Raw genomic sequence first — 265963 nt, 5'->3', positions numbered from 1 at the left:
TACATGGATAAGTTTTCCAACCAATTTTTTTTTGGGGGGGGGTGGGTAATGCCTCTCACCCACAACATGGTCTGAGTAGCAAAAGGTGGGATTTGGCAAAAACTATACCTACTGTTCTTTACCAATAAAGTGCTATTCTGCTAGTGTGTTATTAGAGCAATAGGATGGCACCTTTGGATCTCAGTCAGTTTTCTCATATAATTTCTTTAATATCCAGAAGAACAGGAAAGAACATTTCATGTATAGGCAATAGCCATCTAGTTATCTGTAATTATGCAACATAGTAAATGAGAAAAACAGGCCTTTAGTTAGGCTTCCTTCAAGACTGATGCCTTAGAATCATTTTGCATGTTTCATTTATAAATATGTTGTGCTTACTGGACTTAGTAAAGCTTTTGATACGTTCCCCATGATGTTCTGATGGATAAATTGAAGGACTGCAATCTGGATTTTCAGATAGTTAGGTGGATAGGGAATTGGTTAGAGAACCGCACTCAAAGAGTTGTTGTCAATGGTATTTCATCAGACTGGAGGGAGGTGAGTAGAGGGGTACCTCAGGGCTCGGGGCTCGGTCCAGTACTTTTTAACATATTTATTAATGATCTAGATGAGGGGGTGGAGGGACTACTCATCAAGTTTGCAGATGACACCAAAGTGGGAGGACTGGCAAATACTACAGAAGATAAGATCTGAACACAATGGGAAAATGAGAACAAGATGCAATTTATTAAAGATAAGTGTAAAGTTCTGCATCTGGGTCATAAAAATGAAAAGCATGCCTACTGAATGGGGGATACGCTTCTAGGTAACACTGTGTGTAAATGAGACCTTGGGGTACTTATGGATTGTAAACTAAACATGAGCAGGCAGTGTGATGCAGCGGTAAAAAAGGCAAATGCCATTTTGGGCTGTATCAGCAGGGACATCACATCAAAATCACAAGATGCCATAGTCCCATTGTATACGGCACTGGTCAGACCACACCTGGAATACTGTGTACAGTTCTGGAGGCCTCACTTCAAGAAGGACGTAGATAAAATTGAAAGGGTACAGAGGAGAGCAACGGGGATGATCTGGGGCCAAGGGACCAAGCCCTATGAAGATAGGTTGAGGGACTTGGGAATGTTCAGCCTGGAGAAGAGGTTGAGAGGGGATATGATAGCCCTCTTTTAAGTATTTGAAAGGTTGTCATTTGGAGGAGGGCAGGATGCTGTTTCCGTTGGCTGCAGAGGAAAGGACACGCAGTAATGGGTTTAAACTACAACGATATAGGCTAGATATCAGGACAAAAAATTTCAGTCAGAGTAGTTCAGCAGTGGAATAGGCTGCCTAAGGAGGTGGTGAGCTCCCCCTCACTGGCAGTCTTCAAGAAAAGGTTGGATACACACTTTTCTTGGATGCTTTAGGATGCTTTGGGCTGATCCTGCGTTGAGCAGAGGGTTGGACTAGATGGCCTGTATGGCTCCTTCCAACTCTATGATTCTATGACTTCAGTTTTTATTAAGGCTGCATCAGATTCTGCCAGGAAGCAGCAGGCATTATACATCCGTTCTGTGCTGTAAGTACAAATACTTCTAAATAGTTTTTGCACAATTCTTTGTCAGCTGCTTGGCCACTACTATGCTGGGGTCTGAAGATAAGGGAAACTGGGAGAAACTGAAAATGCCTAAGGTAGGCTATACAAAAACACATTAGTTGTATGCTTGCCATTATTAACGCTCTGTAACTGAAGGGTGAGTCTCTCACATTCCTAGTAGCAGTAGCAGTAGCAGAGAGATGAGTCCAGTAACCATAGTATATTCCATATGGGGGACTGGAACTCTTTTCCTCCGAAGGAAGATTATGCTCTTGACTCCAATATTACCTTTGCTTTCTGGAACCCACCTAGCTAATCAGAATGTGGCATTTGTGTTTTAAACTGTATAAGCATTGTGAAGTAGAAGGTATTCTACCGGTGACAAATTCATGTCTCCTTGTACACAGTCTTTGCCAGGCTATGGAGTAGGAAATTGCTGGTCAAAGCTGATAATTTGCTGAGCATCTTTATTGTGACAGCTGCTTCAACACTCAGTATTCAGAGGAAATCCAGTTCCAAAATAGGTGGATAATTAAAATATGCTTCACAAGGGTACGTTAAGAACGTTGCTACTATTTTAGAAGCTGTTGGGGATGAAGTAACACCCACTTCTAAAGCTTGAGAAAATACCATTTGGGTCTGTCCAAGAATGGCTTGTCTCATTCATTTCCCAAAGCAAGGATTTCCAACCATGTATCGAACTCTGGGGTCCACAAGACTTCCAGAGGCAGTCTATGGCTATAATAGACTTGGCCACAAGCTAAGGAACTGGCTGCTTCCATTGCTTCCCCTCCAAGCATGAGTGAGTTCTCTTGTGGTTTCTAACCCTGGGATGGGACAGAGTCTGCACACCTACTCCCTCCCCCACTTAAACTGCCTGCTGTCTCTCTCCCCACCCCAGTCCTTTTCAAGCCTGCCTTTTAATGTGGGCGGTGATGTCATTTCTGGAGGGGGGGAAGGGAGGCAGACAGGCAGGTGAGGGCAGCTGTGCATCTGGCCATGTGACCGTAATGATAAGTTTTGAATAAGCCAAATATTTGAATCCATTCCAGAAAGGTAGTCTGCAATGCCATGAACTGACCCCAGTATAAAAATCTTGATCTATTTAGTGTAGAATGGGTGTACTTGAAGTAAACACTTTGATATGAAGGACAATTATCTGGTCATGCTTAATCTCCCTGGCTGTTAGCAAAAGTCATAACAAAAAGATTACTACCTTCTTAGCACTGATTCACATATGTCTGATATACAAAATGAGATGTTTTCCATTGTTTTTATTAACGGAGTTTGATCCCAGCACTGTATAGAACTCACCAATGTATAGTCAATACAGAATAGCACACAAAAGACTCAACACGGCAACTCTCACTATAGTTACTAGAAAGTCCCACTAATCTTAGTGACACTGACTTCCAGTAACTGTCCATAAGATAACAGCCTCAGTTCATTTTTTCTGGTTCACAGTTTGAGGAAAAGCCACAATGGCCCTATTTTCTGATTCATTTTTTACTGTCCATTCAGTCCTAGGAGATGGGTGAAACTACTTATTTGAACATATATGGTGGTATCTGCAATAAGCCAAAGTTCTTCCCCCAAGAGAATAAATTACTGAATCAACCAGAGCAGAATCTTAGGTTACTATCTGGTGAGGAACAGTTGCATCCATCCCAAAGTCAATAGAGGCTGGAAAGGTATCTAAGCTTTGAAAGATAAGCTCTACATATTTAACTATCATGGAAAAGAGCAGAATTAGACTTGGGAATGTTGTGGCTGGATGAAAGACTATTCATTAATTTCTTCTTCTTCATCTTCAAATGTTTCTTCCCCGTCATTTGCTGTAGCTTCTTGGTACTGCTGGTATTCTGACACCAGGTCATTCATGTTGCTTTCTGCTTCTGTAAATTCCATCTCATCCATTCCTTCTCCTGTAAACCAGTGAAGAAACGCTTTTCTCCGGAACATGGCAGAGAATTGCTCAGAGATTCTTTTGAAGAGCTCTTGAATAGCTGTGCTGTTACCAATAAAGGTGGAGGCCATCTTGAGGCCACGGGGTGCTATATCACAAACTGCCACTTTTACGTTATTTGGGATCCATTCCACAAAGTAGCTGCTGTTCTTGTTCTGTATGGCTAACATCTGCTCGTCAACCTCTTTCATGGACATCGGGCCTCGGAAGACGGTAGCAACTGTCAGATAACGTCCATGCCTCGGATCGCAAGCGGCCATCATGTTTTTGGCATCAAACATCTGTTGTGTGAGCTCTGGGACAGTGAGGGCTCGGTACTGCTGGCTCCCTCGAGCTGTCAAAGGGGCAAATCCTGGCATAAAAAAATGTAAACGTGGGAAAGGAACCATATTTACTGCCAGCTTACGAAGATCTGCATTTAGCTGGCCTGGAAAGCGTAGCGATGTAGTTACCCCGCTCATGGTGGCTGACACCAAGTGGTTCAGATCTCCGTATGTTGGGGTTGTGAGCTTCAAGGTACGGAAGCAAATATCATACAGTGCCTCATTATCAATGCAGTAAGTTTCATCTGTATTTTCAACTAGTTGATGGACTGAAAGGGTGGCATTATATGGTTCCACCACAGTGTCAGAGACTTTGGGAGAAGGCATGACGCTGAAGGTATTCATTATCCTATCTGGATATTCCTCTCGGATTTTGCTGATCAGCAGAGTCCCCATCCCAGAACCTGTTCCTCCTCCAAGAGAATGAGTGAGCTGAAATCCTTGCAAGCAATCGCAGTGTTCACATTCTTTCCTTACTATATCGAGAACCGAATCTACTAGCTCTGCTCCTTCTGTATAGTGTCCTTTGGCCCAGTTATTTCCAGCACCAGTTTGTCCTAAGATAACAAAGGGGAGACGCGTTAATAGATTTACTGGATCACAAATACTAACAGCCTTCAAATATTAGAAGCTTAGGTCACTTTTAAATTGCTAACATTTTGGCACTGGATGTGTGCCAAGTACTGTATGTGTGCAAACTGCAATTCTGTCTAAACGCTCCTAAACACAGCCATATTTAATTGTATGTTGTTCTTTGGGACACTACAGAACTATTGAAGAGTGGCAGTCTGAATCCACCAGTGTCTTGTATGTGTGGAAGGATTTACACCTGTGGAGTGCGATATTCTTATCTCCCCTCTCATGCTGTAGCCCAAAATGCTCCCCCGAATGATCTTTTTGGGGGTCCCTCACTCAATGATAGTGAGAAAGTCATACTCCACAGGCAAAAGTTCTTCTACTCATGGCAAAGCTCTGGTGGATCCAAACCAATGTTTCTTTCCCCCACCACAGCACTCCTTTATTTTTGGCTCAGTATACTAACAAACAACAGAACTTAGTTCCCTTTTTAAATGCAGAGGCTGGCTTTACTGCTAATGACAAACTGCATTCCAGAAGCACCATCACTTCGCTAGTTATTTACATAAGCCCTTTAAAGCTAGTTTGGGATAAAATATTTTAATGCATTTTTTTGTAGAGATGGTTTAGACTAATTTTGATATCTGCGTATTTTAAAACATCTGCTCATTAAATAAAGGCTATCCCTTCACCTGAAGAAGAACCTAAATTTTTATTTCCTTCAATTTACAAGACAAATCTAGAATTAAGCCAAAGCCCAGCTAAAATTACCTCATTGCTATGTTATGCATTTACAGAGACTTTAATTTTTGCCAGGTCCCCCTCAGCCACCAGCAGGGAAGGAGGGGTAAGGTTGCCAAATTCAAGTTGCAAAACTCCTGGAGATTTGGGGCTGGAGTCAGAGGAGGTCATGGACCTCAGTGGGGTACGAAGCCAAAGAGTCTACCCTCCAGAGTATCCATTGGGAAATGCTGTAATTCTTGTCTCCGCTTATGAAATCCACTGTTATTGTTGTTTCTGATGTTATGAATTGCACTGTATTACCCCTATGTTTTGAGCCCAGGGCTGTCTCCTAACACCAGACTACCGCCTTCTGGAAGCAGAAGCAAGGACACTGACAGTATTGAAGAAGAAGAAGAAGAAGGAGAAGGAGAAGAAGAAGAAGAAGAAGAAGAAGGAGAAGAAGAAGAGGAAGAAGAAGAAGAGTTGGTTCTTATATGCCACTTTTCCCTACCCGAAGGAAGCTCAAAGCGGCTTACAGTCGCCTTCCCATTCCTCTCCCCACAACAGACACCCTGTGGGGTGCGTGAGGCTGAGGGAGCCCTGATATCACTGCTTGAGAGCAAGCATACAGCTTGCTTGACTTTATTATGAGGATAACAAAACGGCATGGGTTTATTATCTTAGTTCCAAGAACACAAATTAAAATTTTGATTCCATACAGCACCACTCCTTGATGACATAGCATACTCTTGAGCCATAAACATATACTGTATTTACTCAAATACAAGACTAGGCTTTCCCTGAGGAATACTACTGAAAACTGAGGGGGCTCTTTTACATTAATGTTACAGTTGTGCTTAGTAATTATTTTGTCTTTGTGTGTATATATATGTTTGTTTTATCTTTCTGGGTTGCCTTCATTTTGTGTATATATGGTATATCTCATGTTAACCAAAGCCTTGCCAATTTTAGAAAAAAAGGTATGCTTTTCATCATTATCTACTTTGAAAGCTCAGCCATCGTAATGGAAAGTTATTAACATACCAAAGATGAAATTGTCAGGTCTAAAGAGTTGTCCAAAAGGACCCGATCGTACACTATCCATGGTTCCTGGTTCCAAATCCACCAAGACTGCTCTGGGCACATATTTTTGAGCTAGAAGAAAAATCAAATGCACCTTTACTGGGATTCTGTCAATAAAGATGGATTGCTACAGTTCTATCTCATGCAACTCTGTTAATAATGTCTATCAATTTCAGGTATCTTAATATATGTATACATTAGCTCATTCCTAGATGCCACTGGTAAAGAGCAACTAATCCACCCACCATTCATTTAGACAAGTAAGTGCGCCACTGGCCTGCCCTTTCTCCTTTTTATCTAAGACTTAATGAAAACTATACTTTATATTCACCATTTCATCATAGACCCTTTGCTAAATTACTATAGTAAAAGACTCAAGACACCTTTATTGGCATAACCTATAGTAAAAGAGTTATTTCCAACAGATATAAGCCCACCCATGTCACAATACTATTATATTTCTTAAAACTCCTTCCTTGTGTACTTGTGCAGTTAGGTATATGTATTAAAACCGTTCATATTACGTGTTTTAAAAACAAAAAATCCTAGACTCACAATCAAGAAGAAGAACCATACATGCACAGGAAATGAAATGTGCTGAAAACACAGGGGGGGTGGTAAGAGATCAATGTGATGAAGGACACTGACAAACAAGGTTACAAGTTTCTACATAAACTTGCTCTATCCATCAGCCAGGATAAAAAATGCTTTTATACTAAGAATAAAATGGGATTTCCCTCTCAGCAGGTCTCAGGATAGCTCCTGTAGTCTATCAATCAACTCAAAACCTTGCAATAGGTATCCACACTTCCTAGTTCAAATAAAATGTATTTGCTTGTTCATAAAAGTGATTCATATTTGCCTGTACTAGCTGGAGTTCATATGACATACAAATTGTAGAATAATGTTGTTTTCTCTCCCAACACTACTCGGCACTCTTCCCCCATCTTTCTTTTCTCCCCAGCCTTTACCATCTTTGGAACACATTGTAACTTGATTTTTTTTTTTTGGGGGGGGGGGGAGAGTTCTTCATCATTCAGATGGGTGTGTAAGATAAAAATGAATGAATGAATGAATGAATGAATGAATGAATAGAATAGAATAGAATAGAATAGAATAGAATAGAATAGAATAGAATAGAATAGAATAGAATAGAATAGAATAGAATAGAATAGAATAGAAAGGAAACGAAATATCCAACAGGGGTTACCCGAAGGCTAGAGTCAAATCATTAAGTTGAATGGAGCATCCCCAAGAGACATCTTTCCTTTACCAATTAACTCCAGCCATTACTGGTGAACCGTAGAGAAGTACAGGTAAGGATCTTTAATTGACCACAGTACTATCCTTTCCTGCCACCTACAGCAGACCCCCAGAAAGGTAAGTACACAGAAGCAGCTGCAAGGGAAAGCAATACAGAGGGCACTGGTGAAAAGGTGGAAGCAAGAAAGCCCTCACAAAGATTCCTGGCCTTTGCAGCCTGCCCCCTCCAAATTACAGGCAATTACCAACAAGAAGAATCTACTGCCAGGAGTGACCTTCAGAGGAGGGGAAAGTCCCACTGTCATGTCCCTGCAATCTATGGGAAGACTCTTACTGCCTTCCTGGCTGCCTCAAGCTGCCACACGGATTATAGAACAAGGACCCTCCGATAGAGAGCACATTGGTGAGAGATGTCCTGACTAGGGAGGCAAGCCTTCATGTGAGGCTGAGGGATCCTCTGGGATTACAGCTCTTCTCCAAACTCCAGAGATGAGTTCCCCTGGAGAAAACAGCTGCTTTTGAGGGTGGACTCTTATGGCACTGTACCCCACTGAGGTCCCTGTCCTCCCCAGGCTCCATCCTCAAATCCCCAGGTATTCCTCAGCCTGGCTCTGGCAACCTTTCCCCACCATCCCCCACCAGTGACCAGGAGGGACCTGCTAACCCTAGTCCAAACCATACCATTCTTTTGGAACACACACCGCAGTGAACAACCAACTCACCCTGACCAAAAAGACTCTGATTCAAGCAAGCTATGAGAAGTCTGTCAGTTGTTTTGACTGCAAGAGATCCAACTGAGAACCAGGAACCGAAATAAAAGCCTCACCCACCAGCAAATGCTGGGAGCCTACAAGCCAGAAAGCATTAACTGCCTCATTTGGAATTCATTGAAGACAAAAGCTTGACACACTCTCAGATTTGTAAAGAATGGCAAGCTTTCAAGCTGATGAGCTGGAACAATGGATCACAGTATTTTGGGAACTGCTAAGAGTGAGTCATTGCTGGCCACTTCCAATAGAATTTAGAACTTCGTCCATACGATCTCCGGGACTCAAGAGGAAAAAACGGCCCAGTTAAAAGCTGGGCTGAGAAAGGTTCATTAGCTCACAAGGGCTTACCTCACTCCAGGCAGGAGTCAATTGAGGCCTGGGCTTAGAAATTGCTTTTCACTTCAGAAATTAAAGCCCCATTTATCATTAGATACAGAACACCTTGAAGTTATCATACTAATGACAACAACACTGATATTGAGATTTGTTTTGACTGCCATACCTCTGTAATTGAGGGGGCAGAGCTTCCAACTAAGGGGGCAGAATAGTTATAGTGAGGGCACAATATGCGCAAATCACTGCCACAAGATGTGGCCAAGGCCACCAAGGCTTTAAAAGGGAAGTGGACAGATTCATGGACTGGGATATCCATGGTCACTTCCAGTGATGGGCATCTACTCTGTGCAGTACGAGAGGTAGTTTGCCTCTTTAAGTCAATTGTTGGGGAGGGGGAGAGGCAGGATGCTGTTCTTGCAGTCTTCCAGGTCGTAGGCTTCCGAAAGGTAGCTGGTTGGCGACTGTGTGAACAGAATGCTGGACTTGATGAGCCTTCGGTCTTATGTACTTATTATTTCCTTTCAACCCCCCCCCGCCTCAGCTCTTCCGTTTTCAGAAGCTGAGCCATGGTTAGAGTGAAGAAGTGACACTGGACCAGATACACATTATTTTCCATGCAAAGTGATAGCAGCTAAATGCTTATGAAAAGAGGGGGCTGCAATTCCTATCCCAAGTATTACTGAAAGAAGAGTTGGTCCCCCCTCTCCCGCTTTCCACTACCTGAAGGAGTCCCAAAGTGTCTTACCAACACCTTTCCCTTCCTCTCCCCACAACAGAGATCCTGTGAAGTAGGTGGAATTTAGAAAGCTCAAGGAGAACTGCTCTGCAAGAACAGTTTCAGAAGAACTGTTGTATGTGGAGGAGTGGGGAGTCCAACCTGGTTCTTCAGATTAGAGGTCACCACTCTTCAGCACTACACCCCACTAGAAGAAATTATACTAACTGTCAAGCATAAGATCAGTCCTCCATCTCCTTAGCCAAACACACAGACAGTGAGTTTGGGAGGGTTAGAGACAAGAAGTTCATCTAGCAATTGTTTGCGCTTAGAGGGGCTTGCCACCTACTTTGATAATCAGACAAAACTGTTCTAACTGTATGTTCTGTAAAAAAAAGTACAAAAAGAAAAGCTTTTTATACAAAAAGAAAATATACAAGTATATTTTCACAAGTCTTGCATTTAATATTTTGCATATTGGTATATATTTTACCAATTCACAGCCTTAAGCAAAACAAAAGTGAGGCAAAAGACCAACAAAGTTTTATTCAAGGTGCGAGCTTTCGTGTGCATGCACACTTCCTCAGCCAAAAGTAAGGCTTTAAAGAGTCTGAATTAATTCCAGATAGTTGCTATAGTACAGCAGAATGAGCTTGTTCAGCTCTGCTATTAATTGGGGAGACCGCCTTAGGCAAACCTCTCTCTCAGCCTCATGGGCAATAAATAGGTGGACGATAATAAAATTTACCTACTTGACAGGATTGTTGGGAAGACTGGATATGCCTAAAGCACTGTACAGTGGCAAGAGTTATCATTAAACATCAGTTTCGATGCTCAGGATTGTGGAGTTGCAGAACACACACAGCTGTGCTCTAGAGTCACACAGTTCATTCTGAAGTTATTGCCAATTATTAACATTGCAGACAGACTGCCCAGGACTAACCAAGACTTGTGTGTGTGTGTGTGTGTACGCGTGCATGCATGATCTGCTAAAAGAGATCATTTGGGATAAATGTTCATATAGTTCACACCCTGCCCTCCTTTTTAAGGCACCTCCCTATTATTTCCCTGAAAGTTAACAAGCAGCATTCCACCAGTGAGACTGCACCAGTAGCAGCAACATCAAGCAGGAGTGCAGGGACACCGGAAAGAGTGAACATAACTCTGCAGCAGCTTCCCTGAATCAGAGCTCAGAGTTGGCAGTTTCCATATGCAAAGAGGGGCACAGAACCAGGCTGCTCAAAGGAATAAAACAGTTTCATTTCCAAGAGAAACAACTTTGCATAGGAAGGGGTGAGACAGTCCTAGTTGACTGTTTGAACTGTTATTCTGCCTGTTCTGGAGGCAAGCAGAGAGGAAGTGTGCCCAAAGGAGCAGGAAGTCTCCAACTGAGCCAATCAGGGCAGGGGATGAGAATATCCGGGGGGGGGGGGGGAAACAGGAGGTTCCTTAGCTAACTATGCTAAATACACATTCCCACCGATGCCCCCTGTAGGATGTTCCTCATACGCTTTTGAATCATGCATACTCTAGATCTCACCTACTCCAACAGTGGCAGCGAAGTCTGATTCCAGAAAGCTTGTGCTGAAAGAAAGTATGTTTCGCCTTTTAAGGGGGACTCCGGTTTTATGTAACTGTAAAACCCTGTCACTGCCGCGCCTGGCTGGCCCCTAAAGAAACCAGCGGACCCCCTTTATGGATGAGGCGGTGAGCGACCGCTTGGCTTCCCGCCCCCCCGGCCGGCCTGTCGCCACCACTTACAGGATGATTCATTGTAATAGACGTTGATCCTCTCCAGCTGCAGGGCCGAGTCCCCGACGTAGCCGCCCGAGGGGTCGATGCCGTGCTCGTCGCTGATCACTTCCCAGAACTTCGGAGGCGCGGAAGGGAAAGACAAAGCGAGAGACGCTCAGCCAGGTGATGCCGCCCCCCGGCCCCCCGGCCCACGGACAGACCCCCGCCCGAAGCCAGGCCTTCGAGGCATGCGTCCGAGCAGCAGCTGCCGGATTCCCGGCATACTTGGCCGCTGCGGCTCCTCTGCGCCCCTCCCCGGCCCCGGTTGGCACCGCGGGGAAGGCCGAGGGTGCGGCCGCTGGAAAAGAAGCCCCAAAAGCTAAGCCCAGCGGCCGAGGGAAGAGAAGGCGGCCGAGGGCCGCAGCCGCCGTTCTATTTTGGGTCCCGGTCCCCCCACTTGCTGCGCCTGGAGACCCCCACCCCACCCCACCCGCCGGCCGGTCCCCGGCCAGTTTTTCCCGCGCCTTTTATGGTCAACGTGACAGAGACGGGCCGTTTCGCTCCCTTTTGGTGCTTTCCTAGTTCCGGAGCGGAGGAACGCGCCAGCGGGGGCAGAATGAGGCTTTGGTCCCCCCCTGCCCCCCGCGCGCCCATCGTTGCGGGGCCTCTTTCTGGAAGGCTTCTGGGCCGACTGGGCTAAGCGGTCTGGTGGGTCGCCCTCTTGGTCTGAAGCAAGAGGACAAATGTTTTGAGTCCAGGGGCATTTTCCAGACCGACCAAGTTTAATGTTCCCGTGCCTTCTTCAGTTCGAGCTGCCTCTCTGAAGACATTGGGATTTGTCCATCTTTCTTTCAGACAAAATACCTGAGCAAGAGCTGGGTACCAGCTGAACATCAAAGGAATTTTAGTACACCTGTACTAAAATTTCAGGCTTTGCAACAGGAGCTACTAGAAGCACCTTAGGAGGTAATAATAATAATAATAGTGGGTAAAGAGTGTTTCTCCTTACCTTTGTTCCGATTTGGTTTCCACATTGACCAGCCTGGATATGAACTATTTCCCTCATGGTGCTACCGGTCCTTGCCCAAGCCTGCCTCTCTTCCTGCCTCTGTGTAGAGTTCGCCTGTGTGCAGCGCCTGTGCTTCAATGAACGTTTTATTGGCTCCTGAGCGCCTGTGATTCACCCTCCCCTGCTCACTCTGCAACTTCACAGAAGAATGACAAGAGCAAGGGTGGGAGGGGAGCGGCAACTGGCGCTGCCCAGCCCTCGTGGGGCCCGGCCGGCCTCTGGTGTGAATGGCATTCCAACTCATTGACTCAAAGCCCCTTTTAACATTTGGAGATCACGGATTTCTGTATGATTGGAGTTGCCGCATACAATCTCGTTTCTGAACAGCAGCAAGTGTTCGTTCCTGAACAGTAGCATTTTCCTAAATTAAATGTGTGCTAGGAGATTTATAAAGTGAAATTACCAACGTTAGGTACTTGGTATCATAGTACAATTCAGTGGTAAGCTTTGAAGATTTAGCAGAGGAGGAAGGGAGATAAAGGGCTGCAACAGGGTTCAATCCAGTCCCCTGCATGCTTACAAACCCACAGCAAAAAGCAAACCACCTCCATTAGGAATGCCAGTCTCCAGATGGGATCTGAGGAGCCCTCAGAATTACAGCTCATCTCCAGGCTACAGAGATTAGTTCCCCTGGAGAAAACGGATGCTTTGGAGCAGGGGTAGCCAAACTGCGGCCCTCCAGATGTCCATGAACTACAATCCCCATGAGCCCCTGCCAGCAAAAACTGGCAGGACCACAGGTTGACTACCCCTGCTTTGGAGCATAGACTTTATGGCACTGTACCCCACTGAGCTCCCTGTTCTCTCCAGACTTTCCCCACAAAATCTTTCAGTAGTTTCTCAATAGGAGCTGCCAAACCTGCCAACCCCACCCCCTGCCAGTGGCCAAGGGAGACCTGGCACCTTAACCTTCAGGAACATCTGAGATGACCTGCAGATCTGTGGCAGTGCAGCCATAGCCTTATGTTGCTGTGAGTGAGACAGTGATTTGTCAGAGGTGTAATAGTTCTGATGTAGGCATAAAGCTCTTCTGCTCATAAGAGATTTGTGTATATAGAAAGGGTGGAATCAAATCTGCAGTTCATCAAGGGGCTTTATACATCACATGACCAGTCTCGGCAAGAACAGAGACCAGTAATGATCTTTCTGTGCAGGCAGAATGAATACGAAATCAACACTAGATCTCTCACATAAGTTTTTTTTTTAATTCAATTAGTAAAATGTTAATAAAAAGCAATTTTTCTTTGAAAAGAGCTGTATATGAGCACATGAGGATAAACTGACCTGTCAATAAAGATGCATTTAGGCCATGTTGCTTCATTTTAAAATATTCAATAATTTTTCAAGAATGTTAGCTCTGTGGGTTCAGAGACCAGCAGGACACTGGCAGTTCATTTCAGCTCTTTGTGGTGACCCCAGCATGATGGTACAAAGGGGCAAAAACTGAGCCTAAGAAACCCACAACCAACCCGAACTTATATACAAAAGCTCACAAAAGATCTTCCTGCCAGTGTGTGCTATTGGTCAGTGTCACTTTAAACTGAATGGATCTGGTCGGTGGGATCTGGTCACACGTGGATCAGTTACAGTGCAGCTTTCCAGTCCTGCCTTGGACCTCAAGCTTGATCCTTGGTAGGACTACAGATGCAACGTAAATTATATGGAGTACTTGTTTTGCTTCAATGTGATCAGTCATATAAAAACAGTCAATAGTTGGAAGTTCTTTGAGATAAGATGCATTTTATGGTTTTACTAGCTTCAAAGCCCATTCCTAAGAACGGGCCTTGAAAGGGTCCCTTCCCCCTGGCCAGGCAGCATAAGGTGGCTTTGGGCCGCAGCTCACAGCCAGATCAAGTGGGGCGGGTGGGGGCTGGGCAGCCCGTTAGCAGGGCCGGGACAGAGCTCCTTAGCAGTCAGCTAGTCAGCTCCTTAGCAGTCCTTACAAGCAATCAGCAGGCCAGGAGGCCCTCGTGAGCAGTCCCAGCCTAGCAGGCCAAGAGGCCCTCATTGGCAAGCCCTCCATCACCACGACCCTTTGCCCAGGGCCCTCTCCTCTTACCTGCTGCTGGCTCCAGGCACTGAGGCATCTGAGAGCAAAAAGGCTAGAGTCCAGGGACAGATGGCGGGAGCTGCAGGGGCAGGACCAATCTGGGCAAACCTAGCAGCATCCTGATTGGCCCTATTCTAACTTGGACAGCCAGACACATCTCACCCCCTAGGCTGTTTCACAAATATATAGAAGAACAACAATGGATAAGGATTAGTTTTATATTCACCTTATTTATTTATAGGCTGCCTTTCTCATTGAGACTCAAAGCGGTTGACAGTGCAATCAATAGAATAATATTGCTGATAAAATAATAGGACTAGAATTACAGAAATCTGAAAATAAAGTGTAGGTATTCGGCATGATATGTCCACAAAGCAAAAGATGGCATTGCACAGGCAGATCATAATGTGGTGAGAACAAAATATGGCAAAAATGATATTGTATACTATACATCAATTGTAGCCCACAGTCCCATTCCCTTTATTAAATCACCTTCTTCCACCATGGCATCATCAAAGCCCTACTGCCTTTTTAAGCATGCCATCATGAACAATTCTGTTTTAGTCAGTTTGTGGAATGCCAGAAATGTTGGGTTGTTCTTGACTTTTTAAGGCAGGGTGTTCCACAAGGTGGTGGCAACAACAGAGAGCACACATGAATTAGTGGCTGTTGGTCTCACTTGTTTGCAGGGCAGTACCTCAGTCTAGGATTAATTTATGAGGGACATGAATGACGCATTAATTCCAACAGTTAGGAGAGACAAGTATCCAGAGCACAATATGGCCTTAACAGATATCAGGAGCATGTCAACATCCATTACGGCAACTGGGTCAAAATGGTCCATAATTGGGCCAAATGGTGGATTAGGCGTTGTCTAAAATAAATCCTTGGCCTGGGTCATGTTACAACAAGCATCCAAACCAGAACAATTTTCAGCTAAAAACCTTACAAAAGGATCACAGCTGATTTCCTGTTCCAGAGACAATAAAAACTCATAGGCAGGAAGCAGTAATACTGAATGGTACTGATTTTCATTCCACCTGTTAGGATCTTTTCCTGTTGAGATACCTTGGAACTAGCTGATGTAATGGTAGCAGAGAAGGAAGATTTATGCATTTGCTTAACACTCCACTGAAATCAATATGGCACTAGATTTGGCTGGAATGTGCCAAATTCAAAGAAGTATCATGTAACACAATAGTTTTGTTTGTCTGTTTGCAGTCTGAAAAAAGTCCACCCTCTGAATCAAAATAGTTGTCTACCTGTTATTTAATCTTGTGGTTCACTTCCATTCCACTTCCAAAAGAACAGTGCTTTGCAATAAGTCCTGTTGAAAGCAGACAGCCTTCAGGGCATCCAGTGTGGCTGGCTGAGGTTGTAATAGAAGTATATAAAACTGAGTTGAAGATGGTGTTCCCACTAGCAATAATTCTAATTCTCAACATGGTCCCATCTGTCACTTAAATCTGGAGACTGTGACTATGAACATACCAGACAGGTGTTTCTACAAACTTGAGAAAAGCCCTAGGATTGCAGAAAAATCTTGAAATCATTGAGATAATAAAATGCCACAAAAAATAGAAATAATTCCTGTATAACTCTTTTAAGTGTTCATTGTGGGGATTGCTAGACAACCACAACAGTTTTGTCAGCCTTCAGACCCTGGTATCTGTCAGTGAAAGGCAAGGGGAGGGGCAGGACCATTTTTCAGGGTTTTGAGGAAGGACTCTTCAGGACCACACCTGATGGCAACAACCATATGACTTGCTACCAGCCAACCTGCATGACTCACTCAGCAACCACCGCTGCTGTACCACAGAAGCTCACTTGGTGACCTTGGGCCAGTCAGCTTAAACTATATCACAGCACTCTTGGGAAAATTAGATGCCTCCTACAAGTCTGTTCAGGTCCACAGCTTGTAATAATAGAATTTTGTATATCAATTGTTGCTTCTTTATTCAATGAGTAATCAGAGAATGTAGAGATGGCTGCAAACATAGATAAAAGATTAGACATATTAATGGAAGACAGGTCCCTCAGTGGCTACAAGCCATTGTGACTAAAACAAATCTCCATATTCAGAGGCAGGGAACCTCTGAAGGCCAGTGTTAGGAACCTTTGTGCTCTGTTTGCTGGTCCTTAAGGGGCTGGACTAGACAGACCACAGGTTTTAAAACAAAACAGGACAACAAATTGTTCTGTGGTTTTACCTGCCTTAAATTATGTCACTCTTGTCACCATAACAAAGCTGTGTTCTCCATGTTCTCTTCATGGTAATTCCACAGTTGTTTAGGTCTGTAATTAATTGGGAGTGAATTGCTTGTTATTTTATTCTAGTGTACCAGTCCCCGGTACTGGTGTTTTAGTTTGTACAAGTCTTGAGTTAATTAGCATGCAAATGTCTTTTAAGTATCTCCAGATTGCTCCTTTTTGTACAGACAGTGTCATTTCATAAAATTGCCATGAGTCACATTGCTTTGCAAAGTGGTACTTCCTTGAGGCTTCAAAATGGCCAAAGCTGAGCGGACCTTCACGGGCAGCTGACTCCTCCAAGCAGTTGGAATCTGAGTCATGCCCACCTGCTAGGGTGGGGGATGGAACAGTTTTGTCTGGAAGAGGCCTGGGAGAAGAACTGAAAGCAACAGTTTGTACTGAGGTGACAGCAACTTTATTTATATTTAGATTAGAAGGAACAGATAGAACTCCCATTGCTTTGGGACTCGAACTGTGTGTGGTCCTAAAGTGTTCCAACCTGTATACATGTCTACAAAGAAATAATTTCAAAAACTCCAAGAATATAAATGTCAGTGCTTTAAGTGGGGGGAGGAGAGGTGGCATGGTAGAGTCTAGGGTTGTGTGCGGCAGCATCCGAATCGGCCATTCCAGGCTGTATCGGCCTGGAACGACCGATTCAGATGCTGTGTGCACAACCCTCTTCAGGTCTCAGGAGCTAAGCAGAGTCAGTACTTTGAAGTGAAATCACTGAAGAAGTCAATGGCAAACAACCTCTGCTTCTCACTTGCTTTGAAAGCCCCTTGCTGAGGTGGCCTTACGTTGGTTGTGAGTTTATGACAACTTAATAATGTGAATTATGGTAACAAAATTATACAGAGGAACTATACAAGAGCGAGCTTAACATCCCTGATAACTATGATAGGGTAGTTACTGACCTGGAGTCAGACATCCTGGAATGTGAAGTCAAATAGGCCTTAGGAAGTTTGAGCAACAATAAAGCTAGTGGTGGTGACAGCATTCCAGTTGAACTATTCAAAATCTTAAAAGATGATGCAGTAAAAGTGTTACACTCAATATGCCAGCAAATTTGGAAAACTCAACAATGGCCACAGGATTGGAAAAGGTCAGTTTATATACCAATCCAAAGAAGGGCAATTCCGAAGAATGTTCAAACTACCGCACCATTGCACTCATTTCTCATGCTAGCAAAGTTATGCTCAAAATCCTACAAGCTAGGCTGCAGCAATATGTGGACCGAGAACTTCCAGAAGTACAGGCAGGATTTCGAAGAGGCAGAGGAACTAGAGATCAAATTGCTAACGTACGCTGGATCATGGAGAAAGCTAGGGAGTTCCAGAAAAACATCTACTTCTGCTTCATTGACTATGCTAAAGCCTTTGATTGTGTGGAGCACATCAAATTATGGCAAGAGATGGGAATACCAGAGCATCTTAGTTGTATCTTGAGAAACCAATATGCAGGTCAAGAATCAACAGTGAGAACTGGTCATGGAATCACTGATTGGTTCAAAATTAAGAAAGGAGTTCGGCAAGGCTGTATACTGTCGCCATGCCTATTTAACTTGTATGCGGAGTACATCATGAGAAAGGCTGGGTTAGATGAGTCACAAATTGGGATCAAGATTGCAGTGAGAAATATCAACACCTCAGAAATGTAGATGATACCACTCTAATGGCAGAAAGTGAAGAGGAACTAAAGAGCCTGCTGATGCGGGTGAAGAAGAGTTGGCTTGAAACTCAACATCAAGAAAATGAAGATCATGGCATCTGGCCCTCTCAAATCCTGGCAAAACAGATGGGGAAGAAATGGAGATAGTGACAGATTTTATTTTCCTGGGCTCCAAGATCACTGCAGCTGGGGACTGCAGCAAAGAAATTAAAAGACGCTTGCTGCTGGGGAGGAAAGCTATGGCAAATCTAGACAGCATCCTAAAAAGCAGAGACATCACCCTGCCAACAAAAGTGAGTCTAGTCAAGGCTATGGTATTCCCAGTTGCAATGTATGGCTGTGAAAGTTGGACCATAAGGAAGGCCAAGCATCAAATAATTGAGGCTTTTGAACTCTGGTGCTGGAGAAGACTCTTGCGAGTCCCTTGGACTGCAAGGCGAACAAACTGGTCAGTCCTAGAGGAGATCAGCCCTGCCTGCTCCTTAGAAGGCCAGGTCCTGAAGATGAAACTCAAATACTTTGGCCACCTCATGAGAAGGAAGGACTCCCTGGAGAAGAGCCTAATGCTGGGAGCAATTGAGGGCAAAAGAAGAAGGGGACGACAGAGAATGAGGTGGCTGGATGGAGTCACTGAAGCAGTCGGTGCAAACTTAAATGGACTCCGGGGAATGGTAGAGGACAGGAAGGCCTGGAGGATCATTGTCAATGGGGTCGCGATGGGTCGGCCACAGCTTCACACCTAACAACAACAACAACAATAATGTGAATAGTTCCTCTTTGGAAATAAATTCAAAATAGTGACATTTAAAATGGCTTAACTTTGATCTTTCCAGATCTTGCAAGCTAAGCAGGTGAGTCCAGATTAGGAATTGGATGGGAGACCACCAGGGAATCCCACGGTTGCAGAGCCAGGCAATGTCAAACCACCTCTGTTATACTCTGTTTACTCCCCGGCTTTGGGATAAGATAGTTACCGGCAATTACCTTGTAAGAATGTTTCACACTGGTATGGGAACAGATAGGGCAAGCAACATATGGTGATGTGATAGCCTTTGATCACTTTCACAGACAGTTTTATTTCTCCCATGTTTGTGTGAATAACAACTGAATTATCATTGGCTGTATTTGGATGTGTGACACAGTTTACTAATGTAACAGAATTAATTTTTGCTATATATTCCCACGGCCATGTAAGGAGTTCTTAGTCTGAGGAAGAGTGCTTGCACTCGAAAGCTCACACCCTGAATAAATCTTTGTTGGTCTTAAAGGTGCCACTGGACTCTGATTCTATTGTGCTACTTCAGACCAACACGGCTACCCATTTGAATCTATCACCTCTGTTATAGTCTCTTGCCATGAAAATACTATGCGGTTGCCATATGTTGACTGCAACTTACCACTTCGGTTGGACTGAGTCAATAATATCTCAGGTGCTTTCATTTCCAAGGAATTGACCATGTGAAGGCTGTTCTGAACCTGCAGCATGAGAGTAGCAGGTTTAAATCCCTGGAGACATAAAGATCATTGGCTCTTCCTGGGACACTTACGGTTTCTCACCCTAACCTGGTGGTAATGGAAAGTGCCATCAAATTGTAACTGACCCTGCTTAGCATCTGAGATCTGATGAGATCAGGCGTGCCTGAACCAACCTAATCCACCTTGAAGGATTGTTCAAAGGATAAAATTAGGAAGTTCCATGTATTCTGTTGTTGTTGTTATGTGCGAAGTCGTGTCCGACCCATCGCAACCCCATGGACAATGATCCTCCAGGCCTTCCTGTCCTCTACCATTCCCCGGAGTCCATTTAAGTTTGCACCTACTGCTTCAGTAACTCCATCCATCCACCTCATTCTCTGTCGTCCCCTTCTTCTTTTGCCCTCGATCTCTCCCAGCATTAGGCTCTTCTCCAGGGAGTCCTTCCTTCTCATGAGGTGGCCAAAATATTTGAGTTTCATCTTCAGGATCTGGCCTTCTAAAGAGCAGTCAGGGCTGATCTCCTCTAGGACTGACTGGTTTGTTCGCCTTGCAGTCCAAGGGACTCGCAAGAGTCTTCTCCAGCACCAGAGTTCAAAAGCCTCAATTCTTTGACGCTCGGCCTTCCTTATGGTCCAACTTTCGCAGCCATACATTGCAACTGGGAAGACCATAGCCTTGACTAAACGCACTTTTGTTGGCAGGGTGATGTCTCTGCTTTTTAGGATGCTGTCTAGATTTGCCATAGCTTTCCTCCCCAGGAGCAAGCGTCTTTTAATTTCTTTGCTGCAGTCCCCATCTGCAGTGATCTTGGAGCCCAGGAAAATAAAATCTGTCACTATCTCCATTTCTTCCCCTTCTATTTGCCAGGAATTGAGAGGGCCGGATGCCATGATCTTTGTTTTCTTGATGTTGAGTTTCAAGCCAACTTTGGCACTCTCCTCCTTCACCCGCATCAACAGGCTCTTTAGTTCCTCTTCACTTTCTGCCATTAGAGTGGTATCATCTGCATATCTGAGGTTGTTGATATTTCTCCCTGCAATCTTGATCCCAATTTGTGACTCCTCTAATCCCGCATTTCTCATGATGTGCTCTGCATACAAGTTAAATAGGCAAGGCGACAGTATACAGCCTTGCCGAACTCCTTTCTCAATTTTGAACCAGTCAGTGATTCCATGCTCAGTTCTCACTGTTGCTTCTTGACCTGCATATAAATTTCTCAAGAGACAAATAAGATGCTCTGGTATTCCCATCTCTTTAAGAACTTGCCACAATTTGTTGTGCTCCACACAATCAAAGGCTTTAGCATAGTCAATGAAGCAGAAGTAGACGTTCTTCTGGTACTCCCTAGCTTTCTCCATGATCCAGCGTATGTTGGCAATTTGATCTCTAGTTCCTCTGCCTCTTCGAAATCCTGCCTGTACTTCTGGAAGTTCTCGGTCCACATATTGCTGGAGCCTAGCTTGTAGGATTTTGAGCATAACTTTGCTAGCATGAGAAATTAGTGCGATGGTGCGGTAGTTTGAACATTCTTTGGCATTGCCCTTCTTTGGGATTGGAATGTAAACTGACCTTTTCCAATCCTGTGGCCATTGTTGAGTTTTCCAAATTTGCTGGCATATTGAGTGTAGCACTTTTACTGCATCGTCCTATAAGATTTTGAATAGTTCAACTGGAATGCTGTCACTACCACTAGCTTTATTGTTGCTCAGACTTCCTAAGGCCCATTTGACTTCACATTCCAGGATGTCTGGCTCCAGGTCAGTAACTACCCCATTGTGGTCATCAGGGATGTTAAGCTCGCTCTTGTATAGTTCTTCTGTATAATTTTGCCACCTTTGTTTGATCTCTTCTGCTTCTGTGAGGTCCCTACCATTTTGGTCCCTTATCATACCCATCTTTGCATGAAACGTTCTCTTCATATCTCCAATTTTCTTGAAAAGATCTCTGGTCCTCCCCATTCTATTGTTTTCTTCTATTTGTTTGCACTGTTCATTTAAGAAGGCATTCTTATCTCTTCTAGCTTTTCTCTGGAATTCTGCATTCAATTGGGTGTATCTTTCTCTTTCTCCCTTGCCTTTCACTTCCCTTCTCTCCTTAGCTATTTGTAAAGCTTCCTCAGACAGCCATTTTGATTTCTTGCATTTCTTTTTCTTTGGGATGGTTTTAGTTGCTACCTCTTGTACAATGTTGCGAACCTCCGTCCATAGTTCTTCAGGCACTCTGTCTATCAGATCTAATTCCTTAAATCTATTTGTCACCTCTACTGTGTATTCGTCAGGGATATGATTTAGTTCATACCTGAGTGGCCTAGTGCTTTTCCCTACTTTCTTCAATTTAAGCCTAAATTTTGCAACAAGAAGCTCATGATCTGAACCACAATCAGCTCCTGGTCTTGTTTTTATTGACTGGATAGAACTTTTCCATCTTTGGCTGCAGAGCACATAGTCAATCTGATTTCTGTGTTGACCATCTGGTGATGTCCATGTGTAGAGTCGTCTCTTGGGTTGCTGGAAAAGAGTGTTTGCTATGACCATTGTATTCTCTTGACAAAATTCTACCAGCCTGTGCCCTGCTTCATTTTGTACTCCAAGGCCAAACTTGCCTGTTATCCCGGTTATCTTTTGGCTTCCTACTTTAGCATTCCAATCCCCCATGATGATAAGCACATCATTTTTGGGCGTTGCTTCTAGAAGGTGTTGTAGGGCTTCATAGAACTGATCAACTTCATCCTCTTCAGCAGCAGTGGTTGGGGCGTAGACCTGGATCACTGTGATGTTGAATGGTTTGCCTTGGATTCGAACTGAGATCATTCTGTCATTTTGGGGATTGTATCCCAAGACTGCTTTTCCTACTCTCTTATTGATTATGAATGCTACTCCATTTCTTCTGCGAGATTCTTGTCCACAGTAGTATACCTGATGGTCATCTGAATTAAATTCACCCATTCCTGTCCATTTTAGTTCACTGATTCCTAAAATGTCGATGTTCAGTCTTCTCATTTCTTGTTTAACCACGTCCAGCTTGCCTTGATTCATGGATCTGACGTTCCAGGTTCCTATGGAATAAAAATCTTTACAGAATCGGACTGTCTTTTCGCCACCAGTTACTTCCACAACTGAGCGTCCTTTCGGCTTTGGCCCAGCCGCTTCATTCATTCTGGCGCTACTCGTACTAGCCGTCTGCTCATCCCCAGTAGCATATTGGACACCTTCCGACCTGAGGGGCTCATCTTCCAGCGTCATATCGTTATACCTATTGGAACTGTCCATAGAGTTTTCATGGCAAAGATACTGGAGTGGTTTGCCATTGCCTTCTCCAGTGGATCACCTTTTGTCAGAGCTCTCAGCTATGACCTGTCCGTCTTGGGTGGCCCTGCACGGCATAGCTCATAGCTTCACTGAACTACGCAAGCCCCCTTGCCACAACAAGGCAGCGATCCTTGAAGGGGGGATTCTGACGTAAGATCAAATGTAATAAAATAAAATAGTCCTGAGGACCAAACATGAACATTCACAGGCCTGCCTCCAGGTCTGTGCAGAATTAATTAATATATTTATTTAGGGCACATGCCTACCCACCCTGTTCCCCAACACAGTAAGGGCCTAGGGCATGTGATAATCTATTTTAAAAACCTGCAAAGAAATGAATGAACATAAATTCAACAGTTAAAATGATATATTAAATCAATTAAAACACTCATTATAAGCAGTTGATTAAATATACAATTAGAACACTTAAGACAGAGCCTGTTAAAGCTGTCCCATAATCTCTTTTAAATAATTCTGTTTTACATCTTCCCCAGAAGGCCTTAGGGATCAGTGCCTGCCTCACTTCTTCTAGGGGGCTGTTCTGTAGTAGGGAGCCAACCAATGAGGGCTGCTAGAGTGTAGCAGTTAGAGTGTCATACAAGGACCTGGAACAACTGGGTTCAAATCTCTCCCTCAGCCATGGAAGCCCACTAGATGGCCTTGGGCCCAGCATAATCTCTCAGCCTAAGATACCATCATGAAGCTGTTGTGAAGATTTAGGTGGGAATGATGTGAAAAGCTGCTTTGAGTCCTCAATCAGGGCAAAAATGGGATAATAAGCAACAATAAGTACAAAGTCCAGGATATTTACGTTTATATCTTTGAGAATGAGGGGACTGCTACAAGACCTTATTCGAAGGAGGGCATTTGGTATACGGGTTCATATCAGACGACACAATCTTTCACATGTATAGTCTTAAAGCTCTGTAATATATATTTTATAACATAATTAGGCATTCAGAATCAGGACAAGGTGCTAAATCAGTGGTATACAGAAAGTTAAGGAGTATATTAGTATAGTACCAAAGAGATGGCCAACAATTTCAAGCAGTTTATGTATTGGGGGAGGGGCAATAATCCCATGGAAAACATTATTTAACATCCTGGCAAACAGCAGCTTTTCCAGATTTAATTGCTCACCATAACCGCTGTGTTAAGCCTTTTCCTGTGTTTCAGGAAACTGGTTTATTCTCATTGTGGTATCGCTCTGTAAAGCAATCAAGTTTCATGGTAGAATTTGTAAAGGCTGGTGAAGAAAAGTGTTCAACAGCACTTGCAAACCTGCTGGGAATCTCTCCATGCCAAAGGGTGGGGTGTGTGAACAGTTGCTGGGTCCATCGTGCCATGTCCTACTGCTCAAGATGCCAGCTACAGTTACTGGTGAAACATCAGGGACTAAAACAGCCAAACCTCAGCCCAGAAAACCCACAACAGCCAGCTGACTCTGGCCGTGAACAACATTCTCCCTTAACTTTTAAAGCAGCACTTGACATCCAGCACCTCACTTCCCCACTGTATCCTTTGCCAGTTCAAAAGAGATTATTGTGCTACCCTTTTTCTTTTCCTTTACCCTGTTGCTGAAAAAGGTCGGCTCTCTCTTTCAAGGTTCACAAGAGAAAGAATTTTCTCCACAAACCTCCACCTGTAGTAAGTACTATTGGATCATTATAGATACAGGTTCCAGAGCCTTGGGGAACTCCTGTGCTTTTAAAATTGCACAGAAGAATTTTGCCAGATGCAGTTCATCTTATCACAAAGCTATGGTAATTGCAGAACATCCCTAGTGCTGAAGGAAGCAGTGGGGTAGGCACCTAGCTACCCCCCACAAAGGCCAGAGTCATCTGCTTATTTGAAATAATGTTTTGTGATATTATCGAATTAAGCCAGTAATTACTGAGCAGTTCCTCAGGGCTCACTGAGGTGATGATCCAGAAGGCAGCTAATACTTGGAAATTGTCCTTCCGAGCTACGGAAAGTTCTTCCTTTAGCCTCTTTTTCTCCATCCTTGTGGAGAAGATCAGTGGCACTCCCATCCCATCAGATGCCTTTTCCTGCTCCCTTTTTTCTAAACCAGACAATTTAATTTTGAGTTATACATTTTGAAGAAATAGAAGAAGAGTTGGGTTTTACATCCTGCTTTTCATTATTTGAAGGAGTCTCAAAGAGGCTTACAATCGCCTTCCCTTCCTCTCCCCACAACAGACACCCTATACCATGGGTGGAGCTGAAGGAGCTCTGACAGAACAGCTCTTTGTGAGAACAGTTCTAAGAGAATGGTGACTAGCTCAAGGTCACCCAGCTGGTTGTATATGGAGGAGTGGGCTCACCAGATTAGAAGCTGCCGCAGTCTTGTATGATCAGATTGCCATTCTCATGCGCATGTTCACTTGTGAGACTAACAACACCATCCTAAACAGAGTTACAGCTTTTTTAGCCCATTTATTTCAGCTGGGGCAGCCAGCTCCCTTGTCACAGTGAAGGAGGGGTCCAACAGTGGAAGAAATTTAAGAAGTCTGACCTCCAAGGATTTGGTTGACAGTTCCTCCAAAGAACACTAGGGGTCATGACGCAAAGGCAGGAAATGGTAAACCACCTCCATTGTTCCTTGCCTGGCTGCCAGGCATCCCTCAGATCTCATGGCTACGCTACACACACTATGCAACAAATCACCAAGAATAAAAATAAAACCCCAAAAATCCAGAATGAGAATAGGAACAGATGGAATTGCAGAAAACATGCAGGTGTGTAATGATTGCACTGACAGAGTGATCTGTTCTTACAACTACCACAACACTGACAAAAATGCAGAAAACAGCTGTAAGTGGGTAGTACTTAATATGATCTAATAGATCCTAGAGTAGCGAACCCCAACCTGTGGGGTGCGGACCACATGTGGTCCGTCGACTAATTGGAGGTGGGCCGCGAAGGATGCCTTCTCCCCCCCCCGGCCCTTTACTTCATCAATGATCTGGCAGGCGCACATGTGCAGGTTCAGAGCTCCGCGCCTGCGCTCGCTGGCATGCCGACGGCTGTGTCTCCCTCCCCCGCCCCAGCCACCCCGCCTCCCTGAGCAGAAGCGCCGCCTCGGCTTCCCCGCCCCCCCGGAGTCCCAGCACTTAGGAGCGCTCACTTGATTGCCGACGGCAATCCCCCCCCCACCGGGCCTCAGTAAAATTGTCAAGCGTTGAGTGGTCCCTGGTGATAAGAAGGTTGGGGACCACTGTCCTAGAGGATCAGAGCAGATGAGCAGAGTCATGGCAGAAGCAACAAATCAGCTCTGCTTCTCCTAATTCTGAGTTATATAAACCGCTGATGAAGTTCCTCTTATGTTACACTTCATCCTGGATCCTGAAAATTATTCATAAAGAATAATATGAAAATTATTTTGACTATGTTTTAAGAAATCTCTATGAAGAAATAATTTTATTATAATACCTTTCTTCTAAGCAGAAGAAACAAAATAACTAGGAGAAATTATATCAGAGGTGGCTTCTGTGACACCCAAAAAAAAAGTATAAGGGCATGAAAGGGACAAGGTGTATTTTGAGACAAAGCGTTTGCCCCACTGTTTTCTCCTTCAGAAATCTGTTCATTCCCACTGACACTCCCATCCTAAACACAGTTTTGGAAAGGAGAGGAAACTGAGACAAAACACATGTGCAGATGAGTTCATTGATTGTTATGCAGGTCAGCAAAACAGTTTGCAAGTTTCCCTTTTGAATTTCAGAAAGTTCTGCACCTTCTGCACTATCCACTCAAGATTTCAAGAATGGCCCTTATTTTTATTTATTTTATTTATTTAGATTTCTATACCGCCCATTTTTTTGCAGCTCTGGGCGGTTTACATAGAACATTATAACTTACATGAAACATTATGCAGACTATAACATCAAAACAACTTTAAAAAACATCAAAAGATTACAAAACCACAATTATAATATAACAATTAACAGTAACTTTGGAAGAGTCATGGGCAGGCGTCTGTGAGGACCAATAGGTGTTCTGAGTCGGTCGGCCTCAAGCAAATGCCTGGTGGAAGAGCTCCCTCTTGCAGGCCCTGCGGAACTGTGGAAGTTCGGGCAGGGCTCTGATCTCCTCAGGGAGCTCGTTCCACCAGGTGGGGGCCAGGACTGAGAAGGCTCTGGCCCTTGTTGAGGTCCAACACGCTTCTCTGGGATCACGCCCAGGTTCCTGGCGGAGTGCGTAGGTGAGAGCTGCGCACCTTATTCTTGCAAGTGAAGTATGAATCAGTTACAGTATAATATCTACAGCTACTTTAACCATCTCTACCGTCATGTTATACCTGATGCTATTAAGAATTAAGAACATAAGAAGAGCCCTCCTATATCAGACGAGTGGTCCAGCCAGTCCAGCACCTTCCACAGGCCAGGTTCCAGTCTTTCATCTCACTGGTCATACTTTCTCCACATGAAGTGGCAAAATGAAAATGGGGGTTGGGAGAGAAATGTTCCTCCTTTTGCTACAATATACTTTGGCTCCCAGAGAGGAATTGTGATAAAACAAAGAAAAAGTATCAGTATGTGGCACAGCACACAAAACAGAAGAATGAAGGTCATGTTGGTAATACTTAGATTCCTGTGAGAAGGACTCCAGAAAGGAAATAGTTTATTTAAAAAAAATATATACTTGTAACTATTGACTTGACTTACTCTCAGTCAGCTGGACAGACATACAATGGCCATGCAATTGTTTACACTGGACTTATTGGGTATGGTTGTCAGTCTGTTTTCTGCATACAAACAAGTATGGAGGAAGGAATAGCTGGAAAAATTGAGAGTTGGATTATAACAGCCATTCAGTTCGCAAAGTAAAAGAAATAATGTGAGCTACTGACATTATGCCTCACCCTGAGGCAGAAGGTTCAATAACTGCTTTAAATTTTCCATAATGACGTTGCCTCAAGTGGGGCACATGTTAGTTTTAGGTTTCTCTTTATTCCTTTCTTCATCTACACTAGCAATCCACAACCTGTGGGCTGCGGACCACATGTGGTCCTTGGACTAATTGGAGGTGGGCCCCAAAGGACACCTACCCCCCCCGGCCCTTTACTTCATCCCCCCCAGAACTTTACAACACACTTCATTGTTGTGGCGTGTCTGTATCTTATTTTGAAGGGATGTTTAAACATTACTATAGCGATCAGAGAGCATTAGGGCAGTGGTTGTGAGTAGAGGAGTAAACTACCCCTCCCCCACCGGGCCTCAGTAAAAGGCGTTGAGTGGTCCCCAGTGTTGAGTGGTCCCCGGCATTGAGTGGTCCCCGGTGATAAAAAGGTTGAGGACCACTGATCTACGCAATCTAGTCAGGTCTTTGTCATTGGTGGCACCGGGCTTAGACAGCCCATCCCAGAATATTATTCTGAGGCCATTTAACTAATTATTCACTCAAATTACATTCATAGATGGAAGAAGTAATTGAATGATCTCCATTAGATTTAGGATAAAAATAGCAACCAATTCAGCAACCCCCACCTTAAGTTTAAAAGAACCTGCATGGTGCTAATTTCTTCACCGTAACCTCCTCTCCCTGCAGTCAATGCCAAACAGTGTGTTTCTGTATTGACCAGAGGAAAACCGACAATGAAAACCGTCTTTTCAGCAGAGCTCGGAAGGAATATGGTGAAAGTTCACATGCAGAGGAATTGTCACATACTTGCATGTCATTTATTTAGGAAGCTTTCTGCAGAGCTGAAACCAGTTGTTACATGCAGATGAAAACCTCAAGCAGTGTTACCATGCCACTGACTTAAAGGCATATAAATGCCAAGAATTTAAAGAGGACACTGTAGCCTCTGTTTATCTGAGCCCATTCCACAGCTTGCCTACACTGAAAGGTCTATTTGTTAAACAGTGTGCCCAGAATATGGGATTGACACTACACATCATTTGCTCAACAGAATGCATTGTATTGAGAAAGGAGGGCAAATGCACTGTTGCAAACGCTCTGCTTGCAAAATGTAACGAGATGTATCTTGCTTCACAAACCCCCCTGCTCATACCAGTTTTACCTGGATTCTAATGTTACAATATTCAATTATTTTGTCTTTTTGTCTCTTCCACAATTATTCAAAAATAGCAATTACTTATGTAACACTAATCTATGATATTATAAACAGAATAGTTTGGAAGGCCTGAAAACATTTGTGATGATAATAAATAGGCAATTACCCCAGAGTTTGCTTGCATTATAGCACACAACAGATATCACTTGGATTCCAGGACCATTTCTCTAATTTTTAGACAGCACTATAGAAAGCAAAATGTGGAATGGGCATGGATAAAAGGACATAACACAGGAAAATGATTTGCACTCTACGGCTTCCACCATAGAGCTTTTGCCCAAATACCAGCTCGTCCCATGTTGCTGGTGATGTGAAGATGTCACGTCCAGTGCATGCCAAAAGTGACATTGCTGCATCATCAACATCTTTCTTTGTGGCTGGCAATCAGAGCTCTGCCTCTCTGGCATTCATTTTCTGCTTGGCTTCACCTCCTGAGGCAGCCATTATGTGGTTTCACCTATCACCTTGTATCAGAATTCTAAAGGACCATACAGGCTCAAAAATGATGGGAACACAGTACGCAGCAATGGTGGAATGAATAATGTAGCTGAAAAACAGATTTGTTACAGAATTTGAAATGTAGAATGGCCTCTATCCATTATTTTTGACAATCCTTGGAGAACAGGTGAAATGCCAGAAGACTGGAGGCAGGCAAATGTTGTCCCCATCTTCATGAAGGGGGGAAAGGAGCATCTGGGTAACTACTGATCGATCAGCTTGACTTCTGTAACTTGCAAAATTGTAGAACAAATCATCAAACGGTGGGTCCTTGAGCAGCTAGAATGGCGAGTGCTCCCTGGCCGGAGGCCTGACGCAGCGAGAGGCGCAAAGCGCCTCCGACGCGTCAGACCGATTGCTGGCCTCTTAATTGCTTGCTCCCCTCTGAACGAGTCAGCCTTTGGAGAGGAGCCTGTGGCCCAGGGCTTGGCTGAGTGTCTGGCCTCTCCTGCCCAACACCACGACCATGGAAGGACAGCCTTTGCAACTGCAAAATATTCTCAGCTTTCTGCTCTTGGTAGCAGTGATAAATTCGGTGAGTGGGGGAGGGGGAGGGCTTGCTCTGTGTGTGCGGGGTGGTGGTGGTGGTATGTCTGGGTGGCACACGGCAGCCAGGTCAGGGGGGAAATGCTGTTGGTGCTTGGAGGGAGTGCTCATGTGCAAGTGGGGTCTGATTGCCTAAAGAGTTGCTATTGTGGCCTGGATGCCCCTGAACTCCCACTGACGTGTGCTCTGCTCTCCTATGTTACTCTTTATTCCAGTAAAGGAAAGTGAGGCTTTAGGGAATGCCTCCATGTCTCGCGTGCCGGCAGCCTGCCGACTCGCTGGCCGCGAGAACATTGTCTAGTGCCCGCTGTATTGTTAGTACAGCGGGCTTGATTACTAGTATTGATATATTTAATTATGACATGTAATATTTTTTTCTTGTCTGTATTTTCTTTATATTATCTCGTAGTTCTCCAAAATTATCTATATAATTCTTTAGTTCTATCCTAGGTGCCCCCAACATGACTGACAGGCAGACAGGTGATTGATAGAGAGATGATTTTTTGGCCAGAAGTGGGTTTACCCCAGGGCAACATCTGGCTATAGCTAACCTGTAATATACATCTATCAATGGTTAGATGTTTCACAAGGAAGGAAGAATGGCACTCTCATCCTAAAATATTAGTGAAGTTATAGTGATATGACGCCTTCCTTTTTATCCTCTGTAAAATGTTGTGTAATGTAATGCAAACATCAGAGACAATAAACACAGAAACACTAATTAACCATCAAGGGCAGTCTGTACAACCCATTCCTACATGTGCTGTATCTGGTCGGCATAACTATCTGTGAATGAGTCCTGTAATTAGTTTTGTGCCATGTTGAAAGGTGTAATTTTTCCTTGCAAACATCTTTAATAATGCACAGTAGAGAAGAAAAGGAAGTTATTTTGAAAACAACCCTGATAATGCACGAAGCAGCACATTTTTAATCGTATAAAGCTAAATGAATGCCTGTAAAGTAGAAGAGAAGCTCAAAGCATCTAAAGTGACTGGATCAAATTTGCTGGAGTCGGGATGTTTGTAAGCGTGCAGTTTCACAAAGCTTTTGTTATGGCAGAATGTAGAGAAGGATGACATAATTTGCAGTTTATAAAACCTGCCAAGGAAGCAGTTGTGAAAGTTTTCATAACAATTGTCATGTGCTTGACCCTCCTACAACTGTCACTTCCTATTATTTTAATAATTTTTGAACAAAGTTTGAGTCCAGTGGCACCTTTAAAACCTTGAATTAAATTTTGTTGGCCTTAGAGGCGCCACTGGACTCAAACTTTGATCCCTTGCTTCAGACCAACCCAGCTATCCACCAGGCTCTGTTGTGAAATTTACATGCAGCTATGTAAGCGACAGCTGAAGATATTGAATGGAGTCTTAAAAGTTACAAGTTTTCAACTGCATAGCTACAATTTAGAGGTATGGCCCAGGACTTGCCGACTTTGGCAACTTCCCACCAATCAGCTCTGTTCCTTGTTGCTGTTCCATAGGGCAGGAGAAGAAAAATTGGGGTGGGAGGGATGAAATGGTGTCAGTCGATGCCAGGATATCATTTCTGGTTGCATGGCCGGAAGTGATAACACTATGTCACAGGATACTTTAGGATTCACCCAAAGTTCTGTTATCCTTACCACAGAATGTTGAGTGTAATACATCCGTGTGACATTGTCATGTCATGTCCTATTATACAGCCAGAACTGGTATTGGGGTATTGACAGATGGCGTCTGGATAAGTCCTGCTTTCCCTAGCCTCCTGCTACTCAGGATCAAAAGGTTTCACAACATATTTCCAAATTATGTATTTTTTTCTAATTACATGGATTCAACACTGCAAGAATATTGCACTAAATATTTAAAGCAAATAGTTAAAGACAACATAATAAATCTGGTAGAAATACAGGAAGCAGGATGAGATGAACACAATTAAAGAATACCTTTTTAAAAATGTCTTATATTATTGACGAGATCTATTTGCAATCCCACACATGACAGATCTGAAAAACTAATTATTAAAAAATGCTTTGTACTTACACAACATCTTTCATTGAGTTTTCAAAATGAGCTTCACAAACATTTGCTAAACCTCACAATAAGCCCATGAGATGCAGTTATTCTTAAGTGAAATCTTAAGTTTTAGCTAGTGAGCCTAGTTCTTACTGAGCTGGCACATGTTTGTCTGGCTTGTACCTTCTTCTGTTGCAGGGTGCAGACCATGCAATTAAATGTTCTACCTCCCCCCCCACCACCACCACCACCTGAAGTGATTCCCATATAGAAAATGTAGCAGATTAGCTCCAGTACATCTAATTTTCTGTTTGAAAGAATCTTTTTTCCTGGGTGGAAAAACTTCTCACTCAGTCTGAAATGGGGTATAGATTGAGAATCAAACCAGATGAGTTTCTCATCAGGAGATGTGAACAAATATTTGGAGCATTTGTAAATAACTTGCAGTCACAGAGGCCTCAATTTGGATTGGAGCCATGATAGAGGGAGACAAGTTTAACTGTTCTTTGGCTGGTTTCAACAGTCTAAACTTCAGCATTATGAGTAGTTATTGTCCCTGAGAGAGGAACAAATACATACATTTTCTGCTTGCCTGTATTTTGTTTCCTTCTGGGGCCAATTACAAAGGGAATGGTTGGCTGGGAGGATGCTGGTTTTCATCAGTAAATCCTGACTAGACAGGGTTCAAAATTTATTGTAAGAAATCAACTGTACAGTTCCTAAGGAGAGGGTAGAGTTGAGGTTTAAAACTTTCCTTGGCTGCAGTCAAATACAAGACAAAAGTCTGCCAGCACTTCCTCCTCAGTTGCCCGAGAGGATTAAATAAGGTAGCAGACGATGGAGAAAGCAATGAGGCAGAGTATCTAGTGCAGGGGTAGTCAACCTGCGGTCCTCCAGATGTTCATGGACTACAGTTCCCATGAGCCCCCGCCAGCAAATGTTGGCAGGGGTTCATGGGAATTGTAGTCCACGAACATCTGGAGGACCACAGGCTGACTACCCCTGTGGGCAGATGTGGTTAGACATGTACCTGTAAGCTCCTGTTCCAGAAAAGCTAAGCTGTCTTGAAATATTCTTGGTGGTGGTAGGGGGATTGCTCACAGGACCTTGTGAAAGGGTGCAAAAATATGAGGAAAACTGAATTTAGAACAAGTTTCTGAACAAGTTGCTACACAGACCTTCAGATTTGAAAAATAATCCTGATCTGGTCTCATGATTTTATAGAGTTAGATTGTTACATTTGAAAGGTTACTACCTTCAGGTGCAGGACAGAAAAATGCTTCTTAGGCAACATTCAAAGGTCTAGATCTGTTGTGCACCCTTTCATTCTTTACGGGGGGGGGCGGCTAAAGGGAAAATTCAAAGAAAAAATCCAGATAGCAGGGTTACTTTGTCCACAGAACAGAAGCAGCGGTTGACTCAACTAGAATGAGGGCTTCAGTCAGAATTCCTTTTTTGGAAGGGAAACAGCAACACATTTTAAACTGTTTGATTGCCAGCTAGTAATGAGGCCAGACAAAAAGTGCCATGCAAGGAAACCACTGGCAATTTCTATATATTACCATTTAACCAACTCTTTTTCCACTAATGGATGAGAGTGAGCCAGAAAAGCCAGTCAGGATTTGGTATGTTGCTTCAGATTCTTCCCTGTTCAGGTAATCGTCTCCTGACTGCTCTCTTTTCTGTTCTTTTTTCTCTCAGCATGGGAGGTAAAGAGCCTGAAGCTAGTTTTATCTGTTCAATTACTAAGCAAAACCCAGTAGGACAAATGCCTTCCTCTCATACTCTCTCTGCTGAACTTCTCCAGGGAAGACTGAGCCCACAACATGCAACTGGGCCTCAGCCAAGAAATTTCCACAGCTCACTTATATGAATGAGTCATAATTTGATTAAGGGGTTGATCCACATGTTTTCCAACATGGGTATCATCTCAAAAAAGGAAAGAATATTCATTCAAAATACCACTAAATGTGCATTCAAACAGTATGTGTTCTGTTGCACTTGTTACCAAAATAAATAGCTAAAGAAAAAAAAAATCATATGGGAAGGAATGAGTATTTTTTAATTTTCAAGAAAAAGAAAGGGATTTTTTAAAAATCCCACAAGAAAAAATAAATATGTAAAGTGGGCCTAAATATTACAGTGGTGGCAGAGCTCCACATAACGTACACTGTTGCTTAACATACACTTTTTACTGCCTAAGTAAGTAGTAAACTGATCTTACATAAACATGATTGTGTGCTTACATTCCTTGTATATATGCATTCCTCAGCAGACAGGTCACTGACAAAGGTGATGAGGAAAGGTTTCCGTCTGCAGAAAAGACGGTATCCCACTCTGATTAAGTCTTCTCCATTGTGTTATGTAGGTTTAGGTTAGACTGACAGAGTGGCTGGGCCATGGCAGAAGGGCGATTTGGACCTCATTCTAGACCAGCACCTTGCCTGCTACACCAGGGGTAGTCAACCTGCGGTCCTCCAGATGTTCATGGACTACAATTCCCATGAGCCCCTGCCAGCAAATGCTGGCAGGGGCTCATGGGAATTGTAGTCCATGAACATCTGGAGGACCGCAGGCTGATTACCCCTGTGCTACACCACACTGGCTACACAGCTTACTTCTAGGTATGCAGCCAGGTTCATTGTTCCTCACCTTACACACCCACATGTATTCTGAACACAACTTCCAAGCAGGCAAAATGTGGGCAGCCTTTGCACCTTTCCTTAGTGTGCCTCCATTGGGATGAACTCCAATTTCATATCTCCCTAGAGTGCTGCTTCCTGCTGCTGCGTGCTAGGATACAGTAGGGGAAAGAAGAGGCTGTTTGTTGGCCAGTCTTTTACTTTCTTTGCCTCCTCTTTTCAGAGCCACCCTTTCTGATCAGCTTTGCCAATATGAGTAGATACACATATGCAACATCCTTATAGAATATTACCACTGCTAGACACACACCCGTGAAAGCCAGTTATCTTTTGAGTTTGACAATTTATAAGTGGTGTGTTTGATTTATGAAGACAAGGTTGAGCAGCATTAACCCACTACGTACAGGGTTGGTTCAGTGAGGCAGGGGTAGTCAACCTGTGGTCCTCCAGATGTCCATAGACATCTGTTTGCTGGCAGGGGCTCATAGAAACTGTAGTCCATGAACATATGGAGCAGTGGTCCCCAACCTTTTTATCACCGGGGACCGGTCAAGGCTTGAGAATTTTACTGAGGCCCGGGGGGGGGGTAGTCTTTTGCCGAGGGATGTCACTGCCACCTGAGCCAGTGCTCTGCTTGCTTTCCTGCCGGTGCCCCTGACGTCCCACCACCCACTGGGGGGCACTACCAGCAGCAGCTGCGCAGTGCCATGCTGAGGGGGAGCCCCAGCCATGGCGGCCGCTGGAGAGCACCAAAGGTGAGCTGGCGGCAGAGTGGCAGGGCAGCAGCCGGGGAGGGGGACGAGGAGGAGCCGCGGACCGGTACCGACTGATCCACGGACCGGTACCGGTCCCTGGACTGGAGGTTGGGGACCACTGATCTGGAAGACCATAGGTTGACTACCCCTGCAGTGAGGAATTCATGATTTTCTATTAAGTTAACACACTAGACATGAGTCAATATTGAAACTGATTTTTTTAATTCACAGTTTCGTGAAAGAGATAAACATTTAATAATGCTGAGTTTCCACACAAGCCTCAGAAAGCCCAGTCAGAACGCATGACATGGCTATCGAACAGAAATGCCGACATGGCAGTTAGTGGAGGCTTGTCACATGACAGGCATCAGTGAGTGTCTCCAGGCCACTACATTTGGAAGGCATGGCACAAAAGCACCTCTACTTTCACTGCATTAAAAAGACTCCGATCATATTTACCATTCTCACATCATTATCTTACAAATAAAAACGTAAAAGAGAGGAAGGCTGTTCAGTTACATTCTGATCAGTCAAGTGTGAACCTCAATTTTAGACAATTAAACCCAAGATAAATATTTTTTAAAATGTTCCAGGAAGAATGCTTGAAGTGAGTCAGCTGGAAAATTACTATTGAAGGCTCTGGTGCTCATTTTAGTGCTTTGTATTTTTAATCAGATCATCCTCACAGTCACCCATTAAATGTAGCACGTATGTTCCCGTACAAAGAAGAAGTTGTCCTGTTATTTGTGCAGTGTGAGACAAAAGCCGGAGTATCTTCCTAGAAAGAAAAATATACTAGCTTAGTTAGAAGTTAGATTTCAAATACCAGCCTTACTTGAATATATTAGAAAGGGGAAGTATTTCCTCTTGTGTGCATTTCTTCTGGCTACTATCATCAGATTTAATTCTGCCATGCCAAACAGAACATTGTGGTGATGTAGCAACATCTTCTTAGACCTGCTTCCTATGGATCACCATCTAGACTCCTCACCAATATCCTCAGGGGGAAAGAAGCCTAAAGTAGAATAACGTCACAAATTTCATCCTCATAGGTGAGAAGAACCCATTTCATCATATGCAGGGATCATGCAAGTACATACTTGTACTTCTGCTAGTTACTGTTTTAGGCTATTTCAGTGGACAGCAAAAGGCAACACACATTTCCCTGGAATTGGTAAAAAGCACTTCCAAGCACACCGAATAGGGCACTTTCAATGCATTTTAACAATTGTCTGCCAGTGGATCAAAACTGTTGTTTACTAATTAGGTTTTATTCGTGGCTTTGCAGGAAACCATGTATAGAGCAGGCACATAAAACTCCTGCCATCTCAAAAGTTGTAGAAGAAGTGGAAAACCACTGTGCTAACTCATAGATTACTGCTATACCTTTATATATGGTCGGTACCTGCCTTTCAGTTTGCTCCTGCTATTCAGTTCCAGGATAAATGGGGTGTTCGAGGTAAGAATGGAATTTCACCTATAGTTGTGACATTCTGCCTATACTTCAGATAGAAAGGACTGCAGTCTCGTGCTTCACCAGATCGGGTCTTATGAAAAAATTTGGGATTTTGATTTTGAAATAAAGTTACTTTGAAGTCCAGTAAGCTCATGTGTCCCTTTTCTGATCACTACTGTAAATTAGGGCAAGAATTATTAAATTAGGGCAGAATTATTAAAGCATTAGGGCAAGAATTATTAAAGAATTAAACAATAAAGGACATCCAGTCTAACTGAACATTCAGGAATTGGCCCTGTAACAAATTACATCACAGGTAATATGCATTGTCTTGCATACTGGGTTACGTACTGAATTTTACCCTGTTTCATTTCATGTCACTGGGATCCTGCTATTTTTGCCAGAAACTCAGTTTACAATACCTGCTTACTGAAGATCCACTACATGCATCTGATGGTGTAGGTTCTAGTCCACAAAATATTACCCCAGAATAAAATCTTGCCTTTCAGGGACAGGTATAACATAAGTCCTCAGAAGCTGGAAGCACTACCACCACCTAGTGTCTCCAGTTGGCCTCAGATGACACTACAGAGAAGCTTTGAGTCCTTTTTGGCCTATCTTATCAAATCCTTAATTTACCTCCCTTGCAACCTACATCAACAGATAATTAGAAATCGAATGTCAGTATCTTACAAGAAACACCTCATGGAAAAAAATGGAGCCTATATATCTTCGATGAAAGCTTGTTGCACAATTTCACCTTCTTGGATTTCTGGATAAGTAATGCAAGAGGTCTTTATCAATGCGTTTCACCACCATCTTATTTAACATGGAAGTTAAACAATTTTTGCTCCTAGAAGCATACACTTACCGCAGTATATTCTTTGCTCCCATGCATTTGATGTCATAGGACACAGAATAAATTTCGTAGAAGGTAGCTTTGATATTTAGACATCCAATGAAGTCCTTTGGATTTAGCTTGTACAAATCCAAGGTAATGTTTGCTACTCCCATTTTCTTGGGCTTCTGTATAGTTCTGATGTCACAATTCAGTCCCTAGATAGAACAAACAGGGCAAGATCTTGCATTTGTGTATGTCCCAGAGAATAACTTTAACTCAATAGCTCTAAACTGTGATGCATAAAGCTTCAATGATACACAAGATTATTTAAACAAGTAAGGTCTTAAGTCAGTTTATTATTTTTTTCCAATAAGACCACCCAAAACATGTTTTTTAATAAAGCACAGCAGAATCCTTGATGTTTACAGTAGCCTCCAATAACTGCTGAGGGCTATTTTCTGTGTTGTCCTTAGCTCCTCAGAACTGCAGGCAGCTTATTTCTTTTGTAATCACACTGAATTCCACACTCTAACTTGTAGTGATTACTGGTATCCAGTTTATAAACAGCACGAGGTTAAGGCATTCCATGTGCCTCTGTCTACTTTTGCTGATCCAGATGTAGATTCCTTCAGAATGTGTGATGATAACCAGTTCTTTAAGAAAAAGAAGATTTGGTTCTTATATGCCACTTTTCTCTACCTGAAAAAGGCTCAACGCGACTTACATTCACCTTCCCTTTCTCCACAACAGATAAATAGTGGCCTGCTGTTGCCTAGTATACAAACCTACTTCACGCATGTAGCACTATCAAGATGTGTAGTACAAGACGTGCAAAGTGGTTGATCAGGCAGACCTTCTAAGGCATGCCAGACTCTGCCAGACTCTGAATGCTCACCTGAGTCTCGTCAGCCACTCGTGCTCGTGGAGTCCCATTCCCCAGCACATGCTGGTTCAGTTCAGACCAGGACTATAAGCCTTCCTCTCCACCACTATCTTCACTTAAAACAGCCTGGAGGAATTGTCATCTCCTCCATGGGGAAAACTCAGCCTTGCAATTCACAGCTAAGGCAACAGCTTATTACGAAATTTAAAAGAGGCAAAGGTGTCTTTATTGCCATTTTCTCTGCCTTACTATGCAACTGGAGGTGTGCACCTGCCACCTAGTGCCTTTAGGACAGAAGACGACTCAAAGTACATCATTTACATACACGCTGCTTTGGGAGGGATTCTACCAAACAGTAGCATCTGCTTTTGTTGGACTCTACCAAAAGTGGGAAGCCAGCACACTACAGGTGTTAGTGTGTCAGACTAGATCTGAGAGACACAGATTCAAACTCCTTCCCAACCTGCCATCAAAGCTCACTCAGTTACTTTGGCCTAGTCACACTCAATCTAGCCTACCTTACTGGGTTGGTATGAGGATAAAATGTAGGAGGTGAGAACAATGTTTGTGGCTTTTTAAGAGAAAACAGGATATAAATATCTAAGCAAATCCTATCAGGCTAGACTTGCCACAGCACTGCCTGATGCAAAGGGGTACCAGCAGAAAAACTGGTCACTCCATAGGAGTTCAGAGAAGGAATCTGATGGCTCTGAGAAGTACAGAAAGCACCGGTGTAGATGCTCCTCTGAAGGGCCAAGCAATACTTGCTGCTCCCCAAGTAACTATGCTTCAGATCACTATCTCCTCTTGTGGTTAAGCTGGCCCTAGCAGTTGGAAATGGCAACATTTTGGCCTAATGCGGCATGTCTTAAGCTCAGTCGTCTCAAAAACATGCCAAACTAGTTCCTTCTTATAATATCCCACCTGAGCACAAGCAGCACTTACAGGGCTCCATTTCTGTCCTCTCTCCAGAAGCATGAAGTGTGTGTTATCTCCTAGAGACTGGAAAAAGTCCTCTGTATCCACCATGGTGCCATCCTCCTCCAAAACCAGTGTTATCAGTCCAGCAGTAATCATTAAGGCATCCAATGTCTAGAGAGAAGGCAGCAGAGTTACTTTTTGGAACTTTGTGAATCTACGTTTGATTCTCTCCTCTTTACCCTAAATAGAGTTCCCAGTTCAACACATATACAATTCAAGTTGTCTGCAAATGTCAGCCACCATCAACCAGACTGCTCTTGAACAGAGCAAATTAACCAAATCAAAGCTGTGTAAGCCACACTAATTTGTCAGGTTCCTCCAATCACATTTGATAAGACTACTCCTTTTACCACTGCCAAGCGAGCAGTCAATTAGTGATGTTGGGAAGAAGTCTAGATTATCTCACACATTCACCCCTGTATAAAGAGAGCTGCCCTTTAACCTGCAGCACTTCAATTGTAGAGCTCAGGTCATCCTCAAAGGCAGTGTTCCAACATTGATGCATGGGTGCAACTGATGCCAACCTAATCCAACCCCCTATCAACCCACTTAACAAGCTGGCTTAATCACAAAGCCAAGAACTAGCTTGTAGTTCTGCCTGCAGAGCATAAGAGGACTGAACATGGAACAGACCTTTACAGAACTAATGGTGGATCTTTACCATCCGGACCCTTGCTACAACATCAGGTTGCATACCTTGAATCCAACTAACACTAAAAATAGAGCTGGGATTTAGAGTCTGAACAAGGTTCTTTCTCCCCATTTGTGAGAATAAACTACAACAGAACAGTGCAAGACAGTTTACATACCCAATTATGTGGATTTAGGCAAGAAGCCTACCTTGCTAATAAGCTCCTGCAGACTGCTTGCAACAACTCCTCTGCGGCTGCTTCTGTTATGGTTACATACCCGGAAGGGCCGAGCTGCAGGTGGGAGGGCAGCAGATAGGGTCTGTCTTGTAACAGACCCTACAGATGATCCCACGGATACCAAAGACCTAGAACACAAACAGGATGTTTAGTTCAAAGGATCTATTGCAAGGTGATTGCCGAGGTGAGGGATAAGTTAAGACTGACCATATTCAGTACCCTATACAGTCATTTTCGAAAGGAGCAGCACAACGGTTTTCTTTGACATAAAGGAACCATAGCCCTTCTCTACTGTGTACAAACAACTAACTCTTAAAACAAGAAAAGCGTGGTATAGAGGTTAAGAGCAGCAGCTTCTAATCTGGTGAGCTGGGTTTGATTCCCTGCTCCTCCACATGCAACCAGCTAGGTGATCTTGGGGTCACCACAGCACTGATAAAGCTGTTCTGACCTCTCAGCCTCACCTACTTCACAGGGAGAAAAAAGGGAAGGTGACTGTAAGCCACTCTGAGATTCCTTCAGGTAGAAAAAAGCGGCATATAAAAACCATATTAAAACCATGGAAATGGTGTATTGATCCCATACTGGCCAAAGCAATCACTGAAATCTGAGGTCCAGCTGTTTTGATCCAATGTTTGTTACAACCAGTTGAGTCAAGAGGATTACTCTGTGCCAAAGTCCAACTTGTGTTTGAAAAAAAGAAAAGGCTTACCTGGAAGTGTCTGGTAGCCCTCAGCAGCCAAGTCAAGAGCTGTGAACTCTTAGTCAAATCCATTTCTAGCCCTTTTTGCAAAGTCAGTATTAGTATGTGTCGAGGGCTGACTGCAGTTGGAGGACAAGTGGCCTGACCAAAGGACGCACTTTTGCTAACAGAGCCATTGAAGTGTCACTGGACTTGACACACCCGAGTTCAAATCCTAATCCACTACGAAACTCATGGGATAACCCAAGGCCAGTCACAATCTCTTGGTCACCATACAGGCCATTGCAGAATTGTGAAACGAAACCCTTTTTGCCAGCTGTATTCCTCAGGAGGGCAGGATAAAAATGCAAACCGATAGAAGAAATACCTGTATATTATCCTCTGCATATTAGAGATGGGAGGGCCTAGGAAAAAACCCTGAATAACTCCTGAGGACTTTTTCAATTTTTCCTTTCAGAAAACCTGTTAACAAGAACCATAAACCTTCTATGGAGCATTTTTCTTCTTTGGAATGAAAGAAATGCTTTGAGATAAGGTTTCACTCACTTAACGTGTGTCCTATGGAAACGAAATCTAATGTGGTGGGTGGTATTGTATAATGTATTTGCATACTATAGAAATATATAGTGTTTTTTTCAGTAGGTGTTTCATGTTTAAGTGACTATTTGCTGCAATGTAAACAGTATGCTATTGTTCAGAGTTATAAAGTGTAACTTACTATCCAAATATGCTACAAGCCTTGTTGTGATTGTCTAATACTGGTTCTATTCCAAAGACACTTTTGCTACAAGATTGGTTATGAGCTTTATTATACCCAGTCAGGAAAAAGAGGTGCTGTTAGCACTGAGAACAGCAGACTATAGCTCCACTGTACCTGGTCAGCCTTGATGGTTCAAAATGAGGGCCTTTCATAAATATGGATTTTATATGTCAAGTTATAAATGTGTTACGTTAAATTAGTAAAGTATATGCATACTTCCTTGTCAGACATAAATCTTACTGCTTTAATATGTCAAATTATATATGTTATCTTAAAGCAGCAAGATTTATGTTTTACAAGTACTGCATATACTTTATGTTTCTCCCGAACGTTTGTTTTGCCCCAGGAGGGAAAGCCTGGCTGTGTCCCCCCCCCCCCTCCATGACTTCAAAATTCCCCAGGAGAGTCCTTTACTATGTATCATTTACTGTTTGCAGAAAATTCACCTTTGCTTTCCATGTTGTTGAACCTTACTATACCATGCCTGCTAATCAGTCAGACACCCCAAAAGTTTTAGCCTCTTAAGAATGCTCTCCAATCAATTGAGGCTTTGCTAAGAGCCATCTGTTATAAAAGCAAAAAACCTTATCAGATGCCTAAACTCAGCTTTCAAACTAAGCAAGATTTAATCTATCAGGTCTTAAATATATAATCAATCAGGTTTTAAAGTAAGTTGACAAGGACAAGGGGATGGTGGCTAGAACAGCGGCAGTCTCCTATTAGGAATGCCTGGGCAGATTGGGAGAAGGAAACTACCCTTGCAGGAAGGTGGCTAACTCAAGTTCTTCACTTGTAGCCCCCTAAGGAACTTAAAATTGTATTTCAGCCTTGAAGTTAGAACAGGAAGGGCCATCAGCATAGGGCGCGCACACACATTTACAACACCCCCCATCAATAGAAAGCGTGCCAACTCCTTACCTGACAAGCATTTTTTGTTAAATAAACTATAAGGCTTTCTAGCACCTGCCTAAGCTGCGCTATAAAGGTCTTCTTCAGATTCCCTTAGTTGTCCAGCTATCACTTTGACAGCCTATAGATATTTACAGCCCTTCCTTAACCTTCCTGTGAATGTCTATCCATGTGTGCTTTGTTAGGTGTTATGATGCAAGCTCGCAATAGAAGACTCCTGCATGAACCATGCTCTTCACTTAGAATTGTTACGCAATGCTTTATTGCAGTTAAAAACTGTCTATGAACTACACTTGCCCCAGACTTACTGAGCTTGTAGACAGACAGTGAAGCAATGCAACCGCTTAACTGTTGAGTTACTGTATTGTGGATAAGGAGCCTCCTTTATACTAGGCATCAGCTCCCTTCCAGCTGCTTTCAGCAGTCAGTCCAGTCCCTTCACAAGTTCCTGCTGGCATCAGTTCCACCAAGTTCAATGTAACCACGTCCCACATGTAGCCAGGGCTGCAGCAATCTTAAAAGAGCAGCTGTTTGCTAAAGTAAACCAGTCATGTGTATCTGAAATAGCCAAATACTTTGTGATTCTTCCCCCTGCAACTATAGTTGTTGAACTTTGTGGTAGAGACGTCAGCCAATTTAGAACAATAACAGACCAACTAAGGAACAAAGTGTTTCTATTAACCATGTGTTTTAAAGTTTGCAGACCTAATGTTTACATGCACTTCCGTTTGCACCAAACAGATATTAAGTACATGTTCACAACACAGGGTGTCGGTACTGTAGTTAGCCCTGGGACCAGTTCATTTAATGCAGTGGTTCTCAACCTTCTTAATGTCACGACCCTTTAATACAGTTCCTCATGTTGTGGTGACCCCCAACCATAAAATTATGCAAATGGTCTTTCACAGAAATACAACCAAAACTGACCAATAGTGTGAAGATCCATTGTTCATGATAGTATATAAATTGGTTTTTTTCTGTGGGCACTGCTGGAGTGGCCAGCGGCTGAGTGCGGGCGCCTTCAGGAGGAGCGGCAACAGTGGTGGCACCCTGCTCGCCTTGCCATGACCCTGGTGAAAGGGGTCCCAACCCCCAGGTTGAGAACCACTGATTTAATGTCTACTGATCATATTTATCTTCAGCAGAGCTCCATTACTTCACAGATTTAACACAAGCCTACTTTCGTAATACCCATTAGAGGTTTGGAGGATTAACTGGAGCAAGCGCTATCCTGTGGTGGAAAGCTAGACAGATGTCAACACCAGATTGGAAACCATATGGTCTTTCTTCACAACCTGTGACTGAGCAAGTCCTGGTCAGCATTCAGCACAGCCTATTCGAAGGATGAAAAGGCCTCACTGTTAAACATCTTGGCTTGGAAATAAGCCCTACTGAGCTCAAGGGGATTTTTGTAACCAACAGTAGAACTTTAGTCTAGTGGCATTTTGGCACACTAAGAACTTCAAGATGCCCAGTTTCTTACTGTGCCCTAATTATCAGCATAATGACTGCATTAAATATGCATAAGAGCTAGCAGCTCTTTTACACAGCTTTGTATTATGACTGACAAGGGATACAGCAGGACAGAAGTGTGACTTCAGAGAGTCACATGTGAAAGTGATTATATTAAAGCTCTTTACAACCAGTTTCAAAGCACTCCCACCACAGGAATAGTTTTTTAAAGAGTGCCATTCGGCAGCCCTGTTCTAAGTAAGGCATTGGCATGCAACAAATCCACATTTATGCAAGTAATGTCATACCAAGAAAAGAAGTGAATATTGAAGTAGGATGGGCTACTGCAAGCCCATCCTAGGATCACTAAATAAGTCTAGAAGACAGATGTTACCAAATAAATGTGTCCCTTTCCACATTCTTTAGGAGAGATGGCACCTACTGCTCCAGACATAGTACAGTTAGAGCTTGGGGTAGTATGCGCTCCTGTAGAAGCTGCACATTCACACTTTAGTCAATTGCTAATTTTAAAACAGAACACAAGCAAAAATAAATGCTACTTCAAGTTGCAAAGCAAAGAACGGCATTCACCTGTTTCCCTGTTTTGCTCTAATACTGGATAGGACTATGAAAAGCTTTGGAGAGTGAGTTTGTGCTTTTGTTATACTGAGATAGATCCTGATAAAAGGGGTTCCATGACAAATATTGATTGGGCTAAGTGCCATAATATTATCATGAACTGGTAGTAACAGGTCCCATAGTAGCAACCCCTGTCCTTATAGCAAGGGCTTACAACTTACAGCTCTAGGACAAAGTATGGCTCTTTAAAAAGAAAGTAAATTCTCTTAAATGGGATGTTTGAATAACCAAGCTGTGAAAGGAACAGCAGGCAATGATTTCTGTGGGACTAAGGGGCTCTTTACACAGGCACTAGAGAAATGGAATATGGCAGAGACGAACAGTTGCTAGTAAATCAAGCCTTATGCACATGTACTCGGAACATGTACTCAGATTTATGCATGTACTAGATTCAAAGCCGTTCATGAGAACGGGCTTTGAAAGCCCCCTCCCCCCAGCTGCCCCCAGCCGACACATAGAGGAGGCATTGCCTCCGGGTGCGGCATTTCTGGGGCTGGTGGGAAAGCCTGCTTCCCCCTCCTCCCCCCCCCCCCCGGCAGTGGTGTGGCCTTCCCTTCGGGCCTAGAAGCACACTTCTAGGCCTGAGGGGAAGGCCTCCTTCTTTACTCACAGTGTCCTGCCGCTTCCCCGTCACTTTCTGGCCTGTCCTGGTGAGGGCCTAGATTGTGCCCTCACCCAATTGGCTAGAACTGCTGTCTGTCCTGGTGAGGGCACCCTTCCTCATCACGGACAGGGCCCGCCCTCAGGGCCCTTACCGAATTATTTAATCCGTTCCGCTAGTAGTGGTTAAAGATATATAGTACCTTCAAGCGGGTCTTGTGTTGGTCTGAAGCATAATAAATTTTGAGTCCAGTAGGACCATTAAAACCAACAAAGTTCTATTCCAGGTATGAATTTTTGTATGCATGCACATTATATCTGAGGAAGTGTGTGTGCACATGAAAGCTCATACCTTGAATAAATTTTTGTTGGTTTTAAAAGTGCTACTGGATGCATAATTTGTTCATATGTACACAGCAGCCATTGTGGAAGCTGCCAGACTATTACAACAGTATTGTCAGCCTTCAAGCCTTGGTTTCTGTCACTAAGAGGTAACATCCTAAAGGGAAGACTCATTAAAGCTCTGCCCAGCAGCAGTCACCAGGCAACTTGTTACCATTCACTTTACACATTTCACCCAGGGGCTGCAACTGGATGCCACACTACTTGCCTAGGCCCAGCAGTAGTCTCCACACAACTTATACAAGATAAAAAGGCCCTGCAGTAACCATTACACATCTCACCTAAGTGCTATTGGATGACTTTTGCAACATGGTGAGAATTTTCCCAAGGAGAGGGAAAATGAAGAGCCTGTGTGGTGTAGTGATTGGGACTGGCCTTTCTTGACAGCCCTAGAAAGGTTTTCCAAATACAGTTAATTTGTTAAACATTTATCAGGTGATATGACCATATAAGAGCCTCTTGTGGCGCAGAGTGGTAAGGCAGCAGAAATGCTGTCTGAAGCTGTCTGCCCATGAGGCTGGGAGTTCAATCCTAGCAGCTGGCTCAAGGTTGACTCAGCCTTCCATCCTTATGAGGTTGGTAAAATGAGAACCCAGCTTGCTGGGGGGTAAACGGTAATGACTGGGGAAGGCACTGGCAAACCACCCCGTATTGAGTCTGCCAAGGAAACGCTAGAGGGCGTCACCCCAAGGGTCAGACATGACCCGGTGCTTGCACAGGGGATAAAGGTAAAGGTATCCTCTGTGCAAGCACTGGGTCATGTCTGACCCTTAGGGTGACACCATCCCAGCCTTTACCTTTATGATCATATATGGTCATGTTGACCTGCCCCCCCCCCCAATGGCCAATGATAGGCCTGAAGGGAGTGGGGAGGGAAGAAGCCCCAGGTGGACATGTACATAACTATGCTTCCCAACAATATTCTGCATGGTCACACCAATTTGGGGGTTCTCAAAGTTCAAAGAATGTTTCAAGGGTTCTTTATGGGAAAAAAGTTGCTGAATGACTCTCAGACTAATACATTTCACATGGTTGCCATGAGCATAAAATGGACAACGCAAGAATGATATAACCTGCTTGGAATTCCTATTGTGGAAAGAGGCAGCACATAAATTAAGTAAATAAGTAATCATTAAAGATAAAGACTTGGAGGCACATAAAAGAGAGGTTGCTTGATGAATGGGAAAGAGAGAACAAAAGGTGAGGAAAACGGGAGGCTGGCAGGAGAAGAAAAAGAGGACATAGTACAAAGAAAGGGATTCAGAGGAAAATGAAGTTACCTTCAACGCTTTGTGGGCTTCCTGATCACTTATTGAGCGCTCTCAGCTGAGTCACTTCTTAATTCAAAACTCGCAAAAGTTTTAGGGATGCAGAAAATGTCAGGACCGCTGATTAAGGTGCCACCAGCAGTATTAAGACACGCCGTCCATTCAGATAAATTGTGTTTCTTATACGGCCTCATTACGGATCTCTCGGCCAGACCCCTCAAGTGCCCGGCCGCGCGCAGGGGGTCGCTTCCCGCACCGCACCGCGGCAGAGAACCGCAGCCTAGCAGGGTAGCAACTGCCCAAGAGCTCCTGCCGGGCAAGAATGGGAAGGAGCAAGGAGGCCCCGCTCTTGCTCCTGACCCAAAGAGCGCTAGCACAGCCGCAGCAGAGGCCGTCGCCCGAGGCACGCTCCTTCCAGGGCCAGGCCGAGCCAAACGCGACGGGACTCGCCTCTCCCGCCGAAGCCTCACCTGAGCAGAGCCACGGCGCAGTCGCGGGCGCTCTCCACAGCCATCCTGCCGCTGCCGCTGCCGCTGCCCGCCGCCCGAGCAACAATCGCCCGAAGCTCCGGGCCGCGCCTACTTATGCGAGCGACCCAGCGCCCGCCCCTCCGAGGACTCAGGCGGCCGCGCGCGCGCAGGGGGTGGTGGAGTGCGGCTCTCTACCCGCGGGGTCCGCAGTAGGCTTCTAAGGCAAGGGTTGAGCCCGACCTCCGCGCGCCTGAGACGGGTGTGCTTTCTTGCCGGTCGGCGTTAATCATCGGTGACTGTTTTGTGGTTTGCGCGCGCGCACCTGGAAAGGCCGCTTGGAAACTATCAGATTTCATGAAGCCTAATCTTGAGTGTGACAAAGTCCGGGGTAGTTTAGCCTTAAATCAGTGGTCCTTTTTAAAGGACTTTCTTGGGTTTGCTAAAATAATGCTGCAAGTTGGTGCGCACCTCTGTCCGAAGCATGCTTCCTGAGAGATAAAGCTCGTTGAGTTCAGAGTGGTTTGTGAGCAAATACGTGAAGAATGCGTCTGTGACTAAAGAGTGCCTACGTGACTAAATATGTGCAGTTCCTTTGAGTTGCTCATAGAGGAGGGGCCCTGAAAACTGCGTCTGAAGTGTTTGGGTTTTCCCCTCCCCTCGTACAGCTGTTCTGCCTTTCACAACTCCACATGAGGGGCAGAGAGATTCAATGCATCGCCCAGATGGAATTAATTCATGATAAGCAGCTGTAAACTGAGGCAAGAACTCAGCCAGGAAAACACAGTAGCCCCACATCCCCAGTTGTATCGGATAGAGGAGGATGTGGTTCGTCTTCAGTGGAGGTTTAGACAGGGTAAAAGCAGGAATGGGCCAGAACATGCATTAAACAAGCAAGAGTACCCCAAAAGAAAGGAGAATGCATTACAGACACCCAAGGACAATATTTTCAAAATGAAAAAGTGAAGCTTCCATTATTAACCTTTTCCAGGCCAGAATGTCTCTGAAATGGGCATTAAATAATAGTACCTCAAAAAGCAGTGGGATGTACTGAAGGCATGCCAAAATATTTTGGAACTCCAAATGCAGAAATATTCTGCACATCAACCTGTTCAGGGCTTAAATTCCTCCAGAACAGGCTGGAATTAGCATTAAACAAACCATAGTGCCTTAAAATACAGAAATATTGTGTACAGATTAACCCTTTTCAGGTCAAAATGCCTCCAGAATGGAGGGAAGGGGAGAAAGTATTCCACCAGTGGCTGCATTCCAAAATGAACAGAAGTTTCCAGAGGGGTGCTCAGTAGTTGTTGCTCATGGCTTTAGAAGTGGACAGAACAGACAGAACTCTGGGCCAGCTAGAGGCTTCAAATTCACAGTGCCTCTCCCAGGATTGTGACGCTTCACAACACTTGCTGGGCACATAGGGGGGCATCCTGGAAAGAGGAACTGTAAGTAAGTGTATGCTATTTCCAATATATGCTAATCAAAGAAGTCTCCTTGATAACGTATGCTGTGCAGTCTCCTAATTAGTCTGGAGGAGTAAGTCCATCCTTTTTTAACAAGAGCTGACTACAAAAGCTTTAGCATGTCATGGGCAGACTTTTGTCGTAGTAAATCAGGGTATTCAGCTGTACTCACATATGAGATAATTGTAGAAGCTTTTGCATCTTTCCCTGCCCTGTTTTCATGTTCCTGCTTGAGCTCTTGCGAGGTGCTTGCAACTGGAGCTAAAGGAGGTTCTTCGCCCACAATCTTGATTAGTTTCTCTGCTCTCAACACCAGTTTCAGTCATCCAACCCAGTCTGAAAACCAGCATTTCTTTGCTGGTTTGCCAGATTGTTAATTCAGAACACTGAGAACTTCTAACCCTGACCTGGATATCCTAGGCTGGCATGATGAGTGCAGTGGGCAGCTGAGTGAGCTGAACATTCCCAACTCTCTTAGCCTTTCATCGGAGGGCTTGGTCCCCATAAGCCCTGGATCATCCTCATCACTCTGCTCTGCACCCTCAGTGTTGTCCACGTCTTTATTGAAATGAGGCCTCCAGAACTGCACATAGTACTCCAGGTGCAGTTTGATCAATGTGGTATACATAGGGACTATGACATCTTGCGACTTCAATGCAATGCCTCTGTTGATACTGCTAAAAACTGCATTCACTGTTTTTGCTGCCACATCGGTGTCTGCTCATCATTACCTTACTGTCCACAAACCCCCCTAGTATTGTTGACAAGAATTGGCAGGTGTGGGAGGGATTAAGCACCAGTCATCCCTCTGATCCTCTTTGCAAGTGTCCCTCTTGCTATTGTATCAGCAATCATGAGATTGGGACCACGTGTTTGCTAAGAGAATAACTAATTTTACCTTCATGCTACTTCTCCATTCTGTCTAAGGTGTAAAACAGCTCTCATTTATTAACCTACTAGTAAAAAAAGCCTATTGTATAAAGGATACAATGGGCGCTAGGAGGTGGGGGCCAGAGCGAGGGACGGAAGGCGACCTTAAAAAGGAGGCGGGCGGCGGCTCCTCAGTGGGTTGGGCTCCTCGGCGCGCTGGGCTGCGGCGGCTCGTCAGCGGCAGCTCCACGGTTCTTGAAAGCTGCTCGTCGTCGTGGCTCCTTCTCGGCGTGGCGTGGCGCTGGGAGGCGAGTTACTGCCGCGGCAGAGCGAGTCCTCAGCGTCGCAGCAAAGGTCCCTCCGCCAATCGCGGGGCGGGCACGGCTGTTCGCGGCGCCGCTTCCTCGAGTAATGGAGGCTCTTCCGGTGCCCCGAATCACGGCACTGGTGTCGATGGCGTTGGCGCTGTTTCCGGTGCAGGTCAGCTGGGTTGGTCAGCTGGGTTGTTTATTTCTGTGGCAGCGGCCTGACGCGGCGAGAGGCGTGAAGCGCCTCTCGCCGCGTCAGGCCGCCGGGCAGGGAACCCCCGGCAGCCGCGCTCCGTGCGACTGCCGGGGGTTCCCTCGGGTGATGGCCTGATGCGGCGAGAGGTGCTTCGCGCCTCTCGCCGCGTCAGGGCGGGAGCCACTGGCAGGGGCTTCCTTTATTTTATTTTATTTAATTTTTATTTTATTTCCTTTATTAACTGGAAGGGCCTTCCTTTATTTCTGTGGCAGCGGCCTGACGCGGCAAGAGGCGCTTTGCGCCTCTCGCTGCGTCAGGCCGCCAGGCAGGGCACCCCCGGCAGCCACGCTCCGCGCGACTGCCGGGGGTTCCCTCGGGCGACAGCCTGATGCGGCGGGAGCCACTGGCAGGGGCTTCCTTTATTTTATTTTATTTTATTTCCTTTGTTAACTGGCAGGGGCTTCCTTTATTTCTGTGGCAGCGGCCTGACGCGGCGAGAGGCGCTTCGCGCCTCTCGCTGCGTCAGGCCGCCGGGCAGGGAACCCCCGGCAGCCGCGCTCCGCACGACTGCTGGGGGTTCCCTCGGGCGTCAGGGCGGGAGCCACTGGCAGGGGCTTCCTTTATTTTATTTTTATTTTATTTCCTTTGTTAACTGGCAGGGGCTTCCTTTATTTCTGTGGCAGTGGCCTGACGCGGCGAGAGGCGCTTTGCGCCTCTCGCCGCGTCAGGCCAGGAGCAACTGGCAGGGGCTTCCTCAGGCGGCGGGCTGGCGCGGCGAGAGGCACTTCGCGCCTCTCGCCGCATCAGGCTGGGAGCAACTGTGAGCCGCGCTGCGCGTGGCTCGCAGTTGCTGGGAATCAGAGGGACCAATCGACAGGCGCTTTGCGCCTGCCGATTGGTCCCTCCGATTGTCTGTCATGAGGAAGGGTCCAATCCGGACCCTTCCTCATCCCGGACACATCCCGCCCCAGGAGGGCTTACTGCTTTATTTAGTCCGTGGCGCCCACGGCGCCACGGGCAGTGTACAGATACTAGCTCTCTCCAACTCAGTGTTCCAGTTCTATATTCCATTTTAGAAGAAGAGTTGGTTCTAATATGCCGCTTTTTTCTGCCCAAAGGTGTCTCAAAGTGTCTTACAATCCCCTTCCCTCTCCTCTCCCCACAACAGACACCCTGTGAGGTAGGTGAGGCTGAGAGAGCCCCAATATTACTGCTTGGTCAGAACAGCTTTTATCAGTGCTGTGGGGAGCCCAAGGTCACCCAGCTGGCTGCATGCGGGGGAGCGCGGAATTAAATCCAGTTTGCCAGATTATAAATCCACACTCCTAACCACTACACCAAGCTGGTAAATTCTCCTCCTAATAACTCTAGGACAGGATGGGTAGAAAGGATGATGATATCAAATTAGCAGACCTCTTAACTCTGCATTTACTGCCCAGTCTTCCTCTGAAGTCTGAGAGCCAGGGCAGGCACATTTGCCATGCTTACAACACACAGGCCACTAGAACCCCATGTTATTTGTAGAACTAATTTTCACCCAGACTTGACATTATTTCCACTGCTTGAATTTCTCCTATCAGCCCAGACACAAGAGTGGGTGGGTGGGGACCATCAGGAGATTTCCTAAAGCAGGCAAACTGTATGCTTAGTTTAATCAGCAACCAGATGGGAAATGCTAATATTTCAATTATTTTTAAACTGCCTTAAGACAAAGGGAAAGATGGGGTATACATACTTAAACTAAAATTAAAAAATCATTGGGAATCCCATTAAAGGTTGGAATCTGTTATATATAATAAATATATAAAAGAATTTGCAAACCAGTCATGAGAAGTGTTGCCATCTGACTTGACACTATTTAACTTTTCCTGTGATCCCCTTGACCAGTCCTTTTGAGAATGTTATGTGAAGGTGCAATAAGAATATCATCAGACCTGTTGTTCTAAGATACATGCAAATTACATAGTAACTTTGTGATTGCATTAGTTCAAACTGACACAGATTTATTTAGCAATAAGTCCAACTGCATTCAACAGAACATATTTCTAGGGAAATATGCATGGGACTACAGGTACAACTTTGTTAGTAGTTCTGCAAATAGAAAGGGTATGTTCTTGTATCTGACTTCACATGGGGTTTCTGGACATTTTGAAGCAAATCAAAACCCAGTTCAGAAAACATGAGTATTCCTTTTCTCTGACCAAATTCAAACTGCTCCTTCCTTTACCTACACACGATATTAAAGATATTCTGCTCCAAATGTGAAAGGTCATTGTCAGACGGGTAACTTCAGGTAATGCTAGAATTTTTCCACCCAAGCTATGGCTGGGCAGTTGGCAGGTTGGGCATCCAGACCTCTGCTATAGTGACAGCCTGGAGATCTCCCAGCACCAGGCTGCGGGTTCTTGTCGGGACTCGGGAGGGGGTGGGGAGTACCAGGACCAAATATGAAAAAAGAGGAACATTGCCACTTCCTTGGACTGTCTTCCTTCACTGAAATAGAAGTGACATTGCACTATTGTGGCAACACTCAAGGAATTTATCAAATCTCTATGGCTTTTATTAGAAAGGTTTTGGAATGTCCTAGTATGTCACTGTGATGCCATTTCCAGGTACTTCACTTGAAGCACCATAGTGGCATCATGTCAACTATGCCCTTCCCCCCCCCCCAAAGGTCCAGGGGGATGGATTGCCAGCAGACGGCAGGCAACTGTTTTTAAAGTGCTTAGGCCAGGAGTTAGGCTTACCAGCCTCAAGATGGGGCCAGAAGTTCTCTTGGAATTATGACTGATCTTCAAACAAAATAGATCAGCTCTAGAGAGTAAACTCTATAACTTAACATCTCTACAGTATTTTCTCCACTCTTAATTCTCCAGGCACTGAGCTCATAACTTCAGGAACTTCCCAAGATGTTGACCACCTTATCTACAGTATTCCTTCTTCGTAGGCTCCTTCCATTTGGACTCCAATTGACTCAGGATCAGTTCTTGCTCGCAAAGAGGTCCAACCTTCCAAATGAAACGTTGATATTTATAGTCAGAATGGTTCTCTATCTACCAAAGATTGTCAATATTTTCTGGAAACAGCTTTGAGGGCTTCAAGCTTTCTCAGCCGTGGAGGTTTAATTTGTTTTGTTCTGAAGAGGCCAAAGATTGAACTTTTCTTATACCAAAGACTTGGATGCCTGGGAACAGTTACTGACTAGGGCTTACTCTCCTTGTCAAAGCTGTTCTTGGCTTCATCATGCTTTTTCCCCTCCTTGCATCTTGATTGGTAGTCACCTTTTCCCTCTGACTTGCTGAGCTGATAGCTGAGTTTAAATTCCACCACTTCCTCACTTTGGAATTCTCCAAGCTTGCATCAGTTGGACATGCTTACAATCTATATGCACACACATTGGAGTAATCTGAAGAAAGAACCGAGGCAGTTAGCTGTAACTATGAAGCAGTACTTGGCCATTTGCATATCAGTGTCGGGATAAGTTTGGCCTCTAAGTAGACCAACTGTGAGAAGTTCCAAGTAAATTCTTAAAAGTTATGTGCCCCTACCCCTCACCAATGAAAATCCCCAGGTCATAAGCAGAAATCTTCTTCCAGGTACCTGGTCTTCTGAATTTTAACAGGTGGATATGGGCATGGGTGGGAAGTGTTTTTTTTAGTAGTGTCAAAGGGCCTAAAGAACACGAAATAATTGGGAAAAACAAAGGCAAGTGAAACAAACTATTGTAGAACAGGCTGGCTAGCAGTAGTACTTAGTGGCACTGGCTAGAATGGAATACAGGGTTATCCATGTGTAATCATTTTCCCCATTTTTTCTATAACATATTTTGCATAAATCAAGACCGAACAAAATGTTTAATAGAAATTGCATGAATAGACAACATACAAGCACTTTTGAGCAGAAAAAACTCCATCAGTCTACTTTCCTTACAGTGAACTAGTAGTAGTCACAGAGATTTGCCGAAGTTTAATGTATTGGAAGAACAGTTGTCTTAAATTCAACTTAAAATACTGAATTAAGTTGTGCCAATTCCTAACCAATATTATGTAAGAACATTATGCTGGTTCACAGTAAAACCTATGTAGACAGTCAAACATGATAGTTTTCACCTTTACTTTGAAATAAAGTACCAGCTAATTCAACTTTTATACTGTATTACACAAGCTTGTATAAAGGATAGCACAAGTTTACAATAATTTGACTGATCAGCATCTGATCAGGTAACACATTCAAATGCAAAATTGCCCTTACATTAAAAAAAAGAAGTTACTTGTTGTACCTATGTGGTTTTTGTTACTTAGCTTTATGAAGACATTGAAGATATTGTTGGACATACATGCAGACGAAATTTGGCTCTTGCCAAGTTGCCACATGCCCTTACAAAATATATGACAAATTCACAGGCCAACCAACCAAATGCTAACTGGACACTTGCCCTTTATGCCCCCCCATGGGACAGGCACCTTTAAAAGAAAACTTAAAGCAAATGCATTTGTTCAATTAAATGCACATTTGCCTTTCCTTGAATAAAATCAGTCTCAAAGTCTCAGTGTGCTGCATGCTAGCAATCATAGGCTGAATGGAAGACAGCGGAAGGATAATCTCACCTGCTCCCTGTAGCACACTAAAGTACATTGCTTTCAGTCTGCATGAGTTCCCTAACTATTGGCTTTTTTGAATGAATGAAGACAAAGGAGGCTGCCAGGGAAATTGCTTTTGCCTGACCTCCCTCAGAAGGCTGGTAGAAAATGCATATCCAAATAAAACTTGTGTGCATATCCACAGCTTAACCTTATATCTCCTTGTACACACCCTGTCACCCCCCCCCCCAGTGCTTCAAGGCTTTTTTTTTTCTTGTGAGGGAGCTCTTTACATGTGGAGGGAGTATCTGCATCAGCATAGCATATTTCCCCCCTTTTAAAAAAAGGACAAAAGCTCCTGCATTCAAAAGCTCTGGATTATGTTCAAAACAAGAGCCTCTTGTGGCGCAGAGTGGTAAGGCAGCTGCCTGAAAGCTTTGCCCATGAGGTTGGGAGTTCGATCCCAGCAGCCGGCTCAAGGTTGACTCAGCCTTCCATCCTTCCGAGGTCGGTAAAATGAGTACCCAGCTTGCTGCTGGGGGGTAAACGGTCATGACTGGGGAAGGCACTGGCAAACCACCCCGTATTGAGTCTGCCATGAAAACGCTAGAGGGCGTCACCCCAAGGGTCAGACATGACTCGGTGCTTGCACAGGGGATACCTTTACCTTTACCTTATGTTCAAAGCCTTCAATTTTATACAAACACAAATCAGATGGTCTGATTAGCAGCATGATTTAGACACAAGTGTTGTTCCACTGAAGCCCTTAGAATATTAGTAACCATATTGATGTTCAGGATTATACTGTAAGCCAGGGGTAGTCAAACTGCGGTCCTCCAGGTGTCCATGGACTACAATCCCCATGGGGCTCATGGGAATTGTAGTCCATGGACATCTGAAAGGCCGTAGTTTGACTACCCCTACTCTAAGCTCTTGGTTATGTCACACATTTGAGAACAAATAAGTTATTTCAAGTAAAAGTACAGCAAACTCTTTCCTGCTGTCCCTGTTCAGTCCACGAGTTCCATGGTTTTAGTCCCCCTCAAACCACAGCAGTCATAGTTAAGGATGTGGTATAAAACTGATTTTAATGGAACAACTGCACTTACCCCAACTAACATGGGGAGCAAGTACTGAGTTTTCATGTACACTTGCTGGAATAGGTGTACTTGAAGATATATTTCTGAAAAGTTTTAAAAATGCAATAAATTTAGTATGTTTGATAACTGCCAGCTGGACAGGCTGCAATACTTAACCAGGAATAATTTCTAACTCAGAATTTACTTTAAAATAAATGACAATGCTGTATAATATTAATTACTAACCAGTGAATGACACAGCTTAACATGACTGAACAGATCCACTTTTTGAAAGTAATTAAGGAGAGCCAGATCTGAAGAGCATAAAGACAATAGCTATTCCTTGCTTGTATTCAGATTGGGTAAGCACAGGGGCATTCTTTCTGGAAAACCAACAAGGTGCAATAAATGCTCACAAGTTCCAAAGGGGAAAGGAACAGGACCCTGAATTAAGGACATTATGGCTAGCATCACATGTATTCTCTGCCATTAATTTGTCCAATTCTTTCTTCAAGTCATCTAAGCCACAGGACACCACCACAACTTGAGGCAGTGACTCCTATAATTATGCAGTGCTTCATCTGAGAATACATGTGCTTCAGTACAGACATGGCGTATTTTACTATTCATGGTAAGCAGTAGCATTTACGGAACTTTACCACAACACATTAGTGCTCATAACCTTGTATGAGGTAGAGATGTATACATTTCCAGATCTCAAAGTAAAATTTAACAGCAGACAGGTAATGGTGGGCAAGTTGAAATTCAGTAGTCATTATATATGGCAGTGTTCATAATATCTCACCATTAAGATGCCATTAAAGGAAATAATATACCTACAGAATCATTTTTGATGCAAACATACCTTATACAGCATGTAATCTGTACCAAATATTTAATGTTACACAATAGTACTTTTGTCTCTATATTTAGTATACCTGTTGGGAATATGGACATTCAATACTGCCTGTGTAACTTCCCAGTGGAAAAATCTTCCTACAATGTGTGTACCAACACCTTATCAGTGCTAAAAGACCAGGACTTATTAATTTTAAATGTAATGTGGTGTGCATGTGTGTGTTGGGTGATCTAAAAAAATATAAGTTCACTTACTAGAGCTAAGCATCTTTGTTCTTTGGGTCTTTATACATCTTAGCTCAAAATCACCATTAACAAATGGATTGATCACAGCTGATAAATGTACTATGGGCAATAATTATCAAATTGCAGTCATTTGTGCACAAAATTACAACCCTAACCTTCAAATCAAAGAGCCACTGTGACTTAACAGCCAAAATACTTACAGCACAAGTAGAGCTTTACTCTTCTAAGTCCACTTAAGTCATTAGGGGGGATAGCTGAGTTTAGAATGGCATTGCTGGTTAGAAATCACTAATTCCTTGCTTTCAATCTCACCTCTGCAATGAGTTCACTAGGAAGCTACAGACTAGCCACAATTTCTCAGTCTTCTCATCAGCAACAATGACATGCTGTACAAGAAGAATACTGACATGCTGTACAAGGTGGTTGTAAAGGGTACAAAGTAATGTATGGGAAGGGCTTTGAACATTCTGAAGTACTCAATAGTGCTTAGAAGTAGATGTCCAGGGAATGAACCTTCACCCAGTGAATGGGCATTTTTATTTTTCAATGTCACTTCTAAAGAACATTTTGGTTATATAATGTCATGGTTTATAATGCACTGATGGCACATTCTATCCTAATCACCTATAACCAGCAGATGATGAGTTTATTCTTTGAAAAACAAGGCAGTCAACTAATTCCTAAGATTCTTGTATCTAGTGATTACAAAATGGACATGTACAGATTTTCCATTCTCATGGATGCACGGGCTAGAGAGGCTATCATGTAAGTAGGACAGGCACAGAAGCATCTTTCTGGAAAGGAGCTGGCTGCCTTATGAACCAGAAGTTTCTGAGCAATTATTCAAATATAACACTGGCACAAGAATTAGGTATTAGCCTCCCTTTTATATACACAGACATACATAAAGGCCTCAAAAGGTTAAACTTATAAAATCGGTCCTAATCTTTAACACCTCTGTTTGTAAGGCTTTTCTTCATTCATTAGTAATGTAATAAAGATGATTTTCACATTACCATTCTAAACCAGATTTTATTCAATGTTGGCCCAATTTGGAGTACAGGGATATAAGGATGGGGGCTTTATACCGCAAATCTTCTGTGCAGTGGTCATTTCAAACAGTACAGCTTTCTCCCTCACCCTTTTTTACCATGCCATTTTTCCTTGGAGCACACCAAGGAGTCAATGCATCCCAATAGCGCTGCTTTTAACACTGAAGTGCTATATTGGTTTAGTGCTTTAGCACTCAACTTGGAATGTTTAAGAAAGAGCATGGAAGAAAAGAGTATGGCAAAAAGGGCAGGAGAAAAAGTGGCCTTGGAGGAAGCATTATGGACATTATATATTTCAGGTTTCATGGTGTTCCTAAAGGCGAGTGCCCACAAAGAAGATGCTAAGAAGAAGCTTGGTGTAATGGTTAAGAGCAATGGCCTCTAACCTGGAGAACCTGGTTTGATGCCCCACTCCTCCATATGCAGCCAGCTGTGTGACCTTAGGTTGGTCACAGTTCTCTAAGAGCCCCTGCCCCACTTACCTGACAGGGTAACCATTGTGGGGAGAAGGGAAAGTGATTGCAAGCTACTTTAAGACTCCTTCAGATAGACAAGTGGGGTATAAAAATCATCTTTTCTTCTAATTCAGAACACATCTCTCTGAATTCCAGTTTTTAAAGCAGAATTCTATTTGGTAGCAGTGTCATTGTTCTGCAAGCATCTACCTGTAGTCCAGATTAGTACATTCCAGACAAAAATATGACAGATTTCAGTTACAGCAAGGCTTATGCAGTGCCCTTTCCCCCATTTGGCTCTCAAAAATAACACATGAGACTCTATCACCCTTCAGTCTTAAAATAACATCTCCTGCAATGGGAGCCTAAAAAGCTCTGTTCTTGAATACCAGTGCTCCAAGTCTTCCTTTTCTTAATGTTTGATATACCCAATATAATTCCTTTTTGATGCATTTGGTAGCTGCAGGTTAGGTCCAGCAGTACCAGGTAGCTGCCTACCTGAATTCTCATGCTGCTCTTCCTCCAAGGACTTAGGTCAGCTCCTCCATTGTATCTGAAACAATGAGGTAGGCTATGCAGAAAGAATGACTCATGCCAAGTCACCCAGAAAGCTGAATGGAAGAGTACTGATGTAAATTAGTCCATCCCTCTAACCACCATACCACATTAACCTTCAGCCAACTTTGTGCTCAGTGCTAATGAGTTAAAAATGGTCATACCCATACAAAGCGAACAGTCAGATTCTAGAATTTGTGCCATTTAAAAACTTTTGCTACATATCATATTTCTTGAATCACTGAACAATTAAGAAAAAAGCTTTTCATCACCTAATCCGCATTACTATTAATTATGTTATTTACATAGAGGCAACACACAATTCAAAATATATGTATTGTAAGCAGTATTGTGTACCACAAAAACTACAAAATCTCACCCAATGCACATGCTTTTAAATTTATAATAGAGCTGTAAGTGTCCTCTCAAGCACTGATGGATGAGCGTGTTTTAGGCACACCATGTAAACTACTTGCTCTCTCTGTAGAACAAAATATAGTTGACCTGAGATCTGCAAAAAGTAGCATTTTGTTTTTAATTGCATTGTTACAAACAGCCTCTTCCATCTTCAGAGAAGCAGGGAACGAACTTAATCCTGAACTCCTGTGATATATTTAAGTGCAGGTGAAATAAACTTTTATTATAAAAGGAGCCAAAAAACGTACAAAATTAACAAAAAAAATTCCCTTCACCCTCCTATAATGCAAGCAAAAGCTTTTCCTAACATTTTTGACATTCCAACAGTATGAGAAAGCACACCTTTACCCATTATCCTATAAGCAAGCCTTCTTGAAGAAAAGTGAAGTAGTTCAAAGGGCAGATGCCTCAATAGTTTCAGAAATATTTAAAGTCCTTGTCAACTCTCATCGTCTCTTCCGTAGTCAATAGTCTGTATTTGTTGAGCTATAAATGCAGCCATTTCTTGGGTACCTGCAGCAATCACCCGGCATGACATTATGTCCAGAGGACCTCCTATAAAAGACAGCAATTGGATTACAGAAAATGTCACTTAAATTCATTAGCTCTGTGCAAACCTGCCCTTCCACTCAAGGCACAATTTTTCACAGGGATATAAACAATGCTGACAATTATGAGATGGAGCACAAAATAAGTGTACTGATCATAACCCTAGTCCACTGTCCACTGGGGTGTCCAGGAAGGAGCTGTCCCCCTAGTTCATCCTGTCCACAGGGGGTCCATGAAGGAGCAATATTTGAGACTATGAGTGCAATTCAATACAGACTGCAAAATAACCAGCTGCTAAATTAGGACTGGTTTCAAAGTTACAGAAATCACAGATGGGGAAAAAAACCCTTTTAAATATAATTCACTGAGCCTTAAAATATATATTTCTTCTTTCTCCTGTCTGTACAGTGTCTGCTCAGGAAGTAAGAAGTATTCTCTCTGTCATCTTGGATAATAACCTAGATCCGCTAAAACAGGTGGAAGGAGCCTGACTCTGTCATTAGCATCATCATCATCCCTCCTATGAATTAGAAAGGTGGCAACTGATGCTTGGGGCAAAATGCTTTAAGAATTCTATATGCATGCCATATACACTGTAGAGTCTGAGTTTTATGCACTATATTTAAGAGCACAATTTTCTCTTTTCCCCTCTCCTTTCAGCAAATTCTACTGTGTCCTTTCCATTAGTGGATAAATATACGTTAGGAGCCTATGTAGTTCACATTTTATGTTTGCTTTAATTTGCCTGACCACTGAAGGAGGTGGTAGTGCTGAAACGCATCTGGTCTAGGTCGCTGTTTGCTATTGGTCAAATTGATTTTACATGTCTTGTCCTATTGATTGCATTGAATTACATTGTGTAATCCACTTTGAATCTCTGTGAGAAAGACAGATTATAAATAAAGCAATAGTATGTGCTTCCTAAAGCATGAAGTCTCTACTGCTTCCGCCTAAGAGCGTACTTTGCTTACCTGAAGTGTCAATAACAACACCACCCGCCTCTCTGATAATCACAGTAGCTGCAGCCAAGTCCCAGCAATGAAGGCCAAACTGATAATAGGCATCCGCAGCGCCAGACGCTAAGTGGCAGAGTGCTAAAGTAGAACTTCCAATGACACGAATCCTGAAGTAGACAAGCAGGAAGGGGGCAGCAGAGACAGAACACAGGTGAACACAACAAAACTCTTGATAAAAGCTGCAGGCAAAACCCGTCCGTCTATGAAACAATTTTAGAAAACGTGTCCTCAGGTTTACATCATGCTATTATACCTGAACAAAGGTATACACCGATCTAGCTTCAGGACATGGTTTTTCAAGATATTGATGTAACACATATCTGACACAGCATTGGACTCCTTCATACTATTTTTATTCTATTTTTATTTATTTCTACTTCGGCTTCTATACTGCCACTCCCAAAAAGTTATCACGGCGGTTCACAACTCAAGTATAAAGCCCCATAAAACCATCATTAAAATCCCCAATTACAAAACCCTCAATGGTGACAACTCCCTCCCCTTCCCCCGCTCAACAGACCATCTGAAAATGAGGCTTAGGGGAGATCTTCCTAGGGGGAGCTTGATGATCTCAGTGAGGGCCCCCCGATCTTCCGTGCCCTGTCCTCAACTGAAGGCCTGGCAGGCCCTGCAGAACTTTGTTTTGCAGGCCCTGCAGAACTTTGAAAGCTCCGACTGGGCCCATAGCTCTCCCAGGAGCTCATTCCACAAGGAAGGGGCCAGGACTGGAAAGGCTGAGGCCTGGTGAACCTCCCTTGAGTGGAGACCTCAACAGATTCATACCCACAGAGAGTAAAGCCCTGCGAGAGGCATAAGGAAATAGGCTGTCCCCGAACTGCAGATGGCCTTAAAAGTTAACACCAAAACCTTGATGTGGGCCACAACTGGCAACCAATGCAGCTGCCTCGGCACATGCTGAATATGGGCCTTCCAAGATATTCCGCTGAGGACCCTAGCATTTTGTACCAGTTGCAATTTCTGGGTCAAGGCCAGGGGTAGACCCGTGTAGAGCAAGTTACAGAAGTCTAATCTGTAAGTGATCATTGTATGGATGACTGGAGGGGAGTCCAGGAGGCTATCCATCAGGATATAGAGCTGGGTGTCATCTGCATATTGGTGACAACCCATCCCAAAGTTCCAGATCAGCTGGGCCAGAGAGCGCATTAAGATGTTAAATAATGTGTCAGGAGAGAACCACTCCCTGAGAAACTCCACAAGGGAGTTTATAGGGCCGTGACAACTCTTCCTCAACAGCCACCCTCTGTGTCCGATCCTAGAGAAAGGAGCTCAACTACTGATGGGCTGTCCCCCAAATCCTGGCCATGGAAAGATGGCTGGCCAACAGCACGTGGCTGACCATGTCAAACACGACTGACAGATCTAACAATGTATGTGCTACTGTACAGTTTATGTATCCATATTGATATTATCTGTGCATTTCAGTTGCAACGCTTTTGTGTTGACTCCTATGTTGGAGACAGCACCAAGGAAGTACTGTGCACAACAAGCCCTGAATAGGGAAGACTAGAGTCATTGGTAACTGTCCCTAGCTACTAGAACACCTGCAAAACTTTCCACTAGGTTCATCGTATTTAAACAGATGACTATTTAAACTGAAAAGTGAAAAAATGCTGGTTTTGATTTGTTTATAAAGCACTATGAGTGTTGTAGGAAAATTCTTACCCATGAGCTTGGGCCCTGAGTAACCTCTCCATGTTACTAAGAAATAGTTTCAGTGTCCCAGGGTCTCGTTTCGGACCAATCTCTGTTAAGATCAGGGCCTTTGAAATGTCTGTAAAAATGGTATACGTATTACTTAAACAGTTTTTCCAAGTAGTATTTTTCCATTTATATTTTAACCCATTTTGAGATTTCCATAGTAAAACTCTTTTTCATGTATGTGTATACACACACAAGCTATATATTATGAAGTTTTATTCTCTCCTAAAAACAAACAAACAAACAAACAAGAAGAGCTGGCTCCTGTACCCTACTTTTTACTACCCAAAAGAGTTTCAAAACAGCTTACAATCGCCTTCCTTTCCTTTCTCCACAAGAGACGTCCTGTGAGGTAGCTGGGGCTTAAAGAACTGTGACTGGCCCATGGTCACCCAGCTGGATGCATGTGGGGGAGGAGTGGGGAATCAAACCCAGTTCTCTAGATTAGAGGCTGCCACTCTTTCTACCACACCAAGCTGGCTCTAGGACTAAGCTTAATTTCTGGTGCTCTTCTAACAGCTAAAGCAGCACACAGAACAATCCTTAGCAATAAAGGCTTTTTAAAAGGCTAGGGCATATTTTTTCTGGGTCACCTAGGGGATGCATGAGCATTAGAGACTCCTTATTTAATATAATCACATGGCAACTGTATGGATACTACTTATGCTAGAACCAGACAAAATAGTTCAATCAGCTATATATGACATTGGTCCCAAAGTAGCTAAGTCTACCATGACTTATAAAATACTGTTTTATTTAGTACATTTAAGCTGAATTATTAGGATACAGAGAAAACACAGACTTTTTACATTACCTAAGTGACAATGAAAGATGCATAGGTCTGTCTAAAACTAGCAACTACCCTCTGAAAATAAATGTTATAATTGTAGAGTAATAACAAAATTTATACCAACCTGACACTTTGGATACCTGAAGTCTTTTGTCATTACAATATGCCCCTTGACCTCTTCTACCAGTGTATAATCTCTCTTCAGTACAGTGATAAATTACTCCAAATTCAAGCTTTAAGATTTTCAGAAAGGGAAAAAAGAACATGAATGCAGCTTGTATTATATTAAGCAGATAAAATAATTCATAGACTGCAATCCTCATATGCATGTAAATAATGATAGTTTATGCGATAGATCAGTGGTCCCCAACACTTTTTATCACCAGGGACTGGTCAATGCTTGACAATTTTACTGAGGCCCGGGGGGGGGGGGTAGTCTTTTGCCGAGGAATGCTGCCGCTGCCACGTGAGCCCTGTTCCACTTGCTTTTCCGCTGGTGCCCCTGACTTCCCGCTGTCCGCTGGGGGGCGCTGCCAGCTGCAGCTGTGCAGTGCCATGCCGAGGGGGAGCCCCAGCCATGGCGGCCGCTGGAGAGCACCAAAGGTGAGCTGGCGGCAGAGTGGCAGGGCAGCCCCCGAGGCAGCAGCTGGGGAGGAGGATGAGGAGAAGCTGCGGCCCAGTACCGACTGATCTACGGACCTGTACCGGTCTCCGGACCGGGGGTTGGGGACCACTACGATAGATAACATTTATTTTAATTGCTCTAAATAGTCATATTTATTTAATAGGCAGTGAGTTGTTACATCTCTTTAAACTTTGGGATGATTCTGATTGATCACAGGGAAGTTACCTGAAAAGTGTTCCATGTTTTTCACAACAAGCAAGAGCAACTTCCACCCACTCATAGAGCTTCCAAGCCTTCACCAGGAACATACAGTGAGGACAAAGGAATGAGCAGCTCTCTCATATGCTGGCATATGAAGGATTTACAAGCTTCTGAATGGCAGCTGTTATAGTCCGTAGTTGCTTATTGTTGGGGAACACATCAACTCAGCATCCACTATTGAAATGCTAACCGGTACTAATGAGTGACACCGAATTGACCTATTTACAAATACAATGCTGGATTGTGTCTGGCCGGTTCCTCATTGGCAACCCCATTTAAAGAGCAGAATACCTGAGCAGAAAATCTGAATTTTCAAAGACCACATGTTGCTTGATGCCTATCAGGCACAATGGGAATAATTCCAAGTAGAAAAGCAGCAAGTGGAAAAGTGTTGGTGAACCTCCCCCTGCAAAGCACAATTTCTCCCCCAAGCCAAATTTGTGCTAGGTGGACCTAAGGACCAGAAATAAATTGGGGGGCGGGAAGATAAGCCTGAGCTGTGAAGGAATAGGAGTAGGGTGGGGAATCATCCCATTTGCAGCATTCTCCCTCCCACTTATTTCATACTTCAAATCATATTCATTGCCCACTTTACAGGTATTTGGCTGTGACTTCTGTTGAAGGCACATGTCTGCCACTGTTATGTGCAATTCCACTCATGGAACTGCAGGTTCATGAGGCTGCAATATACACAGGAGGATTCCTGGTGGCTAGAAAAACTAGAAGGATGAAGCCCAAGTCCATCAGATCCTGCTTGTCTCAGTCAAATTTTGTGTTAATCCAATTCTGTTCTTTGACACTGTTTTGTCCTATGTCATCACTGGGTGACACTGGTCACACTTGGATGAATTACTGTTTTATAGGCTTCCCTCAGTCTACTTTCCTTCCTGTTCTACAATATGGAGTGGAGGACAGGCGAAGAAACATATATTTTATTTTTCTACCAGTGGCCACAGCTACCATATCCCTAAAGGGCAGAGGTGGGATAGCTGACATCACCTGAAGCTTTATTCAACTGTAGACTGAGACAGGAGAAGCTCAAGGCTTTTGCTCCTATACCTGGCTCCCAAGTGAAAGATGACTGAAGTAGGGGAGGGAATAACTATTCCCCTCAAATCCTCTGCATGTTAAACCCAGTTAAAATGCTTTCATTGCTTGATCTTATTCTCCTAAGTATTCCCCCTTTAAAACTGAAATGCAGAGGCAAGGAGTTTCATGACTGAAGCAAGGATCAGACAGTGAGTGAGGAAACATGCTAAACAACACCATTCAAGACCAGCTGCCTTCAAAGGAGCTGTGGGAGGAAGTAGAAGGTTCCCTAAGCAGAAGGCTTCACATGTGCATCAAGAGTGGTGAAGGCTCATTGCAAGTTTGTACACAGCTACAGATTCTGCTTCAGTGTGCAAGGATGTAGCACTGAGGCAGGCAGTTAAGCTTATCACCCAATTAGTGTAAACCACTCAAGTGAACAACGAACACATACTTTGTTGAGGCTGCAGTGGGACTGCACTACTAAACACATTCACTTGTACCTTTAAAAAGTATATTTAATACCACATGACAAACCAATCTCTGCATTAAGGGCTCAGCTGTGATTGTGTTCTAGAAACCTGTACTTACCATTACTACTGTTAAATGTTCCCAATAATGCTATCCACAATTAATGGCATATCATAGTAAAACATTTGGTTAAATTGCACAAAACACTGAACTAATGGTTTGGATGTTAATACACAGGACATGGACTTGATTCTCATTTTCCAAAAACCATCACTGATCTGAACCTAGCCACAACCTAAAAGCCGTAACCAACATCAAGTCTATATTAGTTAAAGTTGCATTTTGACAGCATAACATTATCTTATACCTCTTGATTAACCGCGAATCCAATGCTAACAGCCACAGTTGGAAACCTGTGGAAATGAAATAAGTGGTATTTGTTAATACATTTTCCTATACACAGATCTGCAGCATCTTTACCTATTAGCAACGTTGTCCCTGGAATCCTGTTTACAGTTCCAGCCTTCATTATTTAACAAAGCTGGCACTGTCAATTTTAATCTTTTAACTACTAACAACAAAATATTTTCTTATGAAGGAGTTGAGTAACAATTTTTTCATGATCCCACAAAACAGGAAAGCAATAAATTTGTCACATCAGATGGCACAGAAAAGCAACATTGACAGGATTCACAGGAATTCACTTCATTTGAATGGTAGAATTCTGTGGAAGGAGCTGGGAGCCATTCGTATATCCATGGTACCCATCAGCCAGTGGACTTCCAATGACCAACAAGCTGTGAGAAAAAGGCAGCTGGTACTCCAGCACAAGGGCCTATCTAGCTAAATGCCTGTCCATATGGGACTGTGTCTTCAGAAAACTATTTCCACGTGTGCATTATGTACCATCAAGGTATTTCTAACTTATGGTAACAATATGAATTAATAAGCTCCAGAGTCTTCTGTCATACTCAGCCTTGCAATAAGCAAATAAGTTATGTTGTGATTTTACCCACAATGCCATCCTGATGGAGAGGATGCCAGTCCCTGTGCTCACTGGATCCAGGACAATGATGGTACCTTTAAGCCAGATTCTCAACAAGGATATTGTGATGACTCCAGAAAGATTTTGCTAATTGGGTGGGAGTTAATTAACTTTTAATCTATTTTTAAAGTTAAAAACAATTCAGGTGATATAGGCCTGTTCCAGCCCTGTTTCTGGTGCTGGGAGGGGGCACAGAGTGACACAGGCCTGCCCCAGCCCTGTTTTATTATTTAATTTTAATTTTATTATTAAATTTATATCCTGCCCCTCCCGACAAGTCGGCTTGGGGCGGCTTACAGAATAAAATGGGCTCAGTAGCTCCAATACAATAAAACAATAAAATCAACATGCTCCTCCCTAAGATATTAACAATAAAACAGTATAACAGCAACAAGATGGAGGGCAAAAATCAAAATACCTCCCAATAACTCCCCCCACTGCCCATATCCCGCCAATAGAGTGGCATATGATGTTATATACAGGCTGTCAGATGTACTTGCCACGCATCTAAGCTTGTCAGTTGACGTAGGGCAAGATGTTTCTGCAGGCTCCCACTTCAGCCTCCCTTTGGTGAAACACCACAAACTGGTAGCCAGTCTAGAGTGCTGGTATGATTCTGTTCACAAATCATCTGAGAATATTTCTGTGTTGTCACTTTCTATGCTGTGAGAGTGGCCTGATGATGTCATAACCAGTAGGCATGTCTGGGTAATGGCACATCTGATGACGTGATTTGCGGGGGCGTGACAGGAAGGTGTGGCCTGCCGACATCACTTCTGGAGTGTCTCAAAGCCTGAAGCATGTTTCAAGGGGTTCTCAACGGTAAACGAGAAGGGCTGCTTTAAGCTCTTGTGGTAGCAATTAGTGCCTCCCCACCCCCCAAGGGATTTTCCTTCTCTCTTGCAGCTTGGTGCTGCCATTGTTCTAAACATGAAACAATTGTTCACAGTCTTATTTTTGTAAGTTCATGAAGTATAATAATTAGGGAATTAGTCAAGCAGTATATACCGTATTTGCCGGCGTATAAGACGACCGGGCGTATAAGACGACCCCCCAACATTTCCACTCAAAATACAGAGTTTGTTACATTACATTACAGCACTATGGGCCACTATGGGCAGCTATGTCTATCCCAACTGAAGTGCACCCAGCGTATAAGACGACCCCCCAACTTGGAGGCATGTTTTTCAGGGGGAAAAAGTAGTCTTATACGCCAGCAAATACTGTATATGGAAAGTTGGATATGCAAAGAAATTGTAACCACGAAGCTGCTCACATGCTTCATTTGAACAGGCTGAACATAGAAAAGCATCTTACAATACGCAGAAGGTAAGAAGTGGTAGCTTTAAGTTTCACTGAATTATCCATGTATTTACCTGTGTACAAAATTGCAGGTCCCATCAACTGGATCAATAATCCAGGTAGGGCTAGCACTCAATATGCACTTTGAACCAGCAGCTGTGGCTTCTTCTGCAATGAACCTATAACACGTAGGAAGACAAAAATCAAATTAAGTTCATACTTGTTGGAGGTAAGTGTGCTTGCACCTGTTAAGAGAAAACTTCAGGTGTTGACATGTATTATTGTTCATTACTTTATACTTTATTTGGCTTTAAATGGACTTTCCACAAAAGCCATTACAAGAGGCAGGTTATAAGGAACCTATGAAAACTACCCAGAAGCAGGTGCTCAGGTGATCTGTGGGTCCTCTATACACATTTCAATGTGCTATGCAGAGGGTAACCCATGGGAAAATGGGTGTTCTTTCAAAGCAGCACAGCAAGTTCATCTCCTAATGTGAGAGATGCATCAGTTCCCTATTTTTTATGGCACTCACATATGGCATAAAGATATGCAAGTCATTTGTGTCTCTTTGCCAGCTAACATACCAGAGACTTGAACTGGAGTGTTCAATGAGCAGCCTAGTTCTCTGGTGGTCCAAGGTGGGGCAATCACAACCAATAGAAGAAGCTCCTCCCCAGAGGCAGTCAGGGTCATTAACCTTTTTGATGACTACTAGTGGAAGGGGCTTGTCCCACAAACCTCCCGGTTTTCAGCCTCATCCAGCTAGCAGACAGATGCATGTTAACTGTACTTATTAGAGCTGCGGTTCTCAACCTGGGGTTTGTGACCTGCAGGAGGGTTGATCGACCCTTTCAGGGGGGTTGCTGAGGCTGCTGCTGTGGTGGAAATGAAGAAGGATGCTGGGACTCTACTTTGGCCAGGAGCTTTCCTGTTGTTTCCTCCAAGGCAGTGGAGAGAGTCTATAACTATAGCATTCCACACCTCATCAAGAGAGGGAAGGGGAGAGATGGGATCCCCCAATCTTGCAGGTCCCCACTTGTAAAACATAATTTCTAAATCCTGGGGTCAAGAAAAAGAGCAATTTCTGAGTAAAGTTCCACCTGCAAGATTTCTGTTCTGCTCAGCTAACAACAGGTGTTGGTAACCCTCCTACACAGACTGCTGGTCTACCAAGGTCATTCCATCAGGCTTATTCATTAGCTCACTGGTTTCAACTGGAACAGGATGGGAGGAAAGATTTGTTTTTATTCCAGGCTCTTTGGAGATAGTGTGATGATTGGGTCAAGTAAATCATAAAATTGGCTTAAGTTTTCTATACAATGCAGTCTATCTTGCTAGGCTTTATTTCCCTTCCCCATGCCTTGTGTATATCTCATAATACACTATGGACTATACTGCTTGCTCACAGACTGCATCTGGCTGCTGAAGCAAATTAAAAAAATTAATACCTGCGATGCAGAAACCTTGTTCAGTAAGCATATTTGGAAGTTAGTTTTGTTACTTCTGAGTACTTGAACACTTGACTGGAACATTATTGTTTTTAAAACCCTCAATTCCTGATAAAGTTTATTCAACTTAATGGTGTGTTGCTGTGAATCTACTGATCAAACAAATTCAGTTTGGTTACATTATCACTGAGAGTTTTGCTTCAAGGTCTCAAATCTGAGAAAGGAGGACAACTCTATCAGAACAAGGCAGGTCAAGCCTTGACCAGGGCTAGTTGCAGGTTTCAGTGGGCCTTGGATTGCCCAGGAATCTCCTCCCTCCTCTGCTTGCCAGTGTGTTCCCCACTCGCACCTCCCCACCTCCCTGCCCCCTTGCCTACCTTGTCTTCTCCTACTACCCAGCCCTTGCTCATCTGATGATTTTCTAGTCCTTCCAGTGCTTGCACACCCTTTCCTGACTGTGCTGAAAGTGTGGGTGCTGGACAGGCTCACAACAAGGAGGTGCAGGGCAGCACCATTGGGCCACACAGAAGACCTAAGCCTTGGCAGATGCCCCACTTCAGGCTATGCTGATTCCAGTCCATTCTAAAGCAGATCTGCTTCCACTGATACTCCCTGAACATTCAATATCAGGATAATGTTCTGAATCTATTTCCAACTTGCCACACATCAGATAGGACCATATGCAGATATACCTGTGAGTAGGAAATTTCTCTTTCAAAGAAGAAACAATTAAGTTTTCCACAAAGTGATCCGTTTCTGTCACAAGATCTGCTGCAGACGTTTTGGTGAACACTTGCTTTTCCTCAGTGAAAGCTTTTCTAATAATCTACATAAGGGGGAAAAACACAAACACGTTATTCCAAAGGTGCTCCCCACAAACTCTCAAAATCACAAAACACTCCACTCAAGTCACCCAACAATATATACTGCAAAAGGTCTAGTTCTTAGGCTAAGACCTCTAATCTATGTCTGCCTCAAAGTTCTGAAGTGACACCTTCCTAGTATAGAAAGGAAATGACAGCGACCCTGAAAATAGAACATTGTATGCAGATACAGAGGAACAGGGCAGCTTACAGTAAATTCATAGCCAAGTTAGTAAGCAGTATGTTTTACTATTACAGTCAGCACATAACCAAAGAATGACAGGTTTTTGATTTTTTTCCTTTCAGGATACATACAGATAAATCCTCCTCTAAAGCAAAAGTAGTACTGCTATACAAATATAATGAAGAGTCTTCTTCAGAAATAACAATATGGCCCACTGAAAATTGGTATTAGGCCATTTCACTTCATGACAGCATCAGCATTTGGTTCCGAATGTATGTAGGGGTAACAAATATGAGTCAATATAAACTTGAATCTCAGGTTTCAGGTTCACAGAGAACAATTGCTAAACGAATGAACCCACTTCCTGAATACACTTTGAGATACTTGCTACATTTTGGTAAAAACAAAAACAAGAACGGACAAGGAGTTATTCATCGATGAAGAAAGATGTCAGTGAAACAAAAATAGCCAAGCATTACTCAGATTATTTTTACCTCCCAACCACCCCCATACTGCTAAAATTGTTTTCTTCTAAGCTTTTTTCATTCAGAACATGAAATAGAGGGAGAAACAAATGTAGACGAAAGAGGGCATTTCCACACATTGTGAAAAATAGCATTACGCCACCTGAGTGGCATAACGTTATATATAATCGCACCTCTCAGCCCCTCCTCACCTTTTTACCTGTTTTGCTCTTCTCTACCACCATTTTGTGCTTCTCCCCCTCTACAAAGGCTGCTGAAAATGGCAGAAGAGAGCAACGCGATTTATACACGACTCTCTTCCACCTGTCAATCAAGCCAGGCAGCCAATCCCTTTTCTCCATGCTTTAAAGTGCCCGCGATGCCCGCTGATTTTTTTCTTAAAAAATCAATTTTTCTCCGTTGAAATGCCTATGCGTCTAATCATAGATACATAGTGCTTCTATGTCACCACCACTTATGGAGTCTTGCTCCTTTTAAAAATAAATCTTGTTTCTGATTGGGGGGGGGATTTGAGAGGCATGTTTTTTTTTTTTTTTTGCCTTTGCCTGCACATTTGAGCACCTATTCGTTGCTCCAGGTAGTTCACTTAAAAATAAATTCCCATCCTGGGAGAAGGGAGGGGGTTGCAAGCGCTGGACATTGGAGACAGCACTTCTTCTCCTCCATATAGCCAGCTGTTCACTGCTCAGACGCTGCATGTTGGTGACGTTGTGTGGATGGGCCGGAATATAATGACAACAAAAGGTAAGTATCTCACTATTTTTAAAGGGTGTGGAAATCTCCACAGTTTTGTATACCTACATAGTGCCCATAAGGATAGAGGTAGAACAATCTTTAAATGAACACAGGAATTAGTGCAATACAAGGAAGGAAAGTGCCCCTTACATCACAAGATCAACACTTCTTAAAATAAATGCATCTGCTTCATAGCATCTCTGCTACTGTACAGCCTGATCCTATGCATGTTTACTGGGAAACAGTTCAGTGAGTCTTGCTTTCAAACAACTCTGCTTTTACTGAACTTGCTTGAATGTACTTCTAAATGAACACACACGATTGTGCTCCACATTACCCAAGCACATCAGCAAATAACTGGAGATCCACAAGTCAAATCCAACCCCCCCCATCCGCAACCACCAGCTGCCACACTGCCTATTTAATCTACCGTTAAAAACAAGCCATTTAATCCCAAACAAGTTTCTTATTCAGGAGGAGGAAGGAAGTGGCAGAACACCCAAGAAGTGCTGTCCACTCCCTACCCTTCCCAGGACAAATGTTTCAAGGATTTTCAGCAGCTGCCCAGTACATCAGTGACAGCAAGACAACTAACAATCAGTAGCTAGTTGGTCTCTCATCCCTGAATTAGGCTGCCATAGCAATTAATAATTTTCACTTTCCCTTCTATATATCTTGCCAGACAACGATATTTGGACCCCTATTAACCAACCATGAATCATATTTACACAAAGGGGCATCACATCAAATTATATGGCAATTTCATAGCCGTGTAAATTTGGAACACGCTACTCTGCTGTGATGCAATGAGGTAATTTTTTAAAAACCTGTAGTTCCTTGGTTTAGAAATCAGACAAATTAAGACCAATTAAAGCAGGAAGCCTTCAAAATTATAATACATATATACAAGGTATAAAGGAAAAGGTTTCTTGAACTTATTTGGAATAAACATCCAGTAAAATCTGATGTCTTATATCTTGAGACACCAGAATGCTTTATTAATACTCCGGAATGAAAGCAGAACAATGGAGACCAGAGTGCCCCTAAGAATATATGCTCTAATTGTAGATACGCAAGAACCACTAATGGTCAGTGAGTTGGGGGAAAGTACTGTTCATTCTTAAGAATATTCCCTTTGCTATTCTTACATTTCAAGACAGAGCATCCACAGTCAAAATAAATTGCGTCAGTTCTACATAAAAAGAAAATCTACATATACATGAAGGCATATCTTATTCTAACTGTATAATTTGGACTTTTAAATTAAATGTTGCAGCTTGCCCAACCTCCAAAAAATAGATTTTGCACAAATAGATACAGCTCCACAAAGTCAGTTTACTGAAATATTCAACGTTGGCAAAGAAAAAAACTGAACAAAGTACACAGACCTATACTGCAACTGAACTGAATGAAAACATAATCTTGCCATTCAACACAATGAAATGCAGCATTTCCTTTGCCATATCCTATGATGTCCCATCAAAACGAACAGACCACACTCACAAAATAATGGGCCAACATTTCATAAGTGTGCTTGTGTGAGGTCCTAGAACACTTTTCCTGTGGGCTACTTTAAAATCAAGTACCAGGCACTTGTGATTCCTGCTTCGTTTTACTTGAGGTGGCCAAATCTCTCCATCCACTCTTTCAACCAGGCCCTCTCCCTCTCCTAACCCCTTTCTTGACCTCCAAAGGAATACACAACCGGGAGGCCTCTCATGCTTGCCAGTAGGAAGACCCATTCAAGGGAAGGCTGCCTGCTTCCGAGTAGACATGCATCGGGTAGGGCTGGCAAGGCGACCCGCCAAACTTCCAAAACTTTCCACCTGAGAACCGCACACAGCTCAGAGCTCTTGGGTGCCAACGCTCCCGCCATGCCCCTCCCTTTGCGCGAGGAGACAACTGGACTCCACAACACTCGCCCCCCCCCCTCCGGCAAAAAGCTGGCAGGGTCTCCGGCTGGGCGGCCGGGGTCTCGCGCCAAGAGCCCAGCGGCCAGGAGGCTGGGACGAAGCACGTCGCCCCGACTCACCTGTCCCGCCCGCAGCGCCAACTGCACCGCCAGCTCCACGCACTCCTTCCAGGGGTCATCTGCTGCTGCTGGTGCGGCCGCCCCCTGCTCCCCGCCGGGCTTCATGGCAGCCCTCCTCCCGCGCTCTCTTCGCCTCCCGCCGGGGCCGCCCCCGGACCACCGCTCGGCCGCCGCTGCCCAGGAGCCACGCGCTCTGCTGCCGCCCGCTCCAGCCTCACGAGGCGCGCCTTCCTCGCCCCGCTGCGGAGGCTCCTCCGGCCGCCTCCCGCCTCTTCCTTGCGCGGCTCCTCTCGCTTCTCCGCGGCGTTGAGTGACTCCCAGACCCCGCCTCGGCACCGCCTCCTCGGCCGGAGTGACGGCCCTTTCCACCCATGCAAGGCGGGAAGCCGCCCAGCAACTCAAAGCCCGCTCGCCCGCTGCTAATTTTAGGAAGTCTTTGCAGGCTGCCTGGCTGGGCCTTGAAGGAGAACTCAAGGGTGGGGGTAGGGGAAGCTGCCCGCGCGTCAGCCCCGAAGACTTCCGAGGATCTCGCGCGCGCGCCCCCCTCCCCAAGATGTTGCGCTTCCCCACCAGCGCTATTTCTGCAAAGCATCTCCAAACATGACCTCCGATGTGCAGACATAGCTTTGGGGCCACCCCTAGCTCCGGCATTCAGCATTCCTGTTCCCATTTCTACGGACAGGGCGGTCAGCTTCAGAAAACTGGCGAGGATGGGAATTCAGTTCCCCTAGGAACAGGGCTTTGGACCATCGACCGGATGGGTTGACTGGATAGGTGATTCTTCCAGTATGCATACGGGACATTTATCCAACCGCGGGAGCGTAAACTGTGTGTGCGTGTGTGAGGGATGACGAAGGGGCTTGAGCCCCCTCCCCGTTTGGCCGGAAGGGGCTCAGCTCCCCCTCCCCTGCCAAATCACATTGACAAATCACAGGAGGGACTTAGTTATAATGGCAGCTGAGGCGCAGGGCTGCACTCCCCTCCTGCTGTATCCATTAGGGGAAGGGCAGTGGAAAGTTAATATCTTAGTTGTTTGTGTTGTGATTGGTCTGTTCAGTGGAGAAGAAGGAAAACATCTGTGTAAACTAATATCAGAATTAGCTAGACTTATCAAAATAGGCCTTACCATATCTGTTTGCTCCTGCATCTCAGAAAAGTCATTCTCATGCCTCTGTAGAAAAAAGACATTTCTAAGATCAAGCATGAAACAGACAAAGCTCAATCATGTGGCTCTTCTTCATGGGCATGAGTAAACCTTGCAGGAAATTGATCTTAATGTTATAGTTAGTAAATTAGTTCAAAGATGATCAATTAGAACCAACACAGTGTCATTTAAGTACAGTTTTTTTTAAGTGTAACCTTGACAAGTGTATTGTACTTATAGAAGGCAATCTGAATAGGGAATTGGGAAGGATAGGTGGGATATGGCAGGAGAGGATGCTTGTGGGAGCAGGACTAACAGGGGATTAGGAGAAAAAATGATTGTACAGTAATTTTTTAAAATGTAAATAAACAGTTCACATTGTTATTTAAAACTGAAGTTCATTAGTTGAAACCAGAGGTGTTCTACAAGTTGAACCTAGAGAGAAAGAATGGACTCTGCACAGGAATGTAATAATTTCCCATTAACTATTTTATGTTATTTTAATAATAATTTGTTCAGAATCTCTGTGGTTTTAAGGTGGAATTCTTGGGAGTGTGCTAAGAAAGTAAGGTATATAAGATCCTAGGTGGCATAACTGTGAGTTTTCTTTGGAGTCATGACTGTGAGCACTCTTCTGAATTGCCTCAAAATGTGTTTGTACCAGGTTATGAGTTTGAAGTGAGAAGATAGCTATTTGAAATCTATATATTTCCCCTCCCTAAATCCCCCATGGCCCCACCTTCATAGGCTGCTCCCTGTGATGTCACTATAATGCAACTGATCCTCTGGCCTGGCCTGTGTTTACACTCATGATTAACTTCACAAGCCTGAAGTGATTGACTACATGGATGTGCAAAGTTTGTGTTTTGGTCATTAAAGAACAAATGAGTTCATTCACATTTGGACCACCCCCTCCTGCTTGCTTTCTTCAGTAAGAATTCATTTCTATGGTTTCAGAGTCCAAGGTAAATAATTGTTACTTATAGGTAGGTGGAGTTGGCCTGATCTGGATGTTCAAACCAGCCCATTCTCATCAGATCTTAGAAGCTACGTAAAGTTGGCCCCGGTTAGTATCGGGATGGGAGACCACCCAGGAAGCCCAGCGTTATGACACAGAGGCAAACAATAGTAGACTACCTCTGAATGTCTCTTGACTTGAATACTTGAAGATCATATGTTGTTATGCTGCTCAGTTTGCAAAGCAACTATTATGAATACTCAGTGCACAGAAAATGTCATGTGTTGAGATGATCATGTGATTGTTCTGGCATACACAGAATTCAGGTTCCAGCCACATTATGCTCTGTTCAAAATGTGGGTTAATCAGTAGGGTGCCAATGTGAAGGAAGTCTGCAAGTTATCACTTTGGTCATGCAGAAGACTTCAGCAGACTCAAAAATAAATACTAGTAACACACAAAAAAGTCTTTGAGCACCCAAAAGACTTAACAGGTTTGTTGGAACCTAGCCATTGTGTGTTGAAGTCCACCATCAGAAACATGAAATGAAGCTTCAGCCAGAAGAATCACATTGCGGAATCATATATACACCAGGAGAGGAGTGAGCCATGCAAGAGGTATTGATTTGTGTTACATAAAACATAAGATAAGTGAAGTGACCACTCATCCTTAACCGCTCCTGCAGAGCGGATTAAATAAAAGGGTAAGGGCACCTTGGGAGGAGTTAGGGCGGGACCTGTCCGGGATAAAAACTCAGAGGGACAAAAAGTGAAGGGGCTTCAAATTCTATGAGTCATTTAGATCACTTCCTTTTCAAAGCATTTGGAATCTTTGTGGGGAACTTCCAATTTTTACAACTGTTACATCAAAAAATATTTTTGACAGTGTTATGTTGACCTCAAATTCACAAGCCATAAACAGATAATGAAACCTAAATTCTTCTAAGAAGTTCCTGTACATTTTAGTTTAATCATTTCAAAAGTATTCTGATGAAAATATCATGACCATTGGGACAGTAGTAATACTGCAAGACTTTGTATTCCAGTCTTTGCCTCACTTGGGTGGCTTCTGCACAGAGTTTTTGTCTTAACAGCAACCCAAATATGCTTTTGCTCACTTGGGGAAAACTTGAGTGAGAAGGTACAGGCTTATTTGTCAGTTTAAAAAACAATATTGGTTGTGGGTATATTGTTCTAACATTTTAATATTTGTACTTCAGATTTCAAACCCCCCTGAGAAAAAATCCTGCCAGAGGCAGGAAAAGAACAAATAAGGAGGAAGTCTGTGCAGAAGCTTCATTGCCCCATGAATGCCTTTGCACGGAGAGCAAAACAGGGAACAGCTGCCATGCAGAAGTTGTCCTAAAAAGCCAACTGTAGTGTGATTCTTAAGGATTTTTGACATTGTGATGTGCTCCAATCTTCTAACTGCCAAATTACTGTTTCCTATTTAAAGAAGTTAACTAAAAATAGCTTCAGTCTGATGAAAGTGAAATTGTTCTGATCGGGTATGTTGTTTTTAAGTGCTTCTTTTCAAAGTCACACTCTAACCAGGATCATTGCAGACTCTAACTTTTGTAGAATGGATGTTTTATATTCTAATTTATATAGAAATTTCAGCTTCTCTGCTTCCACAAAATCAGCACTGTAATCATGGACAGACTTCTCGTTTAAACTGACATGACAATCATGCTTGCATCCTGTGGTATGAGAGCCTGCTGTGTACAAAGAAACAATGCCAGTTTTATGTGCCATCTGGACTCCATGATATTTGACTCAGCTCTCCAATAATAACAATAATGAAAAAGATCCCAAGGTCACATAAAGTCAAAACATTAGTAAGCTGAAATTGATGTTATCCATGGCCAGTGACTGATTCTCCCAAAGAAACTACATTATACAAAATTTGCCATAGTTACTCTCTGTTATCATCCTGTGTTACCAGCAATCTGTGTTACCAGCTCTTAGCCTGGGGTTCTTGGCCGAGCAATTAGAATCAGTAGATTATATTTCCCTAGTAGTTGCACTGCTTAGAAGTTACAATGGACCTCCAGGACACTCATCCCATCATCTGCAGTGAGTGTGACATGATTGCCTTCCTTCCAGAAGACAAGATAGACTACATCTGCCCCAAGTGTAAGCTGGTAAGAACCCAGTTGTACTCCTTTAAGTGTATTAGTAAGTCTGCAGTCCTATACATATTTACTGGGAATAAGCCCAATAGCTCAGGATCAGTAAAAATACTGTTTTGCATACCTTACTTTCCTAGCAGCAAGAAATCAGACGTAGCACTTAATAAGGTTGGTCCCTTTTGCAGGATTACCTGATTACTTATTTAGGTAATCAGATGTAGCACTTAATAAGGTTGGTCCCTTTTGCAGGAGAGAGTACTAAGGACCTATGGTATTGTGTGTATGTGTGTGTGTGTTTTTTGCTTTGTTTACAAATATATACAAGTGGGGCCAAATGTAGGCATCAAAGCATTCTTACAGGGCAGCATATCTACTACACCACATGAAATTTCAAGAGGGATTCTGTATCACAAGGTGCTTCATTCTGCTCACACCCATGTCTTTTCTGCTTCCTTATCTGTCCCTGTAAGGATCTGAACTGTGGTTCCTTTACAGACATACACCTGCCTCCTCCCTTTAGTTTTGAGGGAGCAGATCACCTTTTCTAAGCTCTTATGAGAGGAACAGTTGTCATCTTGGTCCCCAGCTGCCCTTTTAACCCCCTTCACCTTTTCCTCAATGCAGGATCAGCCTAAAGCATCCATAAGTATCTATCTAACCACCGCTAAAAGACCACCAGTAAGTTGCCCAAGAAGACGAGTGCATTTGTGAAATCATTCCCATTTACCCTCTTCATAAACTTTGCAGATGATTTCCAAGTGAAAGAAACGATGCCAGTCCTAAGAACCACATAGTTCAGGCCAAAGTTGTTGCAGATGCTAGCAGGATCTAGACTACATTGTTCCACTGCAAAATGCCAAGACTTCATTAACTTGAAATTGGTGTTGACAAGCTATTTAGGTAATTTATTGATTCCCAAACATAGGATAGTTTTCACTATCACCTGTCTTCATGTTTTTTCTTCTGCTTTATCTTCTAATGGTGTCCCACTTCATGAGTGATTATCCTGTTGTGCTATTAGGGAAGCTGAATTGCTTGGACATGTGCTGCACTACTCCTTCTATGATAATTGTAGACACATGTTACACTCATTCTGCCCAAAATCCTGAGAAATTGGAGGAATTGTATTCTTCCTTTCTTCTAGCAGACTCCAATTCTGGACCCTTGGAAAAAATGGCTAGATGCTGCTGCCAAAATCTACTGAGGTAGAAGGCTGACCTAGTGCTACATATTTGCCATTAGTGTGTGTCTTAATGTAAGGTTGTATATATATTCTTACAAATAATCTATGTATATTTTATTCTGCTGGTCTATGACTGTAATGAATTATTTATTGATTTAGACTACATGTTAAATACTGTGTTATGTCTAATGCTAAGCCTGGTGTTTGTCACAGTCTTCAGAATACACACAGGCAATGGCAATGAATCAAATATCACATACAGGTCAGGGCCTTTTACCAATAACCTAGCACTCCTTCTCCTGTCTTGAGCTACTCTCTGCTTTTGTCTTTAACACTCTGCTGGCTTAGAAGACCCTGGAGGTGAGAAATTATATGTCCCTTTATCCCTAGCCAGAATGAGCAGCCCTCATCATTTCCTGAGGCTTCTTTTGCTGGTTCTGACTTTAACTTGAGCTGCTCAGACAGGCATTTCACTGGTGCAGTTCTTGTTTCACCCATCTCCTCATTGTCAGAGGAAGAGACAGCTGGCCGATGCACAACACACTGTATCTCCCCCTCATGAAGACATTTGCTTACAGACAGACACAATCTTTTGATCTCACTGCAAATAGCTGGGATTATACCAAATGGTCTCAAAGTGAAGCATCCATTGCAAAATACATGCTGCACTGACTACAGGGGAAGATTGCATCATGTGCTTTCCATGAAACTATGTACCTATCTGATCAACATCCTGTATAGTAAACAGGAAAGGATTAACTAGACTCTCAGATAATGAATTGAACTCCCATACATGGCAAGTCACCTCAGCAAACACTTTGGTTCTCTGTAGAAAAAGATAAAACTCCTGCATGCTACAGAGCAACAGGTTCCAGCAACAGTATTAATCTGTTCAGTCACAATCTGAGCCTGGTAGAAGAGTCACACCTGGAGGATTCTCCTTCTGCCCCATCCAGATCCAAACAAATGACACAGTTCTGCAGTGACCTGGAGGGTTATTTCTGCCCTCCCCAATGGAAGGAATAATTCCAACATGTCATTAAACAATACACCAACATACTACAATCATAGAAAGACTCATCATGGATCCCCCAGATAGATGAACCCGGAGTTGCTTTTCTATACTGAGCATTTCTGTTATCATGCTCAGGCTGATACTGTGGACAAGCAACGTTGCTTGCCCTATACTCCCAACATTGCACAACATAGTGTGGCAATGACATCCTTGTCAAAAAGGCTGATAAAGTCCTGTGGTGGTCATGATCAAATTTGATACAGACACTACCTTACACAGGCTTCCTTGCAACTTGAAGAAACTTCCTGCAGGGGTACAGAAACGGAACTTCACAGACATGCCATAGCAGTCTTGGTTAAGAGTCTCCTGTTGACTACCTATAACCATAAAACGTGGAATCTTGCATCCAGATATGTCACAAACTGACTGTTAGCTGTATAACCTTTTCCTCATCCATGACTATTTTAGACTGGAGGGATCCGTCTACATTTTCTAGTCAACAGAACTGTCATACCCGCAGTTTGCCAACATATTCATGACAGATTTAGAACAATGTTTCCTTAGAACCTGTCCTAAAAAGCTGTTCTTTATTTTAAATTAATTGATGGCATTTTGACCATCTGGATTGCTTAAAAGAGGCCTTTGAGAATGTTTACAAGGACTTTAACAATTTCCACCTCACCCTGAATCTGATCTAGGCTATGAAAGGGATCCAGTTTCTGGACAGACTGACAAAGTAAGGTTGGAGTTTCTGGCTACAGGATAGACTCAGAAGGGAAAACAACAGAACACCACTGGTTGTTATCTACAGCCCACAGCTAAAATCTGTCTAACACATTATCATGGATCTACAACTTCTCATTATTATTATTATTTTATTTTTCTTCTAATGGGATAGTTGGGTAAAATGGTCCTTGCTCACAGACCCCTAGCCTGAAGCAATGACTCAGCTTTAAGATTTGAACACCCAAGGTGAAATACAAACACAGGTTCTAGTGCCTACAGTGCTAATTTTATCCTCATGTCCACCCAACGGACACTATCACAGCATTTAATATTATAATCAAGAGTTCATTAACTTATCCTTTGACATGTGTGTTACCATGTGTCAGTAATGTCTATCTTCCATTTATGCTAAACTGAAACTGGACAGTATCTGTACACAAAAAGAAACAGACTCAAAGAAAACATTAAAAATAGAAACACCCAGAAACCACTGGAGGAGCATTTCAGTCTATCCAGGCATTCACTGATAGACCTAATGGTGGTACTTCAGCAGAGAAGTTTCACAGGGAGATTCCAGCAAGAAGCTGCTCAACTGGAATTAATATGCCAACTCAATAAAATAGGATCTGGATTTAGTAATGGATAAAATGGAGAATGATGTAAACTACTTTGGGTTCCCATTGAGGAGTGGGTGGGAGGCATATACATTAAGGGGCAAATTTAAAGTTTGTAAGGATGCAATTGCTTCTCCATACAAGTTTATGTACATCTCTTTTTTATTTTCTTTTTTTTGCCCATTCATCAACAGTTGGTAAAGGTCCACACCTAGTCACAGTGAATCATTTATCCTTTTAGTTGGAACATATTTTCACCTGTCCTCTGAAATTTCTTGGGACAGCACCTGGGTAGGCAACTGCATATTCTGGTCTCTTTGTAGTGACTCCCTGCCCTGCCCTTTTGCTTTTTGCTGCCGATCATATAATTGAACTAATACTTATTGCACCAATGTGACTTGTACGATTATATTAATAAACATGCTAGTTTTAAAAGTTTTGATTGCAGCAGACTAACACAGCTCCCCCTGTGGAATTTCATAATGTAAGCTTATATTATGCCTGAGGTGACTACTAAATAATGTATGTGATACTGGAACCTGCAGGCAAGTTGCAGGCAGCGTATGCATGCAGTTTTCAAAGCACCTCTGCATAGCCACCCTGTACTTCCTTGGTGGTCTTCCAGTAGGCTTGCCAACTTCCAGATAGCACCCAAAGATCTCCCACTATGACAACTGATCTCCAGAGTACCAAGATCAGTTCCCCTGGAAAAAATGGCTGCCGTGTAGGAAGGGCTCTATGGCAGTATACCCCTCTCCAACCCCAGCCTCCCTAGGCACCACACTCAACATTTCCAGGCTGGAAACCCTATTTCCCATCCAAGTACTAGCCAGGGTTGACGCTGCTTAGCTTGAAATTTGATGAGACCCGACAACCCCAGGACATTAGGTCGTGGCTAAATTCATTAGATCATGATAGAAATAATGTATGCAGTTGCCAATTAACTTTTTCTTACGACAGTAGTGGAGAAGCACTAGCGGCCTTTCAAATATTCATACGCTAGCACATATTATTTCATCCAGGTCTATGTGTATCCGTCATCGATTCAATCATCTATAGAACTGAATCGGGTCTGTCGCTGGCAGGAATCGACACAGTACCCTGTTCCCATGGAAACCCTTGAGCACAAAGCCTGGGGGGGGGGGCTGAAACAGTTGCCGCACAGTGATGACCTCACTCAGTTCTAGTGACAAAGGAAGAACATTTCTCCAATCGCGTTCTTATTAGTCTACTTCGGTGATTGCCTGAGCAAAGGTATCCCCCTCCCCTTTGGAAGTATTCCTTGGGCAGAACACAATCCTTCCTGCTGCGACTAGTGTCCCCGTCTCTGATCATCATTAAACCTTCCTATTTCCCATGTGACAAATACAGCAAGCTCCCTCAGACAGGCACTGCAGAACACGCCCCGGACATAGGGGCTTTCACTACACCGTCGCCCGCCCTTTCAGCCGACGAAGCCAGGAGGACCTCGGGACGGAGCGCCGCTGTCTCTGCGCGCGCCACGCCTCTTCTGCGGCTTTATTGGCTGTAGAGGGCGGAGGGCGGGCTTCGGCCCTGCCTTTGGAGGCCGCTTTCTGCTGTATGTGGGAAGCGAAAGGAGGGGGGCGGATGACTCTGCCTTCCATTCACAGGTGCATTGAAGTGAGTGGCTGGAGGTGGCTCCCAGGGAGGAGGGAGAGGAGGAGAGAAGGAGAGGGGACCCCAAGCGTCCCCCCCGCCCCCAGACATTTGGGCTTGATTAAGATCGGTGGCAAGCAAGGAACTCCTTTGGTTTGTTTGGCGCCTACAGAACCCCAAGATAAGGCTCCCTCCCCGGCCAGAGTGCCCTGGTTGAGAGAGAGAGAGAGAGAGAGAGAGAGAGAGAGAGAGAGAGAGAGAGAGAGAGAAGAGTTGGATTTCTATTCGCCACTTTTTACAACTCAAAGGGGCTTCCTTTCCTCTTCCTGTGAGGTTATGCTGAGAGAGTTATGAGAAAACAGCTCGAAGGGAAATATGACTGGCTCACGGTCACCCAGCTGGCTGCATGTGGAGGAACACACTGCTGGCTCTCTGTCTGCATATAGAGTTCCACATATACCCAATGGGGTGGAGGTATCACCTAAGAACTTAGGCTCCTTTAGCTGGCTGAACATCCTTAGTACACAGCCCCTCCCAAGGACCATGCTGATGGGACCATAGCTCAAGGAAAGGTGTCTGGTTCAGTCTCCCAGCTCTCCAGTTAAAAGGATCGAGTAATAACTGATGTGAAAGATCTCTGCTGCCATCCTCAAAAGTCAGTCTAAATAGATAATACTGACTTTGAAGGGCCAATAGACTCAGTATAGACAGCTTCATTTTTTCATGGGATAAGTGGTCTCTCTGCTGAATGTCATTCATATGTGTCAAAAATACATTTACTTCATAATGAAACAATCGTTGTGCCTGAAGGAAACATAACTTTGTATCATGTCCACTTGTGTATTCAGTTATATATGTTCAAGTGGGTAGCCATGTTGCTCTGAAGTAACACAACAAAATTTGAGTCAAATAGCACATTTAAGACCAAGATTTCTTCAAGGTGAGAGCTTTTGTATGCACACGCACTTTCTCAGACAACCTGAGGAAGTGTCTCGCCTTGAATAAAACTTTGTTGATCTTAAAGGTGCTATTGGACTCAGATTTTGTTATGCAATTATATATGTGTATTTAAATCTATCCATGGCATATTAGAGAATTTTCATAATGCGGTGTTTCTCCAGCTGAGGACTACAGGACGTTTGTGTATGTGTGTGGATGAAGATAATTTTGTGCCTCTTATTGGTAAGGTTAAAGCATGTGTCTTGATTCCATTGTGATTCCTGAAATGGTGTGGTGATACCAATTCCTGAGTCACCTTCCCTGTGGGGAGCAGGGAAGAAAAGCTATCAAGTGCGTGAAGAAGCTAGATAGAGAAAAAAATGACACAAAGTAAAGCAGTTGTATAGTTGTACAATTAAGATGTTTGAAGGGGATACTTGTTTTATTAAAGTCTGTGAAGTGCTGATTTAACACAGGCTTTAGAAAAATACATACATGTAATACACTTCACCCAGTGTGTTCCTGGTCTGCATTAGTTGAGGAAAGAGTGGATGGTGTGGCCAAGCAGATTTAAACAATAACAGTAGGGATGAAGGAATGAAGTAGCTTACAAAGTGAATATAGAAGTGACTGTTGTGATTTCGGTGATTTCTTTAATGAAGAAACTGGGCTTTGAGAAGGTTTTTGAAGAAGAAAGATGAGTGACAATTGCTGAAAAAGAGCCGATCGCTGTGCAGAAATCAAGCAGCGGAATTAAGAAGGACTTTTCTTAAGGATATGCATGGGATGCCTTGAAGCATACTTCTCTGTTTTAGTAAGCAGTTTGGTAAATAGTCCCCTATAGCAGTGGTCCCCAACCTTTTTATCACCAGGGACCACTCAACGCTTGACAATTTTACTGAGGCCTGGTGGGGGGGGTAGTTTACTCCTCTACTCTCAACCACTGCCCTAATGCTCTCTGATCGCTTATGGTAATGTCTGAACATCCCTTCAAAATAAGATACAGACACGCGACAACAATGAACATAAGGAACATTTTATTTTCATGGAAATTTTAACTCATGACAATGACAAATCAATGGGAACCCTGAGCTTGTTTCTCTGCAATGAGATAGTCCCATCTGGGAGTGATGGGAGACCATGACACCCAAAGTGTGTTGTAAAGGGCCAGGGGGGGGGATGAAGTAAAAGACTGGGGGGGGAAGCATCCTTCACGGCCCACTTCCAATTAGTTAACGGACCACATGTGGTCCGAAGCCCACAGGTTGGGGATCACTACATCTGCAGTGATCTTGGAGCCCAGGAAAATAAAATCTGTCACTATCTCCATTTCTTCCCCATCTATTTGCCATGAATTGAGAGGGCCAGATGCCATGATCTTTGTTTTCTTGATGTTGAGTTTCAAGCCAACTTTTGCACTCTCCTCCTTCACCCGCATCAACAGGCTCTTTAGTTCCTCTTCACTTTCTGCCATTAGAGTGGTATCATCTGCATATCTGAGGTTGTTGATATTTCTCCCTGCAATCTTGATCCCAATTTGTGACTCCTCTAATCCTGCATTTCTCATGATGTGCTCTGCATACAAGTTAAATAGGCAAGGCGACAGTATACAGCCTTGCCGAACTCCTTTCTCAATTTTGAACCAGTTAGTGATTCCATGTTCAGTTCTCACTGTTGCTTCTTGACCTGCATATAAATTTCTCAAGAGACAAATAATGTGCACATTAGGCTTTGTAAAAGGCTTTTCGCTAAAGCAAGAACTTATTTTAAGAATGGACATGGATGTGGTGAGAGTTTTAAATTGTGCCAAATAACCCTAACCTACATCTGTTTCCCCCTCTTCTCACTTCTTCAGCTTAATCAGGACAATGAACTGCTGCGTAAGAAGCTGAAGCATGTACGCTTAAAAAACAAGCAGTTGGAATATGAGTTGGCACAGACGCAAGAGAAACTGCATGCGCAAAATAAGTTCCTGCCTGTTTGTGTCGCAAAACGAAAGTAAGAAATGGAAAGTAAGAAACCTTGACTATCTGAGTTTCCAGCCAGGGCTCTGTCATTTTGAGTTAACAGCCTTGTTAGCATCCCAGCGAAGCAGCATTGAATTCAAGCTGAGTTAGCATACTGACAAACTGGTGTACTTCAGTTTAAACTGAAAGCCAATATGAATTCTTTTATGGTGAAGAAAGGAAACATGAATTGATTGTTTCACTGGGTTTTGATATGTTAACTGTCTTGTGAGTTTTTAACATCTGTAAAGATTGCTAATGCCATTTGTCTTGGAGAATTTACAAGAGTATATGAGATCAGAACATATGGTGATTTGTAATCTGAACTTGTTTCAGTTTTTGTGAGATTAGTATTTAGCGTGTCATAATCAGCTGTGAAGTAGTGCTACCTTAAAGCCATAGGTTTCCTGTAAATAGCTATATTTATAGCTAATTGTTCCAGTTTTAGTATATGTGATGCCAAAGTGATCACAGCTAATCATGGATAAGAAAGATAGGGGTTCAGAATATTTTGGTCCCTGTTTTAACTTGTGGCCCATGGAACTCAGCAAGATACTGATGGGACAGTAATAATATTGTTATTCTAAATAAGGTTTCTCGCAAGGAAGTTTTAATTGGGAGATGAGAAGAACTGAATTACCAAAATATAATTAAATTTAGGTAATAAAGTAATGGATGGAAGTATATATTTAATGAACCTTTGGCATTGTAAATACAGTTGCAAATGTTAAGATTAAAGGATCAGTAAGCAAATTAATAGCTTTTGTTTGAAAAATTATATTAAGTCATTGTGTGTATTTGATTAAGTGTGCAAGTTCAAACAGAAATCCGTTTATGGAATAGAAGTGATGGAGTTCATGCCAGGCAATATGAAGTAGCCAAGGAAAATGTCAGGTAGGCTTGCTAAAGGACAAGATGTTTGTTACTTATTTGAAAGTCAATCTGGATTCAATGAACTATCCTTCTTGGGAGCATACAACGGTAGTCTTAACAGTGCAATCCTAAACAAAGTTGCATGTGTATTGTCAGATGTCAAAGCTGTCCCACTTCACTTTTATAGTGTAATGCTGCTTCTTTGTGTTGCTCCTGTTGCTGCTGCTAGTGGAGAGGTGTTTGCAGTGGCGACAGAGCATCCACATAGTGCTTTTTCTCACAGTCTTCTTGTGTCAGCACCCCAGCAACAGATTTTTTTTAAATGAGGAATTGCTAGATCTCTATAGCCTTATAAAGTTATAATTTATTGCCGTGATCTATTCATTCCTAGCTTTCATTTGAAAGAATTAAATCTAAAATTCAATCTGGAGTGATAAGGAGGAATATGCAGTCTGAACCTTCCCCTTTATAGTTCTGCAGAGAAAAGGGTGAAAGAGCTCCTTTAAAAAAGGAAAGCTGGGAAAGAGTAGACCGTGACAGTACGTCAACAGTATAACACTGAAGAGATCTAGCAATTGCGGATTTTGTTAAGCCTCAAAAAAGTCACGTGGTCTTGGTTGGAATGGCTGCAAGTGCTTGTACAAGGAAGGTAGTATCAATACAAGTGGGCCCATTAATAATGCATACTTTCCTGTCCACACAGCACCCAAAGGTGCTTTGGCTGTGATCTTTTCAAAAAGATCATACTGAGCAATATTTGGGAAAGATTGTAGCGAAGCAAAGGAAACACAGAGACAGGATGACAACATGTGGATACTTCCAAAAACCAGTAAGGCAGAGTAAAATATCCGTGCCTTATTAGTGCCCTATTTAGCCCCAGAATACCTAGCCACAGTCACAGACACGCAACGGTCACCTCTAGGCTGGATTACTGCAACTTGTTTTACCCTTATCCCTGCTCTGGAAACTGCTGTAAGTCCAAAATGCAGCTGCCTGTATTCTCACTCAAACACCATGGAGAGATCACATCATCCCGACCCTCCAGCAGCTGCACTGCCTACCAATTGAATAGTGGATCAGGTTTAAGGTATTGGTACTCACCTTCAAGGCAATATGTGGTCAGGGTCCTGTATATCTCAAGGACTGTCTGCTTGCAACCTGCTCTATCCATTCAAACAGACTGGTGATCCCTGGCCCCAAGCAGATTTGCCTCGACCAGACTCAGGGCCTTATCCTCCATAATTCAAACCTGGTGGAGCGAGCTCCTTAATGAAATTAAGGCCTTACCAGAACTCAAACAGTTCCATAGGGCCTGCAAAACAGAGCTCTTCCGCCAGGCTTTCAGTTGAGGCAGGCATCAGGGGCCTCCCTCAAACCCAGCCCCCCAGTCAAGCAATTCTGCTGCCCAGCCGCTGTCTCCCCCCTCTGACCGGATCTATTATCATGTACACAAAGTCCTGAGTTTTGACTGCTGTTTGCCTGTTCTTGTTTATTACACCCTCTGTTAGTATTATTTTTTATTATTAGACATTTTAAAATGTACTGTTCCATGTATACCGCCCCAAGATGTCATAGTGAGGGGCAGTATATAAATCAAATGAAATAAATAAAGTAAAGCAGAATATACAGCCTTGCATTCATTGCCTAAGCCTTTCTACAAGGGCGAATCACCAGATCTTTTGTCAAGACTGTCTGCTTGGGGCTTCAGTGGAGGAGAGAGGTAGGGAGTCTGAGGTTCCTCTGTTCCTGGAGCCCTTGTTACATCCGTAGAATTAGGCACGGTAACCTCCTCCGTCTCCTCCTCCTCTTCCCCTGCTTTGGCGCTTTTTTTTTCTGTCTCCTGCAGGAGCAGATGCCAACCAATTAACAGGGTTGCTGGCTCTGTGTAGTCAAGACTGTAATCCTGTGTCTCCATAATCTCCAGAGACATCTGAGCTCAGCTTCACCTGAAAGCGTGGCCAGTGCTTGCATGTCAAGGGCAGTTTGGGGCCTGCTTCTGCCTCTCCTTGAGGTTGCTCTGGATCTTCCTGTTATTCTACCACGCTTGTCCTCTAGCCACTCCCTCTGTCCCTGCATACACATCCTCTGTTTCATTTTTTCTTTATAGAGAAAAGGAACCCAAACAACAAGTTTTAAAGGTAGTGAACAGAATCCCCCCAATTGATTTAGGCTTTCAGTGGGGTTTGCATAGGCAGTTTTGTTTTATGCTTGTGTATGTTTGAAACATCTATGATTTCCTCTTATTTTGCATTTGTTGTTTTCCAGATTGCGTCAGCTGTACAATAATCTGCAGAGAAGGCATAATAAAGAAATAAAAACAAATCAAGAACAAATTGAAACAATTTCAGTGCTTTCTGTAAGATTCATGTCCCTTTGAAGTAAACACTAAGTAAGGCTGAATCCACACAGCGAGGATTCTTTGCTTTGCATTTATTGCTGCTGCGGCAAGTGCCTTGGCAGTGGAGCATCCACCTAGGAGTTCTCTGCGTGCTTTCATCTCTCCGCTGCCATTTCCGTTGCACAGGAGGGCTTTTTGAAGACACTTTAAAACCATTAAAAAAAAAACACTGATGGTGTGCCAAAGAAAAATGGAATCTGTGAGCAGCTGAAGGTAGAAAAACTGCTCTGAAGTGGATGACCCCTTTGAGAATGCACATCTTCCCATCCAGACAGTGTGACAGCACACTTGGACTGCCCCCCCTCCCCCTCCCCCTCCCCCTCTCCCCCATTGGAGCAAAGCAGAGTGTGCACTCAGGACGGAAAGGATAAAAGGAGCATAAGGATGTTTCCCCCCCGCCCCGCTAGTCACTCAAGCTTGGATGCCAAAGTGGAGAAAAATCTCCATGTGGAAGCAGCCTAAGAGTGTCCCAAGATATGCTAGACTCTCTGAGAGCCAATTGCCTTCATTCCTCCCTCCCTCCCTCCTTATGGTGTGTAGAAAGTTGGAGTGTGTGTGGTTGTGTTTGAGGGACATGCACTTCATAACAGTTTTTCTTGTACCTTTTGAGAGTAATTAAAAATGTTATAGATCTCTGCTCCCTTCATTGATGGAATAAGTCCTCTTGGAGGTCAGCTGGCAAGGTGCCAAAGATGCCTTTTCCCTCTGGTCTTGGTAACTCTTCTTCCCCTGAATCTTACTAGGCCCTGAGTCATCTGAGGAGTTTACAACATCTTGGAGTCAAGAGGCAGGGACAGGATTAGGAGATGCTTGCCTCATAGTGTGTACCTTAATCACCCCTCCCTAGTACTCAGACAGGTCAGGACCCCACCCCCACCCCCGTCTACTTTTTCCCTGCTTCATGTATCCTAATGTATTCCTGTGGCTGCTGGAGGTCAGTGCTTAATCCTTGTTGAGCTAGTTCCTTGTTTTAAAGAAAAACCCCAGCATGTTTCAGGAAGTCTGCATTTGCAACAACTTGTATCTCATCCTGCCCTCCTGACAGGAATGGGACTATCAAGTTTGATACTTAGGTTGTAGCTGCTTTTGGAACTCCTTAGGCAAGGCCAATGAGCTTTCCTCTGCTGCCGGTCTGTGGCAATTGTGTTATAACTGGTTACTTCATGGTATGTTTCTTTGTATCATCACAAGTACTAACATCTGAAAATATTCCTACTGTATTAAAAAAATTCTAGTCTCCTTCACTCAGAGCCTCTTGACGATACGATATACATGTGTTTCCCACAGGTGAAAAATGTGGGCTGTAAATGAATACATAAATAGTACATAAATAAAGAGTAGCTGTCTTGCGCCTGTATGATTCTCTTCTGCAGATTACTTGGGCTCCATCTTGTATCTTGCACTGATGATCTCTAACACCTTTAATTAGTATTTAACAGGTAGAAACATCTGGGATAACTTCCTTGGCTCTATATATTTTAGGTATATTATGTATGTATGAAATACACTGGCGCACTTTGTAGCAAGTGTCTTACCATGGTTGTCCTTTCAGGCAGGCCCATCCTGAGCTCAGCCCCAGCTCTTCCCCTGCTCACTGATGGCTCCTGACAGACTCCACAGGTTTAGTGAGCTTAAAATCTCAATACAAAGAGCCAGAGGGTAGCACAGTTAAACACTGAGGATAGGCAGTCCTCTGATCATTGCTCTCAATTAGTCCTTGGGAGGGATATGGCAGCCATTGAACTAGCAATAGCAAAAGCAACAACTTCTAGAAGCAGACTTCCACTAACAGATCTCTTTTGGATCTGTTCTGTGAATGCCTAAGATCCAGCATGGAGAAAGATCCTGCATATGTTCCTGCTGGACAGTTTATTGGGGTTGTCCTGTCTGTTGCCAGCTCTGAATCTAGTCTATATTTACTTTTGAAGGAGGCCATGGAGTTGGCATAGTGAGCACTCAAAGATACAAGCTGGGTATAATGAAATACAGGACATGTAATAGAAAGCTTGAGGTATTTTTTTCTTTTTAGAAAAGTCCTTTGCTCTGTCCCAGCTTGGCATGTTTTGATCTAGAAGGGATTCTGTTATTTTCTCTTGCTTTTGTTGCCTACCACTAACGTGAAGAAAGACATCGTCTTGAATTAATTCACCAAGAATATTCCTGTGCATGCTTGAAGTGGTAGGCATTTTATCATGTATAAAATATATTCTATTGTTTTACCACAGGTTAAGGTTAATGAGCTGGAACAACAACTTCTGTTGGCAAAGCAAAGGGTGAAGGAATTGGAAAGTAAAAAGATTACACAAAAGGGCAAGATGGTTCCAGGTACAGCAGCACAGGGGAAAACTTCATCTCACAAATGTCTTTGCAAAAAGAAGGGGGGTTGTTCCTGCAGATATTTAGGTAAGAATATGGGATCCCCTAATGCTTTTTGTTCCAGAAGGAGTATGACTGGATTGTTACAGATGCAGAGCTGACTTGCAAAGCACTATAATTCTGAAAAATTGCTCTGAGTTCCAGAATGGAATGGAATTTTGTTGATAGGGCCTCTATCTTTGTGTTTGAAAGAGATTGCACCCTGAATCTGTGATTCTTACATCAGCTTGATGTCCAAAAAAATTATCTGGGACAAAGACTTGATATAGAAAGACCCACCTTGGATGAAGAAGAGGGAGCTTAATTTTTTTTTAGTGAACCAGAGCACGTGGCAAATTCCAAACAAATTGGGCCCTTGGAAAACAAAACAGAACAAAATTAATCAACCGAGTTGTATAGTTCCAAGAAGTCCAACAAATGTCCTTGTTTCTTTTGTATATTGATCTTCTGGAATACACTGTGTGCTTTATTATATTTTAAGTCCAAGAGCTGTTTTTTAAGGGCATAATTACATTCTGTAAATTCTGTAAAGAGCCAGTTTGGTGTAGTGGTTAGGAGTGCAGACATCTAATCTGGTGAGCCGAGTTCGATTCTGCACTCCCCAACATGCAGCCAGCTGGGTGACCTTGGGCTCACCAAGGCACTGATAAAGCTGTTCTGACCGAGCAGTGATATCAGGGCTCTCTCTGTCTCACCCACCTCACAGGGTGTCTGTTGTGGGTAGAGGACAGGGAAGGTGAGTGTAAACCGCTTTGAACCTCCTTCGGGTAGAGAAAAGCAGCATATAAGAACCAACTCCTCTTCCTCCTCCTCTTCCTCTTCTTCTATGTTGATTCATAGGGGAAAAATCCCCAAACAACTGCAGTTTAATATCTTTTTTTTTTTTGAGTATCCAAAATCTAACAAAAAAGGCCAGTATAGCAAACCTCTGTGTGCAGTTATAGCTCTATAATATACAGGAAGAGAAGAACCACTGCATCTCTACCAAATCATCCCCCTTGCTTCCACAAAGGAGTTCTTTCTGTCATGTTGCCTGTGTACTCTCTTCCACTCTTGATCTTCCTTAATGTGTCTGATTTGTTCTATTCTGTTCCTTGTCCAAGAGACATAAAAATTCCAGAAAGATTGAAATAATAGGTTTTGAAATATATGTAATACTTGCTTATCCACTGTACACTTACTTTATGAATTTAGCAGCATAAAATTAATAATTTGTAACTTGGAATACAAAATTGCACAATTTAGTATACTTATACCTATGATGTGCTTTGAGCAGCAGAATCAGGTTATAAGGAGACAACAAAACCGTACATGGCTAAACAGCATCTATGATATACAGGTTTCCAGCTAGTAGGACTTCATACTAGCAAAGCTTTCTCTGGAGAGAATTTTATTTAAAAAGTGTAATTTCCATTTTGCCTCTAAATATAATGTGAAAATATGAAATTGTATCATGATTATGCTTTTTAGTGAGCTCTCGATTTTAAAGATATATTTAAATTGTAGACCAGTTGCTTTTGGAGATCCAGCATCTGAAGAAGGAAAATGAAAAGCTATCTAGAGAGAGAAGAATGCTGAGAAATGAACTTGCTGCATTAGACAAGGTAACTTTACTGAAAGATGATACTATAGGATCGCCAGGTTTTATTTCTTCTGACAATACTAGATACATTGGTGCTCCTGCAGCCTATTTATATTTTCTTGAATCCAGTATCTCTAAAAGGGCACCTGTGCTAACCAGAGGTTTGGCATTGCCCTCTGCAGTTTTAGAAGGGAGATATTTTTAAATTCCCCATTCACAGAAGTTCTGTTCTTGCCCACAAGGTGAAATTGAATCATTCCAGCACGTTTTTCAATTGTCCCCTTTAAAGCAAGATTCATATAAAAACTATTAGCTATCTGGTAAAAGGTTCCCTGGACAATCAAATAAAATTAGATTTGAATATTGTTTGTCAGACAAAAAAATCCAGATGACATGTTTAGTAGCCAGATTTTGTGCCCAGGTCTGTAAACTTAGAAAATTTGCATGTTAACTGAGTTAGGATGAAATTTTAACTCTCAACCCTCATTCCCCCCTTTTAAGTTATATTGCAAAGACAAATTTTATGAAGTAAATTTCCTTTCATATATTTTTATGTTTTAGATCGTTATGATTGTGATTATATTGTGATTGCAATAGTATTGATTGAGGACTGTAATAATAAACTGACAATTAAAAGCTAAGACCACAACTTAAGTATGCCAGCTACATAGCTGCTATGAGTGTTAGATTCTCTTGTACCCAGAAGCCTTGGTTTGTGCATGCATTCTCCAAGTATCTGTGGGGCGAGGACTGACATGGTTCATCTGCAAATGTCAGCTCGTGGCAGCTTACAACAATACAAATTACATATAAAACAACCTTAAAACCAACAATCCAATATCAGTATTAAAACAACATGAATCAGCAGCATTAAAAGCAATAGGCAACCAGATGGTCATGGAAAGAATTATATTTAAGATTTAAAGGTTTCAAGGGGGGGGCAAGATGACCAAAGTCACTATCCTGGCCTCAACTCAATGCTTGGCAGAAGAGCTCTGTTTTACTGGCCCTGCAGAACCAAGCCAGCCCCATCAGGGCCTTGAGATCCTCTAGGAACTTATTGCACCAGGCCAGGCAGACTTCCTATGGGCCAGGGACCAACAACCTATTGGTGTTTGAAGAGCAGAGTGCTCTCCACGGGGCATAGGCAAGCAGTCCCTCAGATACGCTGGACCTAGACTGCGGAGAGCCTTAAAGATCAGAACCAGAATCTTTAAGTGGATCTGGAATTCAACTGGCAACCAATGCAGCTGACAACCAATGTAGCTGTGGTGTTTTTGTGAGGACCCTAGCAGCCACATTTTGTACCAGTTGCAATTTCTGGGTCATGGACTAGGGTAGGCCTGCGTAGAGCTTTTCTGTTGCGTTCACAATAGGCAACCTGTGACCTCGTTATGCAACTCTCTGTGAAGGACTCTCTGCTTGAAATGTTCATCTTTAGGTTTAAGGCAGTGGGTTTGATCCAAGTAGCTTTTGTACTGGTTGAAAGGAAGGAGGGGATTCCCTTTGGCCACCAAAATGGCTACATTAGGGATCATGGGACAAAAGGCTGCTAAGATGGGGCTGCTATGTAAGGATAGGAATTAGATGAATGAAAAATCTGTCTGGATCCAACTCAGTATTTCTCTCCCTCCCCTTATGAATACCCTTATAATTAGAAAGTATGTGAAGAGACAGTGTTCTACCTTCAATAAATTTAATTTGGAGATACAGCAAATGTTCTTTTGTTTGATCCTTATGTATATTTGACTGAAATAGACAGCAACAACATATTTCCTGTAATTAAATCTTCATTGCCAAAGATACACTTGGCAGGAACAGAAGTTTTTTTAGTTTTACAGATTCTGTTCTATAAAAGTAGGATTTGGTGGTGATGCTTTCAAATATCTGTTGTATTATGATAACTGAGAACTTCCATCATAAAGAAGAGGATCAGGACTATACCCTAGTTAGAAATTAAATACAGTGATATAGGAGCCAAAATAAATGAAACTCTTTACAGTTTTCTTTAGCAAAGCTTTTGGTTTTTAGATCCCCCTCCCCCAAATAACACTGAATGATAACTTATAAAATTTTAGATGTTTTTGTTGGGATGTGCTTTTAATTAAAAGATATTCACTGGCATTCTTTTCAGGATTTTTTTGATGAAATAGAAGATTTAAAATACGCTCTTCAAGAATCCTTAAAATTGAATGATCAGTATGATAAGTGCTTGAAACAACTGAGATCAACATATGGAATTACTTTTCCATCACTTTTGCCAGTTGGTAATTACCACAAAGGTTTACAGAGATGAAACATACAAGATGACTGATAAAGTCTTTAATGTCTAGTACTATTCATAAAATATATTTGTCAGAGTAAAAGCCTGGATTTGTAATAAAATCATGACTTAGTTTTTATTGTTGTGACTAATTTGTGTAGTACTTCCCTCTGTATACCATCTCTATTTTGAATTGTATTCTGTAACTTGTATTCTGGTTAGTGGCTGTTTCACTTGAATGCCTGCAGCATAATTTTAACAACAAACCATTGTACTCTTTATTGACAGCCCAAAGTATTAATATATTCATTCATTTATTCATAACTAAGGTTGCTTACATGGTGGGATTAAATTGGTCTATGATTTCTCTGCAAAACTTCTATTTTAGTGAAATTAACTTTCAGGCACGGGATTTAAGACTAGCTTCCTGGGAACTTTCTAAGATACTCAACAGGATTTAGAAAGTACACTGAAGTCACAAGGGGTATGCAGTGTTTTTAATTCTGTGAAAGCTGCATTAAAATGTTAACGGGCTTTAGCTGTCACAGAAGTTCTTGCAACATAAGCATTTGTGTTTTTCATCTTACAGCTGAGGAACCAGAAATATTGAAATTTAACTGGGCCTTACAGCAAGATGAAATTTCTATCAAACCCAAGTGGGGTAAGACTTTCCAAACAGGGAGGTTGCATCTGAAGGAACTGTGTCTTGTTATTATTAAGATATTACATTTTTAATGCACGGGGGGAGACGTGCATTTTTTGTTACATTTAATTATTAAGATATTACATTATTAAGATATTACATTTAATTGCAGCCAGTTTTGGAAGTGCTTCCCATTTATCTGACAGAACCTGATGCTATTAGTACTGACCAGCATGCAAAGAATTGTGATACCAGTTCAGTGAGCTCACAAGTGGTTGAGACTAGTTTTACACAGACAGCAGCCCCCAGACTACATGTTTGTTTGATTGATTGGATTTCTATACTGCCCTCCCATAAGGATCAGGGCAGTTTACATGAAACATCAAGGACATACATCACAATCATAACACATCAACTGGATTCACAATGGTTCCAAATGTAACAGAATATTACACAGATTAAATTGAACAACAACTTTAACAAAAATCCCTAGGGAGGTCAGTTTGGTTCAGGTCATGGAGGGGGGTGTCTGGGGGGGCAGTGGATGTTGTTGGGTCGGTCAGCCTTAACCAAATGCCTAATGGAGAAGCTCCCTTTTGCAGGCCTTGTGGAATTGTGGGAATTTAGGCAGAACTCTGATCTCTTTCGGGAACTCCTTCCAACAGGTGGGGGCCAGGACAAAGAAGGCTCTGGTCCTTGTTGACGTCCAACGTGCTTCTTTGGGACCAGGGATCACCAGCCAGTTGGAGGTGGCGGAACATAGGGCTCTTTTGGGGGTATAGGCAGAGAGATGGTTTCTCAGGTATACCAGGCCCAGACCGTGTATGTGAAACTGTTTTGAACCTGCTCAGAGACAAAGAGTAAAGTCTGGTGCAAACTAGCCTAAGCATCTTTGAATCATGGGTTAAGGGAAATGAGCCAAAACCATAGAGATCCAGCCAGTGAAGCACCTCTTGGTTCCAGTAGGAGATTTTGTTGCTTCAAGCATTTGTATTTGAATTCACGGCCAGCCTAAATGGGAACTTATTTAAGGAAAGATTCAAATGGGTAGCTGTGTTGGTATGAAGTAAGTGGGGCATAATTGACTGAATTTTCCTTAAATAGAGTCCAGTAGCACCTTTAAGCCCTGAATAAATCTTTGTTGGTCTTAAAAGGTGCTACTGGACTATTTAAGGAAAATTCGGTCAGTTATGCTCCATTTACGTAGCATCCCGTTGTGAGTTTGGCATCTGCAACAGACACGAAATAGACGGGAAAGACTTATACGCACGTCCTAAGTTGTTGACGGTATCACTGTGTCGCCAAAGCCCCCGCCGCTGCTGGGAAATGCCAGCTTTCTCGTCCCTGGCGGCGCTTCCTTCGGGGCTGAAAGAGCCAGCGGGTCCCTCGCAGCACTGGCGGAGGCTGTCCGGGGGCCTCCTCGCCCTTCGCCGCCGGTCGCCGTGGACGAGCAGAGCGCTCCCCGAGAGGGACAGCCAAGGGAAGCCGACGCGAGGGCAACTTCTCCGGTCCCACGAGGGGCGCACCGAGCAGAAGAGGCCAGGCTCGCCTGCCTGGCTGCCGAGCCAGCGTCGGGGTGCTTGGGGGGAGGGGGGGGGGCTCAGAAGTGGGGCGCTGCAGCCGTGCAGGGGCGCGTGTAGGCCCGAGAGGCGTTGTTTGTGGCGGGGAGGCCCTTGCGTGGCGCCGCCCCCTGCAGAGCTCCTGCCTGCCTTCCCGGGTGAGTCACGCGGCCGGGACGGGGACGGGAGGGTGGTGGTGGCTTGTTCCCCCTCACCTGAGCGCCTCGCTCGGAGGCTGCGGCGCAAGGAGACACAGGACCCCTGCGCGCTTCCGGCCGCCCGCCCCCCCCGCGCCTCCCCCGCGCCTCCCCCGCCCCCTTCCCGGGATCGCCCGGAGGGGCCCCTCAGGCTGCTGCGGGGGCGGGGAGTTCGGGCGCGCAGCCTGGCGGCTCTCCCTCGGGGCCAGCGCTTGATGCCCTTGTCCTGGATCGGCCTCACGACGCTCTTGAAACCGAAAATGCCCGTCTCCCCCCGGCCACTCAAAAGGAAACCACGCCGGCTTTTCTGAGCTGCCTCTGATGGAGTGGTGGGCGCCAAGAGGATCTCTAACTTGCCAGGGTGCTGCGGGACCGTGCCTGGTTTGTTTTGCGGAAGACCGGCGGGGGCGGGTAGCGGAGACGGGGTGACTTGCCTAAGCCCACCCCCCCGCCGCCGCCGCCGCCGCCGCCGCCGCTTAGTTCATAACTCTTTTCAAGTGCGAAGGTTCTAATGCACCGAGACCGTGTTTCTGCACTGCAGCGAAGCGGAGAACTGGTTGGGTATTTGCATGGCTTTGCTTCCGGAGAAGGGCTTGGTGCCACTCTGGCGTCCTTGATGCTTCTGATTGTGGGGAGATTCGCCGCCCCTTTTCCTGCACTTGAAAGACTAATAACATTTTTTTAACGGTGAGCTTTCAGAAGTCACAGCTCGTTGCCTCCCATATCTGAGGAAGTGAACTGTAATACTCATGAAATACTCTTGAAATAAATGTTCAGCTTTAGGAGACCCCTGAGCTTCTGTTATATTCGCTATAACAGATAACAGATTAACAGGGCTACTACCTCGATGCAATTCTTTTGACAAGGCAAAGAGAGTTCTGAGTGGCCAAATTTAGCATGAACATGCTATACATATAAGGCTACTTATCACATAATACCTTGTATTTGTATTGATTTGTAATATATCTGGTATCTAAATAGAGCTTGTATATACAGTTCTTTTTTATGATCTCTATTCCTGGTAAATGAAATTCTCTGCCTTCTCTTTGTTTCCATATATTACTACAGAGCTTTTGAAGGGATTTTATTATTTATGGATGAATTGTGGTATCTCACTATATAAACAAATATTTAGCACAGGTGCTGCACAGTTTGATACTCTGTCTCTCTTGCAGGGTTTCTGGTTGAAGTGAAGGGACAGACTTAGCAGCCTGAATGAGTGGATTGTGGTGCCATCTACTGGGAGAAAGGATATGGCGTTTCTGCGCTTCAGTATTGTGAGAAAGCTCTTTTTGATGAAGAGATGCTCCCTTGCAATGAAACTGTTATGTTTGACTCTTCCAGTGATTGTCTTCTGTGAATTTGTAATTTATTACATAGTTATAATTCAGTGTCACTGGCCACAAGTGAAAACTCAGACTCCAGAGGACAGTGAACAGACTTCAAGGTTTGTCTTGAAGGCTATGTTTTTGGCAGATACTCATTTGCTTGGTAAGATCCAAGGACATTGGTTGGACAAGCTAAGGAGGTAAGAACTAACAGTAAATAACATTTTGCAAGGGATTGATATATATTTTTTGCTGCAGTGGGCACATGCTATTGGTCAGCTGCCCCCAAATTCAAAAATTTGTTTGCCCTCAACTCATTATTTTACAAGAGTTGTGCAACCAAAACCTTACTTTAGGTGCCCTTTTAAAGTCAGATCCAGGCATTGGCGTGTTCATTCCCGAGTTACGCATGTGATGAGGGAGTGATGAGGGAGTGATGAGGGAGTGAGGTGCTAAGAGTATTGAAGTGGTAGAGTGGAGTGCATAACACTAAAGACGGCAGATAGGGCATTAATTTTCACGTACTGCCCCAGTGTAAAAGCAAATCCCCTATAAATAGGAACTAGAGGAACCACAACTAAGCCTAGCTAGAAACTTGTTTTGATATGGTTTACCCCCTTACTTGCAGGAAACTTGCAATGGGTGTACATTCAGAAATGGCATCTACCCTCAGCAATGGTATGGTCTGCTTGAGTAGCCTGGACCCTTGATTGCAAGCTTTGGCTGGCACAACTTTCCAGAGGCAACCTAATCCAGCAGAAAAAATTAAAGGGTGACAACTGGGAATTTCTGAGGAGCACTCTTGGTAGTTTTCCTGTTGTCTGCTTATTACTGATGGTTTTTTTTGGGGTGGGGTAAAGCTAGATTGCATTGTACCCAATGACATTTGCTGAAGAAAGGCAAACACCTAACTATTCCCTAACTTTATCAAGGAGGAAGGTTGGTTCTTTGTGTATCTGCATGTCTCTTTCCTTCTAGCAAAGGCCTGGACAAACTTTGTGATATTAATTGGAAGGTCGTCTTTCTCTTCTCTTAGAGAGTGGCAAATGGAAAGAGCATTCCAAACTGCCCTGTGGCTGCTGCAGCCAGAAATTGTTTTTATTCTAGGTGATATCTTTGATGAAGGAAAGTGGAGCTCTTCTGAGGTCAGTATTGTGTGCAGCGATGAAATATTCTTGACAAAAATAGGGTTTTTTAAAAAATTAGTTGTACACAAAACACAGGGTCAGGGAATGAACAAGTTTCTTTGATGTGGTCTTCTTTTTGTAACCATGTTTACTAATCAGTAGCTTACGACAGGGGTAGTCAATCTGTGGTCCTCCAGATGTTCATGGACTACAATTACCATGAGCCCCTGCCAGCCTTTGCTGACAGGGGTTCGTGGAGATTGTAGTCCATGAACATCTGGATGACCGCAGGTTGACTACCCCTGGCTTTCAACATAATCTGGTTAAATAAAACTTCTTTGAAATCATTGTGCCATACTTGCCATGTGTCCTGGTATTTGACTAGGTAGTGTGGGGGAATCTTTTGTGTGTTTAGATCTAGACTGATGCTCAAGAGAAAGTTGGTTGAACGAGGATATGCTGAGTAGTGTAATCTGGGCACAGATGGAACCAGTCATGCAACATCCAGTAGCACAAAGTTGCTGAAAACCATCTGTTCATGTTGACTTAGAAATTAAGCAGTGATCCTTTGCTTACACAATTTTTTGTCACTTTTGATGTCGGATCAGTTAATGGCCCAAGTAGAAAATTGCTAATTAATCATTTCTTAAAATATGGTGCTGCATTTGAAAAATAAGATATTGTCTTTTGAAAAATATATTTTGGAAAACATGAAAGTGTTTTTTTTTTTCATTATTCTTTGTCTTTGCAGTTTCTTAGCTTAAAATGTTGCTGTGGGCATCTATCACAGCAAGTCAGAGTGCCTGCATTCTGGAACCTACCCCGTAACTTTGTTGAAATATTAATACTGAATAGGTAGCTGGTTTTAAACCAGGTTATGGCATGGGTTGATTGTAGTTAGCAGAAGTTTGGGACAAACAGTGGGTTGAAATTAATTTAAAAGAATTTTCAGTTAACATCCGGAAGAAGTTCCTGACAGAGCAGTTCCTCAGTGGAACAGGCTTCCTTGGGAGATGGTGGGTTCTCCTTCTTTGGAAGTATTTAATTAGAGGCTAGATAGCCATCTGACCGAAATGCTGATTCTGTGAATTTAGGTAGATTGTGAGTGGGGCAGAAGGGATTGTGTTGGTGCTTGGTTCTTGCTTCCCTTTCTTGCATGCCCAGGGAAATGCTGATCATCACTTTCGGGTCAGAAGGCAAATTTCTTCGAGGCCAGAACGGCCAACGCTTCTGATTTTTGTTGGTGGGGGGTATTGTCTGGGTGTGAAATTGGGACCACTGTGAGTGGGCAGATAGTTATGAGTTTCCTGCATTCTGTAGAAGGTTGGACTAGATAACCTTGGAGATTCTTTCCAACTCTATGACTCTGAAACCACATTATCTGGCAATGATGTGAACAGCCTTTTAAAGACCATTATTGAGCAACTGAAGATTTATATATTTTCTTGCAGGCTTGGGCAGATGATGTACAACGCTTTAAAAAGATGTTTAGGCATCCAGCCCACACGGAGCTAATTGTAATTGTTGGCAACCATGACATTGGCTTTCATTATGAGTGAGTATTTGGTAAAACAGAATATAGCACCATGCTGGGATTTGTCAGAATGAGAATAATTACTGCCCTCTGTACTAATCTAAGCCTACTGTTGATTGTAAGATAGAACCTTCAGTATAAAGTGTGAAGCCTTTTTCTGTATGGGAGAGGATTGCTCTGAAAAACTGAACATTATACCAGCTGTGAGTTCTGTCCTTTCCCTGCTCTTTTACAGAACATTGAAGGCCTGGGGAAGTTTTCCCTAGATACTGTGCTTCAAAGTAATATCTTTGCAAACATCATCTTTTCATCATCTTTGCCATCTGTCTCACATAGAGAATGTGTGGATGACATGGAACTGTATAGTAATTCAGGTTTGATTAAGTGAGGGGAATTAGAGCTGTATTCCCCTAGCATTGAAACCCTGGTCCATCTCTTGGTGTGCATCCAAGGGTGCATCTGGGGTGAAGCTTCCTGTTTCATCAGATGGTTTCACTGCCTCAGCTGTGGAAAATATGTCACTGTTTGAATTCCTATGATTACCTGCCAAAGTATTTGTATTTGTAGCCCCTTAAACATGAGTCGTTGGCTGTTTGTAGTACCAAAGTCATAGCCTCTTTTGTTTGCATTTGGGGGGGGGGGAGAATAAAAAAAAAGAACCAAAGGTTGGATCGAAAGGTGGCCTCCTGTCAGTGGAAGGCATTTCAGCTTGCACAAAGAATGTGATTCCGATTTTTGTAGACCTTAGAGTTAAACTATATCTTGCCTTGTTCCTGGGAATCTCCTGATCCTCGGGAGCAGTTTTTCTGATGGCACAGAGAGTTTTAGAGGATGAAACAGATGTGATCCATTCCATCGGCAGAGCTTCAGTTCCAGTTCTTTTGAGTCCAATCCATGTGTCTGAAAGTTCCCAAGAAAGAGATGGTTAAAAGCACAAAAGCCTGGGTATTTCATTCATCACATCTGACCTATGACAGTGAAATGTTTCACTAAAGTTACTGAGGAAAATAGTATGCTAAGCTGCCATTTAAATAATCTGCCCAGTATTTAAGTAGACCTGCTTAGACTGAATTCTGTGTAAAATGCAACATACTCTTTATTTTTATACACAGAATGACCGAATTCAAGTTAAAACGCTTTTCACAAGTTTTCAACTTCACTTCAGAAAAGGTGGTAACTCGGAAAGGGATAAAGTAAGTGTGATTTTTTTTTAATTAAAATATTTATTCATACTTTGTATCCTGATGTTGCCAAGGAGTTATGATGAATGGAAACAATTAATAATCAATAGATTTCTTTAAGTGTAAACCTATCCTTGCAGGTTTTTAAGACGAGCCTTTTACCAAGGTAAGAACTACTTCTAACCTAATATTAGCCGATACTTGTAATAGTGAGGCAGGAGGGCAGTCCTTGCCGCACAAAGAATATCAACACACAGGGTCATCTTTTTGGCATAAACTGGTCACAGCTTTAATTTAATAAACATGAGCAAAGGCACACCAAAGAGGAGGGGAGCAGATCCTGACTGCACCTCCCCTACTGCTGCCAGTAGACAGCAGTCCCACAGGGAGGGAAACCCATCAGCAGGCCCGCCTGTGAGGTCCGAGAAACCAGCCAGTCAAGCTTCCCCTAACCGTCAGGCCTGCTGGCTACTGGGAAGATAAGCACAGGAAACCCACACCGGCATCAACCTCTATTGGAGCTCTCCCAACTACCCCGCCATGTGATGCAGGTGACTCTCCAGACGGGAAGTGCCCCCCCCCCCCGATCCCATGTGCAGCTTCTTAAGGAAGCTCCCACCAATAGGCAACAACCTGCTCCACAGGAACAGGTTGCATCCAACTAAAGATCCGCGCCCCCATACAAACTGCCAGATGTGACGTACGAAGACAAAAAAATGAACAACCGATAAAGGCTCCAGAAACAGGGAGGGAGGGAAGAAGCCGGCCAGCAGGAACAGCAATGGCAAAGGAGGCCGTGTGGGTATGCTGGCCTCCTTTTAAGTCTGCTGCTTGTTGCTGACCCCTTTCTCTTGCGGGAATTGGCAAGAGCATGACTGTGCGCATGCACGCATGTGCAGGAGTCTGCCCAGTTCTTTATTTGCCAGGCTCCTCCATTCGTCGCAATGGCAGCCACATGTTGATGGCTGCACTTTGTTGCAGACTTTGAAATGAAGAGAGAACAATGATCAGTGTTAGCACGCTTCATTTTAACGCTTGTGTAAGTTCTCAAGCATTGAGAGTCAGGTTTGAGTCAAGCCTGAGCTAATTTATGTGGGGATAAGTTGAACTAAATACAGTGGGATGAATAATAAAGCTAGGGGATACAGTGAGATGAAGAATAAAGCTAGGAAGGATGTTGGGAGTTCCATGTTCACAGGTCTCAAGAATTGTTTCTTTATAAAGAGCAGCTCACTGTGGTCCCTCATTTTTGATCTGCAGAACTAAGTTAGGGTTTAACTATTTCCTCCTAGGTCATTTCCCACAGTTGAAACTGCAAACATGCAGCCTTTTGCATCCTCAGTGCTAATGTTTGGATATGTTGTTCTGAGGAACCGCAACAAATACCCTATTAAAATTGCCACCATATCTCTTATATTTAAGGCTTAGCAGGATAAGCTGGAAATGTTCTCTGTATTCTCTGATGCTTAAGCTGGTTGCGCTGTTTCCTCCACACTTGTATTTATAAACAAGTAGGCTGTGGTTACAAGGATTCTTTGTATGAACTCTACTAGAGGCGTTGTGTGCACTTTACTATGTTCTGTAGTTTTTTCTTGAATAACAGCATTTTAAAGCTCCACAGTGCTTTAACCCGTGCAAATTTACATAAATGAAAATACACTACATTCCTTTGTGTTGTGTGCATGAGATAAACTGATATTTTATTGAGAGGACTCAGTTTTGTTGACTGCAAACCATATTAAAGAATAGGCAAGTACATGCACACACCAGATAAACAATGATTGAGTGTTGCCTGTTTGGAGAAACTCCATGGGGGAAGCTGCTTTTCAAAAGGTGAATGAATTTGGTATTCTTTTCATATGGAGTTCACTCAGGGATGACTCCCACTTGATGTGGCTTATCCTTCCTTATTTCTGAGGAACTCTATACTGGGCAAATACAATCCAGGGAGGTAAGGTCTTGGGGCCACATTGTTGCAAGGGACTGAGAGGCAAAAGGGCACAGATTGGACCCAAGGTTACCAGTTCCTGTTTATAGATATATGCAAGAAGATGGTTGTTTATTGGACTGGTTTCACAAAATACAATGCTGAAGTTAGGATACGCGAGAGCATCAAGGAGCCTGAATTGGATCCAGCACTTCTGGCTTGTTTTGAATCTGATGAAAGCAGTGTACCCATACCATAAATATTTTGGCTGTAAAACGTAATCTGTGATTCCCCCCCCCCCCCCACTACTCTCAGTTTTGTCCTGGTGAACAGCGTTGCAATGGAAGGTGACAGATGCAAAATCTGCAGGACAGCAGAGGCAAAGCTTGCAAAGATCTCTCATAGACTGAACTGCTCACTGCAGGTGAGGAGCACATCATCCAGCAGCTCTGCCAGCAGCTCCAGTTTGTGCCTTTTCATGTGAATGTTGCTTGTTTGCTTATCTCTGAAGTTGAGTTGCTTCAGTCCGTACCCCTTAAGCATGTCTCTTCACACTTGTGGAATCAAGCAGCTCTTTTAATGCGGGAAGCTGATTTCTTTATTAAAACAAATGGGCAAGCCTTTGTTGTGGATGTGCAAATAGTGTACTTGAAAAGGCTCCCCCACGCCCAGTTTGCATCCCTCCCCCCTTTTCTTGCACTTATGGGTGTGTGTTATCATTCTATCTCATGTGGTTTTGCATGATCAGCCATTTCCTGCAGGCAGGTCTCTGAATAGATGCATGGTCTGCCCCAAGCCAAAGCTCCCTGTGTTTGGTAGAGGCATCTGCAGGGATGGAATTGTGTATCCCCAGCTGCTGTCTTCTGTTATTCTCTAGAAGTGGTTCTCAACCTTCCTAATGCTGCGACCCTTTAATACAGTTCCTCATGTGGTGACCCACAACCCTAACATTATGCAAGTGTTCTTTCACAGAAATTAAACTGAAACTGACCATTGGTGTGAAGAGCCATTGTTTATGATTGTATATTATTTTTCCCGGGGGCACTGCCGGGGCGGCTGGTGGCAAAGCGCGGGCACCTGCAGGGGAAGCAGCAACAGTGGTGGTGCCCTCCCCCCCCGCCAAGCTGCTCGCCCTGCTGTGACCCCTGTGAAAGGGTCATTCAACCCTCAAAGGGGTCCTGACCCCCAGGTTGAGAACCACTGCTCTAGACGAATGGCAGTATTATAAACAATTTTTCTGATTGAAAAACGATGGTGAAATTTCTTCCATTTCTTCCCCTGTAAAGTGATTTAAGGCAGTGGTCCCCAACCTTTTTATCACCGGGGACTGGTCAACGCTTGACAGTTTTACTGAGGCCCGGGGGGGTAGTCTTTTGCCGAGCGACGCTGCCGCTGCCAGAGACCTTGCTCCGCTTTCCCGCCGACGCCCCTGACTTCCCACCACCCATTGGGGGCACTGACAGCAGAAGCTGTGCAGTGCCACGCTGAGGGGTAGCCCCAGCCACGGCAGCCACCGGAGAGCACCAAAGGTGAGTTGGCGGTAGAGAGGCAGGGCAGCCCCCAAGGCAGCAGCTGGGGAGGAGAAGTAGGAGGAGCCACGGCCTGGTACCGACTGATCAACGGACCGGTACCGATCCCCGGAGCGGGGATTGGGGACCACTGATTTAAGGTATGTACAAAATTCCACTTGCTGGTGGTTGTTGTTGACAGGAACAAAGTCGGTACCAAAAGAAGTGCAGCGGTGTGGACAAACTTCCACCTTCACCCCCAATACTATTGCAGGTGTGTTTGAGATCATATTGTGTTTCAGCTTTATTTATCATCATATATAAGAATCACTGAACAATTTGTTAATAAATTAATGCCCTGGTTTTTACTCTGAATCCTTCAGCATTATCCTCTTTATAGAATAAGTGACTCTCAGTGTACAGGAGAAGACGCTGCTCCTCTGGATAAAAGGAATGAACCTTTCACTGAGAAGTATGATGTGCTTTCTGTAGAAGCTGCCCAAAAGGTATGCTAACTCCATCACTTTTGCTTTTAATGGAACTTGACATCCATTCCTGCTGTCCATATTCTAATTTAGATGTACAAGTAATTAGGGTTGTGTGCGTCGTCGTCCAAATCAGCCATTCCAGACCAATGCAGCCAGCGCTGCCTCATGGTAGGGGGAGGGGAGGCATGGGCGCCGGTGCATAACACGTGCCGAGTTATGCACCAGCACAAGTACCTCCCCCCCCTGCAGCGCGGTGCTGGCTGCATCGGTCTGTAATGGCTGATTTGGACGCTGCTGTGCACAATCCTACAAGTGATCCTTGATAGATGGAATGCTAGCAGGCTCTCATTGTTCTGATCTCATAGATGGGTACAGTCTCAGTGGCATCTTATGCAAGGCAAGTCTGGATTTTCGATTGCATCTGACATTTTGATTTCACCTGGATGGTGGTGCGGAGGGGGGCAGGATTACTAGCTTGGATTTGTTAACCCTGTGCGTGCACACACTGGGGAAACAGTCTACATGCTTTCCAAATGCACCAAGTAATTAAGTGAATAATTGACAGCATGACTCATCCCTGTGATATGTGCTCCATGGACTGAGAAGAATCAGGGAAAGGGAATGAGTACACAGGTGATGATGACTTTATGGAACATGTGAGTACATGTTACCTGCTGGGTCCATGGTGGGTAGTCATACTGGGAATTGGTCTATATAGTCTTTGTCTCATATGTCCAGGAGAGAGTTGACATACTTGTGGTATGTGGCTGTGGTGGTTATTTAAGATATTTATGTCCATAAAAAGCCCCAAGTAGCTATATGCTTGGGAATGGGTATGATTCCCTGCCCTGTGCGCATTCCCTGTATTAAATGGGGACACATTAAGATATTTGGCCCAAAAGTTCAAGTAAAAATACCAAGCCATGTGTTAATGTTTGTAAAAATCAGCAACAGGTAATTCAAGTAAGTCCCATTATCTCTTCCTTCATGCAGTTGTTATGGTGGTTTCAGCCCCGGCTGATTCTGAGTGGTCACACCCATAGTGCCTGTGAAGTGTTGCATGATGGGAGAATTCCAGAAATCAGTGTTCCGTCATTCAGCTGGAGGAACAGAAACAATCCTAGTTTCATAATGGTAAATTTAAATTGCTTTTATTTTGTCAGATAATTTTTCATAATATAAATCAACATAGCAATCAGCTATTTTCTCAGACTGATGCTACCTGTAGAAAAGCAAAACAAAACAGCTCCTCCCCATCCCCTCCAAAAGTACACTTAACTTGGAATACAAAGCACCCACTTTATGAAGCACATACCTGGGGAGCATTCCAGCTTGTATAGTGCAAAGTATTTTTTTCCTAGGTTTTACATCCATTTCTAAATACAAGCCAATATTTAGTACGTTTCTATAAAGAGGGTGCTGTGTAAACAATTTGACTGCAACAATCATCAGTAGTCTGCAACAAACAGTATTAAGACTTGTTTTTGCTTGGCTGATTTATTCACAAGACCACATCTTTCTGCATGGCTCTTTCATCATTCAAAAGTGCAAACTATCTCATAGGGCAGCAAAGTTCTGTTCAGATGAACCTAATAATTGTGATACAGGTTTCTTTCTTCTTCTTTTTTTTACTTTGGGTATACTAGATTACAACTTTCAGTAGATTAACCTGGAGCACAAACAGTTATCCAGTTGTAGTACACTTTAATTCTATTTTCAAAAACCAAGTCCTAAGCTACGTTTACTTTTTCAGCCTTCTGTGCATGGGAAAAGGCAAAGCAGTTACACATCTGTTTCTTAGTTCCTATGAATAGTTCTTTCACATCTAAACAAGTTAACATGATACTAAACAGTTCTGCTTGTAAAACCTGGATTCTTTTCCTTCTGTTCAGAGTGGCTGCTTACCAAAGCATCCACTTACTTCAGAATGTTCAACTTCCTGCACTCTGAAGTATGGATGTGCCCCTTGCTGTGTTACATGAAGTTCTCCTGTCCAGCTCTTTCAGTTGCTGGATCTTCCCTATGTAACACAGTATGTGAAGCCCGTTGATTTCAACGATGACCCCTTAGTGTATGCTGGATTGTGGCCAGTAGCCGTTATGTGGCTTGGGGCAGTCCATCCACATTATTTTGCAGAAACTGCCCAGCCAAATAGCTTTTTCTACTGCATTCATAGTGAGGACTCAAGTGCTTTCAGATGGCACAAAATTGGCCAGAGCAGTTCAGTGCTTAACAGTAGAATAGCTTAACACAAACAGTTTGAAAGCAAATGAGAATTTTATCTGCTAGACAGTTGAAAGCCCAGGTGCTGAGCTGGGAACTGGCCTATCTTGCCATTAAGGCAAAAAAATAATCAAAAAGCCCAATTCCAACTTGCCAACCTTTTGGCCCCATCCATGAGTAAATGGTGTTTTTTTTCTTTCTCAGGGCAGCATGACCTCGACAGACTTCTCCCTCTCCAAGTGCTTCCTTCCCCTGGAGAACACAGTTGTTGCTATCTACTGTGCCGCAGGAGCCGTGTTCGTGCTCCTCATACTAGCTCACCGTCAGTCTCTCCATGTCTTCCCTTCCCCATTTGTTCAGCATTTAATCACGAAGCATAAAGCAGTATGAAGAGCTGGACGTTTGTAATCGGTCACTGACACACCAAAGCTAAAGAACAGTCCATCAGACTACATTCATGCCAGCAAATGCGCACTTGAATTGCTAGCCCCAAAGGCAGGGTTGCCTGGACACACAGAAAGTCCTATACAGCTGATATGACTTCCCCCCCTCCCCTACAGGATTAAATTAACTGAATGCTTCATGCTGTACAAAAATATTGTATTCTACAATCAAATAAGTCATTTTTTCCTTGCTAAAGTTTTTTTTTTTGTATCAAACATGTATATTAAAAGTTTGTAACTGTACACTATAAGTCTACAAGCCTCCTCTTGTGTCTGTACTAGAGCATCCGATGCTGCTAGAGGCTTAGTCTTTCTAACTGGAAACAATTCTAAAGTGTTATTGCTGCGTGACCATCTAATGTGGTACTTCTTTTCCTTGATGTCAGCAATACAAGATGTAGAGTTATTTTACAGTAAGATGTTACAAACAAAAGGCTCTTGTTTGAGAGAAGTAACTTACTGGCCTCAGATGCGTCACTTTGCTTATATTTGATGTGAAGTAGTGTTTTAGATGGTATTTGTGTGCTGTCTACTCGACAATCATTCAGAACCCCTGGCTAGGTGGTTTGCAGACCAATGGCAAACCAAGCAGAAAAGTGAGGACAAGCCTTTTGAGCTATTCTCAATAGCTGTATGTAGTCTGTGCACATCCCACTGACTTATGTCTAAACATCTGTCTAAACATCTTCCTCCAAATAGGATGTTAGCAGCTGTTCTTCTACCCCAGTATGGTTCATGTAGAGTTTATACATAATGAGAGCACCCTGTAGATAGGACTCTAAACAATTGGTTATGAAGAGATCCCAAGCATGTCTGCTCTGATTCTAAACATTCTGATGCAAAAGGAAGTCCCATGGAAATCAATGGCATTTCCAAATGGCGCACAGGCTGTTAAGAGGGCAAACTTTGGCCACAACTTTTAGTGCCCAACTCAGTCTTGAGGCTGAGTTTTGGATGAGTCCCACATGCTTAAGTTATGGGTGCACCAATGCAATTTCGTACAACCATTGCTGACATCTACATCCTAAGTTTCTGAGTTTGGGAGGGGAGTAAATGGCATTTAAGCAGAGCTTCCCCCCATGACTGCTTTGAATTACATTTCCCCACTTTTAGCAGGCAATAGTTCACATTTTTTCTGTGACTTCAGGAGGAAGTATAGAAACATACTCATTTCTGTAACAGTGGTATCTCCGACCCTTCAAAATAAGAATTTATTTCAAATGTTCTGGGCGCATGCATGGTTATCCTAATAAAAAATCACTGAATATGACCAACGAGCAGTTTTAGAGTGGGACTAAAATGCTTAGAGATTTTTAAAAATTCACTACCTAGAAAGATTACTAATTCTTCTTTAGATTTACAATCACAACGTGTCTGTCCAATTTTCAGGAAAGGAAAAGATCGGGATTATGTAAATTAGAAACATGCTATTCTTCTAAATGTTTGTTCAGGTTGTGTTGAAATATTTCCAGGAATCATTTGTCTTTAAATTTAAACGATGAATATAATCTAAGCGATTAAATCACCTCCAAAGTTATGCAGGCTAATGCTTCTAAATCTGTTATTGCAACTATAAATTTTAAACTTTTGTACAGGTTTATCTTGGACACGGGAAAGTATGTACTCTGACATAACACCTATGTATAAAATATAAAGCAATGTTATATTTAGAGGAGGACATGCCTTATTGCTACAGCAATTCTTGCTTTTATATTGTACTGTACCACAACTTATGTGAATGTCATTTGCATAAATTATTCAAGTTTGAGAAATATTCACACATTGTGTTCTATATATGTAAAATAAATCATTTTCTAAGGTCTCTTTATTAAGAGAAATAAAAACGTCATCTTGCAACTCTTAGGCCAGACATGAGGGTTACAGCTTTTCTTCTTTCTTGCAATTTGCTAGCAGAATGAAACAGCTGTTGCAACAAAGACACAAGAGCCTTTTATCTGATGGTGCTGCCATATATTCACAATCTGCCTCTGCAACTGTGAAAGATCTCTGAATGACCAAAGAATTACCCAACAGACTTTTCTAAAAGTAAAAACAAAACCCTTGATTCCCAGGAGAACAACACCAGGTTGCAAATTGGACACTTGAATCAATTTCAGTGTTTTAAAGCTGAGACTGAGAGAAAGGCATGTTGCTGCAACATCTGGTGGCGATAACTTACTTGGAAAGGTAATGACTAAAATTTGCATAATTTATAATTTTTTATACTAAAGAGCATTTTTTAAAATATAAACCGGAAAAAACCCCTAAACTCTACAGAGAAGTTTTTTACCTCCAGCCACAGCTGCAGGTAAAGTTGACATCAAGCTGTACAGCGCAATCAAAAACGTACTTACATCTTAGCTCAATTTACAGGTACAGCCATAATCAAGGCACAAAGATCTTCTACAAGTATTTTTCTTCAATAAAATTGTACAAAATAATATTACACTTTACAGTCTGTACAATATAATAAACCAGCAGTAAAACAAAAATAATATGTATATATATATATATATATGTATATATATATTATATATAGGGAGAAGACTGTTGTCCAAAAATTATCTAAGCTAGTCGGATCATTTTTAGACAGAACAAACAACATAAATGAAGGTGGTAGATTTTCTGCCTAGATGCAGTAGGCTGAAAGAGTAGCTCTAAATTCAAATGCCTGAGGTGCGTGGAGACTCTTACTCCAAACTCGTCTTTCTGGTGCCTCATTTTCTATTCTATCTCCTGTGCCAATAATGGCTTAGAAGAGGTCCCTGGATCAGTGGACCTGCAGCTCAGTTGTGTTAAAACTGAGTGTTATAAATAGTGTGGTGCTGCTACATCATGCATGTATACATCCTCAACATTATTTCATAACCTGATACAAAGTGCATTATTCCCCCCCCCCAATCCATCAAGTACTCTTCAGTGTTGCAGTGAAAAAGGGACCCGCGCACATTATAGGTAAGTCCTGGTATCACCCACCTAGCAATTACCAGCATGAACAAGCAAACCTGCTGGGGGGGGGGGGGAAATGAGCAGGCTGTGTCCAATTAATTAAAAGAACCCCCCACCCCAAATGCAACCAGACCCAAGGAAACAGAGGTAGCCAAATGGCATAGTGGAATGACAAAGTAGTGGTATATCAAAATTAAGCACATATATTGCCTGTAAGGGTATAAACACGGTGTGGGGGGGGGGGGGAGATGCTGCAAATCAGCCAAAAGGCTAACTGAAGTAAACAAACCGAGGCTGCAGACGTATCTAGACAGCAACTTCCTCCATTTTTTGTTAGGAAGTTTAGAAAGAAAGAGAAGCTGCTTAAAACCACAGGCTCTATGGTAGTCTCAGTTACAATAGTTCATACTGGCGAAGATGCATTCTCTGAATGATGTCTCTACAATCGTTGAACACTCTGCGTATGTTTTCTGTGTCCACTGCACATGTAAAATGTGGGTAGCAGTAATGCTTTCCATCTCCAGTGGCAGTGCTTATTCTCTGTGAAACAAAAACTCACATAAGCTCAAGAATATTCAAGAAGTACAAACTACAAGTTCTAGGGGCTAGTTATGAAAACACGTGAACTCAGCTTTGAGAAGTAGAAGACCAACTCTGCAAGATGAGAGAAACAAAACACAGAACTAAACCGATGGTGAGATGCCTCTTACATCTATTTTAGCTGCCTTAGCGGCCCTGATGGGGCCCAAAAGGCAGGGCATACATTTTGTAAATAATAATAAATAGTAATGTAAGTAATACTTACTACCCATCAGCCAGCTGCCACATAGATGGGCCAGATGTCAAAGTCAGTCTGGCTTAAAATGGAAAGAAGCACCAAATAGAAGACTTACAGAATTTTGTGACATAGGTGGGCAAGTGATTTGGTAGGCTTTTCCTGATTTTCACAAGTTAGGGACAAGAATAGTTAATTTCAGTTGCTGCTCTTCAAGTTGCTGCCACTTTTGTCTGTAATATTTAATGTTATCAACTAATCTTAATGAAAATAACAATGAATACAGTTCCCCAAAATGTTTTAAAAGTTACTTACTAAAAATTCATCCCGGATAAAAAACTTTGCTCTTGTAACTTTGGGATCTTCTCCTGCATCTGGTGTTGCTGTTATGAATGTGAAATAAATAAGAACAGACTATTACTAAGAAAAGGAGAGCATGACTAGACCAAAGAGTTGGGGGGACAGACCAAGACTACTTACTAGCTTCCATCTATGGAAAACTCATGGATGATATTCCTGGAATGCGAGGCCTTTACTCAGATAGAACTAGCTAAATGCATTGACATATTCCTTATCTAGAGCTTCTAGAACAACAATATACTTTACAACAGGGTTTTCAGGCATATCAGTTTTAAAATGCTCTTGTAATATGCATGGATCACAATGTCCTGATAATTATTTTGTCATGTGGTGATTATTTCACATGGCAACACTTAGGTGAGTCAGATATTGTTGCAACACTTCAGTATTTAAGAAGAGACGTATAAAATTTGCTCTCAGGGTAGCTGGTGTGGCTGCATGGAATTTTCACTTGCAGTCCAGCTTCTGTAGGGGAAAGGAAATTTGTCAAAATTTCACACACAAGATGATGGAGAACTGGGAGGAGGTCATGAGAATTAGCAAAGCTAAAGGCCTAGAAGCAAAGAAACTGATGAAGTTAGACTGAGAAAGAGAAACGTGAAGAAGAGTTGGATTTTATACCCTGCTTTTTCACTACCCAAATGATTCTCAAAGCAGCTTACAATTGCCTTCCCTTCCTCTCTCCAATATAGACACCCTGTGGGGTAAGTTGGGCTGAGAGAGCTCTAAAACAACTGTGACTAATTCAAGGTCACCTGGCTGGCTTCACGTAGAAGAAAGGGGTACCAAACCCAGCTCTCCAGGACAGAGTCTGCCACTCTGAACATATATACCATGCTGGTTCTTATGGGCATTAAGGCAAAAGGGGACTAAATCAGAGGTTGGCCGTGAGTATACCCCACCCCCTTATATGTTCAGTATTTGAGAGAAAGGAGGGACTCATTACTGCGGTACTGAATGTTGCAAATGGGGAGGAGGCTGGGGAGCTCTTCTCACCGGGGCTACTGCTGCTGAAGTGGCAGGTCCTGCTAACATCACCAATCCTGTCAGGTGTTGGTGGCTTCTTCCTCCCTCCCTGCGGATTTACCCTCTCTTGGCTCTGGCCTCTGCTGAAGCCAAGTACACATATTACTGCCAGGTGCTAATATAGCCCTGCCTTTTCTAGTCTGGCTGTATTAATATCCATTTGGACAGAAAAAAGCTGAAAGGGGCCATACAATTCTCAGGGCCTTAGTACTCCAGGCAAGGCTTTGCTGGAGGGTTCTTACCCAGAGGGATTGTTCCCTGTTGGATCTGAAGAGCTCTGGTCAGGTGACTAAGTATTTTAAAGAGACCAACAAGTAATCTGAAAAGCAGGACCTCAAGGAGGAGACATGGGGTTCAATCCAAATAACTGAAAGCTTTGTTCATAGCACTGATCTCCCCCCCCTCTTGTCTTCAGCAGCCCCCTTTATCACCCCAAAAGCTGCTCCTAAGGGTTGGGGGACCCTTGGAAAGCAGCACAGGTAGGCAATAGCTACAATGGAAAAACATCTTCTATACAAGCAGAAGGGAATAGGAGCACCTTTTGTTCTAGCTCAGGGAACTGAAGAAAGAAGGACCCAATAAAGACTTGGGTTACAGACAGCAGAGTTCATGGCAGAAGGGTGAGAAGACGTAGATTGTCAGTGAAGGAGCCAGCGTGTCACTGGGCTAGTAGACCTAGGGGGAAGTTGGTTAGCTGTAGTTTTTATTGTCACTTCAGCATTATAAGCTGGCATTCCTTCTGGTGTTTTTTTTAAACAGAAAAGATATGTGTATGCAGAGATCTTAAAATTTAGATGCAAAGAAAATCCATAAGTTTATTAACATCTTTGGAGAATACACCATATTACTGAGGATATGTCATTTATTTGACTACATAATTTGGTTCTTCCATTTGCTTAATAAAGGGTTCCTGAAGTGTATCATTTTTTTCGTATGTTATAAAGTAATGTCAGCATTTAAAGTAGCTTAATCTGTAATCTATAACCATGAATAAAGCTGGTAAGGGGTGCTGGGAAGAGCTGGGACTCACCGCCCAACCACCAATCAGGTCAGCCCTCCTGGCTGCTCCATGCCTGATTGGCCATCCATCCAATGAATGGCCAATCAGGAAGGATGTCCTGTCCCTGGTTGCCCCCCTTCCAACTTCTTCCGTTTGGAAGATGTTCCAGCCCAGTAAGCAGGAGCTGAGAGGGAGGGCAGAGGGCCTGGGACTGTGTGCCGGTGGGGGGGAGGGAGTCTCTGCCAGCGCTCCAGCCACTCCGCACAGCTCCAGCCACAGCCTTGCCACGCCTTGGTAGAGCTGCTAGGGCAGTGGGAGGAGAAGCGGACTGCCTGTCAGCACCTCCTTCCTGCCCCGAATAGGCCTGCCAAGGCATCTGCAGGCCTTGGTGAGTCTTTTGTGGGGGGCAGTGCCTCCCCCCACCCTTAAAAGACCTGTGGTTGGGCGGAGTGTGACCTGCCTGTTGTATTCAGAGATCCAATGGGATTTTCTGCTAGTAATTTTTATAAAACCTAGATTAATATATTGGGAAAGTTCCTTTCCCCCCAATATCTGGGAAAAACAATTCTAACTGCTGTTAATACATTACAATCAGCACTTGGTATATCTTAGGAAATATAATTAAGTAGTAATATTTCCGAGCTAACTGGAATCTCATAGCCTAAGTCCTGCCACAACTTATTTACTATGATTTTTCAAAAGTTTTTGCATAGAAATATTTCTATCATAAGCATATAAAGTCAATGTTAGGAGATTTGTAATATTAACTTAAGGTTGATGAAGATATATATTTTAGATAACCTCTGTGGTAGAAGATACCACGTGTATCAATTTTACCTTTTCTTTAAATAAAAGGCACAGTGAAAAGAAGGAACCCACAGAAAGAGCACATTTGCAAACTGAGCTGGCAATTCCTTAAGACACCACAATGGCCGAGAATCGATGGTAAGGAATGGAAACTGATTTGAACTAGCCACTCACTTCTTTGGCTGCAAATTTTCATTACTGATCTTAAGAATAGATCAAAAATGAATTTCAGCTTTGAGCAGATACATGTGCAAAATGTTGGCTATTTGAACCATGCTATGGTTAAAAATCTCACCATCTTCAGGTACAGTGTAACGTACAAATTCTGGAAAATAATCTTCAATTTTAGACTTCCCCGCCAAGACCTTTTCGGCCAGCATGTCTTGTTTATTCAAAAACAAAATAATGGATATTGTCCGTAACCACCTGCAAAGACAAACAAAATTTCAGTATCATTTCATAAAAATGAAATAATTGACTTACGGAATCAAAACAAAATCTTCAGAACTGCATAATCAAAGATACCACTGAGAGACCCACACAGACTTGCAAGGAGCATCTCATTTCCCCTTCTTCCAGTATTTTCTCTTTCGCTTCCTTGAAAGTCTCAGGATATCCCATTTGCCCTCCTGTCTTCAGCTTTCCCTCCTTCACTCTCACTGTGAGTCCTCAGGAAAACTGGCCCAGTTATAAAGTGGGGAACCTGAAAGGACTCATGGGAAGTGACTCACTTTCCCCTGCACCCCTCTCCACATTATTTCCTCTGCCCATCCCAGCCACATATCCTCATCCTTTCCTACTTCATTTTCTCTTTCCCTGCCACTAACCAACCAACCTTTATCTGTCACCCACCTGCAGATATATTATTTATTTACTTAATTTGTGTCCTGCTTTTCTACACAATGGAGACTCAAAGTAGTTTACATCACTGTCCTCCATTCTGTCCTCACAACAACCCTGTGCAGTAGGTTAGGCTGAGAATATGTAATTTTTCACAGTCAGAGTAGTTCAGCAGTGGAATAGGCTGCCTAAGGAGGTGGTGAGCTCCCCCTCACTGGCAGTCTTCAAGCAAAGGTTGGATACACACTTTTCTTGGATGCTTTAGGATGCTTTGGGCTGATCCTGCGTTGAGCAGGGGGTTGGACTAGATGGCCTGCATGGCCCCTTCCAACTCTATGATTCCATGATTCTAATTTACTAATAGACACCCAATGAGCTTTCACAATAGAGTGGGGATTCAAACCTGGCTCTAATCACTACATAGCACTGGCTTTTGTGTGTCTGCATGTGCATGGGGGGTGATGGGCTGCTGTTGAACAATAACCAACAACCAGGCTTGGGTGAGTCATGTAAGTGGCATTATAGCAAGTTGCCTACTGGCTGCTATCGAACATGGCCCCACAGAGTCCTCCCTCAAAAACCCAAACAGCTCTGGGAGAAAACACTCCTCCTCACCCCCCTGCCTGTTATTGTCAGAAACCAAAACTTAAATACGGTTATGGCTGCCTAGCAATTGCCACTGAGGACATCTGTTACTTACAGCAACAGGTGCTCTTCTTATCTGGGTAGAGGGTCCCCATGTTTCTTTTTTTTACATTTCAGATTTTTCTGCAAACCTCAGGCATTTCTCTGGTTTGTAGAAAGATCAGTATTGCCTGCCCATGGTCTCAATCTCCAGATTTAAACATCCATGGGCCATGATGACTATTAGATACTAATATTGGCTCTAAAGCTGTTTCGGTTTATGACTGCTGATACAGCCATCTTCGATCAATCTTATCAAAAATTCACATAAGCTCTTTTATAGAATTCAGTACCAAAACCACATCCATACGTTAGACAATGTTTGGAGCAACTGAATGTAATTTACCAAAATACTAAAGCAGTGGTTCTCAACCTTTTCTTCGCCATGACCCCAACTTTGGCGGTGGCAGCAGTGTGTGTGTGCACATGCGCACATACAACAATCGAGGTGGCGTGGAGGCAGCCATTACCATTTCTCCGGCGCCTCCACATGCCACCAGCCACAGAGGGCAACCTGGCGACCTCGGGGAAGGGGCCGCGACCCCAAATGGGGTCATGACCCCAAAGTTGAGAACCACTGTGCTAAAGGCTATTTTATTGTCTTTACCATGTTAATATTTTATTTATTTGTTTATTTCATATATTTGTCCCCAATGGGTGACAAAGTGGCTTGAATTGTGCTTCTCCCTAGCATTTTATCCCTACAACAATCCTAAGAAGTGGTTTAGGCTGAAAGTGTGTGACTAGGGCAAGGTCACCCAGCAAGCTTCCATAGCAGAGTAGGGATTAGAACCCTGTCTCCCAAATCCTAGTTGGACACTAACTACTACACCAGGCTGGTTCTATGAATATAGGTCTGCTGTTTTTTTTTACCTGTTGTTCCAGATACTTTTGAAAAGGTCCAAAGACTCTCGTAGTCTGTTTGTGTTATTGTCTTCCCTTATGACCATGTTATAGCTGCTACAGGCCACGACAAAGATAATAGCTGTGACATCTAAGGAAGAATGTGCAACAGACAGAATAATAATAATAATAATACATCAGGAAGGCTTATTTTTCTGGACACAAGTAAGGATGATGATGGCTAACAAAACAGGTTTTATGTTGGTAACTACAAACACAGTCTAGGCTATATAAAAATATTGTAAAGCTTTCTTAAGCTTAATAAATGTAGGTACTAATTGACTTTTGTTTTTGTTTGTTACTATAAACCAATGTAAATGCCGGTGTCCTTTGCCTATTTTGAAAATACTTGAATTTTATTCAAATGGAGGAAAAAGAACATGAGAAAACTAACTAGGTAATATTGCCTCAAGTTTGGCTTCTGTTGACTTTGTACTTGGTGCCTCAACTAAAATTATTCTCCAGTATTATTAACTGTATGTACCACATTTTCTTTCTGCTCTCAGCTTTTTAATGGACCAGTATAGCACCAATGGTCTGGGACTGGTGTACCTGTGGGATGGTCTTCTCCCTTCTATTCCTCCAAGAGCACTAAGATCTGTGGAACAGCACCTGCTCAGAATCCCCAGCCCAAAGGAGGTGAGACTGGCCTCACCCAGGGCCTTTTTGGCCCTGGCCCCAGCCTGACAGAATGTGCTCCTGAAGGAGATCAGGGCCCGTGGGACCTTAATTGGTTCTGCAGGGCCTGTAAAATGGAGCTACTTCACCAGGTTTTAGATCAGGGCCTACAATAACAACCACCAATCATGGCTGGTCGCACTGCTGAGAGATTAACTTCTGATGCTACCCCCCACCGCGCCTAGGTGATTAGTTGGGGGCATTCAGATATGTAATATTTTAGATGAATAATGCTTTTAATTTATATGATGTATATGATATTTTTGCAAACAACTGAAAGGGTAGGCTAAAATATTATTATATTATTATAGATATTTGCTCAATAACTGTTTATTTTCATAATGGCTTTTAATTCTGAGAATAAATGCTTCTTATTCATATGTGCTGCTTATTCTGAGAAGGCCAAGGTTGCAACTTGATACTAGCCATGCTGAAGATGGTTGAGTATTCTATCCAGGATGGAGATAAGAGGGCTTCTCTCCCCTCCCTTCTTTAACGTGCAGCCTGATAAAGAGGTCTATAAACCTTAAAAATTGTGCACTGTATTATTTTGGTTGGTCTTATTAAAAAGCGTTCTGTAGTTTACTCAGCTAAATGTAAAACTTCAGTTATCTAGACACTTGAATAAGAAAATCACTCTCAGAATGAACATGAAATGTGAAAATAGCACTCACCATTAAAACATTGGATCCATTTTCTTCTTTCATCTCTCTGACCACCGACATCAAACATGCTGTTGAAAAAAGAGGGTATCTTTTAGTATGTATAAACAAAGTCACACTTTTCATGCTATGTTGTACTTCTTCTGCAGTTCCAAATAAAATGGAAGTAAATATTGCAAGAAAGAAAAAGAGACATTCCCTTTGGGCTCTCCGCAAATATTTACACATTCCTATACTGGCTGCAAAACATAAAAAGTCCAGTTCTTTGGAGCTGTGTTCCTGCAGTATTAACAGGCAGTTGGACAAGTGGGAACGGGGGAAAAGAGCTCAATTATGCAAAACTTCTGGCTGGAGTGTGTGCAAATTTACACATATGTATACCAGCCCAATTAGGTGGAGAAGTTAAAGAAAGTGGGCCAGGTAAACCCACTGAGACAAGGTCCAGGATTCCACCTCTATCTAGTTGGTGCCAGAGATCATCCATCAAGGCAACCAATATGGTCTCCACCCCATGGCCAGGATGGAAGGATGATCCAGTCTAGGCTGTGGTCTACCTCTAGGCTGTAGTAGAATATTCCTGAGTATAGCTCCCCTCCCAAGAGGATGGAAGTTTTAAAATAGTTTATTGGGAACAAAACTGTTGCAGCCAGATTACCCTACAAGCTAATACCCTACATCAGTGGTTCCCACCCCCGGTCCGGGGACCGGGACCGGTCCGTGGATCAGTTGGTACCGGACCGCAGCTTCTCCTCCTCCTCCCTGGATGCTGCCTCAGGGGCTGCCCTGCCACTCTGCTGCCAGCTCACCTTTGATGCTCTCCAATGGCCGCCATGGCTGGGGCTCCCCCTTGGTGTGGCACTGTGCAGCTGCTGCTGGCAGCACTCCCCAGTGGTTGGCGGGAAGTCAGGGGCGCCGGTGGGAAAGCAAGTGGAGCAGGGGCTCAGGGGCTGGTGACATCCCTCGGCAAAATACTACCCCCCCCCCCCGGGCCTCAGTAAAATTGTCAGGCGTTGACCAGTCCCCGGTGATAAAAAGGTTGGGGACCACTGCCCTACATGCTGATTAAAATTCCATTTTTATGAACTGTGTTAGTTAAGTGGGAAGAGAATGTTGAATCTCAAAACCTGGACATGAGTGTGACATTTGGATTAGGTGTTGTAACATACTTTTTCTCCTTAGCTTCTTCATATGAAGTCATGAAAATATTTCCACTGAAGTGTGAAAGATTAAGGACCATTTAACAGAACTATTTACCAAACAATAAGCGTTAATTTAGAAGTAAATATTTTGTTGTCTGCATTACCAGTGATTACAAAATGATATGTAGATTATTAATAGTGTACTTACTGAAAGTTTACTTTATCTACTTGAAATCTTGTTTCAAAAATCCCCGATGTCAGAACCCTGCATCTCAAGAGGTCCTGAGAACAAGAAACAGAATAAGATCAGTGAGGGACCTGCCAAGACTTGTGAGGGGCATCTCATTTTCTCCTTCCCCAATCCTTCCTCTTTCCTTTCCTTGAAAACATCCTTAGCCTCTCTGTTTCTTGCTAATTTCATTCCTTCACAACCACTAGCCAACCTATCTTTACCTGAGCAGCTGCATTCAAGTATTCTCTCCTTCTTTAACCATACTAGTCTCTCCCTGGGAAAAGCCTGGCCAGGTCACATGTGTCCTGACTAATGGTCTGGGCCCACCTGCATGGTGGGGAACCCACAAAGACGCTGAAGGGCACCTTAACCCCCCTTATTTCTCTTTTCCTGGCAACCCCTATATCCTCACCTTTTTCAGCTTCTTTCTCTCATTCTCACGTCACCAAACACCCTATATTTTACCTGCCGCTGCATCTGCAGCTATAATAATTATTTATTTACTGCATTTATACACCATACTTCTCTATCATGCGATCCAACTCAATGGATAAAGCTATTATGCTAGGATAGGTCAGTGGAAAATGGAAACCAGGCTTACAAAGAGCATGGTGGTTGGACACGAATGGAATGGACACTGGCCAGAACATTGCCCAGCTGAGGGAGGTGGTGTGGGATTGTGGAGACAGCTGTACCATGGGATCGCCAAGAGTTGGACACGACTGAATGGCTGACAATAATAACATACCCCATACTTTGCTACAACTGCAACCCAAAGCAGCTCACATCATTCTCTTCCGTTTTATCTTTGCAACAAGCCTTTGAGAAGGTTAGGCTACGAGTGTGTGACTGGCCATGGTCACTCAGCAAGATGCCATAAAAGAGTGGGGATTGAACCTAGTCTCCAGATCCTAGTCTCTAACTACTACGATACTCTGGATGGCTACAGTTAAGCAATAGTGAGCACCTGAGTATGGGTGGCTGCAGGCCTTGGTCTTAAGGTGTCTTCCTTCAAAGGCCAAATAGCCCTGGAAATAGCCCTGCTCCCATCCCTACCTTATCCGTACAAAAATCAAGGTGAAGGCTAGCTACAGTATTATGGTTGTCTAGTAATGGCCACAGAAGATATTTGTTTTTAAAATTACATAAATCAGTACTTCAGTACTGGATCAAAACATAGTCAATATCTTCAATCTGTAGAGTATGTGCTTTTTTGTTTAAAACATACATTTCATAACTCAACTGATGACTTTTAATTTTAAGTATTTTGTCAACTGTAATCTAAAACTATTATTTATATTATACAATGTCCATGTAACCTCCAGTATCTAGGTTTTCCCACAAGACCTCTCAAGACCTGTATCTACAGAAGTTGTATCAAAACTCCTCTTGTCTAGTATTTTATCACCTTCACTCACACTGGTAATGACCTGCCTTTCTGGGTGCAGAACAAGTCTTGGCTTTTCTGCATCAAGTTCACAAATAGCTGAGGAAAAAAGAGACTCTGGATTCTCAGAATGGAAACTTTATCACTACATGAAGCTATTGACTGGTTGTATATGTACTGATCCATGATGTGCCCTGTATGATTACTTTGAGTGGGGACATACTCAATAATACTATAGCTTAATTACTCATTGATACTCTGCCATCTGTCTCTTTCACAGAATGGTTGTACAAAGTTGTAATCTCTGATGGATGTGGGCTCCTCAATAATATGCAGGCCTGAATAACTTTATAATTTTATTGGGAGCAACAGTATTCCATTTAGTTGCTTCTGTTCTTTATTAACTTTATTTTGAAAAAAAACCTCTTTATTTTGGCCACTTTGTGTGTTACATTTTGATAATAACCTTACATATATATTTTTTTTAATTTTTAAAATTCATCTACAACTTGCCTTGCCAGGAACAAATATTTTATACTTTAAGTATGTATTATTATTGCTGCCTTGAAACTTTTTGGAAGTAAATTACTGTCCAGCTTCTGTATGGGTCTGACTGGATATAACCCACAATATTTTATGGAGAAATTTGACTCTGCCTGAGAATACACCAGATGTCTCATAGCTATTAGCATAGTTTTTGCAATCCCTATATTATGAACTCATGTTTTCCTTATCTGGCACATTTTCCTACTTGAAATACGTTAAACAGACTGTTTTTCTAGAGGTAGTTTAATTTAAAAAAACAACAACAACCCTGTTTTATTTATTTACTCACCTTAGGTCTTGACTTAGCTAGGCAAAATATAGACTTATATATATGTTCTAAATAAATAAATACATTTAAACTGCATTTGAAATAATGTGTAAAATCAACGTAGTTCATTGCAAACCACATCCTCTTTTACTCACCTGATCTGTGGGCGTGTAATCAGGCAAGCTGACACTGTCTATTCTTTCTAGAAAGCTGAAAGAAATCATAACTGTTAGGCGTGGACGATAATCTTGCAATAAACTTCCATCAAGTCCTGGACTTCCCCAATTATGCTAGATAATCTTAGAAACAGCTTCAAGTTCTCAGCCAAAATAGACAAATGGTATTTTCTGTCCACAAAGCAGCATTTATCAGATTCTTGCTGCACTGTAGGGGGCATCAGTTTCAGACAAGCAAAAACTTTCTTGTAGAAGTTCATTCATTCATAGTATTCAGATCACAAACTGCAGCAAAGGATCCTTCCGTGTTTCAGTTCTACATTTAGGAAACCCACAAATCCACCAATAGTTTCACTCTCAGAAGATAAGTACAGACAAAAGACTCAGATTATAGTAATAGTGAAAGGTAAAGAAGCAAAATCTGGAATGTTTTTCTAGGTAAAGAGTAAATCTAGCAGGGTTAGCCCTGATTCGGACGGATGAGAAAACCTGTTGTCATGGCAACTAGGCAGGATGGCTGCCAGGAAGATATGCTGGGGGAAATCTATAATGATTTTAAAAAGTAACAGGCAGCATGCAGGAAGGAATGCCTTTCCAGAATATTAGTTTACAGTACAATATGCATAGTTGTTGCTCAGCAGCAAAATTTAGGGCCTTTTCGCACAGGGATCTTTGTTGCAAATTGTTTGCGAAATGAAAAATCGCCATTTAAAATAGTGGAATTCGTCGTTATGCATACCTGCCTTTGTAGTGGAATCAGTTGCGTTTTTTAGCGTTTCCCACAGGCTTCCGGTCTCGGCAGAAATCGCTAGAAAGGAAGCGCTATTGCCAAGCTCGTCCCGCCCCTGGCCGTCAAGCAGCCAATGGGCAGCCGTTAGCATGCTCCCAAACAGCCCCTTTCCCTTTAAGAAAGGTTTTTTAAAAAAAAAAACGACCCATAGCAACGAATCTAGGTAGATTCGTTGCTACGGAGAGACCCATCCAGCTGCCTAATGTGACCTGTCGCTTGATTGTATGATCGTTTGCACGCTGCCTCGAGTGATAAAAAAAAAATCCCCCCCCCCTCTCACGGGCCCGATTTTCGGCTGAATTTATGTGTAAAAAATAAAGGGACTTTATTTCAGCAAACGGGCTTTTCAGTGGTTTGTGCTTAGTGACTAAAGGTGAAGGACTGAAGCCAGGGAAGCCTCTAAACAGAAAGAGGCTCGCCGGTGCGTTTATCCCCGCTCGCTCGGAGAAAAAAAAATGGCGATCGCTTCGCCGGAAGTTTGGAGGAGAGAGCCAGGGGGAGGGACTTTGAAGAACCAGCAACAATGGTAACGCACAGGTCTTTAGCGCTACTGTTGCAGATTGGTTGCAGGAGTGTATCGCTATCCGGAGGGTGAATCCACTTTTCTGGATTCCCCTGAAAGCGCCACAACGAAGCGCTTTTTGCTGATTGGTTTCAGGATTGTTGCAGATTGTCTACGACGTCGTGGGTTATGGCAAATTAGTAGCGTTTCCAAATGGCAACCATTCTGCTACTTTGAAGCCGTGCGAAATGGCCCTTAGAGTTCTCCCCGCAAAGAGGTATTTATACTTGTACACAATACTATTACAGGTAACATGTACATCTTCCCCAGGTTTGTGGAACCATTGTACTCTGACTGGACATCATGGTATGAACGTCATGGATCCCATGTGACATCACTGACAACGAGAAAGCCTATTCCCTACCAATGTGCCTTTAAATCAAGATATGGACTGGCTCCATACAACTGTTTAGTCTGGAATTGTCATGCGTGTTACTAGCTGCCATTAGAATGGATTCCCATGCTGTTTTCCCATTTATTTCAGACCTTATATGTGCCAATTCCTCCCCCCCCCCAGTTTCATGTATAATTTCAGCATTATCCATCCCATCTGTTTGTGTGGCCTGACAACATTTATAGAGGTGTCCAAGGTCTACTGTCTCTTTAATTCTGTGTTACTGCCTCTCTTTTTTTTTAAGCCTCCCAGTTCTTTAATTCCTTTTTTGGATCTTGGGTTTCTTTTTTGAACAGGGCTTTACTTGCTTGTTACCTCTGTAGTGAACATGATTATTCATTTAATTTTTAAGATCACCATAATGTCCTCATGGACCCACACCCTAATGTGATGAGGGGTTTGTGTGTGTCAACAAAGCTGAGAGGAATACCTCTGTCAAGAGGCTAAAATCCTAGCAGAAGTCACTGCTAGGATCACTGGAAAAGACAATAAGGCTAGGAAAAGTTGAAGGCAACATGAGAAGGACTGATTCTACATTCACAGCCCTCATTGTTCAAGTCTTGAGTAAGACTGTTAAGGTGTTTTGGAGGGCATACATTCATAGAGTCACTCTAAGTCAGAAGTGACTTGTTGGCACTGCACACACAACCATCATAGTCATACAAAAGGATGATGGAAACAAAACAAATATTAACAAGCTTATTCTACAGCCAAAGAAAAAAGCAGTAATTAAAGCTTATTCCTCCTTCCCATAACAATCCTTTAAAACTGCAGCACTTGTTTTGAAGCTGCATCCAGTTCTCTGTGCTGTTTAATCATTTATTGCTCACTCTATGTTATCCAGCGTACCTGACAGCATTCCTGGAAGAATGGGAGTCAAGGTTTTAATGAGTGCATTTATCTGGGATCCAAAATGTTTTTGTTTTATTTTTCATGACTGTAATTTCATAGCTGCTTGATAATATTTGTGACACAAAATAATGAACAATCACATTTGCTACAGAGAGAAGAAATGGAGTAATCAAAACCACTCCCTGGGGACTGAAACCCTATTTAGAAATGGCAGGGCAGTGGGACCACATATGAACAGGAAGTAATAAATTAAGCAAAGAGAAGCATAAATACCTGGAAATCAAGCTTAAAGAGATAGTTATCTGCAGAGGCAGGACCCTGGCTCAACTGAAGTAGCAGTTAGTAAACAGCAGGCACTGCCCAATTTTTTTTTTTGATGAAATAGAGACACCTATTTCAGTTCTGCTTGCAGCTGAACCCAAAACAGGAATTCTTCACCAGTACAAAACGTCTATTTTGTTGCAGTTCAGGAAAATAGTGCAAAGAGAGGCCTAAAGTTCCTCTCACCCAATATGAATTGAGGTCCCATATCCCTGCTATTTTAACAACAGCAGCAACAACACAATGTCTCGAAGCTCTAAAGCAGTGGTCCCCAACCCCCGGTCCAGGAACCGAGACCGGTCCGTGGATCAGTGGGTACCGGGCCACAGCTCCTCTTCCTCCCTGGCTGCTGCCTGGGGGACTGCCCTGCTACTCTGCCGCCGGCTCACCTTTGGTGCTGTCCAGCGGCCGCCATGGCTGGGGCTCCTCCTCAGCATGGCACTGCACAGTTGCTGCTGGCAGTGCCCCCCAGCAGGCGGCAGGAAATCAGGGGCGCCGGTGGGAAAGCAAGTGGAGCAGGGGCTCAGGTGGCGGTGACGTCCCTTGGCAAAAGACTACCCCCCCGGCCTCAGTAAAATTGTCAAGCATTGACCGGGCCCCGGTGATAAAAAGGTTGGGGACCACTGCTCTAAAGTACAGGATTCTCAGTCTCAACTTGTCTGATATGCTGGCCCAGAACTCGAATACTCCAAAACAACTGGTACGTTTCTAACGCCTAACTCAGTGGTCAGCTGCAGATCTCTTTTAAATATATACTTTGGCAATTTAGCATTCACCTATGTTACATTTTGTTTGCTATCAGAGTTGCAGATTTGCACCTTGCATATTAACTCTGCACAACACAGTTATTTCTGCGTTAATTACTCAGGCATAAAAACACAACAGTATTAACACTGACCTTCGTAAAAAGAAAGCACAAGATTCCAAATTGATTCATGGAATTCCTAACAACCTTAAGTGAATGGCACCTCTAACATTAAACACATTTTCCTGGGGAATAAGATTTCAATGGAAGACCTATGTAAGCATGCTTTGGTAGTTGTTAATTTCCTAGTAGTATACGTTGGACTAGTTGACCCTACCATATAGAGCACAACTTTAAACAAACTATTTTTTAAAATAATCTCTCTCTTCCCCAAAGGTAACAAATTTGATTTGATTTTTCTAGAGCACAATAGTAAACAACAGGTTTTTAAAAATCAAATAGCTGAGAACTATAGAATGGATGAATGCTCTGGCAATGCAGCGGTTATGTAGAATTACCCCAGTTTGCCCACTGAAGCCAGTATGCTTGCCTGGTCAATACATGCAGCAGAATGAAGTGGTAGAGTATTGCAGCTGAGGAACCATCCCTCAAGTATTCCAGCATAACACACAAAAGTCTAGCATGGTATCCGTGTTCCAATGTCCTAATTTTGGATTTGTAGGAGATCTTCCTCACATTATTTTTCATTGACTTTTTTGCTTTTGTATAAACAAATTGTAAGACACTGCCACATATAATGAAAAAATAAGTGAAATAGAATCTATCCTAAATATATCATATTGGTTATAGAAATGAAGACTCAAGATGGAAAAATATTCTTCAGATACTGACATTATTACAGATATATATACGTATCTTTAGCAGGTGGCCTGGGAAACTCAGCTGACACTTTATTTGACGCACAGTCTCTAAATTTTGTCATATGTAGGTAGAGAGCTCAAAAGAGAAGACTGTACTAAGGTCTCTTAAATAACATGGGAAATGTTTACATTATGGGTAAAGAATCAGCTGAGTTAAAAAAAAAATAGGAGAAGAGTAGCCAAGTATGTGAAATTCTCAAATCCTGGACATTCTAAGACACACATTCACTATTTCAAAATTAAAAAGTGCTTAACTTTGTTGGATCCTGCTTTCAGTTTATGTCTCAAAGTTTATTTTCCTATCAAAGAAACCTTGCTAAAATCAAACAAAACAACAGTTTTACAAATTATTTCTCACTTCTCAGTGTATTCTTAAGAATATTTTGTTTGTTCCCAGCTGATATAGTAAATCCTCATTCCTACTCTTCAGTTTGCAGAAACCCCTTATTTCATACCTCTCTGAGTTGCTCCCAACCTTTAAAAATCTCATTGTCTGCCTTTCTATTTCCCTTTTGCAATCTGGACATAAATACATATAGCAGTTGCACACAGAATGGTGCTTAAAGGATTTTCTCGTCAGCCACAAGTATTAATAGATTTCTAGAGAGAAAATATACAACAGAGATCCAGGGATCTAACAAATCTTTTGGTCACATGCTTGAAGCATCCAGTTACCAGCAGCCTGCTCATTTAAAATGTATCTGGTTTTACAAGTAACAAATGCCTTTCCAGTATATATCAATAAAACACCCTGCAGAGGGCAGCAACAACTAAACAAAGTGAACTAACCTACAATACCACTGGGTAAATGACATGAAGCTGGCTGCAATGTTATACGACAGTTTTTATGGCTGACAAGGTTAGCATCCAACTATGTTAATGTTAAAATTAGTAGCTCATGTTACACTTACAGGACACAAACTTCAAACACCTCAAATGTATCGATGCTGTAAATATATATATGAAAGCTCTAACAGGAAACATATTTCTAACTTTGATGTAATTAATCTGTTAAATTCAAAATGGCTTCTGGATTGCCAGTTAACAGATTTGCTAAGAGCTCAACAACACTATAATTTCTGCTTTTGATCTTACAAATAAAAACACTTCCCAAACTGTTTTGCTTTAACTTCAGGTTTTTCTGTGGATTATCGTTCTTCTTCTAAGGATTCTATAGACTTGCTCCACAGATCTTACTGAAAGATTTGATAAAAAGTAATTATGAGCAGATATACAAGTTTCTCCCACACAAAAAAGTGGTGAAATACAAAGCATATCTCTACAGCAAAAATGGTTAGGTACTATTTTTAAAAATGAAACCAGAGAATTCAGAGCACCTGATACAGATTGTTTTAAAGTTATATTAATATTACACTATTTATTTGCTGATGATTTTAAAAGGTCTTGAAAAAGCCCTGGTTTGTGGAGGACAGGGTGGTCACGGCTCAAAAACTGGAGGAGGGAAACCTGCCATCTGGTAGACCCCTTACTGCTTTGCTGTGTTGGCAGCTGAAGCAGCCACAAGGAACCTTCACGAGTCTGCAAATACCTAGGGCCATTCTGCACAGAAAAAAAGCCATAGGCCAGCACAATGACGTAACCCTAAAAAACCTCACGCCTCCCGGAATTCCTCACCTGCTGGGTCCTCGGCTGCTGTCTAGTGCTTCCTTCCATCTTCCATGCCTGCTTGAAATGGTGGAAGAGGGGAAAGCACTAGGACACGCTCCTCTCTTCCACCTGTCAATCAAGACAGGTGGCCAATCAGCTTTCTCACTCTTTTAAAGGGACTGCAATGCCTGCTAATTTTTTAAAAATGAAACTTATTCGTTTAAACCAGTGGTTCTCAACCTGGGGGTCAGGACCCCTTTGGGGGTCGAACGACTCTTTCATAGGGGTTGCAGCAGGGCAAGCAGGTTGGCGGCGGCAGGGGGGGTGCCATCCACACAACAGCCTTGCAGGGTAAATCGAGATAGAGCGTTCATCTGTCTGGAGCAGTGGAAAACAACGAAATCGGTATGGTGGGATAAGAGGCAGAACTGAACTGAGAAACCCTGGGGGGAAAAATAATTTATATACAATCATGAACAATGGATCTTCGTGCCATTGGTCAGTTTTGGTTTAATTTCTTTGAAAGAACACTTGTATGATTTTATGGTTTGTGTCACCACAACATGAGGAACTGTATTAAAGGATCGTGGCATTAGGAAGGTTAAGAATCACTGGTTTAAGCGAGTATGCGTTTATTCACAGATGCATAGGGCTCCTTTCACTTGAATCCCTGTTGCAATCCAGAGCCTTGAAGCTTTTAAAAATATACATTTTGGGTGGGGAAGAGGCATGCTTTATGGGCAAAAGTTTATTTTGTGCTCTTCCTGGATGATTGTGTGTTTTTTAAATCAATACTAATGTCAATATCTGGTTTAGAAATGCTACTCTGTCACATGCATCCTCTGTGAGAACATCTGTGCTGTCTGTTCCTGAAATCCTTGGACATGAGATGTGTCCCTAGAAATCTGGAGGGCAAGCCGATATATTGTTTTTGGAAAATCTGCAAACTTTCATCTGGAAAACACTGTTTTTCTAATGTTCTGTCCCTCCAGGAACAGCAGAATGCTGTAACTTTTCTATTGTTTCAAAGAACCATAAATGCTTTTGGGACTGTGGTAAACTGAGGTGGAAGGAACGAGCACTGATATATTTTTGGAAAAAAAACTCCTAGTCAGCCTAGTGCGACGCTCCTCAGATGGCAGCAAATATTTATCTGAAGAATGCCTGAGGACTACTTTGCACACTGTACTTCCCTCACACACCACCAAGTACAGCTGTGGAAAAGGCCAAAGAAATATTTCACTACTGGCCTGTCAGTGCTTGGCACTATTTATAGTTAGCCACTCAGGAGGAAAATTATGATGGTGTTCCTGAGGTACTCTCTCCCCTGCCTTGGTAAAATTTGGTTATAACCCCCTTCCTCCCTTAATAGGAGAACAGAGACTGAACACAAGAAATAAATAAACCGGAGATGCCAAGGACCAACTTCATACAAATGTAACCTCAACAGAATATTTATTTATTTATTTATAATAGAGTGAACCCCTGTAATTGCCAAATTCCCCTAAGATTCAGATGTCCACTAGAGCCTCTTTAACTTGCAGAATTCAGCCTGCTTCATACCCTTCCAGTTACCCAGAAGAACTACGTATGAGATCCATAGCAGTGCAGGCCATACACCAGGCCACCACTCTAAACAGCTCACTTCCAAAAGAAGTGCTAGGAAACAGAGCAAGATCTGTATCCTGCCTAAACCATCTGTGACTCAAACATTAGCTAATGGTTCCTTTCCCCTCTCCTCCTCCTCTCTCTGAAGGTTCTGAAGCCATTTCTAGCTTCCTCTCCAGGCCAACAGGGAACATAGGGGATTGGCACTATCCATCATTGGCATAATTGGCTGTTATATCAAAGCCCACCCTCAGGTCTTAAACGCATATCAGCCAAAATAACTCACCCTAACTGAGTAGTTTTTGTAAATGTTGTCCTCTTTTAATATAATAGTTTTCAAAAATACTTGCAATCCTGTACTGAAGGTTTCCCCCCCCCCTTTAATAACAAGGCTATTATTGACAGTGGTATGTTTTTTTGGGGGTGGTGGTAGTGGTTCTGTTTTCTGTCTAAATTTAGTAAAAAGTACATTTTAGCCAAACAAATACTTTTGTTTTTATGAGTCAAATCATTAATCCCAGTCTTAATACAAACAACTGGTTAAGATTTATATTGGGAGAACTGTCATTTACACAGAGAGATTCCCACGGTATTAAGGTTAAAATGTGTATCTGCAGTAGCACTGTTCACATGGAAATTTGCTTTCTGCTGTTAGCAGACATAATTTCTAAATACAAAAAAGGAAAGGAGAGATGAAGAGAAAGGCCATTTTGTAATACAGGGCAAAAAAAATAATACTTTGCGGTGGCTGTGCAATATTAGTGAAGCAAAGCACAAAAGCGACAACTATTTAATAGTGTCTCTAATGTACACTTAAATCAGATTTTCCGTACATTGCCCAAACTATTTAGGTCAACATTTTATAAGTTATTCAAAACATTAAGGGTATATAAAACAGAGGTAAATCTATACTTATTATTTCTGTAACATAAAGATTTGTGTAAAATAAAAATTATTTGGGGCCCAGTGGCCACACAAAGAGGCCTAGTGGTTTCAAAAGGGCTACTTTTTCATGCCCACCTCTATGAGTGTGAAGTGCATGTATGGACAACATGGAAGGGTATTGGAAGATCAATGTCACCAATTTCCAGGTGAAATGACAGATGCTACTGCTGGACTGAAGTCTTGTATCATATGTCCACTTTATCACCCATGCTATTTAACATCTATGTAAAACTGCTGCGACAGGTCACTTGGAGATTTACACTGGGTGGTCACTTATATACAGATTAATTCCTTTCCATTCCATTCTATTACTAAGACTGGCTACTCAGGGCAGTGTACAATTTAAAACCAACATATAATAAAAACTATCATTAAAACTAATCAGCAATTGCATCTTTTGCTCCAGGCCCTGTTGCATTATTCACATTGCTCACCACATTCAGGGTGCTAGGGAGAGTGTTTTGGGATATGTATGTCTGTGTGGAGGGGTGTTCTTAGATATTTCTGGTGGCCTGGCCTCAACTCAATGCCTGGCATAAGAGCTCCATTTTGCAGGCTCTCCAGAACTCAATGAGCTCCAACAGGGCCTGTTTCTCCTATGGGAGCTCATTCTACTTGGCCCTGGTTGAGGCCAGGCAAACCTCTCTTAGACACTCAGTTCTATCTCTTGCTTCCAGCAAATCCCAGGTAGGCTGTGAACAGGTATTTGGAGGCAGATTTGGAATGGATGAGGGATAATGAACTGAAACTTAATCCCAACAAAACAGTAAATACTGGTGGTGGTGGTGGGGAAGGTATAACCCAGAAAATGACATTATCTCCTAGATGCAGGTTGCATTTCCCCTAAAACAGCAGGTTTGTACCTTGAGAGTGATCCTGGACCTAGGCCTATTGTTTAATTTAAAAAGGGCAGCTGTGGCCAGCAATGTCTTTCAATAGCTCATGTGGTGAGTCAATTGTGGCAGTTCATTTTTTTGTTGTTGCAACATCTAGGATCTGATTATTGCAATATGCTGTGTGTGGGGCTGCCCTTGAAGACTGTCGGAAAGTTATTCTTGATACAAAATGGCGTGGCCACAATCTTGACTGGAATGGATTGCAGGGACCATATAATTCCAGTCTTGGCCCATCTTCGCTGGCTCTCAGTTTGCTTTCCAGGCACAATTCAAAGTGCTGGTATTTATTTTTAAAGCTCTATGCAACTTGGGGCCACGATACCTTAAGGACCACCTTCTCCATTATGAACTTAGCTGTTTACTCCAGTCACATTTAGAGGTCCTGTTTTGGGTGCTCCTGCCAACTGAGGCATGATGTCTGGCAACTCAAGATATGGCTACCCAACTGTGGTACCAAAACTTTGGGACTCCCTCCCCAGGGAGATTCATCTATCTCCTATTATCTCTTACCAGCACATGGACTTTTTAGTTTTGTTGGCATGTCCCCAGCAATGCTTACTTGCCCTCCTCCCCAGTTGGGTTTATATGTTTATGTTTTTAGCAAATTGTTTAAAAATGTAAATGCTGCTTTAAAGGTTTTAATGTTTTGATGTTCTCCGCTTGGAGACCCCATTCAAGTGGAAACATGACAGAATTGCTTTAAGTCAGTGGTTCTCAACCTTAGGGTAGGAACCCAAATTGGGGTCTTCTGGCCCCTTCCCCGGGGTCACCAGGTTGCCTGCTGCAGTGGCGGTGGGTGCTGGAGGCAGAGCCATGGCAATAGCTGCCTCCATGCCACTTCAATTGTTCTGCGTATGCATGCTGCCGCCACCCGTGCATGCTGCCACCACCGCCAAGTTGGGGTCGCTGCGAAGGTAATGTTGAGAACCCCTGTTTTAAGTAAATAAAATACTGAAATGATTTTTTTAAAGCCTAAAACAGCTCTATGATGGCCTAGCAGGGAAAATGGCAGCTGTGAGAGGCTAGGGGGAAGAAAAGGAAAAAGTTTGCTGATTTAGGCAGGAACTTAGAGATGGTACACACTTTCCTGTCCTGATTGCCTGATAATACACTTGAACAGCTCTCTTCTCAATGACATTGCTGAAAAGTAGGTTTGGGCAAGAGCACACCAAGAATGGAGTGTGATTAGGCTACAACACCATATGGATGTTCCCAAAAAGCACTGCAGTTTGATATTCAAAAGAGAGAAAAGCCTCCATGATTAAGCAATCCAGGAGAGTGCTTCACAGAATGGGGGAAAGGCTGGAAAATGAGAAAAGGCAAAGAGTAGGGATGCTTGCAAGGTTGGGAAGGAGTAGAATAGGGGGCAGGGTGTCTGAAAGCGGTCTTATCACTGTTTCTATTGCATTACAGTCATGTTGATGAAGGCATAATCAGTTGTATAAGTATATTCTCACAGAAATAATACTATAGAGTGTGCTTTATGCAATTCACTGCAGGTATAGCATTTGTGTCTGGAAAGATCCTGATTTAGCATAAGAAAGGACTGCTTCCCCACCAATTGCTCCCTAAACCACCATTAAATACATACATAAGTAGTCAGCACACCAGGCCTCCACACTGAATAACAAATTTCTGCACCCTTCCCGTATTCTATTCCAGCACCATGCCCTTAATTTGGTAAAGAAATCTAAGTTCTGAACAGAGTAGGTGGAATGGAGGGGATCCTGGGGGCATACAGACGTCATCATTTCCCCATAATGGTTTCCTGTAGATATTGTGTCTGCACTGCAGAAGTAGAAAAGGTAAAACACATATGCTGTATCTTGTATGGAACACTATACGTGAGCATGATGCACATGCAGTATGAGCTCATCACACATCAAAAACAGAAGTTTGGCTGTGAGAATACTTAAATATTGTCAATTGTTTTTAGCTGATTCAAATACTTAAAAAAAAAGAACTTACATTTGTACCCCCCCACAATTCTCAGAGGCACTGATCACAGTCAGATCTGCTTTGCTTCAGCAAACTTGTTACATGATGGCCCTTTAGACAAATACCCTGGAAACCAAAAGAATTTTTCTCCAGTTCAGGTTCACTGGTGAGTTTGGGAGCCTTCTGTGGCAAAATGGCTTGGCTCACTTCTGCCTGTCAGCAAACACATTTATTAGGAACTGGATTGTATTGAGAACTCAATGTACACTGTTGTGTGTTTCATGATGGATAAAAGGCAAATGAAGACAAGCTGTGTGAGAACCTGAGTGTGATTAATGCCCAGTTCCCAAATCCATGAACTGCCTCCCCAAACACCAATTGTTTTTGTACAACTCCATACTACCTCAAACTTTATGTCTAGGAGTTAATTCATTCAGATTCGGTGACATTACCCTCCCCCTTGTGGTCCCCAAGTGCAACACTTTATTTTGGGGCAGGCACATTCAGTTCTATGAGGGAAAGTAAAAATGTGTATTTGGAATCTAAATCTGCTTCCCATAATTCAGGCCGGTAGAGTTAACTAACAATTTTCCTGTGTTGTCTATAAGCAGCTATGTAATTTGCTGAAATACCCAACTAATTCAGAAGCTAAAACTGAATTCAGAAAAAAAATTCAGAAGAAAAAAAAATTCTAGGTAACTAATAATGCATTTTTTTGCAACAGGTTATCCATTCTTCCGCAACAGACTCATGATTGACAGCATTTGTTTCCATAGCAACCTTCAATCCACAGATTAGCCCCTTCTGGCTCACTGTTGTTTAATATCAACACAACTGAACTATTAAAATCTGCAGGCATATTTTTCTTTTCTTTCAAAAACCACTCTTCAAAAATCTGTTTCTATCTTTCGAGTAATCATGTTGGAGAAACAAAGACTAGTCATAAAGTTCAGTAAAAGTTCATTACTTTAGATTGCCATTGTATGAGTGAGCTAAATAAAATCTAAGATAAAGCAGTTCTTTAATTCTTTGTGTAAAAACTCCCCTCTTTCCTTTCCACAGAATTACCAAAGCCACCCACCTTTAACATGTTAGAATTAGCTATTTGTTCTCTTAATATTCATTTTTATCACACATTTGAAAAGGATATTCACAGGGGCAAAATGGTTCTTGCATTTAGCTGCCTTAAGGTGAATAAGAGGAAAGAGAAGCAAGTCTGTGTATAGAAGAGAGTTAACTGATCTCAAGCCCATGCATATATCTCAGTTATCCTAAAAACTAAAATGGCAGCTTGGGGAAGTAGACTCTATGATATCACATCCCTGCTGAGTTCCCTCCCCAGATTTCCAGGAATTTCTCAACCAGGAATTGGCAACCATCAATAAATGTGCACTATATTTGAATTCTAGATAGTAAACAGAAATATAGATTCTCTGTTCATAGCAAATAAGCTTCACATCCCAACCCAGATATTAAAATCTTGCCAAAATATATGTAAATGTACACGGAGACATTTTAAGGACTTTCTGTGTAAATTTTAAAAAAGAAGAAGCAGGGATGGGATGACGTAATATTCCTGATTCATTTGTTTTTTTGCAAAGAAGGAATAGCATTGTAGTACATCAGTAAAATTCACTTTTTATATAGAAGTCCATGCAATATAGTCAATATAATATCAAACTCTGGGAAAAAATAAGATTAATATGATGAATATCTTCACTTTTCTCAGCATTCCATAAAGTATGATTACTCTTATAGGACATTAAAATAAGAACTCATGAACTTTTGGAGGGCATGATTAGAAAAAGATTGAATGATAGCTTGTACATTAAATATAGATGATAAATAATATAACGGAATGAAAACATTTATCCATCATTTTCATATGCTACCACCTTAAGGAGGATTTGTACAGATTCAGGCCAATGAGTCTGGAAAATTTATTTGAAAAATGGTCACAGTACTAAATGTGTAATATGTAATAAAGGGCTTATTTATTTATTTATCTTAAGTTATCTGCATGTTACTATTAATTGGTAGTGGGGGATAGCAGTCACATCTGGGATAGCAGCTCCTCTTGGCTAGAAACATGGTTATGACTCTAGGATATCATGAAGAGATGGCCACCCAGTTTTCCTGATGAAGACTGGTGACCTATTAATCCCATCCCAATGATTTTCTGTGAGCACAGTATTCAAAAGAAAACAATAGCAAGGACCTCTTCCAACATTAAATTTCTAGCTTTCCAGTTCTCAGAAGAAAAAGTAGGGCAAGGCAATTGTCCTCCCTTGCAGTCTCACAAAAAAAATTAAATAAGAGTCATCCAAGAAACCTTTAGTGTTACAATCCAAAGGGAACTATCCAGATTTAACAGAATTTCTGAGGTCTCTTGCCATTTGAAAGAATCTATACTTAGAATCATAGAGTTGGAAGGGGCCATACAGGCCATCTAATCCAACCCCCTGTTCAACACAGGATCATCCCTAAGCATCCTAAAGCATCCAAGAAAAGTGTGTATCCAACCTTTGCTTGAAGACTGCCAGTGAGGGGGAGCTCACCACCTCCTTAGGCAGCCTATTACACTGCTGAACTACTCTGACTGTGAAAATTTTTTCCCTGATATCTAGCCTATATCGTTGTACTTGTAGTTTAAACCCATTACTGCATGTCCTCTCCTCTGCAGCCAACGGAAACAGCATCCTGCCCTCCTCCAAGTGACAACCTTTCAAATACTTAAAGAGGGCTATCATGTCCCCTCTCAACCTCCTTTTCTCCAGGCTGAATATTCCCAAGTCTCTCAACCTATCTTCATAGGGCTTGGTCCCTTGGCCCCAGGTCATCTTCGTCGCTCTCTTCTGTACCCTTTCAATTTTATCTACGTCCTTCTTGAAGTGAGGCCTCCAGAACTGCACACAGTACTCCAGGAGTGGTCTGATCAGTGCCGTATACAATGGGACTATGACATCTTGTGATTTTGATGAGATGCCCCTGTTGATACAGCCCAAAATGGCATTCACATTTTTTACAGCTGCATCACACTGCCTGCTCATAAGTACCCCAAGGTCTCGTTCACACACAGTGTTACTTAGAAGCGTATAACCCATCCAGTAGGCATGCTTTTCATTTTTCTGACCCAGATGCAGAACTTTACACTTATCTTTATTAAATTGCATCTTGTTCTCATTTGCCCATTTTCCCATTGTGTTCAGATCTTGTTGAACTCTGTCTCTATCTTCCGGAGTATTTGCCAGTCCTCCCAATTTGGTGTCATCTGCAAACTTGATGAGTAGTCCCTCTACCCCCTCATCTAGATCATTAATAAATATGTTAAAAAGTACCGGGCCGAGCACCGAGCCCTGAGGTACCCTGTTACTCACCTCCCTCCAGTCTGATGAAACACCATTGACAACAACTCTTTGAGTGCGGTTCTCTAACCAATTCCCTATCTACCTATCTGAAAATCCAGATTGCAGTCCTTCAACTTATCCATCAGAACATCATGGGGAACCTTATCAAAAGCTTTACTAAAATCCAAGTAAATGACATCAACCGAATTTCCACGATCCAGCAAACTTGTCACTTGGTCAAAAAAGGAAACCAGGTTGGTCTGAAAGGACCTGTTGGAGACAAATCCATGCTGACTTCCTTGGATCACCAAATTGTCCTCCAGATCAGTGGTCCGCAACCTTCCGGTTGCCGCGGACCGCTGCTCCGGAGTGGCGGGAGAGGGCGGCCCGGGGCCCCGCGCATGCGCGGCAGCCCCAGCGCAAACGTGCATGCGCAGACTGCCGCACACGCACGTTTGCGCCCGGCAGTGGCGCAAATGCGCGTGTGCAGCAGTCCGTGCATGTGCGTTTGCGCCGCCGCCATGCCGGTGGCCGCGGCTCCCTCTCCCGGCCCCTCTGGGCCGCCAGCAAATCAGCCGCCAAAGTGGCCAATTAGCTTGCGGCTCAGCAAGCTTCTCTCCCCCCCCGAAACAAGAAGCTTGCCGGGCTGCGAGCTAATTGGCCGCTTCGGCGGCCGATTTGCTCGCGGCCTGGCGAGCTTCTCGCTTCGGGGGGGCGGGAAGAGGGAGCTGCGGCCCGGCGCCAAGGCCTTCGCGGCCCGGCAGCGGGCCACGGCCCGCGGGTTGGGGACCACTGCTCCAGATGTTTGCAGATCACTCCCTTTAATATCTGCTCCATTATCTTCCCCACAACAGAGGTCAGACTCACTGGTCTGTAGTTTCCGGGGTCATCCTTCCTCCCTTTTTTGAAGATCGGATACTTCTGCCTAAGTGATGCAGTATTTTCAATGGCAAAGGCCAAAAGTACAAATGTTTTGTTATTGTGTTAACATCTTGCCACTCCTTGACAATATACATAGGTTTGTCATCCATTAGCCTTGTAACAACTCAGAGGCTGGTTAGGATTAAAGACTGAGGATTTATTTTCCAAGATCTGTCCGAGAGCCTCCGAGCTATGTAGGGATCAGAAGCGTAACAAATTGGCTCAATTCAGATGTCACATGAATAAACCGTTCAATTAAACGAACAACAATTATTGAATTAGTGTTAGTCAGAACACAGTCTTCTGCAATAACAACAGTTACTAGGGTCTATGAAACTAGAATCCAAAAATAGATTTGCCACGTAGGATGAAACCTGGGCTCATTATGCACATGTTGGATAAAGCACTTTCAGTGCACTTTAGAAGTAGATTATCCCACAGGAAAATCCAGCTACAAAAGAACATTGAAAGTGCATTATCCAACGTGTGCATGTTGGGCCCTGTGTGGTGGTAGTGGAGGGTTCTCCTTGGATGCTGGATTTCAAGTGTGTATGATAATCACTGGAGGGAAGAGCTGAGTGGTTTTTTTATACCCTGCTTTTCAGTACCCGGAGGAGCCCCAAAGCGGCTTACAGTCACATTCCTTTCTCCACAACAGACACCCTGTGAGGTAGATGGGTCTGAGAGCTCTAAGAGAAATGCTCTGCAAGAAGTGCAATAGTTCGTCGGCCAACTAGTTGAATGTGAAGGAGTGGGGAATCAAACCAGTTCTCCAGTTTAGAGTCCGCTGCTCTTAAAGTCTACACCAGGGGTAGTCAAACTGTGGCACTCCAGATGTCCATGGACTACAATTCCCATGAATTGGAATTCCCATGAATTGGCTCATGGGAATTGTAGTCCATGGACATCTGGAGGGCCGCAGTTTGACTACAAACCAAGCTGGTGAGAAAGACAGAAGGAAAACCTGACACTGGCAGTTTTTGATGCAAACTATAATTGAATAATTGTCTGTCAACAGAATCCTTATTTCACAAACTAGCCACAATTTATTTATAACAAAGTTATTGCTTCATTATGTCTGAACCAATCTGCTATCACTACTCACCTTGGCTTCTGCAGTCTCCAGGATAGAAAGCTTTGCAACTATAGAAAGTATACCAATCTACTGCTCAGCCAAAAGTCAGTTTCTCAAACTTGATGATGCAACCAAAGATACATTTTTAGAATTACTAGAAATTTAGCAATCTTGGTAGCTTCTACTAATTCTAGTCCTTAAAGTCTTAATCATTTACCCAATGTTCTTTCAAACATTGTCTCTCAGGAATTTTTTTAAGGTCAGAGAATATGCCAGTCTAATTACTCCTCTGAGAAGCAAAGATGTTCTCCCACACTGTTTTTGCTTTGGAAATTTTACAGAGTTATGGCAACCCTCATAAGCCATATATTTTATATAACATTCAGGAGCTTCCCTTGGCTTCAACTGAGAATCTATTACAACAATGTCACTTACTCTACAGACTGCTGAGAGTCACTTTCACAGTTCCTCAACCAAAGAGCTCCATGACTGCTGGATGCCCTGTGTACCACCACACATAAACAGTGTAACTATTACATTTGTAAAGCCTGGAGTTCTTCTGATCGTGTAGGGTTATCTCTTACTATTACAGCTGAATAATAGCTAATGTCTTGTATATTCTAGAATTCTATTAGGCTGGATATCAAAAATAGATGCCTCTCTATGGCAAAAAGTTACCTTAAAGTTTTTACTCTAGTTCTGTAGATAAGGGGATGGTTTAGCTCTCAGTGCTAAATTTACTACTTACTAGGAGTTTTGTTTTCACCACCTCATTCATATGCATATATTGACCCAGACTCATACAAGAACCTATACATCTCCCTGATATAAATGTCATGGCATTGTCATTTATTGATTGATTTATTGGCTGATTGATTGAATGCTGGCTTACAGAGTGGGTTACAGAGTATAAAAGAAACAAAGCTATTTGTTTTATCTTGGGCCCTCAGTAATTGGAACATGGAATGGAGTGTCTTCATCCTATGAAGGAAGAAGAATGTTTGAGTAAGAAGAGGCCTAGGCAAACGGTAGACTGAAGCAGTGGAGGTCACTGACATAAGAAAGAGGAGGGGTTTACCAGCACACTACCAGACACGTCCACTCCCACTTTGCCATAGGGAGTGATGCTCAGAAGAAACACCGGTTGCTTTGGAGCCTCTGAGTATTACGGTATATATAACACAAATCTTAAAAGAGGGATCAGCGATATCATCATTACAGATTCATGGACAAAAGGTTCAGTCTTCAGTAAAGGAAAAGGCGATATTCCTCAGAACTTTTGGGAGACTGCACTTTAAATATCCTATAATGAATGCATTAAAAAACACTACAGAAGGAGAACATGGAAACCCTCGGATATAAACTGTGTGTCATCTTCCTGTGACCAGGTCAATTTCCAACACTGGCCTATTTCCTGGGCATGGGTGCTATTGCTTGTCTCTCAGCAGGGAAAAGACAGGCTGGTTGCTCAGAGAAGAGACTAAGTGCTGTAGAATACACATAGCCATTTGTGTGGATGGTGAAGCGATATGGAAGGTGGATTACCCAGCGACCTCCTCAGCTTGCTCCTTCCCATTTCAGGATGGGCGAGGAAAAGGAAACTTGTCTGCCACACAAAAACAGATGCTGGCTTGATTCTTAGAGAAAGTAGAAAAGAGCAAGAGTCCAGGAGCATCTTAAAAGACTAACCAATACAAGAGCCCAGTAGCACTTTAAAGACTAAAAGGCTAGATATCTAAAGCGAGCAGCGACTCATGAAAGTGTACACCCCGTCACAAACTTTGTTAGTCGTTAAGGTGCTATTGGACTCCTGCTCTTTTCTGTTGCTACAGGCAGACTAGCACAGCTACCCATTTGATCTATTCCCCGAGAAAGCAAGCCACCATTGCGCTTAGTGGTGCTGTGCAGGACATTCTTCTTTTCTGTGAACATTTTGTCTTTTTACAGGACTTGGAACCAAGAAAAGGGCAGGTGAATTTGAAAAGCTTTCTTCACACAGCTATGTGCTCCAACAAAAGCCTGTTCACTTGTGAACTACACAGGGAGGATTGGGAAGTTGAGCAGTTCCTCCCTTTGGTATCCTAGCAATTTGGCCCTACTGGTAGCCAAGAGCAGATATGATGATTGCCTTTTCCTGGCACCTTCAGGAGAAGATTTTAAGAGACTTGAAACTGGATATTGAATAAGTATCATACAGTATATGATCGGCTAAACCTTTTAAAATTTAAGTACACAGGAAAAAACCCCCTACAGATCAAGACTGCTGTAGATGTGATGTAAATCAGGCAGGCATCTGGATAACAAACTGCTCTTGGGAAAATACTGACAATATTAATAAAAAGTTAAATTTTATATGATCCCATAAGTGATTTTTAGGGTTCAGTTCAGAGAGAGTGGAAAGAAGACACATGGAATATTGTGACCAGGCTTTCAGATAACTCAGTAGATAGGTGGTTATGAGTCATTGATAAGCCCTCACTGGATGATTTGGTCAGTGACTGGAATAGCTGGATGTCAGCTGCCATTGATGAGATCACTCCCTGATGTCCACCCCTGCCTGAAGCCAGCCTCCTGGTATACTGGGGACTTCTGTGAGCTTAGATGTGTAGAGCAAGTTTGGAGAAAGACTCACAACAAGATAACAAGAACATCTCCTAGGATGCTTATAAGAACCTATGAGATGGTGGTGAAGAAGGCAAAATGAGAGTACTATGTTACCTGCATTGTGTCTGCAAACTCACACCCAGCACAATTATTTACAGTAATTTGATCACTTACCACCATCAAAGAAGGGCACTCAAAGGTAAGGGAAATGGACATCAGATGAGGCGTTTGCAAGCCATTTTGCAGAAAGAAATTTGGCACTCTGTCATGACCTACTTCCAACGGTTAATACAGAAAGTGAACTGGAGGCCCCTTGGATGGTAGCCAAAGTGAGGCTGACTACATGCCCACTGGATCCCTGCCCCTCATGGTTCCTAAAAACAGCCAATGAGCAGGTGGGAGGCCCTCTTCAAAAGATTATCAACCTGTCCCTCTCTCTGAGGCAATTCCCAGAGGAGGTGAAGGGAACTGTGGCTCAACCCCTCCTGAAGAAGCCATGGGACCCTACCAGCTTCCACCCCATTTCACATTTAACGTTCTTGGAAAAGGTGGTTGAAAGGGCCACTGAGGATCTTCTAGAAGCTTCAATACTGGGCCTCTTTGTGTCCAGTTTCTGGCCTGGCCATGGAGTGGAGATGGTGCTGGTCACAATGGATGACCTTTGGAAGCAGCTGAACTGAGTCAGATTGGAACTGCTCCTGATGTTAAATCTCATGACAGCATCTGATGTTGTAGACCATAAGCTCTTAGTTCGCTGCCTTCTTGACACTGGAATTCAGGGAACAGCACTACAGTGGCTGGTCATCTTTCTCCAGGTCGAGGACACAGGATTGTGCTTGGTGAGGACCAATCTCATTGCCAGATGATCCATTGTGGTGTCCCACAGGAGGTGGTCCTTTCCCCAACATTATTTATCATCTTTATGTGCCCTCTTGCCCAGCTGGTCTGAAGGTTCAAGCTTGGGTGTTGATCAATATGCAGATGACACCAAGCTCTACTTCCCGATGAGTAGCCGGCTGGACTCTCCTCTGAAACAACTTGTCAGGTGTCTGACGGCTATGGCTGACTGGTTAAAGCAGAGTTGCCTGAAGTTGAACATCTCAAAGACAGAGGTTCTATGGCTGGGTAGGAAGGGACCAGTGGAGGAAGCACACCTGCTCAATGCTGACGACATGCAGCTTACTTATGCATAGACTGCCAGGAATGTGAGGGTGATACTTGATGTCTCCCTCTCCACAGAGGCTTAAGTCACCAAAGAAGCTCAGCAAGTGTTTTTTCATCTATGCCAGTTACGCTACTAGCACCCTACATGGCCCCAGAATCACTTAGCCACAGTCATCCATGCAACATTCACCTTCAGACTGGACTTCTGCTCAGACTTGAGAAACAGATTTAAAAAGGGGAGAATATGGGTCTCATTGTAATTACTGATGCTTTACATAACTGCACAGTTCTAAGACTTCAGTAATCATTTTTTGTATGTATGATAAAAACAGCCATTTTACATGCCATTTTTCTACTGGGGAGGTAGGAAATTTGCGCAGCTAACCCACAGCTCTGAGTCATTAGACATTAATAAGGAGTTTTCTACATAACCTGATCATAGCCAAAAGGCCAAGAGGCTTTGTAGTCTTATTCTGCCATCCCTACAGAAATATAAAGTACGGGGTCCTGGAGTTACTATTGGTCGATCCCTAATATGTGTGTCAGGTCAGAGCCCTTGCTCCCAGGGAAAGACCCATGTGCTCAACAGGGGGTGGTGGTGGAGTTTTTTCCAAATTCCTATCAACTGCCATTTTGTTAATTGTTAATAAAGGGGTGTTTTAGGGGTTAACTGTGTTTTTATCATTTTATTGAAAACCACCGTGAGTCAACCGAGAGCGGAGGTATAGAAATAAAATAATAATTAAAAAAAAAGCTTTCACTGCTTGCCACCAGCAGAAGCTTGTATAGAATGTTCTTGTTCCTCCACACCTCTTAAAAGCAGTGTGGTCAGCCAGGCATGGCAGTTCCCAGACTCCTGCAAGAGACACCACTTCTGTCTGCTTGTAGTTGGGGAAACTGAAATGGTGATAAGACTCTTATAACATAAAGTGATCTTGTGAAAGGATAGGAAATCCTAAAGAAGAAGAGCTGGGTTTTTTGTACCTTGCTTTTCTCTACCTCAAGGAGTCTCAGAACAACTTACGATCGCCTACCCTCTCTCTCCCCACAACACACACCCTGTAAGACAGGTGAGGGTGAGAGAGCTCTGAAAGAACTGTGACTGGTCCAATGTCACACCACTGGCTGCCTGTGGAGGAGGGGGAAAATCAAACCTGGTTTTCCAGATTAGAGGCTGCCGCTCTTAACCACTATAATAAGATGGCTCTATAAAGAACATGTATAGTTTATGTCTCCTGGTTGTTGGCAGAGGCATTAGTGGAGAGGCAGAAGTATGAGGTGATAGCAGTGGTAACTGCAATGGCAGCAAAACACCTTAAGTTATTTTTGATTTTATGCTAACCTCTGAGCATCATCTGAATGTAAATTAAACATTTCCTTTCCCAAGATGTAAATCTTGGGAACATCACATCAATGGGAGATGCACTAACACAAATATAATGCCACAAGGCATAACTTTACACTATCAAGCAATGTTATATGGGTGTTCGCAATATACTAGCATAGTTCCAGTGGCTTCTGTGGTATCAGTGGCTTCTGTTATCAAAGGCCTGATTAACTCCCTTTCCTAGAATCATAGAATCATAGAGTTGGAAGGGGCCATACAGGCCATCTAGTCCAACCCCCTGCTCTACGCAGGATCAGCCCTAAGGGAACAGCATCCTGCCCTCCTCCAAATGACAACCTTTCAAATATTTAAAGAGGGCTATCATGTCCCCTCTCAACCTCCTTTTCTCCAGGCTGAACATTTCCAAGTCCCTCAACCTATCTTCATAGGGCTTGGTCCCTTGGCCCCAGATCATCCTCGTTGCTCTCCTATGTACCCTTTCAATTTTATCTATGTCCTTCTTGAAGTGAGGCCTCCAGAACTGCACACAGTACTCCGGATCCTTGATCCGGAAACTGCAACTGGTCCAGAATGCGGCTGCCAGGGTCCACAGGGCCTGCAAAAGGAAGCTCCCCCACCAGGCATTTGGTTGAGGTCGACCCAAACCATCGCTTCCAATTGGCCTCCCAGCCCCCCCTTTACGACTGACACTAATCGGCCTTACCCACTGGGTCCTAGTAAGAGTTGAGTCGAGGCTTGCAATTTCTATTTTATAATGTTATTGTTATGATCATGTTAAGTTATTATTGTTATACCATATGTTATCTGTATCTTTTCCTGTTTCCTGTAAACCGCCCTCAGCCTTCGGGGAGGGCGGTATGTATCTAAATAAATAAATAAATAAACAAACAAATAAACAAACAATCTGTCAAATAAAATACATTTTATAAATGAACCATTTCCTTTTCGCTTTTTGTATAACTTAGCATCCTGTCCAATGCCAAAGTCTTTGTTTATAGCACAGTGCAGGGATGCTCCCTGTGATATTACCCAACAGTTGAGAATTGGCTGGTTTTCTCTTCTTCAGTACCAATGAAGCTTAAAAATAGCCACAGCTTGCCTTGGCTACACTTCTCATTTTATAGAGATGAAAAGGCTCTCTTTTGTGTGTGCATGTTTGGGGGGAGGAAGAAATGAATGGTCTACAAAGAGAAATTAATTATCAGAAACTATCAGTGAACCACTGTATGACAGCAGTTTAAGCATTAACTTCTTAAGAATGAGAATACCACTGCAACTAAAATAAAAAGTACATGTTATTTAGAGATGGGCAAGAAATTCTAACATTACCAATTGTCTTGCACTAATTCAGACAGTATTCACAATTTCCATTAATATTATTGTTGTAGCTTTTCTGATCAATGTTATCTCTACTGTTCAAACCACAGTCCACTGTACTTTATGTACTATACGGAAGCATATGGGAATGGGTGGTATCTTAAATCGAGCCTTCAGGGCATGGTGGTCTGACCATGGAACGATGTTATTCGCCACCAGATCTACTGCTACTCCTGCGCCAAAGACCAAATCGAGGGTGTGACCAGCCTGATGAGTGGGACCAGCAACAAATTGCGAGAACCCCAGTGTCTCCATGGCAGACACCAGGTCCCGGCCATGTCCTGAAGGTGGTGCATCCGCATGGACATTGAAGTCCCTCAGGAAGAGGAGTCTTGGGTACTGCAACGTCCAGGCAGCCACCACCTCCAGCAGATCTGGCAGGAAATCCAGAGGGGCAGTGGGTGCTCAATACACCAACCAGATCGCCACGTTCTCAACCAATTCCCACTCTAGGCCGACACACTCAATCCCCGAGATTGAAGGCACAGGGAGGGCCCTGAAGGAGAAAGACTCTCTGACGAAGATTGCCACCCCCCTCCCCTCCCACAGAGCCAGGGTTGATGTAAGACTGAAAAGCCGGGTGGCGTAAGTTCTTTCAAGATGACTGTCTCGCCTTTGTGCATCCAGCTTTCAGTTACACAAGACAGGTCCACCTCATGCCTTGCACAATATTCCTGCAAGGTAGAGGACTTGTTGTTAATTGACCTGGCGTTGCATAAGATCAACACCGGTTCCACCCTACCCCTCTCCCCCACAAACCTGGGGATGGGATGGAGATTTGAAGGGCAACGGCCATAGGAATTCCACGGCCGAGGCTTTTGTGGACCTACGTACATCGCTGCCCCTTATTATTGAATCTCTTCCCACTGCTTTGGTTGCCTTGGTCCAGAATCAGTGGAATCCTAATCCCGGGCTGGATCCCTGGCTCAGCCTCCCCTCTCTCTTCCACATACCTCATCTCGGTAGAGCTGCTCCTAGCTAGACTGACTAATAACCCTAGCTGACTAAACTACCCTCCCACCCAACCCCCCAAAAGAAAAAGAATCCCACCCTCAGCCCACCCCTAACTACAGCTAGTACTCTCCAAAGGGAGTAGGGATTATGCCGAAGACCCAGCTGGCTCCCCCAGCTATTCTCTTTCAGCTCTTCCCCCTCCCTATCTAACTATTAAAAATCTTTAAAATCCCTCTCTCTGGCTAACAGTCCTGCAGAAGATGTTTTGTGATGGGAAATAATGTTATATTGTTACAGCTAGTAAGGGAGGAAGGTGATAATTGCATTAGAACTGTACAAATGGGGACCCACAAGATCTTGTGGGATGAATCTCATTTCCCCTTCCACTGCTATTTCCTTTTTTTCTTTCCTGTAAGCCCTCATAGCCTCTACCCTTTTCTGCTTCCTTCTTTCCTAAGGTTTCCAAACCTGAAGATCTCTTGGAATCACAATGGATCGCCTAATTACAGAGATCAGTTTTCCTTTGGGTTGCCAGCTCCAAGTTATGAAATACCTGGAGATTTGGGGGTGGAGTGGAGCCTTGGGATAGCAAGGTTTGGGGTCAAAAGTGATCTTGAGAGGGTATAATGCCATAGAGCCCACCCATCATCAGAAGAACAGCATTGAACAATAGCAGCCAGAATTTCACTACGTAAATCTTCAGACCAGGGTTTCAGAGATACAAAGTGTTAGGTTTAGTTGACAGATACACATGCACACAAGCTAGAAACCAAAGCAGGGCAAGGAATGGGTGCAAGTTGTTACAGAGACCAGAAGGCCCAGATTAACATGTCACAGATACTTTACGTTACATTGCACAAGATCCAGAATATGTGTATGGTTATGAGTATGACAAGAGATAAAATCTGTGTATATAAATCTGTTTACAGAAAGTCATAGCTGCTCCTTACAGGTGTATGTGTATCACTTATAATTATCTTGCTTTATCAACAATGCATTCATATATTTTTTCGTCCTTTCTCTAGCTGTTATCTTCTGATACCCTCACACAAGTATACACACTTGCTCTTTATCTGTGTTGTACTGTATTGTACAAAGTACTGTAACATACTGATGTCCTAGGATAACCTCTTTCTCCCACTCTTTCTGTTTGTAGCCCTGTGTGCATGTGCTTATGCGCCGATTGAAGGCAACATTTCAAATGATGAAGATTTGGCTGACAGAAGTTCAGCCACAATTAAATCATTAATCATTGATTGATTGATTGAATTTCTATACCGCCCTCCCATAAGGCTCAAGGCAGTTTACAGAAAAGGTAATGGATAGACATAGAAATCTAGTGACAGTAATGTTAACAGTGGTTCCAAAATTGAACTTAAATTATAACAAAAAACAATAACAGACAACAACAGTATGACAACAACTCTCAACTTTAACATGAACCTGTGAGAGGTCAGCATGGCTCAGATCATGGAGGGAGTGTTTGGGGGACCAACAAGACTCTGTCATTTTGGCTGCCCAGACCAACACAGCTACCCCTGTGGAATTTCACACCTATCAGTTACAAACATTGCCTTCATATATCTGATTCCCACATATGCAAACCCTCATTCCTTTCCTGGAAAATACAGACAAGTATACTTCTTTTAGAGTAGTGTGTATCAATGTCTGTATAAAAATAAAAATACTTTATTTTGGCATGCAAGTCTTTTCCCAATGTTCAGTATAAGCGAACTGCACAACTGTTTTAGTTAACAGGAGAAAATGTGTCAATGTTTTGCCAAAGATATAACGAGAGCAAACGTAACAAACGGAAATATCCTGCTTGGTCGCATTTTTTTCCATTTATCATAAATTCTCTATTATATACTAACATGACTCTTACTTCAACAAAACTCAGATTTGAAAGCCTAAAGGAAAAAAGAGCCCTGAACCTGATATACATGCAGACCTTTATTACTATTTAACCTCTGTCATTTAAAGACCACTGTACAATATTAACAGAAAAGTAGCTGGAGACAAAAGTAGCTGGAAAAGTTGCTGCAGTCCCCATCTGCAGTGATCTTGGAGCCGAGGAAAATAAAATCTGTCACTATCTCCATTTCTTCCCCATCTATTTGCCAGGAATTGAGAGGGCCGGCTGCCATGATCTTTGTTTTCTTGATGTTGAGTTTCAAGCCAACTTTTGCACTCTCCTCCTTCACCCGCATCAACAGGCTCTTTAGTTCTTCTTCACTTTCTGCCATTAGAGTGGTATCATCTGCATATCTGAGGTTGTAGATATTTCTCCCTGCAATTTTGATCCCAATTTGTGACTCCTCTAATCCCACCTTTCTCATGATGTGCTCCGCATACAAGTTAAACAGGCAAGGCGACAGTATACAGCCTTGCCAAACTCCTTTCTCAATTTTGAACCAATCCGTGATTCCATGTACAGTGAGGGCATCAGGCCACGCCCGCGCGGACCACGCCCACGGCCATGCAGCGGGCCATGCCCACGGCCCGCGCCCACACATTGGGCCGCGCCCGCACGGTCCGCGCATGCGCGATGCGCAGCCCAGCCCTGATTCCCTCTCCCCGCCCTCCAGCAGTAAGAAGCTTCCCGGGCCGCAAGCTTGCGGCCTGGGAAGTTTTTTACTGCGGGGGGGAGGGCGGGGGGGGGGAGCCGCGGCCTGGCGCCATGGCCTTCGCAGCCCGGCACCGGGCAAGGGCCCGCAGGTTGGGGACCACTGTTTCAGAATACATATTCCATGGTAATGAAATATCAAATGTGGCATACATAAAATATAAAATACATAAACTATGGAATAAAATAGTTCCTTCCCTCATTTAGTCCAGACCTTCTGAGCCATGATGCTAGCCATCCAAGCTTGGTCACTTTAAAAGTTAATTCTTTATTACTATTGGATAACATACTGGAGAGGTGGTCCGTTCTCTGTCTCCCAGGGGAGCCTTGTGTTACAGGAATGATGAGATCCTCACAAATCTGCTTATAGATTTTACAACTGAAGATGACATGTTCTAGAGTCTCAACATTCCAGTCAAAACAGAGGCATAAACATTCTTCAAATGAAGTCTTTTTCAATCAAAACAGCAGAAGGGAGCGCGTTGTGCCTCATTAAAGTGAAGGCTCTCCTGTAATTAGGGTTATCAAGGTGTATAAGGTAAAGCATCATCGAATCTTTAGTCAGGGTGATTGCATCAAACATTACATTTTTTTATTTTGGTTAAATAATGTTTGCTTTCAACATCATGGATTATTTGTTTGATCAAAACTGTGGCCTGCTCTTAAGACATGGACAGGAGCAGACTGTGCGAGAGGCCATAGCATCCTAGTTTGCTTCTAACAGATTTCAGCTAGGGGGGAACATAATTATCCTGCAGGATCAGGGGTGAAAGGCCTTTTGGAAAAAAATATTAGAGTTAACAAATAAAGGAATGCAGCAGACTACATCTTAGCTTCCACAGTAGTCATGCCAGCTCCCAACAGAAGAGCAACATTAGAAATACAATTGGGGGTGGGGGGTGGAAAATAAGTCTTAGAAATTTAGACTGGATCCTTTCCATCTTAGCACAGTTTGATGTGATATTAAATGGACTACCATTTTGCAACTGGGCAAGAGATATCACATTGAACAGCTTAATAGCAGCAGGAACACAGCGTCCCCTTTTAGAACATTTTTTTTATTGCTCTAGCACTTTGCTGAGCATTTGAAGTTACAAGGATTATATGAGTATTTCTTAGTCCTGACGCCTGAAAAACCACTCCTAAATACTTAAAGCAATAGACTTGCTCTATCTTTACGGAATTTGAGGACCATGAATATAATTTTGGTTTTTTTGCAAAAAACATCCTTTTTGTATTTGAATAATTAACCTCTAAATGATTGACGTGTATGATTTTTATGGCAATATTGTAAAAGTGATTACATTGCTCTTTTCAAACCAATGGGAGTCCTGAAAGAAGTATGGCATCATCCATGAAACTCAGGTTTGGCTAGATAAGCACTAGATCACTGATATAAAGTTAAACAGTAGGGGTGCAAAGATATATCCTTGTTTAACACCTCTCTTTGTTATTATAGGGTCTGTTAAATGCAGAACACATCATAAACTAACCTGGATTAGATTTAGATGAAGGTGGAATGAACACTGACAGAGGGATATTAACAGTCTGAGATATGTAGATGATACCACGTTACTGGCAGAAAATAGTGAAGACATGAAATTACTCCTGATGAACGTTAAAGCAGAAAGTGCCAAAGCAGGATTTCAGCTGAGCATTAAGAAAACAAAAGTCATGATGACTGTGGAATCACAACTTTAAGCTGACAATGAAGAAATTGAAACTTAAAGGTTAGGGCACCCATGGAGCTTGAAAAGATCCTTAACTGTAAAGATTCACTTGAAATGTGGTATTGGAGGAGCAGTTTACAGCCACCATGGATTGCCAAAAAGACACATAAGTGGGTTTTAGATCAGATTAAGCACGAACTTTCCTTGATTTAACTAAGGCTATTGTACTTTGGTCAGATTACAAGAAGACAAGACTTACTGGGAAAGACAATAATGCTCAGAAAAATTGAAGGCAGCAAGAAAAGAGGGAGACCCATCATGAGATGGATTGATTCAATCAAAGAAGCCATGCCCCTCAGTTTGCAGCATCTGAGTAAGGCTGTTAACTGCAGGACCTTTTGGAGGTCATTAATTCATAGGAGCGCCATCAGTTGGAAGCAACTTGACAACACAACACATATACATGTCTGTTTGCCATGTATTCTAGTGCCTATAGATGAAAAGTAGCAATTATTTACACAGAGAGGATAATGTAAGTTAGGCTTGTTTTAGCACTGGCATGATCAGACTCAATTTAAGGACCTTTTAATCCTGCTGATTTCTGTTGGGGGGGGGGTTCAATCATAAATGCTCTTCACACATTTAACTATATGGGATTTAGAAGTGATTGTTTTCTCTTTTTAAAGTTAAACAAATATAAGTTGAATCCAGCTCACAGAAGAGATTTTTGATACCTTCCTTTTCTTCCTGCATTTCCCTGAGTTTTCCAAAAGGATGCCCCTTCGGAGAATTGTAGAATATACCTCAATGGGCTGTACAAAATACGGAACTGGTGGAAATTGCATATATAATTTCTACTGATTCCTCATTCCAGCGCAGCTCCCCAATTTCATCTTATAGGCCTATTATGCACGGCCGCTGAAACGGCAGCATGGAGAACGCAGAGGAGGAAGAAGCAAAGCAAACCACTTACGCACGGGACGAAATGCAACGGCGGCAAAACCCAGAGTTTCCGATTATGCAAGCGGCTACTCCGGAGCTGCTTCTGGTTGTGCCCTGGTCCTGGGAAGCTCCACTTTCTTCCGCATCTCGCTAACACGGCCTTTTCGGCGGCATACGTTGACTTTGTGCCCAGTTGCTGCCTGCAGCGTGCATAATTGGTGATTTTAGCCGCCGCCATTCCACCCCGAATGCGGACCTTCCACTCTGTGCGTAATGGGCCATACTGTCACTTAGTATTCTTGACCCTCAGCAGTATTTTAAGAATTGAAAAAAGGGCAGGCTGTAAAGCTCCTTGGAGGAAGGTCAGGATCCAAAAGTACTAAAAATTTAACAAGCATGCTTTCTTCAAGCAGAATTCTGTTTATATAAACCTGGATCCAACCAAATGCTTTAAAGCTGTTAGTAAAGAATTCTCAAGAAGATAGCCATGATAGTCCATGATGGTAAAATAAAACAGAAGTTGAATGGCACATTGAAGACTAACATCTATTCAACCATGAACATTCTTGAGTCAACCCTGGTTCATTAAAGCTCATCCTTACAACAGTTCCTTTATATATTTTTTAAATGGCCATTTAGGCGGTCCTGTCCGTCCCCTGTCCGGGTGCTGTCCAGGAAACAGCAAACTGCTGTCCGGCAGCTGCTTCCACTCCAGCGGGCCACTCAGGATGCGCTCAGCAAAGCTGGCGCCCACCTCCCCGGAGCGCCCACCTCACTCAGCCTCGCCGCTGGAAGGTTCCTGGCCAGTGAGGAGAGCACCTCTATGGCTTGCAGATTCCTGTGTCTGCCAGCCCCAGGACCAGGCCCCTCTCCCTTGCCACTTGCCCCACAAAGGCCTCTCGCCACATCACTGACCTGCTGAGACCCCTTCATGCCCCAAGTCCCTCCTTCCCGAAGTGCCACCCTGCCAAGAACAAGGGCCTTTCCCTCACTGCTCGCCCCCCAAGCCACCTCGCCCCAGCGACAGACCTTTCCCGCCCCAGCTGCTCCTCTCCGAGATGTCGCCCAGCGGGGGGGGGGGGGCTTTCAATCACCCCTTGCCTGGCCACTAGCCTTCACCTCTCCGCCCCACCTCATGGCTGCAGCTCATTATGGCTGTCTGCTGGTTCCGTGCTCCGCTGCTGCTGCTCCTGGCCCCGCACGACACCTTTCCTCTGGCCGCTGCCAGCCCAACCCAGCTCACCCCACCCTCATGACGCCACCTTCACCAGCACGAGCCTGCCCTCGTAGGAGCTGGAGCCTGCTGCCATCGCGGGACCCTGGAACTGCGCCGCCATTCCATGATTGTGTGCCCAGGTGACAGCGGCCATCAGCCCCGCTGCCGAGGCTTCTCCCTCTGTGCCTCGGAGCGTGCCACCCACGCTGCCATTCGCTGTTAACTCCTGCCGTCTTGTGGACGGAGGCCCATCGCCTCTACCCTCCTCAGAGCCAGAGCTGCCCTGCACTCCGGGAGAGCATCTGTGGAGCAGCCACAACAGCCAGAGCTGTCTGGAGACACCAGCAGTCTGACTGCCACACCCCCGCCGGCCCTTCGAGACACATTCTCTAGAGAGCTGTTCTTCTGGTAAGCCACAACGGAGAGGGAGGGCGTTGGGTTCCTCTGCCTTCCAAGCCATCCCTGACACCCAGCTCCACTGCGGAGCGCGGCTGCCACCCCCAGCCATCTGGGGCCGGGGCCCTGATCTCTACGCCTGCTGCCCAAGGATGCAGATTTTCCCGGGGTTCCTTCTCTGCTTGCGGCCCACCTGCACGGGCTCACAGTCCGCCGCTATTCCCCTCATCCTTGACCAGACAGCAACAGTTCCCATTGGGTGCACCTGGTGGCGGGGCCCCGCAGGAACCCCTTTCCAAGGCCCATTTTTAAAATGGGCTTTTCTACTAGTGTAGAAATAAAAGTTGTTCGTTTTGGACTCCTGATTTATTTTGTAAAGAATGTGCTTGACTAGTTCATTGTGCCTTTAGTGCTGTGGAAAATGAAAGTTTTCATGCAAAAAAAGTTTTTAGTTATCATTTTGAAAATAATGCTATAACTTATCCATAACTGTGAACAAACAAAAATCCAATCTTTCAATGCAAAGTGAAGATATTTAATATACTGAATGCCAGCTAAATGTAATAATTTTTGGAAACTGGCAAAAAGATCATTTGGGATTTGAGGAAAGGAGCTATATAGTTTAAAATATCCTTCTGTAAAAGGGGGAAAAAACTAGATTCCTCATATGTGTAATATACAATGCTCAGCAAATTTTCATTATCCCCTCCCCCAAGTAAACTTCCAGACTCTGTGTTCTGCATTTCAATAGCAATGGTAAAAGGTTCTTTGTACAATTTTGATATGTGTTGCATTGGCAAGAATACATTTATCTAATGTACTCAGGAGCAAGAAGTCACTGAAGAGTTCATGCAAACTGTCACTTTATTGTTACAGTTCTAACTTTAGGCATTTTTTCCTTGGGATCTTGGACAGCCCAGGCCATTGTGGTGCTTTAAAAGTCCCCTTTTGCCATTGGGATGTGAGTACTAGAGGAGAGCAGGGATAGAGGTCTACTGTGGCAAAGCTATACTCAGACTGGAGAGGATGACAACACAATTAACAGGCTGGAGGGAGAGAAGCAACTGGTAAGGGAGGACAGAAAAGAAACAGCCAGAGTTACTGTCAGTCAGAGGATGTGTGGGACCTGCAGAAACAGTTGTGTGAGATATAAAACAGCCACAGAGATGTTTCTCCTTCCCAACCCAAACCTCCAAGTCCTTCTGCAATGACACAGGGTTCTTCAGCATCGTGAAAGCACATAATTCTATTTCAATCATTCAGAAGCAGCACTTACTATTGTGCACAATCAATCAACTGGTATTCATTTGATCTCTCGAAGCACGCTTTTACTCCTTCGTCATCCCACAGCTTTTTTGCATGTTCAAAGAATTCCTGAAAATGGGAAATTTGATAAGGTATTAATTTGCATGAAATATTATGTTATTACTCAGACCCTATAAAACACTTACTGAAAGGGAGTAGTCAGTACTTTGGGTGTCTGTGCCAGTAAAGCTGTATCTTAAACAATCATGGGAGCTTAAAATATATTACTTTCCTCTCATATGTTCTTTCAGCATTCTATCAAAAAAGAAATTTAACATGATTACCGGTACTTCTCAGACTCCGGAATTCTACAGTTCCAAAAACCCCATCCAAAATTATTGTAGAAGGCAGCCTAGCATCCTTTCTGTCTAAAGCAATTAAACTCTTGTCCAACTGGGTTTCAACTTGTCTCAATTAAGACCTTGTCTTGATTTCAATATTTAATTATTGCAAGACATGGCTTTCATCCATTTGGCTTGTCTTAGCAGCACCTGAGAATGTGCAAACCTTTTCATTTATTAATTTAAAATCAGAATATTCCATGAAGGGTTTTGTTTTCATACAGGATAAAATTTTCATCTAAAGGCACTTAAAATTATCTTTTTCAATAGCGGAATCATTGTTATCTTTAGAATCGCTCTAGTTCTGAGGCCTGTGAAGCCAAAGGTGTAGGCAGACTCCATCTTGAATCAAACCAGAGAATCATGAGAGTCACTAAGTGCAATAAAGTAGCATCTCATGACAGCCAGTCTCCTGTGAGAAACAACCACAGCCCTTAATTAAGGGATTGTTTAATGATCGCATGGCATACCCCACAACCAAATGATTTGTACCTGTGGGACAAGAAGCTGACATTAATCTCTACTCAAGGACCATCAAAATTATATAAAACTGCCTGATGAATCAATCAGATCTGACAGCATGATATCATCTCCTGATCAATTAGTATCTCCTCTGAAGGAACTCAAGTAACAAGAAAAGCCTGATCACATCACTGAAAGGAAAGGGCATTAAATGATTTCCCTTTACCCCTAATTTTTGTTCAATCCCACACCAGAACTATTGCTCCAGCATTACCACAACTATTGACAGTAGTCACACTTTAGGATTGGGCATCATATGAATCTCCTTTCCTTACCCCACCCCCCCTCCCTTTTCAATTTTCAGCTTGGTTCTTCCACTTTTTCCTTCCCAGTTTTCATGCTTGCTTTTAATCCCATTCTCATTTTGTCAGTTGGAGCCCTGCTAATGAGATCTCCACCAGCCAGGCCCCCTCTTTCCATTTTCCTTCTGCATTTGACCAAACCCAAACATCCTTTCTTGTAGCTTCATCTGGCTCCACAAATGAATTTTCCCATCCCATTCCTCATGTTCCACATTCAACCTTTCCCTATGATACCTTCGCTATGCTCTATGATACATTCTTTTCCCACTGCCCCCTCTTCCCTTTCTCTCCTTGTGGACACCACACATACAATTCACAGGCCGTTCCAACTGGATGAGCCACGAATGGACACATCCACTTTAAGTAATGCTTCCAGCAGAAATTATTTAATTGCTCCTTTATGTTACTTGACCTTCTCTTTAGTTAACTGTATCTATAGAGTTAATTTATATAATCAGGTGATATGATACCTATCAAGACAGAAGTTCACTTCTGTTGATGAGCACTGAATTCAAATGATTAAAGAACCCACCCATGGTAGTTAATATGTGATAGTTCATGCATTCAACTATGTGACAGTTCATGCATTCAAATTAGCAAGCACATGTGATTATAAATATGATCATCATACAAATAAAAGAACACATCAGTTCCTCTCTCCACATCCTTCCAAAATTCTCTAGAAATGTTTTTGAATGATATATTTCAGCATTAGATACAGAAGCAAGAAGCTGTGAGAGATTAATTTATTCATCTGTAAAGTGCGTTCCGCGGTATAAATAAAAGGCTAAGGAGTGTGGGGGTGGGCTCAGTCCATGATGGGGGGGCAACAATTGGCCCCTTGGCCCCGGATTAAGCGGAGGGGCCAAGGGGCCAATCCAGAGGTGTGTGCAGCCAGGGGCGAAGAGGCTAATCCAATTGGGCCCTCACCAGGACAGATAAGAGTTCCGTCCAGTCAGGAGGCACAAAGCACCTCTCGACCTGCCCACCCAGCCCAGCCAGGGGCAATCTGGAGACATGGCTGCAGGGAGAGGAGGTCAGTAGAGCTGCCGAGGGGGATGAGAATGGCGGGTTGGACAGGCTGTCCAAATTGTCATGTCCAACTGCAGATTGCCTCAGAACCCTGACAGAGCTGGCAGGCTGGTGAGTGCGCTCCCTCCTCCCCCTCCCTTCAGGCCTGCTGTGAAGGAGCCTATGACTGAGGGGAGGGAGGCATTTTCCTTCAGAGAGCAACGCAGGGAAGCCTGAGGGCATTCCTTTCCCCTCCTGCCAAACAGTTGGCTGACAGGGAGGCCACAGAAAAGCCCCTTCTCTAAAGCAGGGGTAATCAACCTGTGGTCCTCCAGATGTCCATGGACTACAATTCCCATGAGCCCATGCCAGTGTTTGCTGGCAGGGGCTCATGGGAATTGTAGTCCATGGACATCTGGAGGACCACAGGTTGACTACCCCTGCTCTAAAGTGACTGTTTTCAAGCTTGGCCTGGTAAATAAAAACTCCTATGAACTCAAAGACAAAAGTGGCCCAGAATTTCAATAGCTTTACAGGAAAGTAGACAGTGAGACTTTGGGGGAAACTTGGCGATCCAGCTTTATTAGGCAACGACTTGGTCTTGCAGACAACAACAGGGACTGCAGTTGCCAGCAGTAGGCCTCAGGCTTCAGAAGGGCAAAATCACCAGCCAAGCAACTAAGTGGATTCTGGGGCCACGTGCATTCCTTTTGAAGGGGTGCATGAGAGGGGGGAGAGCTTTCCCTTCAGCCTAACTGTCTAGAGATTACCTGTACTTCCAGGGGATTCTCAGACCCCACCTGGAGGCTGGCTTCCGTAAACCTCAGGAGGATACAATGCTACACAGTCACCCCTCCAAAGTAGCCATTTTTGCCTGCAGAGCTGGTCTGTATAGTCTGGAGATGAGCATCAATTCCAGGCCCCATCTGGAGGTTGGCTGTCCCTGGTCTGAACATATTCCTTGAAGTCTGAAAGTGGGGCCTCAAAGTGTGTAATGCCCACACAACTACCTAGCACCCCCCTGACATATCTTAGGCCAAGAAAACATTGCAGAGAGGAGGTAAGGTTCCCAGATTAGTGCAGATTCATCTTCTGGAATTCCACACTACCTAGGTGTGCATAAATCTGACTATGGTCAAGACTGCTGTGAACAGAGGGACCTCCTCTTAGGGTTACCATCTTCCAAGTGTGGCTCGCTACCCCACCACCCACACGGAGAGTCTGCTATGGGGAGAGGAAGGGTAGGTGATTGGAAACTGCTTTGAGACACCTGAAGCCTGTTGGGTCACTGCGGCCCATTCCCAGTTCTCTCAGACCTCTCACAGCCCCACATCCCTCACAGGTTGTCTATTGTGGGGAGATGAAGGGAAAAGGTGTTTGTAAACCACTTTGAGACTCCTTTGGGTAGTAAACAGGAGGGTACAAAAATCCAGCTCTTCTTTTTCTAAGGAGCAGCCGTGAAAGAAGCATTTCGCCACATAACATTTTATCAACAGTAAATAAATGGAGACAGAAGAAGCAGGGTGGACACCTGTGTACTGTGACTACCCCATGTATATTAGGGCAGAGGGACAAGAAGGGAAATGATGTTGAATGCAGAACTGGGAGGAATTGGTTGCCATGTAATTTCCCCCTAAGAAGAATCTCCAGTCTGATTTTCCCTTCACATATCTGAAGACATGGCTCTGGAAAGCTGATCTGTAACCACTATGCTGCAATTCCTAAATGTCTGTCCTTTCCCACACTCAATGAACTCAATGAACCACAGGTTCTTGACACCCATATCTCCACACCCATACCCTCATTTGTCACCACGCCACCACAACCTCCCACACAACACACATTCAACCCCATGCCCTTACAGACTGGACAACTCCTCCCCTTCCTCTTCCCATTGCCAAGCTCAAGCGCCCGTTGGATACAACGGGCTTTGCCTCTAGTGTATGTATAAACTGCCTGTTCAAGTTCTGGTACTTTATGCAATCAGTAAGTAGCTTGACAGTTCAAACAGCCAGATAAAAAATGGCTGTAATTATAGGTGCAGTCTATTATACTTCTCATTTAAAATGTAACTTCAGCCTGAGTCATACACAGGTCTTAGGAGAAGGTGGGATGTTAACTTTAAAGTTAACAGGTTCTTGGCAAAAAATTAGGGCTTTTTTATTAAGGAAATTTTCTTTTCACATATTACTCGTTACATCAGGGCTCAAGAATTTCATTACCTTCAGCTCTAAAATTATTTTGAATACCTGCTTCAAAGTGTAAGAAAATAAAAAATAAAAAATAAAAAATGTTGTGCATAAATGTTAAGGAGTTTTTGTTTAAATATCAACTGTTTGGAAGAATAAGACCAAACATTTAATCCAAGTAGCAGCAAAAATAACAAACCAGCAAAAATTAACATTTTAAGAAAATTAATGGATTAAAGCATAGAAGAGCAGAATGTAACTGGAACAGGGTTCAAAATGCTGGATACTTGTATTAGTAAGAGACATTTTATGCCAGCAGACCTCTTACTGCAGCAGGAAACTTGCAGGACATTCATTTGTGTCTGCTTGTTAGAGCAGTCTTGGCTTCTGCAATCTCAGCTCCCCCCCCCCCTCATGGGAAATAAATTTGTCACCCACACAAGATGAAAAAATATTTTTGTAAACTAGATTTTTTAAAGACCACAAACAAAACATCTTGGCAATATCATGTGAACACATGTAGTCATTTCTAGCAGCTTCATGTCAGCAGTTTTTCAAAATCCACTCTTAGGCACAAAGTTACCAGCTGCTTTTAAGAGTCTAAGGCTACATTAGATGCTGTGGAATGTGCAGCATGTAGCACTATTTTTAGCACATTACCCCCCCACCCTCACTAGCCATTTGCACTGCAGTTGGGGCAACTGGTGCTGCTAGCATAATAGTGACACAGATAGTAAGTTAGATCTCCTCCCCACCCTCCCTGCCGCTCTGATAGCAGAGGATAGGAATAATGAGAGCTTCCGCCATGTTGGGATTGTTTTTAAAGTTTTTTAATGGGTATTTTAATGGTGATAAGACTATTGTGACCCGCCACGAGCCTACGGGGAGTGGCGGGAAATAAATCTAATAAATAATAATAATTGTGACATAGATGTAACAGAACTGATTTTTGCTATATATTCCCTGTCATATAAAAAGATCATAGTCTGACGAAGGGTGCTTGCACTCGAAAGCTCACACTCTGATTAAATCTTTGCTGGTCTTAAAGGTGCTACTGGACTCTGATTTTATTGTGCTACTTCAGACCAACACGGCTACTCATTTAAATCTAGCATAATAGATGAGACCCTAACAAATCATTAAAAAAAAACAGATGCCAACATGTTTTCCTGTGCCACACAATTCCAGCTCCTTGCTACGACAGTAACTAAAAATATTGCAAAGCATTATAGGAATGCTTTGTTTGGATATTCAGAAGTTTGGATATTCAGAAGCTACATTCCAAATAATATATATATTTAAATGTCACACTGAATTCTGCTGAAAATGCGATCAATTTACTGAAGAACAATTCCAACATTAATAGGAATATTCTGAAGCAAGCTGCTTTGCTGTCAAGCTTGAAAGAGAATTCTGTTGCAGACTGAAGGAATTCCTACTTTCAAATGAGATTCTGTGAAAACAGTTTGATCATGATTATTTACTATTCCATAGTAAATTCACCAGCCACACTGGCCTAAGAAAAACCAACTAACAAAATTATTTTATCAGCCCAAATTTCAGCCTGTACTGCAAGTGAAAAGAAAAACATCTTTACTTCACAAAGGTGGAAAAAAAGAAGCTGAGATTGCAGTCCTTAAATCATTTAAAAGCATACATGTTTAAAGAGTTTTCCATTTGTAGTTATATTTCAGTGTGCTGTCTCATCATTTATCCAGTGACTAATGATTGGATTGTTTTATTATGTTTAATAACATACAATATATCAAAACAACAAAGCTCTGTAAAAAGGCACAGGAGGTTGGAAAGCACCATGGTATTTACTTTACAATTTATAAACCCAAGATGTTGTACCAGAAAATGATTACATTTCTCAAATTACATATATTTATTGTTAGGGCAAACTTTTTTTTTAATGACTGAAAAATTAATCATAAACCTAGATTTTTGGATTAGATATGAACATGAAATTACTATGATTATATTAACAGACTAAAGCAGCTATTTGCCCGCAGCAAGTACAAATTACCTTGAGGCAATCGAGCAGAAAGTTTTTGTCAACTGACAGACACTCCCACCCCTCACTATTTAAGTTTTTGATGTGCTACAAATTACCTGTGTGGAATGATTGGCTATAAAAAATGCCTGTTGGCTTTTAGGAACTAATTTGCAAGGCTGATATAAGGTGTATATATGTGTTGAAAATAAAGTGTAGTATTTTGTGAATTATTTGAAAATAATCCAAGTAGCATTTTGTGCTATATTATATTGAAATAGTATTCTCCCTAGATAATAGGCCAGATATCCTATGCCAGCTTTTTTCAACCTTTTGACATGGAGGAGATAAACCATTTACAAACATCCCTTGGGTGCAATCTGTCAACTAGTTCTCAATCCACCTAACAATAATAAGATTCATATCACATTTTACCAACTGGTCAATAAGAATATCAAAAGCCTTACTGAAATCAAGGTCAACTATGCCCGCAGCATTTCCCCTGATCCAGCAAAGTAGTTGCTTTCTCAAAAAAAGAGATAAGGTTAGTCTGACATGTCTTGTTCTTGAGAAAGCCATGCTGACTCTTAGTAATTACACTCATCTGCTCTAGCTGCTCAAGGACCGAGTGTTTGATGATTTGCTCTAAACTTTTGTCAGCTATCGACATCAAGCTGACAGGTTAGTAGCTACCCGGATTCTCCTTATCCCCCTTCTTGAAGAAGGGGACAACATTTGCTCACCTTCAATTTTCTGGCACTTAACCTGTTCTCCAAGAATTGTCAAATATAATTGACAGAGGCTCAGAAATTATATCTGCAAGTTGTGGTGGTTAAGTATTTTGAACTAGGATCTGGAAGACCCCATTATTGATGGGTATCCCTGGGGTTCTCACACACTCTCAGCCTAGCCTACCATACAAAATTGTTCTGCTACTTTGGGTCCACACATTTGAGTATAAAGTTAATAATAAATAAACAAAAATGAAGAAAATAGTGGTTTTAAAAGAATAAGAATGAAAGAAGAAGTGGATAGGAATAAAAAATGTTAGGAGTTTTAATCTTCCCCTTGGGATTTCACACCTGACAACGTATGACTTAAAATAATATTAGTAAACATACAATGCTGGTAAATATAATGCAGGTTTTCTGTTTTACCTTAACAAAACAAGATAACAAAGTAGGTTAAAAACAAGGTGAAATGTTATCATTTATTCACTCTTTCCTAGAGTATAAACATATCATAACCATTTGGGCTTTCACTAAAAGCCATCAACCATAAAGGTATAATGGCTTCACCTGGACTGGAATCAGAGCACCTGCTTCAAGGCACACTGGGAGCCTTTGGATGACGCAGAGAAGGATTTCTTTTTACTCCTGAGGATCCTTTTGCAAGACTAGCACTCAGAATGTTGTTCTCTCTATGATAGGAGATGATCAAGAGAATACCTGTAGCCTGCCATTACTGCTTTGAGGCCTGGAAGTGTTGATCTGAGACCCCCAGGTAGCTGGCAGTGGAAGATGTTAGATTCTTCAGGGTTTCATCAGTCTGAGAGGTATACACAATGAAGACAACTTTCCCAGAAGTCTTTAGAAACCATGATAAAGGTTGCCAGCGCTGAGAAAGTAACTGGAATAGTTTTTAGTCAGAAAAGTCAATTTTTAAAATATATTATTCATATGTATTTGCACATAAGGTGCCTGGGAGATCCTGCTGCAGGATGGGAGAGACAGGGCATAATCATTTTTAACTAATGAACTATAGTTCAAACCTTCTCTACAGGAGATAATTTAATCTTGGGGTCCAACTTCTGGAGCAGCTGTGGTTAGATATGGGAAACCCTGATTCAGATTCCGATACTGCCCTGGAAGCTCACATGCTCAGTCACATGCTGTCAACCTAGCTTACCTTGTAGGACTGTTAGTGGGATAAAATGCAGGAGAGGGGAAGGGTGTAAGCTGCTTTGGGTCCCCAATGTGGAAAAAACAGGGAATAAATGAAGCAAATAAATGATGAATACTTCTGAAAATGGGAGAGGGAGAGAGGAAACTGTGTTGGAAGGGGGGATAAAGGGGAAAGTGGAGTGCTTCCCACATACCCTGGGAGTTCCCCGACCTCACAACTGGATCTGGTAGCCAGTACCTTGCAAGTTGGCTGGATACAGATTGCTAGGGGAAAGATGGAAGAAAAGCTGAATCTCAGGAGTAAATCTCAGGAGTTGGTGAATGGGAAGGACAGAAGTATAGGAACATAGGAAGAGGCAGTAGGAATGGACCAGTTTCATACACAAGTCAACCAGCTTGCAACGCAGGAAAAGGAGAAGAGGATATGGGGTCTTTTGGGGAAGAGAAGAAAAAAATACTGAGTTTGGGGAAAATGAAATTCCCACCTGCAAGTTCTTGCAGGCCCCTCATTTGTAGTGTTATTTAGAGCAGAGTATAAAATGATTTGAACGATCAAGCCCTATCAAAAAGCCTACAAAATAAGATATATCTTAGCCTGGGACTTACCGGTGGGTGTCAATATTCAAGGTAATGTTTCCCCTTATATTTAAGAGCACCAAGATCCTCAGAACGATATCTTCTCAGGGTTCCTAGCCTGAAAGAAGTGAAGTTGGCCTCAACCAAGGCCAGGGCTTTTCCTGGCCCCAGTCTCAAATGAGAAGGGGCTTTTCTGTGGTCTCCCTGTCAGCCAATAGTTAGGCAGAAGGGGAAAGCTTTTCCCCCTCCCTTTAAGGAAAGCACACCCATGCCTTCAGACTCCCGTGTTGCTCTCAGAAACACATCCCTCACCTCAGTCGGCTCCCTTCACAGCAAGCCTGAAGGAAAGGGGTATGTGTGCAGAATCCTGAGCAAGAGCAGCAACTGGCCCTGAGTGGGGGAGATTCCACCAATAGGAGGCTTGGAAAATTCAGCATTTTGTCAGGGTGTAGGGGCACAATTTTATGTATATAGATTTGGATTGGAAGAGTGGAATGGAAAAGAAGAATATAATGTTAGTAGAATGTAATGTAGATCGGATCATATTTCTCTGGTCTGAAGACAGAGGAGATACACTGCACAGCCAGTCATTCCACCTCAAAAAAGAGGATGTTGGACTGCTGACTCCACAATTGAAAGAAGACAGATAGAGCATGACAGCATGGTTTCAGTTAATTATTCTCAGCATTCCACAGTTAAGAAAGGTACGCCTGCTCATCAATCTTTGACTCTGATATATTTGTTTTTCTTCATTATATTTCCTCATGAAATTAAACCCGAACAAATGGTGAGCATATAAAGTAAGCTTGTAATTCCAGGTTTGGTCCTGATTGGTTCAAATTCTGAACAGGCCCTGCCCACTCTCTGCCCACCCACCCCTTACCCTTTTATTTATAGAGCGCAAGCTGTTACAGATATGCCAAAAAATAGACATCTGCAGTGAGATCCTATAGGTTCTCTCTTGAAATTTAAGTGACAGAATATGGATTCTAATGTGAACAGGGTATAGTTCTCCATAGCTTTTCTTATCCAATAATATCTGAAGTATCCTATGTAAGCACTAAACCGCAGTTTGGTGTTCATTTGCTACATCTGTTGTCATGTCTGCCTTGCATGTTTTGATCTTTCTAAATATTTTACAAGGTTAAACATAACCAAAGACAAATACCCACTCCTATTTTTCAAACAAACAACCCTAGTCCCATGACACTCAGGCTTTTGTTTAGGAGTCAGGAAATGTCCCTTATGGCTCTGACATCGGCAGCTCTCAATGCTATGTGCGGGTTTGTTCACCTTCTTTTCTGACAGGTACAGAGCACCTTACTGTCCTATCTATCAAACAACCAACAAAGGCGAACAGGGAAGGTTATAATATACAAATAAATCTCAGGCCAGGACAGAGTATCAATCTCTCTCTCTTGCAGTTTTCAATGCAATTTACAACAAAAGCTTCATTAGAACAAACCTAAGGCATAACACTCATTAACACTCATTTAGGAATAGCCAAGCTGGCAGCCAAGGGACCTGCTTAACATGATACTCAGAGTCTCCTTGTACACCTGCTTTAGTATACACAATTAAGAGAGAGAGACTCTTGGGAAGAAGATCACCTACAGCCCCAGTAGGACATTTTGTCTACTATAATTTTTAGGTTTGCAATAATCATGCAATTAAATTGCTAATTAGAGAAAGCTATCATCACAGACAGGAGCAGCTTTTACTAAGGTATATCCAACCATATTCCTCTCTTACTTGATTTCTGTCTCATTCTTTCTTTTTTAAAAAAGGACTTATATTGTACTATGAACCCAGTTTAATCAATCACCTATTAGCATGGAGAATGAGTAAACAGTATTCCCTCCTGGATAAATTTCTGCAAGTCCAAGAGACCAGCACAACATAACCAACTGCTCGCAAAATATTCCCATATCATGGTATCGTAAGTGTCTGATGAAACAAATTATACCTCATGCACCACCAGAAACCAAAACTTAACTTATTTATGGTTCAATAAGCTTGCAGCCAGAATCACTTTATGCCCTTGTATGACTTTCTCCGAGCTAGCAAATAATGTTGTGCATTTTCTTCTAGCTTTTGAAAAGCGCTCCCAGTTTATCTTGGTGGATTAATTTATTAACGAAATAACATAATTATACATTCTTAATAATATAAGAGTTTAATAATAGCTGCACTGTACAAAACAGGCTCCATGGTATAGGACAATACACAATGACAGAAATTTAAGCAATTTATGCTTCAGGTGTGTAGCTGTCTTGGTCTGCCCTTGAAGAGCAAGATTCAAATCAAGCAGCATCTTAAAGATGCACAAGATTTCCAAGGTATAATCTTTCTATATGAAAGGAGGTTGGTGTAGTGATTAAGAGTGGCAGCCTCTAATCTGGAAAACAGGGATTGATTCCCCACTTCTCCACATGAAACCAGCTGGGTGAACTTGGAACAGATACAATTTTCTCATAGCTCTCACCTACCTCACAAGGTGTCTGTTGTGGGGAGAGGAAAGGCAGGTGATTGTAAGCCACTTTGAGACTTCTTTGGATAATAAAAGCCATCTAGGTATACTGGTTAGGAGCACTGACTTCTAATCTGGCAAGCCGGGTTTGATTCCCCACTCCTCCACATGAAGCCAGCTGGGTGACCCTGGACTCACTACAGCACTGATAAAGCTGTTCTGACCAAGCAGTGATATCAGGGCTGTCTCAGCCTCACCCACCTCACAGGGTGTCGTGAGGAAAGGAAAGTGAAGGCAAATGTAAGTCACTTTGATACTCCTTCTGTTAGAGAAAAGTAGCATATAAGAACCAAGAGCCTCCTCCTCCTCCTCTTACCTCTAAAAAGCCTGTTATTTTTGACACTTGGAGAACATCTCTAGCTGGCAAAATTTTGGAACAAATCATCAGTCAGTCCTTGAGCAGCTGGAACAGAGACCTGTGATTTCTAAGACTCAGAATGGGTTTCGCAAGAAAAAGTCATGTCAGACAAACCTTATCTCTTTTTCCGAGAAAGTGACTACGTTTCTGGATCAGGGGAATGCTGAGGACATAGTTTATCTGGATTTCAGTAAAGCTTTTGATAAGGTTCCACATTATATCCTTGTTAACAAGCTGGTAAAATGCGGTATGGATACTAATTACCTATGTCAGGTGGATCGATAACTGGTTGACTGATCGTACCCAAAGGGTACTTGTAAATGGTTCAGCATCCTCTTAGAGAAGAGTGACAAGTGGAATGTCCCAGGGGCCAGTGCTGTTCAACATAATTATAAATTATTTGGCTAAGGGATTAGAGGGGATACTTATTAAATTTGCAGACGATGCTAAACTGGGAGGGTAGCAAACACAACAGAAGACTGAATCAGAATCAGAATATAGTGATCTTGATTGGCTTGAGAAGTGGGTTAGACTAAATAAAATGAAATTCAATAGGGGCAAATGTAAAGTTTTGCACTTAGGTAGGAAAAACCATATACACTAATATAGGATGGGGGAGACTTGTCTCGGCAGTAGTATGTGCAAAAAGGATCTAGGAATCTTAGTAGATCATATGTTGAACATGAGTCACCAGTGTGACTTGGTGGTTAAAAAGGCAAATAGGATTTTGGGCTGTATCAAGCGGAGTATCATGTCCAGATCACGGGAGATGATGGTACCGTTTTACTCTGCTCTGGTTTGGCTTCACTTGGAATATTGTGTTCAGTTTTCAGCACCACAGGTTAAGAGGGATGTAGACAAAGTGGAGCATGTCCATAGGATGGCAACAAAGACAGTGAGGGGTTTGGAAACCAAGATGTATGAGGAAAGGTTGGGGGAGGTTGGTCTGTTTAGCCTGCAGGGGATGATGACTGAGAGGGGATCTGATAACCATTTTTAAGTATTTAAAAGGCTGCCATGTAGAGCAGCGGTCCAGTTGTGGACTGCTGTCAAGGTGTGGGGGGAGAGGGTGACCCGGGGCCTGGGCAATTGCGCATGCGCAAAACTGCTGCGCATGTGCGGTGGTTCTGTGCATACACGCATGTGTGCACAGACCTGCTGCGCATGTGTTTGCGCCAAGCAGGGATGCAAACGTGCATGCATAGCAGCTCTGCACATGCACGCAAATGTTGCACATGTGTGTTTGCGCCGCCGGTGTGCCGGCAGCCACGCTTCCCTCTCCCCCCCTCCCGCAGCAAGAAGCTTGCCAGGCCGCAAGCTAATCGGCTGCTTCGGCGACCGATTTGCTCGTGGCCTGTCGAGCTTCTCGCTGTGGGGGGCGGGGAGAGGGAGCTGTGGCCTGCTGCCAAGGCTCTCATGGCCCGGCACTGGGCCGAAGACCGGGGGTTGGGAACTACTGATGTAGACCATGGAGCAAAGTTGTTCTCTTTTGCCCTTTAGGAGTGAAGATTCAAGGGGGTGGCAGGTTACAGTGGATGAGCAATAGGATTGTGAGTGTCCTGCATAGTGCAGGGCGTTGGACTAGATGGCCCAGTAGGTCCCTTCCAACTCTATTATTTTATGATTCTATGTTTCTATGATTTAATCCAGAATTCTATCTCTACCATTAGCCAGCTAGATACCAGATGTTCATAGTGAGGCATGATGTTCATAGCCACTCCCTACTACTTATCCCACTACTTAATAATAAGGGTTCCTGAAGCATTTCTAATAGTCATTGTCAGATCTACTCTCCATGAATTTATTTAATTCTTTTGTGTAATTTCATGGTTGGCAACCAAATTTTATAATTTATTATGCTGCAGCAGATACATATAATGAAATCTTCAGCATTTCACTGGGTGGCTGTCAGCAAGTAACTATCATGCACCCCAACCAATGTTCACATGCATGAAATGCACCCTGAACTCTTCAAGGAAGTGTGGAATAAAAATGTAACAGTGAAAAGAAAAACGTAAAAATATACGCTTTGCAGCACTATTCTAAAGCCTGTTTCTGAATAGTTTAGCCTGGTGACTAAGTCCCTATGCTGCTGCAGAGATGTGGGAAGAACAATTTCATATTTCTAAAGATTAATCATTATATTAAATTAATAACAGAGAATAGATGACATTGCCAGTACAATAGTATGTAAACTTGGCAATTTCAAGGCTGTAATGTTTTTTCAGGTGTTTAGAAATTGACTGAGTAAATGCATGTATTGTTGATTTCTAAAGCCCCCCCGAAAAAACAATTGCAAACCAACATTTTTTTAAAGTTATGAATTCTCCTACTTGGTTTTGCAGGTTAAATAAAAGCCAAAGCTAAGTCTGTTATCTCAGACTACGAGTGAAAACAAACCAAAACTGTGATTAATTTTTGCTTCACGAGAGCAATGTGTCCTGTCTTTTCTTGCACTGTGAAAATCAGAAGCATTTGCAAGATGTTGGCATTTCAATGCTTTATGTTACTCTGAAGTAGTAGTAGAAAGGGGAAACAGCCAACTGGTGACATCATTGTAGTGAAATCACTGAAGGGGAAAAGGTGGTAGATTTAAAAATCAGGAAGGAATATGTCAACATGAATAAAGGAACATTTAACAACATGTAGAAATCATTCTGAAACAGTGCAAACCATAGACATTGATATAGTGATAACATTTATACCAGCTGTTAGATCCTGACTGTCTGATAAATGTCTAATTCAGGAACCTTACATAGGTAAAACGATAGTCACCAATCCCTGGACTTGCTTTTATGTTATTTTAAGATTAGTAAGTACTCTGTAATTTTAAAATTTGTTAATACTACTGAACCTATGGACTATGATTTATTTGAAATATTTGTATTTTATTTTTCTGCTTGCACTATTCACCCAAAGTAGTTTACAATGCACTTTTTTTTTTAAGTATGCAATAGATAACAATCTCAACACAGCAGAACTAGTTGGAGGTCAGAGGTCAGACAATACTCCCTTTCAGTTCTGCAGGTTTAGGAAACCAGCAGCTGAGCAGCAGGGTTCTTTTGGGGGGGAGGGACACTAACACCCTGCTGCTTCTCCTTCGCTCAGTGACAGAACACGCTCAAATTATTTTCTCTCTTTTGTTGCAGGAACTTAGTAGCTCATGGGAAATAGCAAATTTGCCCAAGGAAGACGAAAATACTGTGGGAAGCAGCAGCAGGATTTTTGCTTTCTATACCAGTGTCCCAGATATGTAGTCCTACCATAAATATCTGTACTGAACAGTCAAAGCTTTTTTTATAAGCTTTAAGGACAAAATGACAAAATATCAAGAAAAAGCAGGAGACACAAGCATGAACTATATTTGCAAATAGTACATGTCTATCTATAACTGAAAATTAATACTGGGAAAAATTAAAAATTAATTCGCCCATCATATGAGTTCAAGTCACATTATTGCTTATTGCATTATCTCTTATATATAGGGAATATGACATAGTTCAAACAATGGTTATTCTAAGGACTGATCAAGCAGAATCATTGGCTTTGATGTCAGATGGATAGACTGATATAAAAGAAGAGTTGGTTCTTATATGCTGCTTTTCTCTACCTGAAGGAGCCTCAAAGTGGCTTACAATCCCCTTCCTTTTCCTCTTCCCACAACAGACCCCCTGTGAGGGAGGTGAGGCTGAGAAAGCCCTGATATTATCCCTCGGTCAGAACAGCTTTATCAGTGCTGTGGCGAGCCCAAGTCACCCCGCTGGTTGCATGTGGGGGAGTGCGGAATCAAACCTGGCTCGCCATATTAGAAGTCCGCAGAGCGGGGGGGGGGGGGTGGAGACATGGCACTTGGATAGCTCGAATACTTCGAGCTCCTGTTCCACTGAGGGTCAATCGATACTGTGATTGACAGAATCGGGTTTTGGGTACGCTAACCCACCCACAATCTTCTCAGGAATTCCTTGTGAATCTCTGGGGCCTCTCTGTTCCGCAGGGAAATTAATATCCCACTGGAACGTAAGCTCAGTTTGCACAGGGTCCAGTAAGTGCCGTCCGCCATTTTAAAATCTTTTTCTCTTCTTTCAACTCTGCAATCTACAAAACTCTTATCTCAAAGCTAATTGGATACTTCCCTGCAAGACTTTCGATTCATCACAACTTCGGAGTGAAAACATCTGGTAGACATCAGATCGAGCCTATAAACAGTGAGTGGGGTTTCCCCCGGCACCTTCTCCTCTGGAACAAACTCTCGGCGTGGAAACCTGCTTTCTTTAATTTAAGCAAGCTAGAGTGACAGGAAGATAAGCGAATCTACTTTGATCCTCTACTACGATTTATTGCAACTGTGAACTGAGAGGAGGACATCTGCTAAACTCCAAGACATTAAGACATCAATCAACGCATAAAGACGCAAGTACTTTCCCGTTTCTTCTTTCCCCCCATCTCTGGCTCTGCTTGAAGCCACCTCGATACGAGGTAGGCCAATTTTCTTTTCTAAGTGGACTTAAAATAACTCAAACTAATTAGTAATAGCTCTTACGGCATTTGTTTTGTTTTTCGGAGATAAGAGATAAGAGCCGTGGGTGAGAAGATCTCGCGAGAATTCTGTTCCAGTACGAGACATTGCTTTAATATCAAAACAGACTGTTGCTCTTCGTTAGGACTCTGTAGGACCCCTACTGGTTATTCACAAAATTGCCTACAACATGTCCATGCTAAAGAAATTCGCTTATTTATTGGAGAAGCAGACCCAAGATTTGAAAGCATATACGGATGGCTTGCTTAAAGGAATGATGAATCAATAACAGTGGCTGATGATAGCTCTAAACAAGGGGGAAAATTACCAGCAGAAGAGAAATTTGAAACTATGGAGATGGAAAAGGGGATGTCGGAGCTTTGCAGCCTAGATAAGGACTCCCTACCTAAGAAGACATACAGCCACTTCAAAGCAACAGTATACAAGAACCAATCAAGAGATATATGGATCTTCTGTGAAAGTAATCGATTGAAAGGAGTTTCTTGGAAAAAAAACTGTACTGATATTGGAGCCCAGGAGGTACAACTGTTTCAAGACTCACTGATGTATACTCTGAGGGAAAGACTACAACTGCACTCTCTAAGCCAAAGGCCAACTGGACAGAACATGGGTCAGCGGTAACAATAGGATGCGGCAGGCCTCGATATGAGACCCCCTTAAGAAGCTTGGGGAACGGAAATGAAACACAGTGGTTGAAATCTTTTTCCTCCTCCTGCTTTTTTTTCATAGCCATATAGGCAAGCTGAATTTGAATTAACATATCTCTGTAGTGACTATCAGCTTAAATTTAAAGCATAACTAACAGGAGGCACCTAACTGAGGAGGTGTAAATGTAATTTTATCATTTTTTGTATTAATAATGTACACTTATATAGCTTACAACTTTAACAACCTATATATATATATATTTTCTTTTTCCGTACAACTAAGTAGGTTTTTCTTTTTTCTTTTCCCTAGTGGAAATGAGGATGGCTCTATGACCATGTTAAGCATAAATTATTTATGATTAAAATTGTTAAAAACTATGCAAACAAATGTTGAAACAATGGTAACAAAGTAGACTTCCCTTTTTAAATGTGGTGGAAACGTGAAAAAGTTTATAAGCTTTGGGTAAAAGTTCATAATATTGTAGCCATGTGGAGTCTTATAATCTTAAATGAAGAGAAGAGGCTTTTCAAGAACAATGGGGCCCTTATCTGATTTACCTAAGAAAATAAGTTAAAAGGGGATTGAAACGGGGTATCAAGTGTATCAAACGAAGAGCATAATCTTTTTCTTTCTGTATCAATAATGTAGATTATTTGCATTGTATTATCTTTAAATATTACAAAAGGAGATTGAAACGGGGGACTAAATGTATCAAATGAAGAGCATAACCTTTCTTTTTCTGTATTAACAATGTAGATTGCCTGTATTTCATTATCTTTAATCTTGGAAAACAAAAATAAAAATCTTATATATAAAAAAAAGAAGTCTGCAGATTAGAAGTAACCACTACACCAATCCTTTACTGAATAATATATTGCAACACCTGAGCCAAAATCCCTGAAAGTAATTTCCAAATCTTGTCATACAGGTGAATACATGGGGTATTTATTAAGTGATGGGTACAGGTTCTTGTTCCTGATAATGGTAGTAACACGAAATCTGCATGGCACATATTAAAGACTAAGTATCTTCATGTAATAGTATTTGGATGTCTTGCTCACAAGTTGAAACTTTTGACAAGGGACTGCCATTAAGACAATACCAGCAAACTGCACAGCAATTGTGATGGTATTCAACAATCAACAATCATCATTTTGATAATCAGACTTTCAGAAAATTACAGAAACAGGGAGATGAAACTGCAGTTTTATCACAAACAGAAAGTAGATGAGGCTTAGCCATAAAGTGCTTGCATAGTTTTCTGCTCACAAAGAACTGTTTGCAGTGTGCTTCAACAGATGACACAATAACCCAGATTATTTCCATGAACAGCAGCATTCTCAGTTATGTGTTCTGCGCTGAAACTCATGGAGTGTTCTATTTGCTATTTTCAATTTTACTACCAAGAAATCTGAAGGAAATACACAAAATCAAATATTCCAGAGACATTCAGACAACAGATTGAAAATCAATGGTATTCTTGCCTTCTTCACCTGTATTAAAAAAACAATAGTAGTAGTAAAAAAAGTTTACTAAGAGACCTAAGTTTTGCTGTTATCCAGCTCATCTGGCAGCAAACCATTCAAATCCACAGCAGAGAGGACTAGATGTACCAGAAGAAGTTACCAGCAGCTATTGAAGTATTAATGGAAATAGTCATGAATGACCCTAAGATCAACAAAACAATGTAATTGACAGACATGGCTTTGTACCACACCCAAGAAAAACTTTGTAACAAAAACATCGTTTGGAGCTTAGCAAACAATGTGTCTCTTCTCCTATGCTGGAACTGTTGTTGGTCCTGTTCATACTCTATACATTAACATGTTCCTCTGTTACACAGTAGGTCCTGAGTAAATGTTCGTTTTGTCCACGGAAGGTCAAAATACCATGGAAGTATTAAAGTATCCTATAGTAGCGATCCCCAACCTGTGGGCCTCGGACCACATGTGGTCTGTCGACTAATTGGAGGTGGGCCGCGAAGGACGCCTTCCACCCCCTCCCCGGCCCTTTACTTCATCCCCCCCAGCCCTTTACAACACACTTCGGGTGTCTCCCATCACTCCCAGATGGGACTATCTCGTTGCAGAGAAACAAGCTCAGGGTTCCCATTGATTTGTCATTGTCATGAGTTAAAATTTCCATGAAAATAAAATGTTCCTTACGTTGTGGCGTGTCTGTATCTTATTTTGAAGGGATGTTTAAACATTACCATAGCGATCAGAGAGCGTTAGGCCAGGGGTTGAGAGTAGAGGAGTAAACTACCCCCCCCCACACACACACCGGGCTTCAGTAAAATTGTCAAGCGTTGAGTGGTCCCCGGTGATAAAAAGGTTGGGGACCACTGTCCTATAGCATAAATAATCTAGGCCATTTAAAAAGCCAATTAATATTATTGGAACATTCTGATTACTTTCCTACTTCCATACAGTCTTGCCATATTCCTGGAGATATTGAAAACAATTTATATGAAGAAATTCATAGAGATTAGAGAGAGATTCACACTAGAGAATCCCAGTAGGGTTTTTTTTAAAGAAGCAAGGCAGACGCCCAGCAGAACTCTCAGAGTTGCAAGGTGTCAGGCACTTTTGCTAGCCCACCTGAACCAAGGCCAGCCAATAATGTCTTGTTTCCTTTCAAAACCAAGGACAAATTCAGATAAACCATAGAATCATAGAATAATAGAGTTGGAAGGGACGTCTTGGGTCATCTAGTCCAACCCCCTGCACTATGCAAGACACTCCTATAGCTCATCCACTGTAACCTGCAACCTGTAACCTGTAACCTTCGCCTTCACAGAATCAGCCTCTCTGTCAGATGGCTATCTAGCCTCTGTTTTAAAATCTCCAAAGATGGAGAACCCACCACCTCCCGAGGAAGCCTGTTCCACTCAGAAACCGGTCTGTCAGGAACTTCTTCCAGATGTATGTATGTATGTATGTATGTATGTATGTATGTATGTATGTATGCATGCATGCATGTATGCATGTATGTACGTACATACGTACCTACCTACCTACCTACCTACCTACCTACCTACCTATCTAAACATCTGGAAGACGTTCCTGACAGTTAGAGCGTGTCTATATAATAATATATAATATATATATATAATATATATATAATTATAATTATATATAATTTCCCAGGAAAGACCTCCAAAAGTGAGAGGAAAGGGTTTTGTCCACCATGACCCTCCTCTCTTAGCAGGAACAGTATATACCAACCATCACTGCTTCAGTGGAGGAGCCTTAAGCTAGGTGCTACAGCTGCCCTTCATCACAAGCTCTCCCTTTCCTGGAAAGATGATTTCACAGCAAATAAGCTTCATTATTTATGGTATTCCTGTGGTGTTCTGCAGGTTTCTATCTGGCACACAGATCTCGCAATCCTACTCTACCCTTTCATCTCCATCAAGACAAAGAAGTTTTTGTACTGCTCTTTTAATTTTAGCACACAATTTTGCTTTGGGGTGGCTGGTGACTTGATAAGTGAACTTGTGAGCACACCACCTTCAACATCACCCTATACTGAACTCCTACCAGGGGTCTGTAGAGGGACTGTGGTACAGATGGATTCAGAATGGCAGTGGGGAGATTGGTGGGGCTTTTCTGTGCCAATCCAACTGGTTAATGGCCTTGCTTCTTTTTACACTGATTTTAATTTTGGGAAGAACGTGTTGTCCCAGCTTCCCAACACAGAGAAGAGAGAACGAAGGCACAAATATCTGCTCACTTCAGTCACCCTCAAAGTCCAGGGCCAGGTAGCCGAACAGTGGCAAGTTGACCTGTAGGAAGAGCAACTGCTCAACTGTCCAGGGAAGCAGGTGTGAGTGATGTGAGTTGACAATGTCAACCACATCGGGGGAAAAACCTGTTAACTCAAATGCTTGCTGGAGGGCATGAGAGGAGCTCATGGTTTAATAAACTATCATTGAGATGGAATAGCAAAACTTTAAAAATTTTTAAGGTTCTTTATACAGTGGTCCCCAACCCCTGGTCCGCAGCCAGGCTGCGAGAGCCTCGGCAGCGGGCCGCAGCTCCCTCTCCCCGCCTCCCTGCAGCGAGAAACTCACCAGGCCGTGAGCAAATCGGCCGCCAAAGTGGTCCAGCATGCACGAAACTGCCATGCATGTGTGTTTGCGGCCCTACTGGGCGCAAACGCACATGTATGGCAGGTCCGCACATGCGTGTTTGCGTGGGCTCCGGGCCGCCCTCTCCCCCCATCCCTTGGCTGTGGTCTGCAACCGGAAAAAATTTGCGGACCGCTGCTTTATTAAAGTTGTCCTGACTAGATTCTATTGGAACAAGCCAGATTTCGGGACAACCTAAAAGGGAATTTGTCAAAAAATGCCTCAATTGAAGCTCAGAGCACCATGTGCTTCTTTAAAAATCTAAACTTACTGTCTTGAAGACACAACCTTGCCTCTTTTAATATCTTTGTAGTACTGGCTGAATTACGGAGGAATTAAAGCATTATCCTGAAATTGAATTAAAAGTATTAAAAAGTTAAACAATTCCTAAAACAGTCCCTTATTGCTAAAAGCCTATTTATTATACCCAATAGCCTCTGAAACTAGAAGTGCTCTCTAAACCTCTCTCAGCAATGGAGTCTAGCTTGTTTTTATGCTCATTGGCTATTCACAGAAGAATTTCATAAAATAGAAAACTTCTGTGATTGGCAAAAGGGCTGTGATCCTCCTAACATGAAATCCTATTTGGCAAATCCTCCCTCCCTCCTGTTACTGGGAAAATAGGTGGGGAGCTGGATTCACATTTCAAGCCAACATCCATGTTGTAAGTTGCAAACCTGCAATGCAATGTCATTTGCAAAAGCATTACAATGATTGGCTTCAGCTTCCTCTAAAAGTCTTCTGCATTCAGCTGCAGCTCCCATTCTCTCCTGCTGCCCTGGAATCCAAAGCAAAAGGCAGGAAAGCCCCTAAAGGAAATAACTGAAAGTTAACCATGCAGACCTTTAAAGTTAACCATGCAGACCTTTAAAGTTTATACTGCTCTACCAGCAACTATTTGGTATAGCTGAATATATACCAAATATTTTTGACTTTATTTGGTATTGTCTATACCAGCAGCTGAAAAGATTCTCTAATCTGCATTCCGCTTAAAAATATCCCCCAAATACCAATAAAGTATTTTTTTTCAGAGGGTTTTTTTTGGCTCAGAATACTGAAATGCACTTTGAAAAAAATGACTTTGGTACATAGCACAGGATACATTTTACATTTTTTTTCTAGATGTATTTAGGATAAATACTAAGTCCTATTCATAGTCACAATCCAGTATCTTACTGGCCAAGAACAATCTTGTACACGATTTGTGGAATTTTTAGCCTTGCATGCAGGAGGAAAAAACATTTTTATAATTGTAGGGAGAAGAAGCCAGAGCTGATAGTGCAGGAGTGACAGCTGAGGATTATATTAGATAAGACTGAAGAGAGTGATGAAGTCTAGGGGTTAGCAAGATGGAGGGTTTTAACAATGAAAAGACTGTATGCAAGACAGAAAAGGTTACAGTTCACAGTTTAGAACCCAGACCTCTTGACATTACGTAAACGGCTGAGTAGCTGACAAAGAGAAATATATATGTTAACTATGAACCAATCCTATTGCTTATGTTGCTAACTCAGATTTTAATAGTGGTATAGATTAAGTAATTTACATTGCTTTTTAATAAATAATTTTGCTTGACAGTATCTTGTTAAGATCTCACACCTATTGCCTATTTAATAAAAACAGGATAGGAATTATTTGTTCCTAAACTGGGTCTTCATTGTATGCTTTAGTAAAGTTGATACTACATATTCAGAGGTGCTATTTAAAGTAAAGCTCCGGGTGGTGACAGCAGAAAGGAAGAACTGGTAGGCAGGTGCCAGTGAAATGTTCTGCCTGGCTATTCACTACCCTTGGCAAAGCAGACAGTAGCAGAGCAGAATGCTGCTGACCATTTCACCATACAGGTCAGGGAGAATTTAAACTTGGATTTCACACCTATCCACCCAACAATGTAGTCACTGAATCATAGATCACCTTTAAATAGTAAATGGGCAATATTATTAAATGAAAAAGGATCTCTGGGACATAATAAACATATGTTTAGTTATCAATTAGATTTAAAAACTGATTCTCACATAAAAATGAATAGCTATTCTCTCTGTATTGCTTGTTCCCTAGAATTGTGTGTGTGCATGTGTGAGATGCAGATACATTCTATCTGGATGCAATTCATAGCTCAGTTTAAATTAATTGCCACTGGGAGTTCTTAGAAAAGCGACCACAATATTTTATTACATTCTGTATAAACCTTTTAACACTATGGGTTTTTATTAATTTTCAGAATGTGCTTTCAGGAAAAGGAAGCACATCACATGTGTACTGAATCAGGAAAGCATCACAGGATTTATCCAGACATCCCTACAGTTCCAAGTTTTGGCAGCAGAGAATAGGACCCACAATAATGGGTTTGCTAGAAGAAGAAGAAGAAGAAGAAGAAGAAGAAGAAGAAGAAGAGTTGGTTCTTATATGCCGCTTTTCCCTACCCGAAGGAGGCTCAAAGCGGCTTACAGTCGCCTTCCCATTCCTCTCCCCACAACAGACACCCTGTGGGGTGGGTGAGGTTGAGAGAGCGCTGATACCACTGCTCAGTCAGAACAGTTTTATCAGTGCCGTGGCGAGCCCAAGGTCACCCAGCTGGTTGCGTGTGGGGGAGAGCGGAATCGAACCTGGCATGCCAGATTAGAAGTCCGCACTCCTAACAACTACACCAAACTGGCTCTCTACTATATTTAGAATGGTACCGGCTAGATATCTGGGGGGGGGGGTCACAGTCTAGATCAGCAGTGGAATTGACTGCTTAAGGAGGTGGTGAGCTCCTCCACACTGGTGGAGTTTAGGCAGCATCTGGACTTACCTTAGATGCTTTAGACTGATCCTGCATTGAGCAGGGGGTTGGACTAGATGGCCTGTATGGCACCTTCTAACTCTATGATTCTATCCTACTCTGGTTGGGACTCTCTATGGCTATGGAACCAGTTTGAATCTGCTTACTTTGATTGGCAAGACTATATGCTAGTTTCTAATCAATGTTTCTGCAGTTGTGAGGAGGCCCAGCTGCACAAAAGCAATTTTACGAGGCAATCAAACTGACACATATATGCATAAGTCAGCCCATGTGGAAAGTCTTTCATGTTTGCTCCCACAGAATCAAATTAAATATTTTAGTAATCTGACAAAATAGAATGCCTATATTGCCTCTAACTGATGTAAGATCTGTGGTATGATTTTCTTGCAAATCAGTATCAACAATCAATTCCTTGACATATATATACATTCTGGAAAGATTTGTTATTCCATCTATGTGTATTAGTTTGAAATAGTGATGAAATGAAATCTATACTGTTAGGAGAATGCCAAAAGGTTGTTTTCCCAGCAGAAATGATAATATATAAATAAACATAAAGCAGTAAATGAGAAAGGAGTTCAGCAAGGCTGTATACTGTCGCCTTGCCTATTTAACTTGTATGCGAAGCACATCATGAGAAAGGTGGGTTTAGAGGAGTCACAAAATGGGATCAAGATTGCAGGGAGAAATATCAACAATCTCAGATATGCAGATGATACCACTCTAATGGCAGAAAGTGAAGAGGAACTAAAGAGCCTGTTGATGCGGGTGAAGGAGAGTGCAAAAGTTGGCTTGAAACTCAACATCAAGAAAACAAAGATCATGGCATCCGGGCCTCTTAATTCCTGGCAAATAGATGGGGAAGAAATGGAGATATTGACAGATTTTATTTTCCTGGGCTCCAAGATCACTGCAGATGGGGACTGCAGCAAAGAAATTAAAAGACGCTTGCTCCTGGGGAGAAAAGCTATGGCAAATCTAGACAGTATCCTAAAAAGCAGAGACATCACCCTGCCAACAAAAGTGCGTTTAGTCAAGGCTATGGTGTTCCCAGTTGCAATGTATGGCTGAGAAAGTTGGACCATAAGGAAGGCCGAGCGTCAAAGAATTGAGGCTTTTGAACTCTGGTGCTGGTGAAGACTCTTGCAAGTCCCTTGGACTGCAAGGTGAACAAACCGGTCAGTCTTATAGGAGATCAGCCCTGACTGCTCCTTAGAAGGCCAGGTCCTGAAGATGAAACTCAAATACTTTGGCCACCTACTGAGAAGGAAGGACTCCCTGGAGAAGAGCCTAATGCTGGGAGCAATCGAGGGCAAAAGAAGAAGGGGACGACAGAGAATGAGGTGGCTGGATGGAGTCCCTGAAGCAGTTGGTGCAAACTTAAATGGACTTCGAGAAATGGTAGAGGACAGGAAGGCCTGGCGGATCATTGTCCATGGGGTCACGGTGGGTCGGACACGACCTCGCACCTAACAACAACAAAAGCAGTAAAAACGTATTTCCGGTTGCTATCACATTTTGGAAATAAAAGTACATTAACCAATTCATAGGGTTATTAAGATGAATGTAGACAAGATGGATGATCCTAAATGTGTAACAAATATGTGGAAATGTTTTGTGAATTTTTTTTCTTCTGCTTTGGTGGCCAATCCCAAAAAAATTCAGGATGGATTTCCAAATAGTGTGGTGGCTTCTAAAGCAGCGCAGCTTGTTTTAATAGGAAAAGTCCTTGTATCAAACACTGTATATCAGACATTATGTTAAACACTTAACTAACCAAATATATAATGCTCCTGCTAGCCAGGGAGCTAGACATAACTGACAAAATTTTCTCTCCTTCATTAGTAGAACTGATCCCCCTCCCCAGTTGCAGAAGATGACTTTAGATTCAGCCCATTATTATTTCATCAATCTTTTTGTGCTTCAAACTAATGTGTTTTCCACTATAACCAAAATAGTAACTACATCTTCCTCCAGCATGATTTCTAAAAATGTTTCTTAGGCTGAGAGTGTTTTGTATGACTGCAAAGGAGCAGCCTGTGTTGCAAAGCAAACTGGGTTTCAGCTGGTATTTCTGCAACACAGCACACAGCTACTTATTAATGAAAACCACTTTGATACGTATTTATTTCATCATTTATTTAATTTAAGTTAAAGGTAAAGGTATTCCCTGTGCAAGCACCGAGTCATGTCTGACCCTTGGGGTGATGCCCTCTAGCGTTTTCTTGGCAGACTCAGTACAGGGTGGTTTGCCATTCCCTTCCCCAGTCATTACCATTTTACCCCCCAGCAAGCAAGCTGGGTACTCATTTTACCGACCTCAGAAGGATGGAAGGCTGAGTCAACCTTGAGCCGGCTGCTGGGATCGAACTCCCAGCCTCACAGTCAGAGTTTCAGACAGCATGTCCACTGCCTTACCACCCTGCGCCACAAGAGGCTCTTTTATTTATTTATTATTTAATTTCTATCCCACCACTCCTGTGAATGGCTCCCTCATTTATGAGAGGATGGCATCAGTTCTTCCAGAGATGAGAAATAGATTAATCTCACCAAAAAGGGTAGATACTAATTTTCCAGTAAGATCCATGGGATCAAGATTTATACCATGTTATACAAAGTCAGTATAACGTTCTGTACTAAACTGCTGGATTATGAGATATATACCCATGCTAGGAGACATGTGCGTGGGAGGGGGAAACAGTCGCCCTGAAATATCTGGCCCCACCTGGGTTCTCAGTCCTGCACCAGTCTTCATGGAAGGGAAGGGGTGTGTGTGGAGATCCTGGTCCAGGAGGCTTACTCCTACAGGGCTCTCCGAGTGCCATCAATCCCTGGGATAAAATATTTCAGCCCAGGGTGGGAATCAGTTGAGAACTTGGCCATCTCGTTGGTTTACCATGTGCCCAATGCTCTTCCAGATGCCTTGTCAGGCCAGCTGGAAGTGGCTGCTGCCTGGGCTTTGTAGTTTCCCAGCATTTTAATCCTGGGCGACTTCAATGTCCATGCAGATTTGCTGTCACCAGGACTTGTCCCAGACCTGATATTTGCCACGATGACACTGGGTTTCTAGCAACTTGCTGCCGATCCCACCCATCAGGTTGGACATACCCTTGATTTGATCTTTGGTGCAGGGATACAGGTGGATCTGGTGGTGATTAACATAGCCCCATGGTCAGACCACCATGTGCTGAAGGTCCAGCTGAAGGTACCCACCTCCTTCCTGTTAGGGTGATGGGTGTATTTTAGCCCACTTATGGATACTTTTGGAGCCTAAAGAATTCATGAATGCTCTGTAGGACCTGATGCTCTCCGGTGCAAATTGGTATCCCTAGACATAAAAATACCTGTTTTTGAAAACAACACACTATTATCCAAGTCAACTGTTAAGTAATTAGCTGTTTTATTATTAGAACAGCTGTATTATATGGAGGTCATTGGACACACATACACACAAACTCATCAACATTTTCACTCAATATGACTACTTCCATACAATTTTGGCTTTTCAGCATTAGTAAAAAAACTGATCATAAATACAGAGATTATTTTCTTGTCTAATGGTATTTATGAGTATTTCATTAGAACATAAAATATTTTACATTGTAAATTAACAGGATTATGAAAGTGATTCAAACACTAGGCAACAAATGACATTAATTTAGTATTATTCACACTCCTACAGAGTTCAAAACAATCACGCAGGTATTGGCTATAAAAGGTGAGACATGTATTCATTAGATCACCCAGAATTTTATCAATTACATCTTTTTGTACATCACATTTTGTATTTTTGCACACCATCCCCAACCACACTGAAACAAAGAACCATAATTCATACATTCATAAGTAAATACAAGGATTGTAATCTAAAAAAACTTCTTGTGCACACTACAAGACCTTCCTTTATATTTTCACTAAAACAGCTTTTAATGCCAAAAAACGAGGATGCAGTTTCAACTAATACACATTTTTGTTTGCTCCTCAGAGTTGTGATAAAGACTTCAAGGAAAACACCAGATTTGAGTTGCATCCAGACATCAAAGAACAGAGCAGAGATTCTGCAGAAGATTTTTCAGGAGACTGGAGGAGGAGACAATAGCAATAAGAATAATGCCACTCACATAGAAGTTTACAGACATGATTTCTGCCCTCTTCTCACTACAGCCCGCATGCTGTAAAGCAGTGGTCCCCAACCTTTTAATCACTGGGGACCGGTCAACGCTTGACAATTTTACTGAAGCCCGGGGGGGGTAGTCTTTTGCCGAGGGACGTCGCTGCCGCTGCTTGAGCCCCTGCTCTGCTTGCTTTCCCGCCGGTGCCCTGACGTCCCACCACCCACTGGGGGGTGCTGCCAGCAGCAGCTGCACAGTGCCATGCTGAGGGGGAGCCCTAGCCACAATGACCGCCAGGGAGCACCAAAGGTAAGCCAGCGGCAGAGTGGCAGGGCAGCCCCCAAGGCAGCAGCTGGGGAGGAGGACGAGGATGAGCCGCGGCCCAGTACTGACTGATCCACAGACCGGTCCCGCTCCCAGGACCGGGGGTTGGGGACAGCTGCTGTAAAGATTCCTTCTGTGAGCTCTCCTGACATAAATTTGGATCCACCTACATGTATACTGATTATATATCATTCTTACCATCCTACAGGCACCTACAGCTTGCTTGAACTGTGACTCTCACACTCTTTTGTGACACTTTGAACTTGTTCAAAATAAGCCAATAAGAGCTACACATAATTGTTTTCAGCAGAGATGCTTCTGAGAAGCTTACAAACAGAATATGAAGGCCCAGCCTTCTCCCACTGGTTACCTTTCAGCCACCAGTATTTGTGGATTCACTGTGTCAGAACAAGAAGATTCCATGGCTAATGTATATTTATAAACTTATCTTCCATTCCTTTGTCATCTTAGCCAGTGTGGTGTAGTGTTTAGGAGTGCGGACTTCTAATCTGGAGTGCCAGGTTCGATTCTGCACTCCCCCACATGCAGCCAGCTGGGTAACCTTGGGCTCGCCACAGCATTGATAAAACTGTTCTGACTGAGCAGTGATATCAAGGCTCTCTCAGCCTCACCCACCTCACAGGTTGTCTGTTGTGGGGAGAGGAAAGGGAAAGAGAGGAAAGCCGCTTTGAGACTCCTTCAAGTAGAGAGAAGCAGCATATAAGAACCAACTCTTCTTTTTCTTCTAAACATAGCTTAAGAATGTGGATCAAAAAATCCACACAATGTGACCATGTACAACTAGGGCAGGTCACCCCCCACCCCACCCCAATCCTGTGAAAAATCTGAAAACAAAACAAACAAAAGGCGAGATTTTTAAAAGTTTTTGACGTTAAAGAAGAAATGAAATTTTATGTAACTATTTTGTAAGCAAAGTCACTATCATCTAGAAACCCATTTCTAGTGCCAGCTGTCTGGAAGGAGGGAAGAAGGAGGCCAGCTAATCAGGGGAGATTTGGAGCTGCATGTGTATCCTGCAGGCTTCCAGCTGCTAGTCCCCCCCCACCCCTCGTTAGTTAGCCAGCCCTATCAGCTCTCTTCCTGGAGTAAAACAGAGGAAGCCAGTGTTGGGAAAATCTCACTACTCAATCCCTTGAATACTTCTGGGTTCTCATCCTGGTTCTACTTATTTAAATTTCTTATTTGATCTTCAAGACCAAGCGAGACCACATCAAGATAACCATTTTTAAGGATACTTACATTATACATGTCCATATTATGTTTGCCCTGTCAATATCTAAACATGGTAGCTCCTTTAACTATGATACAATCTATGCAATCATGCACAATGTGGCCAAAGTTATATCTTTCCCTATTTATGTGGTCAAGAGTTATACAGTTTACTATTTATTGTTTTTGATAGGAGACAGTGCACCATGTGTCTAATTTTCTTATTATGATCAAAACTACATAAATATATTTAATGTTGGGCTGTATTCATAATTAGCCTCAAAATTCATTCAAATTTGAAACAAAACAGCTGCAACAAATGTGTGCAACAAAGAATGATATCCATTTCCCGCACTCCCACTCCTATTTCCTTTTGCACTTACTCCTTAGAAATGAAGGGTGTAGAAGAGCAATGCAATTTGGAGTGTGACCTATGCAGATGGAACTGTCAAATAGGGAAGGGCAAGCTATAAAATAAAGGTTATTATTAATATTATTATTATAAATGCAGTAATCATTACATAGGAGCTCAAACACTGCCATCAATATGTTGAGGGAGAAGAGTACTCCAAAAAGCAAAATGAAATTTCCTTCTCTTAACATCATGATGGCACCACCCAACCACAAAGTAGTCAGATTTGAACAAAAATGTTCTCTGGACTGTGGAGCGGAGAGTAAGGGCTGTTGGGGAGGAGTTAGGGCGGGCTCTGTCCGGGATAAAAACTCGGAGGAGCGAATCAGGAGTCGCGAAGCCAAGTGGCACTCCAGGGCCAAGTGTCCAATTGGGAGGCGCGCTTTGCACGCTTCCCTACTGGACACTTGGCCTGTCTCCCGAACGCCGCACCACAGACTCCAGTCTTCCTGAGCCGCCATCCTGCCCGGATGGCCGCCAGGGAGGAGGCTCGCCCCATCTCCCTGGGCTCAGGGAAATCGCTTTCCCTCCGCCCAGTGAATGCCCTTCCCCGCAGGAAGGGGGAGCGCCTGCTAGGGCCCATTGTATATTCACTACAATGGGCTTTATTCCTAGTATGATTATATTATGAAACACCAGTTTTAAAAAAGCATCAAGTATTCAATAAGCTTGTATAACTGAAGCATCTTTCTTATTCTCTAGTACTAGTATATTTAAATTCTGAAAAAATTAACGGATAAAACATTTACTGGGCAGATGCTCCAATTAAATGGTGGAAGAGAATACCCTTTCCCTTATACCTACATGGGTACAATGCACACATGAAGTATTACACTAAACAATTTAAGAGATACTAACTCTGGGTTGGGAGTTTCCTAAAGATTTGGGAGTGGAGCCTGGGAAAAATGTCATTTGGGGAAGGAATGGACCTCAATGAGGTTTAAGGCCATGAAGTCTACCCTCCAAATCAGCTATTTTCTCCAAGGGAATTGATCTGGAGATTAGTTGTAATTCTGAGAGACCTCTATGCCCCATTTGGAAGTCAGCAACCTTGTGTCTGATTAATTTGCACAAGCGAAGCCCTTAGTCTTTTGCACTTCAGCCTCTTCAAATACAGCGCTGCCTCATCACACTTCCACCATACATAGTAGAAAGATGGGTTGGTGGGATATACACCAGGCTTAAGCAAGTTGATTGACCTTTATTACAAATCTGAGCCCACATATTCAGTCATGGTAATGCAGTTGCCTCCACCAAAGGCAAAGGGGAGCATTTACAGAATTCAGTTTTAAATTCTAGTTATACTCCTTGGTTGGTAGTTGTGATTGTTTATTATTATTATTATTATTATTATTATTATTATTATTATTATTATTATTATTATTATTACATCAGTGAGTGAGGAGTAAAACAATTCAAATGTTAAACTACCTTAAAACCTGTATATTGTTTGGGCAATATAATTTTCATAAATGGCAGTGATTTCAAAAGAATTCTTTTTAGTATTCCAGGGTTTTTAGCATTATTTTATGAGGCCTATTCTTAGAATGTATCTCCTAGGCAACAATTTCTGATGGTGTCTTAACTCAAGTAAGAAAGAAGAGTGTCAAATGATTTCAGAGGGTGGAAACAAGGAAGTGGCTTTATGCTTACATTTTCCTAGGAATATTTTTCTTTCAGAAGCAAGTTTGAAACCTTGATTATGATTCGTAGCCCTGTTTGTTCACTCGATAAAGGGTGGTTACAAAACAGCAAATGTCCTTCAGCCCTATACAACAGTTCCTGTATGCAGTGTGGTGATTTATAGACTTTTTAGTTTCTGTTCTAACACTGTTGATATAAAATAATTGTTCAAAAAAGGATATATGCCTTTTTCAAAATTTTGTACAAAAACCAACACTTTTCCAGGTAATCTGTTACAAAATAAAGGTAAAGGTATCCCCTGTGCAAGCACTGAGTCATGTCTGACCCTTGGGGTGACGCCCTCTAGTGTTTTCATGGCAGACTCAATACGGGGTGGTTTGCCAGTGCCTTCCCCAGTCATGACCGTTTACCCCCCAGCAAGCTGGGTACTCATTTTACCGACCTCGGAAGGATGGAAGGCTGAGTCAACCTTGAGCCGGCTGCTGGGATTGAACTCCCAGCCTTATGGGCAAAGCTTTCAGATGGCTGCCTTACCACTCTGCGCCACAAGATAGTACACACTTAAATCTGAAGAAGGCTGACCCAGTAAAGTACTTTGCCCACATATTTTAATTGCTTGTCTAAGTAAGTCACAAAACTACAATGAGGACTTTTTGGGGGGTTCAAAAGTAAAGCAAATGTCTGCAAATTAAGAAATCTGACAAACTAAATACACAATATTCAAAAGAACCAGAAAAATCTGTTCAATTTAGAACTATCATTTGTAGCATTTCACTTGGAAATCCTTCCTCTCAGCATGATGTTGAGGTTACAGTGTGAGAGGTTTGGTCATCACTCTGCCACAGAAATTCACTGTGTGACCTTGCACCACTCATTTTTTCTCAGACTTATTTACCTCAAAGGACTGTTGTGAGAATGAAATAGAGGAGAATGATATTGTAAGCTGCTTTGGGTTCCCATGGGGGGGGGAGGGAGAAGCAGAGCAAAAATAAACACATACATACATAAAACTAGATGCAACTGAAAAGTAGGTCTTTCATAATATGATGCTTGACGGTAATGACTGGGGAAGGCACTGGCAAGGCCACCCGATATTGAGTCTGCCATGAAAACGCTGGAGGGCGTCATCCCAAGGGTCAGGCATGACCCGGTGCTTGCACAGGGGATACCTTTACCTTTTTTTAAAACCTCAGAATAATTTTTTGCAATTTTATGACTCACTAATTTGTAGAATTACAAATTATTTGTAGAGAAGGAATGATTAATTTGTGATCACTTGTAAAATACCTAAAGAAAAAAAGGACAACAATCCTTCCCTAGTATTCAAGTTATTACTATTTGGATTCATTACAGGCTGCTATTGAAAAATGGTCTTGCAGTGGGTTGCAACAGTAAAACCCCACGTGAAAGATTTAAAAAAATTAAAATCCACAATACCTAGGCGGTGAGCTAAAACCCCCACCCTCTACCCTACTCCAAACAACCCATCTAGCACTTCAGGGATCTGGAGCACCTGCTGTTCCAGTTGAGAATGAAGTAGATGTAGCTAAATGCACACTTCTAAAAAATGTTAACTTTTAAAAAACTTGAATAAAGGTATCCCTATGAAAGAGGCCCTACCAGGCCATTTAAACCTGATTTACCAAAAAGGAAGCAGTCAAGGTGCAGGAGGTAGTTAATAGCATTTTAAAATCAGTGAATGAAGAAGTCATATAAAGCATCTGTCTTCCAGAGAATAAAGGCCTATAGGTACTTCCCAGATATTGCATTCTGTGAAGAAATATTTTCTTCTTCATTGGGTAATTCTAAAGTTCCTGTATTTTGGTAGAGGGCGATAGCACAGGCTAGTCTGATCTCAGAAGCTAAGTAGGATTGGTCATAGTTAATATTTGTATAGGAATCTAGGAGTCCAGAGTCACAAATCAGAGGCAGGCAAAGGCAAACCCTCTGAATGACTCTTGCCTTGAAAACGCTACTGGGTCACCTTAAGTTGATTGTGACTTGATGGCACTTTCCACCATGACCAAAAATCTCTGTGTATTTCTCAACAGCATGCGTACTTTCATAAAATTTTATTATCATGTCCCACCTTAACTGTTTTTCTAAACTGAGATCACCAAGTCTTTAGTTTTTCTTTACTTCAAACTTTTGTTGATTCTTCTCTACCCTTCCAAGGAAGAATAGGTGTCATGAACCCCAGTTCCTGACCCGAGTCTCACCCGAATTCTCCCGGGCGGTTGTCATAAAGCCATAAATTGCCTGTTGGTTCCTGTCCTCCCTCTGCATATCAAAGCGTCTCACCACCAGAACACTTTATCTCTTCCTGCTCCCACTGACCTTGCTAGGAGCTGTGAAGTCTCAACACTGGTAACGTTTTAGATCAAAGCAGGGGCCAGATGGCCCTTGTGAGAACCATTGTATTTTCCCGCCTTGTACACCCCTCCTCCCTTATCTGGTCTCCTGTATAAGTACCCCATGGGGGGGTATTGATCCTTTGTCTCTGCCAAAGAGTTTGTTCCTCGAACTTTGCCTGTAGATGCCTTTATATTAGTCTTTTGAATAAAGCTTCCCTTTGGATTTCACAAGCACTGTGGTCTCAGGGACTGGCTTTTACAAGGACTTGACTTGGGTGTCTTCTGCCTGGTTCTTGACTATAGGGTGAAAGAGCGTGCACATCTGCACATAAATCAGAGGCTCATCCCACTATCACACTGCAGAAATGTTTATATAAACAGAGCCTAGAAGTCAGGTACGCTAATGCAGCATACCTAATACCTTCTAGTCACATGGGATTGTGCTGATCTCTCTTAGCCCAAACAGGATATCAACATATATAGTACAGTCTCAAGACTGTAGATTATGCAAGAACTCATGATAGATGGCATTCTCCCCCCACCCAACCACAAACGTCAGGTTTAATGCTAAAGCAGATATGGGGGAAAGAGCCTCTTCTTGCAAAAACAGCAAACTTTTCCAGTAAACAGCATTTTGCAAGAATATCTTGGCTCAACCCTAATGACACAATAGAGTGCTTGGTTAAAATTTCTTTATTTATATGATTGAACTAGAGGAAAAAATCCATGGTTCTGGTTACATATTACTGAATTCAGAAGCCTGGATCCAGCCATAGTGGGGTAAACAGAACTCAAATGTCATAAAAATGGTCTTAAAATTTCTATCAAAGTCAAATGCAAAGTCAAAAATGCAAGGACTTCCCTACAGTACTTTGCTATTTTTTTCTTCCACACTAAGAACTCAAATTTCCAGCCACTTCTAAATGCAATTAAGGGCAATTCTGCACCCGATAAATATAGTGAAATGCTTACCTTATGAGGAGGCCATATTTTTGGCATTTTGCATGACATCACCAGCCTCCCGTGTCCATCCAGCAAACCTCAAGCAACATCCGCCGTTTTAAAGTGCTAGTTGGGGAATTGAATAAAGTGGATTTCCCAACCTAAAGAGCATGAGCTACAGGAGAGCAATCAGCAGGCCACACGCTAAAAAAATGTATGGAGGCGAAGAAGCACTATCTCCACCTAAAATGTCCCACCTTCGCACCTGTCTCCCTCTTCCTTCTCCCGGGGACTTTTTTTTTTTTAGAGCAAACTGCCTGGAGCAACGAGTAGGCATTCAGGTATGCAGGCAAAGCCAAAAAGAATTTCCCCCAAAAGTTGCCACACAAAGCATGCCTCTCTAAAGTTCCCCCCTCCCCCAATTAAGGAACGAGATTAATTTTCTAAAGATTCCAGACTTGTGATTCCATAAGGGATGGCATTATAAAAATCATGATGCATCTATGCCATCTATTGTTTTGTCAACATTCACACTTACAAGATAGATTTTGATTCAGTTTTGACCAAGTTTGATAAACTTCTGCTACTGGAGAAGTTTTTAAACAAGATGTAATGTAATGTATTGTGTATTGTACAAAGTTCTTTGGTATCCACAGGAACGGTTACCAACCAATGTGAACTTCCTTCCCTGAAGAGCTTGTTTTGAATAACAAACTTCTCTATGGGGAAATCTGTTATCTTGTCTAATGAAATGTTAAAATGAGGCCTGCTTCTTTTTAACACAATAAAGAAAAGCATATGATAGTGACCTTTTATATGCAAAATATGCAAATATTGCAAGCAGAATAAAAAGACTTCATACATATATGCTACTCTTAAGCTATTGAACAAAATTAAATCAGACATAATTTTTAGCATACATTTTACAACAGTGAGGATTTCTTTCTATAGAAAGAAATTTTAAAAAACTGTTATGTTTGTTGCTTTCATTCCATGCATACTTTTCAATATTTCAATATCTCAACCACACCAGACATTCAGTTGGTAAAAATGCTAAGGAAGACGTCCAACCCAGAAAGTCCGATTCCATAAGATCTCAAAAGCTAAGTTGGGTTGGCCCTGGAGAATATGTGACTGGTCCAAGATCACCCGGCAAACTTCCATGATACAATGGGGATTTTAACAAGGGTCTTCCTGATTCTAATCTGACACACATATATGGGTCTCTGGTCAGTTCTGTTTATTCTTCTTGGTAGACACTGACATTCATACGAATTGCCAGATATGATTGAGTGCATGTTCAAGTGACATGATTTATCCAACATCTAATGAACAATGGGGGTTCATTCACACTTAATATTTATTTATTTATTTATTTATTTTTGTATTTATATCCCCCCCCGGCTCAGGGTGGTTTACACAAAACGTAGAAAACGGTACATGGAACATCGTTTTTCATAACAACAATATTAACATTAAAACTATAACAAATAGTAACAGATTATAACAATAAGAACAAGTCCAGAGCAGAACACAGGAATGGATTTTTGGAAGGGAGGGAGCAGGGGCCCTGTATATGTTGCTGGTCACTCAGTCTCAACCAATTGCCTAACCAGAGGCAAGGCCTGTTGCACCCAGGGAAACATTGGGTGCTAGGATGCACATCTGGACTGTAAATCATGGAGGGAGGAGGAAGGCAGAACACAGAGGCCAAGCTGGGTCACATGGGGATGGCGGGTAACCTTTACTCCTTATCCTGCCCCCCCAGACCCATGAGGTCCTACCTCAAACCTCAAGGAACTTGCCTAACCCAGGGGTCACAACCTCATGGTGTGGCCTGGAAATCTCCTGGAAGTCACCTGCAGATTATAGAGATTAGCTCCCCAGGGAAAAATGGCTGTTTTGGAGGGGGGACTCTGCAAAGACAACTCATTTCCAGGCTCCTGGAGATGTGGCACTGTGTCCCAGAGAGGCTGTGGGATGCAAATCTCCAGTTGGGACCTGAGGATTTGCTGGAACTGCAGGTCATTTCCAGGCTGCAGAGATCAGTCCCCCTGGAGAAAAGATCTACTTGGGAGGGGGGACTTTGGCTTTGGATCCCATGGAGGAGCAGGAATGCTGAGAGCTGCCTCCTGACTGGGGCTAAACTACTAAGGTGGGCCATTCCTGGATGGGTACCAATCAGGTAGTGAGTGAGTTGTCAGTTTGGATTTTATAAGGTTCACTGATGATAATGATACTTCATCTAGAGCCATTACTATAGAATATACATTTTTCATTCTTCTCAACAGAAATTCTCCACTCTTTACAAGCTGTTACTAATTCAGTGAGGTTTTATTAAGGAACACCACAACAATTGCCTTGTCATAAATAAGCTGAAGTCCTGTCACTGTAAACTAAAACAATATGAAGAAAAAATATGAATCCATTATACATAATTTCTGGTTCTTCTAATTTAATTAACATATTTATTTAGAGATTTATGATCTACTGCTTAGCTTCTGAGATCTGACAAGATTGGGCAATTCTGGTGACAGAATTTACTTAAATGGCACAGTGAAAAATAACATCTCTAAAGTGTCTAAAACACTAAAGATTACATACCTGCTTAAAAGGGAAATCATTATTGCTTTCCTGAATAACTCAAGCAAATGGATTTAGATGAAATAAAACAGCAGAGTCCTCTATATATGTGAAGCAACTACTGAAAAGATCATCTTGGTTGTACGGTTTTGACTTCCTATCTGATATATGTGGTGCTCACAACAATAAAGTAATGCAAGACCTTATTATAAGGCGAGGTAAATGGAAGGCAGGTACTTCTTCAGCTTATCAGACTTCTGGGAACCAATGACTAAAAACTAGCATCTTGAATTTAGCTGTCAAATAGTAGCTCTCCAGTGGACATCTTGTAATATTTTGTTATGAACTACATACAACCAAAACTAGACTTTAACTGACCAGCTGTGGCACTGTGAACCAACTGACAGTTGCACAACAATTATGCAATAAGGATGCACAACAGTGACAAAGTTCAAGGAAGAAATGTAGCTGGCTCATCAGTGAAAGCTGATAAGACACTTTTAATTTCAGTGTCCCACTGAGACATTCAAAGGAGCCTTGGATCCAGACGCACGCCTAAAACCTTTTAGAAAGGTGTAAACTGGCATAGTAATTAGTTCACCAGTTTTTCTTGGCTTTTGGGTAATTCTTTAGTAATATGGCTTTCAGAATACAGATACCCCAGCTCAATATTCAGCTAAAATTAAAGTCTGACTGAATCCTAAATTTGAGAAAACAGCATATTCACAGATGTCAAAAATAAAACAACCTTTAAAACTTTTAAATGTAAATTAGCCTTATTACAGAGCAGTTCTCATTCTGCATTTCCTTTAAAACTGAATCCACCAACAAATAACCTCTCTGTGAATCATCAGCTTATTGTATCCAGTGTTTCCAGTTGTTTCAGAATCCCATTATGGCAATAAATAAGAATGGCACTTTTGCCTGAAGGCAACCTGGTCTGCACTCATGGTTATCTATCCTTGTTTGTTTGTTTTTGGATTTTTACACCGCCGCTCTCAATACTGTCTCACGGCGGTTTACAATAAAACAATACAATATAAGGTAACAACTAAAAAAATCATTATTTAATACATATCAGTTCCTTTAGGAAGTTTAGACCAGCGTACACAGCCTCCAATCCAGGCACTAAGAACGGTCAAACTTGCTTAGTTTTAACAAAGGCATGATGTTTTCCGAGATGCCCATGTAAATGCATTAGCTGGTAGTACTGTTTCCCCAGCAATATCCATTTGCCAGAGAATGATACTCTCCAGCTGTTATACTGGGTTTAAGGGGGAAGAGTCCTACCAATATTACTGTGGCAAGGAGCCAAGCGCACAGGAGAAAGAAATCCAAGCACAATACTTCTAGATGGGTTATCCCTAGAACAAGTTGTTGACAAGAACAGTTGCTCTGCAACAACAAACTATAGAGCAACAAGCATAAACAGTAACAGCTTTGCAAAACTACACAGCTGTACAATCACATGCCAACAGTTACTACATTAAAGGGCAAACTACTTCATAGCAACTTTGCACGCTAGCCACAAAGCACGTAATTTCACACGGCATCTCAGAGAATCATAACAAAGAATCATAACAAACGAGGGCTTTTAAATAGGACTATACCTACATAGATAGAAACTGATAATTATATAAAGGAAGAATCAATACTATTAAAATGATCTCGCTGAAAAAGTTACAATTGCCAGTAGAGGAACATGACTTCTATTGTCCTGATTTAATCCTATATCTGATTAAATCTATTTTAGTTTTCATATGGAAATGGGAAGATATTTGTTGTTGTTATGTGCGAAGTCGTGTCCGACCCATCGCGACCCCATGGACAATGATCCTCCAGGCCTTCCTGTCCTCCACCATTCCCCGGAGTCCATTTAAGCTTGCACCTACTGCTTCAGTGACTCCATCCAGCCACCTCATTCTCTGTCGTCCCCTTCTTCTTTTGCCCTCGATCGCTCCCAGCATTAGGCTCTTCTCCAGGGAGTCCTTCCTTCTCATGAGGTGGCCAAAGTATTTGAGTTTCATCTTCAGGATCTGGCCTTCTAAAGAGCAGTCAGGGTTGATCTCCTCTAGGACTGACCGGTTTGTTCGCCTTGCAGTCCAAGGGACTCGCAAGAGTCTTCTCCAGCACCAGAGTTCAAAAGCCTCAATTCTTTGACGCTCAGCCTTCCTTATGGTCCAACTTTCGCAGCCATACATTGCGACTGGGAATACCATAGCCTTGACTAAACGCACTTTTGTTGGCAGGGTGATGTCTCTGCTTTTTAGGATGCTGTCTAGATTAGCCATAGCTTTCCTCCCCAGGAGCAAGCATCTTTTAATTTCTTTGCTGCAGTCCCCATCTGCAGTGATCTTGGAGCCCAGGAAAATAAAATCTGTCACTATCTCCATTTCTTCCCCATCTATTTGCCAGGAATTGAGAGGGCCGGATGTCATCATCTTTGCTTTCTTGATGTTGAGTTTCAAGCCAACTTTTGCACTCTCCTCCTTCACCCGCATCAACAGGCTCTTTAGTTCCTCTTCACTTTCTGCCATTAGAGTGGTATCATCTGCATATCTGAGGTTGTTGATATTTCTCCCTGCAATCTTGATCCCAATTTGTGACTCCTCTAATCCCGCATTTCTCATGATGTGCTCCGCATACAAGTTAAATAGGCAAGGCGACAGTATACAGCCTTGCCGAACTCCTTTCTCAATTTTGAACCAGTCAGTGATTCCATGTTCAGTTCTCACTGTTGCTTCTTGACCTGCATATAAATTTCTCAAGAGACAAATAAGATGTTCTGGTATTCCCATCTCTTTAAGAACTTGCCACAATTTGTTGTGCTCCACACAATCAAAGGCTTTAGCATAGTCAATGAAGCAGAAGTATACGTTCTTCTGGTACTCCCTAGCTTTCTCCATGATCCAGCGTATGTTGGCAATTTGATCTCTAGTTCCTCTGCCTCTTCGAAATCCTGCCTGTACTTCTGGAAGTTCTCGGTCCACATATTGCTGGAGCCTAGCTTGTAGGATTTTGAGCATAACTTTGCTAGCATGAGAAATGAGTGCAATGGTGCGGTAGTTTGAACATTCTTTGGCATTGCCCTTCTTTGGGATTGGAATGTAAACTGACCTTTTCCAATCATGTGGCCATTGTTGAGTTTTCCAAATTTGCTGGCATATTGAGTGTAGCACTTTTACTGCATCGTCCTTTTAAGATTTTGAATAGTTCAACTGGAATGCTGTCACCACCACTAGCTTTATTGTTGCTCAGACTTCCTAAGGCACATTTGACTTCACATTCCAGGATGTCTGGCTCCAGGTCAGTAACTACCCCATTGTGGTTATCAGGGATGTTAAGCTCGCTCTTGTATAGTTGTTCTGTATAATTTTGCCACCTTTGTTTAATCTCTTCTGCTTCTGTGAGGTCCCTACCATTTTGGTCCCTTATCATACCCAACTTTGCATGAAACGTTCTCTTCATATCTCCAATTTTCTTAAAAAGATCTCTGGTCCTCCCCATTCTATTGTTTTCTTCTATTTGTTTGCACTGTTCATTTAAGAAGGCATTCTTATCTCTTCTAGCTTTTCTCTGGAATTCTGCATTCAATTGGGTGTATCCTTCTCTTTCTCCCTTGCCTTTCACTTCCCTTCTCTCCTTAGCTATTTGTAAAGCTTCCTCAGACAGCCATTTTGATTTCTTGCATTTCTTTTTCTTTGGGATGGTTTTAGTTGCTACCTCTTGTACAATATTGCGAACTTCCGTCCATAGTTCTTCAGGCACTCTATCTATCAGATCTAATTCCTTAAATCTATTTGTCACCTCTACTGTGTATTCTTCGGGGATATGATTTAGTTCATACCTGAGTGGCCTAGTGCTTTTCCCTACTTTCTTCAATTTAAGCCTAAATTTTGCAACAAGAAGCTCATGATCTGAACCACAATCAGCTCCTGGTCTTGTTTTTATTGACTGGATAGAACTTTTCCATCTTTGGCTGCAGAGCACATAGTCAATCTGATTTCTGTGTTGACCGTCTGGTGATGTCCATGTGTAGAGTCGTCTCTTGGGTTGTTGGAAAAGAGTGTTTGCTATGACCATTGTATTCTCTTGACAAAATTCTACCAGCCTGTGCCCTGCTTCATTTTGTACTCCAAGGCCAAACTTGCCTGTTATCCCGGTTATCTTTTGGCTTCCTAGTTTAGCATTCCAATCCCCCATGATGATAAGCACATCATTTTTTGGCGTTGCTTCTAGAAGGTGTTGTAGGCCTTCATAGAACTGATCAACTTCATCCTCTTCCGCAGCAGTGGTTGGGGCATAGACCTGGATCACTGTGATGTTGAATGATTTGCCTTGGATTCGAACTGAGATCATTCTGTCATTTTGGGGATTGTATCCCAAGACTGCTTTTCCTACTCTCTTATTGATTATGAAGGCTACTCCATTTCTTCTGCGAGATTCTTGTCCACAGTAGTATACCTGATGGTCATCTGAATTAAATTCACCCATTCCTGTCCATTTTAGTTCACTGATTCCTAAAATGTCGATGTTCAGTCTTCTCATTTCTTGTTTGACCACGTCCAGCTTGCCTTGATTCATGGATCTGACGTTCCAGGTTCCTATGGAATAAAAATCTTTACAGCATCGGACTGTCTTTTCGCCACCAGTTACTTCCACAACTGAGCGTCCTTTCGGCTTTGGCCCAGTCGCTTCATTCATTCTGGCGCTACTTGTACTAGCCGTCTGCTCATCCCCAGTAGCATATTGGACACCTTCCGACCTGAGAGGCTCATCTTCCGGCGTCATATCGTTATGCCTATTGGAACTGTCCATAGAGTTTTCATGGCAAAGATACTGGAGTGGTTTGCCATTTCCTTCTCCAGTGGATCACCTTTTGTCAGAGCTCTCAGCTATGACCTGTCCGTCTTGGGTGCCCCTGCACGGTATAGCTCATAGCTTCACTGAACTACGCAAGCCCCCTTGCCACAACAAGGCAGCGATCCTTGAAGGGGGTGGGAAGATATGGAAACCTATTAAAAAACACCTATGAAAACTATTCCAGAACAACTTAAAGAGGGCAAGAGCTCACCAATTCATACTATTTCTGCTCCACAATGCCACTGCTGGCTCAAAGAAAAACTATAATTTTGAAATCTAGTTACTTACTAGGAAGGGTAGTTTTCAAATGAAATTCTAATTTAAAAAAAAATATCATACACACACACACCTATTATACTTCCAGTTATATTTCTTCTGGTTTCAACATTTATACAAGAAAATCCATTCAGTTTCTCCATTTATAATGAATTCATAATCAATTGTCCTTGAATCAGCACAATACTAATATATGGGTTGCTAACATTACAAAGGAAATTTTTAATGCATTTCAGTGACCTATGCTAAGAATATACCAATGCGATCTTCCCAGTTACTTATGTTTCCACTATGCATATGATTTTACAGCTGTGTAGTTTTGCAAAGCTGTTACTGTTGATGCTTGCTGCTCTATAGTTTGTTGTTGCAGAGCAACTCTTCTTGTCAACAACTTGTTCTAGGGATAACTCACCCAGAACCAGTTTGGTGTAGTGGTTAGAAGTGCGGACTTCTAATCTGGCGAGCCAGGTTCGATTCTGCACTCCCCCACATGCAACCAGCTGAGTGACTTTGGGCTCGCCACAGCACTGATAAAGCTGTTCTGACCAAGCAGTAATTTCAGGGCTCTCTCAGCCTCACTTATGTCACAGGGTGTCTGTTGTGGGGAGAGGAAAGGGAAGGCGACTGTAAGCCACTTTGAGCCTCCTTCGGGTAGAGAAAAGCGGCATATAAGAACCAACTCTTTTTCTTCTAAATATTTTAATGAGTAATCGTCATCAAGATCCTAACTGTATTAAGAAATTCCAGAAAGAATCCTATTTCTCATTTCAGATATCACTTTAGTTAATGGTGACCCCCATAGAGTTATTAAGGCAAGGGAAGTTCAGAGGTGATTTTCCACTGCCTGTCTCCGAATCTTGACCCTAGTGTTCCTTGGAGGTCTCCCATCCATTTACTAGCCAGGGCTAGCCCACCTAAGCTTCTGAGATCTGATGAGACTGGGCTAGCCTGGGCTATCCAGGTCAGGACATTAACTATGATTAGTTATTAACTATGACTTAGTATGATAGTATGAATACAGACTATTTCACTAGGTATGCTTAATTAGAATTCATTAAACCAGAATCAGGTTAACTAATCATGGTTAGTCTTATCTGTGACTTTGAATAATGCCTGGATGCAGACATCCTTGTTAACCCCAGCATCATAAAGACTTAGACATTAAACCAGTATTTGTTGAGGCAAACCAGGATTCACAAACTAACTATTTTTACATATTATGTCTGCACTGAGCCAGACTGGTGAACGATGGCAAGTAGCCATGGGTGTTGCATGGAGTCCTGCTACCAGCCAGAAATTTTCTCATCTGTATTGCCTTCCAAACACTGCTTAAGCAAAGCCAGAATTCCATACAGGCTCTGTCAATGCTTGCTGTTTGTGATCACTGGATAAGCAAAGCAGGCATGATGAAGGAGGGCTGATTCCTACCCTGGCTAGGGAGTGTTTTTTGGGGGGAGGGACATGACAAAAATAAAGTATATATGTTAGCTAAAAATTGGCCACCTAATATAAAGGCTGCTGCTGGTCAGCAGCCTGACAAGGACCGTTTACACACTGGAGGTTTCATGCCAGGCTGTAGGCTAGAGTTTTAGTCATGGCAGGTAGCCCCACCTCTTTGTGCCCCCATACAGGGGAGCATTTGGCCTGGTGCACCTCATCCACCCCCAATCTGTGCTCCTGACAGGGTGGTGGGGCAGTGAAGTTCCCAGCATAAATGGTCAAGGAGATGTGGTGTGATGATGAAATAGGACCAGAATCGAAAGCAACTTCTCTCTTCCAGGGGCTTAGAGAATATTGTTTTTTTGTTGACCTTGGTCAACCATTCCAGGACACCCTGCTCTGCACGGAGAAAATAGACTATTTGTGAAAGGAGCTCAAGTAAACATGTGGTATTTGGGAACTAACACTGCAATTAACATAAGGACAGTTTTCTTTAGCTCAGGGAAGGGGCTTTAGGGAAACTGAATCAAGGAAAAGAAATCTGCATTCAAGGACCCCTACTTGTTTTCTGAGCAGCAGCATCAGGGGATCTATAAGGTAATCTTCTTTTAAGAGCATTTCCACCATAATAAGGCTATAGACATTTTTTTACTGGTGCAGCCCTCTTTTCTGCATTAAGGAAACTGAGCAATGCTAACACACATACAAATGGATCCAAAAATAATCAGCAATTATATTTGATGTTTAATGGTTTACACATACAGATATTTAAAGCATTCTAGCGCTATACTTTTAATAAAACCATTAATAACTGTTATTAACAAAATTAGCAAGTACTTATGTGCCATGATACCTGGTAACTTCTACAGTATCTGTCTACTGAGAAAAAGTAATAATCTGAAGAAAGCAGGAAAGGCGGATAAAATGGGTTGCACGGTGCTAAATAGTGAAAAAGTTATTTGACTTGTATAGTTTGTGCAGACTATTTCTGACAGTTTTTAACTAATCCAAAATTACTGATTTGGGCAGTGACAGTCATTAGGCAGTTATAACGACTCAAAAACAAAACAAAACCAGAAAGTTTATATAGTGTCAGGAAAACTTTACAGAATTCTTTTTCCTTTAATTCAAATAAACTCTTTTTGCATTAGGCTTGTGGACCACGAATCCAATTGGAAGGAATGGTTGGTTGTCGAGAACTACAAACTAATATTGACTTTCACTGCTAGTGTGGTATAATGGTCAGAGTGTTGGACTAGGACAGGCTTTCTCAACTAGGGCTTTGTCATATAACCATACATGGTCATGTCAACCCCGCCCCCATGGCCATTGTTGGGCCTGGAGAGGACTCTGGTGGGCATGTGCACAGCAACTCTGTACCTCCATGGGCATCTAGTCCAACCCTAACTTCTACGGTTTCTTGAAGCCTGAAGAATGTTTCAGGGGTTTCTCAATGGTAAAAAAGTTGAGAAAGGCTGGATTATGATCTGAGAGGTGATGGTGGAAAGTGCTATCAAGTCACGGCTGACTTCTGGTGACTTCATAGGGTTTTCAAGGCAAGAAATGTCTAGAAGTAGTTTGTCATTGCCTAACTCTGCATCATGGCCCTGGTATTCCTTGGAGGTATCCCATCCAAATACTATTCTGGGGCAACCCTACGTAACTTCCGAGTTCTGACAATATTGGGTTGGCCTGATCTATCCAGGTCAGGAGGATGGATACTTGTTGGGTGACCTTAGGCCCATCACACACTCAGCCTAAGTGTCTGATAAGGATAAAAAGGAAGACAGAAGAATTGGTCTTTCAAGTAGTTAGCTTGAGAAAAGGAAGGTTTGTTTCAATCAAAACATTAAAAGATAACCGTGCCGGAATTATCTTGTACTGTTCAAGATACACCCTGGGTGTTGATGCAATTTTGACCCATGGTATTCTGATGCAGCCCGATCCCTCAAAGACCCATTTAATCTCATCGGAGCACACAAACTCATCACTCAAGATAGATCTATTTTGGCTATCCGTGCAACACTGCAATAATATTTTTAAAGTATTAATATATAATTGTATCTATTCTTACCATAAGTTCCTCTTAATAATTCTGAAAGGGCCATCTGGGCGGCCCTGTCCGGATGGTGTCTGGACTCTGTCTGGGACACCGGAACTGCTGGTCCGGCCAGCTCTTCCGATCGCCTGTCTCCATGAGCTGAGTGCGAGCCGCTTGTCCTGCCTCGCAGCCAGAAGGTTCCTGGACGGCGAGGAGGGCACTTCAACGGCTTGCGTCATTCCCCAAGGCTCAGCCTGGCTGCCAACAGCCAGCGTGGGCCAACCGGCAGTTCTGGAGGTGTGTGCCTGGCGTGGGGGGGGGCTTTCTGACGCCGCTTGGCCTGCAAAGGGCTCTCACCGCATCCCAGACGTGTCAAGAGCACTTTGTGCCCCCACCGGCAAGTCCCGAAGAGCGCGGCCAGCGGGAGAGGGCTTTCCCTCCCCGCTTGCCCTGCGAAGGACTCTCACTATGTCGCAGATGCAGCTAGAGCCCTTCACTGCCCAACCAACACCTCCGGAGGTGGCCCTCTGGCCTTCAATGCCTATTTTTTTAATGGGCTTTTCTTCTAGTATATACTATATTTTCTATGAATGCACAATAAACAGAATGTTAAACAAACTGCAACCAACAGTCTCTCAATGTGGTTTCATCCTTTGAACTCCTTAAAAAGTTTTCGTAGTTTATGAAAAAAAACAAAAACATTCCTACTTTTTCATTTATACAACATAGATTTTTGATGTAGAGTTGATGCAGCTTGTTCCTATCTCCTTTCCTATCCTTTACTTGCTCTTATTTGTGCTGGAGAGAACAGCATGTTAATAGAAGTGTGCACTTTTTTGTTTCTAAACTTTCATGAGGTTTTGTTATTTTTAGTATTCTAGACCAGTGGTCCGCAACCTTTGCCAGGCTGCGGACCGCTGCGCCGGGGTGCGGGGAGAGGGCGATCCGGGGCCCTGCGCTGTGCGCGGCAGCCCCGGCGCAAATGCACATGCGCAGACTTGCCGTGCTTGCGTGTTTGCGCCCCCGCCGGACACAAACGCGCATGCACGGCATGCCGGCGGCCGCAGCTCTCTCTCCCCGCCCCTCCAGGCCGCAAGGAAATCGGCCACCAAAGCGGCTGATTAGCTTGCGGTCCCGGCAAGCTTCTCTTCCCGCCCCCTCCCAAAGCAAGAAGCTTGCCGAGCCGCAAGCTGATCGGCCGCTTCGGCGGCCGATTTGCTCGCAGCCTGGCGAGCTTCTTGCTGTGGGGGAGGGTGGGAAGAGGGAGCCACAGCCCAGCGCCGAGGCCTTTGCAGCCTGACACCGGGCCGCGGCCTGGGGGTTGGGGACCACTGTTCTAGACTATTTATTATGGCATTTGCATTTTTAAACTTAAAATGCCACAATATATAATCAGAATCATTGCTTTCAAAAGAAATGCTACCACTATCTCCTTCCTCTTCCAGCATTTACTACACTGTGGGTGCTTTGTATGGTGCAGCTAACATTTGTACATGGAACTGATCTCGAGAGTCTGGAGTTTTAATCCCAGGAGAACTCCAGGCCCCACATGGATATTGGCAACCAAAACAAGGCACATGGCAGCTTGTCCTGATGGGGAAAATAATATCGCCCTCCAAGCTCCTCACTCAGATTATATTTTGACAGTGTCTCAAATGCTGTGTGTTATGTGTCTTGGCAAATGTAGTCCACAGGGTGCCTGCTGCCTTGTCATAAGGCTACATTTCTCAAGGGAACCCCAAGGCTCCAAATGAGGAGGGAGAGCAATTACTTTCTAGTCAGCTGGCTGCGTGCCACCACAAGCTAGTACAGCAACAACTGCCATGCAAAAGTGGGGGAGGGGAGGATCAGAGAGAGGAAAGGGAGAAAGAGAGCCTATCATCTGATGATCTCCAGCCACAATGAAGGACATTCATTCATTTATTGTAATTTCCAACTGTTTTCATTATTCAAATGAATGGAACAAATCTTTTAAAACTTTGTTGCTGCATTGTTGCATAATAAATGCATATTCCTAAGGCAGGTTCTCCATGGAGCCATAAAGATTGATGAATGCAATATCCATTGAGGAGAACTCAAACCCAATGCAGAAGATATTACTCAGGCAAATAAGCATCTGTGGTAATTGAAAACAAAAGTAAAGCAACCAGGTTCCCATTCAACCAATGAGAGATTGTATTTATGTCCCTTGGGGTAAACAGCAGATATCCTGGGTAATTTAGATGCTTCTGTCCAGTTGGCTTTTGTTCCTACACATATGTATTCTCCTGGTTTAAAACATAATGCAGATGTTGCCCTCCAAGGAAGATTTTAATAGGATGAAAAACTGAGCTTAGAAAAAAGTATTTTCAAAAGCTACAGTACACTTGTTGAAATTCAGCTGAGTCAGACAGCTTGGAATGCCAGAAGGTTCATTTGCACAATGAATTTCCATATACTGTTTCACTCAAGGAACCATCTTTAGTTGGAGGACAGATCAACAACCTCAGATATGCAGATGATACCACTCTAATGGCAGAAAGTGAAGAGGGACTAAAGAGCCTGTTGATGCGGGTGAAGGAGAGTGCAAAAGTTGGCTTGAAACTCAACATCAAGAAAACAAAGATCATGGCATCCGGCTCTCTCAATTCCTGGCAAATAGATGGGGAAGAAATGGTGGTAGTGACAGATTTTATTTTCCTGGGCTCCAAGATCACTGCAGATGGGGACTGCAGCAAAGAAATTAAAAGACGCTTGCTCCTGGGGAGGAAAGCTAAGGCAAATCTAGACAGCATCCTAAAAAGCAGAGACATCACCCTGCCAATGAAAGTGTGTCTAGTCAAGGCTATGGTCAACCCAGTTGCAATGTATGGCTGTGAAAGTTGGACCTTAAGGAAGGCCGAGCGTCAAAGAATTGAGGCTTTTGAACTCTGGTGCTGGAGAAGACTCTTGTGAGTCCCTTGGACTGCAAGGCTAACAAACCTGTCAGTCCTAGAGGAGATCAGCCCTGCCTGCTCTTTAGAAGGCCAGATCCTGAAGATGAAACTCAAATACTTTGGCCACCTCATGAGAAGAAAGGACTCCCTGGAGAAGAGCCCAATGCTGGGAGTGATTGAGGGCAAAAGAAGGGAATGACAGAGAATGAGGTGGCTGGATGGAGTCCTTGAAGCAGTAAGTGCAAACTTAAATGGACTCCGGGGAATGGTAGAGGACAGGAAAGTCTGGAGGATCATTGGCCATGGGGTCGCGATGGGTCGGGCATGACTTTGCACCTAACAATAACAACAATATCTAGCCTTACATGATGTCCCAGAAATCTGCTTATATAATTTTGAAATCTTGAAAGAAAAAGGTATTATTTACATTTTGTGCCATAGCATTTTCCAAACACTTTCAACCACTAATGCTAAGTATTTCTTTTTAAAAGAACTTCTTTGTAAAAATATAATTTGTAAAATAGTCAGAAAATTACATTACAGATAATGGTTGTATTCATCTTCAAATCACGAAACTATCAACTATTAATTTTATAAATAGAGGAAATAATCCTCTATTTGTGGCTTATTCACATTAGGTTTCCTTAACTGTACCAAATTAGAGTGTCAGAGATGTGACAAGCAAATAAAAATACCAGCTGATGCAAGTATTCTCAATGGCAATGAACGTACTTCTTGAAATCCAATTTCATTCTCACGCTATGATCTTCTAAGCTGCTCTATTTAAATACCCCCATTAAGATTATTGGGTTCAACTAATTAAAGCATTTAAAGAATCTCAGTCTGTTACTAAATTACTGTTGCAGGAACACAAAGCCAATATTATTGGTCAAGAAAGCAATGACCATATTTATCCGGTTCCGGTTCAAGGTTCTGGTTCTAACCTTCAAGGCTTTACGCGAGTTGGGACCCACATACCTGAGGGACCGCCTATCGCCCTATGCCCCTCGCAGGGCCTTGCGCTCTGCGGGTGAAAACCTGTTGGTCGTTCCCGGCCCTAGGGAAGCACGCCTGGCCTCGACCAGGGCCAGGGCCTTTTCGGTCCTGGCCCCGACCTGGTGGAATGAGCTCCCGGGAGAGCTGCGGGCCCTGCGGGATCTTTCAACATTCCGCAGGGCCTGCAAGACGGAGCTCTTCCGCCAGGTTTATGGTTGAGGCCGGGGCTGATAATAGATCTATGCCTCCCCCGGGGACTCGGGTTCTGGACCCGAAGCAAAACATCATCAGGACCTCCTCTCTACCCGCTAGTAGTGGAAGGGAGGGGGGGAGTTGAGCTGCCATTCTTGCCATGCCGGCAATATTGGCAATGTTATTATTGTTTTATGGGGTTTTAATGGGGAATTGCGATATTGTTACCCGCCACGAGCCGCAAGGGAGTGGCGGGCTATAAATCTAATAATAATAATAATAATAATAATATATGAGCTGTACTTTTCCAGATATTTGCTGAGCTTCTACTTTAGATTTTTTGACTATGATCATCTTGGGCAAAGTAAAAGAAAGTAGCAAAGTTCAAAACCTACAAGTAAATATCTGTGTGTACAAATCTTTTGATATCCTCCTTTTTGGACAATCACTACACAGACTTGTCTTTAAAAACATAAGACTTTTTGTTTAGTTTGGTGTTCTTTCAGTAATTCTTATTGGCTATTCTCTCTGTTTGTGTTCATCTGCTTTATTTAATTGTTTAAAATATTTACACATGTTTATGTGTATTAAAGCACAGTTCTGATTGTCTACCAACTTTACTACCTCGGGAACCATAAATTAGGTAGTAAGGCAACATTCAAATGTTTTAAATAACAATAATAAATAGGAAGAAGACTACATATGTGTATATAATGTTACAGTAATTTAGTACAGTGACTGTACCTAGCAAGACTGAAATTTGAAGTTATTTTTCCTGTTACTCTCAAAACCATGTCTAAAAATTTCTCTTTACCTTGCAGGGGAACACCTCCCATGCCACAAAGGACAGTGGACACCTTACAAATTTTTTGGCATTAAACAGGCCACAATGGTTTATTAACTTTCAAGCGTTGGACAGCACAGGGAGAAGATCCCGCCATCTTGTGACCCTCTGCCCACAAGGCAGCCAAACACTTGTCTCCCACCAGGCATGCCAGGGTCCATCTGGCTTCCTGCCAGGCTCCCCATGCCCCCAATGACCTGCTGGTTGTTAGGGAGATGGCAGCATATTGGGAACCCGCTAACACCTGGAAAATATCCTGGCATCATAATGACCATTCACACATCTCAGCCCTAGGTCTGCTTACATTCATATTACAAAGAAATTATCATTTTCTGGAAACTTGCCTTCATCTGTATTAAGTGTGGGAATAAGAAGTGTGGCAAGTAAACCTATTCTGCCAGCATGGTATAGTGGTCAGAGTGCCAGATCAGGATCTGGGAGACTAAGCTCTAAATCACTACTGTGCCAAGAAACGGGTTGACCTTGGGCCAGTCACTTTCTCTCAGTCTAATCCACCTTAAAGGACTGCTGTTGTGAGGATAAAATGGAGAAGGGAACAATATGAACTACTCTGAGTCCCTGTTTTGGAGAAAAGGTATAAATATCTAAGTTAAAACTTTAGTGTACGTGAATCAAATATATAAGTGCAAGTATAAAATGGGTTTTAATACAATTTAATTTGTTTAGTCTAATCATAAAGTATAGGTCTATATAATATTTTGATCAATTTGTTATTAGACTGCAATATTTTACATGCAGAAAGTCTTTCTTTTCTTGCTCTATTAGTACTTCTTGGGTATTCAAAGTTCTTCATACATTATACCTGACTCAGTAACCCTTACAACACCCTTAGATAGAAGGACAGTAGTACTATCCCTAGACTGCAACCAAATGAGTAACAGATTAAAGATAATGTTTTCCTAAACACATATTAATGAGCTTATGGCTGAGGAAAGGCTTCAGCTAACAAGAACCTGTATCAAACTCTGAGCCATTGCACTTTACTAGTTCTCATTTTAACTAGATTATGTATGAGAACCATGAGCATGATCAATCCTTTCCCAAGCACAATGTTGACTGGGCCATAGGGTAAGGTGACCAGATTTTAACATTGGTAAAGCGGGACACCACTGACCGGGGGGGGCGGGGCGGGGCGGGTCTTGATTTAAAATTTGGTCTATTTTTTTTAATTTTATATTTATATACCGCCCTCCCCGGGGGCTATATGGAGCAACAAAAAGTTTCAGCGGAGCTGCCGCGCCTGTGCATTTGCGCCCCCTGCTGGCGAAAACGCACATGCGCGGCAACTCTGTGCCTGCGCGTTACCACCACCTGGTGGTGAAAACGCACATACGCGGCAATTGCGCGTGCGCGTTTGTGCGCAGCTGCGGCAGCCAGGCCGCTGGCTCTCCCCCACCCCTGGAGGTGGTCCCCGACTACAAGAAGGTTGGGGACCGCTACTGTAATGGACACACAATTTGAAACAAGTTTTGCATTAAGCCATGATGCCCCCAATAAATGGAACATTTTCTTTTGGGTGGTTCTCCAAGTTAGTATGTTTTCATAACCCTACCTGAACAGTAAATTAATTTTTTTAACAAAGTTTGGAGCCAATCTAATATCTACAAACTTAATGTTTCAATATCTTTCCCCTTTCATAGTCAAAAGAAATTAGCGTCAGGAGAAAGCTGGTAAATTAATTTCCTTTGCCTTAACACACTAGCAAGATGACTTCATAGAGTTCCAAGGGCAGTAGTTCTCATAGAGTTCCTCAAAACAAACACAAAACTATAGAAACCACGCAGGATAATTTTCTCCTGTGTCGTAGGGTATGAAGAAAGTACAATCCATACACAGAAACTGTCTCCCTAAATACATTGCTTCTCACTAGATCAGAGATTCCTAACCAGGGGTCTGCAGACTCCAGTGGTCAGTGGGAGCTTTCCCCTCCTGCCTTAATGGACTCAGCCACAAGCTAGAGAACTGGCTGACTCCATTCTTCTCCCACAAAGATTAAGTGAGTTCTCACGTAGGTTATGCACCTGCAATCCTACTTCTGTCTTACACCACTTCCTCCCTCTCTCCCACTTGAGGCCCATTAACACAGGTGGTGATGTCATTTCTGGGGGTGTGGCAGGGAGGCATGGCCAGGTGACATCACTTCTGGGGTTACTCGAAGCCTGAAAAATTATTTCAGGGGCTCTTCCATGACCAAAAGGTTGAAAAATGCTGCACTAGGTTTATGGCTGAAATCACATGTGAATCATAAATTACCTTAAATGTCACCTGGAAATCTTTCCCATCTTTGTTAACATGCTTTGCCACTGTTTTCCTGCACTTAATGTCACTCCAAACATTCCTGGTAGCAATGGGGAAAAAACACTTATCTATCTGGTCCCTACTGCTCTATATCTAGACTCCATAGAAATCTTCCACAAGTATATTTCTGACCCCCCAAAAATGCAATTTAAAATGGAGCACAATTAATTATGGCCTTTATGTTCTGGATGGGATGGGAAGAGAGCCAATAATTTTTGCGTAGTTCTTGTAGATTTGACAGGCCTTTTTTGTTTTCCTTGATTTATTTTTGACTTTTAATCTGTTAAAGTGATCGAAAGAACACTTCCATATATGAAAAGAAGTTGTAATATGAAAGAGACACTACCAAATGCATGCATACTTTGAGAAAATGGTACACAAATGATATGTTTCAGATCAAAGGTCTCTGTTTACAGCAAACACAAAAAACACAGGAATGCTGAAGTATGATTATTGGTCTCCTGTATGGCCATGAATTCATCAAAAAGATATTGCATGTATTCAAACAGATTTCATGCCTTTCACACATAAATAGCTGCAAGAGTGTCTCGAAAGAATGTAAAGTGGCATGAATGGATTTGATCTATGCAAATGTAAGCAGTTAAAAGTGTCAGATCAGAATATGGGAGACCCAGGGTCAAATCCCTACTCTGCCATGGAAGCTTGCTCAGTAAATTCAGGTCATTTCAGCCACTCTCAGTCTAAACCTACTTCACAGGGTGGTTGTGACAATACAGTGGAGATGAGAAGAATCCTGTAAGGCTTTCAGGGACCCCATGGGGAGAGAAATAAATGTACAGACAGCACTACTTCAAAAATCTACAAGAAGACAAAATGTTTTCTGGAAAATCAACAGAAATTAGCTATTCGTAGAAATGGTAAAATTATTATGTACACTCAAGTTAGCATTCTTATACTATACCAAGTTAACATGATAAATTTCATTCATGTAAATTGCTTCTAGTTAGGAATCAGATTTATTTATTCACTGTACCTCATTTATACCACACCTTTCTTCCCCATGGCGGGCTTACATCACACGATTCTTGTGAGGATGAAAAGGAGAAGAGAAGGAGGGTGCAAATTAGGATGAGACCATGTGACTGACTCAAGGTCACTCAGCAAGCTTCTATGACAAAACAGACATTTGAACTTGGGTCTCCCATATCCTAATCCACCACGCTAGTCACTATGTCACACTAACTCTAAATTGAAGTTTAAGAATATTTAACTTGCTATCGTTTATACCCAACTATAGCAAGTTAAACATTTCTTTTTTTATATGTTGATCATTTAGTTTCCTGTTCAACAATGAACTAAAAAGTAATGAACGCTTAAAAGCAGCTTACATTTCCTAATAGATGCTATGCATAAACATACAGATTGCAAATAATTCTGTTGAGGATTTACAGGCTGCTCGTTATCTTTAAATATTTAGAATATGTTTTTAGAAGTAAAACATATCTTTAACAAAGGAAAACTTATATAATAGACATGTTTGTTCACAGCTAGTAGCAAAATATGTCCTTAATATGTTCACTGTGCCTCACAAAGGGCAAAACAACCATCAATACAGGATTAAAAATGGCACAAGTCAATTCCTCTTAACTTAAAAAATGTCAATCACCACTCTGTCCCTAAAGTCCCATTTAAATAGCAGTGTTCCTACTTCTATTATCAGTCTTTCAGCAAACACACTAAGACCTGAACTAAAGAGCTTCCTATTCTGTCTAAAATATTATTATAATATATAAAATACTATTATGCAGATATCCTAGACCTACACCGAAGAAAAACTGTAGTATAAATTCCAAGGTTTAAAATATATATATATAGCTATAGCTATACTAAAACTACTAGAATAATACCTTCACAAACCTGTGTAAAATGTAAAAGAAGGCAACACTGGTGGTGAAAAGGGCTGTCAAGTCAGAGCCGATTTACGATGATCCTGTAGGGTTTTCAAGGCAAGAGACAAACAGAAGTAGTTTGTCATTGCCTGCCTCTGGGTAACAACCCTGGACTTTCTTGGTGGACTCCCATCCAAGTATTAACCAGGGCTGATCCTGCTTAACTTCTGAAACCTGATGAGATTGGGCTAGCCTGGGTCATCCAGGTCAGGGTGACAATGCAATATGAAATACTCAACTAGCAAATACGTACCTGAAACCACTAAAAGGTAAAGGTAAAGGTATCCCCTGTAAAAGCACCAGGTCATGTCTGACCCTTGGGGTGACGCCCTCTAGAGTTTTCATGGCAGACTCAATATGGGGTGGTTTGCCGACATACCAAGTCATGAACACATGAAAAAGGGTTAAAATATATATTCTAATATCGAGCAATAATAAATATAAGTTAATTATTGATGCTAGAATTACTATAATGAAATCTCCTTTAGTGAAATTTTAGGATAGGTAAAGATACATGGCTAACTCTACCAATATAAAAAGCTGGGGATTATAATTATTCATGACAATAAATACATCAGTTCCAAGCATTTTTGTCATAGTTCTTTGGGAAGGGGTGCTTTAAATAATTAAGCCAGTCCTAAACATATTAACTCAAAAAATCACCTTATTTATTTTAATGTGACATATTTCCAAGTAAGTTTGCTTAGTTTTACAGCCATGCTATTGTATGACTGTCACTCCACTCAATGGTGCTTCATGTCAAGGAAGTATGCATAACATTGTAGTTTTTAGCTGCAGTCCAGGGCATTCTTTGCAAGGAGTAGGGATCTCTACTGAATAAACACTGTTAGAATTACATTGTCAGTCACCATTGGCATGACTTGTTCACACATCACAGGCATGATCCAGCACTCAAAAATAAGGGATGCTAGTAAAAATCAGTTGTAATCTGGAAGACATGTAGAGGAATGAATGGATGGGAGGCACAAAGAGATCTCCCATTTTCCCCATTGTGTGGTTAAGCTGCCTGCATGTATTCCCACTTGTGGAGAGGGAGAAACTGATGGCGTTATTGTTTCTTATCAGACTCCTCTACATTTGGATGCTGTTCCTTCAACGTACAAATTCTCAATAGTTTATTTCAAAACATTTTCAGAACTAATAAATCACAAAAATATGAAAGCATGGCAGATACTACCTATTGCAATTCAGACTTGACAAAACCTTGTAGCAGGAAAAAAACAAAAACAAATTCATCCTATTTGAACCACAACTGAATTCATAACAGAATGAAATTTAGGAACACTAATTATTTGCAGATCAACCCACCTATTTCAGAAGACTTATATGTCACTTAGGTCACTAAATGCAAATTATTGTATTTTAACCATGAAACTGAACATCCTATGTATCACATTATGCATTAAAAAAATAATATTGTGTCAATAGCCAACACAAATGACACACACTAGGAAACTCTTCCTTATAAAGGGGCCAGCACCATCCTACAACCAACCTGCCAGGATTAAAACATTTAGAGTTCCAGCATGCCCAGCATTTTCAGAAATGGTTTGCCAGGTGGAATTGGGGACTGCTATTTAGCAAAGAATTTTCCCTTTTGGCTCATGAAACTGGTTGCAATGTGCTTTTGTATCTGACCACTGAAGTTAAATATGGTATTCAAGACAAACCTTTAATGAGAAACTAAAACACCGTAACAAACTGTAACTAAAGAAAGCACTAATTCCACAAAGAAACACAAATACAGCAGTTGTGTGCAGAGCTGCCATCAATGCCTATCACCACGGAACACTGCAGTCCAAACACTAACTTACTCTTGTTCTAATTAAGGATGATTATGTATGTACAACTTATTCCATATAAACAACCCTGAACAGAGTAACTCTATTCTAATCACACTGGTTTCTGTGGCCTAGCCATATACTGAAGTAATTCTGCACTGGACTGTAATGTAAAGTAATTCCAAAGATGACACATTTGAAACCTTTGCTCTTTTAAAACAGATGCTAAATCTACCACTGATCTTGCAATATCAACTTTGATTTCCATGCATGTTTCAGTTCTAACAGCTGCTTCCAGAAAAGTCCCGGTTCTGAGTTTTACTTGGCCAACTTTACACAAATGCTTTGCCATGCAAGAATGTTATTGTGAAGGCTCCACAAGAATAGTCTGAAAATGACTTTTAGTGCTAATCACTAAAGGGAACCTAAAGAAGTCGGAAGTACCAACCTGTATGTCTGCAAACGACAAGTCATTGAAAGTTATACAGTTAATATAACTATACAGTTATATAGATCATGTAACTATATGTGTTAAACTAAATGCAAGTATATAGTTATGCTTAGAGTTGCAGATACAGTTTTTCTGCAGCTATTTAAAAGCAGTGTTTCTAATGTATTCTTGAACCATTATACTCAAAGATTTATCAAAGTATTAGATACAGTTAGTATTCCAACTCTTTCTCCCCAACAATGCAATGCAGAATATGCTCCTCAGTCAATTATAAAATAGATTGGGGGAGAGGGGGGGGGGGAAAAACTGTCAGGTCTTCAGCGACCACAAACCAGTTAACGGAGTCGCTTTGAGGTAACAAAAGAAATACCAAAATTTCTATTTTCGCTTACAGAAAAGTTAACATTTAATATCAAGATAATCCAATGCAGATCTCCTTTGTTGGCAAATTCATCTGATATTTTTAAAAAAATTAGTCACAAATTAGTAACACTACGAATGGTTTTTTTCTAGCCACTTTCAAAAGAAAACAAGAAACACAGACATAAGAAAAGAGCATATATTTGGAAGCCATGCACCTTAAGTATTGTAAATATAAAGGATGTTCAAAAATGCCTTACCTGACCTAAACATTCTACCATGAAAATGTAATCTTCAGAAAAATGGACCAATCATCTCAAGACGGTATATAGTACACTGTATATTCTACTAATTTTATTACTATCTCACAGCAACTAATTTTAACACAATTTTGTTACTTCACAAAATTAAATTCTACAAGGTTCTTGATTGCTTTCATTATATAATACTCTAAATATATTCCAGAACAGCAAATACTGCTCTATAAGAACACAATTCAATATGACAATACACCTGTATATTCTTTTTAAATTATGTTGTGAAGGAACAGGAGAAGTAAGGGGAGAGAACATAGTAAAATCTTACCTCGGTGTAGTCAAAGTCAGAAAGTGGGGCTATACTCTTAATGTAATCTGCTCGGAACTGGTTTTCTTGGTTGGCCAATGGAACAGGAGGTATTAAGGTGCTCATTGCTGAAACTATAGTCTGGGATAAGAAAAAACACACACAAAGACAAGATTTATTAATATGGCTAAACCCAGGATCACTGAAGGTGACCCAGTCATCATCAGAACAATTAAGGTATTCTCTGCATGCAACAATCCTAATGACTAAAAACATAACACAATTTAAGATCAGCAAAAATATATAAATTCTTACCACAATTGCATCTTTAACATTTTTCCGAATATCGAGAATTTTCTGTTTCTTTTCTCTGCATTGAAACAACAATAAAAAACCCTTGAGTGTTCTCCTACCATTAAGACCCTGAAACTCAATAACCCCCATATTTTTATCCATAACATTGTCACACCATTTTATAATAGAGCACACATTCTTTTTGTCTTTTGACACATGTCAACAGTCTATGTTTAAAGCTTTGGGGAGGGAAAGGAGGACTACCTGAAGACTACACTTATACTGCGAATTGAAGACTACACATAGTTCAATCCCAAATATTTCAGCATATCCATCCACAAATGACTGTAATCAACATACTAATTGATTCTGAGTTAAATAATACAGTCTATTAACACTTCAGAATGAATTTTAGTCCAGCTACTTCTTTACCAATTGAGTGCTTCCAATCTGTGCATGAACTGACAAGTATCTTTAATTTTACATACATAGAAAACATTAGTTATTTGCTGTTATAAGAAGTAGTCGCCATGTTGCAGCTACACAAGGGCCTATTAAGCACTGCAGTAGCAACAGTGTAAAAATAAAGGAAAAGGAACATCTTAGGAGAGGACAATATCAATTTAATGTTTCCTTTGATATATATTAATTCTAATTATTTACAAAGGAGTGGAGGTGGCAGTAAATCACAAATGAACTACATGCAAAAAGGCTAAAATAAATTATCTAGTTTGTGTAAATGTGGATTAAATGTACGTATTAAAAATACTGGAAGCATCAACAATTCTTACTCTGAATTAAATCCATTTACATGCAAGATCCTCATCTGCTTGACAATAGTGCTTTTCCCTGACTCACCAGCCCCTGGAAAAAAAGAAGAGAAAAAAAAAACGTGTGATGTATACATTTGGGGAGCAGGAAAACGGGGAGGACAGAAGCATTCATACACCTATCCAAGACAATCTCTGCATTTTACACGCATTGCTCAGTAAAAGAGATCAGCATTCCTACCACCTCATATTCTATGGCACCCAAACGGCACAGCCCTTCCATGGGAAACTGAATTGCACCACTGCCCTCTCATCCTCCTCCACCCCAAAAGCCCTCCTTCCTTACCCAGCAGAAGCAAACGGTGTGTGGCTTTATAAGCCAATCTCTCTTTCTGCAACTGCTTCTCTATTTTTTTGTTGGCTTCTCGCTGGGCTTTCTCATCAATACGCTGATCCTCCGTTTTGCTGTTGCCTAAACACCCCATTGCTGTCACTTAGGGTGGATATCAGATTACACTATTTATGTATAAGTCTTGCTCTCTCTCTCTTTCAAAAAAATTAAGAGTTGATATTTATATCCCCGTGATGGTATCTCTCCTCTTTCTTCCCCGCTCAAATAAAATGGTCTCTGGTCGTTTTCTGATCACAGTTGTTGTTGTTGTTTCCTCCCGCAAAGAGATGCAAAGAGCTTCCGGAAGAGGTAAGTGTATAAACAGAACAAAAATCTGTACAAAATGCCCTAACGCACAGGGAAAAGAGAGAAGGGCTCCTCCTGGAAACCAGTCGAACGCTGCCTTCCCTTCGCCACCGCCGCCGCCACCGAGCGCGCGCGCGCGCACACACACACGCGCGCACACACACACACTTACAATCCCTATATTTCTCTGTAAAGGGCTATTTTTGTCTTTCTAACTCAGCACTGCCTCTTTCTGCAAGACCAGGAAACAGTCGAACTACAAACGCTGCAGAGGGAGAGCTGGCTCCACTTGGATTCTGTGGACTGTATTAATTCCTGAATCAATACAATAATGACTATAATGAATACAATAAATTCCTAAATAGAAGCCCTGGAATATAGAAGAGGGAAAGGAGTCTGCATATGCCTTTAAAAAATCCAATCTGACATGCAAAGAACTGCAGTTACAGCTATTCCAAAACTATGATTTTGGTATCGGAATCCCACTTGGATCTCCATTTGAATGCACAGAGCCGAAAGAACAAACCCAGCCAAATCCAAATCACCATCCCTTTTTCAGCCCTGTGACAAAAAAATTCCTGCGAATTATAGCATATGGATTCCACCAGATTTCAAAAAGTCCTAAATCATAATTCATGTAGGACACGTATTATTAGCAACCTTTTTCTGCTTCTCAGTATATTTGAAAGTCAGCATGGTATAGTGGTTAGAGTGCTGAACTAGGTTCAAATCCTCAGTTTGCCATGCAAGCAGGATATTTGACTCACATAGCCTAGCCTACCTCACAAGGTTGTTGTGAAGATAAAATAGATGACAGAACAACAGATCTCCACTGAGGAAAACGGTGAAGAATAAATTAAGTAAAAAAGCCTACGATTTGAGGAACTCATGAACTTTATGAACAGGCTGACCCTGATTATTGAAAAAGAATTAATCTGCTACACAAAAACTCTTAACAGTGATATGCTTACTTCCTTGCAAAGTAGCATTTACCTTTAAGACAGTTTTAGCTCTAAACCAATACCTTTATAGTCAAAGAGTAAGCAAATTTTCCAGCAGATATTCTCATAACCAGGGCTGGAACATACACATTTACTACCTTTGAATGTTCATCATCTTGTGCTCTCCTCTTACCTATGACCTCTACCCAAATCTCTTGCCTGAACAAGAAGGATTTTACATAATCAAAAATATATACACTGCCGGAACAAAGGAAATACAAATACCCAGGTCTTAAGTATGTCATTATATATTAAGTAAAACCAAAAACAGAAAAAATCCTTAAATCTAACCACTTAAAATACATTGCAAGACTAAATGTTTCATCACCTCCTCTGGTTTAACTTGATTCCAATCATTTAAGAATAAAGACCATCTTTGCATAAGGAGTGACTGTTCATATTTCTCTCCACCATCTCATTTGTCTGTAAAATGCAACTTTATTCTATTACCATAATTATCCAACACTTATATCTGAATAAGTGTACATGCAAATGAAATCTTCTCTTGAATAAAACTTTGCAATCCTAAAGGTGCTACTGGACTCAAACTTTGCTTAACCTAAACTTCCTAAGTCATAGCGGAATATTGAAATACATTCAATTATAACTGACACTAGTCTGCATTTCACCTCACAAATTCATATTTTGCTCAACATCTGCATACCTTGCACCAAAATTGTTTTATATTGGACAAGTCCATGAAATAAGAGAAAAAGTTCCTCTTTCCTGGTGGCATCCTCAACATGGACCTAAACTATTGCTAAACATTTTCTTTCATTTAGTTTGTTAAACCTGTGGGGATTTTGAGATATCGAGGTTGTTGAGTGGCACAGTCACAAACTGGATGTCTTGTGTGTGTCGAGGCAAATCACAAAATGTTGGGAGGTTTCATACCAAGAATCCTCCTACAATGGAAACAAGAGTTTCTAAATGGCTCCCAAGTATCTATTTTCCAATCTAGAGGGAACAGATCTCTCTAGTTTTGAGATGAACTGTAATTCCTGGGGATCCCAGGTACACTTGAAACCTGGCAACTCTAATGAGAGATGGCTTTAAAGTTCCTGGTGGCATACTCTCATGCACAGAATGAGAAAGAGCATATAGATGGCTGGCCCCAGCTGCCAGAAGAGTAGCATGATACGGTGGGTATGACTGAATGTGCATTCTGTATACTTGGCAATGGGAGGACCTTGCATTGTACTATCAATGCTATATCTCATGTTACTTGGCACCCACTTTTTGTTATTTATTGGAGTTCTTCCACTTTGTTGTTGTTGTTGTTGTTAGGTGCGAAGTCGTGTCCGACCCATTGCGACCCCATGGACAATAATCCTCCAGGCCTTCCTGTCCTCTACCATTCCTCGAAGTCCATTTAAGCGTCCACCAACTGCTTCAGTGACTCCATCCAGCCACCTCATTCTCTGTCGTCCCCTTCTTTTTTTGCCCTCAGTCGCTCCCAACATTAGGCTCTTCTCCAGAGAGTCCTTCCTTCTCATGAGGTGGCCAAAACCCCCCTGAAAGCACTACAGACTGACATCCAAAATTTCCTCAGGATTCCTGGTCCCAGAGAGGTGAGAATGTTGTCAGCTGGGGCCAGGGCTTTTTCAGCGCCCACCCCACCTGCTGGAATGCTCTGACCACTGAGATCCTGTGGGGCCTCAACCAGTTCCTCAGAGCCTGCGAGGCAGAGCTATTCTACCAGGAAGATAACACTCATAAAATCCAATCAGCTGACCTCCCCTGAAGAATCCAAACTCCATCCGAGTATCATGGAAAGATAAATCTGCCCAAATACGGATACCCACCGTAATAGTTAACGTTTAGTATTTAATTAGTAGCAGAGGGGTTAGTTTGTACTATTTAAATGCAAATTATGATTTCAAATTTTTATGTATTTATGAATGATGTTACCCACTCTGAGCCTTGTGGGAAGTGTGGGTTCGGAAAATAAAGATTATTATTATTAGTAGTAGTAGTTAAGATATTAGACCAGGATCTGGAAGAGCCAGGCTCAAATCTGTGTGGAAATTTGCTGGGTGACCTTGGCACACTATCAGCCTAATCTAAATCACATAGTTGTTATGACGATGAAGCAAAGCAGAACAGAATGATGTATGCCACTTTGGGTCTCCAATAAGGGGAAAGCCAGTGAATAAATGAAGTAAATAAATATTTATTCTAAACATAAAAAGCCAAAAGATAATAAATCTAAACAATAATAACACAATCTTTATCTTCAAAAATAATTACTGTGTTCTCTGCAATTCTTCATTAAATCAAAGAAAAAAAGTTTAATATTTTCCTGTAGTATTACAATAATCAATAAATTTAGTTCTTCTTATCAGCATATTCCTTTGTTTCTGATCTTCTAAAATATATCTAGATATAAAATAAATGCATGTAATCTAACTCTTTCTGATTAATGAAGAGAGTGTCTTTTCCAACACATTTTAGCAGTAGTAAATAATTTCACCACTAATATGAAATCAGATATTTACTTAATCAGACCTTGCAATAACCAAACAAAATCATTTCAGGTATAACACAGCCAGTTATGCTAAAAGGGTCTCATCTTGAAACAAAGCCAAAATACATTAGACAAGTCAGCATGTTCAGTTCCACAGGGCCAACAATTACCTTGTGCACTGCCACAGACTCAACCTAGCATGCAGGGAGTAAGATGTCACTGCTACTTAAATCAGAAGATATCGGCAAACAGGTTACCTTAGACAAGATCCAATTTCAATGCAACCCAAAAATAGCATAACCTAAAAACTGTCTCCCATTTTCCCTACAAACTTTTCTGATGATTCATACCTTATGAGTTAAGCATGTGATGTTCCTGGTGAGAGCACTTTAACAAGTTTATCTCCCCAGATCATCTTAGGCTTTTCACTTTCCTATTCTCCACCTAGGAAATCAATGCAAATGTTTTTCCAGGAAAGAAGTTGGCATGGGCATGGTGTAGTGGTTAAGCGGTGTGAATGGCGGCTTGTGGGTTCCATATGTGCCCCTCTTCTCACCCCCGCCCCTTTATGAGATTTTTATTGGGGGAATGATAGTGATTCCAGTTCGTTTTTTCCACCGTATCTCCTTTTTGTTAATGTGATTAGTTGGGTATGTGTTATGTTTTTATGTCTGGGAGCTTTAATGGGGTTTTTATTGGGATTGTATGCAGCTTATTGTAACCCGCCATGAGCCACTTGGAAGTGGCGGGTAATAAATTGAAACAACAACAACAACAACAGTGGTCTCTAATCTGGAGAACTGGGTTTGATTCCCCATTCTACGTTTGTTTTTAACAATTTGATCTTGCGATGGCCTATGGCCTAGTGCAATAAATTTTGACTCAAAGGGTTTGATTCCCCACTCCTTCATATGCAGCCAGCTGGGTGACCTTGAGCAAGTGACAGTTCTGTCAGAGCTTTCTCAGTCTCACCTACCTCACACTGTGTCTGTTGTGAAGAGACGAGGAGTAGGCAATTGTAAGCTGTTTTGAGACTCATTTGGGTAGTAAAACTCAGGATACAAAAAAACCAGCTCTTCTTCACCCAAACCTGTTGCTGATAACTGAGGTTTGGGACAATTTCAGAGAGCTAAAATGGATTTTCTTTAAAGGATAGCAATAGCAACTTTAACACATCTTAAACTGGAACAGGTAATAAGATAAGGGATTGAACTTTTAAAAACTGTACATGCAAGAAACCACTTCCTGTGGGGTTGCCAAGTCCAGCTTGGGAAATTCTTGGAGATCTGGGGGTGGAGCCTAGGAAGGCAGCTCAGCAGGAATGCAATACCATAGAGTCCCCTTTCCAATGCCACAATCTTCTTCAGGGGGATGGATCTCTGTAGTCAGGACTTCAGCTGTAATTCTGGAAGGACTCCAGGCTTCACCTGGAGGCTGGCAAGCCTACTCTTGCAAGCTTAGGTAGCTTTATTATACTGGATATACTGTTACAAATCTGCTATAATTCAGTAATACTTTACACTGTTATCCAGATAGTGTAAGGGGATTTAATTTTTTAAAAATCTGTATCCGTTCATCCTGTTAGATTAACTGCTTCCCCACTAATTCTTCTCTCCAGCTTCCGGCACTCACCAGCTTCCATAACTGACTCTGCTACGTAACACAGCTTTTCATTGGTTTGTTAAGAGTGTTGTTCTCATTGGCTCTGTGTTGCTGTGTGGTGTTTGCTCTTATATCTGTCACAAGCATAAATCTAATTCTTAACGTGGCCACAGGATGCTTTTAAAAAATCTGTACAATGGGGCCATGGATAGACAGGGGAGATATCTGCGCAAACCTGAGAAACCTCTGAGTTTGCAGAAGAATCATTTTAAAAGATGGGATAAAAAGAAAGTTAACAGGAAAGTGAAATGAAAAGTTTGTAAAGCTGAGTTCCTGTGGAATTACTTATTTTTATTTCTGCCATCTCTGGTTGCTTAGGTAATCCAAAATGGCTGTCATGGTTTTGTATAATGAATGGGTAGAAGAGTGGAAAAGGAAGGGTAAAACTAAAAGGAAGGGTAAAACTAAAACTAGAGAGAGCGAAGGAAGAAAGAAAATGAAGCAAAAGAGAATAAAGTTAGGTATGAAGGGAAGGAACCAGGGTGAGGAAGGAACTGAGAGGGGAAAGGGTCGAAGAACTAGAGTAAAAGAGGAGACAAAAGGCAGCTGAAAAGGGGAGAGGCTGCAGGGACTGAGGGGGAGGGAGAAGGATGGATGCTAGACAGACAAGGTAAAAAAATGCTCCATTCAGCTCTGTGTTGTTTTGTCCCTGTTGGGACACTATAGGAAGGGGAGGGGCAGGACCTGGAATTATTCCCTTGCTGCAGGACATCAGAGGCTCTATAGCAGACTAGGACCAGGAGGGGTCTGGACTGGCATAGACATCGTGCACAAGCGGAAATCTGCCCTGCTGCCATCCAAGTGCTGGTCCAGCCTTTCCCCCCTGTCTGAGACAGGAGAGTTATTTCTTTCTTCAGTGTTAAAAGGCTGTAGTTATTTAGGTGGCCGAATTGTGGCTCTCCAGATGTCATGGACTACAATGCCCATGAGCCCCTACCATCACATGCTGGCAGGGGCTCATGGGGACTGTAGTCCATGGACATCTGGAGAGCCACAGTTCAGGTACCCTATAGCTCACAGGTACGGGGCAGTAGACATATATATTATTTAAATCCTGCCGATAAGAATTGATCCTATTGAAGGACTTAATTAGCAAACAGTAAGCTGAAAAACAACCACTGATGAAAACTTACTTGAAAACGGTTATAATCTAGAGGCTGTTTTGGTTGTTCAAATAAAAAGAAGATATTAGACACGTTTGTTGCATTCATTGTGAAATTGTGTATTGTAGCCTAGGATATGTTCTTTTTTCTGTTGTTGTACTCATTTTGAACCGTCCTTTTTTTTCGTGATCTACCCATCTAGTCTGAAAAGGCAGGGCCAGATGCAGTTTCAGTTTCAAAAAGGCTGCTACTGTCTTTGAACCTATCATTGTATACCTTGAAAGGACCTTAGAAATAACACTTGGAGAAGCCACCACAGTCCTGGATGGAGAACACAAGTTATTTGTCAAGCACAGGTTTTAAGATACCTGCAAAAGTTACCTGCAGACATTAAACCAACATCTTATTTACCTGGCTCATATTGCTTCAGTGTGTCCATTGCTATCTGCTTAATCTCTGAAAGTAAACATTTCAAACACAGACTTTCATATTTTTGCTCTGCATTTGTCCTTGATCTTTCTATTTCAGTGATGTTACTATTTCTTCATGCTACAGATCTTGACATGATTTTTGGTCTCTCTCTGTTTCTGCACCGATTTCATTACTGTCTAAGTCTTGTTTTCTGATATCAATATTACTAAACAGCATTTTTTAAAATTTCTGTTAATTCTATGATCCTTTGATTCAGTCTCTCCTTTATCCTGCTAGGATTTTTTAAGCACTCTTATTTTCTATGCTTAAACTGGTTCCGTTTTGTATTCTGTTGTCCACCTTATTTCCCCCCAACAGAAACAGACAACGCAACCTAATAAGTCTCTTAATGTAATTTGAATAAGGTCTTCCAAAAAGGGCACATTTATTCAAAAGAGGTAGATAGCTTTTCGCACAAGCAATATTCAACATTAGGGATACTTTGTAAAAATTATAAAGTACACAAAACCACTTTAACACTACTACTTGAAAAGTTCAAGAAAGCCTATATATATATACATATCTCTAACACTATAAAAATGAGGAACAAAAAGGAACGTACATTACAAACTTTTGATATCAAAGATTCCAGGCTGTATAACTACCTACATATTCCATTCATTTTAGCAAAGCTTTAAAATGTTCTAAATATTCAATTAAAATACTATCCAATTAATACAATCCACCAAAAATGATCTTCTTTGTACTTCTAAAACATAAACATGAAGCGCTATCCACAAAACAATTTCATCCAGCAACACTGCTTGTTCATAGCGTTTTAAAATAGAAGTATATACTATCCAGTGCTTAGAAACTCAATTGCATTAGCATTCCAATCAATCTTTCATTAGCAGAGCTATACTTCACTGTCAAATCAGATACAGATTTTTTTCTACTTTACATGTGGTACATTTCCTATTTTTTTCCTTCTCATGTATGCAACTTTATGATTCTCTCAAACTTGCTTAAAAGGTCTAAGAAATATTGACATGTAAGTCAAATTATATTAACAGTTTGTGCATATATATGTAATATACATTAACATAATTAAAATGTTTGTCAAATCATGAAAATGCACTTAATCCTACTGCATTTTAAAAAGATATTCATAGCTATCATTATAAATACTAAAAGAGAAAGTTGCCTATGATTTTATCAGCCACTACAGTTTCTCCTTTTCTCTCTCCACTCACCCACATAAATAGGAATTATGACATTGATTACTGCTGTATTTTTTGTATTAGATTATCTTATCCATTTGGTGCCTCTTAATAATTGTGAAACAGCCTTGGGGGACGGACTGTCCAGCCTCTCCAGGGCCAATCAGGTTGCAGCCAGCTGCGTCCTGACTAGTCCTGCCCCTACAGCTCTCGCCATTCCTCACCAAGCCCTCAGCCCTTGCCTCACAGATTGTTAGAGCCAGCCAGTCAATGACTGCTCTGCTCCACTTGCAGGCCCCAGGTAAGAGCCATGCCTGGGCCGGGGAGCACTTCCCAAAGGCCTGCTAAAGCCTTGCACAGGCCCCGGATGTGCTATCAAGGCCTTTGGGAAGCCATCCGGCCGAGGGGGGGTGGGGGGGAGAGGGAGCGCTTCCCAAAGACCTGGAAAGGCGTCGCACAGGCCACAGGTGTGACCCTTTCAAAGCCCGTTCTTATGAACGGGCTTTGCCACTAGTTCATACATATTTCTAAGTCGTGACAATTTGAATGTGTATGTAATATTGCACTATGGCAGTGTTCTATAGATTATCTAGGGAAACCTACAATGTAAGAACAAAGAAAACTACATTTTTATTACATCACAAGAGGTAAAGGAGAAAAGAAAATGTTGACATAATTCTGCATGCAACCAACAAGAATTTATATAGGTTGTTTCCATTATCTGTGATGAATGGGGAAGGAGTTGGGATAAAAATATCACCAAATGGAAAAATAATTCTCATCCCCTCTGTATACCAAAATATAATTGTTGAAGTTTAACTCCAGTTGCAAGAACCATCTCAAAGGCTACAGAGAAACAAGTAGCCAGAAATGGAGATGATGAAAACAGTTTCAAATGAAAACTGCTAGGAAGGTAGGGTAAACTGATTCCTTCCTGTAGTGATCCCCAACCTGTGGGCCGCGGACCACAAGTGGTCCTTCGACTAATTGGAGGTGGGGCCCGAAGGATGCCTTCTCCCCCCCCCCGTCCCTTTACTTCATCCCCCCCGGCCCTTTACAACACACTTGGGTGTTGCCTATGATGGGTGTCATTGTCTCCCATCACACCCAGATCTCGTTGCAGAGAAACAAGCTTAGGGTTCCCATTGATTTGTCATTGTCATGAGTTAAAATTTCCATGAAAATAAAATGTTCCTTATGTTCATTGTTGTGGAGTGTCTGTATCTTATTTTGAAGGGATGTTTAAACATTACCATAGCGATCAGAGAGCATTAGGGCAGTGGTTGAGAGTAGAGGAGTAAACTCCCCCCCCCACTGGACCTCAGTAAAAGGCGTTGAGTGGTCCCCGGCGTTGAGTGGTCCCCGGTGATAAAGAGGTTGGGGACCACTGCCCTACTGACAAGATAGAGTTGATCAGGAAGGAATTGCAGGAAACTCTTCAGAAGTATTTTAGAATTACTGGTTGGTAGGCACATCAGTCTACAACAGCAAAATAAAACATGTCTCCACGTAGCCCTTTAGAACAAAATGTTTGTAAATCTCTAGTGAGCTCTAAATTTTTGAAACCTTAATGATGGGATAAATGTTGCGGTTCTCTAAGCACTACCAGACTCCTATGTTATGTAAATAATATAAGTACTATGACTAACAAATGCTTTGAAAAATCTAGTACTCTTTAGTTCTGTCAATTTAGGCTGTACCTCTTTCTGTATAATAAGTAGTGCTTGATTCTGCATTGTCTCCCCCCCGCAATAAAGAATAAAAAATTTAGAGGTGTCAGGAAATGGGAATTCAGATTCCAAGCTATAGTTAGACATTGGTTTGCAATGTGTGGATCTTAATGGCTCCATTTCTGTCTCTGTTAAAAATGATCACTTTGTAATTGTGTGTCAACCAAAAGACTCCCATGACTATGGTATGTTCTGTGCCACCCCATCAAATACACATAGCAGCTCAGGCAAGACAGTGTCTCCCCCAGAGGAAAGCAAATTGGTCACCTAGAAAGCACCACCCTCCTGTGGCCAACTTACTCTTTTACTGGAGGGCTCCTGTGGTAATGGTAGTTTCTATTCTCTTTTCTGCAGCAATCTGTTCTCCTCCCAACTGCCACTTGACTGCTAGGATTACAGCACAAATCCTACAGAGGAGGTGAAAGTTGAGAGGACAGGCCCTTAATTTCCATTGCTGGCATCTATACAGCAGCTGACCCATCCACCAGTCCTTGCGGTGACAGTATTTCAGGGTGGAAACCCTCTGAACCACAAGTTATGCAGGTTTTGCTCACTCTCCTGGAACATAGGTTATGAGTCACCTTTGGGGACAGTGTGCAGAAGAGCCATTTGTGGCTCGCAAATCACTTAGTATCATTGTTGTGCAGCTCTGGTTTTTAATACAGAAGGTTTATCAGAAATTTATAAATTCAAATAACCTTCTTTCATTATACTTGGTATAACGAAGATCCTCTAATGCAGGGGTCATCAACCCCCGGTCTACGGCCCGGTCCCGGTCCGTAAAGGCCACGGTACCAGGCCGCTGGCAGCCGAGCCTGCCTCCCCCCCACAGCAAGAAGCTCGGGGAAGAGGCAGGCCTGTACGCCGGCGCCTGGTGGCGAAAACGCACACGCACAGTTGCCATGCATGCACGTTAGCGCCCCCTGATGGCGGAAACCCACATGTGCGGCAACTGTGCGTACACTTTTGCACGCAGCTGCTGTGCGGTTGTCGAGGCCATCAGCTCTCCCCTCGCCCCGGAGGCGGTCCCTGACAAAAGAAAGGTTGGGGACCACTACTCTAATGTAAGAAAACACACGTTCTTAGTAAAACACACTTCAAGCTCTAGTTTTTCCCTGGTTAAGCAATAATTACATGTGCTTTTTGCATCCTGTGTAGGTAGGAAAAAATTAATATATAACAAATATCTTAGAGTCATCATGTTTGCTTACTTATCAAATCACATCATTATATAGAGGAACAAACATCAAGCATGGTTGTGTGAACATGCAAGTTCTCCAAATTTAAGTTAAAAATATTCCAAAACAAATGGTAGCATTTTCCTAAAAATTCTTGTGCAATCAAAAAGTTTTTGGAAATCAGTGTGATCATTTTTTTTGGGGGGGGGTATAACTAGTCTATTACATTTTAATGGCACCCTTTTAAATAAAATGATACTTTCTCAACAGCCATACCAGATGGCTTTCTATATCTAAGAGACCAATGCATATACAGAAAACAGAATTTGAATTATGAATGTTGCTCGCCAATTGGCAGGGTTCTCAAAGTGATAAAGCGAAGCCATCTTTTTTGGCCACCTACTCCTCCTAAGACTCCTATTTTTCTGTTTCCTACTATAAATTCTCTCTCCTACTCTTTTTCAGCCTCTTTTATGTTCCAGGATAGCTTCTCCAATGTTGCATGTAGTCTTGTCTCCAGCTTTTTTCTCTCCATACTTTTGTTATTCTGGCTGTTCCTTCTATCCTCAGTACTTATCCTACTTTCTGAACCTTTAAATAATGTTTGTAGTTGATTATTTATAGTTGCACAATGTGAACGTGCATTTTCTTTCTTTGCAGGAAAAACAGCACTGAGACAAAACATTACACTGACACATTTCCTGTTGCACTTAATAGAAAGGAGACAAGCGAAAGGAGACTTGTGGATTTCTGGCTGCACCTTGTTGTAACATACTAAGAGTTCTGTAGCACCTTTAGAAGCTCAGCACATTGATTAAGCATGACTTTCATACCTCACTGGGGAATACATTTTTAGTTTTGCAGGGTGGGGCTTAAAGGTAAATTGTACATTTAACAACTTGGTTTGTCACAGCCCACCAAAGTAGTCTACAGAGCTGTATTGACATGAGAAACATATCATAACAAAAAATAAAGAGTACATATAATACAATGATTAAAATATTACATATATCTTAAGGGTCGGCTTTGAAAAATAATATTAATACCCTATTAATATTATTAAGACCCTATTAACACCTGCTCCTGCAAACATTTCTCCTTGATTTTTAAAATGCCACTAGGATATAGAGCCTCTTGTGGCGCAGAGTGGTAAGGCAGCCGTCTGAAAGCTTTGCCCATGAGGCTGGGAGTTCAGTCCCAGCAGCTGGCTCAAGGTTAACTCAGCCTTCCATCCTTCCGAGGTCAGTAAAATGAATACCCAGCTTGCTGGGGGGTAAACGGTAATGACTGGGGAAGGCACTGGCAAACCACCCCGAATTGAGTCTGCCATGAAAACGCTGGAGGGCATCACCCCAACAGTCAGACATGACTCAGTGCTTGCACAGGGGATACCTTTACCTTTACCTTTAGGATATAGAAGACCAAATCTTCAGACTTCATAATACATGAAAGCAAAGTAAGATATCTCTGCAACACTAAGACACAGAAACATTCATCATTATGGATCCCAACTGGCCAAAACTATTGGGGGGGGGGCAAAGCTGTATACAAGGGGCTTTTGGTGGGAGCTTAACCTCCCCAAAAGATTAAATAAAAGAAATAATATAAAAATCTACTCACGGAATCAATGAAAACCTAATAGTAATGGTACTAGATGGAAAAATAAAAGTTTAAAAATCATGAAAAAGTGAGAAAGAACTAATTAAGAAGTTTCACAAGATTTTGGAATCTATTGTAATATCCCCTCCTTTAAAATCCTGGATGTGGGCTTGGAGGGGGGAAATATAAAGACCACTTCCGTACGTGGGGCAGAATCATGTGATATCTTCTACCCACAATTGCATGATAGTAAATGCAGCCATTTCTCCCCTCCACACTTTCACCTTTCCCCCTCCTCACTGACAGTGAAAAAGGCACCAACGAAAGCAACGCGCTCTTTTAGTCACTGATCCTCAGCCCTTCAATCAATGGGCAGCGAGGCCACAGCGGCAGCGGCTACTTAGGACGACTGAAGATAAAGATGCCAGGTGAACTACTGCAAGTCAGGAAATGGTGAGCAAGCAGAGAGGATGGGAAAGTGCTCAAAAGACTATACTGTGTTTCCCCCTCCATTTGTTCTTATCCTTGGCTGCTGGCTGTTTGTTCATCCCTGGGACTTGCGATAGAGGGTGGTAAATCCACTTTCCTGGGCTTACCACATTGCACTTTAAAAATGGTCACATAGCGAAACAGTCTCAGGAGGTTGGCAATGGCATTTGGGGAAGCCACCAAAATTTGGAGGCTGTGTCACTAAATATTCCTTGTTTGGAAATTGTAAAACTCTCAGCAATGTAAAAGACCTTCTGAAAGAAATAAAAATCAAGTGATTTCTTTTAAGGCAGCAGCCATTGCACAAATAAATTTGAATTTATCAAGAAGCAAGATCACTTATATTTAAAAAGTTATGTCATGTAGAAAGCCACATCTCTTAATGTATTCTATGTATTATACTATCAGAGCTGTCTCTCCATCCAAGTTCTCCTATCAAACAGTGCTCCGTGTGTGAGAGCCTGATCTTTGTAGGTAAGCTAACCTTACCTATAATAAGGAAATACCTACAATACCTACAATGCAACTACAATAAGGAAAAACTGCCAGTAATGGCATGCTTACACATAAGTGGTTTTCATTTAAGTAAAAGGTTAATGAGAGCAGGCTTTCTCAACCAGGGTTTCATGAAACCCTGGAGTTTCTTGATAGCCCCAGAAGGGTTTCCCGAATGAGTGGGGAGTTAATTAATTTTTAATATATTTTTGAAATGTGTTAAATATTCATCAAGTGATATGATCATGTATAGTCATGTTGACCCTCTCCCTGCCAAATGGCCAATGATGGGCCTGTAGGAGGTGGGAAGGGGAGGGGCCCCAGATGGGCATGTACACAGCTATGGTTCCCAACCATATTCTGCATGATCATATCACTTCTGGGGTTTCTCAAAGCCTCAAGAATATTTCAGGGGTCTCTCAATGGTAATAAAGCTGAGAAAGGCTGAATTAGATCTTGGTTGTATGCTGTAAGTTGTATATTTAGTATACAATGGCAAGTAGTTGGTAAAATATTATTTCTTTATTTAAAACATGCAGCTTCTTCAGAGGTGGCGTTATCCAATCCGGGCATGCTAGATTTTACTGTAAAAAGCTGAAGTGAGAATTGTAACTAATATTTAAGAATTAGACAGTTAGCCAACTCCAGCCTAACACGTTGGACATCAGAACAGCTGTATATTTCATCACAGAAATTATCAGTTAAAGGAACAATAAACTAAATATCCTTTTTAAAGAATACTGGTTTAATTATTAAAACTCAAATGGAAATTTTTGAGAATATTAACAAAAAAAAACAACCATCTTTTATCAGGGTAAAACGCTACTACTCAAATTAATGGGGGGGGGGGAGAAATATCCTTCTAAAGACAAGTAAAGTACTCCCACCTGGAGTACAGTCCGTACTTCTGGAGGCCCCAATTCAAAAAGGATGTAGACAAAATTGAGAGGGTTCAGAGGAAAGCAACAAGAATGACCCAGGTCCTGGGGACAAAGTCCTATAAAGAAAGGTTGAGGGATTTGGGAACATTTAGCCTGGAGAAGAGGAGGTGGAAAGGGGACATGATTGCTGTCTTTAAGCATCTGAAAGGTTGTCACTTAGAGGAGAGCAGGGAAAGGTTCCTATTGGCAGCAGAGGATAGGATCCACAATACATGGTACAGTAGATATGATCCACAGTATATTGTACACAGTACAATGATATTGGCTACATATCAGGAATTTTTTTTTGCAGTCAGAGTAGTTCAGCGGTGGAATCAACTGCCTAAGGAGGTGGTGAGCTCCCCCTCACTGAGAGTCGTCAAACAGCGGCTGGACAGATACTTATCCTGGATGTTTTAGACAGATCCTGCATTGAGCAGGGGGTTGGACTAGATGTCCTGCATGGCCCTGTCCAACTCTAGGATTCTATGAAATATAACCAAGATTAGATTTTGTCATGCTAGCATATTTGATTTCAAAACAAATCCCCCCCCTAGTGAAATGGTACATTAATCACTTTCTTTTTAGAATATGGTTAGATTATACTACTTATTGTGTAATGCTTTAGTATGTAAGACTAGTCAAGAGAAGTACACTCACAAGAAATATACATTACATAGAATATACATAATAATCTATTAAGAAGTCAGCATCCGAAAACCAGGCTTACAACTACAATCATGCAGTAGATTTCTGCATTATAGGAAAGGAAGGCCTTTGGCTCTGGCACAAACAATTACTGGAGAGGCTCCAGGATAACAAAGTAGTTTCTTTTCAATTAGATGATCTAATAGACCCCGTGATGATCCAAGCACAACAAACAAATTGTCTGAGGATTTTCTTTCTGAGTCAACATGCTGAATAGCAAAAAAGAAAAGGAGAAATCTGACATGTTTTAAATGGGGGGGGGTAGTACCAGGGCTTCACTATTCTTGCACACAAATTCCTATCCCACCGCTCAATGTTGCTATCCTAATAAGAATCTTCAGTTGATTAAACAAACTTAAATGTTCATGAAAGAGATGAAGAAAATCAATGGAAAGACCTCTTTTTTATTAACATTTAGGAATATCCCAAGTAAACAATATAGAATGCATTTCAGTGTTTTGAAGCTGAGCAAAGACACTTACATGCGTGAATCAATTAATTACAGAATATCAATACATAGCAATACAGATTGCAGATTATCAATGAGAATATTTTAGTCAGTTGAAGGCAAAAATACAAAATAATTCTGCATAATATTAAGAACATTCAGTGATAATAAAACAAACAGCCAATTATTATATAATATACTAGCTTCAAAGTCCATTCCTAAGAACAGGCCTTGAAAGGGCCCCCTCCCCTGGGCCATGGCCAGGCAGCTTAAGGTAGCCTTGGGCAGCAGCTCGCAGCCAAATCAAGTGGGGCAGGCGGGCGCTGGGTAGCTCGCCTGCCGGGCTGACAAAGCTCCTTAGCAGTCAGCTAGTCAGTTCCTTAGCAGTCCTTAATGAACAATCAGCAGGCCAGGAAGCCCTCATCAGCAGGCCAAGAGGCCCTCGTTAGCAAGCCCTCCACGAGGACCCTTTGCCCAGGACCCGCTCCCCTTACCTGCTGCTGGCTCCAGGCACTGAGGCGTCTGAGAGCAAAGAGGCTAGAGTCCGGGGACGGAGGGCGGGAGCTGCAGGGGCAGGGCCAATCAGAGCAAAGCTGGCTGCACCCTGATTGGCCCTATTCCAACTTGGACAGCCGGACACGTCCCACCCCCCTAGGCTGTTTCATAAATATATAGAGGAACAACAATGGATAAGGATGTGCTCACACAGACCGTTTATGCAGTGGAGGTTTCATGCCAGGCTGCAGGCTGGAGTTTTAGTCATAGCAGGTTGCCCCACCTCTTCCTGCACCCACATGGGGGAACACTTGGCCTGGGGCACCTCATCCACCTCCAATTTGTGCTCCTGCATGGGAGCTGGGGCACTGAAGTTCCCAGTGCATAAACGGTCACACAGTGTAAAATATTACATATTAAAAATGTTCAAGTGAGTACAAATGTTACACTTAGATATTTACATTTTCCTGATGCATCCAAGAACAGAATCCAAAACTTTGTAACTAATTTTAAAAGACAAATGGGAAGGCTGAACTCAAATATATTATAGTTACATAGTAGTTATCCCTGACCTGGATAGCCCAGGTTGGCCTGATCTTGTCAGATTTCAGAAGCTAAACAGGATTGGCCCTTAGCATTTAGATGGCAAATCACCAAGGAATACCAAGTTCATGATGCCTTGAAAAGCCCATGGGTAGCCATAAGTAAGCTGTGACTTAATAGCAAAAATCAACAACAAATAATCAATATCATATCAACAAACAAAATGTCTCAACAAAGGAAAGAAGAATAAAGTGAGGTATAGAAAAAGCAAAACAGAAACAGAGCATAGTGAGGAATTAAAAAGAGCCAGCATGTAGTGCTTAAGAACAGTGGCCTCTAATCTGGAGAGTATAAAGAAACTCTTATTCTGCTAAAATTGTTTATTGAGGAGTCTTTTAGAATGAAATAATAAAAAGATCACAATTTGACAGAAAGAAACCACTGATGAGTGACATTCTGAGGTCTCACCATCTTTTCAAATACCTTTACGTTATATTCTCTCTAATAAAAAAATAAAGCACTGCATAAAGTACAGCAATAAAATTGGTATTTTTGTAGTCTATCTGAAGATAACTTTACCTTTGAAATTTAATGGAATGATGATACCTATTTATCACTTTTGTTACATTTAAAAAGCATCTTTCAAAGTTAAATATTAAATGTAAAATTATTACTAGCATCAGCAGTATTTTACTTAAATGCATAATTTCTACTGAGAAGCAGTTTCCATTTCCATAGAGTGGCTTACTTGTGTTTTAGACACTGAAAACAATAAATTATACCAACACAAGATTTAGGTGCAGCAAGGGTGTCAAAGTAGTTGAGTGACATCCTGAGAGTATTCATTTGTTGTTGTTGATGCAATGGAAGGACCTTGCATTGTACTATCAATACTATATCTCATGTTGCTTGGCACCCACTTTTTGTTATTTGTTGGAGTTCTTCCACTTTGTTGTTAGGTGCAAAGTCGTGTCCGACCCATCGCAACTCCATGGACAATGATCCTCCAGGCCTTCCTGTCTTCTACCATTCCTCGAAGTCCGTTTAAGTTTGCACCTACTGCTTCAGTGACTCATCCAGCCACTTCATTCTCTGTCTTCCCCTTCTTCTATTGCCCTCAATCACTCCCAGTATTAGGCTCTTCTCCAGGGAGTCCCTCCTTCTCATGAGATGGCCAAAGTATTTGAGTTTCACCTTCAGGATCTGGCCTTCTAGAGAGCAGGCAGGGCTGATCTCCTCTAGGACTGACCGGTTTGTTCACCTTGCAGTCCAAGGGACTCACAGGAGTCTTCTCCAGCACCAGAGTTCAAAAGCCTCAATTCTTTGACGTTCGGCCTTCCTTATGGTCCAACTTTCACAACTATACATTGCAACTGGGTTGACCATAGCCTTGACTAGACGCACTTTCGTTGGCAGGGTGATGTCTCTGCTTTTTAGGATGCTGTCTAGATATGCCATAGCTTTCCTCCCCAGGAGCCCAGGAGCGTATTCATAGCTACTGCATATATTGTTTACTCAGAAAGGTATTCTTGACCAGAAATGTTTTATTTCAGGAAGAGTCCATCACTGTCATTTTTCCTCACACGTTTGCCAGAAAAAGAATCAGGAACATGTTTGAGTCTTTCTGAAAATATATTTTTTTCTTTTTCTCCCCTCCCCAAAGAACATTTAATTGTACCTTAACTTATTTCCTATATAGAATTGTGCCAAAAAGTGTTAATGGCTCCCAGCACCCCCTCCCCAAATACAATTCAGCAGTTAGGTTTCAGTTGAGCCTGAATTGAGAAGACATGAGGCAATGTGACAACATATTAGTTGTACCCTTTCCTGCTTTGGAGATACGTTAATGTATTGGCTTCCCTCCAAGTTTCAGGAAATGTTCCTTAAGAATGAACCACGGTGTAGTCTTTTATTACCAGGTCTACCAATAAGTCACAATATTTCTCAAGCAAGTCTGCTAGGAAGCTGGCTTTTGGTTGTCTTTTTAAAAAAAGATTTAATAGTATAATTAATAGCAAGTGGTAATATACTATAATAATATAGCTCACCTTTCTAAAAAAATTATGGGAAAATATCTTTGCCAGTCTTCAATCATTCAGGGACTAGCAAATCATGACAGGTGTTCACTGATCTACTGGGTTAACCTGTTTTATGTCTGGTCCTCATCTGATCTTTACATTTGGCTTGGTACAAATATAAACATCAAAGAAAATGCATTGTTTCTTCCCATCTCAGTAACCACCACCAGTTCTTGTTTTAGATTGAGATACAGTAATGTAGGGAAATTGTACCTCAAAATACAATTGTACTTTGTACAAGCTGGTGTACTTTTATTTATAAAGGATCTAGTAGTGTAAAAAAATGAATCCAATTATTTAATTTGACTTTTATGATAATTTTAATTGCTTTTAAAAATTAAATTAGAGCAATGGACCACAAATACTGCTACATTCAGATGTCATGACAAACTCTATATAAATACAGAGTTCTCGATACTGGGCACAAATGCAGCTTGTTTTCCCCCCACACAAACTGGAATTCAGAATTCCAACTACTGTCATAAAGCTCTTATTTTTGTTGGCTTCTCTTTTCCCTCTCTACTTTGATTCCAAGACCAACCACTGTCAGTCATTTGAAGCCCTAAAAAAGCAGTTTCAGGCCAAGCTGTAAGCAAAGTCAGCAGAGAAGTGGCAGAATCAGATACAATCCCAGCATAGTCCCATTAATTGCACTAGAAAATAATATAACACATTTTTATTTCTATCCTACGCTTCCTTATTGTTCAAGGTGGGTAACAACAATAAAACAGTATACAAAATTAGAAATTTAAAAAATTAATATAATTAATAAAGTGAGATTCAGACCCAACTAACAAAGGGACTTTGGTTAAGCTGTAGCATCACATTTCAATCAGGCTGAAGCCTAAAAATATTTCTGCTTACCTCTTACACAAGTAAAAAGTTATCCAAGTTTGCCAATATAAAAGTGGTCACTGTGGCTGTGTCTCCAGATTCAATGGTGTTAATTTAACTTCTTTAGACATACACATTTCTGCAACTGTGGGGCGGAGGGGATTACATGCCAGCCTTAAAGGCTTTTATAGCTCTTTATACTGTGTAGCCAGTCTAATTTTTTGTAATGGTTAGCAGTAAGAAATATGGCACACCATACTAACAGTAGGTTTATTATTTTTAATCTAAATGTCTGTTAAGTAGTCTAACAAATAGCATACAAATCTTCAAAATGGTCAACAAAATCATAAAGGCCTTTTAGCCTTTTCAAGATGTGAAATTTCCAAGATGTGATTGATATCTTCTGGCAGCAACCCCTGTACATTTTTAAAGTGGAAGTAGATGGTTGCTGAATTCAGGTAGCATCCAAGAAATATGAGGATATGAGGATATTATTTGGTGTGTCTGTTCAGTTACCCTTCAGAAAGAAAAGTCAGTATTCAAGATCTGCATTTCCCAGAATCTTGCCTTCTTGATGCTTTTACATAGCTTCAAATAATCAATCCTCTGTTTGGTATTGCCTTGTTGAATCAGTCTTAGGGTCTTGTATTTGTCAAGTCTTTGTCACATGTTCTCTGTATGGATGATGTCATTTTGGGTCTTCTTGTCCTCATGTCTAGCTTAACAGGTTCATCAGTCAATGTCTTCATCTGCCTCTGAACACGCTCATTCTATTCTGCTTTAGTAACACACTTTTCTTCATTGCCATCATCTAATATGACTTCACTTGAGAATTCTGCCCTATAACTAGATTACTCCAGTCCAACTTAAAGACTATCATGGATACGATAGTTCACTGGTGGGGGAGGAAGTGGAGCAGTCATCACCAAGCGTAACTCCTCTTTTATTATTAATGCAATCTTCCTGGGCTTCTTTAGCCCTGTACTGTCATTCTTCCATTTCACTCTCCTTGTGTTTTCTTGCATCTTCCAGAAGTGTGATCCTTGCTTTGTGTATTCTGCAAGTTGGTAGCCAGCTGTTCCTGGCTCTTCATCTGGTCTGCAGGTTGCCTCTCTAATTTTTTCTTAGTCTGAAGAGCAACCAAACACTCATTCTCTAGATCAGGAGTCCCCAACCTTTTAGCACATGGGAGCCACATTAGCATGTCCACTGCCTAAAGAGGGTCCCGTCTTAAACCAAAATGAAACAAAATTATTAACCTACTTATTTAGAACAAAAGTAAATATTCAAAAGTAAATGAAGAAATATTAACTTTAATGCAATCCATTTTGGAACAATATTTTACTGTGGAATCCTTTTATTTAGTTACACATGCTTACCTAGTTAGTGTGATTTTGTGGCTGTTTTCTGTTAGCCAAGGCATTGATGTCTAAGTCAAGGTTTGAGACAAACACTCTTAAAATATAATGAAAATGTTCATCTGTAAACCTTGACCTACACTTCAATTTTGCAGTTTTCATTATGGAAAAGGTTTGTTCACAGATTATGTGGTACAAGAGACTGTGAACATGCTTACAGTAAATTTCTTTAGGTTGATAAATATATCAGGTAGACCAGAATAAAAATCTAACAGACTATTTTCTTTGTAAATGTCTTTAAGATGATCACTGACATGCAAATCAAATTAGTTCCATCTGAAAAAGTTACTTGCATCTTCTGGTGCTAGTTTGAATGGATTCTGAAATATTCTTATTTCCTTCCCAAGCTTATGGCAATCAGTGAATCTGTTCTGAAATTCCACCTGCAATACTTGCTTCACAAAAATGTTTAGTTTTGCTTCAAAAGCTTTCAATTCAGTATAAATTTCTTTTCCCCTGCAACCTTAGATTCAATGTGTTCAGATACTCTGTGAAAGCCAAATCAAAAATCCATTCAGGGTCAGAAAGTGCTTCTTGACCTTTTCCTTTCTCCTTAAGAAAGAATTCAATTTGATAATGAAAACTGAAAAAATGTTTAAGGACTTTGCCTCTGCTAAGCCACATGGTACAATACATTCCCATATTCTGCATCTATCTCTGAGAGAAAATTCTGAAACTGAGGATAAGCAAGGCCATGATACCTGATGTAATTAATGCTGGAAGGAACAATATACATTGCACTTTCCCACTGAAGAATTTTACTACACAAGGCTTGCTGGTGGATGATGCAGTGAAATTGCATGGGAAGTGTACTGTTTTTCAATATCTTTTCATTGATTTTTGCAACTACAGCAGTTTTTCTTCCCACCATATTTCTTGCACCATCAATTGTGATGCTTTTCTATTTATCCCAGCTAAGACTAATTTTCTACTGATTTACACACCTTCAAGAATTAGTAGTATGATTTTTTTTGGTTCTTATATGCCGCTTTTCTCAACCCGAAGGAGATTCAAAGCAGTTTACAGTCGCCTTGCCTTTCCTCTCCCCACAACAGACACCCTGTGAGGTGGGTGAGGGTGAGAGAGCCCTGATATCACTGCTCAGTCAGAAGAGTTTTCTCAGTGCCATGGCGAGCCCAAGGTCAACCAGCTGGCTGCATGTGGGGGAGTGCAGAATCGAACCTGGCATGCCAGATTAGAAGCCCGCACTCCTAATCACTACACCAAACTGGCTCTTTTTAGGGGCCTAACTCCTTTCCCATTAAATCCACTCCTCTCTAGCTGCTATTAACTAGGGATTTTCAATTTGACCATAGCAAACAAAAGAGCTCTGCCCCCCATCCACTATAGTTCTCAAAAGCTCTGGGCTATGTACACAGGCTAAGAACTATTTTTTAAAAAAATGGATTGTGAATCTGGCCTACCAGATGGTCTTAACTACATTGAACACTATGAGATTTTTCTTAAACATAATCTCTTGAAGTTTAAATATATGCCTGTTAATATGTTTTAATTTTAATACATTATAAATTGGGGGTCCTCCAAAAAAGGGCAAGTAGAGTGAATGAGGGCAGTCTTCCCCAGGGAATACAGGATATGCCATTAGGCTGGCTTCAAATTATATGCAGGGTGCACGTACACATCACTGCTTGTCAGCCAAGCCTCAGTCATGAGAAGTAAAGTGGCAGCTAGAGGGAGGGGAACTTGGCTGGAGGAAGATGTGAGAAGAATGCCATAAGCTTCTTTATTGGAGTCTCCAAATTCGCACAGCATAATTCCTAAGACTGCAGTTTTGGGTGGGCAGTAGTCTCATCACTAAACATTCCATCCTACATCTGCAGGAAAAACAGCTTTTGCGTGATGTCCTGAATCAGTTCCTCAGGGAAGAACTTGTCATGGAATTTGAACTGTAGAGTCGGTTTCCCACCCCCTTGACATCTTGAGCAGAGACCTTACTGTCAAGCTTTAGCCAGGTTGGAAATTCTTATCAACATGCTGAAGACCAAAGTACCATACTTCATGCAAACTCCAGCTCTACATCCATAGGAATAATACAAACATTCACTGATTTTGTCAGTTTTGATTATTGAAGAGCTTTTGTTGGTCCAAAAGTAAATATTCATGCAGCAGGCCTTTGAAAAGCCTAGCTGGTGTGTTCCCTGGTTCTGGCTGAGCAAAGCTATAGTAGCAGCTCCATGAATATACCTCAGCTGCTCTTGGATCCAGTGGGCATTAAAAGGCAACACAAATTTAGCCTAGTTCATTTACACATGGGTCTAAGACTCTTTGTCTTCCTGACCCCACATAGAAACGTGTGGAAAACGAGCTCTGATTTGTTGAAGTATATGTAAACAGTCATCACAACAAATCAGAACTTGATAAAGCGGTGAAGTATTCAATAAACATCTATGCAGCAATAGGAGGTAAGAGGAGGATAAGTAAGTAAATAAGTTTTCTGTTGCATAACAACCATAACAACCAAAGTAAAACAATTAAAACAAGTGTGTTAGCAACCAATAATTAAAATAAATTCAGACTAAACATATTAAAGCTTAATATAAAAAGATTTTTAAAATACAGAACAAAAAATAACATACAGTTGTACAATAGTATAATAACATCATTAACTCTGGGTTGCATCAGAGACAAATCTTTTCCTGATAGACATGGATAACAGTATAAATCTGGCTGCCTCCAATATAACTGTCGGGAATACATCTGCCAAAAGAAACTTAATTCGGTCCTCATCCAAACCAGAAATACAAAACAGTATTTGATACAAACTAGGTCAGATAGTGGACAATATAGCAGACTAGTTTCAAATCCCATTTCTAAAAATGGGCCTTGAAAGGGGAGAAGGGGCAAGGGGAAGGGACAGAGGAGGCCCCCCGGGCGCGGCAGCTTACCTGATGGTCCGGAATGCCGGGCCGTTGGGCAGGCGTGCAGGCCGCTCCGGAGAGCGGTGGACGTTCCTGCAGCCTTCTGGCGGGAGCGCAGCTGGAGGGGGCTCGCATGGGCGGCGGCCTGACGCATCGGAAACACATCTTCTTACATACTAGATGCCAGCCCCTGCTCACTTCGCTCAACAACCTCACAGCTTGCTGCACTTGCAGTATGATTTCATAAGGCTGCTGCCCCGTGCACTCCAGACGCTAAAGCACTATTTGAAAATATTTTCTCCTTTAATGATAAGTACTTTCAATGCTTCTTGTCTGACAAAAAGTATTCCGGAAAAAAAATCCACTTGAATCCCGGAATTTAAAAACATACAGCATTTGTATTTTAGCTAGTTTTATTAATATTTTAAAATGTTACATATCTTGATTTATATTTCTGGTTTATCTAACAATACTAGATTTAAAACCCATTGTATATTGAAATACAATGGGCGCTAGCATGGCGCTGCTGGCCCTGGCGGGCCTTGGAGGCCTCCTGGCGGCACCCTCCGGTGTGGAAACTGAAGCCACTTAAAACTGAAGCCACTTAAATTGAAATGGAAATTTTGTAGGCATTACAGGAATTATTGACATAAATACTTCTAGGGGAGCTACATGAGCTGTTGTTATTGTAGCTTTGATAACAAACGGAACTATCTAGTTCCGTGCCACAGTGTTGGTGAATACAGATTTAGAAAACATACAGTGGGCTTTCCCCCTTTTTTCACTATATGTTGTGCTACTTCTCATACTTCCAAAAAGTCCAATAATGCGGTTGAATTTTAGGATTCCCTTCATTTTGTCCCTGCAAATCCTAGGGGTGATTTTTGAAACACCTAGCTTTATTTTGGCACAGACACACATATCCTTTAATTATTATAGATTATCAGCTCTGATACTGCAATAATAAAAACTTGAAAAACTAACACTGAATGTGCACTTGGCTCCCCTCCCCCTGAGCTTCCCTAACCATGTGCAGAATACTTTTCTATTTCATTGGGGGGGGGGGGGAGAATAGAGGAATACCCGAGTTCAAATCGATCTGGATTCAGCAGGATCCACCATGGAACACAGTAACTGCAGATTCAGCCCAGGTCCAGCTTCTCCCTGACCTATGGCAAGAAATGCCCCAGTTGGCTTTGTGGTGCTCATTCCGCCCAGTCGGCTGTGCGGAATTATTCCACCACTGACATGTTTCCCGGAGGGACGCATTTCAGCAGTACAACAGATGTCCCGCTTAAATGTGTCCCCTGTGGGGACACAGCATGCTGCAGAGCATACCGCTCTGCAGCAATGCACCAGTAGCAGCCCGGAGTGTGTAGAATCAGCCTTAGAGTGGATTACACTGATTCACACTGCTGTACCATCTATCTACTAATCAGGTCCACATTCACCTAATTTCAACACTGCTACAACATCAGCTGTTCCTAGATCACTTCCACTCACAGCTCCATTCAACTTAAGCAGCCAAAGAGCAAAACCCTTCCATGAAAACAATTATAGACCTGCATTCAACATTGGGACAATGTTAACTGCATTTGTGAATTTTACATACCAGAGGTGACATGCTTTAAATATGAGAGAATCTGTGACAGCCATTGTGTAATCAAGCACCTGTTACCAGGCAACAGAACAGCAGCGGCATCTGCTTCACACTGTCATGTTCTCCCACCTTTAGAAGTACTAGAGGTATAAGAATAAAAACCTACACAATGAAAATCTGCTTAATTTGGAACAAAAATATTCTCTAAAGAGAAGAGGGAGAACTTCATCGATTCTGAATTGACTACAAGCACTGTGGAAATTTTTTAAACTAAGCTAGACCAAAAGAAAAGAAAATGTTTACCAATAGATATCCTATTGGTAGGATGTATGTGACCAACTATACCAACCACTGTATGTGACCAACTATACAAAAAGAAAAATTCAGAATCCGGTGCTTACAAATACTATTAGCTAGGGCCAGAAAACTAACTTAAAGGTATCCAGACTTAAAGGTATCCAAAGATAGCCATGTGTACCACTGCAGATGAACATTGTAATCATTAATGATTCCAAAGTCCACACTGCAAGCATTTATTGTTTTTGCTGACTTACGGCGACGCCGTGGGGTTTTTGAGGCAAGAGATCCTGGGAGATGACTAGCCATTGTTTGCATCTGCATCATGACTCTGGCAGTCCAGGCTAACCCAGTTTCCTCAGATATCAAAAGCTAAGAAAGGCCAGGCCTGGTCAGTATTTGGATAGGAGACTAACAAGGAATACCAGGGACATGATGCTCTTAACAGAGCATTGTGATTGGATTATAAACAGTGTATTTCACTGGCTATGGCAGACAAGTAGAAATGGTTGCTGATTGGTGACATTGCAATCCCAGAATTAGAATGACCACAAATATGGTTCAGTGTATACACAACAATTATCATGTGTAATAGACAGCACTATGAAAGTCAGATTCCAAGTGTTGAAGTAACAGTGAGTGAAGGGTTAAAATTCCTCACTAAGACTGTTTATGCATTAGGACCTTCAGTGCCCCAGCTTCCATGCTGGAGCACAAATCTGGGATGGATGAGGCACACCAGGCCAAATGCTCCCCCGTGCGGGTGCAGGAAGAGGTGGGGCAACCTGCCACGACTAAAACTCCAGCCTGCAGCTCGGCATGAAACCTCCTGTGCATAAACGATCTAAGAGAAAGCTTGAGCAATAGGCTGCCCCAAGCACTCTGACTGGACAGCAACACCTGGAGGGAGATTAGTTTTATTCTGGTTGGCATACTGTCAGAACCTGTCTGTGCCCTAGCTGAACATCTGCTCTCAGGAGAAATTTTAGTTAAAGAATCTTTACTAAAGGCTGAAAGCTGATGTATACAGTGTCTGGATTATTGGGACAGCTATTTTGCCAGAGGAAGTTTGGGCAGTGAGGTGATACTCCCAATACAGGCCAAAAGGAAAAGGGAGAATTCTAAGGAGAGAAGGTGGAACCCTGCCAAGTGAAAAAGTGTCAACTGGTGTTATGAATTCCTTGTACTTGTGTGAGAGATCGCTTACTCAGACTCTTCAAAAGTTAGAGGGATGATACTTCTAGGAAGGGAAAATAGGGTGGTTCTAGCAGAATGGTACCTGCCTTCTAGAAAGTTCTAGAAAAGGGGAGTTCAGTGGAACTCAGTAGATACAAAGATCAAAAAATGTGTTTTAGACAAACACAAATAACAAAGACTTCTCCACTGTAAAGAACATCGAAGTAAAAGCTTGAAGACCTTTCAAAAATCTATAGCTAACCATTAAATATCTGATTTGTATGAAAGAATTTGATTCCTCATCCCTGATACCATTTTCCTCGTAAATTTTTTTTTTTTTATTATCAATGCCTCATTCCCATTAAGACAAAACTTACAGTAAAGAGGGATCTTACACCTTCCCAAAAAGTTCCAGGGCTAAGTTAAAGCCTAAAGATCTGTCAGTGACAGGATGGGGGCAGTCAGCTTTAATTTATAACAAAGAAATCACGCTACAAGGGCAGCTTAGTCTGCGAGGGAACAACATTTTCATTTTGGAGGGACAATTTACCTCAGAGGAAGGGAAGTATGTGGGGATCTGTCCTACCGTGTTCCCAATTCTGAACTCTGATACACCACAATTGCATTTAAATTGTGTAAATTCCAAACATACCTTTACGGTAAGAAACTTCATTCTTACCAGGTCTTTGGAAAGAAATGGAGAACATACAGCTATTTATTTATTTTACTTCATTTATATCCTGCATTTCTTCCCAATGGGAATCCAAAGCACTTTACATCATTCTCTTCCACTTTGTCTTCACAGCAACTAGGTAGACTAGGCTGAGAGAGACGGATTGGTCCAAGGTCACCAACAAGCTTCCATCGTTTCAGACCATAGTCATGAGAGTAGTAGATAACTGATGAAGGGAGCTTTGACTCTCAAAAGCTCATACCCCAAGAATCTTATTTGTCTCTACTATTCTCCTGGACTTGAATCATGGCTGAGTAGGGAGTGGAACCTGGGTCTCACAGGTCCCATGCCAACACTCTAACCACCACACCACACCAGCCTCATTCAAAAGTTACTGCTTTTAAAGAAAGTATCACAGAACAACTTTAAAAGGACAGACAAACATCTATCACTTCCAATCATGTGACAAGCTGAAACTGTGGATAGCAGGTCATCACTCAGCTCTCACACAGCCTGGTCATGCCTCCCTATAGGGCACTTTTTAGTGGCAATCATGCAATGAGTATATGGTCTAAAAACAATCATCCTCAGATTTAAAGTAACACTCTTATTTGTGCACCAAAAAGACTTAATATGACATACTGAAATGCAATTATTTGATTTATATACCACCCTTGATTGTGACGTCTCAAACATAATGAAGGTTTCTTGAGGTGGGTGCCTAAATAATTGGGGCCTGTGATGGGGGGTGGGGGGAAGGAAAGACATCAATGGGATGTTGCAATTGCCTCAGTCAGGTGCGAAGAGCAGGATGAAGAGAAAAGAAAAAGGACAATAAAATACGGGGAGGAGAGATCCACCCCATTCATACTGCATGAATGCTCTGACTTCCTCTTAGAATGCAGTGTAGCAACTACATAGGTTATGAAAAGATACTGTGTCCCTCGTGATGCTGTTTTGTATCCAGGAGGGTAATAGAATAAAGTAAAATACAAATCTCAATTTGAAATTAAATTCCATAGTCTATAGTACCATTTGGCCATTGAGAAACCCTGCAGTTACAGCAGAAGCAGAAGATTGCCCTCTGCTGTTGTGAAGAGGAGCTGTGCTGCAAATTCTGTGGGATGTTGCAATTTATTGTCAACACTATTTTTTATTGTTGATTTTATTTTTAGGCATTATATTATTAGATTTTTGTAGGCTGCCTTGAGCCTGGGAAAATAGTTGAGACATGTTTTACATCAATAAACAGATAGCTTTGGAGATAAATATTTGGGTGTCAAATTTTATTTATGGCTACAATCTCAAAGAGAAAGGCAGGTTATATATAGCACCTTATATATGGTACCTCCAGATCTTTTATATATATGTTTATATTTTGAAAGCACTGTTCTCTTTTCCTCACTGCTTCAGTGACACTTTTCAAGACCTATGTAACCAACTGAGCTCCAGAATTATGAGGAAGCCAATTGATATTGCTCTGCCAATCCCTTTGCTTTTAGAAACAGCTTGTGCTACTGTTTATCAGTTCTTTAGAAAACATATACACAGGGCCTTCAGTGACCTGCTTAAGATAGCTCACAATGTAAAAATAATAAAAGAGCACAAGTCATACAAACATACCAAGAGCATAAAGCCTGGGGTGGAGTGGGGGAATCAGCGGAGCCTAAGCTAATATTCTAAAACAGTTTTCAAAGCCGAAGCACATCAGGAAATCAAATAATAATTGTAGAATTCCTCAATAGAATTCCAGAATTAGTAAAAAGAAGTACTTTGACCTCAGGAGAAAAAGCGGATACTAGGCAAGCATCATTGGTGAGGGCATTCTAAAGGTGGGGATCACAACTGAAAAAGTCTTGTATTTGGTCACCATTGACCTTTGTAGATAATGTCATGAATAGCAGGGCTTGGGAAGAGGATCTTACCTGGCAAGCTGGATAGTATGGGATGTGGTAGTTCTTCAGTTGTCCTGCCCCCCTAGTAGGAGTTTCAACTGTGCCAAAAAATGGACAGGCAGCTAATGCACATCTTTTAGCATGTCCTCAACAAGGGCCAGAGCCTTCTTTGTCTTAGCTCCCACCTGGTGGAATGAGCTCCCTAAAGAGATCAGGGCCCCGCCCTAACTCCCACAATTTTGCAGGGCCAGCAAAAGGGAGCTCCTCCATCAGGCATTTGCTTGAGGCCAACCGGCCCCACAACCCCCTTACACACACCCTCCTGACATACCCCCTTACACAACAAAATATAACCTACCTAAGGGTCCCATTAAAGTTGCTATCTTTGTTGAACAATGTTCTGTTGAAATATCCTAGTTGATATGTTATGATTGTTAGATTTGTTATGATGTCCCATGTAATTACCCCATGATGTTTTATGTAAACCGCCCAGAACCACATTTTAGGGTGGTATACAAATCTACATAAATAAATAATCTTTGTACATAACCACTCAGCAATGAACTGGCCATTGGATTTTGGATCAGCTGAAGTGCCTGGTCACTTTTCAAAGATAACCTTACACGTAACACATTAATATAAGCTAACTTCATGGATCATAGTAGCCAAATAGTGCTTTTCAAGGAAGGGTCACGTGGGTGTATCAGACAAATATGACAAATAGTGCTATGTAGGAGGCCTGAGCTTCCAACATTACACCATGATCCAGTAGCACCTCCAGGCTATGAAACTTGTCCTTCATGGAGAAAGCAACCACCTCTAGGAAACGCTGACTCCTATATGGCTTTGTTAATGACCAACAGAATGGACTGATACTGTTTCACCATCCCAAGTCTTTCTGGTTTTCATAGGAGAATAGATACTAAATCAACTACCATGTATCAGTTTTTGCCTCCATTAACTATAAAACTTAAGAGAGAAAGCGTTTCCTTGCAGTTGAAGCAGAGGGACGATTGAGGAAGCGAGGAAGAACATGACAATTAATGCCTTAGTGCTTTAGCTGCTGTTTGCTTGGGAGTTAACACAACAGTTAACACAACAATAGATATGCAGTATTTTCACAGATTACTTCCCCAACCAATTGATAAGAGAACAGATTTGTAACCTGCAGTATAATAAGATTTGATTAAGTCATTTTATTCTATGAAAGGAACAAGCCACAGTACACTAAAAGCCTTTACATTTATTATTATTGATGATGATGAAATTTCTTACCCCCCTCCCCCTGAAGGCTCGAGGCGGGTTACAGAATATATAAAAACCCAAACAACATATAAACCAATATAAAAGACACAATAAAATACACAGCGCTATAGCATAGGAGCAGGTAAGCAAGGACTATATTGTTATGTCAGAATATCTACTGCAAAAAACAAAAACAAAAATCACTCAGGGGCTGACTTCACATAACACTACAACGCCTTCCCTATAGCATAAAGATCTCCATTATTAGACCCACAGTCCCTCAAGTGGCAATATGGAATTGATCTTCCCTACAGGCCCCCCTGCATGTCTAAGGCCATTGGAGCCAGAGGCAAAGAATCAAACCAGAGCATCGTGGGGTTAGACTGAACCAGCTATATATCATGTGACCTGCTTGGATCAAAGGCATGTTTAATGAGACTGAAGAAAGGACTAGAATCAGGTGAGCCTGCATAAGAAAGCTGGCTAGATTCAACCCATGGTATCTACTCAAAAGTAACTGCCCTGAAAATGTGCTTTCTACCTTTTTTTTGTTTATTTAGATTCAATAAAGATTATCTAGCCCAATTAAGGTTCTCTCTTCTCTAACTCAAATACAACTCTAGGATTGTGTCAGTATATAGGGAGACTTTATTGTGGGGAGAGGAAAAGAAAGTGATTGGAAGCCACTTTGAGACTCTTTCTGGAAGAGAAAAATATGGCATAAAAACCAGTTCTTCTAACCAACTCCCTTTCTTCAGAACTAAAGAGTTCAATAGATTTCAGATCAATATCTATTCCAGAAAGGTACAATTGACATGGATACATCAATCAAAGCAAGGGATCCACAGTAACACATAGAAGTATTTTGCTGTTTATGGTTGCCAATTGTGATTTGGGGATGGTGCCTAGGAAGGGCAGAATTTGAGAAGGGAGCCCAATGGGGATGTGATGTTGTAGAGTTCCTCCCATCTGAAACAGCAATTTTCTCCAGGGAAATTGATCTCTGCTGTCTAGACATCAGATGTAATCCTGGGAGAACTTCAGGCCAACCAGGAGCTCCATAACCATACTAATACTTAGTTAATGAAGGGGCTGGAGTTTGCAGCAGCAACTGCCATGTGCTTTTAAGGACCATTAGTAGAGTTAGTTCCATGCCAAATTTGCACTTAGATCCCTCTTCTCTTATGTATCAGAAAGGCTGAAGATGGATGAGGATTAAGCATTCCTTCACAATTCACTTGCAAGTTTGCACCTCTCTGCAGTAGTGAGATTCATAAGGGTAAGATCCCAAAGGGGGGGGGGTTAAATCCATGAAGTCTTATTTGAGCCTGACTAGGCATCTGCCGTCTTGTGCATTACCATGCTCATATCATTGTAATGATTTAAATGAACACACTACTTCCTTTTCCAAAATGCAGATGCATGCCAATGAATTTCTAAGTAAACCCAAACATGGAAGGGGAAAAAGTGTTTCTCCTGAAGAAACCCGAGGAAGCATAATTAAAACTCTAATAAGTGACTTCCATTTTTGCTAAAGCACTGTGCTAACCACATAGGTATCTTCAGTTCTGATAAATCCATTCTGAATGGTCTCAAAAAGTTATCTTTCCTTGTGGTGTTCGTCACAGCTGAATCTTCGTAGGCTCTAATATTTTCTCTTGGGACCACAGCATTCAACTTTATGGTATACCATAGTCTTTGGTTTTGATCTTCTGTATCATTAAAAGCAAAATAGAAAACGGAACCCCTTCAAATTCAATGTGTCCCAAATCTTAAATTTTTAGCAGCCATTATGGAATTGTCATCCAAAAAATAAAAATAACTGAACCCGCCTTGTTTACAATGCCTGTTTCGTGTCAAGTTGAATGCCATATTTAATCGCCTTGATGATTTGCTTGCAATTCAAAACAAACACCACTTCAAGTAGTTCTGCATCTGCACAGTGAGCAGATGCTGCAGAAACACAATTTACTGGCTTGTTTAGATTACCCATGACCCCAGGTCATCATGTCAGGTCATACACCATTTCAAATTAACCACATTAAAGTACATATATTGCTTTTGCACCTGCTGGTTAGTATCATTCAGCAGTTGGTGGCATTCATCATGCTGGCCACATGCTCAGAAGTGAACTACAGTTTTCAGGGGATAGCATGAGAATGAATACATCAAATACATGCAAAATACAATGGAATGAGATAAGGAACATGTCTGGCTTAGAGGTAAGGGAGGTGAAAGGCTAGAGGGACAAGAGACAAGCTTTCCCTACCCTCTATCGTAATAAGCCTGAGATAAGCATGCAAGTTAATTATTTGTGAATTCATATTTTTCTTCCTGCTAGGTGTATTGGAAAAATGGAGGGGGGAGAGGGACAACCATGGCAAAGTATTCATAATTTGAATCTGAGGAACACGCAAGCTGATTGAGAGAGCAGTGGCAGACCAACTGCAGGCCTGCTTGGAAAATTAATGAGCCCCAGACCCTTTTCATTCTGGTTTCAGGCTATGACCAAGAAATGACACTGGTAGCTTTAGGTAATTATGTAGATCAGCAAATGCTGGCAGGGGCTCATGGGAATTGTAGTCCATTGATATCTGGAGGGCCGCAGTTTGACTACCCCTGATGTAGACAAAGTTCACACATTCTTTATTGCTCCTATAGGATAGGATGTAAAACCTTTGATACAGTAGACCAGGGGTGGCGATACTGGGGCTCTTCATATGTCCATGGACTACAAATGGAAAGCCATAGTTTGGCCACCCCTGTAATACGCCATACTAGCTTGAAACATCTGGAGATGTAGTCTTCAGGGGATGTGCTTTGGATTGTTACCAATAATTTATTGGGGATGCAGTAGAAATCTGTGGTTAAACAGATGAGAGTGAACAAACAGAAAGTGAAACCTGACAACATAGAGATAATGCTGGTTGGAAAACTGATAATCTTGAAGAGCATTATGCTTTTTTGATGGGGTTCAGCTGGTCCTATATAAAACAGAACTCTAGCAGTGCATGTTTAGAAGGGAAATTCAAAGACAGCTTGGGAAAAATGGTGCCTGCTTGTACTTAAGTGTCAGTCAAGCATTCTGTGCCATCACTTGCATCCCCCCTTCCCCGTGACATAGTGCATGTTATTATCCTTATCCATGGTTCCTCTATATATCTGTGAAACAGCCTGGGGGGTGGGATGTGTCTGGCTGTCCAAGTTGGAATAGGGCCAATCAGGCTGATTGGCCCTGTCCCTGCAGCTCCTGCCCTCTGTCCCTGGACTCTAGCCTCTTTGCTCTCAGACACGCCTCAGTGCCTGGAGCCAGCAGCAGGTAAGGGAAGAGGGCCCTGAGCAAAGGGCCTACTTTGGAGGGCCTGCTAATAAGGGCCTCTTGGCCTGCTAGGCTGGGCCTGCTAACAAGGGCCTCCCGGCCTGCTGACTGCCTACTAAGGACTCTGTCCCAGGCCAGCTCCTGCCCTCCCTGTGGCTCAAAGCCACCTTAAGCTGCCTGGCCAGGTGCCACGGGAGGGGGACCTTTCAAGGCCCGTTCTTAGGAACAGGCTTTGAAGCTAGGTTTTTTTAATTTTATTTTTTATAAAACACAACCTTCAATTATTATGCTAGGATGCTCCTGCATTGTAACACAAGGACAGCTTTGGAAAAAGCTGGGGGAGGATGCGGGATGAAAGTAACAATGTCCCTAGACTCCTTTCATGAAATTGACAAAGAGTGTTCTGTTGAACATTCAATCTTGCTGGAGGGAGGGAAGGGGAAGCAGTGTGCATGTTATGCTTGTACTACTTTGGAACTGCATTATAATTCAATCATGTTCAGGGCAGGCAGAGACACAGCACTGATTGGATCTCAAACATCATCATTGTGGGGAAGAAACCAGTGGAGGAATCCAATGCAACTTTTGAGTGCATTTGGCACTGTGCCTGAATCATGAGATTTTATTGTGAAAGTAATGAAATTCCACGGGGCTTTATGAGTGCTATCGTGAAATTTTTAGTGACTACAGAAACAGTCTGAGAGAACTTATTCCTTTCTTTTCAACCTAACAAACAGAAGAAACAAAGAAAACCTGGCATAACACAGTGGTTAGAAGGCTGCACAGCATTAACTTGCTAGAATGACAAGAAGGCTTTCTTATTCTCTTGACCTTTCAAGCTCTGATCCAGAACCAAGGTACCAAAATATAGACAAACGTAACTGCAACAATCTTCATAAACAGAACAAGGCTTCTAATTCTGCACATTCTGTTTATCAATGAATTTCTCAAGTACATTGTAAACAAAGGGAACTCAATATTAGAGTGGCCACTATTTCTTCTACTTTTGTTTCAAGTCACAAACAGGTTCAGAGTTTCAAATATGGATTTTTCCTCTTCCCCTGATAACTAAAAATATAAAATGTACAGAAACTCAGAATCTATGTGAGAGGGCAATTGTATGTTAAAAGAGCTCCAAAATCGATCATCTTTTTCTTGCATGCTATTGTTATAACATCTCAATGTTTCTGGATAAAGACCTTTAGAGTAAAATCAAAGGAGCAGGAGCAGGTGGTAAATATTTGCTCAATCTTTATTTATACACTTTAAATCTTAGGGTTTGGTTAAGGAACAAGAAAAGATGTTCCCATAAAATAATGCAAGCTGTACTAAATATAGGTAAGGGCAGAAATTATTTTTTCATATCCTTGCAAATTATTTACAACTGGCTAGGTACAAGCTTCCCATGAAAACTGCAAAATCAACACTAATGGTTTCAAGATAATAAGAACCACAGTAAAGGACATTAAAATCTATGTGCAGAACCAAAAGACTGCAAAGAATTTCCATGGCTAGCACATTTTGATCCATTTACATTATCAGATTAAATTTCTGAAAAAGCTTTCAAAAATGAATACCTGTGGAATTACTCTTGAAATCTTTCAATCTTCTACAAAAATTGAAAAAGAAATCCTTTAATTCTACACTGAAATACTTAGCCATGGTTTATTATTTTTGACCATAAAATCTCCTGTCTAGACTAAATGGCATTAAGATATATTTTCTGAACATAAACTGCAGAACTAACATCTTTTCTAGTATGATAATTATAATGTTTAAAATGTCTCAGAGAAATATAAGAAAACACAAAACTAAAAGAGAAATACTTGCAGATATGTTATTTATTAACATGAAATAAGAATTGTCGCCAAAACTGATTAATAAGTCAGTTAACAAAGATGGAAATTCTCAGAATCCAACCTTATGCCCTCCCCCCCCCCCAAAAAAAAACATGTGGCCCTCTGCAGCAAGTTGTCCATGGACATTGCAAATAGGCTGCAATATATACTGCAAATAGGCACTTTCCCAGGAGTAAGCCTTATTGACTAGACCTGAGTAGGACTCTGAGAAGACCTGCTTAGGATTGTTTTTTTTGTTTTTTTTAATATCACTTTTTAGAAAGTCCCTGTAATTCGTTGTAAAAACAATTTGAATGCTATCCAGACAAATTCCAAGACACAATTAAGAGGCAAGAGTTATTTGGTATGTCTTAAAAGATAACCAGTTGACACTGGATATCTAGAAGGGGGAATGTCTATTTCCATTTCCACCTACCACTTCCCATATGAAAGGCAATAGAACTTTTAGGTTGTATACGGTACTTCTACTGATCCAAGGTCTGGAAAACATTGTAGATAACAGAATAGGCTTGTTCCCACAGTCCATATACTGAAGATACATATATTCCTGAGATATGAATTTGTTCAGTTTTCTATCGTTAACGTATGCTTCACTGGCACTCAAGTCTCATGAAAACAACCCCAAAGGACATATGGTTTCCTGGATTCAAATTACTAGATTATGTACTTTTTCTATAACCTAGATTACATATCCAAATATCAGATACTATTCTAAACTATTTAATTGCATCTATCAGAAGGCAAAGGATATATTTAAATACATTTACAACTGTAATCCTAAATGCACTTACTAAGGGGCAGGGCCCCATTGAATCTGCCACAATTTACCCCATAGCAGACATGAATTGGATTGTCTTGTGAATTTCCCCAAATACTGAGTACAGGTATAATCCAGGGAAAGTTTCTATTACCATTTGCTGCCACCATCAGGATAAACCTAATAACACAAACCCTAAACCAGAAATCATAATATAATATGTACATTATAAGAAATATAACTTAACTGAAACATTTCATACCCAGTGTATTTAAGCAGATTCTTTTCCCCACTATTATCTTGCTATTTAAAAAATGGTGGGGTGCTCAAAGCAATAATCAAACACAATGCTATAAGAAAATTAATGAGGGGCAAAGATGAGCAGTTGCATAGACAGAGGGACTTTGTAACATGAGAAGAATAGAGAGAACTGCCCCCCCAGATGATCATTAATCATTTTATGCCACAAAGGATGAGAAACAGTGAATAGAAACAAGCATGAGGAATGAGAGGAAAGATGGGGAACATGGCAGAAGGAAAAGAGCAGTAGAGATTATAACAGAAACTCAGGAATTAAGATTAGCAACAAGTAGCAAACAAAATGAAGGAATGAAGGGGGGGGGTAGAGAATTAGAATTTTAGTTAAATCAAAGGAATAAAGAAGTGCTGGGGTTGTTAAAAAGTAGAAATAGCAGGAATAAGCAATACATAGAATTTTAAAAGGGCCAGGGGAGCAGCAGTGCTTTAGAGACCTACAAGATTTGTCAGGGTATGAGCTTCCAAGAGTCAAAGCTCCCTTCATTAGACAGTGCAGCTCAGGATTAACCATTAATCAAAATAATCAAGTGCTTAGGGCACTAAAAGAAGGGGGGCACCAGAGTTTCCCCTCTAGCTGTCATGGCTTTAAGTCTCTCACTGCCACACTCTACTTTAGTTGAATTGATGTAATTGTCCTTATCTGCCATGTTCGACTTTGATGTGCATTGTTTAAAAAAATGTTTTCTTTGGCATGGTGAGTGACTAAGGTTTAAAAGTTTGGCTTGAAGGTGTCATCAGATATCACATTTATTTCCCTCTCACAATGTGAGAGTTTTGCTGCTGTCAAATATAAACACAGCTAGCTAGGAGTGGCATTTTATCTCATCAGTTGATCTGGATAACAGACCCACAAACTCGTTATTTTATTATTTTACCAATTGTTCACGTAAATGAGAAAAGTTTTAATGCATGGTTGTTGGCCTCTGTTTAGGCCATCATTTGGCCTTAATCTGGGCCTGAGACAATGGTATCTGATGAAAGCAGCTCTGACTCTCAAAAAGTGTTCTACTGCAAACCAACATGGCTACCCGCTGACATGAACTGAATTTAAAGAAAACCAGATAAATAAAAGAATTCACTGAAGTTTACGTGGACAGAGAAAAATAAACATTTACTTCCTTATCCTGTAATGCTATTTTACCTTTATCCTGTTCTACCTAGATTGCTTAAAAATAAACAAATAAAGCAGCAATAGTATCCAATTAAAATAAATCTACAATCTACCAGAGTAAATCCACAACAAAAAGAAACATATAGTAAAGCTATAAATAGCTCTAAAAGGGAATGATAGAGGTTCACAAAGTAAAGCAAAAGAAACCATCACTTTTATAGACAGTGATATCAGCAATTCAAGATTACCAAAGGGGAGAAGGGAGACAGGAAAGCTATGGAAAAATAAGAGAGATGAATCATTAGAATAGAAAACAATGCTAAAAAATATAACAAAGTCTGAAAAAGCTAAAATCAGAGTACTGGTTCAGAAGAAAATTAACATTTGGTGAGAATATCTTTTCCTTATTTGTTTTAGTGGGGGAAAAATACATAGGTTGTGGTATTTTTTAAAGTTATTAAAAATAAAAAGGCCATGTATTTCATAAATAGCTGTGACCACTGGCTGGCCACAGCTTCTCAAAGGGCTGTGTTTGCATGGAAGTGCCATTTGATATGACCCAAATGGGGCCTGGCAATTTCCCAGAATTACAATTGATCTCCAGACTTCAGAGATCAGATCTCCTGAAGAAAATGGCTGCTTTAAAGCAGTGGTCCCCAACCTTTTTATCACTGGGGACCACTCAACGCCTTTTACTAAGGCCCGGTGTGGGGGGGTAGTTTACTCCTCTACTCTCAACCACTGCCCTAACACTCTCTGATCGCTATGGTAATGTTTAAACATCCCTTCAAAATAAGATACAGACACACCACAACAATGAACATAAGGAACATTTTATTTTCATGGAAATTTTAACTCATGACAATGACAAATCAATGGGAACCCGGAGCTTGTTTCTGTGCAACGAGATAGTCCCATCTGGGAGTGATGGGAGACAATGACACCCAAAGTGTGTTGTAAAGGGCCGGGGGGGATGAAGTAAAGGGCTGGGGGGGGGGAGAAGGCGTCCTTCGGGGCCCACCTCCAATTAGTCGAAAGACCACATGTGGTCCGCGGGCCACAGGTTGGGGATCGCTACTTTAGAGGATAGACTCAGTGCTCTACCACTATGAGGTCCTTCCATAGGCACCTCCAAATCTCCAAGAATTTCCCAAACTGGTGTGGCAATACTAGTTTATGAACCATGTGAATCTACAGTTTCTATAACTTCGCTTTACTTTGAGATGGTATAAGTTTCATTGGTTCTATATTCCCTCCTTGCCACAACTAGAACAACATACTGACCCCCATATCTCCCCTGAGGCATGGGATGGATAGAAGGGGTGCATTGAACCATGGGGAATGAGCGGGGTGGGCTTAGACTAAACACCACTGAAGTTTTTTCTTAAGGGACTGGAATTTTTATGTTTTATTGTGAGTTTTGAAACATTGTAACCCGCCACTAGCCAGCTAATCTGTGAGTGGCAGGTAATAAATAAATAAATCTGGTGATTTTAAACCAATTTTTTTCTGCTCAATGATTCAAAAGGATTACTACTGTTTTGTGAGAATCACAATTTGTTATATATTCTTTTTATTCTTTATAACTGTTTCGTTTATAACTTTTTTGCTTTTGCTGTATCTATTCTTTCTATTTTGGAAAATAAATATAAAGAAAACCCCAAAGTAGATTACTACATCAAAAAGAGCAGCAGAAAATTCTAAAAAAAAGAAAAGAATGTACGCACATTAAACAAGCAGCCATAGCCCCCTAAGAGCTTTAAGATTCTTGGATCAACATCTGCTCAGATTATTCAGCCTAAAGGAGGTAAAATTGGCCTTGACCAGGGCCGGGGCTTTTTCGGCCCTGGCCCCAGTTTGGTGTAACACTCCCAGGAGAGATCAGAGCTTGTGGGACCTATAGGGCTTGTAAGATGGAGCTGTTCCACAGGTTTATGGTTGGGGCCTAAAATAACATCCACCAACAAGGCTGGCCTTACTACTTAAAGGAGGAGGAGTTTCAAAAGAGCAGTTCCTTTCAAATGACCCCTCATCTGGGAATTTTAGTCGGGGTGTTTTTTAATAACTGGAATAGAATTATAGAATTATTCCAGTTAGAGCTGAGAGGTACAGGTGAATTAACAGGACAATAGTCTCCTTTCCATCTCCCGGGGCATGCCATCCTCCAGGGCAATCAAGGCCATTTCAGTCCCAGAACCAGGCCTGAAATCAAATTGGAACAGGTTTAAAAACACACTTTATTTGGGAATCTCTGAAGGTGGCCAGCCACCGCTTGTTCAGTCATCTTGCTCAAGGATTGTACATTTGAGACTGGACAGTAGTTATTCAACTCTTGTAGGTCCTGACTAGGTTTCTTTAGGAATAGATATACCACTGCCTGGTTCAACGCAACAGCAACCCCCATATCTCTCATACAGACAGCTAGGAAGGGTAAGGGTCATACACAAGCTATACAGAATTCTGTCCACATCCTAAGACTGTACAAGCCAAAAGGTCTTTCACAAAACTGAATAAATTGGCATCCTGGGGATATGCAATCCTGTTGCTCCTAATGTAAAGTCCAAGTCAGAACAGATGCCAGAGATTTTATCCACTAAGTGATTAACAAAATTTTTGCAGTGGGCCACAGAACAGTCTCCCTCTTTACTTGCTAGAACTCAATAGCACCCTGACCACCCAGAAGAATGCTGCAGATTCACACTGTGTGGATTCAGTGGTAGTGAAAACATATTGTTTTGCTGCCACCATTACTGCCACAGAGGAGGGTTTAAAATCAGGTGCAGCCTATGTCTTGTCACACTTGTCAATCTCCTCTGTTTTCTTCATCACCTGCAGCCTCACAGAAAACCAAGGGGTTGCCACAGGACTTTGACCTAATAGATTGCACCTAGATGTAATTGTTTCAACTCCTTGGGTCATTTCTCCATTCCAGAGGTCAACCAGAGCACTGACAGAAGCAGTGACCCTATCAGTAGGAAAATCTTCCAATGCTGCCTGAAAATGTATTGGATCCATCAGGCTGCGGGGCAGATCACATATATACCACACCCTTGCAGAGTCTTGGTATCCCTGCAAGTCTAAACCCCTGCAAGTAATGATCTGTTCATGGGAACTGTCTCCAGTCCCCCACTTTCAGATCACAGTCTTCCTGCACAGAACAAGATATGAAAATGTGTGACCTGTGAAGTGTGTGCAGCTTGTTATTACCTGAGAAAGGTTGTCATGGAGACCATGAAATTCTGAGCCAATCCCAACAAGATAGCCTGGGCATGGATGCTGAAATCTCCCAAGACAACCAGCCTAAGAGTCCTCAACACCACAACTGAGACCACCTCCAGAAGCTCGGCCAGAGGCAGCTGGGCACCAGACTGGGTAAACACCAACAGAATTGCAACCTTGACTCCTACCACTGGATATACACTCTACAGGGAATTTAGTCAGGGGGACAGAATCCTGATAGGCTACAGAGACACCACCTCCATACCTACCATACATCATTAAGAACTGGGGGGGATGGGGGGAATGACACACAGTTGGGAAAGGTTAACACTTCCCCCATTAGGTCTCAGTGATCCATGCCAGGTCAGTCTTTTTATCCAGAATTATATCACAAATGGCTGCCACTTTAAGTAACTGGCTTGGCATTTTAAAAACAAGACATTAAAGCCCAGGAGAATGTTGATATTGTCACTCAGAAGGGGCAACAGCATGCAAATGTGTTGTCCCTTCTCTGTCCCCTTCTACCACTACCATATCTCCCCCTACACACAGCCTATTGATTGTACACCACTGCCTTCCCTATTCCGTTTCCTCAGAGTCATGCCAAGCCACCAGGCGAGACAAGACAAACAGCCAGCTTACAGACAACAGATAGAATACCTGTGAAAGAGCCAGGATTTCTAGTCAGTCAGTAGCTTGTGTTAGCCAGGTGATAAAAAGCAGGAAACACTCTAGAAGCCTCTCTTCTCAATGGACTAAAGCAGATGTTTTTGCATTTGTAAAGCATTGCTAGTGTTTGCAAGGCATCATCACTGGCTTGGGTGCTTTAATTGCTAGGGCAGTTTAACATGGAGTTTCCTATTTTGTGACACCATTCATCAACAAATGTCAACCTACCAGGATACAATGCAAACTCTTTTAGAAAGTTTTTCTCGGATTTTCTGGACGGTGAAAAAAGATCAGTGTTTGAATGTGTTGCTATGAACTGTTTAAGGAAGCAACGAGCATTGCAGAGCACATGTATCATCTGATCTAGTTGCTTACAAGGTGTGCATTGTTGTTTAAGTAAGCAAAGCAATTCTGTTGGAAATTCACTTCAAGGAGGAGAGGCAAGCACCGGGATATACCTTCTTAATGTTATCTTAATATTTCAAAAATTTCAAATCTGTACATGTGCCTTTTGGAAGCAGTCCAGTGTAAATTCTACAGAACCATATTCAGTGTTCCTTACTACACACTGAATGCAATTTTTTACAACAGAATCAAGGCAGGTGTCACTTGAAGCCAGCCTCGAATATCAAGTAACATCTTTCTGGCTCAAGCTAAAACTTAACTCAACTGGATTAATCCTCTTAATTCTTTTGGACAGCTATCGCTCAGGTAGGGTGGATGTGGTTGAGAATAAATGGCAACTTCTTGGCTTCTGCCCTCAGCAATATTCCATCAAGTTCTCAGCAGTTAAAAAAATACTCAAGCAATAAATCTGGGACACAGCTCTTCAAGCTTACAGAGCCTGGGCACACCTCTATCCGGTGGAATAGAATTATAGCCCAAACTTTGAGTCAGCAAACTCTTTACACTCTAGAATTCCCCAAATACTGGAGAGCTTTCACCCTGATCCATTTCACCGTCTGCCCTTAGCACTGCTGAAGGGATATATTTATACATTCCCTACTCCCCAAAGTCTATGTTCCTGCCAATTGAACAGAGTCAAAACAGTGGAACACGTGTTATTATACTGCCTCTCTTACAAGAACATTCATTCCACATATCTCACCCCTGTTGCATCCAAATTCCCAGAAAGATCTGATAAATTCTATACATATCTCCTTCTAGGAGACTGGTCTTGCAAGGCTACCTGTAGAGCGACCAAATTATGGGCTAAAAGTAATTATTCCAAACTTTTGAGAACTTTTTCTCCATAATTATACCTATAAGGCTATAAATGTTAATCCTTGCTTATTAATTTTATATTTGTATCTAAAGTGTGCTGGTAAACAGCCTGGCTGTTCTTTGATTGTAATGAATGTTGAAATGAAAATCTGCACATGTATTTATATAAACAGTAGTATGTTACATGCAACTTAATAAATAGATGAATTTTTTTCCAATCAACATTTTATAACTAAATTATTTTATGAAAACTAAAATATTTATTACACCAATAAAGGTACTATACTATAACTGATGTATTTGAGGATTTTATATATTCTCATCCATGAGATAGAATACACTATAATGCACCTTTGTAAAGGAACTGTAGGTTTTGTTTTAGAAAGTGGCTCCCTGCATGGAAAAAGTTAATTAAAATTTTACAAGATTCAGCTCAGGCAGAAGTGTTTGCAAAAGCACCCAATTAAGAGATGCAATATAATTCTAAGCAATAAATTAATTACTAGCTATATATTAAAGGGCAAGAGAAACAATCATTAGTGATCGGGTAAGTAACAATAAACAATGTAAATACTTCATGGTCTCCTTACCCAGTCTTAAAGAATTACTTGAAGTTTATAATTTCAAATTCGGACGTTAAAGATATCCCCCACCCCAAAAAAAATTTATATTTACCATTACAAAAAATGCAGCCATCACACATTCTAAAAATTATACATGTTTTTCCTTTCTTTCTTTTTTATGCTATGTTTTAAAATCTTTAATGAAAGTTCTATATAATAAACACATTCTAACAATTAAGAAAGTATTTAATGAAACATGTCTTTCTTAACACTGCCTGGTCAGGATAAAAAAGCCTCTGCGGTTGCCCTTACCAATGTGTGGCCTACATGCCAGCAGATTCTGGGCAGGCAGCACGGAAGGGTTAAGTGATGGGGAGAAACAGGTACTGCTTGGGGCACCAGATGGTGCAGCAAAGGCACTCACCGAGAGAGAAATATATAAATATGTAATTAACAACATGCCCAGATTTTTTTCCTGCTAGAGCTGAAGGTGCCACTCATCTACCTGGGGATGATCCCAGTAGCACTTTAAAGACTGAGAACAATTCTGGCAGGGCATGAGCTTTTGTGAGTCACTGCTCCCTTCTGGGGGACACTGTAGTGGCTGTCGAGGAACAATTATAACCACATTCCCCAGCCTAAACAGAATTAGTGTGTCAGCTCTATCACACTCCTCCATTGCTCTTTCACTAAACTGTGATTCTGGCTCACAATCTAAGCCCTATTGATCTTAGCTCCTTCATCTGTATTTCAAGCAGGGCTTTTTTTCTTTTTTTTTTAAGAAGCCACTGAATTATTTTGCTTTTTAAAAGCAAAAAGCAACAAATAAAGCCAATTTTGCATAGGGTTGCCAGCTCTGGGTTGGGAAATACCTGGAGACTTTGGGAGTGGATGGGATTCGAGTCTACCCTCCAAAGCATCCATTTTTTCCCAGGGGAACTGATCTCTATTGCCTGGAGATGAGCTATAATTTCTGGGGATCCCTGAGTCCCACCTGGGGACTGGCATCCCAAATCTTTCACTTTTTTCATTTAATTTTGAAACAGAGTGTGAGAAATGAGCTTCAAGAGCAATCCTAAACAGGTCTGCTCAGGGTCTTTCTCCCAAGAAAATGTCCTTACAACATCCCACAAGGCTATCTTTTCCTCACTCAGTAATTTAAAATGATCCCTTTATACATCACTGAAATATCATGAAGGGGGAGGCACAAAAGTCATAGTTCACCAGTCTTAGAGGGCCAAAAATTCTTAGGCTATCCCCGCATCCCAGCTCTTCCAGTCTGTCAATCAGCAAAACCATATTTCTTTCCCCCAAATATCACCTCAAGCAGCCAAAATAACAATGTGGAACTAAGCATGTCATAACAGAACACATCTTATCACAACCTATTTTCCATATCGGACACACATTATCAGTCGCTAGGAGATTCCATATTATTGTGATACCCTAGGAAGCAGGTCTCTAATCTAATTATACCCAGATAACAGAAAGTAAGTACAGGAACATATTTTTGACAGGAAATTCAACAATGAGCATACTGCAGTCCACTTTTTGTGAAGGCTTATCATTTTCACACCAGGCAGTGAACATGAAAACAGAAACCTTACAAATTAGATCAGCCACACCATTTGTACTACATGAACTAGAGCCTGCCCCACTCGATGTTCTAATGGCATCCCAAATTTGCTTCCTTCTTCTACCCTTCTTGCCAAGGTACATCTCTTCCCTAATTCAGGCCAGCCCACTCAACCCACTTCACTTCAACAAACACTTTCCAGAGGAACAAGGAAAATCTGTTTCCAATTTGTATAGCTTTTATCTACCCAAGTGGATACAGAACATCACTCTCAAACAACTATTACTATTTGAAGAAGGATTTTTCTAATTACCATCTAATGCATATTTCATAACAAACTTGTAGACAATTATAGAGCTATGGTTTATTTTTAGAACTGATACAATTTTGGCAGTCACTGCTGGCACCTTAACAAACCAAAATATTTTGAACGGGTCCATTTCCTTTTTGTTTTGTATGAAGCATGTGTGTAAAACTGGAGAAAAGACAGTAGCTGGCAGTCTGGAATTCATTTTGGCATTCAAATTAACTATTTAGCAACATAAAAATAAGAGACATCTCACCATACCTGGCAAAACGTAACTATTCAGCTTGCCATGTAAAGAGCAAACCGCAAGTTATTTCTTCAGGGAAATCAGATACTTGGGTTAATTATCCCTACAGCTTTCACACCTAAGAGCAGCAGTTATAATGAAGCTCCCAGAGAGAACTAGTAAATATCAATTTAAAAGGATGGACAAAAACACAACACCTTAAGGAAAGCTTTTACACAGCTTTCTCTGATACTACTGTTTGAATTGGAATCCCTAAGAAATTATTTGCACAGGCTTAAGAAGATAGGCCTTGTCCACTAATTAAGATTAGTTACAATACAGGAGAGTCAGGAAGAAATATTCCTTTAGGTCAGGCTACTTAGTAGCACCAGAAGATTTTTAGACACCCCTAAATTTTGCAGTCTTGTAAGGTTTTTACTTGAGTTACCTGAATAAGTTTTACAAAACACACGACCAACCAACCCTGGTATTGGTCAGTCTTTCCTGTTCTCTACTTCTAACGCAACATGGACGATCCAGCCTCCAGATACGAAGATAACAATAAGGTATGAAGAACCCTCACAGCACCCTGGAGACTGCATCCCTTCCAATCCCCCACAATCTTATCACTCACTCCATCCATGAGAATCTACTATAAATTTGGGGATTAATCATTCTCTGCAATGCCCATCCACTCTTAACCTTTCCATAATCACCAGGTCCACTATTGTGTTGCATCTCCATTGGTTCACTTATGAGTCACCAAATCATGCCACCTCTTCCCAGAAAAGCATTAGCAGCAGCCAAAAGAAAGATCTTTATCAACAGATATCGGTGACAAAAGCCTCCTTTTCATTAACCACCATTCCTTCCTACAGAATTGATTTTTGCTATATATTTCATGTAAGAAGATCATAGTCTGACAAAGGGTGCCTGCACTCGAAAGCTCACGCCTTGAATAAATCTTTGTTGGTCTTAAAAGTGCCACTGGACTCTGATTTTATTGCACCATTCCTTCTAACATGCTTGAATTCCAATACAAGTGCCCTTTGCTTTCTGGGCCGCTATAGAGACCAATGCTACACTACACTAAGCGTCTGCGTGCACGCGCGCGCGCGCACACACACAGAACAGAATCAGAAGGTGAGGAGAGAAAATAAACATTTGAGCTGCCCTCGTTGGATGAAGCCAGGTTATTGGAAAGGAAGAAGAAATAAGAACATGAATATATATATATATATATATTAAGGCAAGGGAGGAAAGAAACTGGGGAGATGCAAAAAACCACAGCTGCGGGGAAAACGGGTCCTGCCGTTGGACAGAAGGTTAAACAGGGGGAAGATGCAGCGGGCGAGGCCGAGGGGCGGAAGGTCCCTCCCCGGCCTGCGGGGCGCCCTTCTGCTTCTTCAGCCCCCGCCGCCTGCCCTGTGGGCCTGGCCGGCAGCACGCAGCGCCCCCTGGGCGCCAGGCGCGGCAGGGCGTCGCGGTACGTACCCAGCAGCAGGAGGCGGTGCGTCTGCTTGTACTCGCGCTTCTGCTGCTTGAGCGCCCGGTCGATGCTCTTGCTGACTTTGCGCGCCTCCTTCTCCGCCTCGCGCTCCTCCAGGCGCTGCTTCTCCCAGTGTCTCTGCAGCGCCAGCGACTGGGGCTTGGCGGCCGCCGGGGCTGAGGCGGGCTTGGCCTGAGGCGGCAACGGAGGCCCCTGGGGGTGCTGCTGCTGCTGCTTCTCCGCGGGAGCCGCCCCGTTCCCTCCGCCGTTCTGCAGGAGCAGCAGCGGCCCGTCCGTCTCGGCCAGGAGCAGCTTCCCGCTGGCGCTTTCCGTCTCCCCGCCGCCGCCGCCTCTGCCCGCGCTCCTTCCTCCTCCGGCCTGGGCTGGCGGCGGCCGAGCCACGGACTCGGTGCTGGGCGACGGCTGTTGCTCCGTCTCCGAGGCGGTGGTGGCGGCGGTACTGGAGATGGAGCCGCCACCGCCTCCTGCTGCTGCTGCTGCTGCGCCGGGGTCGCCGAAGAGCCGCGGGCGTAAGCTGTAGCAGAGCCCCATCGCTGCCTGCCCTGCGGGGGACGAGAGAGAGCGAGCTGGGCGCGCGCCTGGGCTGGCGGGGCGGAGGAGGAGGAGGGAGGAGGAGGAGGAAGGCACTCAGCGCTCCCCGCGGTCCCCGCCGCGCGTCAGGGCTGCGGAGATCGCGCCAGCAGCCCCTCCTCAGCGCCCCGCTGCTGCTGCTGCCGCCGCCACCGCCGCCGCCTCTGCTGCTGGGCCATCTTGCATTTTCCTCCCTCTCCTCCGGACAGGCGGTGGCGGCAGCTGCCGCTGCCAGCCGCTCCTCGCCTCCGATCACCTGACACGGTCCGGGCGAGTCCACCTTACCGTAAATACCCCAGCGCGAGCCCACCGCGCAGCTGGCGGCTGCGGGCGGCGTGGGAGAGAGCCGAGGCAACTGTGCGTGGGCATGCACAGAGACACACTATCTCGCACGCAGTCGCAGTCCCGGTCCCCTGGCTCGGTCAAGGAGGATTCCCCTCCGCAGGCTTGCCCACGTAGAGTGCTGTGCGCGCGCGCATTGCCTCCCCACTTCAGCCTCAGGCCTGGGGGCACGAACAGGTACTTGCTTGTCCTTTTCGCCCTGCCTTTCTTCCCCTACCCGTGTGCCTCACCCTCTTCCCTTTAAAGCCTGGTGTCCAGGCGAACTACGTTACACTTTCTTACCCAGGAAACAACCTTCTCGTGAATTGCCCCACCTATGATCTTTCTTAGAATGTTCCTCTGCCTTTCCTGGTAGATCATCTTTCTTTTAATGCGACCCCAAATAGCTCCCAAATTATAGCTGCTGCAGTGGCTTCTTTTGGGCCATCGATGCCATGCACCCAAGGGACCTAGGAAAGGCCAATCTAACTTGCAGGGGT

At 42.2% G+C, this 265963-nt stretch overlaps 6 protein-coding genes and 1 pseudogene across 12 annotated transcripts; 2 read left to right on the top strand and 5 right to left on the bottom strand.

Annotated features, from left to right (window-relative positions):
• Window positions 1-2835: 2835 nt before the first annotated feature.
• Window positions 2836-12267, bottom strand: TUBB6 (tubulin beta 6 class V). Of its 3 annotated transcripts, XM_077352799.1 has the most exons (4): window positions 12075-12267; window positions 11093-11201; window positions 6209-6319; window positions 2836-4422 (listed from the first exon to the last, which is right to left on the bottom strand). In XM_077352799.1, the coding sequence occupies exons 1-4, from the start codon at window positions 12129-12131 to the stop codon at window positions 3359-3361; spliced, it is 1341 nt and encodes a 446-aa protein (XP_077208914.1). In that variant the 5' UTR covers window positions 12132-12267; the 3' UTR covers window positions 2836-3358. The 3 variants fall into 3 exon arrangements, with proteins under 3 accessions (XP_077208914.1, XP_077208916.1, XP_077208915.1); XM_077352801.1 differs by lacking the exon at window positions 6209-6319 and having other exon boundaries at window positions 12075-12093; XM_077352800.1 differs by lacking the exons at window positions 11093-11201; window positions 12075-12267 and adding an exon at window positions 10876-10894.
• Window positions 12268-35611: 23344 nt separating this feature from the next.
• On the bottom strand, window positions 35612-47976 carry CIDEA (cell death inducing DFFA like effector a). 2 transcript variants are annotated; one of them, XM_077352796.1, is made up of 5 exons: window positions 47646-47976; window positions 40414-40570; window positions 39517-39684; window positions 37740-37924; window positions 35612-36190 (listed from the first exon to the last, which is right to left on the bottom strand). In XM_077352796.1, exons 1-5 carry the CDS (start codon window positions 47687-47689, stop codon window positions 36064-36066), a joined length of 681 nt encoding a protein of 226 aa, XP_077208911.1. In that variant the 5' UTR covers window positions 47690-47976; the 3' UTR covers window positions 35612-36063. The 2 variants fall into 2 exon arrangements, with proteins under 2 accessions (XP_077208911.1, XP_077208912.1); XM_077352797.1 differs by having other exon boundaries at window positions 39538-39684; window positions 47646-47962.
• A 6344-nt stretch (window positions 47977-54320) lies between these two features.
• IMPA2 (inositol monophosphatase 2) lies at window positions 54321-74736 on the bottom strand. The gene is made up of 8 exons (XM_077352795.1): window positions 74285-74736; window positions 70678-70811; window positions 68609-68713; window positions 66555-66600; window positions 63926-64034; window positions 62976-63084; window positions 61248-61399; window positions 54321-60282 (listed from the first exon to the last, which is right to left on the bottom strand). Exons 1-8 carry the CDS (start codon window positions 74387-74389, stop codon window positions 60167-60169), a joined length of 876 nt encoding a protein of 291 aa, XP_077208910.1. The 5' UTR covers window positions 74390-74736; the 3' UTR covers window positions 54321-60166.
• An 8758-nt stretch (window positions 74737-83494) lies between these two features.
• LOC143844935 (uncharacterized) lies at window positions 83495-96248 on the top strand. Its single transcript, XM_077352793.1, has 7 exons — window positions 83495-83696; window positions 86467-86609; window positions 87425-87511; window positions 89756-89846; window positions 92114-92291; window positions 93771-93868; window positions 95981-96248. The coding sequence occupies exons 1-7, from the start codon at window positions 83637-83639 to the stop codon at window positions 96140-96142; spliced, it is 819 nt and encodes a 272-aa protein (XP_077208908.1). The 5' UTR covers window positions 83495-83636; the 3' UTR covers window positions 96143-96248.
• A 2115-nt stretch (window positions 96249-98363) lies between these two features.
• Window positions 98364-110510, top strand: MPPE1 (metallophosphoesterase 1). Of its 2 annotated transcripts, none has more exons than XM_077352792.1 (10): window positions 98364-98469; window positions 99684-100036; window positions 100873-100981; window positions 102415-102518; window positions 103610-103690; window positions 105921-106029; window positions 107316-107387; window positions 107497-107619; window positions 108595-108735; window positions 110029-110510. In XM_077352792.1, the coding sequence occupies exons 2-10, from the start codon at window positions 99762-99764 to the stop codon at window positions 110212-110214; spliced, it is 1200 nt and encodes a 399-aa protein (XP_077208907.1). In that variant the 5' UTR covers window positions 98364-98469; window positions 99684-99761; the 3' UTR covers window positions 110215-110510. The 2 variants fall into 2 exon arrangements, with proteins under 2 accessions (XP_077208907.1, XP_077208906.1); XM_077352791.1 differs by lacking the exon at window positions 98364-98469 and adding an exon at window positions 98480-99195.
• Window positions 108737-265103, bottom strand: GNAL (G protein subunit alpha L). Of its 3 annotated transcripts, none has more exons than XM_077352788.1 (12): window positions 264557-265103; window positions 216675-216747; window positions 215905-215959; window positions 215611-215730; window positions 157156-157253; window positions 124679-124733; window positions 122299-122372; window positions 120964-121022; window positions 119582-119702; window positions 117480-117610; window positions 114307-114374; window positions 108737-113756 (listed from the first exon to the last, which is right to left on the bottom strand). In XM_077352788.1, exons 1-12 carry the CDS (start codon window positions 265101-265103, stop codon window positions 113610-113612), a joined length of 1548 nt encoding a protein of 515 aa, XP_077208903.1. In that variant the 3' UTR covers window positions 108737-113609. The 3 variants fall into 3 exon arrangements, with proteins under 3 accessions (XP_077208903.1, XP_077208904.1, XP_077208905.1); XM_077352789.1 differs by lacking the exon at window positions 264557-265103 and adding an exon at window positions 217000-217480; XM_077352790.1 differs by lacking the exon at window positions 264557-265103 and adding an exon at window positions 217402-217479.
• Window positions 236725-238223, bottom strand: LOC143844250 (ezrin pseudogene; annotated as a pseudogene).
• Window positions 265104-265963: the final 860 nt, after the last annotated feature.

The sequence above is a fragment of the Paroedura picta genome, chromosome 9, assembly GCF_049243985.1.
Source record: "Paroedura picta isolate Pp20150507F chromosome 9, Ppicta_v3.0, whole genome shotgun sequence".
NCBI classification, from domain to species: Eukaryota; Metazoa; Chordata; class Lepidosauria; order Squamata; family Gekkonidae; genus Paroedura; species Paroedura picta.
Note: the sequence above shows the minus strand (reverse complement) of the source record. Positions and strands in the feature narration are given on the sequence as shown.

Coding starts and splice junctions, on each gene's coding strand:
- IMPA2 (XM_077352795.1), bottom strand. CDS start 74,389: ATGAAGCCCGGCGGGGAGCAGGGGGCGGCCGCACCAGCAGCAGCAGAT. Junction 70,812..74,284: donor TGGCGCTGCGGGCGGGACAG/GTGAGTCGGGGC, acceptor CCCCTTATGTAG/ATTATTAGAAAAGCTTTCAC. Junction 64,035..66,554: donor GATTCGCGGTTAATCAAGAG/GTATAAGATAAT, acceptor AAAATCTTAAAG/CTTGAATTTGGAGTAATTTA.
- GNAL (XM_077352788.1), bottom strand. CDS start 265,103: ATGGGGCTCTGCTACAGCTTACGCCCGCGGCTCTTCGGCGACCCCGGC. Junction 215,960..216,674: donor GTAAATGGATTTAATTCAGA/GTAAGAATTGTT, acceptor GTTTCAATGCAG/AGAAAAGAAACAGAAAATTC. Junction 121,023..122,298: donor GTAGATAAAGTAAACTTTCA/GTAAGTACACTA, acceptor TTTTTTCAACAG/CATGTTTGATGTCGGTGGTC.
- MPPE1 (XM_077352792.1), top strand. CDS start 99,762: ATGGCGTTTCTGCGCTTCAGTATTGTGAGAAAGCTCTTTTTGATGAAG. Junction 106,030..107,315: donor GACTGAACTGCTCACTGCAG/GTGAGGAGCACA, acceptor TGTTGTTGACAG/GAACAAAGTCGGTACCAAAA. Junction 108,736..110,028: donor ACAATCCTAGTTTCATAATG/GTAAATTTAAAT, acceptor TTTCTTTCTCAG/GGCAGCATGACCTCGACAGA.
- LOC143844935 (XM_077352793.1), top strand. CDS start 83,637: ATGTGGGAAGCGAAAGGAGGGGGGCGGATGACTCTGCCTTCCATTCAC. Junction 89,847..92,113: donor AAACAATTTCAGTGCTTTCT/GTAAGATTCATG, acceptor GTTTTACCACAG/GTTAAGGTTAATGAGCTGGA. Junction 93,869..95,980: donor AACTTGCTGCATTAGACAAG/GTAACTTTACTG, acceptor CATTCTTTTCAG/GATTTTTTTGATGAAATAGA.
- TUBB6 (XM_077352799.1), bottom strand. CDS start 12,131: ATGAGGGAAATAGTTCATATCCAGGCTGGTCAATGTGGAAACCAAATC. Junction 11,202..12,074: donor GAAACCAAATCGGAACAAAG/GTAAGGAGAAAC, acceptor GCGCCTCCGAAG/TTCTGGGAAGTGATCAGCGA. Junction 4,423..6,208: donor ACCTGACAATTTCATCTTTG/GTATGTTAATAA, acceptor TTGTTATCTTAG/GACAAACTGGTGCTGGAAAT.
- CIDEA (XM_077352796.1), bottom strand. CDS start 47,689: ATGGCTGTGGAGAGCGCCCGCGACTGCGCCGTGGCTCTGCTCAG. Junction 37,925..39,516: donor TAAGTGCTGCTTGTGCTCAG/GTGGGATATTAT, acceptor TGTTCTATCTAG/GGACTGAATTGTGACATCAG. Junction 36,191..37,739: donor GGAGCAAAGAATATACTGCG/GTAAGTGTATGC, acceptor TTTTCTTTCTAG/GAAGATACTCCGGCTTTTGT.